This window comes from Pan paniscus, chromosome X, assembly GCF_029289425.2.
Source record: "Pan paniscus chromosome X, NHGRI_mPanPan1-v2.0_pri, whole genome shotgun sequence".
Classification (NCBI taxonomy): domain Eukaryota; kingdom Metazoa; phylum Chordata; class Mammalia; order Primates; family Hominidae; genus Pan; species Pan paniscus.
The window spans coordinates 154,139,614-154,360,710 of record NC_073272.2 but is presented as its reverse complement, the minus strand read 5'-3'; the positions used below and the strand labels follow the sequence as shown (position 1 = coordinate 154,360,710).

Genomic DNA, 221,097 nt, shown 5'->3' with positions numbered 1-221,097 from the left:
ACTCGGCCCCACCACCCGTGTCTCTGGGAACCCTGGCTGGGTACGGCCCCTCTTCCGAGAGATCCTGCCCGGGACTGGTGCCGCCTGCCTCGGGCCTGCCCCCCACACAGTTGGGGTCCCTGGCGGGGCACCTCCTGCCAGCCACCTGCTGCTGTCCTAGCCTCAGCCGGGCCCTGCAAGCTGTCCATGTGCCTGGGACACCCGGTCCCTCTGCAAATGTTTGCAAACACCCCTGCCCCCACAGGCATGTCTGGGGGCCTCTCTGGGCCTTTGTGTGCCGAGTTGGGCATGGGTGGCGGCGGGGGTCTTTCCATAGTCACCTACTTCCTGTCCTCCTCGGCCCCAGGTCCAGCGGTGCCCTGTCTGCTCGGTTTCCAGCCTGAGCCCTTTCCTGAGCTGGCCCGGTCCCCTAAGCTTCTGCAGCAGGTTCCCAGGTCCACCCCGAGGGACTCCTGGCCAGTGTTCCCAACAGTGTCTGAGTGCTGGCCTCAGTCCCTGGCCATAGATTTTGGGGAACCGCGCTCTGAGGGGCCGTTGCTTCCCTTTCCTCTCCAGGTCCCCTCCCAGTTTCCTCGGAGAGCGGGGATGGGGCTGTTGGGAGGCGGAAGGGAGGGTTGGGGTGCAGAGGTGTGGCTTGGGGGAGGGAAGGTCAACTGGGCTACCGCCCCTCCCTGCCCTCCCTGGACTCAGTCCAGACACAACCTGCGGGTTGGAGGCCTGTGCACCCTTTATCTCCTCCTAGTAGCCTGGCGGGTCCTCCTGGGTCTTCCTCAGTGTGTGTGAGTCCCCAGGCCATAGGACCCGGCAGGGTGGGGGCCCGTGCTCTGCTCTTGTTTTTGCTCCTACTTGCCCGCCCTTCCCGGGGAGGCCCCTGGCCAGGACCGTGCCAGTCTCTTTCCCTGCTGCCTGCCTGCCTGCCTGGGTGGCCTCCAGCTCACCACCCTGTGAGGCCTGTGGCATCCCGCCAGGGCTGTCCTCAGGGGCCTGGATCCCCTTAGTTTATCTTCCGCCCTTGCCGCCCCACATGTGTCCCTGCAGCCTGGGGACGATCGGCAGGTTTGGGGGACCGGTGCCCTTGGTTCACCTAGCCCAGCCCTAGGGCGGTGGCCCTGCCAGGCATGGGGCTTGAGAGGGGATGTGATGGAGCAGGCACAGGGAGGGGGCAGGAGACTCTGGGTGACTCGGGACAGGAGGGAGTGCCCCAGAGGTTCAGAATCCTGGGCACACAGTGGGCTGAGCGGACAAGTCGCAGCCTCAGGGGGACCTCCCGTCCTCCCAACTGGCACTGCATCTTTCTGGGCCTGGCTCTGCTGCCTCACACCCCCGTTCAGCTGGTGGCTTTTAGAGGCTTCCAGAGTGTGCTTGGCCCCTTTACCTCTATGCCATTGGGCCCAGGGGGAGCAGTAGAGTGACTGCGGCTGGGGGTGGGACTTCCCCTTTCTGTGTCTTGCTTGCCCCGTGTCTCCCAGTGAGTGGCCGCCCTGAGCCTGGGGCCAGCAGCCCAGCCCCAGTGAGAAATAAAAGTAGCCATCCTGCCTGAACTGCCGCTGCCTTTTCTACTTTGCCCTCTCAACAGGGGTCAAGGAGGGTACGCATGGTGTTGAGGTCTCAGAAGGTCTGGGTTTGACGTGTGCCATGGCTGCAGGCTACAGCCTGGTCGTGTCAGACGCTGTGGAGCTGAGGGAGGATGTGGCGAGAAAGCTGAGCGTTGCCCCCGAGAGCCTTGCTTCCTGGCCCTTGTCTGCAGATGTCTGAGGTGGTGGTGTCCTTGCCAGGGGTTTGATCGAGGGCCAAAGCCTTTGGCCCAGGGAGCAGTCAGCTTTGGGTGCTGCAGTTGGGATGTCCCAATAGCATGCAGGCAGCACCAGGAGCCAGGACGACTTGGGATGTTGTGTGTTTGGGGGCAGTCTTTACAGTGGGAGACACATAGGTTGGTGTGGGAATCCATGGCAGGGGTACCAATGAGGGGATATTTAGCAGGGGGCCCAGGGTACCTGGGATTGGCACCTTGAATGCATCCACCTCCTGCCACCTGTTAACTAAAGGGCCCTGAGGCCCAGAGCCTGGGGGAGGGGGCCTCATCCCAGTCCCTTGTTTGGGGGAATGGTGGCATGGTGGCATGTTCAAGTTACCTGGCAGATGGCCAGGGCCTGCTGTGATTTTTTTTTTTTTTGAGACAGAGTCTCGCTGTCGCCCAGGCTGGAGTGCAGTGGCGCGATCTCGGCTCACTGCAAGCTCTGTCTCCTGGGTTCGCGCCGTTCTACTGCCTCAGCCTCCCGAGTAGCTGGGACTACAGGTGCCCGCCACCACACCTGGCTAATTTTTTGTATTTTTAGTAGAGACGGGGTTTCACCGTGTTAGCCAGGATGGTCTTGATCTCCTGACCTTGTGATCTGCCTGCCTCGGCCTCCCGAAGTGCTGGGATTACAGGCGTGAGCCACCACACCCGGCCGGGCCTGCTGTGATTTTGAGGGCTGCTTAGAGGGCCCTTGATTATCTGGCCACCTCCACCAGGGAGCCTTCCTGACACCACCCTACCCAGTAATGGGCTCTCCTGCCCAGCTCTTTGCCTCCTTGCTGCCTGGGCTCCATTCCAGGTTGCTACATGTTCCTCTCCTTACGTTGGCTTGAACTCAGGGAGGCAGAGGAAGCAAAGATAGATGGCGCCTTCTGGAGTCAGGGTGGGGTGAAGCAGGAGCCCCGGAGGGAGGTGACCTGTGCTCAGCCCATGCTTTGATCTGCTCATTGGCACCCCTGTCACGTTGGCCTTGACTGGTCCCCCAACCCCAACAAAGCTACAGCCACCCAAAGGAGAATGGAAGCAAAACTTTATTCCTCTTGGCTGGAGAAGAGAACTAGTGGGTGGTTGTGTACAGGACCCCCATCCCTCACCCCTCCCAGAACCAAAGAAGACAAGCAGCGCCACCAAATGGCTCCCTCTGCCCAAGTGAAAGCCGAGAGGTCAGCGGCTGGCTGGGGAGGCAGGTGAGCGCAGCACGGCACAGGGCAGGGGCGGCTGCAGTGACAGGCGGGCGGCCAGGGCGGCCCAGGGGCCGGGCTTGAGGGGAAGAGGGCGGGGCTGCTTGGGTAGTGGGGCAGGCTTGGGGGCTGCCGGCTGGCACGGGCCCCAGACTCAGGGCACCACAACGCGGTAGGGGCTGCCTGGGATGTGCTCGTCCCCCCATTTGACTACCAGTGTGTACTCCCCCTTGTCCTTGAGCAGGTAGGACACGCTGTAGAGCCGGCTGCCCACGTGCTTCACCAGGATCTCCTCGCAGGGGGTCCTTGGGCCATGAACCCCGACCAGCAGCATGTTGTTGCCTGAGGCAAGAGGGGTCCTCAGTCCCAGGTCCCAGCCCCCTTCCTCCCGCTGGTGTCCTGCTCTCCTCTCCTGTCCCTAAGTCAGTTCTGGGGTGACAGTTCTCTCTTCCTAAAGAGCTGCCAGCACCTCCCCAACCCAGGCCAGCTTAGCAGATTCCAGCTCCTCCCTGGTCTTTGTTTGAGGGGTCCAGGAGGTGGCAGGGAGGTGGCTCTAGAAGTGAAAGCCACGCCCCAAAGGCGGTCCCTGCTCTCCCAGACACTGGCCATCCTGTGATTTCTGGCCTCATTTTGGTGGGAAGGTGGGCCAGGGGCCCGGGTTGCCCACCTGCTTTGCTGCAGTCTACTGTGAAGCTGCTCTTCTGGCCTACGTAGGCCTTGCTCAGCCCCAGGCCCTTGGCCACCACCTTGCTGGCGTCAGCAGGCCCAGGACCCGGGGCCCCATGCTGGGGGGCACAGGTGGCCTTGGTCAGAGAGTCTACAAACACTGATGATGTCTCGTGGAGGCTGTGGTTGCTGACGAGACGGGGGCCTGCAAGGCAGAGTGGGTGGGGCTAAGAGGTGGCTGTGGTGCCGGGCATTGGGCAGATGCCAATAGCTTGGCCCCAGGCTCACCTGTGACTTTGGCCTTGAAGGGGCTGCCCCCAATGTGGTAGGGGCCGCCGTACTTGATGGAGATGAGGTAGCTGCCAGGTGCCATGGGGGTATAGGTGACGCGGTAGCCCTCAGGGCACTCCTGGCAATCCATCTTCACCTTGGAGGGGCCGTCAATGGTCACCGACAGGGCACCAGCTCCCGCATTGCTCGTGTTCACGACGAACTCAGCTGGGTTCCCTGGGAGCACAGGAGGTCAGGCAGAGCCAGACTGGCCTGCCTCCCTGTCCTCGGCCACCCAGCGCAGGCTTGTCACCTCCAGGTGCCTCCTGTTGTCACCAAGAGCTTGGAGGCAAGGGCCTAGCAGCTGTGTGCACACCTGCAGCCGCACCGACAGACTTACCTGTGACACCGCCTTCCAGACCTGCTCCGTAAGCAGACACCAAGCCTGGGTCCCCTCCATGCCCAGGCTCCCCAACTCGGATCTTGAAGGGGCTTCCAGGGATGTGGGTGCCGTTGAACTTGACGTCAATCAGGTAAACGCCATTCTCCCGAGGGATGAAGCGCACAGCATACTTATCTGAGGAGCAGGGAGTCATGCTGTGGGCCTGGGGCCCCTCCTCAAACCAGCAGATGGTGTCTGTGAGGAACAGCCTCAACCCTGGCCCTCCCCATTTTGCCAGTCCATCAGTGTGAGCCCAGCCACGCTGGGCACGTGCACCCCGCAGCAGACCTCCTGAGGGCCGAAGCTTTAGACACTCAGGCTGCCCACTGTCAGGGTGCATTGGGACGGAAATCTTTTACAAGCCAAACCCAGGCCTTGCTGCCTCCTAAGAAAGGTTACCGTGAACACCATATCCCCTGCATGTTAACGGGCTCAGAGACAGGCAGGAACTTGCTTCAGGTCATGCAGCTGGGAAGGGCAGGACTAGGCCGTGAAATGAAGCCCACTGGGCTCCTCCTACCCGCAAGGCTGCCCCAGGCCTGTGCACAAGTACCATGGCCGTGGCTGAAGGGCCGGGCAGCACTGAGGCTGGACTTTGAGTCTTTCCCTGTGGAGATGGCATGGTACTGCAGGGTAGAAGGCCTTCCTAATAGCTGTGGGTGGCGAGCCACATCCCCAACGGCTTGGGTCACCAATTGGGAAAGGGTTGCCTGGCTTAGGGGGCCCAGGAGTTGGGGCCCCGTCTTGGCTGCTTACAGAAGCGGTACCTTCCTTTTGTACTCTCAGCCTGCTTCCAGCCAGCAGGGCAGGGCGGCCGGGCAGGGACAGGGCCTCACCTTGGTCAATTTCTGTGACATAGCACTCCTCCAGGGCTCCTGAGGGGCTGTGCACCTTGGCATCGATCGCCCCCTTGGCCCCGTTCAGGCTGACTGCAAAAGAGGCTGGCTGGTTGACCTTTAGCCCTGACTCCTGGAAGCACAGCAGACATGGTTAGATGGGGGCGCTTGGGCCAGGGCAAGGGAGGAAGGAAAGGCCCCAGGAGCAAGAGGCCCGCGGGTCGCACTTACCCATCTGGCGTCCAACTTGGTTTAAAGAGGGAGAGCCACTGATTTGCAAGGGCCAGCAAGCCACAGGCGCACATCCCCGCCCCTGCCCCCACACTCTGCCGTCGCACACACCCAGGTGGCAGGAAGGGAGGGCTGCCCCACCCTGTGGGCAGCACCCAGCCTTGGCAGGCTGTCCCTCTTTAAACCGCAGCCCTGGTGCTCAAGGGGCACAGGCTTCTGTTCAAAGCCTTTAGACCTGAGACACGAGAAAAACTCCACGTGGTGGGCAGGATATTTCCTGCCGACCCCAAGCGTGGGCTGCACCCGGCCAGAGCAGAGGCCTGGAACCCAGAGCTGGGCCAGGGGGGTCACTGAACACAGGGCCGAGGCCTGCTCTCTGCGGTGGCTCTGGTCTGTCCGGGCCCAGGAGCCCCAGGTGGGCGGTTTCTCTCGGTGCCTCACCTGAAGGCTAGAAACAGTGAGGCGGCGGGCGTCGCCAGACGGAGAAGCCACAGGCACCACGAAGGGGCTGTCGGGAATGTGTTCCTCGTTGAACTTGACTGAGACTTCGTAGTCACCTGGGCAGGGAAAGAGTGTAAGACCGGCTCATCAGCCTTTGGGCCTCCCACCTCCCACGAACAGCCTGAGTGGCCCTGTGACCTCAAAGTGAAGAGTGAGTGACAGGCAGGGCTATCTGTGCAACCCCTGGGTCCAATACCCACACTCAGGCCCCACCTCCTCCAACCCCAGCCGGGTTCCCAGTACCTGGCTCCTGGACCACATAAGCCACACCACAGGAGCCGTCCTTGCGGTCCTCAAAAGAGATCTCAGCCTTGCTGGGGCCCTCGACAGCAATGGCCAGGCCTCCGGCACCAGCTTCCCGGGTCCAGATACTGAATTCGGCTGTGGGAGAACAGTGTGTCCTCACTGAAGGCTGCTTCACCAGCCTTGGCCCCCTCCAGGCATAGCCAAGGTAGACATGCCTGCCAGCTCTTTCCTCCACCCCCAACCCCACCCTGGCCAACGCAGGAGAGGGAGCACTTGGAGTGTGAGCAGGCCTACCTGGCACTCCAGCTTCAGCTCTCTCCAGGCCAGGGCCCCCAGCTCGGACCTTGTGGGCTCCCCCTTCCCCTAGGGGCCCCACAGTGAACTGGAAGGGGCTCCCAGGCACGTGCTGGCCCTTGTACTTGACGCTGACTGTGTGTGTGCCCATCTCAGCGGGAACAAAGCGGATGCAGTAGGTGTGGTTCTCCCCTTCCACGATCTCGGCCTCATGGGTCTTGCCCGATGGGCTGGTCACCTGGGCTGTCATATCCTGGATGCTAATTTCTGCAGGGTGGGGATGGGCTAGTGAGCAGCAGCCCTGGGCTACACCCCTCCTCTTGGGGCTGCTTGAGCCCCAGGACCCCTCCCCAGGCTCCCCACAGCCCCTACCAGGGATTTTCAGGCTGAGGTCACAATGACTACCAACGTTGGCCACTGAAGGAGCCCGACGCCTGCGGGTGATGCTCTCTTTCACCCGGCCCTCGCCTGTCACCTTCACAGAGAAGGGGCTGCCTGCAGGAAGAAAGCACGGCCCACGCCCCTCCAGTCACATACTGCCTGTGGGCCCTGGTGTAGTGAGGGGGGCTGCCGAGGCACTGCTGCACTCACCAGGCACGTGCTGGTCGGCAAACTTGATGTTGATGATGTAGTTGCCTGGCTCTGTGGGGCAGTAGGTGACCCTGCACGTCCCGTCCTCCAGGTCCTCTGTGTTGATGTCCACCTTGCTGGGGCCCTCAATGGACAGGCTGAGCCCACCATAGCCTAGCGGATAGATACCCCTGAGCTTCGGTGCTATGCACAGTGCTCCCGCCCCAGCTGGTGGGCAGCCACTGCCTACCTGCATCGCGGGTATCAATGATAAACTCTGCAGGCTCAAAGGTGTGGCCTTCGTGAAGGCCCTGACCAGAGACCCGAACACGACTGGCATCCCCAATTTCCGACTGGCTGATCACCACCGGGATGGGGCTGCTGGCCACGTGCTGGCCGTTTTTCTTCACATGCACCAGGTGCTCCCCTGTCTCCTTGGGCACGAATGAAATCCCTGGACACAGGGCATGGCTGTCAGTCAGGGAGGGCATGGCTCCCCACAGGCTGCCTCCTTTCTGAAACCCCTGGACCCTTCAGCCGCTTACCCACGTGGCCATTACGCAGCCGCTTCAGCAAACAGGGCTCCTCCCGGCCCGAGGGCGGGACCACAGTGGCCGTCAGCAGGCTGAGATCCGTCTCTGAGATGTTGATGGGGATGTCGGCAGCAGAGCCGACCTTTAGGTGGGACATACGCATGGAGTCGTCACCTGGTGGGGACAGGCCAGCCATCAGTGTGCGTCCAGCCATGGGAGACCATGCCCACCCTGCCACCCGTTTCTGTCACTGCTCCCAGTGCCACCCACCTGTGACCCGGGCAGTGAAGGGGCTGCCTGGGACGTGCTGTTCATTGTACTTGACTAGAATGCTGTAGTCTCCCGGCAGCACAGGCAGGTAGGACACGCTGCATGTCCCATCCTGGTTGTCAGTGCAGCTGATTTCTGCTTTGGACGGGCCCTCAATGGCCAGAGACAGGCCCCCTGGAGAGAGCCGTGGGTGAGCATGGGAACTATGCTGGGGACACTCCAGTTGGCCTGCACCGAGGAGCTCCGATGGCCAGGGCAGCAGGGCAGGGAGCCCCATTCAGGAATATCTCCTGAGTCCAGCCCTTACCCCGGTGAGGGCATCCCGGGCACAGAGCAGGTCAAGACCAGAGCTATTGCTCACCCTCTCCTGCATCCTTGGTGTTGACGGTGAAGGTGGCAGGCTTGTTCACTACTCCATGGGTGAGGCCAGGCCCATAGGCAGTGACATGGCCACAGTTGACATAATCCACATAGAACTGCAAGGGGCTTCCTGAGGCAGGAAGAAGGGCCTTGTGGAATGGCAGCCTCGTGTGTCCCCCAGCCCCATCTCTCTGTGAGGTGGTGGCGGTGGAGTGGGCAGAGGCAGGGCAGGCCCACCTGGGATGTGCATGTTGTCATAGCGGATGTCCATCTCGTGCAGGCCAGCCTCGCTGGGTGCATACCGCACGGTCACGGTGCCGTCTTTGTTGTCAGTGATGGTGGGCTGCGCCACCTTGCCTGAGGGCATCCGAACCTCCCCTGTGGGGCAGTGGGGCTGAGGTCAGGGCAGCTCATTGGCACAATCTGGCCTCCTTGGCTCTCGAGCTCCTTCCCAAGTCCCCACTCACCTGTGATCTCGCCCTTCTTGATGGTGAAGGGGATGACAAGGTCAAAGGGCCTCAGGCTGGTCACATCCAGCCCATTGACACCCACCAGGGGCCTCTCCGGGGCCTGCAGTGGAGACACAGGGCATGGGTGAGGGACAGTGGGAGGATCTGGGGTCCCTCCTCACACATGGTAAACTAGGGGCTCACAGAACACCCAGCTGGCTAGCTCCAGTGTCCCTAGCTGGCCAGGCCGTACCCAAGTCTGCTGGCCGCCCTGGGCGTAGGTGTACTGTGGGGCCAGCTGCTGAGACCGTAGAGGGGGCTGCACCGAGGGCTGGTCCCCAGCCAGAGCCTGCAGGGCAAAGCAGAGAGCTGCTGGAGAGTCTGTTGTCACAGAGAGGCCCCAGGGGAACAGGCCAGGACCTGCCAGACGCCCCTGCTGACCTACCCCCCACCCCTCCTCACCGTCACTTGGAAGGGGCTGTTGGGCACGTGCTCGCCACCAAAGCGCACACAGATGACGTATTTGCCCGGCTGGGGGGCCGTGTAGAAGATGTCGAAAGTGCCGTCCTCATTCTCCACCACGTCCACATCCACCTCTGAGCCATCAGGCGTGCACACGGTGCACGTCACTTTGCCTTTGCCTGCTGCCTTAGTGTCCACAGTGATCACCGTCTCCTCCCCAATCTGAATGGTGGGGCCGATGCCAGCACCTGGTGGGGCAGGGTGGGTCCCCAAAGGGGGGCCAGCGTGTGAGCTCGGGTTCAGGTTGTTCCCGTCCGCCTGCCGCCCACACAGGCCTCTCATTGCCACCACCAAGCACAGCCAGGCCGCCAGGCCTCCTGCCCCGCCCTGCCCCTCCAAGCTGGGATGGCGAGTGGTTTCTCAGAAGGCAGGAAGGGTTCTCCTGACCACCTCAAGTGCCCATGTGGGAGAGGCCCGACAGTAGCACCCAGGTGCCTGGGAGGAAAAGGAAGGGCCCACTCCAGCCTAAGTGTTGACAGCCACTCCCTTGCCTACTCAGCCTCGCCCAGCACCATGGCCCACACTGCTGAACGCCAGCATCTGGCTGGGCACACGGCTGCCTGCGCCCTTCTGGCCTGGCCCCGGCCCCCATTGCTGTGTGTGGACGCGGTGAGGCGGAGTCCTGCTGCAGCGTGGGGGGACGTGACACTTGCCTCCCCACCCCCCAGGCCTGATGGTGAAACCGGAGTTTCCTGACAACTGAGAAGGCTCGCGGTGAAAAGCAGCCCGGTGCAGACAGGAGTGGGAGCGGGGAAGCGGGAGGCAGCAGGGTTAGCACCCGAGTAGCGCAGCGCAGCAGGCTTGGCAGAGCGGGGATAGCACCCAGGGAGACAGGGAACAGGAGGCCCAAGCTACAGCCACCACTGCTGGGTTGCGAGGGCAGAGCAGCTGAGCAGGCTCCAGGGCCCCAGAGTGCCCGAGGAAAGGGGAGAGACAGTGACGTTATGATCTGGGTCTCCGCCGTGGAGGCTTGGGGGGCTGTGGGCTGTGAGGCCTGGCAGTGAGAGTGCCCCCTGCAGCCTGGCCTCCTGCCAGGGAAGCAGCCAGGAGCACGAAACCTACTTGAAGGCCAAGCTCGAGGGGCCCTGCCACCAAGTCCCACTATCGGCCGAGGGCTCCTGCTGCACTAGGCTCCATGCTGGCCTGCCGCGGCCAGGCAGCTCTCCCAGGCTCCAGACCTGGCTGCCGGCTGCCCACGCTGCCCTGGGAGGCTTCACTCATGTGCACCCCATGCCATCTAGTTAGTGGCTTGGGCCCCAACCTCACAGGTACCCGACTGCCCCCACTTTCCCTGCCCGGCTCCCAGCGAACCGCAGGTCTCAGCCACTCCATCCTCAAAGTATGCCTCCTAATTTGGCTCTCACTGAAGCCCCGTGGCCGTCAAGCTTGCCAGAGAGCAACTTCAGCGCCCCCCTTCCCCCCCGGGCTCCCTGTCTCCATTCTGCAAACAGTAGCCAGGGAAACTGAGGTTACTGAGTCTTGCTCCCACCCTCAAAGCCCCCAAGGCCCTGCAATCAGTACTCCCCAGCCTCCCCCGCCCTGCGCACACACGCCTGTCACACACACATCGGATCCTACGGCCTGCTCTATAAAGCCATCTCGCTCCTGCCGCAAAACTCTAGCCACCCTCTAACCCTTTCCTTAGCCACCTCGCCCAAGTGCCAGGCCTGTAGCCTCTCATCAGCATCCCTGGGTGTCCCTGGCTGGGGCAGGTGACCCTCCATGCCTGTTGGGGAATGTCTGAATAACGTCACTGCTGGGGGATAGGGGAAGGGGGAAGGAGGAAGACGGGCCACAGAATGCACTTTGGGGCTCTGAGGCTGGGCCGGGCCCCGCCATGCTGGCCGCCCAAGCAGTCGACACTGGCGCTACTGCACTACCAGCCAGCCCCACCCGCTCATGCACCTCCCCCGGCCCGGGACGCAGAGGCCCCTGGAAGGTGGGGATGGGGGTCTGTGGATCTGGCCAGGGCTGGGGCTCCCATTGAGTTGGGGAGACCCCTTGTTCCCTCAGCCCACGCAGGAGCCCTTGTGCCTCCCTGGGTGCCAAGATCCCGAGACCCCAAAGTCCCCAGTGGGGTGCCTCTCAGGATGCACCTCACCCCAAAGCTCTCAGCTGCAACCCGAGTTCTCAGATGGGGAAATAAAGGCCCAGAGAGGGGAAGAGCTGGAGCGGTCATGCTCAGCTCCGGAAGCCTCCCTGGGCCCTCGCCCTCCAGCCCACGGCCTCATCTTCTGCACCCCACCCAACTCTGTCCCTGCCTAGAGCTGCAGCTGGAACTGTCCTGGGAATCGGCCCCAAGAGGAAAGGAAGCTGCCCCTCTGGGCAGGAGGGGCATTGGGAGTGGCCCCAGCAAGCAGCTTACCTAGCCCGTGACCTCCGATTGACACTGAGGTGAGAGGGCAGAGAGCAAGGAGAAAGGTCAGGTGAGTCACTCAAGGGGGCGGCCCCCACTCCCACACGCCGCCCCAAGCAGCGAGCCCTTGCACACAGGCACAACCCAAGCCCCGTGCCGAGCGCCGCAGCGGCCAACAGCGGGCGGGCTCACCTGTGACGGTGCACTTGCTGGCGTCCCCGGTGGGCACGGCACGCACGCGGTACGGGGAGAAGGGGATCTCGTCACCACCGTACTTGATGAGGATGGTGTAGCGACCCGTCACGTCTGGCACGTAGGCCACTGTATACGTGCCGTCATGGTTGTCTTGGATGTGTGTCTTCTTCGGCTTGCCTTCGGGATCCTGTGTGGCAGAGGCAGGGGAGGCAGTTGGCCCAAGCCCGAGTAGCCCCGGGCCTGCCTCAGGCGCTCCCAGAGTGCCCAGCGCTGCTGCTACAGGGACAGTCTCTGGGCCTCAGGCCTCTTAACTGCTATGGCCCAAAAGGGCTGCCTGCACCTGGCAGAGTCCAGAATGGAGACTAAAACATCCCACACTTCCCACATGACAACAGGCACGGCCAGCGAGCTTGGCACCCATCCTCAGCCCCAGGGCCTGGCCAGCACTAGGAGGAGCTCACCGGGGTGATCTCAAGCTTCTATCCTATACCTGCCCCCATGAGAATATTACAGGTGGGGAAACTGAGGCACAAAAGGCTTTGGTGACGTGCTCAAAGTTAGCAGCAAGTGCATGTCTGGGGAAGCCTGTGCCTGTCACCACCATCCTAAGGTAGTCACAACCTTAGCAAACCAAAGACAGGGGCCCTGTCCTTCCCTGCCCTCCTTGGTGCAGCTCCGCAGGGAGATCAGACACCGGCCACCCGCAGCCCACACTCCAGCCGCCCAGGCCCCCCTGCCTCCCCTGCCTGTGCCCGGAGCTCACCGTGATCTGGACAGCCAGCAGGCCCTCCCCGGCGTCCTTTGCATCGATGGTGAACTCCACGGGCAGGCTGGCAGGCACGCCAGTGGTGTTGAGCCCGGGGCCACTGGCCTTCACCTTGCTGGCATCATGAGTAGGCAGCACCTTGACCTTGAAGGGGCTGTGAGGGATTGGTGGTGTGAGCAGTCAGACAGGTTCTCAGCATCCAGCCTGGGCCACTCCCCACAGGCAGCAGGCCCTGCCTCTTACCTCCGGGGTACCTCTTCATCTCCATACAGTACTGAGATGCTGTAGGGCCCTTCTCGGCTGGGCACATAATTGACGGTCTGGGTGCCATCAGCGTTGTCTACTACGTCCACTGGCTCCACCAGGCCTGGCCCCAGCCCCAGGGACAGAGCCTCAGCTAGTCTCCTGGGCCTCCATTCCTACCCCACCACACTGGACGGCCAGGACCCAGTCCCAGGCCTAGACCTCGCTGTATCCTCATCCACCCGACCCTGGAAATGGCCTTGACCCCCTCTGGCACGAAAGACACCCATCTGGGTGCCAGCTGGGACCCTTGCCTGCCTGCCTTCCTGCCACATCTGCTCAGTGACCAGTCCCATCTGCTCTACCTCCTCCAAGTCCCCCACCTGGCTGCACTGTCACCTAAGGCTCTTCCAAAAACACCTACACACTTGCACCACCTCTGCACTCTGGGCCTCACTTTGGGCCTCCAGTTTCCTTTCCCGGCCCTCAAACAGGACACTGCCCTCCCGACCCCTGGCTCCAGGCATGCAAACACTCACCTTTGGGCCCTTGCACTTTGACCTGCAATGGGGCCACACCAGCCTTGCTTGTGTCCACCTGGAAGGACTGAGGGAGGTTGGCGCGAACCATGCCTGGGCTCAGGCCGGGCCCAGAGCACTTGACCTTGGACGCATCTGTCACATCATGCACAGGGACCTTGAAAGGACTGCCTGAGGGTTGGGGCAAAGGGATGGCGGCTGTATGAGACAGGGTGGGGACGAGCAGACAGTCCCAGCCCTGCCCTGGCCGCCACCTCCTCACCTGGCACTTGATGGCCACCATAGGTGACGTTGAGGCTGTAGGTGCCAGCCTCATAAGGGATGTACTCGACCGAGCAGCTGCCGTCCTTGTTATCCATGCAGGACATCTTGGCCTCGGAGGGGCCCTCTACAGCCAGGCCCAGGCCGCCCGTGCCAGCTCCCCTGGTCCAAACAGACAGCCGGTCATTCCTGGGGTTCCCAGGCCCACCAGCCACACGGGCTCCTGGGGGCTCCCTTACCTGGTCTCCACAGTGAACTTGTTGGGCTTGTTGGTGGTGCCACTTTGGATGCCTGGCCCGTGGACACGCACCCGGGAGGGGTCGCAGCCCTCGGTCACGGGCACCTGGAAGGGGCTGCTGGGCACGGGACTGCCGTCATAGGTCACGTCCACGGAGTGCAGTCCTGGAGGAGTGCAGGCCAGGTCAGGAGGAGCCCGGGCCACCCCACCCACCCCGTCTGCCAGCCTGTGGGAGTCCCCAGCACGCACCCTCCTCGTAAGGCGTGTACTCCACTTTGTACATGCCGTCACCACGGTCCTGAACGTAGGTCTCCGTCAGGTTGCCTGAGGGGTTGGCCACACGGGCCTTGACGTGCGGCCCTCCGGTCTGTGTCAGAGCCCGGGCGTCCACACTGAACTCAGTGGTGGCCTCACGGAAGACACCTGCAAAGGCACAGAGAGGAGGCTTGGGGCTCAGGGGTTCTGGTCCCTGTCCCCCCGTCACATACCCCACGGCAGGGCAACTCACCCTGGCCCTCAATACCAGGCCCATAGCACTGGACACCGGAAGTGTCCACCGCAGGTTCCACCTGCAGCTTGCTGGGGAAGTTGGGCACGGGCTGGCCGCCGTACTTGATGGTGACGGTGTAGGCCCCGGGGCAGAGGGGAATGTATGTAATGGTGTGCGTGCCGTCACCGTGGTCCTGGATGTACACCTCGGCCGGAAGCCCCGCCTCCGAGCAGATCTCAATGGTCAGCTCCGCGCTGCCCGCGCTCGAGCAGTCCACTTGGAATTGGCCCACCTCCCCAGCGGTGGCCCGCTCCAGCCCGGGGCCTGAGCACTTGACTTTGGATGCGTCAAAGCAGGGAACCACGTGGGCCTTGAATGGGGAGCCAGGGATGTGGGTGTCAGCGAAGAGGATGTTGATGTTGTAGTCCCCGGGCTCGGTGGGCACGTAGGACACGGAACATGTGCCATCCCCATTGTCCAAGCACTCGAGCTGCGCCTCACAGGGGCCCTCCACCGTCAGGCCCAGGCCACCTGTGCCGGCGCCCTTGGTGTCGATGGTGAAGCGGGCGGGGGAGCCTGCACTGCCTCCCTGCAGCCCCGGCCCAAACGCCTTCACCTGAGGGAAGAAGGGGTCAGGAGCCAAGGCCACACTATGCCCCGATCCCAGACCTCCTGCTTGACTTTCCACCTGCCTCCCCTTGCCCTGGCTTCCTGCCCTCACCAAACAGGGACACGGGCGGGCCCAGGCTGCCTGCCAGATGGGCCATCCATCAGTCATAAGGACAAAAAGGAGGGCAGGGCGCGGTCACTCACGCCTGTAATCTCAGCCCTTTGGGAGGCCAAGGTGGGTGGATCACCTGAGGTCAGGAGTTTGAGAACAGCCTGGCCAACATGGTGAAACCTCGTCTCTACTAAAAATACCAGAATTAGCTGGGCATGGTGGCGGGCACCTGTAATCCCAGCTACTTGGGAGGCTGACGCAGGAGTATTGCTTGAAGCCAGGAGGCGGAGGGTGCCGTGAGCCAAGATCGCGCCACTGCACTCCAGCCTGGGCGACAGAGTGAGACTCTTTCTCAAAAAAAAAAAAAAGAAAGAAAGAAAAAAAAAAAAAAATTCTTCAACCCTGATGACTTTTTGTGGGTTTCTATTTCCCTCCTCCCCTTTACTCTCACTTAAACAGGGTCAAGGTTGACAGTCTGTCTCAGGAAAAAAAAAAAAAAAAAGGATTTAGGGCAGGTCTGGAGAAGATGGGGTACCTTTGGGGCCCTCAGAGAGCACAGTGGGTTCTACCCTTAGGGCCTCCCATACCCCAATTACCTTGCTAGGCTTGGTGGGGGCCACAGCTTCCAGAGGAAAGGGGCTGCCAGGCACGGGCACGCCGTCATAGGTCACCTCCACCTCATAGGGCCCTTCCTCACGGGGCAGGAAGCGCACCACACTGTTGTCAGCCCCCAGGCCTGGCTCCACCTTGCAGGGCACCGCTGCACCCGAGGGGCCCACAATCTTGGATGCCACTTTGCCTTGACCACCAGCACCCTTTGATTTGACTGTGAACTCCTGGTCTTTGCCAACGTCCACCTCTGTGGAAACGATGAAAGGAAGGAGAGAGACATGACACCCAGCTCAGCCAATCCCTGGATGTGACAAAGGCCTTTGCGACAAGGGCCCCAACTACTTACTCTCTCCCAGGCCAGACACCTTGATCTTGCTGAGGTCCAGGCTTGGAGATACTGCCACTGAGAAAGGGCTCTTAGGGATGGGATCCCCTCCATAGGTGACATTGACGCCTACTGGACCCTGGGAAGGGTGCAGAAGGGAAGGGGGTATTTAGAGACACCAGAATTGCTCCCCAACCCCCTCCTGGACCTCCATGCCTGTCCTCTCCCAGGTAAGGAATGAGAGTGGGCAGAAAGTCCCTCGGAGCTGTCCCCTAGGCTGCTGCATGAGGAGGCTGGGGACTCGGTGACTGTAGTGGAGGGTGTGGCTACCTGCTGCACAGGCGTGTACTTGACTGTGTAGGTGTTGTCATGGTGGTCGATGATGTCCACATCTCGCACTGCATCCCCCTTGGTGAGTCCTGAGAACTGGACGTCCAGCTTGCCTTTGCCAGCGGCTTTGGCATTTACTGTGAAGTGGGTGGGCTTGCCAAGCTCGACACCTGAGGAACACACAGGGACCATGTAGGGGCACCCTGCCCCAAGCCCTCCTACCCTTGATGCCCTGCAACCTGCCATGGGGTACCTGTCCTCACCAGTGCGACTGAGGCCAGGGCCCTCGGCCTTCACCTTACTGGCGTCATGAGAGGGCTCCACCTTGACTCGGATGGGGCTGGTGGGCGTGGCCTGCAGGCAGTGGGAGGAGAAGGCCTTAGAGGAGGGCAGACGTTATCCGCAATGACATCTTAGTGGCCAGGAGCGCAGCACCCACCTGGTCAGCAAAGAGGACCATAATGGTGTAGCTGCCAGCCCCCCGGGGCGTGTACTTGACCGTGAAGGTGTCATTGTCATTGCGGATGATGTCGAAGTCGATGTCAGCTTCGGCGGGGCCTACCACTCCAGGGGCACACTTGATGCCGATGCTGACGTCCCCTGCGGCCGGGAGAGGAGCGGAGGCTGAGACCTCGCAGGGACACCCCAGCCACCTGCCCTCCCACCCACAGCCAGGCCTTACCCTGGCCAGCCTCGGCGCAGTCCACAGTGAAGTAGGTGGGCTCGTGGGCCTTGAGCCCTGTCTTGGCTACTCCGGGGCCGTATACTTTGACCTTGTTGGGGTGGCTGCCAGCTCCCACATTCACCTGCAGGGCACAGGGGCAAGGGCAAGGGCATGAGCAGCCTGGAGGAGACTCAGAAGCTCCCTCAGCTACACTGGCAGGCACACAAAATGGTCCAGCTGCCTTGGGAAGAGTCTGGCAGTTCCTCAGTTGACCACAGAGGGACTGTGTGATGCTCCGGTTCACTCCGAGGCAACTACCCAAGAGAAATGAAAGCAAATGTCCACGCAAACACCTGGACTCACTGTTAACAGCACTGTTCATGATCACCAAAGGCAAGCTCATCCTCAATATCTGTTAGCAAGTGAACGGAAAAATGGAATGTGGTCTGGCCACACAATGGAGTATTATGCAGCCATAAAAAGAAATGAAGCGGCCGGACGTGGTGGCTCATGCCTGTAATCCCAGCACTTTGGAAGGCCAAGGTGGGTGGACCACTGGGGTCAGGCGGTTGAGACCAGTCTGACCAACATGGAGAAACCCCGTCTGTACTAAAAATACAAAATTAGCTGGGAATGGTGGCGTATGCCTGCAATCCCAGCTACTCAGGAGGCTGAGGCAGGAGAGAATTGCTTGAACCTGGCAGGCAGAGGTTGCAGTGAGCTGAGATCACGTCACTGCACTCCAGCCTGGCAATAAGAGCAAAACTCCGGCTCAAAAAAAAAAAAACAGGACGGGTGCAGTGGCTCATGCCTGTAATCCCAGCACTTTGGGAGGCCGAGGTGGGCGGATCACAAGGTCAGGAGATCGACACCATCCTGGCTAACACAGTGAAACCTTGTCTCTACTACAAATACAAAAAATTAGCCGGGGGGGTGGCAGGCGCCTGTAGTCCCAGCTACCCGGGAGGCTGAGGCAGGAGAATGGCGTGAACCCGGGAGAAAGAGCCTGCAGTGAGCCGAGATCGCGCCATTGCACTCCAGCCTGGGCGACAGTGTGAGACTCCATCTCAAATAAATAAATAAATAAACAAAATAATTATAAAGGAACAAAGTGCCAAGACATGCCAAACATGAACGAAAACACGGAAAACTTCGTGGTGAGCGAAAGAAGCCAGACACAAAAGGCCACGTGGCACACAGTTCCATCTATAGAACATGTCCAGGATAGGCAAAGCCACAGCAGAAAGCAGGTTAGTGGTCACCAGGAGCTGTGGGACAGGGGAGTCAGGATGGCGTGCCACAACCACTTGAAATGGACGAATCGTGTGCTATGTGAATGCTATCGAGATGGACTAAAGGCCGGTGGAGGTTGGCTCACCCTGAAGGGGCTGTTGGGGATGCTGACGCCTCCCCAGGACACCATGGCTGTGTGCTTCACCGGCTTCCTGGGCACGTAGGAGCAGCTGTAAGTGCCATTGCCGTTGTCCTTGACCAACGCCTCCACAGGGCAGCCTTCATTGTCCTGTCAGGCACATAGGAGCAGGTGGCCTGCTGGTCAGTGCCCAGGCCTGGGTGCCCACACCTGCCCTGCCCCCAACACCCGTGGGTGCTCTACCTGGACTTGGACCCGAAGTGGGGCCTTGCCACCGTGCTTGGCATCCACTGTGAACTCTGCTGGCTTGTTGACGGCCACACCTGTCTTCTCCAATCCAGGCCCACGTGCCTTCACCTAGCAGGAGACCACCCAGCTGTCAGGGGACCAGGTCCAGGCTGCCAGAGCTACAACCCAGGCAGGGTGGCCAGGGACACAGAGTGCCAGGAATACTGCTGGGGATACCAGCCCAGGGCCTGGGCCCACCCCCACCAGACCCCAAGCAGGAGCAGCAGGGCGAGACTTAGGCCATCACAGCCTGCTCTTTACCCTGTCTGGGTGGAAGTCCTGGGGCGCGTCACGGATGTCAGCCATGAAGGGGCTGAGGCGGATGTCTTCGCTGTTGCACAGCACGTGAACGGCATACTCGCCAGCCTCCTGCGGCCAGTAGCGCACATCACAGGAGCCGTCGCCCTTGTCGTCACATTCGATCTTAGCCTGCGATGGCCCTTCCACCGAGAAGCCTGACAACAGCCACCAGTCCCCTCAGTGCCCTGGAGCCTCAGGGTGGGCCGTCCTTGCCATCGTCTGTCCCCAGGTGCCCATGCTGCAGCCTCCAACTTACCCAGCGTGCCCACGTCGTCCCCGATAGCCTCCACCACAAAGTCTGCTGACTTGCCAACGACGCCGCCCTCCAGCCCAGGGCCCCAGGCCCGTACCTTCTGATTGCCACACTCGGTGCCCACCTTCACCTCGAAGGGACTGCAAATGCGAGAGCCACACAGGGAACACCGAGGATCACCACATGAGCCAGCGTGGGCCCCACTGTGGCGGCCAGGCAGGAAGAGCCCATGTGGCCCCTCATCATCAGGTGGGGAGGCAGAAGGAAGAGGCAGAGTGTGCAGAGCTGGGAGAGGGATGCCTGGGGGCCTCACCTGCGCCCGATGTTCTGACCACCCCACGTGATGGTGACAATATAGGTTCCAGGGACCATAGGGTAATACTCGAAGCCATACACGCCATCCCCCAGGTCCTTCTGCTTCACGCGCTCCTCTCCCTCTGCCAAGACAAGGAGGGCCTCAGGCCTGCCCAGCAGTGAACCCGGGGGCTGCCGCCACCCATCCTGGCCTGGCTCCAGGCCAACTTACTGGGGCCCTTCACGGTGACCTTCAGCTCCCCACTGCCAGCGCCCTTTGTGTACACCTTGAAGTCAGCTGTCTCCTTCACCCGCACACCCTTGGGCTGGAGGCCCCGGCCAACCGCCCGGCAGGCACTCGGGTTACAGGCTGTAGGCAGAGGGGCCAGCTGAGCACCAGCAGCTCGGCTGGGCGACCCCTCCCTTGCCTCCCACAGGGCCGGGCTGTCAGGATTGGTGGGTCCCTCAGAGCTTGGCTGGAGGGGGACATGCAAGAAAGAACTGGAAGGGACTGTGACCCCAGGAACTGTGGCCTGGGCCAGGACATGGCAGGCCTCCTCCCACCTGCTCCACACCAGCCCAGAGCCCCCCCATCCTCCCCCTTCCAAGAAGAAGACAGATCCAAGTACCGTTGACCCTGTGGGCAGAGCAGAGAGCAGCAGGTTTCTAGACAGCTGGAGCGAGCTCTTCCGAAGGTGAAAGCGTGAGGAGAGAGATGGAGAGGGGCGAGGAGAGGAGAGGAGGAAGGGCCCCAGCAGGGGAGGAAAAATAGCATGTGCCCAGACAGTAGAAGCTCAAAGAGTAGGGGCCCCGGGGCGGGCTGCAGCGGGACTGGCCCAGGGGGTCCCCCTCCTGTGGGAGGCCCAGACTGCAGTGCCACAGCAGAGGGCAGTCAGGGCCAGGCCTACCTTGGCCAACAGTGACAGTGTAGGGGCTGCGAGGGATGGGCACGCCGGCAAACGTGACGTGCACGGTGTGGACGCCCTCCATGGTGGGCTGGTAGCTGCAGCGGTATGTGCTGTCGCCCCGGGCCTCCAGCTGAGGCTCTACCGTGCCCTTCTGTCCCATGGGGTCCTGGATCACAACCTCGACCTCGCCCGTGCCAGCTCCTGCCACGAGGCACCTGCTCAGCTCCCGCCACGAGGCACCTGCTCAGCTCCCAGGCCCCAGTGCGGCTCTCCCCACAGACCAGCTGGGCCTCGGCAGCCTCCCCTCACCTGCCGTAAAGATCTCAAAGTAGGTGGTCTTGTTGGCGATGTTGCCACTGGGCTCCAGGCCGGGACCTTGGGCTGTCACTTTGCTGGAGTCACCCTGTGACTTATCCACGTACACCTCGAAGGGGCTCTTGGCGATGTGCTGGCCAGCAAAGAGCACAGTAACCTGTCCCCAGAAGGGTGGGCCGTGAGGGTAGGGCTGGGGGCCTCCAGCCACTGCCTGAGGTCACAAGCCTCCCCCCTGGCCAAGGGCTCACCTTATGAGTCCCCGTCACCTCGGGGACGTACCAGACGGAGAAGGTGCGGTTCTTGTCGTTATTGGCGGTCACTTTTGCCTGCGGTGGGAAGGAGCCTGTGAGCCTTTGCTAAGAGCAGCCCCACTGAAAGGGAGTGCTGCGGGGCCTCTGCTGCCAGCAGCTGGCCCTACCTCCTCCTGGTGTCCGGCCGGGTCCTCCACGTACACCAGCACCTCTCCCTGGCCAGCACTTCTGGTCTCCACAGTGAACTCTGCCCGCTTCTTCACCATGTTGCCTGTGGGCTCGATGCCTGGCAGGGGAAGGCGAGCCAACCACGGGCCAGCTGTTAAGGCCACAGCCTCACCCCTCCACCCTTCAGCCCTCCCTGCTGGCCCCTAAGTCAGGCACATTCCAAACTGGGCAAGTTCATTCAGTGTGAGCTGTGGCACAGAGCCTGGCCTCGGGACCCAGCTGTGCTCTTGCTGCTGGGACAGGCCCATGCCTGTTTTCTGGAACATTCATTCTCACCGCACTGGGCCCTTGTTCCTGTGTGAGCCTTGACTGGGTTTTAGGTCCCTGTTACTGAGACCTGGTTCATCTCCATTTATAATAAAGACCGCTGGATGCTACCTCCCCGAGGACCCCACGCAGCAGGCTTCTGTGACTGGAGGAACCTATTAGCATTCTCTTGTCTACTCAGTGGAGTGTTTTCACTAGTCCCAAAAACCCACTCCTGTCTGACTCTTGGGTGGCTTGATCACCTAGCCGCCATGTAACCCAAGACCCCTGGGGACCGCCACGTTTAGATGGGACACTGTCTTATGGGGAAGACGTTGGCACACGGGTGCACCCCTGGCGGGGCTCCCTCACCTGGCCCGTAGGCACGGGCTTTCTTCGGGTTCAGTTTGGGCCGCAAGGGAGCCCCTGGCTTCAGCTTGGCCTTGGGGAACTGGGACAGGTAGGTCATGACAGAGTGCTCGTCCACGTTGGGGTCCACAATCTCCTCGGGGGTGATCACCTGTCACAGGCAGAAAACAGGAGCCATCGGGCCTCCGAGTCTCTCCCAACTGCTGATCCGGTCCCCTACAGCTGTAGCCAGGCCGGGCGGGTGTACCTGGGGGATGCCCAGCCAGTCATCCGCCTGCTGCATGGCCTCTCGCGCATTGGTAACGGGCTTGCTGGCGTCCCAAGAGTCCCAGTCAGGACACAGGCCTGTGGCGCAAGGGAGGCTGTGAGTCTGGGGGCCGCAGAACCCCCTCAAGGGCCGCCCATGGGTGACCCCAGCCCAGTCTCTCCTGCCTCTGCGCCCCCTCACCCGGGGCACAGCTGTCCACCAGGGCGCCCAGGGCCCGGCCGCTCTGCCAGTCCCGGCTGAAGTTGGTGATGGGCAGCTGCGGCAGCTTGTTCTGGATCCAGCCCAGGAGCCTCTGCTTGGGGGTCTGCTTCTTGGCCTCCTCATCCTCCTCCTCGTCCCACATGGGCATGGAGATGGAGTAGTGCAGGATCAGGGTCCAGATGAGGCCCAGGATCAGCTTCAGGTTCCCGTCCACGATGGCCTTGCTGTCTGTGAGTAGAAGAGTGGCCACGCTGGGCACACGGCTGTGCGGGAGGGGCCGATCCCAGGCTTTGGGGTCAGGGTCTGGCAGCACGGGGTAGCAGGGGCCAAGGAGGAGGTAGACACCCCCTCTTGGCCAGTGGTAGGATGTGGATGAGGCCCTCTCTGCCCAGGGTCCCAGGGGGTGTTCAGAGGTGAAGGAGACTTTGGGGTGAGGGCAGATACACACAGACACAGACACACGATGCCAGCAGGGTATGATTACTGCCAGAAGCCCTGGGCCCAGAGGAAGGGCAGAGGGCAGACTCAGCCTGCAGATGGGCAGCTCTGGAGAACAGCTGGACAGTGTCCACAGCTGCCAGAGCAGGGATCCGCCACACACCTCAGGGGCCTATGGGGAACCAGGAGGAGGAGGCTGACTCCAGCTGGCCCAGAATCCAGGGCCCATGACCTGGAGTGGGGCTGGGGCTGAGGAAGAGGAAGGCGGGTGGCCCTGGGTGGTTGGGAAATACAACTGTTGTTCCAGGGTGGGTGGGGTGAGGCAGGGGAAGTGGGGGAGTTGGGCAAACGCCCTTTGGGTGAGAGATTGTGACCCCCGCCACCACCCCCACTTCCTCTACCACCTCGAAGACCCAAGCTTGGAGTTGGGAGGCCACAGGCCTAGGCAGGGGAGGGGCCCAGAGCCCAAAGCAACCAGCAGTTGGGCCACATGGCCCTGACTCACTGGGGCCCATCGGGAGATGCCGGGGTGGCAGCAGGAGACACTGGGAACCCCCTTGCCACCCACTGCCTGACCCACTTGCCACCTAACGGGCCTCTGGGCCTCGGCAGGCTCGCCACAGGGGAAGTGGTTAGGGCGGGTCCCTGACACCCCCCATCACCATGGCAACCCTGCTGGGCTCTGGGCCCCACCCAAGGCTACTTCTGGGTCTCAGGCTCAAGGCAGGATGGCTTTAGAAGCCCTGTCAGCCTCCCCCATAATCAGACAAAATACTTCTCTGGTGAGTCAACTAGGGGGCGGGCCTATGAGGAGGGGCTGGGCTGTCCATGGCAGCTGCTTCCCAGCCCAGCAGGCAGCACCTGGAGGGCCAGGTGAGCCGCTCAGAGTGGCCTCCCCAGTTCCCAGGTTGGTCCTGGCCCCACGAGGCTGCCTTTCACTCTCCCCAAATGGCAGCAGGGAGGGGGGCTCAGAGAGGACCAAGGGTGCAGGGCCAGGGAACAAGGCCAGCCAGGGCTTCCCATCAGGCCCCCACCCCAGTCCAGCCTCAGACCCCTCAACGACCCCCACACGGGGAGCAACCAGGCCCACCAGGTCCATGTTAGGCCAGCCTACTCCGTCCCCATCCCCCTCCCAAAAGAGAGAGGGAAGGACCAGGGCCCAGGGCTGGGAGACTGTCTGGCTGGATGGCCCCGCCCCATCCCACCCCCCTTTCCCCAGCCCCTGGGCCAGCCAACCCCTCCCTCCCCTAATCACTGCTGCTTTCCAACATTTTTTTGCCTTATATGGCAAAGCTCTGGGAACTAGGCCTGCTCCAGCCAGCTCACAAGGAGGAGGGGAGCTGGGAGGAGGGAGGAGACCCCCCCTAAAGAGCTGGGGTGTGGCCCGCCTCCCCACATCCGGTCGCCCCCCCTACCATCCAGGACTGAGATGACTCAGCTTGGCTAGACTGAGGCTGGGACTTGGGGGGGTGGGCCTGCCCCTCGCCTCAACTGGCATTCCAAAGAAAGAACTTTGGTTCTTGGGATCTGCCCTCTGAGTGGCTGGGGGAACCCAAGTCTTGGTCCCTCACTTTCTTGGGTTCAGCAAGGGCCATTCCAGGGCTGCAGGGTAACTGGAAGGCCTCTCAATTCTGAAGAAGAGAAGACTCATCATCCCTCTCCTCTCCCTGTTCCACATCACCCCCAAGTCACCCATTCTGGGGCCTGCCCTCTCATGCAGCCCCTATCTTGAGAACGAACTGGGCTGCTGCAGCAGGCCTGGTCAATGCCAGCCTCTCCAGTCCAGTGACACAGACACTGGGCTGGCACAATGCACGCTGGAGCATCTACCAACCAACTCCTGCGTGCTACACGCAGAAAAGCAAGGCCTACATGGAAGCAAGAGTTTGGCCCAAGATGAAGAGAAAAGTTGGCGTCCAAGGAGTCTACAAGCCAGGTCTCTCAGTCAACCACGCCCAACTCACCCCGGGTGCAGTTTTGCTAACTATGCTTCTTTCTGGCCCCCAGGTTGCCTGTGTGTGTGTGGGGGGGTAGATCTAAACTGGTGGTTGGAGCCATCTCCGATGGGCGACCCATCCTCCAGGGACACAAAGAGCCCAGAGCCCTAGACAATGGGACGCACGAGCTCCAACCCACACTTCAGAACCAACGGGCGTCTGAAGGCCAGAGGGCCCTCTCTAAACAGCTGTGGGGGGAGAGCCCGGGCCTCCTCCTCCTCGGGGACGGGGCGCAGGGCCAGGAGCCTGCCCAGTGCCCGACCCCCCAGGCCCACTCCCACCGCGAGCACAGCCGCGGAGGCGCGGCCTGCGGAGGATGTGAGTTCAGCCTGGGCGCCGGCCAGCCGGGGCGCAGCGGGCGGGGGCGCGTAGCGGTTCGCACGCCCGGCCGGCCAGCCAGCCAGCCAGCCCGCGCGCCTTTGTTCTCCAGGCCCGCGTGGAGCAGAGCAGCCGGAGGCCTCGGGAGTTGCGCCGCGGCCCGGAAGGGGGTGGTTTGGAGGGGTCCGCCCGGGGGGATGGAAGGACGCACGGAGTCCCCGCCCCCGCCCGCCCGGCGCTTCGGGGCGTCCCTCACCGATGGACACTAGTTTGATGCTCTCGCGGTCCAGGAACTCGAGCGCCACCGACACGTTCTCAAGCTGCATTTGGCGGAAAGTGGGCCGCTGGTTGTGCTTGCGGTGCATCTTCTTCTGGCTGAGCACCTCCAACAGCGCGATGAGCCGCAGCCCGTCGCTCAGGTCCGTCTGCAGGTTGGCGATGCGCTTGCTCACGCACTTCAGGTGCTCGTTGCACCAGCGCGTGAAAGTATTCTGCTGGATCTTCTTCCACGGCGCGTCCTCCGCCAGGTCCTTCTCGGTGGCCGGCATCTCGGCGTCCCGCGTGTCGACGCCGCCGCCCGGAGCCGCGCCTGCTGCGCTCTGGCCCGCCCGAGAGTGGGAGCTACTCATTTTGAGGCGCGAGAAGCCGGGGGGGCGGTGCTGCAGCCTCGGCGAGGGGACGGCCCTTTAATTAAAGTCGCAGGCACCTAGGCGCGCGGGAGGCGAGGCAGGGAGCAGAGGTTGCGCTGCGGAGAGAGCGAGCCCTTTAAATGCGGGCGGAGGGCGGGGCAAGGGGGCGGGCCTCCAGCGGGGAGGGGCCGTGGGGTGGGGCTTCGAGGGCGCGCCTGCCCCACCCCGCCCCGCCCGTTGGAATGCCCCCACTAGGCCCCCGGGTTCGGCTGATCAGACGCGAAACCCGGGCTCCAGGGTGGGTCGCTGGGCAGTGGGGTGGGCAAGGATGCTCCCAGCCCCGCAGCCTCGCGTTGGCGCTGCAGGAGAGCGCTGCCCTAGAGCGAGGAAAGGCTGAGCAGTGTCTGGCGCGGGACTGCTTGGCCTGCAGCCGGCGCGCTTTACAAGGGACTTTCCTTCCCCAGGGCCCCTGCGGGGGGTGGGGTGGCTCTCGTCCCTAAGTCACTTGGGCTCTGCCCCGTCCCTGCACATCCCTACCCCCCGCCGTCATCCCCCTTCCCCGGGCCCCCAGGGCCTAGGGTTCCCCGGCGGCATCCCCGTCCGCCGGCCCGGCAGCGGCGGGAAGGGGCCAACCCTAAGAGCGAACCCCTGGAGAGCGGCAGCCCCGGACCAGGCACTGCCGAGGGCGCTTTGTGTGCTCATCACCTGGGAAGCGGCTGCAGGGCAAGGCCTGCGCCTACGCGGTCCCCGCAGACCCCCTGCCACGGGCCCGCCTTCCCAGTCCGTAGGGCCCTCGCCCGCGCACCTGTGCCCGCTGCTTCCCACCGCCTCCCTCTCTGCTTCCCTCCACCCGGGAGGATATGGGGCACTGGGCCAGGAGGCCGCCGGCACTCCAGGAGCAAGCAGCCTTCGAAGGGGTCCGGGCATGCCCACGGGCACGCCAGTGGGCGCGGGCAGAGGGCGCCGTGCGATGCATGCAGAGACGTGTGCCCGCCTAACCCTTCATGCCAGTTCACCTGGGGCACTGGGGGGAGCTGAAGCGGGGGGTCCTCTCCTGTCGGAAAGTCCCCTCAGCCCAGCGTGGCCAGGGCAGGGGGCAAACGGGAGTGGCATTCCAGACCCAGAGGGGCCTGCTCAGAGGTTCCCATAAGACTTGTCAGGCTCTGAGCACCTGGGTCTGGGTGGGCTTCAGGTGTGGTGGCAGGTGCAGAGGAGGACTGAGGACAGGGATCAGGGGCCTGGGGGGTTGTGTCCCCAGAGCCGTGGGGGCTCTTCACTCAAAATTTTCTGGTAGATAACTCTGGAGATGGTGCAGTGGCTGCTGTGCCGAGATGTAGACTGGGACCAGGGGACGGCTGGGGACGCTCACTGCTACTATCTTCAGTCAGAAGCCAGCCTGCCTATGGCTTCCTCCCCAGCGTGCACTCCCCTCCCTCTCAGTCCTCGGTACCTCCCCTCTCCAGAATGTTTCCTCCTCTGAGTGTTTTTTTTTTTTTTTCCTAGGAAGGCAGGTATCTGTCCCTCCTGTTCAATTCTAGTAATAATTAATTTATCTGCTAAAGACCAGTGAGAGATGGAGGCCCTGGGTTGGCCAGCACGTCATGCCCAAATATGGTTGACTCTCCTGTAGCCCTGGGTGTCTACATGACATGTGGTGGGGCTGTGATCCGCCCAGCACATTCACTTCGGGGCTGCCTGTGGCCCCACTGGTTTTTCCCACTAGTAGTGGTGTTAGGGGGTGCAAATGGCATTTTCCAGTACTGAGGCCAACCCCTGTATATTGTCCCCTCTCCTGACCACTTTGAGACACACCTGCACCAAGTGCGCCTGGGCGTCTGGGAGCTGGGGTGGAGGTGGGAGGGAGGGCTGGGAAGGGGGAACCCATACAGACCCCTCCCTGTACGGGCCCCATTCAAGACGGGCTTGAAGTTGTCCTTCTGGTCCCCTTGCCCCACTGGAAAGCAAGTTCCCAGGCACGGAATTCCATCAATAATTGACTCTCTCTCCACTAAGGGCCATTGAGCTGGGTTGTCTGGGTTCATTCCTTAATCTTCAGAGCTCAGGGAAACTGAGTCAGAGTGACCAGTGGTCAATTACAGCAGAAAGGGTGTCAGGAGGTGGGTGCCGTGTCTTCCAGCCCTAGCTTTTCCCTATTTAGAGGAAACAAGGAATGGGCGTGTAGAGGGTTCTTGTCCCTAGAACATAGTATCACCGCCAGATGTCGCCCAATCCCAAAGCCACCAGATCGGGCAGTCCTGGGAAGCCAAAATCCAGCTCTTTCATATTTTCCCTTATTTGGAGTAGATTCTTGGATGTTAGACACACCCCGCCCACCACACCACCCCTGGCCCTCAGACCCCAGGCCAGACCCTCCCACTGGGAGGTATAGCCCAAGCCCAGGGGCTGTTCAGCTGGGATCCCTAAGGAGCTGTTTCCAGGCCTGCGTAGCCAGGGGGCGCAGGAGGGAAGGAAGCAGCAGATTGGCAAGGTGAAAAGAGACCTGTGCTGGCAAGTCCAGGTGCGGCAGGTGAGGTCGCCCATTCCCAAGCTCCCACCTTGACGGTGCACTCGGAGCACTTACAAATGGGTCTGCCAGTAGATTTTAATCTATTTTGCCTGGCCCCAGGTGGCATGGGAATCTGGGGACATTGTTGGTTACATCCCGGCTGGCAGTGCGCATCCAACTCAGAGCCAACCTGGCATAGGGCCCAGGGCCCAACCAAGGAACCTGGCCTGGTCTCATCCTCACCATGGCCCCCATGGAGTAGAGCAGCCCCAGAACCAGCTCCCCTGTGCCCAAAGCAGCTGTCCCTGTGGACTCGAGCCAGCAAGGGACACGCTGTCCCCCTCCCAGTGGGCACACTGGCTGAGAAGTGTCCTTCCAGGTGGCCACTCGCCCTGAGTCCACACAAGTTCCTGGTGTCAGGGCCCTTCTCTCTCAGGCATGCAGTGGTCCGTTCATGGGCACCCACGCTGGCACCAGTTTCCTGGCAAGTGCCCAGACACCCTCTCTCTCTCGGGGACCCCCCATGGCCTCAGGCTCCCACATTCGTGGGCACAGACATGGCTCGTGGGTCAACTAGGGAAGCTATTCTCTGGACACTCACTCCCAGAGGCCAGGGGAGCCTCCATCGGCTCACGCATCCCAGCTGAACCTGGCTCGGACCTGGGCGCGAGCTGGCGCCTGCGTTCTCCGGCCTCTCTGCCCGCCTTCTCCAACCCCGCCCCCGGCCGACGAGGAGCGCGGCGACCCTACGGCGCGAAGCCGGGCCGCGGAGACCTCACCTGCTGTTCCTGAGAGCGACCGGTGACCGATGACCGCGGGGTGGCGCCCGGATCGCCTTCGCGCCCGCGCCAGGCGCCTCGGGGGTTCTGTCGGCGTCCGCTGCGCGCGACGCGCCTCCACGCGAATGGGCCGCCGCCGCCCGCCTTCTTGTTGGCCGCACCCCCGCCCCGCGCCCGCCCCGCGCCCGGCCCGGCCCGGCGAGAAAGCCTTAATTGGTAAAATTGCCCAGGAGCCCGGGACGGGTGCGTGGGGGGCGGGGGTGCGGGGGCGCGCCGTGAGCTCCAGCGACCCGCCGCCAGGCGACGCCGCCCCCCGAGATGAGCTCACCGCCGGCGAGGGCCGCCAGGCCCTGGGGGAGGGAGGGCTTCGTGGGGGAGTCGCCTCCAGCGCCCACAGGGACTGCAGGGCTCGTGTCTAGGCCCAATCACAAGGATCCTGCGTGTCTGAGTCTGGGGGAGCCAAGCGCACCCCAGGTGGAAAGGCCGAGGCCCAAGGCCACCTTCTCCAAGGAGCCACCCACAGTCACAGCCCCTGGTGTCTGTCCCAAGCCGGGATTGTTTCCTGGGGTGGGGGCAACAGGTCGTTGCAGGTGTTGGCTGGGCGCCTACGTCAGGCAGGGCCCCGGGACGGGACTGCAGGGCTCCGAGCCCTGGGATGAACCTGACTGCCATGGATCAGGCGCTGCCAGGTCTGGCCTGGGGTGGGCAGCAGAAACAGGATCGCTCAGGGGGACGCGAAAGTTAAGTTTGTTTAGTATTAAGAAGATTCTGATCTTAAAGAAAACATTGGCCGGGCATGGTGGCTCATGCCTATAATCCTAGCACTGTGGGAAGCTGAGGCAGGTGGATTAATTGAGCCCAGGAGTTTGAGACCAACCTGGGCAACACAGCAAGACACTATCTCTACCAAAAATATAAAAATTAGCTGGGCGTGGTGACGTGCACCGGTAGTCTCAGCTGCTCAGGAGACAGGTGGGAGGATCGTTTAAGCCCGGGAGTTTGAGGCTGCAGTGAGCTATAATTTCACCACTACACTCCAGCCTGGGTCACACAGTGAAACCCTGTCACTAAACATAAAAAAAAAGGCCAGGTGCGGTGGTTCATGCCTGTAATCCCAGCACTTTGGGAGGCCGAAGTGGGTGGATCACGAGGTCAGGAGTTCAAGACCAGCCTGGCCAAGATGGTGAAACCCCGTCTCTACTAAAAATATAAAAACTAGCCGGGCGCAGTGGCAGGCGCCTGTAATCCCAGCTACTCGGGAGGCTGAGGCGGGAAAATCGCGTGAACCCGGGTGGCAGAGGTTGCAGTGAGCCGAGATCACGTCACTGCACTCCAACCTGGGTGATAGAGTGAGACTCCGTCTCAAAAAAAAAAAAAAAAAAAGGCCGGGCGTGGTGGATCCCAGCACTTTGGGAGGCTGAGGCAGGTGGATCACGAGGTCAGGAGTTTGAGACCAGCCTGGTCAACACAGTGAAACCCGGTCTCTACTAAAAATACAAAAATTAGCTGGGCGTGGTGGCAGGCGCCTGTAATCCCAGCTACTCGGGAGGCTGAGACAGGAGAATCGCGTGAACCTGGGAGGCGGAGGTTGCAGTGAGCTGAGATTGCGCCACTGCACTCCAGCCTGGGTGATAGAGCTAGACTGTGTCTTGGAAAAAAATAATAAAGATAAAAATAAAAATACAAATAAAAAAATAACGTTAACAGCTCAGTGAACAATCATCTACTTGTCATAGACACTGAGGAATGTTTCCACGTTGATATTTTTTCCTCGTAACTCAATCATGTTGGGATTGTAAGTTATACAGCATATACTGCTTGCAAGCCATTCCATCCTTAAGGAGTAACTCAGTTTTCTTATTCTTGACTTAGAATTGGTTGCATCCCGATGTCTCCTCTGCCTGCACTTCCCAGGAAGAACCCCCTGAGGCCCTCAGATTTTCCTGCACACGCCCTTCCCAGACCCTCTGATGACTGCAAATCCCACCCTACCCTTGACGGGAAACTCTCTGAGGCTGTCCAGGTCATCACCCCCAGGGACCAGGTACTGGTGGGGGAATGTTCCATGAATTAATTGCTGTACTCAGGGCTCTTGGACAAGTCTCCCCTGATCGCAGGGTCCTGACTCTCCCTGTATAAGATGGAGGCTCTGCTGCTCAGGAGCCTGCCTGGCTTCCAGTGGTCTGGAGTGGAGCTGCACTGCAATGGGGCTGGACTTAGGCTCCAGGTACCTACAGGGTGGGTGCAGGGGGACCATCACAGTTCAGCTTCCTGGTGCCATCTGTGGTGGGACCTGATTGTGGGGCAAAGGGGTGGGACATAAAAGGCAGAGTGTCGAGGCAGGTACAGAACGGGTGGGGGGGTGCTCCTTAGGGAGAAGGCAAATCTAGAATTCCTTGACCTCATAAGGAAACAGCTTGGATCCGTATGGGGAGGGGTGGCATGGGGGAGGATGGAGCAGCACTTAGTACACAGAGGCCTCTGGGAGAGGGGCCAGGATTGCAGAAGGCTTGCAGAGGTGCTGGGGAATCTGATTTTGTCAAAACTAAAAAATCCACGAGGCAGCCTCTGAGCAGCCCAGAGTCCAAACTGCCATCTGTCCCCTCAGCTCTGAAAGATGAGGTGCAAACCCCTGCCCTACCCAAGGCTCTCCTGCTGCACACTGCCAGGCACTGTCTTCATGGACCCACACTTCCTTCCATATTGCTGGGGACAGAGTGGGGCCTTGCCAACAGTGATTCCTCTTTGTTAGGATCTTTGTGTGTAGTCAAAACAGGGCCCCATCTCCTCATTACTCCCCCAGGTGTCTACCTCTTCCCACCCCATGGGCAAACCTCCATGGATGACTGGTCTGTGACCCTCACCAGCCGGGCCAGCCATTCTGGACATGACCAGAGCCCTCCCCTCTTCTTCCCTTGTCACCAGCCCTCATCTGTGAAACTACAGATGGCATGTCACATCTTCATGCTCCCAGTTTGGGGCCTACCCAGTGAGGGGCACACTAGTTGATTCCATACACCCTCAGCTGGCTTTGTTTAGAATGTGAATGTCACAGCCAGGCGCGGTGGCTTATGCCTGTAATCCCAGCACTTTGGGAGGCTGAGCCGGACTGATCACTTGAGGTCAGGAGTTCGAGACCAGCCTGGCCAACATGGTGAAATCCTGTTTCTACTAAAAATACAAATATTAAATACTAAAAATACAAAGCCAGGCATGGTGGCATGTGACTGTACTCCCAGCTACTCGGGAGGCTGAGACAGGAGAATCACTTGAACCCGGGAGGTGGAGGCTACAGAGAGCCAAGATTGCTCCACTGCACTCCAGCCTGGGTGACAGAGCGAGACTGTCTCAAAAAAAAAAAAAAAAAAAGAATATGAATGATGAATGTCACCTCCTTTCTCTTCTCCATGAGACAGCCAATATCTGATCAAGGCCCTGGGAATCCTAGCAACAGTCCAGGCTCCTGAGCAGGCCTTGGCAGCCTTCCATAGCTCGCCACCCACGTCTGCCCCCTGCCTAGCCACGCTGCGCTCAGGGACCATTCCGACAGGAGAGGACGCCCCACTTCAGCTCCCCCCAGTGCCCCGGGTGAATGAACGGCATGAAGGGTTAGGCGGGCACACGTCGTCTCTGCACGCATCGCACGGCGCCCTCTGCCCGCGCCCACTGGCGTGCCCGTCGGCGTGCCCGGGCCCCTTCGAAGACTGCTTGCTTCTGGAGTGCCAGCGGCCTCCTGGCCCAGTGCCCCATTTCCTCCCGGGTGGAGCGAGGGAGGAGGAAGGGAAGCAGAGGGGTAGGCGGTGGCAAGCAGCAGGCACATGTGCTCGGGCGAGAGCCCCGCAGACTGGGAAGGCGGGCCCATGGCAGGGGGTCTGCGGGGATCGCGTTGGCGCGGGCCTTGCCCTGCAGCCGCTTCCCGGGCGATGCGCACACAAAGCGCCCTCGGCAGCGCCTGGCCCGGGGCCCGCGCTCTCTTAGGGTCCGGGCCCTTCCCGCCGCTGCTGGGGCGGCCGACCGGGATGCGGCCGGAGAACCCTAGGCTCTGGGGCCCGGGGAAGGGGGACGACGGCGGGGAGTAGGGATGTGCAGGGACCGGGCGAAGCCCAAGTGACTTAGGGACCAGAGCCACCCCAAGCGCCGACTTCGCCCGCTCGCACGTCCCGGGTCCCTCGCGCGCAGGCCCCGCCCCTCTCACCCCGCCGCACGCCACAGGGTGACTTCTCGGCTCCCAGCCACATCGCCCTGACTCCCGCGCGGGCCCCGCCCCCTGCCGCTAGCCAATCTGTGCGTTTGTGACTTTTGGGCCCGCAGCCCCGCCTGCTCCCACAGCGATACCGGTTTGCATTGCCCTGACTCCCGCGCGGGCCCCGCCCCCTACGCCGCTAGCCAATCCATGCATTAGTGGCGTCCGGGCTCGCAGTACCGCTCGCTCCCACCGCGAGACCTTCTGCTCCGCGCCCGCGCAGGCCCCTCCCCCTCCATCGCTAGCCAATCCCCGTTTTGTGACGTATGGGCTCGCGGCCCCGCTCGCTCCCACCGCGAGACCTTTTGCTCCGCGCCCGCGCGGGCCCCGCCCCCTCCATCACTAGCCAATCCCCGTGCTTGTGACATATGGGCTTGCGGCCCCGCCCGCTCCCATCGCGAGACCGGTTCCCACCGCCCTGACTCCCGGGCGGGCCCCGCCCTCTCCGCCGCTAGCCAATCCTCGCGTTGATGACATTTGGGCTCGCGGCCCCAGCCTCCCAGCTCTCAGGGCACGGCCGGTCTGTGCCGGCTGCTCCCGCGGTTAGGTCCCGCCCCGCGCAGCGCGCGCAGCCTGCGGAGCCAGCGGCCGTGACGCGACAACGATTCGGCTGTGACGCGACAACGATTCGGCTGTGACGCGAGCGCGGCCGCTCCCGATGCGCTCGTGCCGCCCCCGCCGTGCTCCTCGGCAGCCGTTGCTCGGCCGGTTTTGGTAGGCCCGGGCCGCCGCCAGGCCTCCGCCTGAGCCCGCACCCGCCATGGACAACTACGCAGATCTTTCGGATACCGAGCTGACCACCTTGCTGCGCCGGTACAACATCCCGCACGGGCCTGTAGTAGGTACGCGGCGGCGGGCGGGCCCCCTTCCGGGCCCCCTCGTCGTGCTCCGCCTCGCGACCTCCCCGCTGCCCTCCCCGCGCGCTTTCCCCGGCCCGCGGCCCTGACCGCCCCGTGTCCGGCCAGGATCAACTCGTAGGCTTTACGAGAAGAAGATTTTCGAGTACGAGACCCAGAGGCGGCGGCTCTCGCCCCCCAGCTCGTCCGCCGCCTCCTCTTATAGCTTCTCTGGTGAGAGCCTCGCCTGTGGGGACGGCCTGGGACGCGGGGAGGATGGGGTCGCGAGGGTGTGGCAGGGGGGCCGGTCGAGAGCGGCACTGGAGAAAGGGGAGGGAAGTCTGGGGGGGCAAACAGTTCTGTCTCCTCCTTTCAATCCAGACTTGAATTCTACTAGAGGGGATGCAGATATGTATGATCTTCCCAAGAAAGAGGACGCTTTACTCTACCAGAGCAAGGGTAAGGCAGGGGTTGGGTGGGCACGCTGGCACCTTCACCCGACTGCGTCAGGGACCCCGCTCACAGGGAGGACCTGAGACCTCAGTCCCAACCACTCCAGCAGCCTTAGGAGGGAGAAACTGTTACAGGTCCCGAAATGGGATTCAGATTAGGGCCATCGGGCCAGGCGGGGCACACCGATGCCCCCTCTGCTACCGCTGCTCCCCTTCCCAAGGCTACAATGACGACTACTATGAAGAGAGCTACTTCACCACCAGGACTTATGGGGAGCCCGAGTCTGCGGGCCCGTCCAGGGCTGTCCGCCAGTCAGTGACTTCATTCCCAGATGCTGACGCTTTCCATCACCAGGTGAGCTGGCTGGCAGGCGTCCTGTACTTGGGTACAACCTAGGGGATCGCGGCTGTGTTTGGATAAATCCAGGGGGGCACTGGGTACAAATGGTGGCTCTTGGGCCTCCGGGGAGACTCTGTGACTATAGCACCCTGGTCTGGGATCTAGGCTCAGACTCTTCCTGAGAGTCCTGGGGGCAAAAAGGGATGCTGGGGCATGAGCACAAGTGGCAAGGCCCCATGGATAAAGGGCTGAACACCCAGAGCCATTCAGGAGGGTGTGGGTTCCTGGCCTCTAACCAAAGGTCAGAGGGGACCGGCTGGGGAAGTTTGGACTGAGGGACATGACAGGGCCATGGTGGCCCTGCCAGCCAGTCCCCTCACCCTGACTCTCTTCTGCAGGTGCGTGATGACGATCTTTTGTCTTCTTCTGAAGAGGAGTGCAAGGATAGGTGCGTAGTGGGGGAGCCCAGGGACGGGCTGGTTCTGGGTCCCGGCTCCTGGCCCACTTGCTCCCCTCTTTTGCCTCAGGGAACGCCCCATGTACGGCCGGGACAGTGCCTACCAGAGCATCACGCACTACCGCCCTGTTTCAGCCTCTAGGAGCTCCCTGGACCTGTCCTATTATCCTACTTCCTCCTCCACCTCTTTTCTGTCCTCCTCATCATCTTCCTCTTCATGGCTCACCCGCCGTGCCATCCGGCCTGAAAACCATGCTCCTGGGGCTGGGCTGGGCCAGGATCGCCAGGTCCCGCTCTGGGGCCAGCTGCTGCTTTTCCTGGTCTTTGTGATCGTCCTCTTCTTCATTTACCACTTCATGCAGGCTGAAGAAGGCAACCCCTTCTAGAGGGAGCCATGAGGGTCTGGGCTTCAGAGCTAGGTCTTTGGGGAAGTCCTGGCTGACTGCCTTAGCAGTGGGGGTGGGGGTGGGGGTGGGGGCAGGGGCAGGGGCTTTTATGTGTTTTTGCTTGGGGGGCGCTGGGCCTAGCCCAGAGTAGTGCTTGCTCCCCCTGCCTTGTCCCACCAGGGAGGCAGCAGACTCAGGCCCTCCATGGTCCTCTTTGTCATTTTGTTGACATGCATTCCTCCTTTTGTCATCTTGTTGGGGGGAGGGGATTAACCAAAGGCCACCCTGACTTTGTTTTTGTGGACACACAATAAAAGCCCCGTTTATTTGTAATGAGTTGGCTCTTCCTGGAGGAGAGGGTTGGGCTCCCATGGCAAGGGCCTCTGCGTCTTGGGGCTCCAGGATTGCAATCTGGCTTTGTTGGGTCCGCATTTTTGCTTTAGTCTGGGGATAGGAATCAAATGTTACCCAGAGATGTTTGTGTTTTGTTTGGGAGTTTTATTCCCTAACTCATTCCCCAAAGCACGTGTAACTGCTTATACATATAATCGCGGTACAACAACGTATATACAGAGAACCCACTTGGAAATTCAGGCAAAGCTGCATGCACGCTACCAGCAGTCTGCGGGTGTTTTAACTGGAAAAAGCTGGAGTCCACCCCGGTGTCCAATGGCATGGGGATGGAAAGAAAATGAGGCGTCTCTGGCACATCATTCTCAGCTCCTGGAACTGCTGCTTGTTTAACATGGGAGAAAAGCTCCAAAGGCTGAAATGCCCCATCATCCCTGGGTGATGGAATTCACCTGCCTATATTCTCACTTAGCTCCCAGGTTTTCTGCCCTGGGTATGTATTTCATAATCTTCAAAGTATATATATATATATAATTTTTTTTTTTTGAGACAGAGTCATGCTCTGTCACCCAGGCTGGAGTGCAATGGCACGATCTTGGCTCACTGCAACCTCTGCCTCCGGGTTCAAGCAATTCTTCTGTCTCAGCCTCCCTAGTAGCTGGGACTACAGTCGCACACCACCATGCACGGCTATTGCTTTGTATTTTAGTAGAGACAGGGTTTCACCATGTTGGCCAGGATGGTCTCCATCTCCTGACCTCGTGATCCACCCACTTTGGCCTCCCAAAGTGCTGGGATTACATGTGTGAGCCACCGTGCCCAGTCTACATATATGTTTTTAAGTGGAAAGTGGGTACTAAAACCCAAGACAATGCCACGTGTTGCTGTGCATGCCTGGCTCTATGCTGCCGGCAGAGGGCGGGAAAGCACAGAGGGGCTGCCGTCCACTGCACACGGGCAGGTGGGAAGCAGAGGCCCAGCAAGGGGTGGGGTGCTGGCATTAGTCACCCAAGCCTTTGGCTCCTTGCTGCAGGTAGTGGGACAGCCCAGCCTCCCACACTTGGCACAGCTCCCATGTAGTGCCTGCACATGCATTTGTGGAGGCAGGGCTGGGGCTGGGACCCTCCCTGGCTACTCCTGACCATTTATCTTGGCTGCATCCTCGTCTCTCCTCACGTGTATTTTTGGTCCTAAAATAGTACATGGTCCTTGTGTGTTGCAAACATGCAGAAAAGAGTGAATCACTTCTAATTTTCTTACCACTCACAGTTTCAGCCTTTCTTGTTTCATTGCTATAAGCTCCTCTTACCTGGCTCACCCCCCAGTGCCCAGCCACTTGCTGTGTGGATTCCCCAAGCCCCTGCCCTCTGCCCCTCACCATCCCAAGCCCAATGCAAAGACTGATGGCTGGCCCTGCAGCAGGCGAGACCTGGATGGTCCATGGCGGGTGGTAGGCATGGGCAGGGGATGCCACCTCCTCACAGGTCCACCTTAGGGATTCAATGGTCCCATTAATGAGCCTGTACATGGGGGGCAGAACAAACAGGTTGCTACTGCCAGGACCCTAGAAGGACGCAGTGACAGAGCCTCCTGTTTCAGCAGCTGATAAAAACCAAGTACACTGACAGGAAGAACCGAACTCACCTCAGTCCAGTTCCCCCAGGAAGCACTCACTACCTGGGATTGGGGCTGGACTGCAGCCCAGTGTGGCTGGACAGAGGCAGATGGGGCCTAGCAGGAACCTACATGGGACCTGGGGTGGTGGCAAGGTTGACATCCCAAAGCTCTGGAGTAATAGCTGGTGTCAGGGAGATGGGGGATGTGGAGCTGGGCTTGGGGCATCCCAAGGAGGGAAAAGATATCCAGATATCGGGACGAAATGGTGCTTTCTAGGCCTTAGGTCAGGTCCTGGATCTGTTCCAGGTGGGGAGTAAAGAGGAGGTAGCTGGGTGTACTTGGCAACCACTGTGGTGTCTGGCGTGAGGGAAGAGAGGGAAGGAAGGAACAGCGGCCACCCCTGACATAGCTTGCCCCTTTTCATTCCAAAAGAGCTCCCAAGATTGGATGGAAGAGGGCTCCCGGAGTCCCCACCCCAGTTCCCCAGGGAATGAAAAGGGCTGCGAGACTCCCTGCTCCTGAGGGCTCATGGCCTTCCCCAGGGCTCTGCTCCCACCACCTCCCTGAGCTCCCCCTGGATTCCTGCGGCCTCCCACTTGGGCTTGGTCACCAATCCCCAGGGCTCCATGGGCCTTGGAGTACTCCCCCCACCGTTTCAGGGCTCCTCAGGGTTCTGCCAACCCCATCCTGTGATCTGTCCAACCCCCAGGGCTTCGAACCCCATGAAGGATCCTGACTATTCTGGACACGCCCAAGTGCACTGGGTGCCCCAACCGGAACCAGAGGATTAGGAAGTTTCCATGGGCCTCAAGAGCCTCCAGGCCTCCACTTACATGTTCTCCAGAGCTCTGAGAGACCACTGTGGCCCCACTTTCCAAAGTTCCCAAAGAATCTGGGGTCCCCGCAGGGCTCCAGCCATGCTCAGACATACAGCAGGGGGCAGCAGCTGCCCAAGGTCCAAGCGAGAGGCCACTCTGGGCACTGTCCAAGAAGATACTGGATTTTTTTCCTCCGCTACCACCAGGCCCTGCCAGACCAGGGAGGAGAACCACCTGAGGGGGCTGGGAGAGTGTCGAGGCAGCCAGTGGAGAAGGAGACTGTGGAGAGGGACTGCAGGGCCAGGGTCCAGAACCCATGGTCCTGGCAAGGCCCTTGACCTCGGCCCCAGACAGGCCCAAAAGAGGTGACAGCACCAAAACCGGCCAAGAAGGACATTTGCCTTGACCCTCAGCTGGGGTGGAGGTACGAAGGGTGTCTGCGGGGCTGCTACCACTTTCAGGAAGAGAGTGCCAGGGCTGTAGAACCTGTGGCTTCATGAGCATGGCACACTCCTGACTCTGATGGCATAAAGGAAAGGAAAACGGCAGAGGAACCCTGCCTGACTTCCACCTGGGGCTGGGCTGCTGGCCCCAGGCTCAGGGCGGCCACTCACTGGGAGACACGGGGCAAGCAAGACACAGAAAGGGGAAGTCCCACCCCCAGCCGCAGTCACTCTACTGCTCCCCCTGGGCCCAATGGCATAGAGGTAAAGGGGCCAAGCACACTCTGGAAGCCTCTAAAAGCCACCAGCTGAACGGGGGTGTGAGGCAGCAGAGCCAGGCCCAGAAAGATGCAGTGCCAGTTGGGAGGACGGGAGGTCCCCCTGAGGCTGCGACTTGTCCGCTCAGCCCACTGTGTGCCCAGGATTCTGAACCTCTGGGGCACTCCCTCCTGTCCCGAGTCACCCAGAGTCTCCTGCCCCCTCCCTGTGCCTGCTCCATCACATCCCCTCTCAAGCCCCATGCCTGGCAGGGCCACCGCCCTAGGGCTGGGCTAGGTGAACCAAGGGCACCGGTCCCCCAAACCTGCCGATCGTCCCCAGGCTGCAGGGACACATGTGGGGCGGCAAGGGCGGAAGATAAACTAAGGGGATCCAGGCCCCTGAGGACAGCCCTGGCGGGAGGCCACAGGCCTCACAGGGTGGTGAGCTGGAGGCCACCCAGGCAGGCAGGCAGGCAGCAGGGAAAGAGACTGGCACGGTCCTGGCCAGGGGCCTCCCCGGGAAGGGCGGGCAAGTAGGAGCAAAAACAAGAGCAGAGCACGGGCCCCCACCCTGCCGGGTCCTATGGCCTGGGGACTCACACACACTGAGGAAGACCCAGGAGGACCCGCCAGGCTACTAGGAGGAGATAAAGGGTGCACAGGCCTCCAACCCGCAGGTTGTGTCTGGACTGAGTCCAGGGAGGGCAGGGAGGGGCGGTAGCCCAGTTGACCTTCCCTCCCCCAAGCCACACCTCTGCACCCCAACCCTCCCTTCCGCCTCCCAACAGCCCCATCCCCGCTCTCCGAGGAAACTGGGAGGGGACCTGGAGAGGAAAGGGAAGCAACGGCCCCTCAGAGCGCGGTTCCCCAAAATCTATGGCCAGGGACTGAGGCCAGCACTCAGACACTGTTGGGAACACTGGCCAGGAGTCCCTCGGGGTGGACCTGGGAACCTGCTGCAGAAGCTTAGGGGACCGGGCCAGCTCAGGAAAGGGCTCAGGCTGGAAACCGAGCAGACAGGGCACCGCTGGACCTGGGGCCGAGGAGGACAGGAAGTAGGTGACTATGGAAAGACCCCCGCCGCCACCCATGCCCAACTCGGCACACAAAGGCCCAGAGAGGCCCCCAGACATGCCTGTGGGGGCAGGGGTGTTTGCAAACATTTGCAGAGGGACCGGGTGTCCCAGGCACATGGACAGCTTGCAGGGCCCGGCTGAGGCTAGGACAGCAGCAGGTGGCTGGCAGGAGGTGCCCCGCCAGGGACCCCAACTGTGTGGGGGGCAGGCCCGAGGCAGGCGGCACCAGTCCCGGGCAGGATCTCTCGGAAGAGGGGCCGTACCCAGCCAGGGTTCCCAGAGACACGGGTGGTGGGGCCGAGTGCCTCCTCACCCTGTGCCTGGCCCCCAACAAAGGGTGAGCATGTATCCTTCCTGGACACGGTGTCCAGGGCAGGGCACTCCCGAACCAGGATGCCCCCTAGGCCACAGGACCCCTCAGCCCCAGCTGACAGCAGCCGGGGATCTGGGGAGGCCCCCAGGAGGCAGGGCGGCAGCCAAGCAGAACACCATCCCTGGACCCACTCTCCAACTGCAACCAGGGCCCGCTCCCCCGAAGGCACCAGCTCTCCCTAGGGGCAGGACCTTGATCCAGAGCAGGAGTGGAGGCCCCCAACAGGGGACGGCTGGAGAGGCCCTGGGCTCACGAGCCAGGGAGCGGCGCCTCTGTGCCCGGAAGCCCCTGGGTCCTGCCTGGGCTGCTGGTAGCTGCTGCGGGCCGAGGGGTCCGGACGCCCCTAGGGTGCTCTGGGGCAGCTCCTTTGGGACCCTCAATGGAGCCAGTAAGTCCAGGAGGGCGCCGATCCGTCCAGGTGGGTGCATGGGCCGGGACAGGGTCTGGCTGCTGCCGTGGCTGTGCCCATCTGCCGAACAGGTCGCTAGGAGAGCACTCCCTGAGCGAGGGTGCCGGGCAGCCCGGGGAGGGAGGACACAGTCCCCGTCCAGGCCCCCGAGGCCCCCATAGCAGGGAGAGCCGGCCCTCCTCGCTGTTCTTCCCGCGGGATCGGGCCGGCACCTCGGCTCAGGGGAGAGAGGGTCACAGAGGACAGCCAGCAGGCAGGTGGCCCAGGAGTGTGGGGGGCCGGTGGGCCTGACCGTGTCCTGAAGCACCCCAGGACCCTGCACCCGACACCCTGGGGGAGGGGCTGTCCCCACTTGCCAGGAACACATTCCTCAGGGAAGGCCCGGCAACCTGCTCTCGTCGGGTTCAAGAAGGGCCAGGCGGCTTTGGAAGGGGCCAGGAGCTGTCACCAAGGGCCCCCGCATTGCCCAGAGGCGGCGCGGGCCAACAGGAAAAGCACTCACCGCCCACGGAACCTCTGTGACAAACTCAGAGCCACGGAGAGCGTCATCAGCAAGTCACTTGCCAGTCCCAGTGGGAAGGATGGGGCACGTCTCCAGGGAAACGAGACGCCAAGGTCTTCCTGGGGCCCCAGTGGAAAGCTCCTTCCAGGACCCACCTGGCCCTCCACATCCCACCCTCCAGGCCAGGGACCGGAGCCCAATATCCGGCAACCTGACACATCACGGAAAAAAGGAGCTGCTCTGCCTTCACCATGACGACGCGGCACACCCCCTCCCTGCCCCGGCCCCTCCCCTTCAGGGCTGCATGCGGGGAGGAGAGGCCTCCCCTGTCTGCAGAGAGAGGTCGCCCCACCTGGGGCAGAGAGGGGACAGGGGCAGGAATGAGCCCCTGGGAGGGGGGCATTGGAGGTGGGGGGCACATCCTGCCACCCAGGCTGGCGTGGGGCACTCATGCCATGCAGACCAGAACGGGCTTCCCACCGGCTCCTGGGGATGTTGGACCGGGGCTCCCCGACCAGGGCTGGGAAAGGCTTCCATGAAGAGCCAGAGAGCACACGGCGCAGACCCTGCGGGGCACACGGGGTCTCGGTGGCAGAGTCTCCCTTCTTGGGGTTCTCTGTGATGGGTTTTGCAACCCTTTCAGGATGTCAAAGCACGCCCCGCCCTCAGAAATGCAGGCCCCGGCCAGTGTCAGCCCCAGGAGGTGGCCTGCTGCTCCCGCTGACACCAAGGACATGTTCCTGAGGCGGCCCGCTCGGGATCTCCAGCAGCCGACGCAGGTCTACACGTGCAAGGGTGCTTCTGACTCGCAGCACTCAGGAACAGCCTCCACCCTGAGCGTGGCGCCCTCTCCAGCACGTGCCAGGGTGGACCTGTGAGACCAATAAAAACCACAGCGGAGGCGAGGCGAGTCACTTAGGAGACCAGGCCATGAAGAGACTGTGGCCGGGTCTGGGGCGCCCTCTCCTGCTGGTTCGACTGGATTGCAGGTCCGGGGGAAGCCCAGCAGCCCTGGGGAGGAGGCCCGGTGGGGAGGAACTGAGGCCTCCTGCCACAGCCTCCAGAGGGAGAGTCATCACGAGGGCTCCCCACCCAGTCAGATAGGATGGCTGGGCCCCAGTGGACACCTGACCGCAGCCTGAGAGGGACCCTGAGCCACAGTCCTGGCTCCCCGAGAGCCCTCCCAGAGCCTGTCCCTCAGAACCCTGGGGGGGTGACACGAGTGCTGGGGGGGTGAGACGAGTGCTAGGTGGGGAAGGACCGAAACGTGAAGTCGTCTGTTACCCAGTAGTCGGAACCGGTGCCCAGCGTCCAGGGGGCAAGACACGGCGTGAGCCAGAAGGAAACAAACCGACAAGAACCCCCAGAAGCCATCAGGAAAGCCTGGAGATTCTGATGACACGAAAACTAAAATCCCCTCTGTGACCAAGCACAACCCGCAAACCACACAGTCAAGAGACAAGTGATAACGAGGGGAGAAAATAGTAGCAAGAGGTGACTAAGGGCTCGCGTCAGTCACACACACACAGAGCCGGACACACGGACAAGGCAAAGTGCAAGGACAAGAGAGCAAAAGGGGGCGGAGGAGAGGAAGGGAGAGGGAAGGAAGCGTCTTCTCCACCGGGATGCAATTCCTTGGGAGCCCGTCTGACCCCAGGGCAAAGAGATGCTGGGTCGCCAGAGCCGCCGCGGAGAAGTCCCGCCGGGCCTCAGAGCCCAGCAAAGAGGAACCAGGGCGGACGGGCCAAACCCAGCGGCCGGCTCCCGGGGGGGGGGGGGTGGGTGGTGGCGCTGCGGGGAGTCGCCTGAGCAGCATCACCAGCAGCTGGGAACCCTCCCGGTGCGGGAAGGTTGGCGGGTAAGGCGGGGCTTCCCCGGAAACACTGGGCTGGACCCAGCGGTCCCATGGGTGCTGGAACCAGCCCTGCGGGTGTTCCCAGGCACCCTCCCGCGGGAAGACCGGCTGGAGGGATGGCTCCTGTTGGCACCCACGTCGAGGGAAGCCACCGCCTTCTCTGCGGGGCTCGCCTTTCCTACCTCCCCCAGGAGACAGTCAGGCCAGGAAGCGCCCCAGCCCACGACCGCCCGCAGCAGAGCAGGATTCCCTCCCCGGCGGCCACCGCTGTCAAGGGACGGGGAAGACTTTGTTACCCCACCGCGCGCCACCGCGGAATGGTGCACAGACACCTCCAGACGCCACTTCCCCCAAGACGGCCGCCCGCCCCGCTCTGCCCACCTCTCCCTGGACGCTGCCGGGTGGGCGCGGCCCTGCTTCCCCACGACCCCCCAGACGCGCCCCGAGGCACTTTCGCAGCACAGTGGAGTGGGAAGGGCGGGGCGGCCCCTCGACGGCGCCGAGGCGAGAGCGGCTCACGGGGCTTCCCGGGCCCTGATCTCAGGGGACGCCTGTCCGCCTCGTCCCCGGGGGAAGACAGTGACCACCGGTCTGCAAAGGAAGGGGACTCGGCGCATGCCCCGCAGGGCCGGCCCAGGACTCGCAGGCGCGGAAGGCGGTGCCGAGGCGGGGGCGGGGCGTGGAGGGACAGCCCTAGTCTCCGCCCGCCGGGGCCCACAGCTGCCTCGCTCCCCGCCTCCGCTTCGGTCGCTCCTCGTAAGCTCCAGGCGCCCACGGGAAGCCCCGCCCAGCCCCGCCTATCCGTCCTCCTCTTCGCCTGTCCTCGCCAATGACCATGCTCAGATTGCACGGAATTCCCGCCCCTCGCCCTTGACTGACGCTCCTGCTGCCCAGTGGACGACACCCCGTCGCGTGCGCGCCGCTGCGGCCCTGCCGGGTGTGGCGCGGCGCTCTCAGGCTCCTAGGCGTTCCCGGGGCGAGACCCAGGGCGCTGGCCGCAGAGTCGCCGGTGCACACGCAACAGTGCCGCCTTGTGTTTTGGGTGTGGACCTGCGCTTCTCTAAGCGTTCCATTCCCGAGAAGGGGCGAGAAACGTCCAGAGGTCGTGGCACCTGCCCGCCGCTGCCGGGGCGTCGGCCGTGGGCGCAAGTGAAGCGCCCCGGGAGCGCGGCGCGACGTCCGTGCCTTCCGAGGGCGGCCCGGGTGTCGCCGCGGTGCGCGCGGGAGGGCGCGGCCGTGGGCATTTCCGCGCTTGCGCGGGTTCCTGTCCCGCCCCGGCCCCGGCCCCTCCCTCTCGTGGCCCCGCAGTAGACGCAGCCCCTCCCTCCCGCGGTGCAGCGCAGCCAGGGCTCTGCTCCGGGAGTCGTGGAGTCCATCACCGCGGAGCGTTATCTCAGCGGACCCACGCGGTGTCCTCCGCTGGGGTGGGCCGAGTACCCTCCGCCTCCCGCCCGCGAGATCCATCCCAGCCCTTGGCGGGGGCCCGTGGTTCTTCCCGCTCATGGCCACGGAACGGTCCACGCTCGCGGAGCCGCAGGCTGAGCTTTTGCTGGTGAGGGACAAGGTCGTGGTTTCCCGTGGCTGGTGGCCCTCACGGAGGAGCCTGCTGGGAGCACGCCCGTGTAGGGTTTCCTGTCATCGGGTTGCCACGCCCATCTTGAACGCTCGAGTCCACGCAGAAGTGTAGAAGTGGATGTGTAGCTTTATTTGTAATTCTCTTTCTTTCTTCCTTTCTTTCCTTCTTTCTTTCCTTTTCTTTCTTTTTGAGTCGGGGTCTCACTCTGCGCCCAGTCTGGAGTGCAGTGGCGCGATGAGGGCTCACTACAGCCTTGACCTCTCCACCCCAGCGAGGGCTTCAACCTCCAGCCTCAGCCTTCCGTGTAGCTGGGACTACAGGCGCACGCCACCACCATGTCCGGCTAATTTTTTACTTTTTGTAGAGATGGGGTCTCGCTTTTTCGCCCAGGTTGGTCTGGGATTCCTGGGCTCAGGTGATCCACCCCAGCCTCACAAAGTGCTGGGATTCTGGGCACCGGGCACCGGCCGCCGCGCCCGGCTTGATGTGTAGTTTCAATAGAAACCACCAAGGTCTTCAGGGTGGCCTGTGCATCACTTTACACATACTCAAGCGAATCATTGAGAGGTGTTTGAGGCCGGGCGCGGTGGCTCACGCCTGTGATCCCAGCACTTTGGGAGGCCGAGGCGGGTGGATCGTTTGAGGTCAGGAGTTTGAGACCAGCCTGACCAACATAGTGAAACTCTGTCTCTAATAAAAATACAAAATTAGCCGGGCGTGGTGGCGCCCTCGCCTATAATCCCAACTACTCAGGAGGCTGAGGCAGGAGAATCGCTTGAACCCAGGAGGCAGAGGTTGCACTGAGCCGAGATCGCACCACGGCACTCCAGCCTGGGTGATAGAGCAAGATTCTGTCTCAAAAAAAAAAAAAAAAAAAAAAAAAAAAGTTTTTGAAACAACTTGAAGCAAGTTATCCCATGTATAAAAAAGCATAAAGTTATTTATACTATTTTTCTGTGCAATCACCCACATAATTAACCAAGTTAAGACCCATTATGCGGCCGGGCGCGGTGGCTCACGCCTGTAATCCCAGCACTTTGGGAGGCTGAGGCGCGTGGATCACGAGGTCAGGAGTTCGAGACCAGCCTGGCTAATATGGTGAAACCTCGTTTCTACTAAAAATACAAAAATTAGCTGGGCGTGGTGGCGTGTGCCTGTAGTCCCAGCTACTCGGGAGGCTGAGGCAGAAGAATCGCTTGAACCCGGGAGGTGAAGGTTGCAGCAAGCCGAGATCGCACCACTGCACTCCAGCCTGGGTGACACAGTGAGACTCCGTCTCAAAAACAAAAACAAAAAAAACCGTTATGCTACACGTTTTGTAGTGATTTTGTTTTGTTTGTTTGTTTGTTTTAGCTTTTTTATAATTTCAACTTTTTTGTTTTTGAGATAGAGTCTCACTGTTGTCGCCCAGGCTGAGTGCAGTGGCACCATCTCGGCTCATTGCAACCTTTGCCTCCCAGGCCGAAGGGATCCTCTCACCTCTCACCTGGGTTGGTCAGGCTGGTCTCAAATTCCTGACCTCAGTGATGCACCAGCCTCGGCCTCCCAAAGTGCTGGGATTACAGGCATGAGCCACCGCGCCCGGCCTGATGTACTTTAAACTTTTTTTTTTCTTTTTTTGAGACAGAGAGTTTCACTCATGTTGCCCAGGCTGGAGTGCAATGGCGTGATCTCAGCTCACCACAACCTCCACCTCCTGGGCTCAAGTGATTCTCCTGCCTCAGCCTCCCGAGTAGCTGGGATTACAGGCATGTGCCACTGCACCGGGCCTCCATTTGATGTACTTTTAAAGCATTATTATTTCTACCTTGCATTTACTATGAACACAGCCTTGAACGTGCATCCATCTCTCTCTAGAATAATTACCTGTAAGTGGAATTGCTGGGTCGAGATATATGTACATTAAAAAAAATTTTTTTTTTTTTTTTTGAGACAGGATCTCAGTCTCTCGCTCAGGCTGGAGTGGAGTGGCTCGATCACAGCTCACCACCGCCTCAACCTCCTGGGCTCAAGTGATCTTCCTATTTCAGCCTCCTGAGCTGCTGGGACCACAAGTGTGTGCCACCATCCCTGGCTTTTTTTAGAAAACTTCTTTTTGTACAGACAGGGTCTCACTGTGTTGCCCAGGCTGGTCTTGAACCCCTGGGCTCAAGTCCTCCCTCCTTGGCCTCTCAAAGTGCTGGTTTTACAGATGTGTCCCACCTTGTGTGGCCTGCATTTAAAATTGTAAGAGACACTAGGGAATTGCCTCCCCAAAAGACCCTACCTTTGATACTGTCCGTCCCTCGCATTGTACCCTCAGCGTTTACACCACAGCCTCACCAGCACCTTTTGGGCTAACAGCTTTTTAGGTAGCTGAAAATTAGATGGGAGAACTGTAGCTTTTCGCTTTTTCCTTCTTCCCTGTTTCCTAGTCCTGTTCCCCTCCCTCCCAAAGGGGTCATTTAAAATGTGGTGTCATTTGGAATGTGTTTGTTCAATTGTATTTTAGTTTTCTGAGACAGGGCCTCGCTTTGTCACCCAGGCTGGAGTGCAGTGGTGTGATCATAGCTCACGGCAGCCTTGATGTCCCAGACTCAAGTGATCCTCCCACCTCAGCTTCTGGAGTAACTAGGACTACAGGCATGTGCCACCACGCCAGCTAATTTTATTTTTTTGTAGAGACGAGGTCTCACCCTGTTGCCCAGGTTGGTCTCCTATTTCTGGCTTCAAGCGATCTGCCCGTCTCGGCCTCCCAAAGTGCTTGGATGACAGGTGTGAGCCACTGCCCTGCACCTGTGGATTTTTTGTGTGTATGGTTTTGCCCACCGTAACTGTCCCTGTGCTGCATTCCTATTCTGCTGACTGCTTCCGTCATTCAACAGGGTTTCTCAGCTCTTTGTCTGTGGCCCTGGAGACATACAGTTGACTCCTGTGCTCCTGCAGAGGATTTCAGAGCTTGGATGCAACACATTTGATCATTCCCACCCTGAGTGATGCAACCCCAGGGCTTCAGCTCCTGGTGTGCCACAAACCATGCCACGAAGGCCATGGCACGGAATGTGGCCTTAGCGAGAAGGGAGAATTGCTCTTGCTGACGTATCAAGGGGTAGGATTGCTGGGTTCAAGAACACTGATGCTTCATTTTCTTATGTTTGTTCTGTTCTTTTTTTTTTTTTTTTTTTTGAAAGAGTCTCACTCTGTCACCCAGGCTGGAGTGCAGTGGCACAATCTCGGCTCACTGCAACATTCACCTCCTGGGTTTAAGCAATTCTCCCACCTCAGCCTACCGAGTAGCTGGGATTACAGGCGTGAGCCACGACGCCCAGCTAGTTTTTGCATTTTTAGTAGAGACGGGGTTTCACCATGTTGGCCAGCCTGGTCTTGAACTCCTGACCTCAAGTAATCCCCCCGCCTCGGCCTCCCAAAGTGCTGGGATGACAGGCGTGAGCCACCGCGCCTGGCTCCTTTCCCATTTTCTAAGGGACAGTCAGTCTCCTCCATACCATTTGTCACACAGCCTTTCCCCCATGATGGCACTGCCATACTCCCGCTAAATGCGCAGGCATCTGTGGTCTCCTCTGCACTTGTCCTTCCAGGGAACAATGCAGTGGGCTCCTTGCTTTGCATCTCGCCATACCTGGTGCACCTGCCAGCTCCCTCAGCAGGACCTTGCAGACAGTTTCAGTCATTCTTGGCCATTTTCTTCTCCATGTGAAGTTTCCCATCATCTTGTCCCGGACCATTAGACACCCACATCCCTGGCTTCCTGGGACTCTGGTGGCGTGATGGGAAGAGCCCACTTCTCAGCATTGCTTTTTTCAAGAGGATCTCATTCTTAGTCCAGGCGGCAGGAATGGTTTCCCCTGCTGGCCTCAGCTCTGTTGGCAAGGGATACCTGCAGTCTGGGGCCTGGAGTTGGAGCGCTCCAGACACGGTCCCTTCCTTCCGGGAGTTTCTTTCTCGTGGGTGAGCCAGAAGCAAACACCTCATCCCACAGTTCTGAGGGCCTGGGTGGGGCCATCGTCCTGGTCCAGGTAAGAGACCATGGAGTCTGGCCAAGCACGTTGGCTCCTGCCTGTAATCCCCGCACTTTGGGTTAGGGTTAAGGCAGGAGGATCACTTGGCTCCAGCAGTTCAAGACCAGTCTGGGCAACCTAATAAGGCCCCATCTCTACAAAAGAAAAAAATAGTTATCCAGGCATGGTGACGTGTGCCTGTAGTCCCAGCCGATTGGGAGGCTGAGGCAGGAGCATCTCTGGAGCCCAGGAGTTCGAGGCTGCAGTGAGTGTTGATCATGCCACTGCATTCCAGTCTGGGCAACAGAGCAAGACCCTGTCTCAATTAAAAAAAAAAAAAAGCCGGGCGTGGTGGCTCACACCTGTAATTCCAGCACATTGGGAGGCTGAGGCGGGCAGATCACCTGAGGTCAGGAGTTTGAGACCAGCCTGACCCACATGGAGAAACCCTGTCTCTACTAAAAATACAAAATAAGCCAGGCATGGTGGCACATGCCTGTGATCCCAGCTACTCGGGAGGCTGAGGCAGGAGAATCGCTCGAACCCGGGAGGCAGAGGTTGCGGTGGGCCAAGATCGTGCCATTGCACTCCAGCCTGGGCAATAAGAGCGAAACTCCATCTCAGAAAAAAAAAAAGACAGTGGAGTCCTAGATGGCGAGGGTAGCAATGGAGAAACCCACTTCAATTTCTTTGAGCCAACGGTTGGAAGGATTCCCGTGGGAAGGTCAGGAGGGAGAGGCGCCAACAGGTGGAACTCCAACAGTTCCCCCGTCCTCACCTTGTAGGGCTGCAAGATTCCTTGGTGCCTGTCTGGGCTCCAGGGCCCCCACCCACCCCTGCAGGCTTATGTGCGGATCAGCAAGAGGCACTCTGCTCTCGGGGCAGGTACTCGGCTGGAGGCGAGGACACGGGAGGGATTTCAGCCCTCTCGCTCCCCAGGAAGATGTCCTTGTGCAGAGAACAGCCTGCACGACCTACTAGGGCACCCAGGATTAGGCTGTATCCTCCGTCTGCCCAAACTGGCTACAGAAAGTTCATTTTAACGCCCACTAGAGAGTGAGGAGACTGTAGGTGCAATTTCTTTTTTCTTTTTTTTCTGAGACAGATGAGTCTTGCTCTGTGGTCCCAGGCTGGAGTGCAGTGGTGTGATCTTGGCTCACTCAAACCTCCACCTCCCAGGTTCAAGCCAGATTCTCCTGCCTCAGCCTCCCGAGTAGCTGAGATTAGAGGCATGCGCCACCATGCCCAGCTAATTTTTTAATATTTTTAGTAGAGACGTGGTTTCACCCTGTTGGCCAGGCTGGTCTCCAACTCCTGACCTCGTGATCTGCCCACCTTGGCCTCCCAAAGTCTTGGGATTACAGGCGTGAGCTACCTCACCCTGCTGTAGGTGAGATTTCTGAGTGCCCGTTACAAATTCCTGATTGACCCAAGCTGGGCAGGTCGCCCCGCCACCCCTGTCCAGCTATGGCCTGTAGTCTAGGTTACATGAACCAGTGCTAACTAGGCTGGGATGAGCATCGCACCTGTTAGACCCCATCGCCTGTCCTCCATGCATCCTTAGTGGAGTTTGGGAGAAGGCAAGGAAAGGAGCAATGATACAACTTGTAGTTGTGTCATTTCAAGCATACCTGGGCCACAGGTGAGTGAGGGCCGTCCCTGGGTGGAAACAAAGAGCAAATGAAAACACAGAGGGGTCGGGACTCGGTGGATCACACCTGTAATCCAAGAATTTTTGGAGGCTGAGGCAGGAGGATCACTGGAGACCAGCCTGGGCAACGAGGTGAGACCCCATCTCTAAATACAGAGAAAAAAATAGAAACAACCAAAAAAACAGGCCTAAGCAGGACCTGACGCTGGGGCCGTGCAGAAGCAGCTTGCTGCACTTGGTCTTGATGGCCTCTGGGACAGGAGGCCTTGTGCCTTCAGGTGAGTGTGCCGAATGGAACCCCTCAGCTCAACCCAGTGTTTTTGCAGGGTTACTTCCGGGATAAAGGAAAGATGGGGTGAGCCCTGCCTCAGCACAGGGAGCTCAGGGATAGCAGGTCCATGTCAGCCTGGGTCTGCGTGAGCAGGTGAGAAGGAATCTGCCTGCCTCCCAGCAGGTGCCCTGAGCACCCTCCAGCACGGCCTGCCTGCCCACAGGCACGGGGAAAAGGCTCAGGTCTCTGTGAGCCCTGGCTGATAGATCACCTTGCCTCCTTAGTGCGGTCATACTGCTGGGATCCTGGCAGAGACAACCTACCTTCCCTAGAGGGGACACGTCACCCCAGGATTCTGCCACAGGACTTTTGGAGGTAAAGCTGAAGTGGGGCCCACAGCCTCACGATGACAGCACTGGCCACCGTCATGGAGAATAGAGTCAGTGGGCAGGTCAAAGAGTAAGGCTGGACCTGTCAGCGTTCCGGGGTGGAATCCTCAAAGATCCCCAATCACATCATTGTCAGCAATGGCTGGGAGCATCCACCCCCTCCTCACAGCAGCCCTAGGATGTCGGTGCCAGTGTTACCCCCATTTTCAGACAAAAACAGGAGGGAAATGTGACTCATGAAGTTGGGCTCCAGAGCCTGAGCCCTTTCTCGGCTTTGCTGCACTCCCTCCCACTCCTGCCCTTTGGAGATTCCCCGTGGTGTGTGGTGTGTGGTGTGTGGAGTGTGATGCATGTGGAAGGAAGGAGTTGGAGGCAAGTCTGGCTCAGTATCTCCCAGGCCTCGGGTCATCACGCGAAAAACAGAGGAGGGTAAAATGAGAACCGCTGTTCTCCTCTCGGGCCTAATCGGCTGAACTCTGCAAGCACAGACTGACCAGCTTAGAATTCTCAGCAGATCACAGAGCAGTTCTCATAGATGTTTGCATTATTGTGATGTAAAGCTACTGACTCCTCAGATCTCTAATAGTCTCTCTGACACAACCACCTAAGGGTAGAAAGAAAGAGATACAAAAGAGAAGAGTTAGAAATCCAGGGAGATTTGAAAAGCAGCACGTACACAAGCCTAGTCATTGCAATGAAAATCTCATCCGATGGACTCAACAGCAAATTGATGCCCCTGAACACAGAATGAGTGACCTGGAAGATGATGCCAAAGACACTTCCTCCTGCCCCGTTCTTAGCAGATGATGTGGCTTCCTCCTTCTGTGACGCACTGCAGCAGCCCCTCCTCGAGGTCCAGAGCCCTAGGCCTTATATGCTCCCAGGCTCACTACTAGACTCCTGGTCACCCCAACATCTTTATTTTTGCCCCCCTGCTCTGGGGGTTGTAGCTTCTTCCTTCACCAACTCTGTTAATTCAGTATCCCTTTTGCACTTTCAGCCCTCAAACCCCAAGTAAACACGCTTTCACTTCCCTTTCTTGAGATACTAGGTATGTATTTTTGTCTCCTAACCGGTTCCTGACTAATCCAGAACTGGCCCTGGGTAAGGTTCTGGAAGAAAAGGCCTATGCACGCGGAATCTGGCGATTGGTCTGGTCCTGCCTTTGGGCTGGAGTGCAGGGTTGAGCATTTTCCCAGTGGGAAGTGGGGCATGAGCCATCCATGGCCTGCAGTGGCTTCACAATTAATCTAGCTGTCACTTCAGTTGCTTGGGATGATGTGCCAACTGAAACAAGCACCAGGGAGCTCAAGTCCTTGCTGCACCTGACTGTCATGGTGGTCACGGATGGCTATGAGGGCTGTGGTATGGCATGATCCTTAGTGGCCCTGACTATGTACCATGAAGACACAATGGGCTCAGGCTCCCTAACACTCAGCTCAAGCCACAGTAAGAGAACCAGGGTGCTTCCAGGAAAGGCCTCAAAGTTCCCTTACTCCTTGTACTTGCAGGGCTGACAGTTCTGACAATCAAACACATTTTATTGTGCCAGTTACAGATTCCCAAAGTGATGAATTTCCAGCCTCGCCACATTTCACACGTGAATTGTGGGCAGTGATGTGGGAAGAATGGGACCCTGAAACCCGGAATGGGGCCATCTGGTTGGCCTTGGTTGAAGCTGAGACTCGAGAAGCCCCCAGTCCCTCTGCACCTCCCTTGGTAGTGGCGGCGGCTCGACCCCCCGTGTCTGGGGGACTGGTGTTTCTTTGCTGGAGAACTCTGTCACAAGTTTACCTGGGGAGAAGCCTTGCCAGTGGACACTCACTTGTATCATCCAGGAGACCCTCTACAACTAGACCTGGAACTAGACCTAGAACTAGAATGTTGCCGTTAGACCCAGAACTAGCGTCAGGTACACACTTAGGGAGGGAGGGTATCTCTCACGTGGGCCCTGATACCAGGTGCAGCCCAGGTCCTGCCCTGAGCGGTAACTCTGCGTGCTCAGCTTCCTCACCCAAGTACGGAATGACACATCAGATCATTCCAGCTCTCCCGAATCTAACGACCCAGCTTCTCTAACCCTGACCTCGGCCTGGCAGGGCGAGGAGGCCTCGTGAAGCGGTAGAACCTCTCCCGGCTGCCCGGGGAAGGCCGGGCTCCAAGGGTGAAGGCGAGTGCCCACGGGTAGGAGCCATGCCCTCCAGGTAGTGCCTGAAGCGTGGGGCCGACGGGGCGGGAGGGTGCGCGGGGCCGGCACGAGGCGGTGTTTGATGGTGGGTAGCAGGCGTCCAGGGAGGGCGGTGGGACAGCGGGGACAGGGGAGCAGCTCGGGTTGCAGAGGGCTGCCTGGCCCAGAAGCGGGCAGGCGGGTTGGTTGCTGCCAGCCCCAACATAATCCCAGCAAGGCGGGGAAGGATCGTGCTGAGGGGCCGATGGGGCTGGCCAGCCGAGGGCGTGCTGGGGGTGCTGGGGAGTAGGAAGCTGCCAGGTATGCAGGGTGGGCCTGCATGGGTGTTTCGAAAAGACGGCACTAACATCCTGACCACAGCTTTGTGGGATACATGCTGTCCCCGTCATCAGCACCATCATCCCCTTCTACAGCTACCCAAGGCCCCACAGTCAAGAAGCAGATTTGGGGATTCAAGCCAGGTTTTGGGACACATGGTTCCCAAGTCCCTGCTGGCTGGCTTCTCCATGGGAAGTAATCAGAGCAATAAGATGTTAGGAGGACTCAAGGGCAAGAGGACTGGCCCGAGGCCAGGGTCCATGGCATCTTCCAGGGAGTATTCATTACCAGGTTCTTAACAGTTAACAAACACACGTATTTACTCAGAAGCCACAGCCAGGCCAAGCTGGCAACAGGGCTCACTCCCCTCGCTGGGTGATCATGGCTCCTGTGCTCTCATTACTTTGATCTGCCCTACTGTTTCTGCCCAGAACCTTCTAGGGGACTGAAGTGAGGCTTTGGGGGCTCTTTCCTGTGTTTAGAAATTGCACATTTTAATCATGGAATCTGTTGCTCCATTTGTTGCCACCGTGCGCTTATGTGTCCTGTGGTCTCACCAAACCTGACATTTTGCACCTGAATACAAGCAAGCGTGGCTTGTCTGTTAGAATGCCTTCCTCTAAAGTAATGCTTTACAGCCACCTTCAGTGTCACTGCATCTACTCCTCACAAAACGGTATTTAACCCCACCCCCCACCACACTCTTGAAAGGGTACACAGAATTATCCTACGACACAGCAATTCAATTCCACTCCTAGTATACACGTCCGTAAGAAGGGAAAATCTACATCTACACAAAATCTTTCACATATTTTGTGAAACCTACATCTTCACAAAATATGTGAATTGTCAGAACGCTATTCACAAGAGACAAAAGTGGAACTAATCCACATTCATCAACTGAATGGAAGAATAAAATGTGTTATCTCCATACAATAGAATAGTATGTGGCCATAAAAAGAATGAAAACCACTGAATTGTATACCTTAAATGAGTAAAATTGTCTGGAGTGTGAGAAGCTGTGATTACCTCGAAGTAGTGAGATAAGTGAGGTAAAACATTTTTGCTTCTTTGCATTTTCTAAATTTTCTGCAATCACCCTATAGAAACTATTTTTACAAAATAAATTTTGAAATCTTATGAAATAAGCAGAGCCATCATCATGCTCATTTTACAGGCCAGGAAACCAGCTCAGTGACTTACAAGGGCAGGAGTAGGAGGAGGTCCTGAGGACTCCAAGCCCCAGGCCAGTGCTTCCATCTCTATCCCGCACATTCTAGAACAATTCCTCAGTCACACTGGTCATGACTCCAAAGATCTCTGACCACTTAATTTGGGCAATAAAAATAAGGAATGGGCTGGGTATAGTGGCTCACGCCTGTAATTCTAACCCCAGCACCTTGGAAGGTCCAGGCGTGAGGATCACTTGAGGCCAGGAGTTTGAGACCAGCCTGGGCAACATAGTGAGACCCTGTCTCAAAACAAAACCAAAGCCAAAACAGGAATGTGACACAGCAGACACATCTAGTAGAATTTTAAATCTAGTTTTGAAGCTCAGGTTCATCTTTTTCTGGTTGACACTTTGATTCTAGATACATACTTCTTAAATTTTTTTTTGGAGGTAGAGTCTCGCTCTGTCTCCTAGGCTGGCGTACAATGGCAGGATCTCGGCTCACTGCAACCTCCGCTTCCTGGGTTCAAACAATTCTCCTGCCTCAGCCTCCCGAGTAGCTGGGATTGTAAGTGTGCACCACCATGTCTGGCTAATTTTTGTCTTTTTTAGTAGAGAGGGGGTTTCACCATGTTGTCCAGGCTGGTCTTTAACTCCTGACCTCAGGTGATCCACCTGCCTTGGCCTCCCAAAGTGCTGGGATTACAAGCGTGAGCCACAACGCCTGGCCTCTAGCCACATACTTTTATGTGCTTATAGCTGACAGGAAGGCGTCAGCTCAGGGACAGCTTTTCAGGCCAGGTGCTGTCCTCTAGCGAGTGCTTCCTCTGCAGCCCATTATTCTTTCCCAGGTTTACTGGTGGGGGCCATGGCTCACTCTTTCTGGTTTGGATAAAAGCTCTTTCCTTATTTAGGAACTGACCACTGAGAAACTGATTCACACAGAAGGCACGTGCTGAATAAAGCAGCTGGTTTTGAAATGCTTTATTAACATTGACTTGAACAGTACAGTGTGGAGGCTCTCATCACAAGCAGCACAGCACATCCTAACAAGCTTTCGCTGCTGCCTGACAGCCTCAAACGTGGAGGGAGATGAAGGCAAACAGCGAAGGGAATTCCAGGGCAGCTGCAGGTGGGATGGCAGCACACAGAATCCCAAAGTGGGAACAGCAGTAGGTGTCATGGTGTTATCGTGCTCTGGAAACTAGGCTACTGGAATCTATACTTCAATCCACATTTTCTTTACTCATGAAGGAAATACATTGAAAAAACTATTACCTTTACCAGTTATTCACGAAGGAAACACTTTGGAAGAATTGATTACCTCTACCACTTATCTACAGTCTTATCAGAAAACTTACTATCAGGTGGTTGTTTTGTTACCTATTTTTTTCACTTAAAAGTTGTGTAACTCCCTTTAATGATCCAAAAATTAGAGCGGTACTTGCATATGCAGTGACAGTTTAAAGGGTAAGTAGTTAGCTTGAATTTCCGAACTAGGGATGAAGGAAGCTGTTAGCTGGCTTTGCTTTTAAGAAACAAAACGTGACAGTAGAGATTTAAATGATGGTTTTGGAACAAACATAAACACAGGGTAAAGAGGCCAAAAGACCAAAGCTAACAGCTATTTTAGTTCAGCAACATGCATTTCACGGCCACTATGATATGTCTGGCACTAATTCTATACATATCCAGCAATTCCTCGGACTTCCCACTCTGGGGCACTACCGACACTGCCAGCGAATGAACCTGAATGTCAGGATCCATGGAGACGGCTGCACGGACAGCTTCCCCGATGCCACCTGGGGAAACAAGGATGTTAGGCCCTTTTGTGAAAGCAGCTCGTCAGCCTTAAAGCCTCACCACATAGAGGCCTTTGAATCTGCAGCTTCCCAGGGGAAAATCTGATTCATGTGAACAGCCACTCCGATGGGCCTGCGGAGTTCTTAATCTAAACTGCCAGTTTCCAAACTGCTCTGCCTCAACCTACAGTAAGGGCTGCCTGAGTGTGGGGGTCTGTGGCACTCTGATTCTCAAAGCTGTTGGGGACCTGAAAATGGTTAGAACTAACGAATTAACAGTGCAGAAAAGTGACTAGCTGGCTTGAGGCTGTTGGTTGGCAAGGTTAGCTCTTGGCTCGTGAAGGTTCCCTTGCTACTCTAACACTTTCCTCACTAGACAGGGCGGTCATGCACCTGGACTGTCTGTAGGAACAATGTGGTTGACATGAGCACCTGCTTTCCTGCTGGGAGCCAGGGATTTGGGTACCTGCCTGGCAGAGGGTGCCAACAGGACCTGCCCCCAGTACACACTTGAGGTGCCAAGTCTCTAGCAGGCATCCCTTAGGCAGGAACACAGCCTGCGTGGGAGGCACTTCTCAGTATGCCCCTTGTGGGGCCAAGGGGAGGCTGGGGCAGGACTTCTTTCAACTCCACCTGGCCCATGGTTCCTGCCCTGGTGGATCCCCCCCTGCACCCTTTCCCTGTCATCAACCTCAGGTGTGAGAGCAACTGTGTGCTGGGTCCCAGGAGTCCTTTGAGAGATCAGGCACTGCTTGTGCAGGCTCAGAGGGCCCCTGCCGCATGAACACTCAATGCTCCTCCTTGTATCACATCATCTGTCCCACCTAACCTTTCCAGGTGCAAACACTGCCCAGCCCATTCTCCCTGACACACTGTTTTCTGCACTTGCTGTGTTCTCTGCTATACCTGCTTCTTTCGTCGGGGCACACTTTTTTTTTTTTTTTTTTTTTTTTGAGGCAGAGTCTCACTCTGTTTCCCAAGCTGGAGTGCAATGGTATGATCCTGGCTTACTGCAACCTCCACCTCCTGGGTTCAAGTGATTCTCCTGCCTCAACCTCCCAAGTAGCTGGGACTACAGGCATGCACCACCACACCCAGCTAATTTTTGTATTTTTAGTAGAGATGGGGTTTCACCATGTTGACCAGGCTGGTCTTGAGCTTCTGGCCTCAAGTAGATGATCTACCTGCCTCGGCCTCCCAAAGTGCTGGGATGACAGGTGTAAGCCACCACGCCTGGCCTGGGGCATACTATTCATCATTCCAAACCCAAAGAAACTGCGATGCTTTTCATGACACCTCGCTTGCCTGCAATAGCCACTCCTCTGTGTTGCCACTGACCCGCCCTGGTGACTGGGCACTGTGCACTCTGTTGGGGACACACAGATGTGTATGAGTATGGCCCCACGCTTAGTGAACACCAAATAACAAAGCCATGCTGGGTGAGAGGTAGACTATAGGTGATGCCTGAGAGCATGCCATGTGGCCAATCAAGGAAACAAAAACACCAAAACCTTCCAAAGCATTCTCAATGCCCACACACACCTTGCGGGTAGTGATCCTCCACTGTAATGATCCGGCCCTCTGTGGCTTTTGCACTGGAGATGATGGTGGCGACATCCAGAGGTTTAATGGTAAACAGGTCGATGACACGGATAAAAATATCTGCAGAACAGCAAAAACCAGCTTGGTACAAGAAAGAGACTCAGAATAACATGCAGGGATAAAAATAAAAAGAGCACTCAGGGCACAGGAGGTAGCTGAAGTCCTACCTCTTCCCAGCTTGAACTTCAATGCTCACACTCAACCAACTGACCTTGTTTCGAAAGCTCATCAGCAGCTGCTAAGGCTTCATACACAGTAATTCCAGCTCCAATAACTGTGACCTTGTCACTGACACAGTGGCGGAGGACCTGGTATGGTGCCAGCAAAACAGAATGCCGTGGTTACTACGCACAGAATGCATGTCAAAGTGGAAGGCACTTTGCTATGCTGCTATCCCCCAATTCTAACAATTTCACTCCTTAATAACTCACTACTAAAAAAATCAGATGCATTTACAAGCCAGGACACATACTTTTTGATAGGAAATTACACTGCTCCAGCTGTCCTGGAGCATGGATACGCCACATACCCATCAGGAGTCTGGTTTGAGAGCTCACTATGGCATGCAAAGATTGGACTCCAGTGACTAACATGTTAATGAGAACATTCTGGGCATTGGCAACACGCTGAGTGCTAAGATCTTGTGTGCCTGAGCTCTGAGAACCCTCACAGCCTCCCTGTAAGATCTGTTCAGTGGCACAACCGTTCTGCAGCTGAGGAAAGCAAATCTCAGAGCAGGAGGAAGTGGCCCAGGGCAGGGCTGGGACATACAGCCAGGCGGGGCTGACATCAAAGCCCTCGCTCTCAACAACGTACTATTCTGCAAGCAAAGACAGAGTTCCTGGGCTTCCATCGTCTGGGACGTGAGGAGCCCCTCTGCCTGGCTGCCCCGTCTGGAAAGTGAGGAGCGTCTCTGCCCGGCCGCCATCCCATCTAGGAAGTGAGGAGCGTCTCTGCCCGGCCGCCCATCGTCTGAGATGTGGGGAGCGCCTCTGCCCCGCCACCCCGTCTGGGAGGTGAGGAGTGTCTCTGCCCAGCCGCCCCGTCTGAGAAGTGAGGAGACCCTCCGCCTGGCAACCGCCCCGTCTGAGAAGTGAGGAGCCCCTCCGCCCGGCAGCCACCCCGTCTGAGAAGTGAGGAGCCCCTCCGCCCGGCAGCCACCCCGTCTGGGGAGTGAAGAGCGTCTCCGCCCGGCAGCCACCCTGTCCGGGAAGGAGGTGGGGGTCAGCCCCCACCAGGCCAGCCGCCCCGTCCGGGAGGGAGGTGGGGGGGTCAGCCCCCCACCTGGCCAGCCACCCCGTCCGGGAGGTGAGGGGCGCCTCTGCCCAGCCGCCCCTACTGGGAAGTGAGGAGCCCCTCTGCCCGGCCAGCCGCCCCGTCCGGGAGGGAGGTGGGGGGGTCAGCCCCCCACCCGGCCAGCCACCCCGTCCGGGAGGTGAGGGGCGCCTCTGCCTGGCCGCCCCTACTGGGAAGTGAGGAGCCCCTCTGCCCGGCCACCACCCCGTCTGGGAGGTGTACCCAACAGCTCATTGAGAACGGGCCATGATGACAATGGCGGTTTTGTGGAATGGAAAGGGGGGAAAGGTGGGGAAAAGACTGAGAAATCGGATGGTTGCCGTGTCTGTGTAGAAAGAAGTAGACATGGGAGACTTTTCATTTTGTTCTGTACTAAGAAAAATTCTTCTGCCTTGGGATCCTGTTGATCTGTGACCTTACCCCCAACCCTGTGCTCTCTGAAACATGTGCTGTGTCCACTCAGGGTTAAATGGATTAAGGGCGGTGCAAGATGTGCTTTGTTGAACAGATGCTTGAGGGCAGCACGCTCGTTAAGAGTCATCACCACTCCTTAATCTCAAGTACCCAGTGACACAGACACTGCGGAGGGCCACAGGGCCCTCTGCCTAGGAAAACCAGAGACCTTTGTTCACTTGTTTATCTGCTGACCTTCCCTCCACTATTGTCCTGTGACCCTGCCAAATCCCCCTCTGCGAGAAACACCCAAGAATGATCAATAAAAAAAAAAAAAAAAAAAAAAAAAGAGTTCCTGGGCTTCTTTCATAGTTTGTTGCCTCCAAAGCTACCCATCGGAGGCATCTGGAATTATTCTCCACTTCCCCTCTGTATAGGTTTCCCTGTAGCTTAAGAACCATTGCTGATAGTACAGAAAGGGTTTCTGAGCCACCCCATTCTTTAAGGATGTCCTGGCCTCTTAAAATACATATACACGCATGCACACATATCCATGTCCTCTTTTCAAAGCCCAGCCCTTTAACGATCCATGCCATGCATGTTATCACACACATTTATCTCACATCCTTTACTATCAGTAAATTTACTTGCTTTTGTCAGGACAGGAAAATTATTAGAAAAGAGACGACAGAAATAAGCAAGCTCTGCAAACCATGTGAATGTCAAGAGACCCTCCCCATAGAAACAGAACCTGTAGTTAACACCAAAGGTGAACACTAACTTTTCCATTCGGTGGCGTTTTCCAGCTACGTTATGGCACACAGTGGACAGTTCTGGAAACACCTGATTTATGGCAGCACTCTGGCCATTCTGAGCACTTGCAACTGTGAATTCTGGAGCAGCCTAGTCCTTAGCAACCAAACTGGATGTTACCTGCTGCTCTTTCAAGAGTGGCTATGGGCAAACCTTTCTATTCAGTATGATCTCAACTGTGTAAAATATACATGTATGCCTAGAACGAAGACAGGAAGGAAGCATGCCAAAATGTCTACAAGCCCCACTCCCTAGGTGATGAGCAGAGTCACTTATTTTCTCCATAGACGTTTCTGCTTTTCTCCATGCATGGCCCTGACAGGCAGGCTGAGCAGGGGATGGTCAGCGTGGTGGGCAGGCCTGGGGAGACTGGGCTCACTACTCAGGCCTGGATTCTGGTCTTGGTACTCACAAGCCGTAAACCCTTAAGTAAGACACTTACTTTCTCCAATCCTCATCTACAGATAGGACTGATAATCTGAACTTCTCAGGGCTTTTGTGAGAATACCAGAGATCATGTTCCCTTTTATTCCTGGCCTTAGATCTGTAAAATCTGAACCTAACAGATTATTCATTTCAAGTGATTTCTATTATTTTTTGTCTTGTTTTTAGAGATAGGGTCTTACTCTGTCACCCAGGCTGGAGTACAGTGGTGCGATCCATCATAGCTCACTGCTGCCTTGAATTCCTGCGCTCCTCTATCCTCCTTCCTCAGCCTCCTGAGTAGCTGAGACCACAGGTGCATGCCACCACACCCGGCTAATTTAAAAAATTTTTGTAAAGATGGGAATCTCGCTATGTTGCCCAGGCTGCTCTGGAATTCCTGGCCTCAAGCAATCTTCCCGCCTTGGCCTCCCAAAGCGCTGGCTTCTGTTTTGTTTAGCTTGCGGCCAAGATAAATTATAGCCACGACCGCTCAAGTGGCTTCATGTTACTATCTTTGAACTCAACAACAACAAAAGACTCCATTTGGAAAGCAGAAAAGTTCAGGCTAAGTTGAAATTCATAGAATGTTCCTTCCCAAGGAAAAGCAGGTAAAGGTCACAACTGTTTTTTAAAAAAATGAGAGCAAAGAAAGGATGATGTCTCAACTCTGAAGATACCTGGTGATAGATTCAGAAGTGTTCTTTTTACAGGAGATGATACTGAATAACACAGGAGCGCTTAAGCCCTTACCTTGGCCTGTCCGATCTCAAAGCGTTCTTGTGGGGTGTAAATAACCATAGTTTCTGGTCGGGTGGTCCGAATGAAGCACATCCCCTAGGGCATAAATGGAGCCATGGTTTAGAAAAGCAAACAATGAATTTCCAACAACAGATGTTGAAAGAAGTGAAGGAGGGGTGTGAACAGGACAGCTCTTTCTACTAAAAACACAGGCTTTGGAGAAAGGGGTGAGCATCTACAACCAGTGGACGACAGGTCCCAGCAGGACCTTGGGGCTGCCCTGAAGGACAAGCTCCCCCATGCCATCACACCAATCCCCTTGGAAGATTCCCCAATACTCACTGACTTGTTCTGTGCAGACAGAACATTAACTCACGGCAGGAGCACTGACTCACATTGACTAGAAAGCCCGAATAGAATGTTAAAACATTAACTTTTGCCACAATAACTTGTAATGCTTCATCCTTAGAAAGACCATAAACATCTATCTGAATACAAGACGACTGGCCCCTTTCCCAATAAAATGTAAATACATTTTTATGACCAATTTGAGCACATAAACATTTACCAGTATAAATGAACACTTGTATATGTCTAAAGTATTTGTTAATTTACATACATATTAATGGATGCATTATAAACGAATATAGCAAGAAACGTCGCTACTGTTCATTCATACGCTATGATCCATCTTTATTCAGTGTCTTCACCGAGGCATAACTCAGCTGCAGTGAAATGCATACATCCTAAGTTCAGCCCTTCCTGAATGCTGCATCCGCCGTGGAGCCCTCATCCAAGCCCAGCAGCGCTTCCGCCAGCAGAGTTCCCTTGTGCCTCCTTCCAGTCAGTCTCCCCCCACTACGAAGCAACCTCTACTCTAATTTCTATCACCTAATCTTGTTTTGCGCCTCTCTTGACCTTTCTAGAAATGAAATCCTATAACGTGTGAAATCACAGAACAATCTCCAAGATAAACTAATTTTAAAAGTACACAATTGGCCAGGTGCGGTGGCTCATGCCTATAATCCCTGCACTTTGGGAGGCCAAGGTGGGTGGATCACTTGAGGCCAGGAGTTTTGAGACTAGCCTGGCCAACATGGCGAAACCCTGTCTCTCCCCAAAAATACAAAAATTAGCCGGCCGTGGTGGAGCGCACCTCTGGTCGCAGCTACTCAGGAGGCTGAGGCAGGAGAATCTGGGAGGCGGAGGCTGCAGTGAGCCGAGATCGTGCCACTGCACTCCAGCCTGGGCGACAGAGTGAGACTCTGTCTCCAAAGAAAAAAAAAACAAAAAACAAAAAACACACAAAAAAGTACCTAATGATATGTAAAGCGGGAGCCCACTTATAAAAAAAAAAAATCAAAGAAACGCCCATGAGTGCTTGGAAAGGGAACGTACAGTCCCCATCCCGACTGTGCCAGGGGTTACCTGTGTGGTGCATGGGCGAGGTCCAGGGTGGCAAGGGGAACCTGCTGAACGTTAGTGGGAAAGGCTGGAAAGATCAAGACCACACTGCCTTGTCTCCCGTGCAGCTAGGTTCTGAACAGGAATTTGATTCTGTCCATCTGATGCCCTTGCATGAGGTCCCACACACTCTTGGCGCCCTAAGCTGTTCCAAAGGCAAGCCAGGGCCAGGGAACCCGGGTTTGTTTGTAGTGGTATCCCACCACCCGCTCTCCAGCTTCCTGGATGTCAGGACACAGCAGGAGCTTCTTCGCCTCTGGCTGCAGCCACTGGGGACTAACACTATAGTCTGGGACTCTGCCTGAAGCTTGCTCCTGCGGCTTCTTAAGCACCCTTTGTTAAACACCTTCTCCTGTTTACAACACCCAGAATGGTCCCCGTTTCTTCTGCTAAACCCTGACTGAGACAGGCTGTCAGGTTTTGTTCAGTATCCTGTACTGTTTGACTCTTCTACAAGGCAAATGTGTTTGTGTGCATAATCTCCTGTGTTTTTGTAAAGAATTCTATCACCAAATTTTCTATAATGAATATCACTTTTATGTTGAGAAAAAAAAGTCCAATCATCAGTATGAAACTAGTAGAGTCCAGAAGCATTTTCTGTCTGAAACTAGTGTCCCCTTAAAAATACCTTGGCATTGGCTGCCAGAGCAACAGCATGCTCCGTGGAGACGGCATCAGTTGGGTAGAAGATCGTGCACTTGGGAATGGTTCGGAACATGGCTATATCCTCCAGGGCCATCTGGGAAGCACCATTGTCACCTGAGAGAACCAGAGCCCGATGAAAACAGGAGCATAACCCCATTAGGAACCTGCCCTCCACCCACTTCTAGCTCTGAAGAAGCAATTATTCCTATTGCCACGGGGTGTCCCGAGCTGCATCCTCACAACTCATTTACATTGTGTTCTTGCACGCCTGTCTGCCTTGAGATCACACTGTGACACCTCGGGTTAGTCAACTGAAAAGTCTCAGCTGACTTTTCAGATGGATCACTCCAAGTTACTGTCCACGATGGCTGAGCATTGGTGGCCTGAGTTTGGCCTGCATACCAAAGTGGTCTTTTTCATTTCTCCAGGCCTTCCAAGTAGTTAACACACCTTCAAAGCATGCTGAGGGTGCTACAGGGTACTTTAGGGTGTATCTGGGAACGTAGTTTCTCACCAGAAATGTGAAAGAGAAATCTTAATGTGCACTGGGCAGCTTAGCTTTTCTCAGCTAGGAAGGGGATTGTCACCATGCACACTGCCTTGCCTAGGACCACTGTCTAACCTCAACAGCCCAGCTCTTTTTTTAAAAAAATTAACTATTATTATTTTGAGACAGAGTCTCACTCTGTTGCCCAGGCTTGAGCGCACTAGGTCATCTTGGCTCACCGCAGCCTCCACCTCCCAGGTTCAAGCAATTCTCCTGCCTCAGCCTCCCAAGTAGCTGGGATTACAGTCATGTGCCAACATGTCTGGCTACGTTTTGTATTTTTAGTAGAGATGGGGTTTCACCATATTGGTCAGGCTGGTCTCGAACTCCTGACCACAGGTGATCCACCTGCCTCAGCCTCCCAAAATGCTGGGATTACAGGTGTGAGCCACCGCCCTGGCTTTTTTTTTTTTTTTTTTTTTTTTGACAAAGCCTCTCTCTGTCGCCAGGCTGGAGTGCAGTGGTGTGATCTTGGCTCACTGCAGCCTCTGCCTCCTGGGTTCAAGCAATTCTCCTGTCTCAGCGTCCTGAGTAGCTGGAATACAGGTGCGTGCCACCACACCTGGCTAATTTTTTTATTTTCAGTAGAGATGGGGTTTCACCAAGTGCTGGGATTACAAGCATGAGCCACTGCGCCCAGCCTTCCAGTTCTTCTTTGGATGGAACCTAGAGTCACTTTCGCCTTGTGACTATTTCAAAACTGAAACTGAGCACAGCCACAGGTGGGCTCAAGGACCCTTTCCTAGGCCCCTCTGCCCCTGCAACACTGCCGCGCCTCCTCTCCCTGGCCACCACCTGTGCCTCCAGCTTCACCCAGACAGCCGTGACTCCAGCTCCATCTAGAGCCATCTCGTCCAGCCTCATTCTCCCAGGGAGTCCCTGAGATGGCTTCCCGGCGTGCATCTCTGGCATTCTAGAAGCAAGTGTGTGCAGCCACATCTAGTAAGCCCATCTGCCTGCCACAGGCACGCCAGCTGGCTCATCTTTCCCATGTCATTTCTGTCATTCACGAAAATGACTCTCTGACGTTTCCCAAGTGAGGAATCCCGGAGACTCGTGTGTTTTGCTCTTCACACCATTGCAGAGTGCTCCATCTGTTAGGCACACTCACCTCTTTCTTCACTCTCAGGTCCCCCCCCACCCCCCTGGTTTTCTCCCCCACCACCTTGCACACCTTGTTTCAATCCCCTCTCTGGCTTCCCGTTTCCTGTGGTTTCCTTCTAGCCCACCTGCCAGGTGACTACTACTCTGAGAAGGGTGTGTTTGTAAGAGTTCCTGCCTCGTGTCATGCTCCAGGGTTCTCGCTGCCCCAGGCAGGAAGGTGGTGATGGTGGTCCCAGCCCCCCTCCCACCTGAGCAGGCTGTGCAGCCAGCCAGAATGCTCCTCGTCCTCTGTGATGCTGTTCACCCTCAGTTAGACTGCAACCACAGCGAGGGCAGAAAAGGCTCCATGACTCTGCCAGTCCTGTCCATAACCTGCACGCAGCTCAACACACAAGGGGCACTCGGGATAAGCAACTGTTTCTCACTGTCTGAAACAACAGTACCACCGAGAGATGCACTTCAAAAGTTGCCCTGAGAGTCTGACACTTTTAAAGTACAATATGGCTTTTTCAAGAAAAAGGCTTGAATAATCAAACTTCATGGAACCATAAGGAAATTCGTAGTTTAACCAATCACATGCTAATCTTTCTCTGTGAAGGAGGAAGGCTACCAAGATGATGGCATTTAGAACCCTTACCAACAGATACCCCACAGTGGGAACCAATAATGTTGATGTTGCTCTCAGAGAGGCCTCCTATCCGGATGTGATCAAATGCTCGAGTCAGAAAGGCAGCAAAGGTGCTAGCAAAAGCAATGGTCCGTCCACGGGAGGCACAGCCCAGAGCCACGCTCACCTGCAGCACAGAGAACATGAATCAGAACATCCCTGGGCACTGCCCCCACCGCCACTTCTCCCACAGTCCCCATGATAACTCCCATTCTGCACCTGCTGAACTGCTCTGAAGTTCTAGCATGCGTCCTTCCCACACCCCTCTTTCCTCAAACCCTGGGCACCTGTCCGTCCCTCCTGCCCAGACGGCGCCCTCAACTCATAGCTCCTAGGGAGCAAGAGATGAGACTCTCCTGCCTGCCCTCCTGGTGTCCGCAGCTTTCCAGGGTCCATGCCCCGACAGGACATCCTGAATCTGTCCTGTTCCTGCTTTCTCACAGGGGTCTCCGGCCATGCAGCTCCTCCTCCCCTCTTGTGCTACTTCCCTTTCTCTTGGATCATTCTATTTCCATTCAGGTGTGCGCCAGCACCTCTTATCTTCACACCCCCATCTCCGCCTTGTCCTGCTTTTACATCTGTGTTCTCCTTCGCAGCAAACTTCTCAAAACTTGCCTATAGTCATCGCCCCTGCCTTCTCATTTTCCACGCTCTTCCCAGCCTACTTCATCTAGGCCACCATCCCCACAAGGGACCTCGAAGCCACAAAACCAAGAGGCTGCCTGACCTTGGGTGGCCTGTGACTTGACTTGGCCCCTGATCTCAAGGCATTCCCTCCTCTCGGTTTCTGCAGTGTGGCAGTGGCCCACTGCTGTCGCCTCATGGGCGCTGCTGGGGCAAGTCCTCAGGGCCCTGTGCACCCTTGGGAAGTCGCATCTGGCCCAATGCTCCCCTGATCTGCATTCTGGTAATGATCCCCACTTTACATTGCCATTCCTTACCCCCCTTCCCCAGAAGTCCGGGCTCAAATACCCCAGAAGGCTTCAAACTAGAATACAAACCTCTCTGCGGCTACACACAGGCTTTCCAAAGGGGATGTGGCTGTGGGTGTTACACTCAAGATCCCAAACTCCAGATCAACTCTGTCTACATTCATCTGCCAAAAGGAGGGTCTGTGCTCCCCTCATGGTCTTTTTTTTTTTTTTTTAGACAGGGTCTTGCTCTGTTGCCCAGGCTGGGGTGCACTGGTGCAATCTTGGCTCACTGCAACCTCCACCTCCCGGGTTCAAGCGATTCTCCTGCCTCTGCCTCCCGAGTAGCTGGGATTACAGGCACCCGCCACCACGTCTGGCTAATTTTTGTATTTTTAGTAGGGACGAGGTTTCACCATATTGGTCAGGCTGGTCTCGAACTGACCTCAGGTGATCCACCCACCTCGGCCGGCCTCCCAAAGTTCTGGGATTACGGGCGTGAGCCACTGCCCCTGGGTCTCCCACTGTCTCTTTTAACAATCACCTTCTAGCAACCTGATCCCCAAAGGGCATGCTCTCAGCCACCTGACTCTTACAGGGGGATCATCCTGGAGTGCAGAACCTCCAGACCCAAGTAAAGAGGACAATTTGAAATAACTATGCTGGTGGAGAGAAAGTGAAGAACTTAATTAATGAAACTGTCAACTCTGTAAATAACTTCTATAAACAACTTTACATGAAAGATCACTATGTGATTTTTTGACTTACAACTGGGAAGGAATTCAAAGAACTGAGTGACATTCCTCTAACAAAACTTCCCTTCCCATCTACTTATTCATGTGAGTAAGGTTTCATAGCACATCATGAAGATGAAAAACAGGAATAGAATCTGTTCTCAATGCTATCACATTCAAACTACAAGTATACTCATCCACTAACATACCAGCTAATAATAATCAAAATTCTATCTCAGTCCAGAAAAAAAAACCTAATGCTCAGAGGCCTATAATTTTTTAAAAAGCTATCAATTTATATGCATATTTTTGTTGCAGAGAAAAATGATAGGACAATCAATAAAAGGCTTTCATGCATAAAGATATATTGGGGAAATGAATGGAATGGAAATTGGAAATCAAGTAGAAAAAGGGATTTAATTTCTGACAAAGAAAAGTGGCTTGGCATGAATTTTTTTTTTTTAATTACAGACCAGGTCTCACTATGTTGTTCAGGCTGGTCTTGAACTCTTTTTTTTTTTTTTTTTGAGACGGAGGCTCGCTCTGTCGCCCAGGCTGGACTGCAGTGGCGCAATCTCAGCTCACTGCAAGCTCCGCCTCCCGGGTTCACGCCATTCTCCTGCCTCAGCCTCCCAAGTAGCTGGGACTACAGGCACCCGCCACCACGCCCGGCTAATTTTTTTTTTTTTTTTTTTTTTTTTTTAGTAGAGAAGGGGTTTCACCATGTTAGCCAGGATGGTCTCCATCTCCTGACCTCGTGATCCGTCCGCCTCGGCCTCCCAAAGTGCTGGGATTACAGGAGTGAGCCACCGCACCCGGCCTGGTCTTGAACTCTTGAACTCCAGCAATCCTCCAGCTTCAGCCTCCCAAAGTGCCGGGATTACAGGTGTGAGCCACTATGCCCAGCCAGTGTCATCATTAATGGCATGATTTGAGTATTAAAGTATCAAAAATGTCAATATATGAACAACTACATCCTTTGCAACGACTTAAATTTATGATTAAAAATGTAGATGTGGCCAGGCATGGTGGCTCATGCTCATAGTCCCAGCTCCTCAAGAGGCCGAGGCCAGAGGACCCCTTGAGCCCAGGAGTTTGAGGCTGCAGGGAGCCATGATTGTGCCACTGCATTCCAGCCTGGGTGACAGAGCAAGACTCCATCTCTACAAAAAATAAAAATAAAAAAATGATGTTAGCTTAAAACTAGGCCAACGAATATGTAGTTTAGAAAACTGCATTTAGTGGTGTGGAGCGGCCACATGTGAAAATGACTGACTGATCTACTGCCCAGCCATCTGATACCACTGTCTCCCCTCTGTACATCTAACAGGTGCCCCAACCCCCCAGGCCCACACAGAGCTCCTGATGGTGCCCCCCAGTCCACTTCTCCCCCAGTCTTGTCAATCTCAAGAGATGACACCACCTTCCCCCAGGTGGTGACACCACCTTCCCCCAGGTGGTGACACCACCTTCCCCCAGGTGCTGCCACCCACACTCAAGCACCAGCCTTGGTTCCTGTCCTGACACCTGCCGTTGGCATCCTGCTGGCTCTCCTGCCAAGGCAATATGTGACAAGTCTGCTTCCCTCCGACTCCACAGCTACTGCCCTCGTCCAAGTCACCCTCTCCTTCTCCTCCCTTTCCTGCGTGAAGCCATTCTCCAGTCTTCAGAGTTTTGGAAAACGCAGGCTGTTGCTTTCCTGCTTAAAGCCCTCCAGTGGCTTCCCAGTAAACTGCAAGAGAACCAGAGATACTGAAAAGGGCGCCTATAAGACCCCGTATGACCTGGGCCCTGGAGAGTTTTCTGCGTTCACCATGCTTCTACCACTTGGCCCTTCCTCTGCTCTCCAAACATTCCAAGGCTGGGCCTGCCTACAGTTGGCCATGCCCCTTGCTTGAAATGCTGTCTCCCACATCTGTACACGGCTGACCCCTCGTCACCTGAGACTCAGCTTAAGTATCACCTTTTCTGAGAGGTTGTCCCTGACTGCCCCTGGTCAAGCTCTACATTGTAGCCACCTCTTTCAACATGGCACTAAATACCACCTGCTCGCCTTTTCTTTACAACTTTTTTCCAACTGTGAGAACATATCAGCAGGGACGGAGTAGACTACATGGCTGTGTGCTGAGGCAATCAGTGAGGTGGGGAGCAAAATTTTTGACAGGAGCATTAATCCAGAAAATTACGGATCGCATTGTTTTCCATTCAAAATGAAAATAGCTTAATGAGCCAGGCTCGGGGGCTCACACCTGTAATCCCAGCACTTTGGGAGGCTGAGGCAGGCAGATCACCTGAGGTCAGGAGTTGGAGACCAGCCTGACCAACATGGTGAAACCCTGTCTCTACTAAAAACACAAAAATTAGCCAGGCATGGTGGCGCATGTCTGTAATCCCAGCTACCTGCGAGGCTGAGGCAAGGGAATCGCTTGAACCTGTGAGGCAGAGGCTGCAGTGAGCTGTGATCGTGCCACTGCACTCCAGCCTCGGTGAGAGAGAGAGAGACTCCATCTCAAAAAAAAAACAAAACAAAACAAAAAAAAAAAACCAAAAACCATAAAACAACAAAAAACCCAAATGGCCCAGCAGAGCATGGGGAGCTGTGGGGACACCCATCTCAACAGGGGTGCTGTTTGGCTTCAGTCAACTGGCGTCAGGAGGGAATGCCACCCTATGGTAGTAGTTCTTCCCATTTTTCAAAAGAATCCAGAAACGTGTATTCTATATAAGACCTCCTGATTCTTTTTCTTTTTTGAGATGGGGTCTCGCTGTTTCACAGGCTGGAATGCAGTGGTACACTGCAGCGTTTAAGTCCTGGGATCAAGCATCCTCCTGCCTTAAGAGTCCCGAGTAGCTGGGACTGCAGGCTTGTGCCACTACACCTATAATCTGATTTTTAAATGCTGGCAACTAATTTTTAAAAAATTTAAAATACTGGCTGGGCGCAGTGGCTCATGTCTGTAATCCCAGCACTTTGGGAGGCTGAGGTTGGCAGATCATGAGGTCAGGAGATTGAGACCACTCTGGCTAACACAGTGAAACCCCGTCTCTACTAAAAAATACAAAAAATTAGCCGGGTGTGGTGGTGGGCACCTGTAGTCCTAGCTACTTGGGAGGCTGAGGCAGGAGAATGTTGTGAACCCAGGAGGCGGAGCTTGCAGTGAGCTGAGCACTCCACTCCAGCCTGGGCGACAGAGCGAGACTTCGTCTAAAAAAATTTTTTTAAAAAATACTACTTGTTCCAAATAAAGTCACTGGTGGTCACATAAGACCTGCTGGCCTGTGGTTTTCTGGCATAATGACAGGAGCTGGGCATCATCTTCTATGACGCGCAGAGCTTTAGAGTTCAAAGGGTTTACTGGCCGTAACTCCTTCCTCTCGAGAGGGGTGTGCTTGTGTGCATGTGCTTGAGATACTCCCTGCATTAATATCACTCTGGGGAGAGACTGAGGCATAGATAAGCAGAATGGCTTTGCCTAAGGCACCAGCTCTAAGCATTGATATTCTTGTGATTGAAGTAAGTGCAACATTTGCATTTCTGTGATATATTAGGCCCCTCTACAGTGGAGAGAAGGAAACTCTGCATTCCCTGTGACTCCTCAGCCAGTGTGCCTCTGGGTGGTTGCAGAATTGGGCAGAAGGAGCTACTAGGGAGCCTGGGATGCTTCAGGCCCAGAGCCCTGGGTTCAGATGGTTCTAGGCTCAGAGGACCCACTGTCTGTGGCCTTGGGCCTGCTGCCCTCAGCCAACTTGGAGACTCCAAGTGCCGAGTAGTCTATTACGGCCCTCCTAGCAGACCTAGAAGCCACCTCTCAGACTCCACCTGGCTACTTGCCTCCTGCTTCCCAGGAAATTTTTTTCCAGTCCTTTTGCTTTCATAAATGGAAAGAAAAACTAGCACAGGCTGGGCCTCCTGTGTCCAGTGGGCCATTGATTCTAAGAAGCCCTGAGAGACACTGCACACTCACCATGTTTTGTTCAGCCATAAAGCACTCGATGAAGCGCTCAGGGTACTTCTTGTTGAATATCTCAGAGAAAGTAGAGTACTTGGTGTCACCATCCAGCACAACGACTCTGTTGTTCGCGTAGCCCAGCTTAGCCAGAGCCAGACCGCATGCTTTCCGAGTAGCTATCTAGAAGACAGAGACAATCAGGTGGTAGAGTTTCTTCACATGCATTTAGAAGGAACGACTACAGAAGGAAGGTACCATATTATAGAATGACAAATTATCATCTATCTTGAAGAAAGTAAATTCGTGACTCACCAAAAATTTCCTTTAATGTCATAAACATGGACTGCTAGCCAATCTTAAATCCATACTAAATGGCTGATGTGGCACCCAAGTTTTTCTCAAATTGTGCTCTTTTTAGTTAACATCCCCCCCTCCCCCAACCCCCACTTCCTAAGCAGGTAAACACTCCACAGCTCAAGAGTGAGATTTCCGACATTAATGGTTCTCATTATATTTTTCAAATTACTTGGCCAGGTGTGCTGGCTCACATCTGTAATCCCAGCATTTTGGGAGGCTGAGGCAGGTGGACCACCTGAGGTCAGGAGTTCGAGACCAGCCTGGCTAACAAGGTGAAACCCCGTCTCTACTAAAAATACAAAAATTAGCTGGGCATGATGGCGGGAGCCTGTAATCCTAGCTACTTGGGAGGCTGAGGCAGGAGAATCGCTTGAATCCGGGGGCAGAGGTTGCAGTGAGCCGAGATTGCGCCACTGCACTCCAGCCTGGGTGACTGAGCGAGACTCCATCTCCAAAAAAAAATGTTGAATTTTATGAATTGCTTTTGTTTAGTGTGTATGATGATGATCACACTTCCCCCCTTCCTTTAACCTAACACTAGAACACTGAATTCTATTCCTATGTCTCCTGGCATGAGTCATCTGCATTACTAATTTGAGCTCACTGATTCATTTAATTTTTTTAATGTACTAATGAAGTTGAGATGGGCTAATGTTCTATTTAGAATTTTTATATTGGTATTCATAAAGAAAGTTGCTCTACAGTTTTCTTTAGGCTAGCTTTGTCACATTTTCGCTTCATAAGTAAATCGGGATGACATTTTCATCTTCCTCCGTATTTGGAAAAATTTGAAACAGTTTAGAAATTACTCTTTTCATAAAGGTTAAAAATGAGTCAGTCTTATATAACCTGGTGAGCCTGGTGCTTTGGGGGTATAGCACTTGGATAATTTTCTCCATTTTTTTCTAGGGCTATTGATCCATTTAAGTTTTTTATACCTCTTTTAGTCAATTTTGATATTTTATGTATTCCTAAAAATGGTCCCCCCGCTTTTTACACATTTTCATACCAATTATGCAACTATGGAGTTATATAGTTTTCTCAAACTTTTTTTTTTTTTTTTGAGAGAGTCTCGCTCCGTTGCCCAGGCTGGAGTGTAGTGGCCCAATCATAGCTCACTATCCCCTCAAACTCCTGGACTCAGGTGATTCTCCTGCCTCAGCCTCCAGAGTAGCTGGAACTGTATTACGGCACCATGCCTGGATAATTTTTAAATTCTATGTAGAGATGGGGTCTCACTACTTTGCCCAGGCTAGTGTTGAACTCCTGGGCTCAAGTGGTCTTCCTGTCTTGGCCTCCTGATAGTGCTGGGATTACAGGAGTGAGCCACTGTGCCTGGCCCACCCTTTGTTGATACACCTTCTCCTTTCTTCTGGTTTTTGTCTTTTGATTTCTCAAGTATTCAAAATTCATTTATTTTTAACCCTCATTACCAGGCTAAGAAAACATGAGCAACACTCAAAATTTCTCCAGATAAAGAAGGATCAGAAAGTGTGTCCTTCCTCCCTAGGCTCGCCACCTTACTTCCTCTAGGCCATAAAGAACTTGCCTATGTCAGGTCTGCTATGATATACCAGAAGGCAGGATGTAAAGGTGCTAAAAACCAAAAGGACTTGATACTCAAGACTTTTGTGCATAATTTGATTCCTTTTTGAGGTTTCTGATGAATTGGCCTGCTCCTCTGTGTAATACAGAGAGTAAGTTCAAAAGGTCAGCCCGCCTGGGGCCAGTCTTCTTAGCGGAGACACAGAGTCATGGCAGTTTCATGCACAAACCAAAGTTAGGAAGCTAGAAAAAGGCACACCACACCAGGAGCTAATAAATAGCAATTGACCAATCAGAAAATTCAGACACACATGTGAAAGCCAAAAATAAAAATGAGACCTAATAAAAGAGAAGGGGAGCCAGGAGTGGTGAAAGATCAAGTACCTACTGGGTGCAATGTCCACTACTCCGATGCTGGGTGCACTGAAAGCCCAGACCTCACCACTACACAGTATCTATCCACGTGACACAGCTGCACTTTGGACCCCTCGATGTATTTTTTAAAAATGGCAAACCTCTCTTTATTGCCTACGAACTGTTAGTTACATGTCACTCTAGTAATTGGTTCGTCCATGGAGACCACAATAAATGAAGAATCCTGTGTACATACGAACAACATTAGAGAACAAAGCAGTTGACGTATCTGATTTATTCAATTATCCACCTTTCCGCCTACCTTGTCACCAACTCTGTAATCAGGTGGAGAGGTCATCCTTACATCTGTGATGTTGACTTCAGGTGAGTCCTCAATGGGGAGCTGTGGGTCAAGATTCCTGCTGGTCTCTATCTGGCTCTCAATTAATTTGATAATGGCATCTGCTCTTTCTCTCGGCATTGGCTTTCCATGCCAACTTTCTGCATCCTCAATACCTGTAATGAAACAAACAAAAGACATCCATTCCATAAATATTTAGTGAGTGCCTATGAGGTCACCTGAAAAACAGACCCCGATGAAAAAGATGTCACCCTAGGACTCACAGGAGGAACACCTAGCACAGAGGGCCTGGGACGCTGCTGCAGCCAGAGAGAACAGCTTGGACAAAGGCCCTGAGGCTTTTTGTTTTGAGACAGGGGTCTCACGCTATGACTCCTCCCCAAGCTGGAGTGCAGTGGGTGATCATAACTCACCACAGCTTCCAACTCCTTGGGCTCCAGTGATCCTCCCGCCTCCGCCTCCTAAGTAGCTGGGATTACAGGTGCAAGCCATTGCACCTAGCTATGCCCCTGAGGGCCACTGGTGAGTGGAAGGGAGAATGAGAATAAGGCTGGAGAGACAGGTAGGGCAGACCATGGAGGGTGGGTCTTGTGGGTATGAGAAGTTTGAGTTTTATCCAAAGCAAGATTGGAAACCATTGAAGGGTTTGGAGTGGGGAAAGTGACTGATCAGATCCACTGTAGAAAGATCACTGTGGCAGCAGTGTAGAGACTGGTGTGGAGGGAGGCCAGCTGGAACTGTGGGAGAGATGATGGGTGTGGCAACAGTCATGGTAGTAGAGATGGGGAGGAGTGAATGGGTCCAAGATGTAATCTAGGGGACTGGGTCTATGTGTGGGCATATGAGGGGGAGGCAGAGGCAAGGACAACACCCAGGGTCCTGCCGGGAGCACACTGGTAAAATAATTTACTGAACGGAGGGTACCAGAGTAAAACTATATTTTCGGTAGGAGTCACAGAACAGTTTTATTCTAAAATGTCTATAGTCTTTTAAAAAAATCCAGGAGCCGCACTCTTTGTGATGAGTTAAACTTGAGATAAACAGTTTCAGCTGTCAGCCTTGAAATGTGATAGTTGGTGATTCCAAGCTCCCTTCTTCCCCAATTCCCAGGGTTCTTCCAGAAGAGTGTGGGCCTAGGCACGTGTGTAGGTATGCACTCTTATTTCTGCACCTGCTCATACACACAGCACGCTTTCTGATTCTACTAACCATAGAGATTGTTCCCTGTCAATCCTCCGATGGGCTGTACTCCTAGCCACTCCCTCGTGCAGGCAGCACATCACTGTTCACCTGCTAGGGCTTTTGATATCTCCTATCCTAAGCAGACACTAGCTAGTGAAAATAAGAGAGCAGGAGCCTCCAGCATATACTCCAGGCAGAACTGCTATTCACTAAATGAGTCATCTGCCTAGGCCCCTCTAAGCCTCTCCCGCCTCTGCTGCTGAGCGGACAGATGCTTTTAACAACCAGGAGCAGGAGGAAAGTGCTTGCTTACTTGGGGTGCCCCGGCCCTTGAAGGTCTTGGCCACCACAGCAGTGGGCTTGTGCTTCACCTGAGAAGCCTGCCAGAATACCTGGCACAGTGCCTCCACGTCCCGGCCGTCCACCACATAAGTGTTCCACCTGCCAACAGAGGAGCAGGCTGGGTTACAAGAGACGAAGGGGGCAGGACAGAATGGAAATCAAGCACAAGAGAATACAGTTACCCAAAGGCTTCGCAGCGCCTCTGATAGATGTCTATGCAGTGCTCGGCGTGCAATGCACCACTGTGTCCCAGGCGGTTCACATCAAAGATTGCCACAAGATTGTCCAGACTGTAGTAGGAAGCAAAGGCCATTGCCTCCCAGACAGAGCCTTCTGAGGACTCGCCGTCACTCATGAGGCAGAACACCCGGTAGCTGGAGCAAGACAAGAGAGGTTTAGGACCCTGTGGGGGATCATCTGGGCCAACCAAACAAATGCATTTCAGGAGGAGAAACGGACGCAACTGGAGCTGCTGCTCCAGACCATTCGCTTCCCACAATCTCCCTCATCAACTCTGCCCCAGCCCAGCAGCTAAGAAAGCTGAGCTTGAAAAGCCTGGGGGCTCACAAGCAGGCTTTACCTCTGGCTAGTTTTCTGTTCTAGCTGTAAAGCAACTTTTAGGTTCTTCTGCCACATTTCCTTATCAATAAGCAAACAGGGCCAGAGGGGAAGGGGAAGAAAGCAGCATCCTTAAGTTCCCCAAACATTTACACATTCATTTTTCTGGTAAGTTCCCTTTTAAAGCATTGCCACCTTCTAATTTTTTTGTTTGTTTGTTTGAGGCAGAGTTTCTATCACCCAGGCTGGAGTGCAGTGGCGTGATCTTGGCTCACTGCAACCTCCACCTCCCGGGTTCAAGCAATTCTCCTGCCTACAGGCCCACGCCACCATGCCCAGCTAGTTTTTGTATTTTTTAGTAGAGAGGGGGTTTCGCCATGTTGGCCAGGCTGGTCTCGAACTCCTGACCTCAGGCGATCCGCCCACCTCGGCCTCCCAAAGTGCTGGGATTACAGGCATGAGCCACCGCCTCCCGCCGCCACCTGCTAGTTCTGTTCTTACAACTTATTTACAATAATCACAAGAATCAAAACACCCCACCTTGGAAACGTGTTCTGCTGTGAAGTAAATTCCTCCACAACCAACGACGTGAGTGTTCGCATCAAGAAAACACATCTGGCCAGGCACAGTGGCTCACATCTGTAATCCCAGCACTTTGGGAGGCCAAGGCAGGTGGATCACCTGAGGTCAGGAGTTTGAAACCAGCCTGGCCAACATGGCGAAACCCCATCTCTACTAAAAATACAAAAATTAGCTGGGCATGGTGGTGCATGCCTGTAATCCCAGCTACTCAGGAGGCTGAGGCAGAAGAATCACTTGAAACTGGGAGGCAGAGGTTGCTGTGAGCCGAGATCGTGCCACTGCACTCCAGCCTGGCCACAGAGTGAGACTCAGTCTCAAAAACAAACCACACATCCCAGACCCCACTAAAGTGCTGGAAGTTTTAAAAAAGCTATCAACCCTAGGATAAGAATGGAAAGGCAACAGCAGCTGAAACCTTTCAACAGACCTGTGGGAGAGAAAGTGGGGCAGCCGCCCGAGGTGGGGAGAAGGCACAGGGAAGGCCTTCCAGAGGGGTCACCACGGGATGTGATGGGGACTGGCCCTTCAGGGCTCTCCACATCACGGAGATAGGTGGCTGCCCCCCGAGACTCTAGGAAGGGGATGTAGATGTAGGGCAGTTAAATGGCTTCTGGGGAAGAACCTCACCTGGCCCTGTCGAAGTACTTGCCAGTATATGCCATTCCACATGCAACTCCCAGTCCTTGTCCGAGCCATCCTGTTGCCACATCCACAAACGACAGTCTCTGTAAGAGAAGGGACCCAGTGAGCCCAGACGCAGCTGCAGGACATGGTATTAGGTGGACTCACGCACTGAGTGCAGGCTGCTCCTGTCAGCTCTGTAGCAGCGTCCCATCTAAACAGCCCCTCCCGCCCTGCTGGGTGAATTCCTCTTCACCACACCCATATGCACCCCAAGCTTCCGATCAACGTTACAAGTGGAAAATGGGTCAAGCCCAGGGCTCAGCCTGGGCTGGAAACTCAGGTGACTAAGGTGACGAAGACATCCACTGTCCCTGCCCAGGGAGTCATAGGTAATCCATACAGTATGGCAAGGGTGGCTGGAGCTTTGGGAATAGAGACGGGGAGCCCAAGTACAAAGCAGAAAACGTAAAGTATGATTCTTGACATTTTCCCATGGCCCTTCCCGGTCACGCACAAATCACATGTTCAATCCTATGGAGGATATGGATTCTTAAAACAGAAACCAGAAACAGAATACTCTGGTTCCCTGGTTTATAAAACTCAGGTCAACTGAGATCTTACACGTGCTCATCTAGAAGTGCCCACGCTAGAAATGAATCCCTTTCTACTAGCATCTACCCCGCCCCCAACATCCTGTTTGCAGGCACAGGGTCATCACTATCCCAAGCAGAAAATGTGGCCCTCTGTGGGCCACAAGGTCATGCCAAAGAGCTGCTGCACTGACTGGAGAGGCCCAACTTGCAAGCATACTGAATTTACCCAACAGCTTCTGCAGCCACCGTTTCGACCTGGTCTTAAACATCCCTTGCCTCTGTCACTGCAGTGGCCTCCCAGCCTCCCCCACAGCCATTCTCAATCTAGCCACAAGGGGGAGCCTGTTAAAACTGAAGTTGACTGATCACATCGCTCAACTTTCTAAGGTCTTCCGACCTCCCACCAAGTAGAGCTCAACTGTTTGCACCTGTCTGCCCACCCCAGCCCCCATCACCTCCATTTCTCCCTTCCACTGCTCTGGCACCCTGGCCTCCTTGCTGCTCCTTGAACACAGTGGGCATACACCTGCCTCAGGGCCTTAGCACTCATGGCACCCACTACCGGAGTGCTTGTGCCTGGATGTGGGCACAGCTCACTCTCCTGCCTCTTCCAAATCCCTGCTCCAGCGTCAGCACTGAGGTCTTTCTGGACCACTCTTTTTCAACCAGTGCCTCCTACCTCCTCCACTTTTACTTGATTCCAGATGCTTGGCCCCACCTGACACTCCATCTATTGACTTAAAAGTTTGTTTCCTGCCTGTCACCCTCCTCTGCTCAAACGTCAGCGCCATTCGAGCAGAGATGAGCGAGGGCATCACTACTGTAGATGGATGGATGGTATTTACGATTCTCTCATCTCCTGCTTCTTGCTTCCTACCCTCTGCTACTCTCTGGTTGCTCTTGACCTTCCCCGGAATTCTCTGCATGCTTTGTGCCCCCCAGAGACTCCCTTTTGGTTCTGCATTTCCAGCCCAGCAGAACTGTCCCACTCAACTCAAGTCTCTTTTGACTATGCCTCTAGCCACATCTCCCTCCCTATGGCACCCACCACACTCACGTAACAAGCTCTGGCTCCCAGTCGCCTTGCATGCCCTTGGAAGTCCTATAACATAATGGACCGAGCCTGGGCTCAGCAGTCAGACCAACTCTGCTTCCCTCAGGCTGTGAAGTGTGAGGCCAGTGGGCCCATCTCAAAGACTTTATGGGTGCAACGGAGACCAGAGCCCCCTTAGGTGACAGGAGGTCAAGGATAAAGTGAGGATAGATTGAGAAAATGGTGAGACATCAGTATGATGCCCGTTACGGCAGAAGTGCTCCCACATGGGTGTTGTCTTTCTCAAGAACCCTTATGCTGCGGGGCAGACGATTCAGGGAGGTGAAAGGCTAGAATAAAGATCTGCTCTGCCTGGAGTATGGCTGTTTACCCCGTTCCCAGGCAAACCACAATGGACTATGCTTCATGTGTTTTCTCTTTTGTTCCAATTTCATCAGCCAGCTAAATCTGATGAACACACAAATTCTGGCAGCCGAACAGTGCCTGGTGTGCTGCTGCCCGATAGAAAGCCTCTTCATCCCCTAAGGCCAATGGCTCTGATAGCAGCTGTTATATGACAGTCTAGACTTTTTTTTTTTTGAGACAGGGTCTTGCTCTATCTCCCAAGGCTCAAGTGATCCTCCCACCTTAGCCTCCTGAGTAGCTGCAGGCACGCACCACCACGCCCAGCTAATTTTCGTATTTTTTGTAGAGACTGGGGTCTTGCTATGTTGCCCAGGCTGGTCTCAAGAGATCCTTCTGCTGGAGCCCCCCAAAGCACTGGTGTGAGCCACTGTACCCAGCCTTTCCTTATTTTAAACCAGAAATCTAAACACCCATATTGCGTTTATATATCTATTTTTTTTTTCAATTTTCATTGTAAAGGGGGCTGGAAGCGGTGGCTTGTTGCCTGTAATCCCAGCACTTTGGGAGGCAGAAGTGGGTGCTTGGGCCCAGGAGTTTGAGGCCAGCCTGGGCAACATAGTGAGACCATGTCTCTACAAAAAATACAAAAATTAGCCGGTCGTGGTGGCACATGCCTGTAATCCCATCTACTCAAGAGGCTGAAATGGGAAGATCGCTTGAGGCCAGGAGGTCAGGGGTGCATTGAGCTGAGACCGAGCCACTGCACTCAAGCCTGGGCAAGAGCGAGACTCTACCTCCCCGAAAAAAGAACAAAAAAAGATGTAAAAAAAGTTCAAGTTTATAGACATGTTTAAAGCCTAGCACAATGATTTCCTTCCTGTATACTGCTTACCTCCAATAACCAACTGAAAGCAATGGAAGGCATTTACTTCATCCCTCTCTCCACACATGCGCGTACACATGTAAATTCTATTTATTTTTTGCCAAACCATTTGACGTTATGGTTCAGACACCAAGACAAGGGTCACAATTATGACCTTTAGGCACTTACTTCAGCTATGCCCAGTTTTTGTCTTTACTTCCCACTGTGCTAATCTGGCATTTCTATTTGGACACAGTACTCTACCCAGCCAGATTTTTCTTTTGAGATGGAGTCTCGCTCTATCGCCCAGGCTGGAGTGCAGTGGCACGATCTCGGCTCACTGTAACCTCTGCCTCCCAGCTTCAAACAATTCTTGTGCCTCAGCCTCCCGAAAAGCTGGGATTAGAGGCATGTGCTACCATACCTAGCTAATTTTTTTTTTTTTTTAAGTGGAGATGGAGTTTTGCTATGTTGACCAGGCTGGTCTCGGACTCCTGGCCTCCAGTGATCCACCCACCTCAGTCTCCCAAAGTGCTGGGAGTACAGGCGTGAGCCACTGCACCCGGCCCCTAGCCAGGTTTTAATTTGCTTCGGGACACAGTGTACTTTGAGATGGCATCAAACCAGCCACACATTCTCAAACTGACCTTGTTTTTAAGGTTCTTTTTCTTTCCTATCCCCCATGATACTTCATGAAGTGGCTGGTATTTTGCCCAATCTCATGAGAAGTGCCCATCAGTTTCAGGTCAGATGTGCAGAAACATAGAAGAGGAAGCTGACTGACAGGGGTGGGATGTCCCTCCCGGTTACACTCAAGTTCCCCCAGGCTCAGTGAGTGGGATTCACTGAGGCTGCCTGCCTCTCCTCAGGCAGCACAGAGGGTGGGAGCAGCATAACCCTGCCATGGGGGAAGCGTTCGTGCTAAGTGGGGCGAGGCAGGGTATGACCAAAGGAAAGGAAGGATAGTCAGCTCTCCCAAGCCACCCTTCCTACCATGCCATCACAGGGCTCCAAGTGGCCCTCACTAGAACACTCGAGCTTTAAGATGCAAAGAAAGAAGAACCAAAATAATAAACGAGGCCCATTTCAGGCCTTGTTCCCACACGGTGGCTGTTCAAACTGGGCTTAACCAGCAGGCGCCACAGCAGCCCTGGGCTCCCCACCGGCATACCTTTGCGAGGACAAATCGGTCGTTGTCCGGATTCCCTGGATCTGACTGCTTGTACCTCATGATGTAGAAGAACAGCACAGACATGATCTCAGCAGAACTGCTACATGATATAGGGTGGCTGAAAGACAGACATGACACTGGTCATTTCTCACAGCAACTGGCTTCCTAGCACACGACCTCGGCACATGGTCTCCTCATAGAGGCGGTCATTTCTCCCAGCCCAGGAAGAATCCAACCAAGGGTAAGGAATGCAGGGCTCACAGGTTGGAAGGGCGCTTTAAAGCCCGGTAAGCTCACCACCCCTCCCCCTGTGCACAGTGAGGCCAGCTCCTAACCGCAGAGCACCGTGGACTCGGGGCAAGTTTCCTTCGTGCCTCTGACATGAGTATTCTTTCACATGCTTAAATTCATCTGTGGCCTTTCCACATGCCGAGGAACTTTCAGGAGCATTGTGAATCAGAAATGCCATGAAGATCCCATTCTACCTTCTACAATGAATTTCTTTTAGGAAGTGAATGGTGACAGACTGAGAAATTTGTCATGGTAGAGTAGCTGAGGCCCTTTCTGAATGCTGCCAAAGTAACTGCTGCTCTTAGAAAGCGGCCTGCATGTGAGTCCAGCCAGGCCCTAATTAATTAAAAAGGGGGAGGGGACAAGACAGCAGGGGACAGAACCAACTCCCTGGAGCTCTGCCCCAACTGCAAGTAAAAAAAGATGTTAGGCCCAGCTCATATTAATAATCTCTCATTTCAAATTTCACTAAGAAAGTCCCCATTAAGAAAATGGGGACTGTCCCTCCCCCATTTTCTTAATGGGGACCTGCGAAGGGATGGGCCCTCACTCTGTCACCCAGGCTGGAGTGCAGTGGCATGATCATAGCTCATTGCAGCCTCGACCTCCTGGGCTCAAGTGATTCTCCCGCCTCGGCCTCCCAAGGTGCTGGGATTACAGGCATGAGCCACGCACCCAGCCTGATAAAAAAAAAGCTTCAAAGGACACAAAAAGAGGGCTTTTGCACGTGCAATTGTCGAAGGTGACTGATGAATGGTTTTGGGGTGCTGATGGCAGAGCCCACCAGGCTGCAGGGCTGGCGTGGACATTCTCCTGCAGGGCTGGCGTGCACATTCTCCAGGACCCCTCGTTCACACTCACTGTCCTGGACATCTTCCCTGCATTGCTAGGATACCTTGTTCTTTATTCACTAAGCTCTTTCCTGGCTCAGTGAGAGAAAACTCAAGAGGCCCCGGCAGCAGAGGAGTAACAGGCTTCAGTGGAGAAGGGACCGAGAAGGAAGTAATTGGAAATCTCTTCTTCCTCCCAGGTTCCATCTCCTCTGCTCTCTCCCCACTGCTGAGGGTCGGTAGAAAGGGGGGTGACACACTCCCACCCCGTCCTTGTCACACTGTGATCTCCCCCAACGCATCAGTGCCTGCACCTTTGAGGCTCCAGAAAGACGATGTGCCCTTTCTACTTTGGAAAATCACAATTCTCAGAAGACCAACAGAAATGCATGTAGAAAATGATGGAAGTTACTGGGTATCAGAGGACACGATGACCTGAATGAGCAAGAAGATGGTGGGGGGCGGGGGGTAGGGTGGAAGCCAGCTAGGACTCGGTAGTGACAAATGCATAACTACTTGCTTATTTTCAGTGCCTTTTGCTTCAAGTGAGAGGTTTCTGCTCTCCCATGGTGAAGTGTGAGACATAAATCCTGCTTCATTATGGGGGACTTCCAGGGGGGTGGCATGGAGCCCAGGAGTCCCCCTGGCATGATGAGGGGGAAGTTGGGAAAGAGAAGCAGAAAGAAAATGGAAGGGGGCCAAACACAGGGGGTGTGAGGAGGAAAGCCAAGGAAGACGAGGGGAGAGGGAATGATAAAAAGGAGGGAGAGGCCAGGCGTGGGGGCTCACACCTGTAATCCCGGCTCTTCTGGAGGCTGATGCAGGAGGATTGCTTGAGCCCAGGAGTTTGAGACCAGCATGGGCAACATGGTGAAACCTCGTCTTTCCAAAAAAAAAAAAAATTAGCTGGGCAGGGTGGCATGCACCTGCAGTTCAAGCTACTTGGGAGGCTGAGGTGGGAGGGTTGCTTAAGCCCAGGAGGTCAAGGCTGTAGTGAGCCATGATCACGCCACTGCACCTCTAGGCTGAGCAACAGAGTGAAACCCTGCCTCAAAATAAATAAATAAATAAATAAATAAATAAATAAATATTTTAAAAAATGGGGAATGAGAGATAGGGTCTAATAAGTAGGAGGCAAGGTAGGAGGCTGGCGCAGGAAACGAGTCGGGGTGTTATTTTGTGCGCTAATGCAATGGGTTAACGCATTCGTTTCCTAAGCCTGCCAGGGTGAGTTGCCACAAACGTGATGGCTCAAAACAGAAATCCAGAATCCAGGTGGCAGCAGGGCCACGCTCTCCCGCTAGGTCCTAGGGGAGGATCGCCCTCGCCCCTGCCTCTCCAGCTACTGCTGGCCCCAGGTGTTCTTCGTCTTGCAGCTGGGTCACTCCCGTCCCTGCCTCTCTGCCTTCACAGGACCTTTTCTCCTGCGTTTCTCCACGGTGTCTGTGTGTCTCCAATCTCTCTCTTCTTTCTCTTATAAGGACACTAGTCACTGGATTTAGGGTCCACCCTAAGTCCAGGATGATCTTATCTCAAGATCCTTAACTTAATTTCACCTACAAAACCCTTTTTCCAAATAAGATCACATTCACAGGTACGGGAGGCCATGGACTGAATGTGTCCCCCCAGAATTCCTATGCTGAAATCCTAATGCCAGTGTGACAGTATTTGGAGGCAGGGCCTTTGGGAGGTGATTACGCTGTGAGAGTGGAGCCCTCATGAATGGGATCAGCGCCTTTATGAGAAGAGGCTGGAGACCGACCATGTGAGGATACGGGGGGGAAGGTAGTGCTCTTGAGCCCCGAAGCAGGTCCTCGCCAGAACTGACCATGCTAGCACCTTGATCTTGGATTTGTAGCCTCCAGACAGTGAGAGACGAATATCTGCTGTTTAAGCCACCCAGTCTTGGCATTTCTTATAACAGCCCTAAGTGATAACTGATTTGGGTGCCCCCATTCAACCCTTGTTTTGACTTAGATGACATTCTCTACAGGGAAAATTTCTTAGGACTATTGGACAAAATGTAAAGTTCTCTTCTTGCTTTTTGCTTTGTTTTGCAAAAAAAAAAGAAAGAGGAATGGGTCAACCAGAACATCTGGAAAGTCTGGAGTATCACTGAGGAAACACAGGGCGATTGAGAACCCGAAAGTGAATGGAAACCTACGATAGAAGTGAGATATGCTTTTCTGTTGTCACCTCATCGGACTGTGTGTGATGACACAGATGCCAATAGCCAGCAAACAGCGAGGAAACGAACATGATCCTGACAGTTTCAGGAGTGCCCATGCTGAATGATTTTTAAGTTGACTATCTGCCTAAAATAAATAATAGTCTCATTTAAAAAAAAAAAGAAAAAAGAAAATGGGGACTTAGGCCGGGCACAGTGGCTCATGCCTGTAATCCCAGCATCTTGGGAGGCCGAGGTGGGAGGATCACCTGAGGTCGGGAGTTCGAAACCAGCCTGACCAACATGGAGAAACCCCGTCTCTACTAAAAAAAAAAAAAGAAAGAAAGAAAGAAAATGGGGACTAAAACCTCTTGCTTTGCAAATGTCCTCTAAGTGGATGATTTAGATTTAAAAGCCACACAGAGCCCTTGAGAAAATGCAGCTATCTGTTACTAATTTTGAAGGTGAAGGGAACAAAATGAACATGTACAAAAAATGCAGACATATATGGTTCTTAACTGCATCCACACTGTCCTCTTACTATCTAGCCCAGGCTCTGGAGCAAGATTTATTTATTTATTTTTTGAGACACAGTCTCACTCTGTTGCCCAGGCTGGAGTACAGTGGCACTCTCTCGGCTCACTGCAACCTCCACCTTCCGGGTTCAAGTGATTTTCCTGCCTCGGCCTCCCAAGTATCTGGGATTACAGAGGTGCACCACCACGCCCGGCTAATTTTTGCATTTTTAGTAGAGACAGGGTTTCACCATGTTGGCCAAGCTGGTCTCAAACTCCTGACCTCAGGTGATCCACCCCACCTCAGCCTCCCAAAGTGCTGGGATTACAGGCATGAGCCACCGCGCCTGGCCAACAAGATTTAAAAAAACATATTGTACTAAGTATTTTCTCTAACCACAATGGGATGAGGTTAGAAATCAATAATAGATGGAAAACTGGAAAATTCACAAATTTGTGAAAATTAAGCAACACACTCTTATACAACCAAAAGCCAACGGCGAAATAAATAAAGGGCATCCAAATTGGAGAAGAGGAAGTCAAACTAGTGCTGTAACACTGATGATACGATCATACAGCTAGAAAACCCTAGGCCAGGCGCGGTTGGCTCACGTCTGTAATTCCGGCACTTTGGGAGGCCGAGATGGGCGGATCACCTGAGGTTAGGAGTTCAAGACCAGCCTGGCCATGGTCTGGTGAAACCTTGTCTCTACCAAAAATACAAAAATTAGCCGGGTGCGGTGGCACACACCTGTAGTCCCAGCTACTCGGGTAAGGCAGGAGAATCGCTTGAACCCGGGAGGTGGAGGTTGCAGCGAGCCGAGATCATGCCACTGCACTCCAGCCTGGGTGACAGAAACTCCATCAAAAACAAGCAAACAAACAAACACAAACACAAAATCCTAAAGATTCATCCAAAAGACTCTTAGATCTGATGAACAAATTCAGTAGTCTCAGGTTACAAAATAAATGCACACAAATCAGTAGCACTACACCAACAACGACCAAGCTTGAGAATCAAGAACTCAATCCCTTTTACAACAGCTGTAAACAACAAAAACAACAACAAATAAAACCCACCCTAGGAATATACTTAACCAAGGAGGTGAAAGACAGCTACAAGAAAAACTACAAAACACTACTGAAAGACATCACATATGACACAAACAAAGATATCTCATGCTCATGGATAGGAAGAATCAATATTGTGAAAATGGCCATACTGCCCAAAGCAATCTACAGATTCAATGCAATTCCCATCAAAATACACCATCGGGCTGGGCACGGTGGCTCACGCCTGTAATCCCAGCACTTTGGGAGGCCAAGGCAGGCGATCACCAGGTCAAGAGACCGAGATCAGCCTGGCCAACATGGTGAAACCCCGTCTCTACTAAAAATACAAAAATTAGCTGGGAGTGGTGGCGTGTGCCTGTAGTCCCAGCTACTCGGGAGGCTAAGGCACGAGAATCGCTTGAACCCGGACAGCAGAGGTTGCAGTGAGCCAACATTGCGCCACTGCACTCCAGCCTGGGCGACAGAGCAAGACTCCGTCTCAAGACAAAAAAAAAAAAAATACTAAAAGTAGTAGATTACCATCTATCTACCATTCAATCCAGAAATTCCACTACTGGCTATCTACCCAAAGGAAAAAAAGTCATTATATGAAAAAGGTACATGCACACACATGTTTATAGGCAGCACAATTCACAATTGCAAAGATAAGGAACCAACCTAAGTGTCCATCAACCAATGAGTGGATAAAGAAGGTGGTGTATATACAACATGGAATACTGCTCAGCCATAAAAAACAATGTATTTTGCAGCAACTTGGGTGGAGCTGGAGGTCATTATTTTAAGCGAAGTAACTCAGGAATAGAAAACCAAATACTGTATGTTTTCACTTGTAAGTGGAGCTAAGTTTTGGAGTGATATAACGGACTTTGGGGAGGAGAATGAAGGGAGAGGGTAGGAAGGAGGTGAGGGATAAAAGACTACATATTGGGGACAATGTACACTGCTTGGGTGATGGGTACACTAAAATCTCAGAATTCACCAATATAGAATTTATTCACATAAGCAAAAACAACTTATACCCCTAACACTATTAAAATTAAAAAAAGAAAATGAGAGGCTGGGTGGGGTGGCTCATGCCTGTAATTCCAGCACTTTGGGAAGCCGAGGTGGGCGGATCACCTGAGGTCGGGAGTTTGAGACCAGCCTGACCAACATGGAGAAACACCGTCTCTACTAAAAATACAAAATTAGCTGGGCGTGGAGGTGCATGCGTGTAATCCCAGCTACTTGGGAGGCTGAGGCAGGAGAATTGCTTGAACCTGGGAGGCAGAGGTTGTGGTAAGCCTAGATTGTGCCACTGCACTCCAGCCTGGGCAACAAAAGCAAAACTCCGTCTCAAAAAAAAAAAAAAAGAAAAAGAAAATGAAAAATCCCTTAGAGACAAATGAAAACAGAAGCACAAAATACCAAAACCTATGTGATGTAGCAAAAGCAGTGCCAAGTGGGGCATTTCTAGCTGTAAACACATTTTTTAAAACCCCTCACATCTGGCCGGGTGCAGTGGCTCACACTTGTAATCCCAGCACTTTGGGAGCCGAAGCGGGCAGATCACTTGAGGCCAGGGGTCTGAGACCAACCTGGCCAACAAGGAGAAACCCCATCTCTAGCCTGGGCGACACAGCAAGACTCTGTCTCAAAAAATAATAATAAATAAATAACCCTTCAAATCAACAACCTAACTTTACAACATAAGGACTAAACCCAAAGCTAGCAGGAGAAAGGAAATAAAAAAGATCAAAGCACAAATAAAACAGAGACTAAGAAAATAGAAAAAATTTAATGAAACCAATTTTTTTTTCTTTTTGAGACAGGGTCTCAGTTTGTCACCCAGGCTGGAGTGTAGGGCACAAACATGGCTCACTGCAGCCTCAAGCAATCCTTCCGCCTCAGCCTTCCGAGTAGCTGAGACTACAGGTGCTCGCCATGTCTAGCTAATTGTTGTATTTTTGGCAGAGACGGGGTTTCCCCATGTTGCCCAGGCTTGTCCTGAACTCTTGAGCTCAAGTGATCCAGCTGCCTCGGCCTCCTAAAGTGCTGAGGTTACAGGCGTGAGCCACCTCCACTAGCCAAAGCTGGTTCTTTATAAAAGGTCAACAAAACTAGCTATTAATAGATGGGCAGGGCATGGTGGTGTGCACCTGTAGTTCCAGCTACTCAAGAGGCTGAGAGGAAGGAGAGTCGCTTGAGCCCACGAGAGTTCGAGGCTGCAGTGAACTATGATTGCACCACTGCACTCCAGCCTGGGTGAAAGAGCAAGACCCTGCTTAAAAAAAAAAAAAGTACAATCAAGTTAAAGTGGAGTCATTAATACTGCTTCTACAGAAATAAAAAGAGTGACAGTGTACTATGAATAACTGCATGCCAACAAATGGACTAACCTACAAGAAATGGATAAATTCCTAGAAACAGAAAGCCTCACAAAACTTAATCAGGACAAGAAAATCTGAATAGACCTACAACTAACTAGTAAGGAGACTAAAGCAGTAATAATAAAAAAAAACGCCCAATAAATAAAAGCCTCATTCGTAATTACTACCAAACATTTAAAGAAAAATTAACAACAGTCTTCTTCAAACTCCTCAAAAAAAAATTTTTTTTTTCTCTACAAGGTCTCGCTTCCTCTGTTGCCCAGGCCGTAGTGGCACAATCTCAGTTCACTGCAAACTCTGTCCCCCGCGTAGCTGGGACTACAGGCACGTGCCACCACGCCCAGCTAATTTTTGTAACATTCTGCACAGGGGATTGCCATCTTGCCCAGGCTGATCTCGAACTTTCTAGGCTCACACGATCCGCCTGCTTTGGCCTCTCAAAGTCCTGGGATTACAGGTTGGAGCCACCACGCCCGACCTCTCCAAAAAATTTAAGGTGGAACACTTTGAAACTCATCCTATGAAACCAGCATTACACTTTTGATACCAAAAGCAAATACTACAACAAAACTATAGACCAGGCCAGGCGCGGTGGCTCACGCCTGTAATCCCAGCACTTTGGGAGGCCGAGGCGGGCGGATCACGAGGTCAGGAGATCGAGACCATCCTGGCTAACACGGGGAAACCCCGTCTCTACTAAAAAACAGAAAAAATTAGCCAGGCGTGGTGGCGGGCGCCTGCAGTCCCAGCTACTCCGGAGGCTGAGGCGGGAGAATGGCGTGAACCCAGGAGGCGGAGCTTGTAGTGAGCCAAAATCGTGCCACTGCACTCCAGCCTGGGTGACAGTGATACTCCGTCTCAAAACAAAAAAAGAAAAAAAAAAACAAAAAAAACTGTAGACCAATATCCCTTATACTGATGCAAAAACCATCAACCGCATACTAGCAAATTCAACAGCTCATTTTTGTTCCAATTCGTACTCAGTTTCCGGTTTCTTTTACTTTATTTTTTTAGAGACAGGGTCTCACTGTTTGCCAAGCTGAATGCGAACTCCTGGGCTCAAGCGATCCTCCCTCCTCAGGCCCCACGTACTGAGACTGCAGGCGTGAGCCACCGCCCTCAGCTGGGTTTAACTTTTTTTTCTTTGAGGCACGGTCTCGATCTTGCCCAGGCTGGAGTGCGGTGGCGCAATCTCAGTTCACTGTAACCTGAGCCTCTCAGCCTCCCGCGTAGCTGGGACTACAGGCACGTGCCACCACGCCCAGCTAATTTTTGTAACATTTTGTACAGAGGTTCACCATCTTGCCCAGGCTGATCTCGAACTAGTTTCTAGGCTCACACGATCCGTCTGCCTCGGCCTCCCAAAGTGCTGGGATTACAGGTGGCAGCCACTACACCCAGCCACTCCAAAAAATTTAAGATGGAACACTTTGAAACATCCTGTGAAGCCAGCATTACACTTTGATACCAAAACCAAATACTACAATACAACTAGAGACCAATATCCCTCAAACTGATGCAAAAACCATCAACTGCATACCAGCAAACCCAACAGCACAAGCAAGCCTCCTGCCTCAGCCTCCCGAATAGCTGGGAGTGCAGGTGTGCGCCCCCATGCCCGACTCATTTTTTATTTTTATTTTTTGGTAAGAGACGGGGTTTCGCCATGTTGCCCAGGCTGGAATTTTAATTGCTTTTTATCCTCACATCCTGGGTTAGAGTCGCTCATTCACCCTCGGGGATCCAGTACAACTGCTTACCAGGGAAGCCCTGCTCCCCGCTAAAATGAAAACCACAGCTAGCCCAATCTGATCCCAGTGACATTCCCCTGCCACCTCAGTCCAGTCTGGATCCTTTGTCTCCCAACTGGAGATCTTGGCGACCTCCAGAACTTTGGCCGTGGGTAAATTGAGGGGCGGGCTCCAGAACCTGCGGCCGACCAACCAACCGACCGACCCTTGGTTTGGCGGGAATAGTGCCTCGCTGCCATCTAGGGTGCTCGACCGGGCCCCAACAGCCCAAGACAGGGCATTACGACACAGCCCATTGTGCCTCTGAAGGCTCTCCCTTCACCACACGGCCTCACGGCCACCAGGCCTGAAGCCACTGGGCCCGTGGCCCTGCATGACCCAGACTTCAATGAGGAGAACTTACCCGGAGCTCGTGGAGCATGTGGCCCTGATGGAATGGATTCGCAAGCGGCTGGCCATATCTTGCAACACCTGCAAGGTGCCCCTGTCGGGTCTGGCCTCCTCCCGCAACTTAGCCCTCGCCTCAGCATCCGCCATTAGTCCAACCCCTTTGGAGTCTGAAGACCCACTCCTACGTCTCCGGCGTCTGAAGAGCGAATGGCGCGTGCGAGCTGCCCAGTGCATTTATGTGATGTCGGTGCAGCTCCCTCCGCATGCCTCGTGCCACTGCCTCCGCCTGCCGCTCCCTCCGCCTGCTGCTCCCTTCGCAAGCAAGTCAAGGGATCTGGAATGTTTGTGACTTGCATGTGCACCGTTATTGAAAATAGTCCCATTCTCATCTTCTCTCCTGCAATCTCAAAAGGGCTCCCTCCGCGCGGGTGCAGGGTCTTCTTTCTCTGCACAAAAAGTTCCGGCACTAGCTGTGTGGTGCCGCACGTGTCAGGGGGTGGTGCTGCACGTGGGACGTGCAGCTGCAACCGTAAAGGTGGGGGAGGGAGGGAGCTGCTGTGGCGCAATTTTTTGTTTCGCGATAAATGGTCACCTCTCCCCCACAATAGCCCGGGCTATGGCGGGCAGGGTGGGGGTGGGGCAGTGCTCAGGGTTCTGAGACGGTTGGCGCCTGCGCCAGCCTCCTTCCCTTTTTTAAAACATTCTATGAGGCAAGCCCCGTGTGATTGTTGAGGAGGAGTTAGCCCATTGCCAGCCTGTGACGTGACTGACTCGAATGGACCCTGGTAACTAGGGAATGTGCTCGCCCTCTGTCTGAAATGCCCCATGTCCGGTGGTGCCAGCACTAGCCCCCATGTCGGTCTCAGAGAACCTTCTCCCCACCTCTGAGGTGACCTACCGACCCAGAACTCGCATGGCTCCCAACGGCGCCAGCTCCACAGCGCCGTGCCCAAGTCCAGACATTCGGGATCCCAAGTGCTGTCTCTTGGTTCAAAAATGCCGAATTTCTACGTGAGCTCAAGTCAGGCCGCCTGGTCGCGCCACAGGCTGAATGCCCTTGGGTTCCCATGTTCTGCTGGGTTAAAGGGAATGTGTGTTTACATTTTTTTTTTTTTTTTTTTTTGAGACGGAGTCTCGCCCTGTCGCCCAGGCCGGAGTGCAGTGGCTCGATTTTAGCTCGTTGCAACCTCTGCCTCCTGGCTTCAAGCGATTCTCCTGCCTCAGCCTCCCGAATAGCTGGGATTACAGGCATCCGCCACCACACCTGGCTATTTTTTTGTATTTTTAGTAGAGACGGGTTTTCACCATGTTGGCCAGGTTGGTCTCGAACTCCTGACCTCAGGCGATCTGCCCACCTCGGCCTCCCAAAGTGTTGGGATTACAGGTGTGAGCCACCACGCCAGGCGGTGGTGGGCACCTGTAATCCCAGCTACTGGGAATCTGAGGCAGGAGAATCGCTTGAATCCGGGAAGCGGAGGTTGCAGTGAGCTGAGATGGCGCCACTGTACTCCAGCCTGGGCGACAGAGCAAGACTCCGTCTAAAAAAAAAAAAAAAAAGTGGCTGGGCACAGTGGCACACGCTCCTGTAATCCCAGCACTTTGGGAGGCCAAGGTGGGTGGATCACCTGAGGTCAGGAGTTCCCGACCAGCCTAACGTGGTGAAACCCCGTTTCTACTAAATACAAAACAATTAGCTGGGCTTAGTGGCACATACTTGTACTCCCAGCTACTTGGGAGGCTGAGACAGGAGAATCGCTTGTACCTGGGAGGTCTAGGTTGCGGTGAGCCAAGATCGAGCCATTGCACTCCAGCCTGGGCAACAAGAGCAAAACTCTGTCTCAAGAAAAAAAATTTAACAGGCCACCTAATTGCGATTAAAAAAAAAAAAAAAACCCTGAATCTGTTTAGATTCCCACTTGCAGGGTATGTGACATCACCTTCTGCCACATTCTCGCCAGCCCTGGACATTGTTAGGCTTTTTAATTTTTGGCGTTCTGGTGGATGAGAAAATAGTATTTAATTGTTGCTTTTCGCTTACTATTCCCGGATCACCTTGCAATTACATGTTTTATTATACGTTTACTCTCTTTTGTTTTTCGTCGTCTGAGATGTCCGTGGCTACCCTTTAATGTCTTTATATTGGGTTATTTGCTCTTAGTTTACTGATTTGCAGTTCTTTATATATTGTGTTGATTAGCCCTTTATCTATCAGATATATTTCAAGCCTTTTTTTTTCTTGTTTGCTTTTATTTATTTATTTTTTGAGATGGGGTCTCAGTCTGCCACCCTGGCTGGAGGGCAGTGGTGCGATCACGGCAGCCTCGACATCCCCGGGATCAAGCGATCCTCCCGTCTCAGCCTCCTGGGTAGCTGGGACTACAGGTGTGCACCACCACTCCAGGATAATTTTTGTATTAATTTTTTTTTTAATAGAGACGGGGTTTCGCCATGTTGCCCAGGCTGGTCTTGACCTCCTGGGCTCAAGAGATCCACCCACCTTGGCTTCCAAAGTGCTGGGATTACAGGCATGAGCCAGCACACCCAGCCCTTGTTTTTTTTTTTTTCTCCCCCTTTCTTTCTTTTTTTTTTTTTTGATTAATCAAGTCCCATTTTTTTCTCCTCTTGGTTATTTGGATGTTATGTACATATGTAGCTTCTTTTCTAGTGATTACTTTTTTTTTTTTTTTTTTGAGACAATCTCACTCTGTCAGTCAGGCTGGAGTGCAGTGGCGCAGTCTCGGCTCACTGCAACCTCCGTCTCCCCGGCTCAAGCAATTCTCCTGCCTCAGCCTCCCCAGTAGCTGGGATTACAGGTGTGTGCCACCATGCCCGGCTAATTTTTGTATTTTTAGTAGGGACAGTGTTTCACAGTGTTGACCATGATGGTCTCAAACTCCTGACCTCAAGTGATCCACCCGCCTCGGCCTCCCAAAGTGCTGGGATTACAGGTGTGAGCCACCACGCCCGGCCCCACCCCCTCTTTTTTTTTTTGAGACAAGGTCTCACTCTGTCACCCAGGTTGGAGGGCAGTAGCACAGTCACAGGTCACTGCAGGCACAGTAATGCTGGGCACAAGTAATCCTCCTGCCTCAGCATCCTGAGTAGCTGGGACCACAGGTGCACACCACTGCCCTGGCGAGACTTGCTTTTTAAACAGTTGTTGAATTCTTACATTTGTCAGTGGTGTACTGAACTCCTTCATGTCTAAAAATGTCTTTAGTCTAACCCCACAGTTGACAGTTGGGGTGTAGAATTTTAGGCTGGGAAATCATTTTTCCCTCAGAATTTCGAAAGCAGCACTTCATTGTCTTTTTTTTTTTTTTTTTTTGGGACAGAGTCTTGCTCTGTCGCCCAGGCTGGAGTACAGGGGAGTGATCCTCGGCTCACTGCAACCTCTTGGGTTCAAGCGATTCTCTTGCCTCAGCCTCCCGAGTAGCTGGGATTACAGGCGCCCACCACAATGCTGGCTAATTTTTGTATTTTTAGTAGAGACAGAGTTTCCTCATGTTGGCCAGCCTGGTCTCAAACTCTTGACTTCAAGTGATCCGCCTGCCTGGGCTTCCCAGAGTGCTGAGATTACAGGTGTGAGCCACCGTGCCCGGCCAGCACTTCATTGTCTTCTAGTTCCCCATGCTGTTGCTGAAGTCTGAAGCCATTCTGACTTCTGATTCTTTGAATGTGACCTATTTTTTTCTCTCTGACAGTTATTCTCTCAGTGTATCAAAGATATCAGTCAACTATCTTCTGGATTGCATTGATGCTATTGAGAAGGCAGCCTGCAGTCTAAAAGTCATGGTTTTAAAGGTAATCAGCTTTTTTTCCTCTGGCTGCTTTTAACATCTTGTGTCGGCCGCGGGTGGTGGCTCATGCTTGTAATCCCAGCACTTTGGGAGGCCGAGGTGGGCGGATCATTTGAGGTCAGGAGTTCCAGACCAGCCTGGCCAACATGGTGAAACACTGTCTCTACTAAAAATACAAAAATTAGCTGGGCATGGTGGCGGGCGCCTGTAATACCAGCTACTTGGGAGGCTGACGCAGGAGAATCGCTTGAACCCGGGAGGCAGAGGTTGCAGTGAGCCGAGATCACACCACTATACTCCAGCCTGGGCGACAAGAGCGAAACACTGTTTCAAAAAAAAAAAAAAAAAAATCTCCTGTCTAGGTGTGGACCTATTTCTGTCTTCCCTGCTTAGGATTTATTGGGCTTCTTGAATTTGTGAATTTGTGTCTTTCTTCAGTTCTGGAAAGTTCTTAGGGAGTTATCTCTTAAAATGTTGCTGCTGTGGCCGGTCGTAGTGGCTCATGCCTGTAATCCCAGCACTTTGGGAGGCCGAGGTGGGTGGGTCACCTGATGTTGAGAGTTCGAGAACAGTCTCGCCAACATGATGAAACCCCATCTCTACTAAAAATACAAAAGAATTAGCTAGCTGTGATGGCACGCGCCTGTAGTCCCAGCTACTCGGGAGGCTGAGGCACGAGAAGTGCTTGAACCCGGGCAGCAGAGGTCGGCCGTGAGCCGAGATTGTGCCACGGCACTCTGCCTAGGCAACAGAGTGTGACTCCATTTCAATTTAAAAAAACAAGAAAAATATGTATATATTGCTGCTGCTTCATTCTGTCTGTCTTCTCTCTCTGGTGTGACAATTGGATTTTTGTTAGACCTACTCATGCTACCTTCCATGTCTTCTATTTTTCAAGTTTTCTATTTTTTTGTGCCTCTGTGCTGCATTCTGGATACTTTTTTTTCTTTCTTTCTTTTCTCTTTCTCTCTCTGTCTCTCTCCCTCTCTCTCTTTCTTTCTTTCTTGGGATGGAGTTTTGCTCTTGTTGCCCAGGTTGGAGTGCAGTGGCGTGATCTCGGCTCACTGCAACCTCTGCCTCCTGGGTTCAAGCCATTCTCCTGCCTCAGCCTCCCAAGTAGCTGGGATTACAGGTGCCCGCCACCATGCCCAGTTAATTTTTTGTATTTTTTAGTAGAGACAGGGTTTCACCATGTTGGTCAGGTTAGCCTCAAACTCCTGACGTCAGGTGATCCACCCGCCTTGGCCTCCCAAAATGCTGGGATTACAGGCGTGTGAGCCACCGCGCCCGGCCTGGATACTTTCTTTAGCTCCTCTGTACAATTTACCAACAGTCTCTCCAGCCATATCAAATCTGCCATTAAATCCATCAATTGAACATATTATTATTTATTATTTATTTATTTTTTGAGACGGAGTCTCACTCTACCACCCAGGCTGGAGTGCAGTGGCGCGATCTCAGCTCACTGCAACTTCTGCCCCCCGGGTTCAAGCGGTTCTCCTGCCTCAGCCTCCCGAGTAGCTGGGACTACAGGCGTGTGCCACCACGCCTGGCTAATTTTGTATTTCTAGTAGAGATGGGGTTTCTCTGTGTTGGTCAGGCTGGTCTTGAACTCCCGACCTCAGGTGATCCGCCCGCCTCGGCCTCCCAAAGTGCTGGAATTACAGGTGTGAGCCACTGTGCCAGGCATTTTTTTTTTTTGTATTTTGTATAGACGGGGTTTCACCATGTTGGCGAGACTGGTCTTGACCTCCTGACCTCAAGTGATCCGCCCGCCTCGGCCTCCCAAAGTGCTGGGATTACAGGCATGAGCCACCACACCTGGCCTATATTGAACATTTAAATAGTTTGAAAACTGTGAAATCTGGCATATGTATATAAAGGTGCAGAAAACACTGATGTATGTTTTAAGAAGTAACGATAAGGTGAACACACATTTAACCACTACTCAGGCCAGGCACCCCAGCCTCCACAGTCACCCCAGTCGTAATCCCCTTCTCCCGCTCTAGTGGGAACCACCATCCTGGGGTTTCTGTTGCCAACATCCATGCTGCTCTTTAGCTTTCCTGCCTGTGTAGTCATCCCTACACAATATTGTTTAGTTTTGCCTGCTCTTGGAATTTATGTAAACAGAACCATATATAGTATGGATTTTCTGTCTGGTTTCTTTTGTTCAACATTATGCTTGTGAAATGCATTCATGTTTTTCAAGGCTGTAGTTCATTCTCATTGCTGTACAGTAGTATGTTGTTGCATATATTACAGTTTACTTACACTTTCTGGGCAGGTGGTTTGTTGCTAGTTGTTGGATATTGAGAACATCAGTGTACTTGCCTCCTGGGAATATCGCCTATGAATGCAGTTGCTGGATCATTTGGTAGGTATATCTTCAACTTTGTGATACTGTCAAGTGGTTTTCTAAGGTGGCTGTAGTACAAATTTGCTTCCCGCCAGTAATGATTGAGAGTTCCTGTTGCGCTATATCCTTGCCAACTCTTATTGTTGTTAGTCTGTCTGAGTTTGACCAATCTACTGGGTACATAGTGGTATCACTTTGCATTTTAAAAATTGAGGTATAGGCCAGACGCAGTGGCTCACACCTGTAATCCCAGCACTCTTTGGGAGGCCGAGGCGGGAGGATCACTTGAGGTCAGGAGTTGGAAACCAGCCTGGTCAACATGGTGAAACCCTGTCTCTACTAATAATACACGAATTAGCTGGGTGTGGTGATGCACACCTGTAATCCCAGCTACTCGGGAGGCTGAGCCATGAGAATTGCTTAAACCTGGGAGGCGAAGGTTGTAGTGAGCCGAGATTGCACCACTGCACTCCAGCCTGGGTGACAGAGTGAGACTCCGTCTCAAAAAACAAAAAAGTGGAAACAGAACAGAGGCTGCACCTGAGCTGCCCCCCACCTCCCTCTCCTAGCTCCTTGCTCTGGTGGGCTGGGTTCCAGCTATGCTGCTCTTGCCATCTTTATTTTAGAGGTAAGAAAACTGAGCCTCAGAGCAGTTTATTAACTTGCTCAAGGTCTCAGAGTGGTAGAGCCAGGATTTGAACTGGGCTCTTCGTCAAAGGCAATGTTAACCCCCTCACCATGTGAGAGACTCATTCTTTTGTGTTACAATAGAATTTTCTGCCGTAGACTGTCAGCTGTATGAGATCAAGGAATGTATCTGGCTTCTGTACCACGTGGTAGGCACTCAGAGAAAGTATGTGTTGAATGAATGATTGGATGAATGAATGAACCTGTTAGGAGGCAAATCTCTCTGCCTAACCCTTCCTGTCTCCCTGGGAGTAGCAATACAGCAAGCTGTAAGAGTTAACGGAAATAAGCTTATTCCATACTTTACAAGAACAGTTCTTTATAAATGAGACCCACAATTGGTAATTTTTGGAAGAGAAAATAGGAGTGCAGTGCAAAAACAGGCAGATGTAGAAGGGAGTCTGGCCACCTGTGGGTCTTAGTGAGGCACACATGTAGAGCAAGGAGTCAGACGCTGAAAAGGAGGGGAGAGGGGCCCTGAAGATGAGCATCACCTCCTCAGTCTGCGTCGGGCCCATCTTGAATGCACAAATCTTGCGTGTGTAAGTATCCATGCATATGTGGAAGTGTTTTATGGAGTCATAACGTGTCCAATTCTCCCACACTTTGCAGCTCACAGAGCACCGTATTGTGATTTCTTGTTTCCCAATGTAGGCGGAACACACCAGGAGCCCCAGCGCAACCCTCCCCTCCAATGTGCCTTCATGCCGGTCCCTGTCATCCAGCGAAGACGGCCCCAGTGGCCCTTCCAGCCTCGCAGATGGGGGCCTAGCCCACAACTTACAGGATAGTGTCAGGCACCGCATCCTCTACCTCTCAGAGCAGCTGAGAGTGGAGAAGGCCAGTCGGGATGGCAACACTGTGAGCTACCTCAAGCTGGTATCCAAAGCAGACCGGCACCAGGTGCCGCACATCCAGCAGGCCTTTGAGAAGGTGAACCAGCGCGCCTCTGCCACCATCGCCCAGATCGAGCACAGGCTCCACCAGTGTCACCAGCAGCTCCAGGAGCTGGAGGAAGGCTGCAGGCCCGAGGGCTTACTGCTGATGGCAGAAAGCGACCCAGCCAACTGCGAGCTACCCAGCGAGAAGGCCCTGCTTTCAGAGCCCCCCGAGCCAGGTGGGGAAGACGGGCCGGTCAACCTGCCTCATGCCAGCAGACCCTTCATCTTGGAGAGTCGCTTCCAGAGCTTACAGCAGGGGACGTGCTTAGAGACAGAGGATGTGGCCCAGCAACAAAACCTGCTGTTGCAGAAGGTAAAGGCAGAGCTGGAAGAAGCCAAGAGGTTCCACATCAGCCTCCAGGAGTCCTATCACAGCCTAAAGGAGAGGTCTCTGACTGACCTGCAGCTGTTGCTGGAGTCCCTTCAGGAGGAGAAGTGTAGGTGAGGCCTTGGCTTTGGGGACTGGAAGCAGAGGAGGAACCGCTCCCAGGAGCCACCTATGGGAGGGTGAAAGGGAGCCAGGACAGGAGCCTGGAGAGCCAGGGTGAGGGGCCAGTTGGAAGAGCAGGTCCATGCTTCTTTTAGCGACTGGGCCCTGCAGTGGGGCGAGCCAGCCCTCTCCCTGCAGTCCCACACCTGCCTTGACCCTTGCTGGCGAAAATGCTCCAGCTTGGCAGCCCCTGCCAGGTGGTTGCAGCGGCACAGCGGCTGGCCCTGACCCTGTGGTGGCAGGGGACAGCATGGGGGTGGCAAGAGTCCGGTAGACACCTGGCACTAGTTAGGGAGGTGGCGTCCTTTGGTCCCAGTCGGCTGGGAAGGTGGGAGTCAGGACCGGAGTCGCCTCGCCAGCTCTGGTCTCTTCACATGTGCTCCTAGCTGAGCTGGGGCACAGGCCGGGTCTCAGATACTTATTTCAAAAATGACTGCCTTCTGGTGAATGCTTTCTCCGCACCGTGCAGTAGCTCGATTTTCTTTTTCTTTTTTTTCTTTTGAGATGGAGTCTCACTCTGTCGCCAGACTGGAGTGCAGTGGCACGATCTCGGCCCACTGCAACCTCCACCTCCCGGGTTCAAGCGATTCTCCTGCCTCAGCCTCCCGAGTAGCTGGGACTACAGGCGTGCACCAGCACATCCGGCTATTTTTTGTATTTTTAGTACAGGCGGGGTTTCACCATGTTGACCAGGATGGTCTCAATCTATTGACCTCGTGATCCGCCTGCCTCAGCCTCCCAGAGTGCCGGGATTACTGGTGTGAGCCACCTCACCCTGCCCTAGCTCGATTTTCTTTCCCTCTAAGATAAGGCTAGGGCCTACCAATTGGAGAAAAAAAAAAAAAAAAAGGCAAACCCAATCTCTCAACGGATTCTCTCCATTCCTATTGGGACCGTTCTCTGGGTTTCCATGGGCCCTCAGGGGGTGCCACATTCTGTCCCCCTCGCTGCAGTCTGTGGCTAATTAACGCCAGTCCCTCCAGCGTCCTGGCTAGGGAGGCAGTGATTCCCTTAGGTGAGCCAAGATTCTCAGCATTTGCATGAAAAGAAGAACTCCGCAGTCCTTTTAGTGCCTGATGCAGGGGAAGAGGCGTGTGGGAATCATCCTCTTTAGTTTCCCCAGGGAAATCTTGCCAGCGTTTACATGGCCTAAGAATCTGTTAAAGGACAATCAAAGAATATTACAGGGCAACCACTATCAATGAGATGACTAGTCAGAGTCACAGGCGTCTCTTGGAGATTATTTTCATAGGACATGGCAACCAAATCTAAAATGTTGGGAGCATCAAAGACCCTTTTGTGAAAATCACACTTACCCGGTCAGCTTTCTATTAAGCAACAGCAGAACTTGGTGGCAGTTACAAACTTCCCCGTATGTTTCCAAGCCACAGGGGCCAATGAGAATGCTGTGCTCAGGTAAACTCTTAACCCCTCTCAAATCCGAGTCTTTCGCCCCCTCTTGATACAGGGGTGACTACCGGGGAGCAGGGCAATACCTCTGTCTCTCCCCCTCTCAGACTTTTGCTGCAAATTCTAGAAGCCTGCACTTCTGACCCGGTACCCCCCATTGGACTGTGACATGGGATTTCTGGTTGTTTGCTGCAGCAGCGAGCCTACCCTTACTAATGTTCATCGTGAGCAGAAAAGCAGGTCTACAGGGCCCAAATTTACTAGGAGGAGAAAGGGCTGATGATGATTTTTCACTGTTGTCACAGGCTCGTAACTGAGCTGGGGCACCAGGTTAAGCAGCCTTGTTCTTTGGCCCTCAGACGCCTACTTTATGGTTGGGGAAGCAGAGTCTCACAGAGGCACAAGCAGGCTACGTGGCTGCTAAGTGCGGACCTGAGAGCATTTCACCACACCCTGGCTGTGTGGCTAAGTTAGATGCAGGGGACACAGGAGTTCATGGCATTTTAAAAACATATACTTCCGTAAAATCTTCTTCAAAACTTTTACATGATCTGGACACAGAAGTGTTTCAACCAGCCAGGCTCCCTGTGACTGTTGCGTCCCCTCTGGTGCATCACAAACTGAGAATCCATACTGCAAGTCCTGTGCTGTTTATCACAGTTAAATCCGTTTGCTTTCAGGAGGGCTGTTGTGGTTTTTATCATTATGGTTTCTTTTTAATTTGGTCTCGGCATGTCTCTACTGAGAGTGGCCATAGCCGAGATACCCAGTTTCTAGGAGATCCCTGACCCGTGGGAAAGTTAGGTTCGGATGTGTGTGTCGGGGGAGCCACAATGAGGAGGCAGACGAAAATGCATGAAACAGCAGAAATGGGCTGGGCGTGGGGGCTCACGCCTGTAATCCTAGCACTTTGGGAGGTTGAGGTGGGCAGACTGCTTGAGCTCAGGAGTTTGAGACCAGCCTGGGCAACATAGTGAGACCTGGTATCTACAAAAACATCAAAAAATTAGCTGGGCGTGATGGCGCGTGCCTGTAGTCACAGCTACTCAGGAGGCTGAGCGGGAGCGGGGATCCCTTGAGCCCGGGAGGTTGAGGCTGCAGTGAGTCATGATTGCACCACTGCACTCCATTCTGGGTGACAGAGCAAGACCCTGTGTCAAAAAAAAAAAAAAAGGAAAAAAGAAATGTATGACTCAGATCGAAGAGATGTTAGGTGTGCTGATGGGAGGCAGAGGGGAAGTCTGGAGGCAGCAGGGAGCTGATTGAGCTCATCAGCTGTGCAACAGCGAAGCCCAGAACGGAAGGGCGGGGAAGCTTCCGGGGCTGTGCCTGTATTAAGGTCACAGGGTGTGAAGTGATCCCACAGGCTTTCCTGCGGGGGTTGTGGATTGGCTGGTTTAAAGAAAACATGCACAAGGAGGAAACTGATTTACATGACTCTGGTGTTGAGCATTAGGTCTTATCGTGGTCAGCAGCCGTGGGATGTGTTGGGTTTTGGGTCAGTGAGGCGAGGACCACGTGGGCTATATCGCAAAGAATCGCATGACAGGGAGGGAGGGGTGTTATCTAGGGCAAAGGTGACAGGGTACAACTGCTAAAGTTGGATGCTGAGGCAGCAACTGTATTAAACGCATTTATGACAAGGGCTTACTTAAAAAAATTGATGTAGAATTCACATAATTTCACGTAATGTGAAATTAACCATTTGGAAGCATGTAATTCAGTGCATTAAGTACATCTGCAGTGTGGTTCAAGCATCACCTCTGTCCGGTTGTCTAACATTCTCATCACCCCAGAAGGAGACCTCCAGACTCACTACACGGTCACTCCTAGCCTCGGCTCCAGGCGTTCCCTAATCTGCTTTCTGTCTCCGTGGGTTTGCCTCTTCTGGACTTTTCATATAAATGGGACCATACAATATGTGGGCTTTTGTGTCTAGCTTCTTTCACTGTTTTCAAGGTTCACTAATGTTGTAGCACGGATCAGTACTTCATTCTCTTGACGGCTGACTAATATTCCAGTGCATGGGTAGACCACATTTTGTTTATCTGTCCATCAGTGGATGGAGATTTGAGTTGTTTCCACCTTTTGGCTATTGTGAGAAGCCCTGCGCTGAACACTCAGATACATGCCAGTTGTTTGAACACCAGTTTTCAATTCTTTGGGGTCTATAATCAGGAGTAGAATTGCTGGACCCTGTGGTGACTCCAGGTGTAACGTTTAGGGGAGTCTTCCCACAGCAGCCGTGCCGCTCCATCTTCCCACCAGCAATGCAGAAGGCTTCCAGTTGCCTCACATCCTTGCCAACATTTGTTGTTATCCTTTTTTTTTTTTTCCAACAGATGTAACTGTGAAGTGGTATCTCATTATGAGGGCTGGCTTCTTTTTTATTTTTCCTGAGTCTTTGGATAGGCAAAAGTTCGTTCGTTCTTTCTTTCTTTCTTTCTTTCTTCTTTTTCTTTTTCTCTCTTTCTTTCCATCTCTCTCTTTCTTTCTTTTTCTCTCTTTCTCTTTCTTCCTTTCTCTCTGTCTCTCTCTCTCTCTCTCTCTTTCTTTCTTTCTTTTTCTTCAGGGTCTCTGTTGCCCAGGCTGCATGCAGTCATAGTTCACTACAGCCTTGAACTCCTGGGCTCAAGCGATCTTCCTGCCTCAGCCTCCCGAGTAGCTGGGAGTACAAAGCATGTGCCACCATGCCTGGCTAACTTTTTTTAAATGATTATTATTTGTAGAGATGGGATCTTGCTATGTTGCCCAGGCTGGTCTTGAACACCTGGCCACGGCCTCCCCAAGTACTGGGGTTACACATGTGAGCCACTGTGCCTGGACAGTTCTTACTTTTTAATGCATTTTTTAATTGATTGTGGTAAAAAAAAAACCCACAATATATTCTTTTTGATTCTGCGAAGTGCAGGGTCTCTATCACAGCAACAATTAGACTCAGGAGGCTTGGGGCTGGCCCTGGGGTCTCCTCCTTCATGAGGTCTGGGTTTGTGGGTCCTTGCAGAGGACGTTCCTGGGTCCTGGAAGGACTGTGACTGCTTCCGCTGGAGTTGCTTGAGGCCCCTGGTAACTCTCCTCTCTGTGTGCTGAGGAGAAGCACGGGCGTCGCGAACTTGATGATTCTGGATGGAAGGGTCTTTGCCAAGCTTCCCTTTCTTTCTTGTGGAAATAGGAGGAGCTTCAGATCTCCGAGAAGATGCACAGGGAGCGGCCTACCTCCTCAGCACAAGCCAGTCTCCTGGGGGACCAGAAGGCCCCGGTCCCTCAGTTTCTCCGTGGGTCAGGAGGAAAGAAGGCTTGAGAAACTCAGAAAACGTTCGTTGGTAGAAGAGATGGCACCCAAGGAAGGCATGGGGAGCCTTCAAGTAAAAGTCTCGACTGGCCAGGTCTCATCTGGGCACCTTGCATGGAGAGTTGCAGGAGGCCCCCTCTAGCCTCCTAATGAGCCAGGGGGCTCTGGGAGGGTCTTGGGGGTCCTTCCCCATCTCTTACAGGATGCGCAGCTGACTTCTGCTTGATGGTGAAAGGCAGTCAGGTTTCAGTCTTGGCCCCGTAGACAGGGCATGGACAAGTCCTGGAGTTGGGGGTGTGGTGCCAGCAAAACCATCTTTACTCTCTGGGGTCCATAGCCAGTCCCAGCCTGCCCAGCCCCACCCTCCTCCTTCACCTTTGTAGCCCGAGTGGTCAATGCCTGGGGTAGATGGGTTGCTGGGACATCTTTGTTCTTTGTTGGATGAGTAAAATGGTCCTGGGAGAAAACCCGACTGTGAGGAGCACATTGCTTCTTTTTTTTGTCTTTTTTATGAGATGGAGTCTCACTCTGTCCCCCAGGCTGGAGTGCAGTGGCACGATCTCGGCCCACTGCAACCTCCGCCTCCCCGGTTCAAGCGATTCTCCTGCCTCAGCCTCCCGAGTAGCTGGGATTACAGGCACACGCCAGCATGCCTGGCTACTTTTTGTATTTTTCAGTAGAGATGGGGTTTCGCCATGTTGACCAGGGGTCTCGAACTCCTGACCTGAAGTGATCCACCCGCCTCGGCCTCCCAAAGTGCTGGAGCTACAGGTGTGAGCCACCACACCTGGCTGGAGGACATTGCTTCTTGCCCCATTTCTAGTTCCCTAGACCTGCCTTGGCATCAACTCATTGAAGGCTCCACTTGGTGACAAGGAACCGGCTTATTTGGAAACAGGGTCGTTGCGGACGTGATGAGTTAGGTCTGGATGAGGTCATTCTGCAGAGGGGTGGGCCCTAATGCAGTGTGACCTGTGTCCTGACAGAAAGGGGAGACGGAGACACGGACACACCCAGAGGGAGAGCGCCGTGTGGAGACAGAGGCTGAGGCCGACCTGCCGTGGCAGAAGCCAAGGAAGCCCGCAGATGGGCAGCAGAGCAGAAGCTGGGACAGAGGCCCCGAGCGGAGGCGCCTTCTCGGTCCTCGGCAGGAGCCCGCCCAGCCTGGGCCTTCCTCTCGGACTGCTGGACCCCCAGCCAGGAGAGAGGCCATATCTGCTGGGAAAGCCACTCAAAGTTTGTAACGCTTTGTGATGGCAGCCACAGGAAACTCCCACACTCAGCTTGTCCTTTAGGCTCTGCTCTGATGTCCTCTCCTCAAAGGGACTTCCCAGGCTACCACGTTCAAATGGCCTCTTCTTTTATTCTTTTGGAAGCGGGGTTTTTTGAAGTAAAGTTTTTGTTTTTTTGTTTTTTGTTTTTTTTTTAGATGGAGTTTTGCTCTTGTTGCCCAGACTGGAGTGCAATGGCGCAATCTCGGCTCACTGCAACCTCCGCCTCCTGAGTTCAAGCGATTCTCCTGCGTCAGCCTCCCGAGTAGCTGGGATTACAGGCATGCACCACCACGCCTGGCTAATTTTGTATTTTTAGTAGAGATGGGGTTTCTCCATGTTGGTCAGGCTGGTCTCGAACTCCTGTCCTCAGGCGATCCACCTGCCTCGGCCTCCCAAAGTGCTGGGATTACAGGAGTGAGCCACCGCGCCTGGCCTTTTTGAGGTAAATTTTATGCAGTGAAATTGCATTTAAGTTTAGGCATACAGTTTAACGAGTTTTGACAAAGGTTTACACCTGGGCAGCTAAAATCCCAATAAAGAGCTTTGCCACCACCCCAGAAAGTACCCTCATACCCTCTTCCAGTGAATGCCCGTCTCCCATAATTGGCCACTGTTCCGGTTTCTGTCACTGTAGCTTCATCTCCTTTTGAACTTCATGTAAGTGGAATCGCACGGCACGCAGTGCTTTGCGTCTGGCGGCTTTCGCTCCGTGGAATTGTTTTGAGATCCACCCAAGCTGTGTGAAGTGAGTAGCTCGTGGCTTCGTATTGCTTGGCAGCCTTCCATTGCATGGAGACGCCGCAGGTTGCTTATGCCCTGGTCCGCTGCCAGTTGGGGCGACTGAATAAAGCTGCTATGAACGTTCTCGCACAAGTCTTTCTGTGAACATATGCTTTCATATATGGAATTGCTAGATAACAGGGAAGTGTTATGTGTCTTAGTCCCACTTTCTGTTGCTGTAACAGAGTACCGCAGGCTGGCTGGTTTATAAAGAAAGGAAGTTCAATGTCAAGGCGCTGGCAGCTGGTGAGGACCTTTGTACTGCATCATCCTACGGCAGAAGGCAGAAGGGCAAGAGGGCGTGAGAGAGCGAGCGGGGGCCAAACTTTCATGATAACAATATTAATATTAATCGCCTCTTACCAGTCCCACCCTTTAACACCATCACATGGCCATTAAATTTCAACATGAGTTTTGGGGGGGACATGTACACCATAGCAGTATGCTTAACTTTTTAAGAAAGAGGAAGGCCGGGCGCGGTGGCTCACCCTTGTAATCCCAGCACTTTGGGAGGCTGAGGCAGGTGGATCACCTGAGGTCGGGAGTTCGAGACCAGCCTGAACAACATGGAGTAAACCCTGTCTCTACTAAAAATACAAAATTAGCCCGGCGTGGTGGCACATGCCTGTAATCCCAGCTACTCGGGAGGCTGACGCAGGAGAATCGCTTGAACTCAGGAGGCGGAGGTTGCGGTGAGCCGAGATCGTGCCATTGCACTCCAGCCTGGGCAACGAGTGAAACTCCATCTCAAAAAAAAAAAAAGAGGAACTGTTTTCCGACATGGCTATACCATTTTACAGTCCCGCTAGGAGTGTATAAGAGTTCCAGTTGCCAACGTTTGGCAAGATCAGTCTTTTAAATGTCAGCCTCTTAAGTTCAGCCACAACTTGGTGAAATTAGACTCCAAAATTTCATCACCCTAGCCCACGTTCTCTCGACCTTGGCACTGTCGACATTTTGGACCAAATGATTCTCTGTTGTGCGGGGCTGTCCTGTACATTCTAGGATGATGAGCAGCATCCCTGGTCTCCACTTACTTGATGCCAGTGGTGCCGTGAATTAATTTCCTGATGCTGCCGTGACAAATTGCCCCCAACTTCATGGCTTAAAATAATAGAAAGTTATTCTCTCGCAGTCCTGGAGGCTAGAAGGCCGAAATCCGTTTCACTGGGCTGAAATCAGGCGAGGAGGACACACTCTCATTGGAGGCTCTAGGCGACAAACTGATCTTTGCCTCTTCCAGTTTCTGGTGGCTGCCAAATTCCTTAATTTTGTGGCCACATCGTTCCTGTCCTGAAGGCCAGCATCTTCAAACCTGTGTTCTGTCTTCACATGACATTCTCGTCTGTGCGTGTCTAATGTCCTTTTGCCTCTCTCTCATACATGTGATTGCATTTAGGGCCACCAGGATAATCTAGGATGATCTTTGCATCTCAATACCCTTAAACTCACCACTTCTGGAAAGCCCCCTTTTTTGGTCATAGAAGGTAACAATCACAGTTTCCAAGGATTATGACACAGATATCTTTCGCGGAGGGGCTTTTTTTTTTTTCTTTTTTAGACAGAGTCTCGCTCTGTCACCCAGGCTGGAGTGCAGTGGCACGATCTTGGCTCACTGCAACCTCCGCCTCCTGGGTTCAAGCAATTCTCCTGCCTCAGCCTCCCAAGTAGCTGGGACTACAAGCGCGTGCCACCACACCCAGCTAATTTTTTTGTATTTTTCATAGAGACAGGGTTTCACCCTGTTGCTCAGGGTGTTCTTGAACTCCTGAGCCCAGGTAATCTGCCCACCACAGCCTCACAAAGTGCTGGGGTTACAGATGTGAGCCACCGTGCCCAGCCTAGGGGGGCAATTTTAGCCTACCGTGCCCCACCTATTTGTAACAACCAGAAATGTCTCTCCAGAGATTGCCAAATGTCCCTTGTTTGGGGGGGGGGGCGGCAAATTGCCCCTGGTTGAGAACCACTATCCTAGCCCATGAGACTAGTGGGTGTGTGACCCTGCCTCTGACGATTAATGCTGCTGAACCCCTTTTCATGTGCTTATCAGCCAATAAGTCTTTGGCTTGTTTTCAACTTGGATTGTCTTTTTATTGTTGAGTTGTCAGAGCTCTTTATATACTCCGGACCAGTCTTTGTCACTCCCCTACTTTTTCCTTTCTCGCAGCACTCACCGCCTAAACTGCTCTCCCTTGTGTAGGTATTCATTTGTGTTGTATTGTTCTCGTCAAAATATCAGCACATTCAGGTCGGCCACTGTGTCTGAGTGACTGCCCAAAGACATGTTGGCACATGATGGCTGTTCTGTGAGTACCTGTTTCATGGATCAGTCTGGATGCTTCTTTTCCTCCCTTCCTGAAGGGACCCAGCTCGCCCTCTGGGCTGCCTCCCTCCTCCATGTATGTCAGAACTCTATCTGCTGTGTCTTGGGAACATCAGGGCAGGGTCAGGAGGGCTGATTCTGGATTTAGGCCTGGCCCAGCCTCCTCTCTGCAAGGTATTTACTGAATGACCTTGGACGAGGTGCTTCAAGTTTGCGATCCTCAGTTTCCACATCTGTAACATGGAGGTAAAAATGATCCCACTATTGTTGGAACTATTGTGAGAATTAATTAATACTTGTGTGTAAGCCCCAAGTAGATGCTGATGGAACTGAATTTACAATTCCTTTCTGCTTCCTATGTGCAAACTAAGTCCTTGAAAGATCGTAAAGAAAAATGGGGCCAGATGTGGTGGCTTATGGCTGTAATCCCAGTGCTTTGGGAGGTCGAGGCAGGAGGATTGCTTCAGCCCAGGAGTCTGAGACCAGCTTGGGTAACAAAGTGAGACCATATCTCTGCAAAAAATTTTAAAAGTATTAACCGGACTTGGTGGCACATGCCTGTAGTCCCTGCTACATGGGAGGCTGAGACAGGAGGATCGCTTGAGCCCGAGAGTTTTATGTTGCAGTGAACTATGATTGTGCCACTGTGCTCCAGCCTGGGTGATAGAGGACAGAGTGAGAACTTGTCTCAAAAAAAAAAACAGAAAGAGAGAAAGAGAGAGAGAGAGGAGAGAGAGAGAGAGAGAGAGAGAGAGAGGAAAGAAAGAAAGAAAGAAAGAAAGAGAAAGAAAGAAAGGAAGAAAGAAAGAAAGAAAGAAAGAAAGAAAGAAAGAAAGAAAGAAAGAAAGAAAGAAAGAAAGAAAGTGGTTAATGGCTTTTTTTTTTTTTTGAGGTGGTGTCTTGCTCTGCTGCCCAGGCTGGAGGGAGTGCAGTGGCTTGATCTCAGCTCACTGCAACCTCTGCGTCCCGGATTCAAGTGATTCTCCTGTCTCAGCCTCCTGAGTAGCTGAGATTACAGGCATGCACCACCACGCCCAGCTAATTTTTGCATTTTTTAGTAGAGACGGGGTTTCATCATGTTGGCCAGGCTGGTCTCCAACTCCTAATCTCAAATGATCCACCTGCCTTGGCCTCCCAAAGTGCTGTGATTACAGGCGTGAGCCACCACTCCCGGCCAATGACTCTTGATAAATTCATCAATGGAGCACCCCAGGTTGATGAGCTCAGGGATTTGGCCAAGATCTCGACCTGACCCTGCCTTCCTCTTCTTTCCCTGAGTCAATGCCTCCTGGGTTTGTCATTCCTGCTGCCCTCTCCTCTCCACAGCATTACAGTGCCCCACTACCCCTTACTCTGGTTGTCTGTCACTTTCTAGCAGCTTCTCTAGGACCGTCTCCACATACCTGATGGTCTTGTCCATCTCTCATTCATAAATTGCTGGTAGAGTTTCAGAGATAAGAAGCTACTCAAGTCAGAAAGCAGACTGGTGGTTGCCAGGGACTGGGGTGATGGGGAATGGGGAGTGACTGCTGAATAGTATTTTTTCGAGGCGGTGATGAAAATGTTTTGGAACAATTTTTTTTTTTTTTTTTTTGAGACAGAGTCTCGCTCTGTCGCCAGGCTGGAGTGCAGTGGCGTGATCTCGGCTCACTGCAACCTCTGCCTCCCGGGTTCAAGCGATTCTCCTGCCTCAGCCTCCCGAGTAGCTGGGACTACAGGCGCGCACCACCACGCCCAGCTAATTTTTGTATTTTTAGTAGAGATGGGGTTTCACCATGTTGGCCAGGATGGTCTTGATCTCTTGACCTCGTGATCCGCCCGCCTCGGCCTCCCAAAGTGCTGGGATTACAGGCATGACTGCAGCCGGCCAATGTCTTGGAACTATTAATAGCCATGGTGGTTGCACAACACCACATGTGCTAAATGCCACTGAATTGTTCACCTTAAAATAATTCATTTTATGTTACATGAAATTTACCTCAATAAAAATTGAATAAAAAAGAAGCTGCTCAGGTGCCGAGTAGGCAAAACTTTCACTCTTGCTTTGTATTTCTGGCTGTATCCACAAGTGGGCAGTCGTGAAATTTTCTTATAGCCTCCTGTCATATTGAAAACGCCCGGAAGTGAATATGCCAGGTCTCCATGTTTTTCTTTCCCTTCTGGACACGAGGTCCTTGGGGGCATCCAGACCCTAGCTCCTCTGTCCCAAGAGTGTTCTGGTATGTTTCGCTTTCAGACAAGGCTCGGAGATAACAGGCTATGGTTCCTAGAGGCTTCAGTGTTGCTCTGTGACCTCTCAGCCCCAGGGATCCAGTCTCGGGCTGACTTTCCTCAAGGTATCTGCTTAGGGCTTTGTTGCAGGCTGGGGTCGTGTTAACTTGAAGGCACAAGAACTTCCATTTTTTCCCCGACTTCTCCTCCATGTCAGAGCATCCTGCATCTTGGGATCTCTGAGGAGGTCTGACCTAAGGTCTGATCTGCTCTCTGAACTGGTTCCTCTCATCCCTATTGCGTTGAAGCAAAGCACAGACATTATATCAGTTCATCTGTAAATATTTCAGTGTGAACCTGAAATATGGATCATTTTGTTAACATAGCCTAAATACCATACCAAAAATGTTTTAAAACAAGTCCACAATGTTAAATAGGCAGTCACTGTCACCTTATTGCCTCACACATGCCATCATTCCTTTTTATTTCTGAAGGAATTCTTTTTTTTTTTTTTTTTTGTGAGACAGAGCCTCACCCTGTCGCCCAGGTTGGAGTGCAATGGTGAGATCTCGGCTCACTGCAACCTCTGCCTCCCAGGTTCAAGCGATTCCCCTGCCTCAGCCTCCTGAGTAGCTGGGATTACAGGCATGTGCCACCACTCCCGGCTAGTTTTTGTATTTTTAGTAGAGACGGGGTTTCACCATGTTGGCCAGGCCGGTCGTGATCCGCCTGCCTCGGCCTCCCAAAGTGCTGGGATTACAGGCGTGAGCCACCACACCCGGCCCTGAAGGATACTTTTTGCTGGACATAGAATTCTAAGTTGGCACTTAATTTTTGGAAATAATAAGCATTTTGAACAAATCATTCCCTTCTGACTTCCATGGTTTCTGTTGAAAAGGCAGCTGCCAGTCTTCTTGTTGCTCCTCGGATCACAGTTTTGTTTTCCTCAGGCTCCTTTTAAGATCTTTTGTTTTTCTTTGTTGTTTAGTGGTTTTGCTATGATGATGTTTGGTGTGATTTTCTTTCTCTCTTCTTTTTTGTGCCGCTGACTCTCCCCTTGGTGTGATTTTCTTTGCATTCATCCTGCCTGGGCTTCGCATTGCTACTTGGGTTTATGGCTTGATGTCTTTTGTCAGTTTTGGACGCTTTCAGCCATTATATTTTCAAATAGTGACTCTGCCCTAGTCTCTCATTTCTCCCCTTCTAAGGCCCCAGTTACATGTATGTTCAACCTTTCCACTGTATCCCTACATCCTCTGGGTTCCTGTGTGAGCCGTCCTGGCGACTTTCCTCCCGCTTTCGCTTCTGTTTTGTTGGCTCTTCCCCCAGCTCCCCAGGGCCCCTTGCTTTGGCACATTTGCTCAGAGTGAGCTCATCCATCCTGGCCACATGCACCGATTGCACCTGGGCTATTGACCCCTCCTACAGCTGTTTCTCCGTCTCAGACTTTTCCTCCAAGTTGTGGGCCATGATTAGGCTCTAGCTCAATTTGCCAAAAGCAAATTCTCAGAAATGACCAAGAATATACTCTTTCTGGCTGGGCCCAATGGCTCACACCTGTAATCCCAGCACTTTGGGAGGCCGAGGCAGGCGGGTCACCTGAGGTCAGGAGTTGGAGACCAGCCTGGCCAACATGGTGAAACCCTGTCTCTACTAAAAATACAAAAAATTAGCCCGGCATGATGGCGCATACCTGTAGTCCCAGCTACTCAGGAGGCCGAGGCAGGAAAATCACTTGAACCCGGGAGGCGGAGGTTGCAGCAAGCCAAGATCGTGCCACTGCACTCCGGCCTGGGCAAACAGACGGAGATCCATCTCAAAAAAACAAACAAACAAAAAAAAAACACTATTTTGAAAAAAACAATAAAGTTTAGAACACTTTGTGTTGGAGAGGGTGGTCTTAACACCTTCGGTCTGTCTTGAGGGTGTCTGGGTTGACTGGTCATCGTTTTGTGTTCATAAGAGCATTCTCCAGAGTTGTCCATTTGCTTCTGTGACTGTAGGAGGTGGAGAGAGGGGGGTCCTTGACCAAGGAAGAGAAGGGAGCGTGGCTGCCAGAGGGCCAGGAGATGGGGGCCAGAGAGAAGGGGAGACTGAGAGAATATCCTTATGAAAATATTGTTTACTGACATCTGAATAGACTCTTCAAGAATGCACTGAAGAATATCTTCATGTATCTTTACCAATACATTGATGAAGATTGACTTCATATTCCTGAGGACAGTTAAAATCTTGAATGTTCTCACAGCTAGATCATTCATGTAAATGGAAAGACAGTAATGAGGAATCTATTTTCGGGGTGACCATCCTGCCGACCCACTCCCCCTCTCTGTGAGCAGTGGCCTAGTCCATGTTGTCCACCGACTCTCTTCTTAACAGGGACTTGGGGCAGAGACAAATGGAATATTCCTTGAAATGCTGCGAGGAACCGGCTTTTGACAAATTGGCTTTCAACAAATGAGCTGTCAGCTTATTCAGTGCCCAGGGGATTTCTCCGTGTGGGTGTTGGTCAAGTCCTTGGAGTGGGACCGAATAGAAGTCGTCACTGTTTTCCCCGTCTCTGTCAGCACCACCGTTTAGACCTCCTGCACCTGAGGCCTGCCGCCACCCTCCTGGGCCTCCTGGGGCGGCAGCCCTGCCAGTCTATGGGTTCCATCACGCTCTGGTGCCTTCTCTCTTCTACGTAAGCGGTGGTGCCAGAGCCCCCTCACTGGCCCCCTGGCCTCTGTCCTTCTGGCCCGTTCTTTGTGGTGCCAAAAGGGGAACTTCATAGAAGTTTTTAAATTATGAAGTATTTCAAGCAAAGGGAAAATGTAAGGATAACATAATTAACAGCCCCAGCTTTCTGAAATCTTAACATTTGCCATAATCACTTCAAATCTTATTTTTTTAGGAAATAAAACTTTAAAATATTCTGTTGAAGCCCTCATTACCCCTTTCCAGCACCATCTCCCTTCCTTGCTATTCTGGCCTTGCTATACTGGCCTCGCCATTCTCATTTGGGTGCTTATCTTTTCCATGCATGGTTTTATACTTTTACTACTTATATAATTATATACACAACAGGTAGTGATTGTTTTCTTTTAGAGATAGGGTCTCACTCTGCTGCCCAGGCTGGAGTGCAGTGGCGTGATGGCAGCTCACTGCAGCCTCGAACTCCTGGACTCAAGAGGTCCTCCTGCCTCAGCCTCCAGAGTAGCTGAGACTACAGGCGCATGCCACCACACCCAGATAATTAAAAATTTTTTTTGTAGAGACAGGGTCTCACTGTGTTGCCCAGGCTGGTCTTGAATTCCTCCTGGCCTCAAACAATCCCCTTGCCTTGGCCTCCCAAAGTGCTGGGATTGCAACTGTGAACCACTGCACCTGGCCTGCTTGTGGTTTTTTAACAGCTCTCTTGAGATATAATTTACATATTATAAAATGCACCATTTTAACTACATTTCAATGGTTTTTAGTAAATTTACTGAGTTGCGCAACTATTGCCATGACTCACTTTTCTCTTTTTGTTTAAATAACGGCTCTATTGAGATATAATTCACATCCCATAAAATTCACCAATTTAAAGTGTACAATTCACTGGTTTTTAGTATATTCACAGAGTTGTTCAACCATCACCACTATCTAATTCCACAATATTCTCTTTTTTTTTTTTTTGAGACGGAGTCTCGCTCTGTCGCCCAGGCTGGAGTGCAGTGGTGTGAACTCTGCTCACTGCAAGCTCCGCCTCCCGGGTTCACGCCATTCTCCTGCCTCAGCCTCCCGAGTAGCTGGGACTACAGGCGTCCGCCACCACGCCCGGCTAATTTTTTTTGTATTTTTAGTACGGACGGGGTTTCACCATGTCAGCCAGGATGGTCTCGATCTCCTGACCTCATGATCCGCCCGCCTTGGCCTCCCAAAGTGCTGGGATTACAGGCGTGAGCCACCGTGCCCGGTCCTACAATATTTTCACCAGCCCCAAAGCAACCCTGTACTCATTAGCAGCCACTGCCCATCCCCCACCCCCAGCCCCTGGCACCCACTAATCTGCTTTCTGTCTCTATGGATTTGCCTATTCTGGACATTTCGTAACTAATGGAATTGTACTGGAATCTGTGGTCTTTTGTGGCTTTTCAATCCTTATAGTCACCATGTTTCTATAGAGTAACTGCAGGCTAAACTGCAGGCTAGACTTCGTGCTCAACACTGGTCCTGGGGGATTTGCGGAACTGAAGAGCACACACAGATAGTTCACACTGTCATTTCTACAACTTCTAGTCTGTGGCTATTTTTGTAAAGCTGTTACAGAAGAGTAACTACATATAAAATACATATGAATATTGGTGTGCGTGTGGCTGGTGTGTGTTTGGGGTGTTCCCAGGCAGACCTGGAGTGGGAGGCAGGCTTTCCCTAGAGCCTGGGGAGCGGGGAGGAAGGCAGAAGCTGAACCCGAATCTAGTCTAGGTCAGGACCGCTCGCTGTTGGCATGAGCTCTGGGTGAGGTACTGAAGGAATCTCACTTTCTCTTTTGCTCCCAAGGCAAGCATTGATGGAAGAACAGGTGAATGGTCGCCTGCAGGGACAGCTGAATGAGATTTACAACCTCAAACACAATCTGGCCTGCAGCGAAGAGAGAATGGCCTATCTATCCTATGAGAGAGCCAAGGAAATATGGGTGAGAACCTCCTGGGGGAGCCTTGCAAGAAGACTGGAGGGATGAGCGAATCTATTCTGATACCCCCAAACCAAAGCAAGACACGGGTCCTCGAGCTGCCCCCTCCTGAGGGTTCAATGGCCACACACATTTGTTTCAGAGCTAGCAGCATCTGATCTTTACACTCACGCTCCGCTTCCCACCATCTGGCTTAGCTGCTTTTGCCACTCTGGTGCTGCAGTGCTCACCCGTGAGCCTCTGACTCGGGAGATCTGGGGTGGAGCTGCTTCTGCTGCGGCTGCAGGTGTAGGGAGCGCCCTCTCAGAACCCCTCCTTAGACCTGGCTTCCCTCTCCTCACTTTTCCATTCCCATAGCGCCCACCCCCGTCCCTGGGTAGCTGTGTCTTGACCAGGTCCTCAGCTTCGGGAGACAGTGGATGGGGGAGTGCAGCCGGGTCAGATGAAGCTTTCCCTGTTGCTGGAGGGCCTGCGCCCTCCCCTCTGCCCTGAATGTGCTCTAGGCTCTCTGCTTCCCTCCTCGAATACCCACTCCACAGTGCTTTCTGCTCACCCCTAAGAACTCAATAAACGACCACAACTCTGTGCTGACTTCTGGTGCGTGCATTTTCGTCTCCTGCAGGAGATCACGGAGACCTTCAAGAGCCGAAATATCCAAGCTGGAGATGCTACAGCAAGTCACCCAACTGGAGGCAGTGGAGCACCTCCAAAGCCGTCCCCCGCAGATGTTGTTCAAGTTCCTGAGTCCGCGCCTCTCACTGGCAACTGTCCTCTTGGTCTTTGTCTCCACCTTGTGTGCCTGCCCCTCGTCACTGATCAGCTCACGCCTGTGCACCTGCACCATGCTGATGCTGATCGGGCTTGGGGTCCTGGCCTGGCAGAGGTGGCGCGCCATCCCTGCCACAGACTGGCAGGAATGGGTCCCCTCCAGGTGTAGACTGTACTCCAAGGACTCTGGGCCTCCAGCAGATGGACCTTAAGGGGCCAGGAGGGCCACCTGCCTTAGCTTGCTAGCTCCCTCCCTCCTCCTGGGTGCTGAGGGCATCCAGCAAGCCCCTCCACAGCTCTTGCTTGCCGATTATGTAACCACCAGCCTGGTGAAATGGATATAGACGCCCACCTGCCTCACACTTCTGTTTTGCCAGGATCCTTTCACGCCATCGGTAGACATGAGGCTCGGGAAAACTTAAAGTCTATGAAGCGCTCTCTCCTCTTTATCCCCCTTGCACCCTCTCGAGACCCAGTGCCTGCACACGCAGAGGCTCAGGTGGTCCCACACTGCAGTGAAAGCCTCTGTGACTTTGTTGGTTTTGGCAAAGATAAATTACATTTATTTTATAGGGACTGAGAAGGAGGGGGAAAGGAGAGGTGGCCAAAGCCCCGGTGGGCGGGATGGGTAGGAGGCAGACCTCATGCAGGCGATACCGAGGACACAGATGAGACCTCCGTTTTGGAGGCGCTGGAGAGTTCAGAGCCATCGTCAACCTTCTTCCCGAAAAGCTGCAAGATGCAGTTTCGAAACTGGAAGGACAGAAAGCGTTACTGAGCAGAGCAGGGAAGGGTGGAGCACTGTGCTGAATGTACGTGCCCGAGCCTTCCCTTCACCCATTCCGAATCCCATGGGGGATGGAGGAAGGCTTGGATTATTTCTCCCTCACACGCGGGGATGTCATCTGACTTAGCAGTTGATGGTGACTACAGTGGGTTGAAGTGGGTCCCCCAAAAGACGTGTTCAGGTTAAGATGAGGTCACACTGGAGCAGGGTGGGCCCTAATCGAATGACTGGTGTCCTGATAAGAAAAGGAACGCTTGGACACGGACACGCAGACAGAGGGAAGAAGGCCACGTGAAGATGAAGGCAGAGACTGGGGTGACACACCTTGGAGTCAAGGAACGCCAAAGACTGCCGGCAGCCCTGCAGCTGCTTCTCCCTCTCGGCCTCCATAGGGAACCTTTCCATTTGCCAACACCCTGATTTCAGACTCAAGATTTCCAGAACCCTGAGAGAATCCATTTCTGTGGTTTGAAGCCACTGAGTTTGTGGTAGTTTGTGACGGCAGCCCCATGACACTCATCCACAGTGACAGCTAAGGGGCAGTGGTGACCTGTCCCCAGACTGTGTGGTGAGCGGCTCAGAGGAATATTAATGAAAAGGCATGTGGTTGTCATGTTTTTTCCAGTCCATGGATCTGGGGCAAGGTGAGGCCTAGGTAATGACAATCTAGCCCCTACCTCATCTCTCCAGCCAAGCGTCTTCCGGTACCAGGAGGGGTCTGTCTTTGCTGCTTCACCCCAAAGAGATCTGGGCCATATGAATGTCTCAAATCATGTCCTGTGTCATCACTGAAGTAACCACAATGCTTTGAGGACCCAGACCAAAGGCATTTTCTAAATATTTCAGGCCTACTCTTGACTAGCTCTAACTCCCTCTATCATCAAAACTCTCAAAAATAAAAAATATAATGGTTGAAATTAATAACATAAGAAACGGGACGAACAGCAGAATCAGCTCGGCTGAAGAGCTGGGAGATAGGGCTGAGGAATCCATTCAGCAGCTGCTGCTTGAGCACCCACTGTGTGCCAGACTCTGTCCTGAGCAAAATTTGCTGTCTTCATGGAACTGCATTCCAGAAAATTCTCTCAGAATGTGGCAGGACAGGATAATTATGTGGAAAGGGTAAAAGCAAAGTTCGAGGCCTGGTGAGGTCCAGAAGTGCAGACATCTGTCTCCCCCTGTCCAGGGGGAGTTCTGGAAAGGAGAATGGAAATAATCCAGTAAAGACAGTACTTGGCAAGATAGTTTAGGATTCCAGAAACCTAAAAAAGATCCTCATGAAAGTCAGGAAACAGGGGTCAGGGATAGAACTACACTCTGGGCATCAGTGTGCTACAGCGAGTTCCCGGAAATCCACTGCAGGCGTGGTCCTACTTACTGTTTAAAAGTTACCAGAGAGAATGAACCCTTAATGAACTCTGCAGACTTGGCTTGTGTGAGTCAAAGCTGAGCCAAAGGGGCTGGAGCCATTGAGTGGCTCTAAGATGGAGAAGCAAGGAAGAGCCCAGTGGAAGGGATGGACTGGGCCTGGTGAAATGGGAGGCCTCTGCACACCTTTCTGGCCACCATCAAGTCACATCACAGCTGCGCTTTAATGAAGCCTGTAACCTGCAGGAGGTGGGGGGATTTAGGTGTGTGAGCAGCTTGCTGCTGAGGCCCAATATGCCAGCTAAGGAGGCTGCCTCTGGGCAGGACCACAGCACGTCCCCCCTGAACTAACCCACGAACTCGTGAAAGCTCTTGAACTGTTGGTCAGTGTAGCCAAGGAGGGCCGGCTTTTGTTCTTATAGGAACACAAATTCCAGAGGTTACGCTTTGAAAATGGAGAGATGAAGGTTGAGAAGGGTCGAGTCTGAACAGAAGAGGGGCACACCTAGGGTGGATGTACCTAGGGCTCACCAACTCCTAGAGCGTCTGAACGCCAGGAGAGCCCCTGAAGCTCGGCAGCCATAGTTCTAGGGCCACCGGAAGGGAAGAGCACACGGCACACAGACGCTTTGGGAAATGCCACCCTCAGGCCGAGTCTATAAAGGATTCCAGAGGGCACACCTAAGCCTTCTGCTAAGGGCCAGCTGGAGCTCTGGCTGGGGCTGGGTCACACGCTGAGCCTTTCCCGGTCATTTCCCTGGAGGGTCCCCCAGGTGCTCCGCGGGCTTCTTATCAGAGACATGATGCCAGGTGGGGCCATCACTGCACCCTTCTAGGGCACACGGTATTTTGAGTGGGATCTGCTGATGGTGTTGCTTACCTGCCGGTTCATAAAGACATAGATAACGGGGTTGTAGATAGTGGCACTTTTGGCAAAGAAGGCCGGCAGGGCAGCCATCAAAGGGTGGAAGGGGTAGCCAGGGTTGGCAGCAGCAAAGCATGCGAAGAAGGCATACGGTCCCCAGCAGAAGCAGAATGCCAGGACCATCACCACCACCATGCGCGTCACTTCCTTCTCTGCCTTCTGGGTGGATTCAGACTCTTTCTGCTGCTTTGCCACCTAAGGGAGACAGGGATAGTGAGTCGGGGGTTGGAGAGCAGCAAGAGGCAGGTGACCCAGGCATAGGGAGTTGTGGGGAGGAGGAGAGGAGCCCAGCAGCCATCTTCCAGCCCTGAGTGGAGCACAGCCGGCCCCAGGCAGACATGGCTGCCTCAGGCTGGCCCTGGGGGAGTTCTAGAATTGGAGGTGGCATGCAGCTAGGCGTGGCCTAAGATGACCCCAGAGCTGGATCTAACAAGCTCCTTTGCTTCACCTGATCCCTTAACAGACTGTCCTGTCCTGCGCTCAGGCCTGAGCATGGAGGCCTGATTTGATTGATGACTGGGCGTGGAGAATGAAGGAGTTAACAAGGTGGAGATGGCGGGGGAGGCAAAAGCAGTGGCTGGCGGGGTGCGCGATGGGAGTGTCAGAGCAATGCATACACTTCCCTCAGGCTTCCTAGGCCAGGTTGGCCACTGTGTGGACTAAATCCTGCCCTGGACTCACAGTGAGGCAGCTGAGGGCAGCTTTGGTGGGGTGGCTCCTTCATGCCTGCTGGGAGGAAGGAGACGAATGGCCTCCAGGCAGAGGCACTGTGGGGGAGGCCAGAGGGCAGCCACCGCCTGCCAGGGATGAGGGACTGACGGCAGGCAGATGAGTGGGGATGAGAGAGGGAGTGTGAGGGCTGGAATGCAGGGATGGCTGAGACAGCAGAGCTGGGGCCACATTGTGGAGCTGGGGCTCTACCATCCCAGACTAATACAGCCGAAGCCATGGTTGGATACCTGTGGGAGCCTTCACCCCAAGGTGACGGGGTGAGGGGGCCTTTCACAGGCTCACAGACTCCTCTGGAGAGAGCTTGGCAGGCATGCCCATCCAATTGTGGGCACAGGCAGCTTCATATAGGAAAGCCAGCACCCTGAAAGGGCTCCCACTGCTAACAGAAAAGAACCAGCCTGGCTCTCCTCCCTTGCTCTGACTTCCTGAAGGGCTCCCAGTGGTAGCCTAGTGTAGGGGTGGGGGGTGACGGCTGTGGACAGGATCAGCTTCCCAGGGCAGAGGGCCAGACATGGAGGTGGAGAGTGGGTCAGGGGGGCAAATGGCACTCTCGGGTCCACTCCTTGGTCGGCCCCACAGCCTATGAAAAGGACAAGGGTACTCTGGTGGCAGCCTCATAAAAACACGCCTTGATTTGCAGGTGTCATTTGCTGATGTGGCTGCTCCACTCTACTCTGTGGGAAAGGCAGCCTTTCCACCCCGGGGAGAACTGTCCAGGGTCGGGGCAAGGCACACCTCTGTTCCCTTAGTGGACTCCTCCAGGGAGGGAGTGGCAGTGCTTTCCCATCTCACAGAGCTGAGGACAACGGGGCTGGGGCTGAACCTGCAGCCACTGGTACAGTCCCAAAGAAATCACCTGATTCTCATCGCTGGATCTTAATATTTTCTTTTAGGGGTAAAATCCTCTTCTCTAAGGATTTTTGGAAAAATAGTTTAGGAGTCTGAGTGGACTGATTCGAGGGCAGAGCAGCTTAGGGGCAGGAGGCGGGTGAGGCCAGGAGGAATCGGGGGGCTTACCGCTCGGATGGCCAGCCACACTTGGAGGTAGCAGAGCACGATGATGCTGAGTGGGGTGATGCAGCAGGTGACCATGAGGACAATCATGTAAGACTGCACCCCGGGGTACGAGCTGCCGCTGAACACGTCTGGGCCGCATGAAGTCTTCAGGCCGTGGGGCCAGTACCTGGAGAGAAGGGCCGGCAGCCAGTCCTGATGCAGGGTGGGGTGACCCAGGACCCCCGGCCCAGGCATGGTGCTAACTGGGGTGGGGTTTGTTTTTTTAAATTGAGGTGAAATTCATGTTGCATGAGATTACCCAATTTGAAGTGATCAATTCTGTGGCAGTCACCACCTCTGCTTCCAGAACATTTTCATCAACCCAAAACAAAACCGTTGGGTAGGATTTTGGTTAATCCTTGTCCATTTTTAGATGTTATGCCTTTCTTCTTTTTGAATTGTGGTAAAATACACATAACATAAAATGTACCATTATAGGCCAGGCACAATGGCTCACGCCTATAGTCCCAGCACATTTGGAGGCAGAGGTAGGAGGATTGCTCGAGCCCAGGAGTTCAAGACTAGCCTGGAACACATAGTGAGATCTTGTCTCTACAAAAAATAAAAAAAATTAGCTGGGTGAAGTGGTGCATCTGTAGGCCCAGCTCCTCAGGAGGCTGAGGTAGGAGGATCACTTGAGCCCAGGAGGTGGAGGCTGCAGTGAGCCATAATTACACCACTGCACTGTGCCAGCCTGAGTGACAGAGTGAGACCCTGTCTCAAAAGAAGAAAAAAGTACCATTGTGACCTTTGGTACATTCACAATGCTGTGCAACCATCTCCACTATCTGCTTCCAGGACATTTTCATCTTCCCAATCACTCCCCTTCTTTACAAAGGGATTGTGAGGTTCCTTCTTGCCCTGACCTTCTGAGAACACCCATGAAGAGCTGAGTCTTTTATCTGAGGTCAGCTAGGCCATGACTGAAATAAAGGGCCCTGCTCACTTAGTGGCCTGGAGGATTAAATGAGATAACCCACAGGAGAGCCTCCACTAGGGTCAGCTCACCACACATGTTTGATAACGGGCAGCTGTGTGGGGCATGGCGGCATGAGGAGGGCGGGCGACAGAGACAGGCTTCCACAAGGTTTGTTTCCCAGAATTGTGGAACGTTCTCGAGGAAAGAACACTCCCTCTCCAAACACCACGAGAACTTATTCACGAGCTTGTCGATAAAACAGTGAAATGCTGTCCCATCCAGTCCACCCCAATCAAACATTTGAGCCACTTGCTTGGCCTGGCCGGGACATGTGCTCTGTAGGCCCAGGTGGATCTATGACCCAAGCAGCCTCTGAAAGGTGGGGGGCGTGGTGCGGCAGCGTGTGCAAGGAAGAGACCTGGAATGCAAACACGCTATGCGTTCACTGACAGCTGTGCTGATGGCCTGAGCTGCGTGTGCGCCTGTGACCTGATCGTGCTTGGGATAAATATGTTTCCAGAGGTTCGGGGACCACAGAGCCTTTCCTATGTTGCAGCCACATTCATACATTGATAGACATTGCACGCTCAGAGGGGCCCAGAGAAAGGAAGTGATTTGCCTTAAGGTCACAGAGTCTGACCCTGCCCACTCCATCTTGCGTCCTCGCACCCTTACCTGCTCCAACCAAAGATGGGCGGGGCTGTCCACACAGCAGCCCAGACCCAGGAGAAGACAATGCCCACGATGGCCAGCTTGGCATCAAATCTCACGTTGCCAAAGGGCTTGCAGACCACCATCCATCTCTCCCAGGAAATGATGGCCAGAGACCAGAGACCTGTGATCCCTATGGGGAGAGCAGACAGATGAGGGCTTTGAGCCAAAGCAAAGGTGGGAAGCAAAGCTTCCCACTGTCCTGCTTAGACCCCAAACGTCTGCACACAGAATTCAGGGCTCCACGGACTGAGGTGGAAAAAACGACATCTTTCTTTCCACCAACCTCGAACAGACACTGGGCATTTCCTTTCATTATGAACGTGGCAGTATTAGCAGTACCTGTGACTCGGTCAGCAAGAGAGGTCACAGATGTTTTCCTGTCAATTCATAGAGGTGGCAGAGAGTTCGAATACCACTTATGTTCATCACTACTCTGAAATAACAGTGATTGTCAGGCGGGATCCTGTTATTTAATACCTTAGTACTGAGTGGTGTCACTAATACGTTTAATACATGCTTTTATTTTTATTTACTTTTTGAGACAGAATCTCACTCTGTTGCCCAGGCTGAGTGCAGTGGTGCCATCATAGCTCACTGCAGCCTTGACCTCCAGAGCTCAAGTGATCCTCCCGCCTGAGCCTCCTGAGTAGCTGGGACTACTGGTGTGCCACCACGCCCAGCTGTTTTTATTTGTTGTAGAGAAGAGGTCTCACTATGTTGCCCAGGCTGGTCTCAAACTCCTGGAGGCAAGCAGTCCTCCCACCTCAGCCTCCCAAAGTGCTGGGATTACAGGCATGAGCCTGGCCAATAAATGCTTTTAACTAAAGACTATGTTACTGATGAATGTTTAATACTTTGATAACTGTATTTCAATATAATTTGCTGCCTTTGTAATCCTATGGGTCTCATTTTATGCGTTTGCAAAAATTCTCCTGAGATGGGGTCCACAGGCTTCCCAGATGGCCAAGGGCATCCGTGGACCAAAAGTGGTGGGGAAGTGCTGGCTGCTTGGCACCTGACTGACCCAAGAACAGACCATGAGCAGAGGCAAGGGTGAGCGGGAGACCATGGCAGAAACGGAGACAGACGTGGGCAGAGATGCAGGGGGGCACTCGGGAAGGGTCGTGTGACCACCGAGGCCATGCCTGCTGCAGAGAGCACTCGGACCTGGGGATGGACCTTCTCTGCCTGACCTTCCCTTGGCTCCCCTTCTAGACTATCGGGGTAGTGCCGGGACTTGGACAAGCACCCTCTCTGGTCTGGGCCATTGTGGGTACAATTTGAGGCAGTTAACAGGGGGTGGGGTTGGGGAGGCTGCTAAGAGTGGTGGGGAGGCAAGAGCAGGAGCTGCTGCTGCTGGATGTGCGGTCTCCTCCTCCTGAAAGAAAGTCCCAGCTCCTGGGCGTGACGTCTGAGGCCTCTGAGACCTGGGCCTGCCCACCTCGTGTCCAGCAGCCACGGCTGCTTGGTGGTACTCTACCCACTCGAACCACAAACTGCTCCCAGCCGCTCCTCCACCACCTGCCCCAGGCCCCTTCTTGTCTGAGAGGACTGATGATGGTACTGTGTGGTCGCCGTCTGGCTATAGGGCCCCCTCCTTAGCACAGAGCCTGGCACGCTAGTACCTCTCGGCCACTGTCTCCTGACCTGAGCGGAATAGTGGCCCACAGAGATATTAGTGATGGGGATGGGAAGAGGATCTGGGAATTGTGTCTCCTCCGGGAAAAGCAGATGCTGGTGAGCTGAAAGAGCAGGCATCCCTAATTGCAGGGGAGTTCTGTCCAGGGTGCCCAGAGTCCCCGCCCCCCTACTGTTCTGGGGTTGTCTAGCTCTGTATCTGTCTCCTCCCACACCAGCCCCACAGCTCCAAACTGGCTGTCCCCGGGCAGAGCCTGACTCAAGAGTAGGAACTCAGGGTATGTTTGACTCAAGGGAGCTGAATTTAATGTGAGTGTTCAGATGGAAGCCTCCAGAACCCTTCAGTGTATGGATGTGAGGCACAGATGTGGAGGGAGACAGGCCTACAGGAGCAGCTGGGCCCAGATCATCATGAGGTGGCCGGAGGGGCTTGCAGGGTGAATGAGTGGTTTCCGCTGAGCCTGGGACCCGACTGGCTTACCACACAGGGAGACGGTGTAGCCCTCCAGGACACACATAGGGTGGCCCAGCACGAAGTAGCCATAGACCTGGTTCACAACGCTGATAGTGCTGGCGATGACAGTCTCTGCTAGGTCAGCGACCGCCAGGTTCACCAGGATCCAGTTCAGCGGGTGGCGCAGCTTCTTGAACTTCATGGTGGCCGCCAGCACAAGCCCATTTGTGAAGACAGATGCAATGACCACAAAGATCATCCAGACACTGGTGAGGTGGTATACCCATCTGGGAGCGATGTGGTAATTCGGGCCTTCGAAGGGGTCTGGGGGCAGGAGGCAGAGGAGAGAGACCATCGCCCGCTGGTCACTGGCACTGGCATCTTGAACTTAACAGAACTCCTCATCGTCTCCTCCATCTGATTCCCCACTGCCAGTGTGCAGTCACCCCACTTCCCTGCTCCCCTCTTCCCTTTGCCCCAGCCCCACCTCCTACCTCCCACAGTCCTCTGCCCTTCCATAGAGAAACGCTTGCCTCCTGTAAAGCCCAGCTCATATGCATTTGCCTTCCAGAAGATTCCCCAGCTAGTGGCAACTCACCCCCTTGAGGGGAAGACCACTACCCACCTCTGTCACCTTCTGTCACACATAGGAGTTACTGTTCATGATGATCTGAATGTACGTGCCCCCCATAAATTTCTGTGTTGAAATCCCAACCCCCAAGGTGATGGTATTAGGAGGTGGGGCCTTTGGCAGGTCATTTAGGTCACGTGTGCAGAGTGAGTGGGGCCCTCATGAATGGGATTAGTGCCCTTATAAAAGAGGTCCTAGAAGCTGGGCATGGTGGCTCACGCCTGTAGCCCCAGCTACTCAGGAGGCCAACGTGGGAGGATCACTTGAGCCTTTGGGAACAGCCCAAATTAGCTGGGAATGGTGGCTCATGCCTGTAATCCCAGCACTTTGGGAGGCTGAGGCTGGAGGGTTGCTTGAGCCCAGGAGTTCAAATGCAACCTGGGCAACATGGCATGCCCATGTAAAAAAAAATTTTTTTTAATTAAAACAAACAAGAAAAAGAGTCCCTAGAGTGCTCTCTAGCTCTCTTTCTTCCATGTGAGGATACAATGAGTTGTTGGCAATCTGCAGTCAGGAAGAGGGTCCTCGCCAGAGCCCACCACACTAGCACCCTGACTTCCAGCCTCCAGAGCTGTGAGAAATAAATTTGTCATTTAAAAGCCACCCAATCTATGGTAATTTCTCTTTTATTCTTTTCCTTTCTTTCTTTTCTTTTTTTTTGAGGGGGACAAAGTCTTGCTCTGTCACCCAGGCTGGAGTGCAGTGATGTGATCTCGGCTCACTGCAACCTCCGCCTCCTGGGTTCAAGCGATTCTCCTGCCTCAGCCTCCCGAGTAGTAGCTGGGATTTACAGGCACCCACCACCACACCCAGCTAATTTTTGTGCTTTTAGTAGACATGGGGTTTCACCATGTTGACCAGGCTGGTCTCAAACTCCTGACCTCAAGAGATCCTCCTGCCTTGTCCTCCCAAAGTACTGGGATTGCAGGCGTGAGCCACCGTGCACAGCCTGGTAATTTCTTTTTCTTTTCTTTTCTTTTCTTTTTTTTTTTGAGACGGAGTCTTGCTCTGTCACCCAGGCTGGAGTGCAGTGGCACCATCTCGGCTCACCGCAAGCTCCGCCTCCCAGGTTCACGCCATTCTCCTGCTTCAGCCTCCTGAGTAGCTGGGACTACAGGCGCCCGCCACCACACCTGGCTAATTTTTTCTATTTTTAGTAGAGACGGGGCTTCACCATGTTAGCTAGGATGATCTCAATCTCCTGACCTCGTGATCCGCCTGCCTCGGCCTCCCAAAGTGCTGGGATTACAGGCGTGAGCCACTGCGCCCGGCCACAGCCTGGTAATTTCTTATAGCAGCCAGTACTGAGACACAAGTACAAGTCTTGTCTTTCTCACCAGAGACTGTGACTCATTCATCCTCACAGAGTGTCCAGCACACAATAGATGCTCAGAAAATAAATGAATGAGGAAATTAATCAATGAATGTGTTATGAGTTGAATTGTGTCCCCACCCAAATTCATATGTTGGAGTCCTAACCCCAATACCTCAGAAAGTGACCGTTTTCGGAGATAGGGTCTTTACAGAAATGACCAAGTTTAAATGAGGTCATTAGGGTGGGCCCTAATCCAATATGACTGGTGTCCTGATTATGATTATGATTATTATATATTTAGAGATACAGTCGGCTGGGAGCGGTGGCTCACGCCTGTAATCCCAGCACTTTGGGAGGCCGAGGGGGTGCATCACTTGAGGTCAGGAGTTCAAAACCAGCCTGGCCATGGTGAAACCCCGTCTCTACTAAAAATACAAAAAAAAAAAAAATTAGCTAGGTATGGTGGTGGGCGCCTGTAGTCCCAGCTACTCAGGAGGCTGAGGCGGGAGAATCACTTGAACCCAGGAGGCAGAGGTTGCAGTGAGCTGAGATCACGCCACTGCACTCCAGCCGGGGTGACAGAACAAGGACTCCGTCTCAAAAACAACAACAACAACTACAACAACAAAAAATAGAGATAGAGTCTGGCTCTGGCACCCAGGCTGGAGTACAGTGGCACAATCATAGCTCACTGCAACGTGGAACTCCTGGGCTCAAGCGATCCTCCTGCCTCAGCCTCTCGAGTATCTGGGACTACAAGCCGTGCATTACCACAATGGCAATTTTTTTTTATTTCTGTAGAGATGGGGTCTGGCTATGTTGCCTAGGCTGGTCTCGAACTCCTGACTTCAGGTGATCCTCCCACCTTGGCCTCCCAAGTAGCTGGGACTACAAACGAATTATTTCTCCTTTTTCTTCTGTAGGAGTTTGCTAGGGCTCTACACCTTTTGTGTTGGAAGGACCTTCGTCATAACATTGTTTTTGGCAGATTACTTGAAGGGATTGCAAGCCACAGACCTGCTGCCATATAAGGCCTCATGGAGAGTCCCAAGGTTTATCAAGAGATTCTTTAGCTGTGTGTTAGAAAAGCCCAACTCAAGCTAGCTTAAGAAAAATGGGGATTTCCTGGCTATGGCCAGGAGAGACAGATAAATCTCACCCCTAGCACAGCTGGATCCCACAAGGCCTCTGCTGCCCTCTGTGCACGGGCCCCATATGTTCCCAACACAAGGAGCTTCCGGAAACCCACAGACAATGTCTGCAATCCCGATACCTGGCACTGGCTCCCCAGGAACCCCCAGTATGAGCAGCAGGGACAGACCATTGACAATTGAAGACCTGCATGGCGTCAGTCTCCGTGCAGAAGGAAGCAGAGGGGAGCAATGGGGTTGCTGATGGACCTAAGAACAGAGAACCCCCAAACTGTCGGCAGCTCTTCCCTGGGAAGTACCTTGGGTGAACTGGGGAAGAGCAGCTGAGACTGGGAGGGTTTGGGACACTCTGGCCTGCAGGCAAGTGCAAGGGGCTGGAGCAATCTAGGTGCTACGACCTCTGAAAACAAGGCAGCCAGTGCCCTTCCCTGGCAACCCTTGCGGTCCAAATTGGGCAGTGCAGGGACAAGGGGGCAAAGGAGAGAACAGGTCCCAGCAGCAGTGGGGGAGGGGACAGGAGCTGCCACCAGTGTAACTAGAGCTGGTGTCATGGCCTACCCCCCCCTCCTGAAAGTTCTGGAACTGAATTTCATGAAGCAATGAGCAAGAGAATCAAAGTCAACTCCCAGGCAAAGTGATTCGAGGAAATACAGGCAGATAGGGAAGGGGCGGTCGGTGGTGGCGCAGAGAAGCCAGACTTCTTCAAATACACCTTCTTTTCTAGATTTTAATTTGAGACTTTTAACTGTTTTATTACATAATTATAAAACAAAATTTAAGTGGCCGGGGGCGGTGGCTCACACCTGTAATCCCAGCACTTTGGGAAGCCGAGGTGGGCGGACGACTTGAGGTCAGCAGTTGGAGACCAGCCTGGCCAACATGGTGAAACCCTGTCTCTACTAAAAATAAAAAAAATTAGCTGGGCGTGGTGGCGGGCACCTGTAGTCCCAGCTCCTCGGGAGGCTGAGGCAGGAGAATCGCTCGAACCGAGGAGGCGGAGGTTGCAGTGAGCTGAGATCGCGCCACTGCACTCCAGCCTGGGCGACAGAGTAAGACTGTCTCGAAAAAATAAAATAAAGTAAAACAAAAGTTTAAATTTACAGAGCAATCTCTGAAAATCAGCAACAAAAGAAATGAAGCTAAATGCATATCCACTGAGTGGCATATCACTTAGAGAGGGACTATTCTAAGGGACTGGAAACACACCGCTTTACTACGCAACCTAGTGGCATATACCCTCAGGGTAAGAACACCTGTGAAGATGTTAAGGTTTTGGTCACCAATAGGTGAAGGCAGGGTAAGGTGTCCGAATGCCGTCATTTTCCATCCCCAGTGGTTTAATTGGTCTGGGCATTGAGTTTCAGTAGCTGCCAACACCCCAGAAAAGAGACACTCTCCTTGCCAAAACACACCAACAAATCCAACCTGCCTCTGGCCAGATCCTCAGATCAACTACCAATTTACAGAAAAGTCATAATGAACAACGTCAGAGGGGCCTGTTAGGCTACGTCATGAACGACTTGCTTGCTTCCACAAATAAATTGCAGGGAGATAGAAAGGGAACCTCTAGATTCAAAGGGAGTCAAAAGGCATATCAGTCAATCTGAATGTGTGGACCTTATTTGAGCCCTGATTCAAGCAGACTGAAAATACGTATGACATTTTTTGAACACTACTAGGATGTTTGAAGCTATTCAGGAAATATTGTTACGCTTGTCGGTGTGATGATGACTTGTGGTTATGTATTGAGAAGAGTCCTTTTCTCCTAGAGGAACATAGTAAAGATTTACAGAGGGAAGGGTGTGATGTCTTGGATTTGCTTCCAAGAATCAGGAAGAAAGGGTAGTGGAGGGGTCACAGATGAAATGAGATGAAACCGTGGAAGCTGAGTGATGGGTACCGGAGTTCATTACACTCCTCCCTCTACTTTAGTAGATGCTTGAAGTTTTGTGGAAAAAAAAAAACCCACCCCGACATTTGAAAAGAGTGCACTGAAGCATCATGCATTGATGAAGTCTGGGGGCATCTAGGAAGAGACTGTTGACACTGCCACCAAGGAAATTCTGGGCACAGTCATGTTGAGGTCAACTGCAAGATCCTCATCCGGTTTGGTCTGGGCACTCTGTCACTAATTGGCACTCGGTCCTGGCCACCCCACAGCGGGATGTTTATTGGCAATCAAGGAGCTGGCGTGGCTTCTGGAAACCACAGCCTGCACGATGTTGTTGTTTTTTGTTTTGTTTTGTTTTGAGACAAGAGTCTCACTCTGTGGCCAGGCTGGAGCATAGTGGCGTGATCTCGGCTCACTGCAACCTCCACCTCCCGGGTTCAAGCGATTCTCCTGCCTCAGCCTCCTGAGTAGCTGGGACTACAGGCATGCGCCACCAAGCCCAGCTAATTTTTGCATTTTTAGTAGACATGAGGTTTCAGTATGTTGGCCAGGATGATCTCTATCTGTTGACCTCGTCATCTGCCCGCCTCTGCCTCCCAAAGTACTGGGATTACAGGCGTGAGCCACTGCGCCCGGCCTGCACGATGTTCTTGAAGGCACCAAAGGAATTTGGTTTGGAGGAGGGACCTGGGGAGAGGGCCAGGAGTGGGGCGGTCACTGGTGTCCTCAGCTTCTTTGAGGGCCTGCGTGCAAAACTTTTGGATTGGGCAACTCCCAATGGCAGAACTCGGGCTGCCCTGATGAGAGCTTTCAGCTTTCTGTTGGGCCTGAGCCCTCTCTCCCAGGACGGCTCCGAATGGAAAGATGGCCCTGGGCGCCAATGCAGCCTCTTCCCCCAGAGGTGTGCAGCCAAAAGCCATGTGGCCCCATCATGGAGTTTGACAAAATGACTGCTACAGGCTTTGCCGACCCTGAAGTTCTAGAAGTTTCTTGCCCTCTGCTGCTGTCTTCCCCACCCTCCCGCCTCCCTTGGGTGTGTCAGTATGTTGCCTCCTTTTGGCTTCAAATGTAAAGACAGACCCAGCTCTTCCCCAGGAAGCTGAGGGACTCCGTGGAATGAGAGGTCATTCGCTAGCAGTGAACACACTCATCTACGGGCCACAAAGAAAGAGCACATAAACTCTTCCCCGGCCTCGGATTCTCAAAGGGGCTGGGAAGCCTGTGTGGCTTGAGAATGCATATTCGATATTATGGTGTCCTTCTAGATTTGGAGAGGACCCCCCAATTCATGTCATCAGAAAAGCTATGGGAGAAAGCCTTCTCTGCTGGTGGGGACGTGCAGAAGAGAGATTCCCTTGGGCGGGGCAGGTGGGTGGCCGGTGGCCCCCAGTGCAGCCACCCAGCCTCCACGGGCCTGCTGGCTCACCTCTGGTGGAGTTGCTGTTGGTGTAGGTGAAGATGCTGGACTGGGTGCTGTCCTCATAGCTGTCCTGCGGATGGCGGCCTGCGAGCCTTTGGAGGCTCCACTGCTGGGCCATGGCTATGGAAAGCCCTGTCCCCGACGGCAGCCGGCCCTGGAGCGTCACCTGAGGGTCACGGTGCTTTATACCGGCCAGTGGGATCAGCCCGGGCCTCTTCACCTTAAAAGCTCCCAAATCCTACACCATCTGATCTCTTAATTGGGCCTGGGACTTAGACCTCCTCCTCCCACCCCTTGCTTCCTTGCTCCTGAGGCGAGCCCCCGGGGGCGGCTCAGAGGGATTTGCTGGAAACCTGTAATCCCAGCTACTGGGAGGTCGAGGCAGGAGAATCGCTTGAATCTGGGAGGCGGAGGTTGTAGTGAGCTGAGATGGCGCCACTGAACTCTAGCCTGGGCAACAGAGGAAGACTCTGTCTAAAAAAAAGTGGCTGGGCACAGTGGCACTGTAATCCCAGCACTTTGGGAGGCCAAGGCGGGTAGATCTCCTGAGGTCAGGAGTTCCCGACCAGCCTGACTAACATGGTGAAACCCCGTTTCTACTAAATACAAAACAATTAGCTGGGCTTAGTGGCACATACCTGTACTCCCAGCTACTTGGGAGGCTGAGACAGGAGAATCGCTTGTACCTGGGAGGTCTAGGTTGCGGTGAGCCAAGATCGAGCCATTGCACTCCAGCCTGGGCAACAAGAGCAAAACTCTGTCTCAAGAAAAAAAATTTAACAGGCCACCTAATTGCGATTAAAAAAAAAAAAAACCCTGAATCTGTTTAGATTCCCACTTGCAGGGTATGTGACATCACCTTCTGCCACATTCTCGCCAGCCCTGGACATTGTTAGGCTTTTTAATTTTTGGCGTTCTGGTGGATGAGAAAATAGTATTTAATTGTTGCTTTTCGCTTACTATTCCCGGATCACCTTGCAATTACATGTTTTATTATACGTTTACTCTCTTTTGTTTTTCGTCGTCTGAGATGTCCGTGGCTACCCTTTAATGTCTTTATATTGGGTTATTTGCTCTTAGTTTACTGATTTGCAGTTCTTTATATATTGTGTTGATTAGCCCTTTATCTATCAGATATATTTCAAGCCTTTTTTTTTCTTGTTTGCTTTTATTTATTTATTTTTTGAGATGGGGTCTCAGTCTGCCACCCTGGCTGGAGGGCAGTGGTGCGATCACGGCAGCCTCGACATCCCCGGGATCAAGCGATCCTCCCGTCTCAGCCTCCTGGGTAGCTGGGACTACAGGTGTGCACCACCACTCCAGGATAATTTTTGTATTAATTTTTTTTTTAATAGAGACAGGGTTTCGCCATGTTGCCCAGGCTGGTCTTGACCTCCTGGGCTCAAGAGATCCACCCACCTTGGCTTCCAAAGTGCTGGGATTACAGGCATGAGCCAGCACACCCAGCCCTTGTTTTTTTTTTTGTCTCCCCCTTTCTTTCTTTCTTTTTTTTTTTTTTTTTTGATTAATCAAGTCCCATTTTTTTCTCCTCTTGGTTATTTGGATGTTATGTACATATGTAGCTTCTTTTCTAGTGATTACTTTTTTTTTTTTTTTTTTTTTGAGACAATCTCACTCTGTCAGTCAGGCTGGAGTGCAGTGGCGCAGTCTCGGCTCACTGCAACCTCCGTCTGCCCGGCTCAAGCAATTCTCCTGCCTCAGCCTCCCCAGTAGCTGGGATTACAGGTGTGTGCCACCATGCCCGGCTAATTTTTGTATTTTTAGTAGGGACAGTGTTTCACAGTGTTGACCATGATGGTCTCAAACTCCAGACCTCAAGTGATCCACCCGCCTCGGCCTCCCAAAGTGCTGGGATTACAGGTGGCAGCCACTACACCCAGCCACTCCAAAAAATTTAAGATGGAACACTTTGAAACATCCTGTGAAGCCAGCATTACACTTTGATACCAAAACCAAATACTACAATACAACTAGAGACCAATATCCCTCAAACTGATGCAAAAACCATCAACTGCATACCAGCAAACCCAACAGCACAAGCAAGCCTCCTGCCTCAGCCTCCCGAATAGCTGGGAGTGCAGGTGTGCGCCCCCATGCCCGACTCATTTTTTATTTTTATTTTTTGGTAAGAGACGGGGTTTCGCCATGTTGCCCAGGCTGGAATTTTAATTGCTTTTTATCCTCACATCCTGGGTTAGAGTCGCTCATTCACCCTCGGGGATCCAGTACAACTGCTTACCAGGGAAGCCCTGCTCCCCGCTAAAATGAAAACCACAGCTAGCCCAATCTGATCCCAGTGACATTCCCCTGCCACCTCAGTCCAGTCTGGATCCTTTGTCTCCCAACTGGAGATCTTGGCGACCTCCAGAACTTTGGCCGTGGGTAAATTGAGGGGCGGGCTCCAGAACCTGCGGCCGACCAACCAACCGACCGACCCTTGGTTTGGCGGGAATAGTGCCTCGCTGCCATCTAGGGTGCTCGACCGGGCCCCAACAGCCCAAGACAGGGCATTACGACACAGCCCATTGTGCCTCTGAAGGCTCTCCCTTCACCACACGGCCTCACGGCCACCAGGCCTGAAGCCACTGGGCCCGTGGCCCTGCATGACCCAGACTTCAATGAGGAGAACTTACCCGGAGCTCGTGGAGCATGTGGCCCTGATGGAATGGATTCGCAAGCGGCTGGCCATATCTTGCAACACCTGCAAGGTGCCCCTGTCGGGTCTGGCCTCCTCCCGCAACTTAGCCCTCGCCTCAGCATCCGCCATTAGTCCAACCCCTTTGGAGTCTGAAGACCCACTCCTACGTCTCCGGCGTCTGAAGAGCGAATGGCGCGTGCGAGCTGCCCAGTGCATTTATGTGATGTCGGTGCAGCTCCCTCCGCATGCCTCGTGCCACTGCCTCCGCCTGCCGCTCCCTCCGCCTGCTGCTCCCTTCGCAAGCAAGTCAAGGGATCTGGAATGTTTGTGACTTGCATGTGCACCGTTATTGAAAATAGTCCCATTCTCATCTTCTCTCCTGCAATCTCAAAAGGGCTCCCTCCGCGCGGGTGCAGGGTCTTCTTTCTCTGCACAAAAAGTTCCGGCACTAGCTGTGTGGTGCCGCACGTGTCAGGGGGTGGTGCTGCACGTGGGACGTGCAGCTGCAACCGTAAAGGTGGGGGAGGGAGGGAGCTGCTGTGGCGCAATTTTTTGTTTCGCGATAAATGGTCACCTCTCCCCCACAATAGCCCGGGCTATGGCGGGCAGGGTGGGGGTGGGGCAGTGCTCAGGGTTCTGAGACGGTTGGCGCCTGCGCCAGCCTCCTTCCCTTTTTTAAAACATTCTATGAGGCAAGCCCCGTGTGATTGTTGAGGAGGAGTTAGCCCATTGCCAGCCTGTGACGTGACTGACTCGAATGGACCCTGGTAACTAGGGAATGTGCTCGCCCTCTGTCTGAAATGCCCCATGTCCGGTGGTGCCAGCACTAGCCCCCATGTCGGTCTCAGAGAACCTTCTCCCCACCTCTGAGGTGACCTACCGACCCAGAACTCGCATGGCTCCCAACGGCGCCAGCTCCACAGCGCCGTGCCCAAGTCCAGACATTCGGGATCCCAAGTGCTGTCTCTTGGTTCAAAAATGCCGAATTTCTACGTGAGCTCAAGTCAGGCCGCCTGGTCGCGCCACAGGCTGAATGCCCTTGGGTTCCCATGTTCTGCTGGGTTAAAGGGAATGTGTGTTTACATTTTTTTTTTTTTTTTTTTTGAGACGGAGTCTCGCCCTGTCGCCCAGGCCGGAGTGCAGTGGCTCGATTTTAGCTCGTTGCAACCTCTGCCTCCTGGCTTCAAGCGATTCTCCTGCCTCAGCCTCCCGAATAGCTGGGATTACAGGCATCCGCCACCACACCTGGCTATTTTTTTGTATTTTTAGTAGAGACGGGTTTTCACCATGTTGGCCAGGTTGGTCTCGAACTCCTGACCTCAGGCGATCTGCCCACCTCGGCCTCCCAAAGTGTTGGGATTACAGGTGTGAGCCACCACGCCAGGCGGTGGTGGGCACCTGTAATCCCAGCTACTGGGAATCTGAGGCAGGAGAATCGCTTGAATCCGGGAAGCGGAGGTTGCAGTGAGCTGAGATGGCGCCACTGTACTCCAGCCTGGGCGACAGAGCAAGACTCCGTCTAAAAAAAAAAAAAAAAAGTGGCTGGGCACAGTGGCACACGCTCCTGTAATCCCAGCACTTTGGGAGGCCAAGGTGGGTGGATCACCTGAGGTCAGGAGTTCCCGACCAGCCTAACGTGGTGAAACCCCGTTTCTACTAAATACAAAACAATTAGCTGGGCTTAGTGGCACATACTTGTACTCCCAGCTACTTGGGAGGCTGAGACAGGAGAATCGCTTGTACCTGGGAGGTCTAGGTTGCGGTGAGCCAAGATCGAGCCATTGCACTCCAGCCTGGGCAACAAGAGCAAAACTCTGTCTCAAGAAAAAAAATTTAACAGGCCACCTAATTGCGATTAAAAAAAAAAAAAAACCCCTGAATCTGTTTAGATTCCCACTTGCAGGGTATGTGACATCACCTTCTGCCACATTCTCGCCAGCCCTGGACATTGTTAGGCTTTTTAATTTTTGGCGTTCTGGTGGATGAGAAAATAGTATTTAATTGTTGCTTTTCGCTTACTATTCCCGGATCACCTTGCAATTACATGTTTTATTATACGTTTACTCTCTTTTGTTTTTCGTCGTCTGAGATGTCCGTGGCTACCCTTTAATGTCTTTATATTGGGTTATTTGCTCTTAGTTTACTGATTTGCAGTTCTTTATATATTGTGTTGATTAGCCCTTTATCTATCAGATATATTTCAAGCCTTTTTTTTTCTTGTTTGCTTTTATTTATTTATTTTTTGAGATGGGGTCTCAGTCTGCCACCCTGGCTGGAGGGCAGTGGTGCGATCACGGCAGCCTCGACATCCCCGGGATCAAGCGATCCTCCCGTCTCAGCCTCCTGGGTAGCTGGGACTACAGGTGTGCACCACCACTCCAGGATAATTTTTGTATTAATTTTTTTTTTAATAGAGACGGGGTTTCGCCATGTTGCCCAGGCTGGTCTTGACCTCCTGGGCTCAAGAGATCCACCCACCTTGGCTTCCAAAGTGCTGGGATTACAGGCATGAGCCAGCACACCCAGCCCTTGTTTTTTTTTTTTTCTCCCCCTTTCTTTCTTTTTTTTTTTTTTGATTAATCAAGTCCCATTTTTTTCTCCTCTTGGTTATTTGGATGTTATGTACATATGTAGCTTCTTTTCTAGTGATTACTTTTTTTTTTTTTTTTTTGAGACAATCTCACTCTGTCAGTCAGGCTGGAGTGCAGTGGCGCAGTCTCGGCTCACTGCAACCTCCGTCTCCCCGGCTCAAGCAATTCTCCTGCCTCAGCCTCCCCAGTAGCTGGGATTACAGGTGTGTGCCACCATGCCCGGCTAATTTTTGTATTTTTAGTAGGGACAGTGTTTCACAGTGTTGACCATGATGGTCTCAAACTCCTGACCTCAAGTGATCCACCCGCCTCGGCCTCCCAAAGTGCTGGGATTACAGGTGTGAGCCACCACGCCCGGCCCCACCCCCTCTTTTTTTTTTTGAGACAAGGTCTCACTCTGTCACCCAGGTTGGAGGGCAGTAGCACAGTCACAGGTCACTGCAGGCACAGTAATGCTGGGCACAAGTAATCCTCCTGCCTCAGCATCCTGAGTAGCTGGGACCACAGGTGCACACCACTGCCCTGGCGAGACTTGCTTTTTAAACAGTTGTTGAATTCTTACATTTGTCAGTGGTGTACTGAACTCCTTCATGTCTAAAAATGTCTTTAGTCTAACCCCACAGTTGACAGTTGGGGTGTAGAATTTTAGGCTGGGAAATCATTTTTCCCTCAGAATTTCGAAAGCAGCACTTCATTGTCTTTTTTTTTTTTTTTTTTTTTGGGACAGAGTCTTGCTCTGTCGCCCAGGCTGGAGTACAGGGGAGTGATCCTCGGCTCACTGCAACCTCTTGGGTTCAAGCGATTCTCTTGCCTCAGCCTCCCGAGTAGCTGGGATTACAGGCGCCCACCACAATGCTGGCTAATTTTTGTATTTTTAGTAGAGACAGAGTTTCCTCATGTTGGCCAGCCTGGTCTCAAACTCTTGACTTCAAGTGATCCGCCTGCCTGGGCTTCCCAGAGTGCTGAGATTACAGGTGTGAGCCACCGTGCCCGGCCAGCACTTCATTGTCTTCTAGTTCCCCATGCTGTTGCTGAAGTCTGAAGCCATTCTGACTTCTGATTCTTTGAATGTGACCTATTTTTTTCTCTCTGACAGTTATTCTCTCAGTGTATCGAAGATATCAGTCAACTATCTTCTGGATTGCATTGATGCTATTGAGAAGGCAGCCTGCAGTCTAAAAGTCATGGTTTTAAAGGTAATCAGCTTTTTTTCCTCTGGCTGCTTTTAACATCTTGTGTCGGCCGCGGGTGGTGGCTCATGCTTGTAATCCCAGCACTTTGGGAGGCCGAGGTGGGCGGATCATTTGAGGTCAGGAGTTCCAGACCAGCCTGGCCAACATGGTGAAACACTGTCTCTACTAAAAATACAAAAATTAGCTGGGCATGGTGGCGGGCGCCTGTAATACCAGCTACTTGGGAGGCTGACGCAGGAGAATCGCTTGAACCCGGGAGGCAGAGGTTGCAGTGAGCCGAGATCACACCACTATACTCCAGCCTGGGCGACAAGAGCGAAACACTGTTTCAAAAAAAAAAAAAAAAAAATCTCCTGTCTAGGTGTGGACCTATTTCTGTCTTCCCTGCTTAGGATTTATTGGGCTTCTTGAATTTGTGAATTTGTGTCTTTCTTCAGTTCTGGAAAGTTCTTAGGGAGTTATCTCTTAAAATGTTGCTGCTGTGGCCGGTCGTAGTGGCTCATGCCTGTAATCCCAGCACTTTGGGAGGCCGAGGTGGGTGGGTCACCTGATGTTGAGAGTTCGAGAACAGTCTCGCCAACATGATGAAACCCCATCTCTACTAAAAATACAAAAGAATTAGCTAGCTGTGATGGCACGCGCCTGTAGTCCCAGCTACTCGGGAGGCTGAGGCACGAGAAGTGCTTGAACCCGGGCAGCAGAGGTCGGCCGTGAGCCGAGATTGTGCCACGGCACTCTGCCTAGGCAACAGAGTGTGACTCCATTTCAATTTAAAAAAACAAGAAAAATATGTATATATTGCTGCTGCTTCATTCTGTCTGTCTTCTCTCTCTGGTGTGACAATTGGATTTTTGTTAGACCTACTCATGCTACCTTCCATGTCTTCTATTTTTCAAGTTTTCTATTTTTTTGTGCCTCTGTGCTGCATTCTGGATACTTTTTTTTCTTTCTTTCTTTTCTCTTTCTCTCTCTGTCTCTCTCCCTCTCTCTCTTTCTTTCTTTCTTGGGATGGAGTTTTGCTCTTGTTGCCCAGGTTGGAGTGCAGTGGCGTGATCTCGGCTCACTGCAACCTCTGCCTCCTGGGTTCAAGCCATTCTCCTGCCTCAGCCTCCCAAGTAGCTGGGATTACAGGTGCCCGCCACCATGCCCAGTTAATTTTTTGTATTTTTTAGTAGAGACAGGGTTTCACCATGTTGGTCAGGTTAGCCTCAAACTCCTGACGTCAGGTGATCCACCCGCCTTGGCCTCCCAAAATGCTGGGATTACAGGCGTGTGAGCCACCGCGCCCGGCCTGGATACTTTCTTTAGCTCCTCTGTACAATTTACCAACAGTCTCTCCAGCCATATCAAATCTGCCATTAAATCCATCAATTGAACATATTATTATTTATTATTTATTTATTTTTTGAGACGGAGTCTCACTCTACCACCCAGGCTGGAGTGCAGTGGCGCGATCTCAGCTCACTGCAACTTCTGCCCCCCGGGTTCAAGCGGTTCTCCTGCCTCAGCCTCCCGAGTAGCTGGGACTACAGGCGTGTGCCACCACGCCTGGCTAATTTTGTATTTCTAGTAGAGATGGGGTTTCTCTGTGTTGGTCAGGCTGGTCTTGAACTCCCGACCTCAGGTGATCCGCCCGCCTCGGCCTCCCAAAGTGCTGGAATTACAGGTGTGAGCCACTGTGCCAGGCATTTTTTTTTTTTGTATTTTGTATAGACGGGGTTTCACCATGTTGGCGAGACTGGTCTTGACCTCCTGACCTCAAGTGATCCGCCCGCCTCGGCCTCCCAAAGTGCTGGGATTACAGGCATGAGCCACCACACCTGGCCTATATTGAACATTTAAATAGTTTGAAAACTGTGAAATCTGGCATATGTATATAAAGGTGCAGAAAACACTGATGTATGTTTTAAGAAGTAACGATAAGGTGAACACACATTTAACCACTACTCAGGCCAGGCACCCCAGCCTCCACAGTCACCCCAGTCGTAATCCCCTTCTCCCGCTCTAGTGGGAACCACCATCCTGGGGTTTCTGTTGCCAACATCCATGCTGCTCTTTAGCTTTCCTGCCTGTGTAGTCATCCCTACACAATATTGTTTAGTTTTGCCTGCTCTTGGAATTTATGTAAACAGAACCATATATAGTATGGATTTTCTGTCTGGTTTCTTTTGTTCAACATTATGCTTGTGAAATGCATTCATGTTTTTCAAGGCTGTAGTTCATTCTCATTGCTGTACAGTAGTATGTTGTTGCATATATTACAGTTTACTTACACTTTCTGGGCAGGTGGTTTGTTGCTAGTTGTTGGATATTGAGAACATCAGTGTACTTGCCTCCTGGGAATATCGCCTATGAATGCAGTTGCTGGATCATTTGGTAGGTATATCTTCAACTTTGTGATACTGTCAAGTGGTTTTCTAAGGTGGCTGTAGTACAAATTTGCTTCCCGCCAGTAATGATTGAGAGTTCCTGTTGCGCTATATCCTTGCCAACTCTTATTGTTGTTAGTCTGTCTGAGTTTGACCAATCTACTGGGTACATAGTGGTATCACTTTGCATTTTAAAAATTGAGGTATAGGCCAGACGCAGTGGCTCACACCTGTAATCCCAGCACTCTTTGGGAGGCCGAGGCGGGGGGATCACTTGAGGTCAGGAGTTGGAAACCAGCCTGGTCAACATGGCGAAACCCTGTCTCTACTAATAATACACGAATTAGCTGGGTGTGGTGATGCACACCTGTAATCCCAGCTACTCGGGAGGCTGAGCCATGAGAATTGCTTAAACCTGGGAGGCGAAGGTTGTAGTGAGCCGAGATTGCACCACTGCACTCCAGCCTGGGTGACAGAGTGAGACTCCGTCTCAAAAAACAAAAAAGTGGAAACAGAACAGAGGCTGCACCTGAGCTGCCCCCCACCTCCCTCTCCTAGCTCCTTGCTCTGGTGGGCTGGGTTCCAGCTATGCTGCTCTTGCCATCTTTATTTTAGAGGTAAGAAAACTGAGCCTCAGAGCAGTTTATTAACTTGCTCAAGGTCTCAGAGTGGTAGAGCCAGGATTTGAACTGGGCTCTTCGTCAAAGGCAATGTTAACCCCCTCACCATGTGAGAGACTCATTCTTTTGTGTTACAATAGAATTTTCTGCCGTAGACTGTCAGCTGTATGAGATCAAGGAATGTATCTGGCTTCTGTACCACGTGGTAGGCACTCAGAGAAAGTATGTGTTGAATGAATGATTGGATGAATGAATGAACCTGTTAGGAGGCAAATCTCTCTGCCTAACCCTTCCTGTCTCCCTGGGAGTAGCAATACAGCAAGCTGTAAGAGTTAACGGAAATAAGCTTATTCCATACTTTACAAGAACAGTTCTTTATAAATGAGACCCACAATTGGTAATTTTTGGAAGAGAAAATAGGAGTGCAGTGCAAAAACAGGCAGATGTAGAAGGGAGTCTGGCCACCTGTGGGTCTTAGTGAGGCACACATGTAGAGCAAGGAGTCAGACGCTGAAAAGGAGGGGAGAGGGGCCCTGAAGATGAGCATCACCTCCTCAGTCTGCGTCGGGCCCATCTTGAATGCACAAATCTTGCGTGTGTAAGTATCCATGCATATGTGGAAGTGTTTTATGGAGTCATAACGTGTCCAATTCTCCCACACTTTGCAGCTCACAGAGCACCGTATTGTGATTTCTTGTTTCCCAATGTAGGCGGAACACACCAGGAGCCCCAGCGCAACCCTCCCCTCCAATGTGCCTTCATGCCGGTCCCTGTCATCCAGCGAAGACGGCCCCAGTGGCCCTTCCAGCCTCGCAGATGGGGGCCTAGCCCACAACTTACAGGATAGTGTCAGGCACCGCATCCTCTACCTCTCAGAGCAGCTGAGAGTGGAGAAGGCCAGTCGGGATGGCAACACTGTGAGCTACCTCAAGCTGGTATCCAAAGCAGACCGGCACCAGGTGCCGCACATCCAGCAGGCCTTTGAGAAGGTGAACCAGCGCGCCTCTGCCACCATCGCCCAGATCGAGCACAGGCTCCACCAGTGTCACCAGCAGCTCCAGGAGCTGGAGGAAGGCTGCAGGCCCGAGGGCTTACTGCTGATGGCAGAAAGCGACCCAGCCAACTGCGAGCTACCCAGCGAGAAGGCCCTGCTTTCAGAGCCCCCCGAGCCAGGTGGGGAAGACGGGCCGGTCAACCTGCCTCATGCCAGCAGACCCTTCATCTTGGAGAGTCGCTTCCAGAGCTTACAGCAGGGGACGTGCTTAGAGACAGAGGATGTGGCCCAGCAACAAAACCTGCTGTTGCAGAAGGTAAAGGCAGAGCTGGAAGAAGCCAAGAGGTTCCACATCAGCCTCCAGGAGTCCTATCACAGCCTAAAGGAGAGGTCTCTGACTGACCTGCAGCTGTTGCTGGAGTCCCTTCAGGAGGAGAAGTGTAGGTGAGGCCTTGGCTTTGGGGACTGGAAGCAGAGGAGGAACCGCTCCCAGGAGCCACCTATGGGAGGGTGAAAGGGAGCCAGGACAGGAGCCTGGAGAGCCAGGGTGAGGGGCCAGTTGGAAGAGCAGGTCCATGCTTCTTTTAGCGACTGGGCCCTGCAGTGGGGCGAGCCAGCCCTCTCCCTGCAGTCCCACACCTGCCTTGACCCTTGCTGGCGAAAATGCTCCAGCTTGGCAGCCCCTGCCAGGTGGTTGCAGCGGCACAGCGGCTGGCCCTGACCCTGTGGTGGCAGGGGACAGCATGGGGGTGGCAAGAGTCCGGTAGACACCTGGCACTAGTTAGGGAGGTGGCGTCCTTTGGTCCCAGTCGGCTGGGAAGGTGGGAGTCAGGACCGGAGTCGCCTCGCCAGCTCTGGTCTCTTCACATGTGCTCCTAGCTGAGCTGGGGCACAGGCCGGGTCTCAGATACTTATTTCAAAAATGACTGCCTTCTGGTGAATGCTTTCTCCGCACCGTGCAGTAGCTCGATTTTCTTTTTCTTTTTTTTCTTTTGAGATGGAGTCTCACTCTGTCGCCAGACTGGAGTGCAGTGGCACGATCTCGGCCCACTGCAACCTCCACCTCCCGGGTTCAAGCGATTCTCCTGCCTCAGCCTCCCGAGTAGCTGGGACTACAGGCGTGCACCAGCACATCCGGCTATTTTTTGTATTTTTAGTACAGGCGGGGTTTCACCATGTTGACCAGGATGGTCTCAATCTATTGACCTCGTGATCCGCCTGCCTCAGCCTCCCAGAGTGCCGGGATTACTGGTGTGAGCCACCTCACCCTGCCCTAGCTCGATTTTCTTTCCCTCTAAGATAAGGCTAGGGCCTACCAATTGGAGAAAAAAAAAAAAAAAAAGGCAAACCCAATCTCTCAACGGATTCTCTCCATTCCTATTGGGACCGTTCTCTGGGTTTCCATGGGCCCTCAGGGGGTGCCACATTCTGTCCCCCTCGCTGCAGTCTGTGGCTAATTAACGCCAGTCCCTCCAGCGTCCTGGCTAGGGAGGCAGTGATTCCCTTAGGTGAGCCAAGATTCTCAGCATTTGCATGAAAAGAAGAACTCCGCAGTCCTTTTAGTGCCTGATGCAGGGGAAGAGGCGTGTGGGAATCATCCTCTTTAGTTTCCCCAGGGAAATCTTGCCAGCGTTTACATGGCCTAAGAATCTGTTAAAGGACAATCAAAGAATATTACAGGGCAACCACTATCAATGAGATGACTAGTCAGAGTCACAGGCGTCTCTTGGAGATTATTTTCATAGGACATGGCAACCAAATCTAAAATGTTGGGAGCATCAAAGACCCTTTTGTGAAAATCACACTTACCCGGTCAGCTTTCTATTAAGCAACAGCAGAACTTGGTGGCAGTTACAAACTTCCCCGTATGTTTCCAAGCCACAGGGGCCAATGAGAATGCTGTGCTCAGGTAAACTCTTAACCCCTCTCAAATCCGAGTCTTTCGCCCCCTCTTGATACAGGGGTGACTACCGGGGAGCAGGGCAATACCTCTGTCTCTCCCCCTCTCAGACTTTTGCTGCAAATTCTAGAAGCCTGCACTTCTGACCCGGTACCCCCCATTGGACTGTGACATGGGATTTCTGGTTGTTTGCTGCAGCAGCGAGCCTACCCTTACTAATGTTCATCGTGAGCAGAAAAGCAGGTCTACAGGGCCCAAATTTACTAGGAGGAGAAAGGGCTGATGATGATTTTTCACTGTTGTCACAGGCTCGTAACTGAGCTGGGGCACCAGGTTAAGCAGCCTTGTTCTTTGGCCCTCAGACGCCTACTTTATGGTTGGGGAAGCAGAGTCTCACAGAGGCACAAGCAGGCTACGTGGCTGCTAAGTGCGGACCTGAGAGCATTTCACCACACCCTGGCTGTGTGGCTAAGTTAGATGCAGGGGACACAGGAGTTCATGGCATTTTAAAAACATATACTTCCGTAAAATCTTCTTCAAAACTTTTACATGATCTGGACACAGAAGTGTTTCAACCAGCCAGGCTCCCTGTGACTGTTGCGTCCCCTCTGGTGCATCACAAACTGAGAATCCATACTGCAAGTCCTGTGCTGTTTATCACAGTTAAATCCGTTTGCTTTCAGGAGGGCTGTTGTGGTTTTTATCATTATGGTTTCTTTTTAATTTGGTCTCGGCATGTCTCTACTGAGAGTGGCCATAGCCGAGATACCCAGTTTCTAGGAGATCCCTGACCCGTGGGAAAGTTAGGTTCGGATGTGTGTGTCGGGGGAGCCACAATGAGGAGGCAGACGAAAATGCATGAAACAGCAGAAATGGGCTGGGCGTGGGGGCTCACGCCTGTAATCCTAGCACTTTGGGAGGTTGAGGTGGGCAGACTGCTTGAGCTCAGGAGTTTGAGACCAGCCTGGGCAACATAGTGAGACCTGGTATCTACAAAAACATCAAAAAATTAGCTGGGCGTGATGGCGCGTGCCTGTAGTCACAGCTACTCAGGAGGCTGAGCGGGAGCGGGGATCCCTTGAGCCCGGGAGGTTGAGGCTGCAGTGAGTCATGATTGCACCACTGCACTCCATTCTGGGTGACAGAGCAAGACCCTGTGTCAAAAAAAAAAAAAAAGGAAAAAAGAAATGTATGACTCAGATCGAAGAGATGTTAGGTGTGCTGATGGGAGGCAGAGGGGAAGTCTGGAGGCAGCAGGGAGCTGATTGAGCTCATCAGCTGTGCAACAGCGAAGCCCAGAACGGAAGGGCGGGGAAGCTTCCGGGGCTGTGCCTGTATTAAGGTCACAGGGTGTGAAGTGATCCCACAGGCTTTCCTGCGGGGGTTGTGGATTGGCTGGTTTAAAGAAAACATGCACAAGGAGGAAACTGATTTACATGACTCTGGTGTTGAGCATTAGGTCTTATCGTGGTCAGCAGCCGTGGGATGTGTTGGGTTTTGGGTCAGTGAGGCGAGGACCACGTGGGCTATATCGCAAAGAATCGCATGACAGGGAGGGAGGGGTGTTATCTAGGGCAAAGGTGACAGGGTACAACTGCTAAAGTTGGATGCTGAGGCAGCAACTGTATTAAACGCATTTATGACAAGGGCTTACTTAAAAAAATTGATGTAGAATTCACATAATTTCACGTAATGTGAAATTAACCATTTGGAAGCATGTAATTCAGTGCATTAAGTACATCTGCAGTGTGGTTCAAGCATCACCTCTGTCCGGTTGTCTAACATTCTCATCACCCCAGAAGGAGACCTCCAGACTCACTACACGGTCACTCCTAGCCTCGGCTCCAGGCGTTCCCTAATCTGCTTTCTGTCTCCGTGGGTTTGCCTCTTCTGGACTTTTCATATAAATGGGACCATACAATATGTGGGCTTTTGTGTCTAGCTTCTTTCACTGTTTTCAAGGTTCACTAATGTTGTAGCACGGATCAGTACTTCATTCTCTTGACGGCTGACTAATATTCCAGTGCATGGGTAGACCACATTTTGTTTATCTGTCCATCAGTGGATGGAGATTTGAGTTGTTTCCACCTTTTGGCTATTGTGAGAAGCCCTGCGCTGAACACTCAGATACATGCCAGTTGTTTGAACACCAGTTTTCAATTCTTTGGGGTCTATAATCAGGAGTAGAATTGCTGGACCCTGTGGTGACTCCAGGTGTAACGTTTAGGGGAGTCTTCCCACAGCAGCCGTGCCGCTCCATCTTCCCACCAGCAATGCAGAAGGCTTCCAGTTGCCTCACATCCTTGCCAACATTTGTTGTTATCCTTTTTTTTTTTTTCCAACAGATGTAACTGTGAAGTGGTATCTCATTATGAGGGCTGGCTTCTTTTTTATTTTTCCTGAGTCTTTGGATAGGCAAAAGTTCGTTCGTTCTTTCTTTCTTTCTTTCTTTCTTCTTTTTCTTTTTCTCTCTTTCTTTCCATCTCTCTCTTTCTTTCTTTTTCTCTCTTTCTCTTTCTTCCTTTCTCTCTGTCTCTCTCTCTCTCTCTCTCTTTCTTTCTTTCTTTTTCTTCAGGGTCTCTGTTGCCCAGGCTGCATGCAGTCATAGTTCACTACAGCCTTGAACTCCTGGGCTCAAGCGATCTTCCTGCCTCAGCCTCCCGAGTAGCTGGGAGTACAAAGCATGTGCCACCATGCCTGGCTAACTTTTTTTAAATGATTATTATTTGTAGAGATGGGATCTTGCTATGTTGCCCAGGCTGGTCTTGAACACCTGGCCACGGCCTCCCCAAGTACTGGGGTTACACATGTGAGCCACTGTGCCTGGACAGTTCTTACTTTTTAATGCATTTTTTAATTGATTGTGGTAAAAAAAAAACCCACAATATATTCTTTTTGATTCTGCGAAGTGCAGGGTCTCTATCACAGCAACAATTAGACTCAGGAGGCTTGGGGCTGGCCCTGGGGTCTCCTCCTTCATGAGGTCTGGGTTTGTGGGTCCTTGCAGAGGACGTTCCTGGGTCCTGGAAGGACTGTGACTGCTTCCGCTGGAGTTGCTTGAGGCCCCTGGTAACTCTCCTCTCTGTGTGCTGAGGAGAAGCACGGGCGTCGCGAACTTGATGATTCTGGATGGAAGGGTCTTTGCCAAGCTTCCCTTTCTTTCTTGTGGAAATAGGAGGAGCTTCAGATCTCCGAGAAGATGCACAGGGAGCGGCCTACCTCCTCAGCACAAGCCAGTCTCCTGGGGGACCAGAAGGCCCCGGTCCCTCAGTTTCTCCGTGGGTCAGGAGGAAAGAAGGCTTGAGAAACTCAGAAAACGTTCGTTGGTAGAAGAGATGGCACCCAAGGAAGGCATGGGGAGCCTTCAAGTAAAAGTCTCGACTGGCCAGGTCTCATCTGGGCACCTTGCATGGAGAGTTGCAGGAGGCCCCCTCTAGCCTCCTAATGAGCCAGGGGGCTCTGGGAGGGTCTTGGGGGTCCTTCCCCATCTCTTACAGGATGCGCAGCTGACTTCTGCTTGATGGTGAAAGGCAGTCAGGTTTCAGTCTTGGCCCCGTAGACAGGGCATGGACAAGTCCTGGAGTTGGGGGTGTGGTGCCAGCAAAACCATCTTTACTCTCTGGGGTCCATAGCCAGTCCCAGCCTGCCCAGCCCCACCCTCCTCCTTCACCTTTGTAGCCCGAGTGGTCAATGCCTGGGGTAGATGGGTTGCTGGGACATCTTTGTTCTTTGTTGGATGAGTAAAATGGTCCTGGGAGAAAACCCGACTGTGAGGAGCACATTGCTTCTTTTTTTTGTCTTTTTTATGAGATGGAGTCTCACTCTGTCCCCCAGGCTGGAGTGCAGTGGCACGATCTCGGCCCACTGCAACCTCCGCCTCCCCGGTTCAAGCGATTCTCCTGCCTCAGCCTCCCGAGTAGCTGGGATTACAGGCACACGCCAGCATGCCTGGCTACTTTTTGTATTTTTCAGTAGAGATGGGGTTTCGCCATGTTGACCAGGGGTCTCGAACTCCTGACCTGAAGTGATCCACCCGCCTCGGCCTCCCAAAGTGCTGGAGCTACAGGTGTGAGCCACCACACCTGGCTGGAGGACATTGCTTCTTGCCCCATTTCTAGTTCCCTAGACCTGCCTTGGCATCAACTCATTGAAGGCTCCACTTGGTGACAAGGAACCGGCTTATTTGGAAACAGGGTCGTTGCGGACGTGATGAGTTAGGTCTGGATGAGGTCATTCTGCAGAGGGGTGGGCCCTAATGCAGTGTGACCTGTGTCCTGACAGAAAGGGGAGACGGAGACACGGACACACCCAGAGGGAGAGCGCCGTGTGGAGACAGAGGCTGAGGCCGACCTGCCGTGGCAGAAGCCAAGGAAGCCCGCAGATGGGCAGCAGAGCAGAAGCTGGGACAGAGGCCCCGAGCGGAGGCGCCTTCTCGGTCCTCGGCAGGAGCCCGCCCAGCCTGGGCCTTCCTCTCGGACTGCTGGACCCCCAGCCAGGAGAGAGGCCATATCTGCTGGGAAAGCCACTCAAAGTTTGTAACGCTTTGTGATGGCAGCCACAGGAAACTCCCACACTCAGCTTGTCCTTTAGGCTCTGCTCTGATGTCCTCTCCTCAAAGGGACTTCCCAGGCTACCACGTTCAAATGGCCTCTTCTTTTATTCTTTTGGAAGCGGGGTTTTTTGAAGTAAAGTTTTTGTTTTTTTGTTTTTTGTTTTTTTTTTAGATGGAGTTTTGCTCTTGTTGCCCAGACTGGAGTGCAATGGCGCAATCTCGGCTCACTGCAACCTCCGCCTCCTGAGTTCAAGCGATTCTCCTGCGTCAGCCTCCCGAGTAGCTGGGATTACAGGCATGCACCACCACGCCTGGCTAATTTTGTATTTTTAGTAGAGATGGGGTTTCTCCATGTTGGTCAGGCTGGTCTCGAACTCCTGTCCTCAGGCGATCCACCTGCCTCGGCCTCCCAAAGTGCTGGGATTACAGGAGTGAGCCACCGCGCCTGGCCTTTTTGAGGTAAATTTTATGCAGTGAAATTGCATTTAAGTTTAGGCATACAGTTTAACGAGTTTTGACAAAGGTTTACACCTGGGCAGCTAAAATCCCAATAAAGAGCTTTGCCACCACCCCAGAAAGTACCCTCATACCCTCTTCCAGTGAATGCCCGTCTCCCATAATTGGCCACTGTTCCGGTTTCTGTCACTGTAGCTTCATCTCCTTTTGAACTTCATGTAAGTGGAATCGCACGGCACGCAGTGCTTTGCGTCTGGCGGCTTTCGCTCCGTGGAATTGTTTTGAGATCCACCCAAGCTGTGTGAAGTGAGTAGCTCGTGGCTTCGTATTGCTTGGCAGCCTTCCATTGCATGGAGACGCCGCAGGTTGCTTATGCCCTGGTCCGCTGCCAGTTGGGGCGACTGAATAAAGCTGCTATGAACGTTCTCGCACAAGTCTTTCTGTGAACATATGCTTTCATATATGGAATTGCTAGATAACAGGGAAGTGTTATGTGTCTTAGTCCCACTTTCTGTTGCTGTAACAGAGTACCGCAGGCTGGCTGGTTTATAAAGAAAGGAAGTTCAATGTCAAGGCGCTGGCAGCTGGTGAGGACCTTTGTACTGCATCATCCTACGGCAGAAGGCAGAAGGGCAAGAGGGCGTGAGAGAGCGAGCGGGGGCCAAACTTTCATGATAACAATATTAATATTAATCGCCTCTTACCAGTCCCACCCTTTAACACCATCACATGGCCATTAAATTTCAACATGAGTTTTGGGGGGGACATGTACACCATAGCAGTATGCTTAACTTTTTAAGAAAGAGGAAGGCCGGGCGCGGTGGCTCACCCTTGTAATCCCAGCACTTTGGGAGGCTGAGGCAGGTGGATCACCTGAGGTCGGGAGTTCGAGACCAGCCTGAACAACATGGAGTAAACCCTGTCTCTACTAAAAATACAAAATTAGCCCGGCGTGGTGGCACATGCCTGTAATCCCAGCTACTCGGGAGGCTGACGCAGGAGAATCGCTTGAACTCAGGAGGCGGAGGTTGCGGTGAGCCGAGATCGTGCCATTGCACTCCAGCCTGGGCAACGAGTGAAACTCCATCTCAAAAAAAAAAAAAGAGGAACTGTTTTCCGACATGGCTATACCATTTTACAGTCCCGCTAGGAGTGTATAAGAGTTCCAGTTGCCAACGTTTGGCAAGATCAGTCTTTTAAATGTCAGCCTCTTAAGTTCAGCCACAACTTGGTGAAATTAGACTCCAAAATTTCATCACCCTAGCCCACGTTCTCTCGACCTTGGCACTGTCGACATTTTGGACCAAATGATTCTCTGTTGTGCGGGGCTGTCCTGTACATTCTAGGATGATGAGCAGCATCCCTGGTCTCCACTTACTTGATGCCAGTGGTGCCGTGAATTAATTTCCTGATGCTGCCGTGACAAATTGCCCCCAACTTCATGGCTTAAAATAATAGAAAGTTATTCTCTCGCAGTCCTGGAGGCTAGAAGGCCGAAATCCGTTTCACTGGGCTGAAATCAGGCGAGGAGGACACACTCTCATTGGAGGCTCTAGGCGACAAACTGATCTTTGCCTCTTCCAGTTTCTGGTGGCTGCCAAATTCCTTAATTTTGTGGCCACATCGTTCCTGTCCTGAAGGCCAGCATCTTCAAACCTGTGTTCTGTCTTCACATGACATTCTCGTCTGTGCGTGTCTAATGTCCTTTTGCCTCTCTCTCATACATGTGATTGCATTTAGGGCCACCAGGATAATCTAGGATGATCTTTGCATCTCAATACCCTTAAACTCACCACTTCTGGAAAGCCCCCTTTTTTGGTCATAGAAGGTAACAATCACAGTTTCCAAGGATTATGACACAGATATCTTTCGCGGAGGGGCTTTTTTTTTTTTCTTTTTTAGACAGAGTCTCGCTCTGTCACCCAGGCTGGAGTGCAGTGGCACGATCTTGGCTCACTGCAACCTCCGCCTCCTGGGTTCAAGCAATTCTCCTGCCTCAGCCTCCCAAGTAGCTGGGACTACAAGCGCGTGCCACCACACCCAGCTAATTTTTTTGTATTTTTCATAGAGACAGGGTTTCACCCTGTTGCTCAGGGTGTTCTTGAACTCCTGAGCCCAGGTAATCTGCCCACCACAGCCTCACAAAGTGCTGGGGTTACAGATGTGAGCCACCGTGCCCAGCCTAGGGGGGCAATTTTAGCCTACCGTGCCCCACCTATTTGTAACAACCAGAAATGTCTCTCCAGAGATTGCCAAATGTCCCTTGTTTGGGGGGGGGGGGCGGCAAATTGCCCCTGGTTGAGAACCACTATCCTAGCCCATGAGACTAGTGGGTGTGTGACCCTGCCTCTGACGATTAATGATGCTGAACCCCTTTTCATGTGCTTATCAGCCAATAAGTCTTTGGCTTGTTTTCAACTTGGATTGTCTTTTTATTGTTGAGTTGTCAGAGCTCTTTATATACTCCGGACCAGTCTTTGTCACTCCCCTACTTTTTCCTTTCTCGCAGCACTCACCGCCTAAACTGCTCTCCCTTGTGTAGGTATTCATTTGTGTTGTATTGTTCTCGTCAAAATATCAGCACATTCAGGTCGGCCACTGTGTCTGAGTGACTGCCCAAAGACATGTTGGCACATGATGGCTGTTCTGTGAGTACCTGTTTCATGGATCAGTCTGGATGCTTCTTTTCCTCCCTTCCTGAAGGGACCCAGCTCGCCCTCTGGGCTGCCTCCCTCCTCCATGTATGTCAGAACTCTATCTGCTGTGTCTTGGGAACATCAGGGCAGGGTCAGGAGGGCTGATTCTGGATTTAGGCCTGGCCCAGCCTCCTCTCTGCAAGGTATTTACTGAATGACCTTGGACGAGGTGCTTCAAGTTTGCGATCCTCAGTTTCCACATCTGTAACATGGAGGTAAAAATGATCCCACTATTGTTGGAACTATTGTGAGAATTAATTAATACTTGTGTGTAAGCCCCAAGTAGATGCTGATGGAACTGAATTTACAATTCCTTTCTGCTTCCTATGTGCAAACTAAGTCCTTGAAAGATCGTAAAGAAAAATGGGGCCAGATGTGGTGGCTTATGGCTGTAATCCCAGTGCTTTGGGAGGTCGAGGCAGGAGGATTGCTTCAGCCCAGGAGTCTGAGACCAGCTTGGGTAACAAAGTGAGACCATATCTCTGCAAAAAATTTTAAAAGTATTAACCGGACTTGGTGGCACATGCCTGTAGTCCCTGCTACATGGGAGGCTGAGACAGGAGGATCGCTTGAGCCCGAGAGTTTTATGTTGCAGTGAACTATGATTGTGCCACTGTGCTCCAGCCTGGGTGATAGAGGACAGAGTGAGAACTTGTCTCAAAAAAAAAAACAGAAAGAGAGAAAGAGAGAGAGAGAGGAGAGAGAGAGAGAGAGAGAGAGAGAGAGAGGAAAGAAAGAAAGAAAGAAAGAAAGAAAGAGAAAGAAAGAAAGGAAGAAAGAAAGAAAGAAAGAAAGAAAGAAAGAAAGAAAGAAAGAAAGAAAGAAAGAGGTTAATGGCTTTTTTTTTTTTTTGAGGTGGTGTCTTGCTCTGCTGCCCAGGCTGGAGGGAGTGCAGTGGCTTGATCTCAGCTCACTGCAACCTCTGCGTCCCGGATTCAAGTGATTCTCCTGTCTCAGCCTCCTGAGTAGCTGAGATTACAGGCATGCACCACCACGCCCAGCTAATTTTTGCATTTTTTAGTAGAGACGGGGTTTCATCATGTTGGCCAGGCTGGTCTCCAACTCCTAATCTCAAATGATCCACCTGCCTTGGCCTCCCAAAGTGCTGTGATTACAGGCGTGAGCCACCACTCCCGGCCAATGACTCTTGATAAATTCATCAATGGAGCACCCCAGGTTGATGAGCTCAGGGATTTGGCCAAGATCTCGACCTGACCCTGCCTTCCTCTTCTTTCCCTGAGTCAATGCCTCCTGGGTTTGTCATTCCTGCTGCCCTCTCCTCTCCACAGCATTACAGTGCCCCACTACCCCTTACTCTGGTTGTCTGTCACTTTCTAGCAGCTTCTCTAGGACCGTCTCCACATACCTGATGGTCTTGTCCATCTCTCATTCATAAATTGCTGGTAGAGTTTCAGAGATAAGAAGCTACTCAAGTCAGAAAGCAGACTGGTGGTTGCCAGGGACTGGGGTGATGGGGAATGGGGAGTGACTGCTGAATAGTATTTTTTCGAGGCGGTGATGAAAATGTTTTGGAACAATTTTTTTTTTTTTTTTTTTTGAGACAGAGTCTCGCTCTGTCGCCAGGCTGGAGTGCAGTGGCGTGATCTCGGCTCACTGCAACCTCTGCCTCCCGGGTTCAAGCGATTCTCCTGCCTCAGCCTCCCGAGTAGCTGGGACTACAGGCGCGCACCACCACGCCCAGCTAATTTTTGTATTTTTAGTAGAGATGGGGTTTCACCATGTTGGCCAGGATGGTCTTGATCTCTTGACCTCGTGATCCGCCCGCCTCGGCCTCCCAAAGTGCTGGGATTACAGGCATGACTGCAGCCGGCCAATGTCTTGGAACTATTAATAGCCATGGTGGTTGCACAACACCACATGTGCTAAATGCCACTGAATTGTTCACCTTAAAATAATTCATTTTATGTTACATGAAATTTACCTCAATAAAAATTGAATAAAAAAGAAGCTGCTCAGGTGCCGAGTAGGCAAAACTTTCACTCTTGCTTTGTATTTCTGGCTGTATCCACAAGTGGGCAGTCGTGAAATTTTCTTATAGCCTCCTGTCATATTGAAAACGCCCGGAAGTGAATATGCCAGGTCTCCATGTTTTTCTTTCCCTTCTGGACACGAGGTCCTTGGGGGCATCCAGACCCTAGCTCCTCTGTCCCAAGAGTGTTCTGGTATGTTTCGCTTTCAGACAAGGCTCGGAGATAACAGGCTATGGTTCCTAGAGGCTTCAGTGTTGCTCTGTGACCTCTCAGCCCCAGGGATCCAGTCTCGGGCTGACTTTCCTCAAGGTATCTGCTTAGGGCTTTGTTGCAGGCTGGGGTCGTGTTAACTTGAAGGCACAAGAACTTCCATTTTTTCCCCGACTTCTCCTCCATGTCAGAGCATCCTGCATCTTGGGATCTCTGAGGAGGTCTGACCTAAGGTCTGATCTGCTCTCTGAACTGGTTCCTCTCATCCCTATTGCGTTGAAGCAAAGCACAGACATTATATCAGTTCATCTGTAAATATTTCAGTGTGAACCTGAAATATGGATCATTTTGTTAACATAGCCTAAATACCATACCAAAAATGTTTTAAAACAAGTCCACAATGTTAAATAGGCAGTCACTGTCACCTTATTGCCTCACACATGCCATCATTCCTTTTTATTTCTGAAGGAATTCTTTTTTTTTTTTTTTTTGTGAGACAGAGCCTCACCCTGTCGCCCAGGTTGGAGTGCAATGGTGAGATCTCGGCTCACTGCAACCTCTGCCTCCCAGGTTCAAGCGATTCCCCTGCCTCAGCCTCCTGAGTAGCTGGGATTACAGGCATGTGCCACCACTCCCGGCTAGTTTTTGTATTTTTAGTAGAGACGGGGTTTCACCATGTTGGCCAGGCCGGTCGTGATCCGCCTGCCTCGGCCTCCCAAAGTGCTGGGATTACAGGCGTGAGCCACCACACCCGGCCCTGAAGGATACTTTTTGCTGGACATAGAATTCTAAGTTGGCACTTAATTTTTGGAAATAATAAGCATTTTGAACAAATCATTCCCTTCTGACTTCCATGGTTTCTGTTGAAAAGGCAGCTGCCAGTCTTCTTGTTGCTCCTCGGATCACAGTTTTGTTTTCCTCAGGCTCCTTTTAAGATCTTTTGTTTTTCTTTGTTGTTTAGTGGTTTTGCTATGATGATGTTTGGTGTGATTTTCTTTCTCTCTTCTTTTTTGTGCCGCTGACTCTCCCCTTGGTGTGATTTTCTTTGCATTCATCCTGCCTGGGCTTCGCATTGCTACTTGGGTTTATGGCTTGATGTCTTTTGTCAGTTTTGGACGCTTTCAGCCATTATATTTTCAAATAGTGACTCTGCCCTAGTCTCTCATTTCTCCCCTTCTAAGGCCCCAGTTACATGTATGTTCAACCTTTCCACTGTATCCCTACATCCTCTGGGTTCCTGTGTGAGCCGTCCTGGCGACTTTCCTCCCGCTTTCGCTTCTGTTTTGTTGGCTCTTCCCCCAGCTCCCCAGGGCCCCTTGCTTTGGCACATTTGCTCAGAGTGAGCTCATCCATCCTGGCCACATGCACCGATTGCACCTGGGCTATTGACCCCTCCTACAGCTGTTTCTCCGTCTCAGACTTTTCCTCCAAGTTGTGGGCCATGATTAGGCTCTAGCTCAATTTGCCAAAAGCAAATTCTCAGAAATGACCAAGAATATACTCTTTCTGGCTGGGCCCAATGGCTCACACCTGTAATCCCAGCACTTTGGGAGGCCGAGGCAGGCGGGTCACCTGAGGTCAGGAGTTGGAGACCAGCCTGGCCAACATGGTGAAACCCTGTCTCTACTAAAAATACAAAAAATTAGCCCGGCATGATGGCGCATACCTGTAGTCCCAGCTACTCAGGAGGCCGAGGCAGGAAAATCACTTGAACCCGGGAGGCGGAGGTTGCAGCAAGCCAAGATCGTGCCACTGCACTCCGGCCTGGGCAAACAGACGGAGATCCATCTCAAAAAAACAAACAAACAAAAAAAAAACACTATTTTGAAAAAAACAATAAAGTTTAGAACACTTTGTGTTGGAGAGGGTGGTCTTAACACCTTCGGTCTGTCTTGAGGGTGTCTGGGTTGACTGGTCATCGTTTTGTGTTCATAAGAGCATTCTCCAGAGTTGTCCATTTGCTTCTGTGACTGTAGGAGGTGGAGAGAGGGGGGTCCTTGACCAAGGAAGAGAAGGGAGCGTGGCTGCCAGAGGGCCAGGAGATGGGGGCCAGAGAGAAGGGGAGACTGAGAGAATATCCTTATGAAAATATTGTTTACTGACATCTGAATAGACTCTTCAAGAATGCACTGAAGAATATCTTCATGTATCTTTACCAATACATTGATGAAGATTGACTTCATATTCCTGAGGACAGTTAAAATCTTGAATGTTCTCACAGCTAGATCATTCATGTAAATGGAAAGACAGTAATGAGGAATCTATTTTCGGGGTGACCATCCTGCCGACCCACTCCCCCTCTCTGTGAGCAGTGGCCTAGTCCATGTTGTCCACCGACTCTCTTCTTAACAGGGACTTGGGGCAGAGACAAATGGAATATTCCTTGAAATGCTGCGAGGAACCGGCTTTTGACAAATTGGCTTTCAACAAATGAGCTGTCAGCTTATTCAGTGCCCAGGGGATTTCTCCGTGTGGGTGTTGGTCAAGTCCTTGGAGTGGGACCGAATAGAAGTCGTCACTGTTTTCCCCGTCTCTGTCAGCACCACCGTTTAGACCTCCTGCACCTGAGGCCTGCCGCCACCCTCCTGGGCCTCCTGGGGCGGCAGCCCTGCCAGTCTATGGGTTCCATCACGCTCTGGTGCCTTCTCTCTTCTACGTAAGCGGTGGTGCCAGAGCCCCCTCACTGGCCCCCTGGCCTCTGTCCTTCTGGCCCGTTCTTTGTGGTGCCAAAAGGGGAACTTCATAGAAGTTTTTAAATTATGAAGTATTTCAAGCAAAGGGAAAATGTAAGGATAACATAATTAACAGCCCCAGCTTTCTGAAATCTTAACATTTGCCATAATCACTTCAAATCTTATTTTTTTAGGAAATAAAACTTTAAAATATTCTGTTGAAGCCCTCATTACCCCTTTCCAGCACCATCTCCCTTCCTTGCTATTCTGGCCTTGCTATACTGGCCTCGCCATTCTCATTTGGGTGCTTATCTTTTCCATGCATGGTTTTATACTTTTACTACTTATATAATTATATACACAACAGGTAGTGATTGTTTTCTTTTAGAGATAGGGTCTCACTCTGCTGCCCAGGCTGGAGTGCAGTGGCGTGATGGCAGCTCACTGCAGCCTCGAACTCCTGGACTCAAGAGGTCCTCCTGCCTCAGCCTCCAGAGTAGCTGAGACTACAGGCGCATGCCACCACACCCAGATAATTAAAAATTTTTTTTGTAGAGACAGGGTCTCACTGTGTTGCCCAGGCTGGTCTTGAATTCCTCCTGGCCTCAAACAATCCCCTTGCCTTGGCCTCCCAAAGTGCTGGGATTGCAACTGTGAACCACTGCACCTGGCCTGCTTGTGGTTTTTTAACAGCTCTCTTGAGATATAATTTACATATTATAAAATGCACCATTTTAACTACATTTCAATGGTTTTTAGTAAATTTACTGAGTTGCGCAACTATTGCCATGACTCACTTTTCTCTTTTTGTTTAAATAACGGCTCTATTGAGATATAATTCACATCCCATAAAATTCACCAATTTAAAGTGTACAATTCACTGGTTTTTAGTATATTCACAGAGTTGTTCAACCATCACCACTATCTAATTCCACAATATTCTCTTTTTTTTTTTTTTGAGACGGAGTCTCGCTCTGTCGCCCAGGCTGGAGTGCAGTGGTGTGAACTCTGCTCACTGCAAGCTCCGCCTCCCGGGTTCACGCCATTCTCCTGCCTCAGCCTCCCGAGTAGCTGGGACTACAGGCGTCCGCCACCACGCCCGGCTAATTTTTTTTGTATTTTTAGTACGGACGGGGTTTCACCATGTCAGCCAGGATGGTCTCGATCTCCTGACCTCATGATCCGCCCGCCTTGGCCTCCCAAAGTGCTGGGATTACAGGCGTGAGCCACCGTGCCCGGTCCTACAATATTTTCACCAGCCCCAAAGCAACCCTGTACTCATTAGCAGCCACTGCCCATCCCCCACCCCCAGCCCCTGGCACCCACTAATCTGCTTTCTGTCTCTATGGATTTGCCTATTCTGGACATTTCGTAACTAATGGAATTGTACTGGAATCTGTGGTCTTTTGTGGCTTTTCAATCCTTATAGTCACCATGTTTCTATAGAGTAACTGCAGGCTAAACTGCAGGCTAGACTTCGTGCTCAACACTGGTCCTGGGGGATTTGCGGAACTGAAGAGCACACACAGATAGTTCACACTGTCATTTCTACAACTTCTAGTCTGTGGCTATTTTTGTAAAGCTGTTACAGAAGAGTAACTACATATAAAATACATATGAATATTGGTGTGCGTGTGGCTGGTGTGTGTTTGGGGTGTTCCCAGGCAGACCTGGAGTGGGAGGCAGGCTTTCCCTAGAGCCTGGGGAGCGGGGAGGAAGGCAGAAGCTGAACCCGAATCTAGTCTAGGTCAGGACCGCTCGCTGTTGGCATGAGCTCTGGGTGAGGTACTGAAGGAATCTCACTTTCTCTTTTGCTCCCAAGGCAAGCATTGATGGAAGAACAGGTGAATGGTCGCCTGCAGGGACAGCTGAATGAGATTTACAACCTCAAACACAATCTGGCCTGCAGCGAAGAGAGAATGGCCTATCTATCCTATGAGAGAGCCAAGGAAATATGGGTGAGAACCTCCTGGGGGAGCCTTGCAAGAAGACTGGAGGGATGAGCGAATCTATTCTGATACCCCCAAACCAAAGCAAGACACGGGTCCTCGAGCTGCCCCCTCCTGAGGGTTCAATGGCCACACACATTTGTTTCAGAGCTAGCAGCATCTGATCTTTACACTCACGCTCCGCTTCCCACCATCTGGCTTAGCTGCTTTTGCCACTCTGGTGCTGCAGTGCTCACCCGTGAGCCTCTGACTCGGGAGATCTGGGGTGGAGCTGCTTCTGCTGCGGCTGCAGGTGTAGGGAGCGCCCTCTCAGAACCCCTCCTTAGACCTGGCTTCCCTCTCCTCACTTTTCCATTCCCATAGCGCCCACCCCCGTCCCTGGGTAGCTGTGTCTTGACCAGGTCCTCAGCTTCGGGAGACAGTGGATGGGGGAGTGCAGCCGGGTCAGATGAAGCTTTCCCTGTTGCTGGAGGGCCTGCGCCCTCCCCTCTGCCCTGAATGTGCTCTAGGCTCTCTGCTTCCCTCCTCGAATACCCACTCCACAGTGCTTTCTGCTCACCCCTAAGAACTCAATAAACGACCACAACTCTGTGCTGACTTCTGGTGCGTGCATTTTCGTCTCCTGCAGGAGATCACGGAGACCTTCAAGAGCCGAATATCCAAGCTGGAGATGCTACAGCAAGTCACCCAACTGGAGGCAGTGGAGCACCTCCAAAGCCGTCCCCCGCAGATGTTGTTCAAGTTCCTGAGTCCGCGCCTCTCACTGGCAACTGTCCTCTTGGTCTTTGTCTCCACCTTGTGTGCCTGCCCCTCGTCACTGATCAGCTCACGCCTGTGCACCTGCACCATGCTGATGCTGATCGGGCTTGGGGTCCTGGCCTGGCAGAGGTGGCGCGCCATCCCTGCCACAGACTGGCAGGAATGGGTCCCCTCCAGGTGTAGACTGTACTCCAAGGACTCTGGGCCTCCAGCAGATGGACCTTAAGGGGCCAGGAGGGCCACCTGCCTTAGCTTGCTAGCTCCCTCCCTCCTCCTGGGTGCTGAGGGCATCCAGCAAGCCCCTCCACAGCTCTTGCTTGCCGATTATGTAACCACCAGCCTGGTGAAATGGATATAGACGCCCACCTGCCTCACACTTCTGTTTTGCCAGGATCCTTTCACGCCATCGGTAGACATGAGGCTCGGGAAAACTTAAAGTCTATGAAGCGCTCTCTCCTCTTTATCCCCCTTGCACCCTCTCGAGACCCAGTGCCTGCACACGCAGAGGCTCAGGTGGTCCCACACTGCAGTGAAAGCCTCTGTGACTTTGTTGGTTTTGGCAAAGATAAATTACATTTATTTTATAGGGACTGAGAAGGAGGGGGAAAGGAGAGGTGGCCAAAGCCCCGGTGGGCGGGATGGGTAGGAGGCAGACCTCATGCAGGCGATACCGAGGACACAGATGAGACCTCCGTTTTGGAGGCGCTGGAGAGTTCAGAGCCATCGTCAACCTTCTTCCCGAAAAGCTGCAAGATGCAGTTTCGAAACTGGAAGGACAGAAAGCGTTACTGAGCAGAGCAGGGAAGGGTGGAGCACTGTGCTGAATGTACGTGCCCGAGCCTTCCCTTCACCCATTCCGAATCCCATGGGGGATGGAGGAAGGCTTGGATTATTTCTCCCTCACACGCGGGGATGTCATCTGACTTAGCAGTTGATGGTGACTACAGTGGGTTGAAGTGGGTCCCCCAAAAGACGTGTTCAGGTTAAGATGAGGTCACACTGGAGCAGGGTGGGCCCTAATCGAATGACTGGTGTCCTGATAAGAAAAGGAACGCTTGGACACGGACACGCAGACAGAGGGAAGAAGGCCACGTGAAGATGAAGGCAGAGACTGGGGTGACACACCTTGGAGTCAAGGAACGCCAAAGACTGCCGGCAGCCCTGCAGCTGCTTCTCCCTCTCGGCCTCCATAGGGAACCTTTCCATTTGCCAACACCCTGATTTCAGACTCAAGATTTCCAGAACCCTGAGAGAATCCATTTCTGTGGTTTGAAGCCACTGAGTTTGTGGTAGTTTGTGACGGCAGCCCCATGACACTCATCCACAGTGACAGCTAAGGGGCAGTGGTGACCTGTCCCCAGACTGTGTGGTGAGCGGCTCAGAGGAATATTAATGAAAAGGCATGTGGTTGTCATGTTTTTTCCAGTCCATGGATCTGGGGCAAGGTGAGGCCTAGGTAATGACAATCTAGCCCCTACCTCATCTCTCCAGCCAAGCGTCTTCCGGTACCAGGAGGGGTCTGTCTTTGCTGCTTCACCCCAAAGAGATCTGGGCCATATGAATGTCTCAAATCATGTCCTGTGTCATCACTGAAGTAACCACAATGCTTTGAGGACCCAGACCAAAGGCATTTTCTAAATATTTCAGGCCTACTCTTGACTAGCTCTAACTCCCTCTATCATCAAAACTCTCAAAAATAAAAAATATAATGGTTGAAATTAATAACATAAGAAACGGGACGAACAGCAGAATCAGCTCGGCTGAAGAGCTGGGAGATAGGGCTGAGGAATCCATTCAGCAGCTGCTGCTTGAGCACCCACTGTGTGCCAGACTCTGTCCTGAGCAAAATTTGCTGTCTTCATGGAACTGCATTCCAGAAAATTCTCTCAGAATGTGGCAGGACAGGATAATTATGTGGAAAGGGTAAAAGCAAAGTTCGAGGCCTGGTGAGGTCCAGAAGTGCAGACATCTGTCTCCCCCTGTCCAGGGGGAGTTCTGGAAAGGAGAATGGAAATAATCCAGTAAAGACAGTACTTGGCAAGATAGTTTAGGATTCCAGAAACCTAAAAAAGATCCTCATGAAAGTCAGGAAACAGGGGTCAGGGATAGAACTACACTCTGGGCATCAGTGTGCTACAGCGAGTTCCCGGAAATCCACTGCAGGCGTGGTCCTACTTACTGTTTAAAAGTTACCAGAGAGAATGAACCCTTAATGAACTCTGCAGACTTGGCTTGTGTGAGTCAAAGCTGAGCCAAAGGGGCTGGAGCCATTGAGTGGCTCTAAGATGGAGAAGCAAGGAAGAGCCCAGTGGAAGGGATGGACTGGGCCTGGTGAAATGGGAGGCCTCTGCACACCTTTCTGGCCACCATCAAGTCACATCACAGCTGCGCTTTAATGAAGCCTGTAACCTGCAGGAGGTGGGGGGATTTAGGTGTGTGAGCAGCTTGCTGCTGAGGCCCAATATGCCAGCTAAGGAGGCTGCCTCTGGGCAGGACCACAGCACGTCCCCCCTGAACTAACCCACGAACTCGTGAAAGCTCTTGAACTGTTGGTCAGTGTAGCCAAGGAGGGCCGGCTTTTGTTCTTATAGGAACACAAATTCCAGAGGTTACGCTTTGAAAATGGAGAGATGAAGGTTGAGAAGGGTCGAGTCTGAACAGAAGAGGGGCACACCTAGGGTGGATGTACCTAGGGCTCACCAACTCCTAGAGCGTCTGAACGCCAGGAGAGCCCCTGAAGCTCGGCAGCCATAGTTCTAGGGCCACCGGAAGGGAAGAGCACACGGCACACAGACGCTTTGGGAAATGCCACCCTCAGGCCGAGTCTATAAAGGATTCCAGAGGGCACACCTAAGCCTTCTGCTAAGGGCCAGCTGGAGCTCTGGCTGGGGCTGGGTCACACGCTGAGCCTTTCCCGGTCATTTCCCTGGAGGGTCCCCCAGGTGCTCCGCGGGCTTCTTATCAGAGACATGATGCCAGGTGGGGCCATCACTGCACCCTTCTAGGGCACACGGTATTTTGAGTGGGATCTGCTGATGGTGTTGCTTACCTGCCGGTTCATAAAGACATAGATAACGGGGTTGTAGATAGTGGCACTTTTGGCAAAGTAGGCCGGCAGGGCAGCCATCAAAGGGTGGAAGGCGTAGCCAGGGTTGGCAGCAGCAAAGCATGCGAAGAAGGTGTAGGGTCCCCAGCAGACGCAGTACGCAAAGATCATCACCACCACCATGCGCGTCACTTCCTTCTCTGCCTTCTGGGTGGATTCAGACTCTTTCTGCTGCTTTGCCACCTAAGGGAGACAGGGATAGTGAGTCGGGGGTTGGAGGGCAGCAAGAGGCAGGTGACCCAGGCATAGGGAGTTGTGGGGAGGAGGAGAGGAGCCCAGCAGCCATCTTCCAGCCCTGAGTGGAGCACAGCCGGCCCCAGGCAGACATGGCTGCCTCAGGCTGGCCCTGGGGGAGTTCTAGAATTGGAGGTGGCATGCAGCTAGGCGTGGCCTAAGATGACCCCAGAGCTGGATCTAACAAGCTCCTTTGCTTCACCTGATCCCTTAACAGACTGTCCTGTCCTGCGCTCAGGCCTGAGCATGGAGGCCTGATTTGATTGATGACTGGGCGTGGAGAATGAAGGAGTTAACAAGGTGGAGATGGCGGGGGAGGCAAAAGCAGTGGCTGGCGGGGTGCGCGATGGGAGTGTCAGAGCAATGCATACACTTCCCTCAGGCTTCCTAGGCCAGGTTGGCCACTGTGTGGACTAAATCCTGCCCTGGACTCACAGTGAGGCAGCTGAGGGCAGCTTTGGTGGGGTGGCTCCTTCATGCCTGCTGGGAGGAAGGAGACGAATGGCCTCCAGGCAGAGGCACTGTGGGGGAGGCCAGAGGGCAGCCACCGCCTGCCAGGGATGAGGGACTGACGGCAGGCAGATGAGTGGGGATGAGAGAAGGAGTGTGAGGGCTGGAATGCAGGGATGGCTGAGACAGCAGAGCTGGGGCCACATTGTGGAGCTGGGGCTCTACCATCCCAGACTAATACAGCCGAAGCCATGGTTGGGTACCTGTGGGAGCCTTCACCCCAAGGTGACGGGGTGAGGGGGCCTTTCACAGGCTCACAGACTCCTCTGGAGAGAGCTTGGCAGGCATGCCCATCCAATTCTGGGCACAGGCAGCTTCATATAGGAAAGCCAGCACCCTGAAAGGGCTCCCACTGCTAACAGAAAAGAACCAGCCTGGCTCTCCTCCCTTGCTCTGACTTCCTGAAGGGCTCCCAGTGGTAGCCTAGTGTAGGGGTGGGGGGTGACGGCTGTGGACAGGATCAGCTTCCCAGGGCAGAGGGCCAGACATGGAGGTGGAGAGTGGGTCAGGGGGGCAAATGGCACTCTCGGGTCCACTCCTTGGTCAGCCCCACAGCCTATGAAAAGGACAAGGGTACTCTGGTGGCAGCCTCATAAAAACACGCCTTGATTTGCAGGTGTCATTTGCTGATGTGGCTGCTCCACTCTACTCTGTGGGAAAGGCAGCCTTTCCACCCCGGGGAGAACTGTCCAGGGTCGGGGCAAGGCACACCTCTGTTCCCTTAGTGGACTCCTCCAGGGAGGGAGTGGCAGTGCTTTCCCGTCTCACAGAGCTGAGGACAACGGGGCTGGGGCTGAACCTGCAGCCACTGGTACAGTCCCAAAGGAATCACCTGATTCTCATGGCTGGATCTTAATATTTTCTCATAGGGGTAAAATCCTCTTCTCTAAGGATTTTTGGAAAAATAGTTTAGGAGTCTGAGTGGACTGATTCGAGGGCAGAGCAGCTTAGGGGCAGGAGGCGGGTGAGGCCAGGAGGAATCGGGGGGCTTACCGCTCGGATGGCCAGCCACACTTGGAGGTAGCAGAGCACGATGATAGCGAGTGGGATGATGCAGCAGGTGACCATGAGGACAATCATGTAAGACTGCACCCCGGGGTACGAGCTGCCGCTGAACACGTCTGGGCCGCATGAAGTCTTCAGGCCGTGGGGCCAGTACCTGGAGAGAAGGGCCGGCAGCCAGTCCTGATGCAGGGTGGGGTGACCCAGGACCCCCGGCCCAGGCATGGTGCTAACTGGGGTGGGGTTTGTTTTTTTAAATTGAGGTGAAATTCATGTTGCATGAGATTACCCAATTTGAAGTGATCAATTCTGTGGCAGTCACCACCTCTGCTTCCAGAACATTTTCATCAACCCAAAACAAAACCGTTGGGTAGGATTTTGGTTAATCCTTGTCCATTTTTAGATGTTATGCCTTTCTTCTTTTTGAATTGTGGTAAAATACACATAACATAAAATGTACCATTATAGGCCAGGCACAATGGCTCACGCCTATAGTCCCAGCACATTTGGAGGCAGAGGTAGGAGGATTGCTCGAGCCCAGGAGTTCAAGACTAGCCTGGAACACATAGTGAGATCTTGTCTCTACAAAAAATAAAAAAAATTAGCTGGGTGAAGTGGTGCATCTGTAGGCCCAGCTCCTCAGGAGGCTGAGGTAGGAGGATCACTTGAGCCCAGGAGGTGGAGGCTGCAGTGAGCCATAATTACACCACTGCACTGTGCCAGCCTGAGTGACAGAGTGAGACCCTGTCTCAAAAGAAGAAAAAAGTACCATTGTGACCTTTGGTACATTCACAATGCTGTGCAACCATCTCCACTATCTGCTTCCAGGACATTTTCATCTTCCCAATCACTCCCCTTCTTTACAAAGGGATTGTGAGGTTCCTTCTTGCCCTGACCTTCTGAGAACACCCATGAAGAGCTGAGTCTTTTATGTGAGGTCAGCTAGGCTATGACTGAAATAAAGGGCCCTGCTCACTTAGTGGCCTGGAGGATTAAATGAGATAACCTACGGGAGAGCCTCCACCAGGGTCAGCTCACCACACATGTTTGATAACGGGCAGCTGTGTGGGGCATGGCGGCATGAGGAGGGCGGGCGACAGAGACAGGCTTCCACAAGGTTTGTTTCCCAGAATTGTGGAACGTTCTCGAGGAAAGAACATTCCCTCTCCAAACACCACGAGAACTTATTCACGAGCTTGTCGATAAAACAGTGAAATGCTGTCCCATCCAGTCCACCCCAATCAAACATTTGAGCCACTTGCTTGGCCTGGCCGGGACATGTGCTCTGTAGGCCCAGGTGGATCTATGACCCAAGCAGCCTCTGAAAGGTGGGGGGCGTGGTGCGGCAGCGTGTGCAAGGAAGAGACCTGGAATGCAAACACGCTATGCGTTCACTGACAGCTGTGCTGATGGCCTGAGCTGCGTGTGCGCCTGTGACCTGATCGTGCTTGGGATAAATATGTTTCCAGAGGTTCGGGGACCACAGAGCCTTTCCTATGTTGCAGCCACATTCATACATTGATAGACATTGCACGCTCAGAGGGGCCCAGAGAAAGGAAGTGATTTGCCTTAAGGTCACAGAGTCTGACCCTGCCCACTCCATCTTGCGTCCTCGCACCCTTACCTGCTCCAACCAAAGATGGGCGGGGCTGTCCACACAGCAGACCAGATCCAGGAGAAGGCAATGCCAATGATGGCCAGCTTGGCATCAAATCTCACATTGCCAAAGGGCTTGCACACCACCAGCCACCTCTCCCAGGAAATGATGGCCAGAGACCAGAGACCTGTGATCCCTATGGGGAGAGCAGACAGATGAGGGCTTTGAGCCAAAGCAAAGGTGGGAAGCAAAGCTTCCCACTGTCCTGCTTAGACCCCAAACGTCTGCACACAGAATTCAGGGCTCCACGGACTGAGGTGGAAAAAACGACATCTTTCTTTCCACCAACCTCGAACAGACACTGGGCATTTCCTTCCATTATGAACGTGGCAGTATTAGCAGTACCTGTGACTCAAGAGAGGTCACAGATGTTTTCCTGTCAATTCATAGAGGTGGCACAGAGTTCGAATACCACTTATGTTCATCACTACTCTGAAATAACAGTGATTGTCAGGCGGGATCCTGTTATTTAATACCTTAGTACTGAGTGGTGTCACTAATACGTTTAACATATGCTTTTATTTTTATTTACTTTTTGAGACAGAATCTCACTCTGTTGCCCAGGCTGAGTGCAGTGGTGCCATCATAGCTCACTGCAGCCTTGACCTCCAGAGCTCAAGTGATCCTCCCGCCTGAGCCTCCTGAGTAGCTGGGACTACTGGTGTGCCACCACGCCCAGCTGTTTTTATTTGTTGTAGAGAAGAGGTCTCACTGTTGCCCAGGCTGTTCTCAAACTCCTGGAGGCAAGCAGTCCTCCCACCTCAGCCTCCCAAAGTGCTGGGATTACAGGCATGAGCCTGGCCAATAAATGCTTTTAACTAAAGACTATGTTACTGATGAATGTTTAATACTTTGATAACTGTATTTCAATATAATTTGCTGCCTTTGTAATCCTATGGGTCTCATTTTATGCGTTTGCAAAAATTCTCCTGAGATGGGGTCCACAGGCTTCCCAGATGGCCAAGGGCATCCGTGGACCAAAAGTGGTGGGGAAGTGCTGGCTGCTTGGCACCTGACTGACCCAAGAACAGACCATGAGCAGAGGCAAGGGTGAGCGGGAGACCATGGCAGAAACGGAGACAGACGTGGGCGGAGATGCAGGGGGGCACTCGGGAAGGGTCGTGTGACCACCGAGGCCATGCCTGCTGCAGAGAGCACTCGGACCTGGGGATGGACCTTCTCTGCCTGACCTTCCCTTGGCTCCCCTTCTAGACTATCGGGGTAGTGCCGGGACTTGGACAAGCACCCTCTCTGGTCTGGGCCATTGTGGGTACAATTTGAGGCAGTTAACAGGGGGTGGGGTTGGGGAGGCTGCTAAGAGTGGTGGGGAGGCAAGAGCAGGAGCTGCTGCTGCTGGATGTGCGGTCTCCTCCTCCTGAAAGAAAGTCCCAGCTCCTGGGCGTGACGTCTGAGGCCTCTGAGACCTGGGCCTGCCCACCTCGTGTCCAGCAGCCACGGCTGCTTGGTGGTACTCTACCCACTCGAACCACAAACTGCTCCCAGCCGCTCCTCCACCACCTGCCCCAGGCCCCTTCTTGTCTGAGAGGACTGATGATGGTACTGTGTGGTCGCCGTCTGGCTATAGGGCCCCCTCCTTAGCACAGAGCCTGGCACGCTAGTACCTCTCGGCCACTGTCTCCTGACCTGAGCGGAATAGTGGCCCACAGAGATATTAGTGATGGGGATGGGAAGAGGATCTGGGAATTGTGTCTCCTCCGGGAAAAGCAGATGCTGGTGAGCTGAAAGAGCAGGCATCCCTAATTGCAGGGGAGTTCTGTCCAGGGTGCCCAGAGTCCCCGCCCCCCTACTGTTCTGGGGTTGTCTAGCTCTGTATCTGTCTCCTCCCACACCAGCCCCACAGCTCCAAACTGGCTGTCCCCGGGCAGAGCCTGACTCAAGAGTAGGAACTCAGGGTATGTTTGACTCAAGGGAGCTGAATTTAATGTGAGTGTTCAGATGGAAGCCTCCAGAACCCTTCAGTGTATGGATGTGAGGCACAGATGTGGAGGGAGACAGGCCTACAGGAGCAGCTGGGCCCAGATCATCATGAGGTGGCCGGAGGGGCTTGCAGGGTGAATGAGTGGTTTCCGCTGAGCCTGGGCCCCGACTGGCTTACCACACAGGGAGACGGTGTAGCCCTCCAGGACACACATAGGGTGGCCCAGCACGAAGTAGCCAGAGACCTGGTTCACAACGCTGATAGTGCTGGCAATGACGGTCTCTGCTAGGTCAGCGACCGCCAGGTTCACCAGGATCCAGTTCAGCGGGTGGCGCAGCTTCTTGAACTTCATGGTGGCCGCCAGCACAAGCCCATTTGTGAACACAGATGCAGTGACCACAAAGATCATCCAGACACTGGTGAGGTGGTATACCCATCTGGGAGCGATGTGGTAATTCGGGCCTTCGAAGGGGCCTGAGGGCAGGAGGCAGAGGAGAGAGAGGAGCTGGGCTGCAGCACCGCCTGTCTGTACCAGTGCTGATCCCACCTCTCCCCTCCCCCTTCCGCCCTCCTGCCTTTGCAATTGGCTGTTTCCCTCCAGCTTTGTCCATCCTCAGACAGTCTCCCCTCCATCCTGTCCCTCAAGCCAGAGACCATCGCCCGCTGGTCACTGGCACTGGCATCTTGAACTTAACAGAACTCCTCATCGTCTCCTCCATCTGATTCCCCACTGCCAGTGTGCAGTCACCCCACTTCTCTGCTCCCCTCTTCCCTTTGCCCCAGCCCCACCTCCTACCTCCCACAGTCCTCTGCCCTTCCATAGAGAAACGCTTGCCTCCTGTAAAGCCCAGCTCATATGCATTTGCCTTCCAGAAGATTCCCCAGCTAGTGGCAACTCACCCCCTTGAGGGGAAGACCACTACCCACCTCTGTCACCTTCTGTCACACATAGGAGTTACTGTTCATGATGATCTGAATGTACGTGCCCCCCATAAATTTCTGTGTTGAAATCCCAACCCCCAAGGTGATGGTATTAGGAGGTGGGGCCTTTGGCAGGTCATTTAGGTCACGTGTGCAGAGTGAGTGGGGCCCTCATGAATGGGATTAGTGCCCTTATAAAAGAGGTCCTAGAAGCTGGGCATGGTGGCTCACGCCTGTAGCCCCAGCTACTCAGGAGGCCAACGTGGGAGGATCACTTGAGCCTTTGGGAACAGCCCAAATTAGCTGGGAATGGTGGCTCATGCCTGTAATCCCAGCACTTTGGGAGGCTGAGGCTGGAGGGTTGCTTGAGCCCAGGAGTTCAAATGCAACCTGGGCAACATGGCATGCCCATGTAAAAAAAAATTTTTTTTAATTAAAACAAACAAGAAAAAGAGTCCCTAGAGTGCTCTCTAGCTCTCTTTCTTCCATGTGAGGATACAATGAGTTGTTGGCAATCTGCAGTCAGGAAGAGGGTCCTCGCCAGAGCCCACCACACTAGCACCCTGACTTCCAGCCTCCAGAGCTGTGAGAAATAAATTTGTCATTTAAAAGCCACCCAATCTATGGTAATTTCTCTTTTATTCTTTTCCTTTCTTTCTTTTCTTTTTTTTTGAGGGGGACAAAGTCTTGCTCTGTCACCCAGGCTGGAGTGCAGTGATGTGATCTCGGCTCACTGCAACCTCCGCCTCCTGGGTTCAAGCGATTCTCCTGCCTCAGCCTCCCGAGTAGTAGCTGGGATTTACAGGCACCCACCACCACACCCAGCTAATTTTTGTGCTTTTAGTAGACATGGGGTTTCACCATGTTGACCAGGCTGGTCTCAAACTCCTGACCTCAAGAGATCCTCCTGCCTTGTCCTCCCAAAGTACTGGGATTGCAGGCGTGAGCCACCGTGCACAGCCTGGTAATTTCTTTTTCTTTTCTTTTCTTTTCTTTTTTTTTTTGAGACGGAGTCTTGCTCTGTCACCCAGGCTGGAGTGCAGTGGCACCATCTCGGCTCACTGCAAGCTCCGCCTCCCAGGTTCACGCCATTCTCCTGCTTCAGCCTCCTGAGTAGCTGGGACTACAGGCGCCCGCCACCACACCTGGCTAATTTTTTCTATTTTTAGTAGAGACGGGGCTTCACCATGTTAGCTAGGATGATCTCAATCTCCTGACCTCGTGATCCGCCTGCCTCGGCCTCCCAAAATGCTGGGATTACAGGCGTGAGCCACTGCGCCCGGCCACAGCCTGGTAATTTCTTATAGCAGCCAGTACTGAGACACAAGTACAAGTCTTGTCTTTCTCACCAGAGACTGTGACTCATTCATCCTCACAGAGTGTCCAGCACACAATAGATGCTCAGAAAATAAATGAATGAGGAAATTAATCAATGAATGTGTTATGAGTTGAATTGTGTCCCCACCCAAATTCATATGTTGGAGTCCTAACCCCAATACCTCAGAAAGTGACCGTTTTCGGAGATAGGGTCTTTACAGAAATGACCAAGTTTAAATGAGGTCATTAGGGTGGGCCCTAATCCAATATGACTGGTGTCCTGATTATGATTATGATTATTATATATTTAGAGATACAGTCGGCTGGGAGCGGTGGCTCACGCCTGTAATCCCAGCACTTTGGGAGGCCGAGGGGGTGCATCACTTGAGGTCAGGAGTTCAAAACCAGCCTGGCCATGGTGAAACCCCGTCTCTACTAAAAATACAAAAAAAAAAAAAATTAGCTAGGTATGGTGGTGGGCGCCTGTAGTCCCAGCTACTCAGGAGGCTGAGGCGGGAGAATCACTTGAACCCAGGAGGCAGAGGTTGCAGTGAGCTGAGATCACGCCACTGCACTCCAGCCGGGGTGACAGAACAAGGACTCCGTCTCAAAAACAACAACAACAACTACAACAACAAAAAATAGAGATAGAGTCTGGCTCTGGCACCCAGGCTGGAGTACAGTGGCACAATCATAGCTCACTGCAACGTGGAACTCCTGGGCTCAAGCGATCCTCCTGCCTCAGCCTCTCGAGTATCTGGGACTACAAGCCGTGCATTACCACAATGGCAATTTTTTTTTATTTCTGTAGAGATGGGGTCTGGCTATGTTGCCTAGGCTGGTCTCGAACTCCTGACTTCAGGTGATCCTCCCACCTTGGCCTCCCAAGTAGCTGGGACTACAAACGAATTATTTCTCCTTTTTCTTCTGTAGGAGTTTGCTAGGGCTCTACACCTTTTGTGTTGGAAGGACCTTCGTCATAACATTGTTTTTGGCAGATTACTTGAAGGGATTGCAAGCCACAGACCTGCTGCCATATAAGGCCTCATGGAGAGTCCCAAGGTTTATCAAGAGATTCTTTAGCTGTGTGTTAGAAAAGCCCAACTCAAGCTAGCTTAAGAAAAATGGGGATTTCCTGGCTATGGCCAGGAGAGACAGATAAATCTCACCCCTAGCACAGCTGGATCCCACAAGGCCTCTGCTGCCCTCTGTGCACGGGCCCCATATGTTCCCAACACAAGGAGCTTCCGGAAACCCACAGACAATGTCTGCAATCCCGATACCTGGCACTGGCTCCCCAGGAACCCCCAGTATGAGCAGCAGGGACAGACCATTGACAATTGAAGACCTGCATGGCGTCAGTCTCCGTGCAGAAGGAAGCAGAGGGGAGCAATGGGGTTGCTGATGGACCTAAGAACAGAGAACCCCCAAACTGTCGGCAGCTCTTCCCTGGGAAGTACCTTGGGTGAACTGGGGAAGAGCAGCTGAGACTGGGAGGGTTTGGGACACTCTGGCCTGCAGGCAAGTGCAAGGGGCTGGAGCAATCTAGGTGCTACGACCTCTGAAAACAAGGCAGCCAGTGCCCTTCCCTGGCAACCCTTGCGGTCCAAATTGGGCAGTGCAGGGACAAGGGGGCAAAGGAGAGAACAGGTCCCAGCAGCAGTGGGGGAGGGGACAGGAGCTGCCACCAGTGTAACTAGAGCTGGTGTCATGGCCTACCCCCCCCTCCTGAAAGTTCTGGAACTGAATTTCATGAAGCAATGAGCAAGAGAATCAAAGTCAACTCCCAGGCAAAGTGATTCGAGGAAATACAGGCAGATAGGGAAGGGGCGGTCGGTGGTGGCGCAGAGAAGCCAGACTTCTTCAAATACACCTTCTTTTCTAGATTTTAATTTGAGACTTTTAACTGTTTTATTACATAATTATAAAACAAAATTTAAGTGGCCGGGGGCGGTGGCTCACACCTGTAATCCCAGCACTTTGGGAAGCCGAGGTGGGCGGACGACTTGAGGTCAGCAGTTGGAGACCAGCCTGGCCAACATGGTGAAACCCTGTCTCTACTAAAAATAAAAAAAATTAGCTGGGCGTGGTGGCGGGCACCTGTAGTCCCAGCTCCTCGGGAGGCTGAGGCAGGAGAATCGCTCGAACCGAGGAGGCGGAGGTTGCAGTGAGCTGAGATCGCGCCACTGCACTCCAGCCTGGGCGACAGAGTAAGACTGTCTCGAAAAAATAAAATAAAGTAAAACAAAAGTTTAAATTTACAGAGCAATCTCTGAAAATCAGCAACAAAAGAAATGAAGCTAAATGCATATCCACTGAGTGGCATATCACTTAGAGAGGGACTATTCTAAGGGACTGGAAACACACCGCTTTACTACGCAACCTAGTGGCATATACCCTCAGGGTAAGAACACCTGTGAAGATGTTAAGGTTTTGGTCACCAATAGGTGAAGGCAGGGTAAGGTGTCCGAATGCCGTCATTTTCCATCCCCAGTGGTTTAATTGGTCTGGGCATTGAGTTTCAGTAGCTGCCAACACCCCAGAAAAGAGACACTCTCCTTGCCAAAACACACCAACAAATCCAACCTGCCTCTGGCCAGATCCTCAGATCAACTACCAATTTACAGAAAAGTCATAATGAACAACGTCAGAGGGGCCTGTTAGGCTACGTCATGAACGACTTGCTTGCTTCCACAAATAAATTGCAGGGAGATAGAAAGGGAACCTCTAGATTCAAAGGGAGTCAAAAGGCATATCAGTCAATCTGAATGTGTGGACCTTATTTGAGCCCTGATTCAAGCAGACTGAAAATACGTATGACATTTTTTGAACACTACTAGGATATTTGAAGCTATTCAGGAAATATTGTTACACTTGTCGGTGTGATGATGACTTGTGGTTATGTATTGAGAAGAGTCCTTTTCTCCTAGAGGAACATAGTAAAGATTTACAGAGGGAAGGGTGTGATGTCTTGGATTTGCTTCCAAGAATCAGGAAGAAAGGGTAGTGGAGGGGTCACAGATGAAATGAGATGAAACCGTGGAAGCTGAGTGATGGGTACCGGAGTTCATTACACTCCTCCCTCTACTTTAGTAGATGCTTGAAGTTTTGTGGAAAAAAAAAAAAACCCACCCCGACATTTGAAAAGAGTGCACTGAAGCATCATGCATTGATGAAGTCTGGGGGCATCTAGGAAGAGACTGTTGACACTGCCACCAAGGAAATTCTGGGCACAGTCATGTTGAGGTCAACTGCAAGATCCTCATCCGGTTTGGTCTGGGCACTCTGTCACTAATTGGCACTCGGTCCTGGCCACCCCACAGCGGGATGTTTATTGGCAATCAAGGAGCTGGCGTGGCTTCTGGAAACCACAGCCTGCACGATGTTGTTGTTTTTTGTTTTGTTTTGTTTTGAGACAAGAGTCTCACTCTGTGGCCAGGCTGGAGCATAGTGGCGTGATCTCGGCTCACTGCAACCTCCACCTCCCGGGTTCAAGCGATTCTCCTGCCTCAGCCTCCTGAGTAGCTGGGACTACAGGCATGCGCCACCAAGCCCAGCTAATTTTTGCATTTTTAGTAGATATGAGGTTTCAGTATGTTGGCCAGGATGATCTCTATCTGTTGACCTCGTCATCTGCCCACCTGTGCCTCCCAAAGTGCTGGGATTACAGGCGTGAGCCACTGCGCCCGGCCTGCACGATGTTCTTGAAGGCACCAAAGGAATTTGGTTTGGAGGAGGGACCTGGGGAGAGGGCCAGGAGTGGGGCGGTCACTGGTGTCCTCAGCTTCTTTGAGGGCCTGCGTGCAAAACTTTTGGATTGGGCAACTCCCAATGGCAGAACTCGGGCTGCCCTGATGAGAGCTTTCAGCTTTCTGTTGGGCCTGAGCCCTCTCTCCCAGGACGGCTCCGAATGGAAAGATGGCCCTGGGCGCCAATGCAGCCTCTTCCCCCAGAGGTGTGCAGCCAAAAGCCATGTGGCCCCATCATGGAGTTTGACAAAATGACTGCTACAGGCTTTGCCGACCCTGAAGTTCTAGAAGTTTCTTGCCCTCTGCTGCTGTCTTCCCCACCCTCCCGCCTCCCTTGGGTGTGTCAGTATGTTGCCTCCTTTTGGCTTCAAATGTAAAGACAGACCCAGCTCTTCCCCAGGAAGCTGAGGGACTCCGTGGAATGAGAGGTCATTCGCTAGCAGTGAACACACTCATCTACGGGCCACAAAGAAAGAGCACATAAACTCTTCCCCGGCCTCGGATTCTCAAAGGGGCTGGGAAGCCTGTGTGGCTTGAGAATGCATATTCGATATTATGGTGTCCTTCTAGATTTGGAGAGGACCCCCCAATTCATGTCATCAGAAAAGCTATGGGAGAAAGCCTTCTCTGCTGGTGGGGACGTGCAGAAGAGAGATTCCCTTGGGCGGGGCAGGTGGGTGGCCGGTGGCCCCCAGTGCAGCCACCCAGCCTCCACGGGCCTGCTGGCTCACCTCTGGTGGAGTTGCTGTTGGTGTAGGTGAAGATGCTGGACTGGGTGCTGTCCTCATAGCTGTCCTGCGGATGGCGGCCTGCGAGCCTTTGGAGGCTCCACTGCTGGGCCATGGCTATGGAAAGCCCTGTCCCCGACGGCAGCCGGCCCTGGCGCATCACCTGAGGGTCACGGCGCTTTATACTGGCCTGTGGGATCAGCCCGGGCCTCTTCACCTTAAAAGCTCCCAAACCCTACACTACCTGATCTCTTAATTGGGCCTGGGACTTAGACCTCCTCCTCCCACCTCTTGCTCCCCTGCTCCTGAGGCGAGCCCGCAAGGGCGGCTCAGAGGGATTTGCTGGGAACCAAACTCAGACGCCCCACCCATCCCCGCCAGGAAGGTGGCGGTGACTGTGGGAGCCGCTGTGGCCCTCTCTGTGTTTATGTGTTCTCTGTTCCCTTCTACTGTCCTGCGTCCGCCTTTGGGGCAGGTGGACCCACGGGTCAGGATTTGCAGACTGTGGGGTGGGTGGTGAAACTGCTCAGAGCCCGAATCCTCCTTTCTCATGTGGTTCTCTTGAAAGCCCAGGGAGACTATTTAGGGCCGAGGCCTGGAACCGGATCCTCCTTGCGAGGCCAGCCATGTCCGTGGGCCCAAACGGGCGAGATTTGTGCCGGGGGGCTCCTCCTCCAGTGTAGGGGGGGCAGACTGACTGCGCACATCCTGCTGTTGGCTTCCCTCCTCCCCCTTGCCCCCCATGAGCTGTAGGTCCTTTGGCCGCCAGGGTGCACCTGCAGTGCCCACATCAGCCCATGGCAGCGCCTGCTCACGTCTCCCTTGCCCTGAGTTCACAGCCTTGCCTTGGGCTTCACCAACCACAGGCCCCCCGTCAACAGAGTGTCCAGACAGGCCATCTCTGCTGTCCCTCTGTCCCCACGCTTCGCAGGGGCACGGATGGCCTGTTAGTGCCCAACTCCGTAGCCTCGCCTCAGTTTCCAACCAAGGGGCCCTGTCCCCTCTACGGCCCACCCGCCCCAGCGCCTCCCCGGGAGCACATCCCCTTTCACGGCTTCCATTAGCTCCCAGCTCCTCAGTCCCCAAATCCAGCTCCTTCCAGGTACCTCCTTTTGGGTTTATTCCTTAAGCTCAGGAAAGCCAAGGCGTGAGCTTGTGGCCTCCTGTCCCTGTTCTCAGAGCCACGATTCTCCAGCATTCCTGGCTCACACTTACACTCCTGGCAGCATGGCCTCTGCTGCAGGCACAAGGGGGCCCTGGCTGCCAAGCTGAAGGCCAGGGCTGCATGGAGCCCCAGCCTGGCTACCCATAGCAAGAATGGCTTTTAACATCCGTCGCTGCCTGCCACGTGCTAGGTGCCAAGCTAGGGGCCCCATGTGGAAGAGAAGACGAGTCCTGACCACAGACTTGCCAGGGCCCATTCACAGCCTAGAAAGGTGGGCTTGATGCCCAGCGGCACCAGTGAACTTTTTCCCCGACTCTGGCACTTCTACACCTGTGTACCCAAGAGACTTGAAAATGTGTGTCCACACAAAAACCCGTACATGAATACAAACAGAGCACTGTTTCCAACAGCCACATGGTAGAAGCAACCCAAAAGTCCAGAAGTAGATGAGTGGGTAAAAAGTGGCCTGTCTGTACAATGGAGTATCATTTGGCCATAACAGGGAATGAAGGGCTGACCTACGCTACAACGTGGATGGACCTGGAGAACAGCATGCTCAGTGAGCGAAGCCAGACACAAAAGACCACGGAGCGCATGGCTCCATCTCTGTGAAATGCTTAGATAGGGCAATCCAGAGACACACAAAGCAGAGGAATGGGTGCCAGGACAGGGGAGGGAGGGAAATGGAGGATGACTTCTTAATGGGTACAGGGAATGCTTTATGGGTGATAAAAATGTCCTAAAATTGGATTGTGATGGCGCAGCCACTGTGGAAAACAGTTTGGCAGCTCCTCCAAAAGTTAAACGTAGAATTCCCATAGGACCCAGCAACCGCACTGCTGGGTATAGGCCAGAGGAATGGAAGGCAGGGTCTGGAAGGGCTGTTTGCACACGCATGTTCACAGCAGCGTGATTCACAACAGCTGAAACATGGAAGCAACCCGTGCCCATCAATGGGCAATTGGGCTGGACATGGTAGCTCATGCCTGTAATCCCAGTTCTTTGGGAGGCCGAGGTGAGAGGATCACTTGAGCCCAGGAGTTCGAGACTAGCCTGGGCAACATAGTGAGACCCTGTCTCTACAAAAAATACAAAAATTAGCAGGGCACAGTTGCAGGTGCCTGTAGTCACAGCTACTTGGGAGGTAGAGAGGCGGGAGGATTTCTTGAGCCTGGGAGGTTGAGCCTGTAGTGAGCTCTGATGGCAAGACTGTCTCAAAACAAACAAACAAATCAACAAACATCAACGGATGATTAGCTACACAAATTGTGGTCTATACAGATGATGGAATATGATTCACCCTTAAAAAGAAATGAAGTTTGACACATGCTCCAACATGGATGACCCTTGAGGACATTGCTCAGTGAAATGAGCCAGTCACAGGAGGGCAAATACTGTAAAATTCCACTTATATGAAGGGCCTAGAGTGGTCAAATCCATAGAGACAGACAGTGGAAGGGTGGGTGCCAGGGGCTGGGGGGTGGGGAGTTGGGTTTGAACAGGGCCAGAGGTTCAGTTTGGGAAGATGAACAAGTTCTGCAGCTGGATGGTGGTGATGGCTGCACAGCACCGTGAATAGACTAAAAACCACCAAGTGCCTTTCTTCCTCTTATTTGTTTTTAGGGCCTAACTCCTAAAGAGGTCCCTCCTGCAGAAAGACCTTCCTGATGGCCTTGGCCTTGGGCCCCTGCTCTGAAGTCCCCTCTCGGACTGCATCCTGCCTCTGTGGCGGTGCTTCAGCTGGGACCCCTTGACTTTCCACCCTGGCTGCCAGCAGCATGGTGTGTGCCCCCCACTCCTTGGCAAGATGGAATGGTCACTGTCCCTGTTCTGTGGATGAGATGCCTGAGGTGGGTTCAAAGTATAGATCTCACAATGCCACTTGCTGAAACAGTGTCAAGACTCTAGAACTCAATCCCAAGTGACTTCCAAGGGTCCCTCTTCCCGGGTCCAAGAGAGCTTGGTCTGCCTGTCCCCACCAGAGTCAGAGGATCCGAGGATCCAAGAATGTGAGACCCAGAAGTGAGCCTCCTCTGAGATCACCTGCCCCACCGGGTCCCTTCTGAGGGTGGGATGGCTGGCCAGCCTTGTCCCATTACCGCCATGAGCTGGCTGGGTGGCCTTGAACAGGGCGACCTCTCCCTCTTGACCGAGATTCCCCTTCTGTCTAGAGGGAGATAAGCAACTCTGAGGCTTCCCTGGGCATCCAAGGCCACCATGCTATTTGGAAGCCCTTTGAGAACACGAAGTGCCCTATGAAGTGGGGGTCCAGCAGAGGAGGAGTGGGGTGTCTGGGGGAAGCCCCCAGCCTTGCCTGAGCCCTGGAGCTGGCCCTCTTCTCGCCCTGTCTGCCCTTGTCCAGGATTACGCTAATGACCCAGCTCAGTGCAATCCCACCAATGCCCTGGGCCACACGTGTGCCAGCCCCCACATCCCAGGAAGGAGAGTGGAGGTGGCAGAGGTGGGAGGAGGCCTGGAAAGGCGGTAGGTTCTGCACCTTCACCGGCTCTGCTAATTGATGATTAGGGCTAACAGAAGATCAAGTCCCATTTTAGCCTAAAGCAGATTACTGTCCTAGAAAGTCACTCAGCACCTGAGGGGGCACGTGTGTCCCCAGGCCAGGTGAAAACTCATTTGTGGTCCCACACTCTTGCAGAAGGGTGGATGAAAGTGGAGGGAGCACTAGAGAAGGATATGAAGAACGAGGGGGTGAGGGGGTGGGATGGGGGGAGAGGAGCGGGAGCAGTGGCGGCCCAAGAAAGCCCCAAGGAAAGAGGGCCCCTGGGGAAAGGCCAGAGGGACCCAAGCCAGGCCGGGCCCCAATGTCAGCGCCCTCTGCTCTGCCCAGAGTCTCCCACCCTCGCTGCCAGCTGGGGCCCTGGCCAGGGTGGAAGATTAGATGTTGGACTTGTCTCTAATGCGACTACTCCTAAATGACTCCACGCGGGAGAGCCGATTAGGAGTTATGGGGGCTGCTGTCATCTTGACTCAGGGGCTTTGTCACTAACAGCCGATGGCTGCTACAGCTATAGGACAAGGAACCATTTGGCCATTTGCCTTTGACACTTTAAAAAGATCGTGTTAAAATATACATAATAGAAAGTGTACCATCGCTACCGTGTGTAAGTGTATAGTCCAGTCACAACCATCCGTCTCCAAACTCTTTTCATTGCATGAAACGGAAGCTCTGTCCTCATGAAACACCCATGCCCTTTCCCCACCCCTCAGCCTCTTGCACCCACCCTTCTATTCCTATGCATTTGGGAGCTCTGAGTGCAATCCTACGGGTGCATGGCCTTCTGTGCCTGGCCCGGGTCACTTATCTGTTGCCTTTGTGTATTTGGAATGGATATCCAACCATTGGATTTTCATTTTTGTGTGGTTAAACATCATTTGTTCCCTTTTTGACTTCTGACCTTCCTACCTCGTTTGAAGAGGTCCGTAAACACACACCGTACTCCGCCCTCTGCCCCAGCTGCCGGGCTCTCCACACTTGCCAAGGCCCCCTACTCGGTACAGTCTTGATATTCTCAGCTCAGCCTCATAATCTCACTCTGGCTGCTGCAGGCCTCCTAAGTCCCTGCCCGTCCAGCCGCTCTAAGTCACAGAGTGTGAATGTGGCACGTCCACCCTCTGTGTCCTTGAGCGTGGTGGTCACTGTGTCCTCATCAGGAAGATGGGGATAACATTTACTTGCTGTAAGGCTTAAATAAGATCATCCTTTTAAAGAGTCTTAGCTCAGTCTTTGGTACAGAAAACTCAGCCAATTATTCATTCAGTGGGTACTTATTAGGTACTTTTGTACCTGTTCTAGGTCCCGGGATGCAGCTGCAGATGGAGATCCCGTGATCCGCAGCTGCAGCTGCCTTTCTAGTTGGGGGAGATGAGTAGGATGGAGAACAGAAAAAGGAAGACAGGAGGGTGCGGGTGCCAGGGTGGGAAGGGAGTGGATGCCCACTTTCGAAAGGCACCAGGGTGAGCCCCTCTGAGAAGGGGACATGTGAGCAAAGACTCGAGGGAGGGAGGGCAGGAGGGAGCCATGCAGAGATCCAGGAGGGCATCACAGGAGAGGGGCAGCAAGTGCAAAGGCCCTGGGGCAAGAGCGTGGCTGGCCTGCTCCAGGACCAGCAAGGATATCAGGATGGCTGGAGCGAGAGTGGGGTTGGTGAATAGGAGGAGGAAAGGCTGCATGGCGGGGCCCTTCTCACTCTGAATGGAATGGGGAGCTTTGTTGGATTTTGAAAGAAAAAGTGACGCAATCTGAAGTTGATTCGGATGGACTCCTCTGGCAGCTGTCTGCGAGCTGTAGGGGCCAGGGCAGAAGCGGGGAGACCAGGTCTGGGAGGCGACAGTAGGGTGGTAAGAGGTAGCAGACTCTGGAGAGCTTTTGTAAGTGGAGTCAACAGGATTTCCTGGTGGCTTAGGTGGAAGCAGCGAGAGGACAGGAGGAGTTGCCCTCAGCTGAGAAGTCGAGGTTGTGGGCATCAGGCATCCATAAATAACGAACATGGGGACTGGCAAGGGGCCCTCGCCTCACAGCCATTGACATCCTTCACAGATCCTGACTAATGTGAACATTTGGATGGAATGGACAAACTTTTAGGAAAACACAACTTACCAAAATGGGCTCAAGAAGAAAGAATCAGAAGAGTTGAAGTCGCTGAACCTTTCATGTCAAACCTGCCCACAAAGAAAGGGTCCCTGTTCCGTTTCTGACCTTTGCCCAGGTTGACATTGATTCTGAGCCTGTCATGTCTTTCTTTCTTTGTTTCTGATATGTCTTTTTTTTTTTTTTGACGTGGAGTCTCGCTCTGTTGCCCAGGCTGGAGTGCAGTGGCGCGATCTTTGCTCACTATAACCTCTGCCTCCCGGGTTCAAGCAATTCTCCTCAGCCTCAGTGTCCTGAGTAGCTGGGACTACAGGCATGCACCACCATGCCCGGCTAATTTTTTCTTTGTATTTTTAGTAGAGACAGGGTTTCACCATGATGGCTAGGCTGGTCTCGAATTCCTGACCTCAGCTGATCCACCTGCCTTGGCCTCCCAAGGTGCTGGGATTACAGGCGTGAGCCACCGCACCCGGCCATTGCCTTGTATTTTTAAATTGGTTTTTCTTCTTTGACTTGAAAAAAGTCTTATTTCCAAATCTGATCCACCTTTACAATCTAGTCCAGAGAATTTCCACTGTAATTAAACTATTTACTGCTTAGTTATAAAGAGCCTTCAAAAAGATATATCCCCCAATGCCTGTCATAAAAAAAATAACTATCTGATTCCATTTATATGAGGTTCCTACAGCAGTGAAATTCAGTGAACAGAAAATCAAAAAGTGTGAGCTAAACTCCAAGCAGGCCCACCAAGTATTTGTTTGGCTTTGAGCCAGTGCCAGTCACGTCTTCTCAACCAAATGGAATTTTTTGTCGTTGCCCACCGGAGGCCCAGATGGACTCTCAGCTGGGAGCAGGTGGGTGGGAGGGGGACTCGCCTTGAACCTCCCATTGAGAGCCTGCCTGCTGGGTCTGTGCTCCCCTCCCCATGGCAGGCTTCTCTTCTCACGTCGTATTATGTTCCAACTGGGTTGTTCATATCGTAGGACAAAGAAAATAAGGAATTTGTGACTGGGCCCAATGGCTCACGACTGTAATCCCAGCACTTTGGGAGGCTAAAGTGGGAGAATCGATTGAGCCCAGGTATTGGAGACCAGCCTGGGTAACATAGTGACACCCCATCTCTACCAAAAATTTAAAAACTTAGCTGGGCGTGGTGGTGCACACCTGTGGTCCCAGCTACTCAGGAGGCTGAGGCAGGAGGATTGCTGGAGGCCAGGAGGTGGAGGCTGCAGTGAGCCATGATCCTCCAGCCTGGGCCATACAGCAAGACCCTGTCTTGAAAAGAAAAGAAAAGAAAAAAAGAAAAGAAAAGAAATTCAAATTCACTTCATGGTCCTGATCTTCACTGTAAGCGGAAGGAGAGAGACATAATGGGCCATGTTAATTGAAAACTGCATGCCTAGATTTCTTTATTAAACGCATGTTTCCTAGCACTGCCCAAAGAAAAAAAAAAGTGCGAGGCGAATCCGGAGCAAGGCTGCGGCTTGGGAAACGGCTGGGCAAACGGCCGTGGGACCCGGAGCCCCAGAACAGCTCCCAGCAGGGAGCTGAACGCCTCTGCGAAGCCCCTGCCTCGGGCCCTGTGCAACGCTTTTTCCGGTGAGCGGCGGCAGCGGCTCGGTCCTCTTGCTCTGTGGGTCGCTTTGCTTTGTCCCAGTGCCTTCCGCACTTTGGCCTTTGTGGATTCTGGTTCTCACTGTTGACAGGTGGGCGCCTTCTGTCTGCCTTAGCACGGGGACCCCCGGGAACGCGGGAAGGCCCGGGGTTTGGCCTCCTGTTCGGCTCCCGGGCGCCCTCTTCTGGCGCCGCCGCGCCGCTCGCGCGTCAGGAAGCCCCCGGCGGCCGCCGCGGGCCCTCGGGAGTTCTCCTGGGGCTCGCATCTGCCCCCATGCGATCCTGAGCGGGCCTGGGCCATGTCCTGAAAGGGTGGATCCTGGTCGGGACCGCTGGGGCCCTTTGTAGTCCCCTCCCTGCTTTGTCACATCCTAGCGCTTTCTGATGGCACAGGTTCTGGTTTCCTCCAGTATATCAAGGAGGGGGGCTCATTCATTCTTCCTGTGTTTGGACTTCTTTTAGGAGAAGTGGGGGAATTCGGGTTTTCGCTGCCTTCCTACTCCTGCCTGAACCCAGAAATCTTATTAGCCTTTTTTCTTAAAAACTTTTTTTTAGTAGTGGTAAAATACCCATAACATACAACTTACCATCTTAACCGTTTTTAAGTACACACAGTTCGGTGGCATTAGTGCATTCACATTCTCTTCAGTATCATTTTTGTGTTAAAATCATTAATTCAGTGTCTGGTCCAGCCAAGTGTTTATTTTTTTAATTTTAACTCTTACAGACAGTGGAAATCAGACAAAAGCTTAATTTATACGATACATATGCAATTAAAATACCAAGATTTGCACATACAATGACATGATTCCCTTTAACTGTCTTTCATTGCTAGGGAAGAAATTTCTAACAGAATCTTAGTGCACTATTAGACAGCACTATTTCCTGTCATTCAGGGACCCAGGTGTTTTTCTTGCGCGCATTTCCTGTGTATTTCCTTTATCTGTTATTGTGTGTATTCCATTGATCTGTCTCACATTTTGTACACAATGCAACAAGAGATATTATTTGCTTCCATTGTTCTAAAAAGCTTTCTACTGCCTTTGAACAGAAAACTTGTCCCCACTCTGACGGCAGCCCCTGTACATCTGGGTAAGGCTGTGACCCTCCAGGTCATCAGTGTAAGCTCTAGCACATTCTCTCCCCTCTCAAGTTCCATCCTTGTTCTGCAAGGCTGGGTGTCTTAGAGTCTCGGATCTGATGATTTGAGCTTTGCATTTACAAGTGACATTTCTGGTGACATTGTACTTACAAACTCGGTGTTTCCAATTATAGCATGGGAGGCAAGAGGACCAACTTGGATTCACTGATGCAAATAACCGCTTTGTTCTGAAGCCAAGCAGCCCGTGGGCAGTGGCACGGCACAGACTTTAGATGTTGGTCACATTCCCTGCCCAGTCATAAACTCACTTGAGGTTAGTCATTGATGTAATAATTTGAACGAGTAAAAGTCAAGATGAATATGATCTCAACCCATACTCCTCTATCAAAGATAGCTGTGGTTTTCTAAAGCGTAACCTATTTGCTATACAAGCATTTTCTTTTGTTTTTCTTTTCTTTTCTTTTCTTTTTGAGATGGAGCTTCACTCTGTCCCCCAGGCTGGAGTGCAGTGGTGTGATCTCAGCTCACTGCAACCTCCACCTCCTGGGTTTAAGCCATTCTCCTGCCTCAGTCTCCCGAGTAGCTGGACTACAGGCAAGCACCACCATGCCCAGCTAATTTTTGTATTTTTAGTAGAGACGGGGTTTTGTCATGTTGGCCAGGCTGGTCTCGAACTCCTGACCTCAAGTGATCTGCTCGCCTCAGCCTCCCAAAGTGCTGGGATTACAGGCGTGAGCCACCTCGCCCAGCCTATACAAGCATTTTTTACATTGTGATACTATCTCTTGCCATGGAGGCATCTAGGATCTAATGTGGTCCTCGATGTCCCAGCTGCACTATCCAGCCTGCACAGACCTAACCTGTTAAATGGAGAAATAGAGAAAGGGCAAGAGGACAAGATGTCATTGTATGACTATTAGAAATAGTACACTAAGGATGATGCCAAAAAATATTCCTGGACAGATAGAGAACAAGAACTGTCTCTTTCTCATCCATTTCCCTTGTTCCCTGCAAATCCTTTGTAAGTATTACTTATTCTGCTGGGGGAATAAGTAGGGGCCAGCAGTCTTCCTCCACGAATCGAGTCCGCCAGGCTTTTCAGGTTGCGACCTGCTCCCCAGAGCTTACCATACTCTCTCCATTTGCTCTGGATCTCAAGTGTAGAGCTACGTAACAAGCCCCCCCAAATTTAGTGGCATAAAATAACAACAATTGATGAGTTCTTATGAGTTTATGTATCGACTGATCTGTAAGGCACAGTTCTTCTGCTCCACCTCATGTTGGTTGGGGTCACTCATGCCATGTCTGGCAGTTGGTGCTGGCTGTTAGCTGGCTTGTATTACTCTCCTCCACATGGCATCTCATCCTGCAGGGCCTCTCTCTCCATGCGGCCTCTCAAGCAGGATAGCCCAGACTTCTTCCTATGGTGCTGGCTTCCAAGAGGGCAACGACAGAAACTGCAATGCCTGTTATGGCCTAGGCCTGGAAGTCACCTAATGTTCCATCTGCCACATCCTAGTAGTCAAAACAAGTCACAAGGCCAGCTCTGATTCCAGAGAAGGGGAAAAAGCCTCCGCCTCTTTTTGGGCAGAGTGCCAAGTAATGCTGTAGAAGGACATGCAGAATGGGAGCCATGGGAGCAGCCATCTTTGGAAACAATCTACCTCATCCAGTGAGAGGTGTTCCATCCATTCCCATGTTTAAGAGAAAACCCTAGGCTGGGCACTGTGGCTCACGCCTGTAATCCCAGCACTTTGGGATGCCGAGGTGGGTGGATCACCTGAGGTCAAGTGTTCGAGACCAGCCTGGCCAACATGGTGAAACCCCGTCTCTACTAAAAATACAAAAATTAGCCGGGTGTGGTGGTGGGTGCCTGTAATCCCAGTTACTCTGGAGGATGAGGCAGGAGAATCGCTTCAACCTGGGAGGCAGAGGTTGCAGTGAGCTGAGTTCGTGCCATTGCACTCCAGCCTGGGTGACAAAAGCGAGACCCTGTCTCCCCAAAAAAAAGAAAGAAAAAAAGAGAAAACCCAAGGAACAGAAAGAAGTTGGTACAGCCTTGGCACTGGGATCTCTGATGGGAAAGTGGGGGTCTATGACAGTGGCGCTGCCACTTTCCAAGTATTGGTATCCACATTGTCACCACTTGATAAACCTTGGTGTTGATGCGTTCTAGCCCCTGCATTCACACCAAGGTACAGCTTGGCTGTACACCATGACCCTGTCCTGCTAGGCCACTTGTTTCTAGCTATCTTGGGTCTGGAAATCTCCATTTTGTGAGTCACTAAAACTATTAATGGACAAGGAGATTTTAAAGCTCACAATACAATCTTTCAGAAGGTAAAAAGTCATCGTGCTGAGAGCACTTGTGTTAGCTCTTGCATAAAAAAATAAACATTTAAAATTCATCCCAAGAAGTTATGCATTACCAAAATATTTTGTGTTTTTGTTGTTGTTTGAGACAGAGTCTCACTCTGTCACCCAGGCTGGAGTGCAGTGGCACGATCTCCAATCACTGCAGCCTCTGCCTCCTGGTCTCAAGCGATCCACCTCAGCCTCCCAAGTAGCTGGGACTACAGGTGTATGCCACCATACATGGCTAATTTTTTGTGTATTTTTTGTAGAGATGGGGGTTTCACCATGTTGGCCAGGCTGGTCTCGAACTCCTGGGCTCAAATGATACTCCTGCCTTGGCCTCCCAAAGTGCTGGGATTATAGTTGTGAGCCACCACGCCTGGCCAATATGGTGGTTTTTAATTAAAGTGAAAATCACATAACATAAAATTAGTCATCTGAAAGTGTACAGTTTAGTGACATTTAGTGCATTTACTAATGCACGTTGTGCCACCATCACCACTATGTACTTTCAGGATATTTCATCATCCCATACAGAAACCCCGTATCCATTACGTGGCCACTCCCCATCCCCTAATCCCTCAGCCCCTGGCAACCCCTAATCTGCTGTCTGTGTCTATGAATTCCTCTATTCTGGATATTTCACATAAAGTGGCTCATCTGATATGTGACTTTTCATGTGTGGCTTCTTTCACTGAGCACAATGCTTTTGAGGATCTGTCTGAATTTCAGCATGTATCGGTACTTCATTCCTTTTTACCGAAACACATTGAAATTAGTGACATTTTTATACATTTACGGGATAGTTTTTGTTTGTTTGTTTGTTTGTTTGTTTTGAGACAGGATCTTGCTCTGTGACCCAGGCTGCAGTAGTGGCACGATCACAACTCACTGCAGTCTCGACCTCCTGGGCTCAAGCGATCCTCCTGCCTCAGCCTCTCGAGGTACCTGGGACTACAGCCACACACCACCATGCCCAGCTAATTTTTGTATTTTTTCTGTAGAGACAGGGTCTCGCTATATAGCCCAGGCTGGTCTCCAACTCCTAGCTTCAAGAGACTCTCCTGCCTTGGCCTCCCAAAGCACTGGGATTACAGGTGTGAACCACTGCTCCCAGGCTGCAGGGTAGATTTTATAATTCCATTGAGTCACTTTTCGTAACTACAAGCCTCATTCTTCTCGGCATCAGCCTTTATTCGTGTGCACCATACAGTGGGTTACCCAAGCCAGGCAAAGGGGCAAACCTGGATGGTCCCAAGCAGCCAGGTACCAAACACGGTGGTCCGAAGACCCTTGTCAGTGTTGTTATTAATTTGAGGACTGATCTTGGAGAAGTCCAGTACCAAAGAGAGTTGCCAGGAGACATGGGTCAGTTGCTTAAGAGAGGAGCACAGCTGCCCTAGAACAAGAAAGGCCCATGGCCTTGACAGTGTAACCAGAGTCCCAATATTTGATAACAACACACAGGAGAAGGTAACATGATAAGCAGTGGGAATTTTAGCTCCTCCACAAAGGAAGAGCCTTTGCTCTTTGTTCTGTTCGATTGCTTGTTCTCTTATAATTGGCTGCAGTTATGAAATAACCATGCCAAGGGGCAGCATAAAAGCACCTCTGTTAACAGATTTGCAGTGCTGTGAGCTCCTAGTAGGGTGAGAAAAAAAACCTCTGGCTCTAGATAGGATACTTGAGGTTGAAAATATATTGATTACTTAAAGACCCTTTACTCCCTTGCGCCCAGGCCTCTGCACTCCATCATACAGAAACTTTAAAAAACATTCATTGATGTAATACACCTCTATGTATGTTTATGTAAACATACACTTATATGCAGTCACAGTAAAAGATGTTCACGGCCAGGCATGGTGGCTCATGCCTATAATCCCAGCACTTTGGGAGGCTGAGGCAGGCAGATCACCTGAGGTCAGAAGTTTGAGGCCAGCCTGGTCAACATGGTGAAACCCCATCTCTACTAAAAATACAGAAATTAGCCAGGCATGGTGGTGTGTGCCTGTAATCCCAGCTACTTGGGAGCCTGAGGCAGGAGAACTGCTTGAACCTGGGAGACAGAGGTTGCAGGGAGCCGAGATCACGCCGCTGTACTCCAGCCTGGGCAACAGAGTGAGACTCCATCACACACACACACACACACACACACACACACACACACACACACAGATGTTCAGGTAGTGGTATTATTTACTGCTTTAAAAGTTTAGGTTTTCTAGTAAAAATTTAAAAATCAGGCATAGGTTGGGCGTGGGGGCTCATGCCTGTAATCCCAGCACTTTGGGAGGCCAAGGTGGGAGGATTGCTTGGAGGCCAGGTGTTCGAGAGTAGGCTGGGCAACACAGCAAGGCCCCATCTCTACAAAAAGTAAAAATGCAAAAATTAGCCGGGTGTAGTGGCACCCGCATGTGATCTCAGCTACTTGGGAGGCTGAGGTGGGAGGATCACTTGAGCTCAGGAGTTTGAGGCCACAGTGAGCTAGGATTGCACCAGTGTACTCCAGCCTGGGTGACAGAGTGAGACTCGGTCTCTAAAAAAAAAATAAGTAAAAATTCAGGCATAGCACAAAACAATGTTTAGACTACAGTGATTTTCTGATTTATGAGTGTTGTGTGGCACCATTGTGTTTATGCATAGACTAGAATACATATATGTCAGAAATAACTGTGTGTGTTTGCATTTTGTCTTTATGAATTTTCATTCCTTTGGAGATTATCCAGGTAAATATACTTGCTAATTACCTCAATTTATTGTCTACCCCAGGTATCAAAGTCAGTAGATGAGGGAATCTTAGAAATTATACTAGGCTGCCTGGGCGTGTTGGCTCACACCTGTAATCCCAGCACTTTGGGAGGCCAGGTGAGCGGATCACGAGGTCAGGAGTTCAAGACCAGCCTGGCCAACATGGTGAAACCCTGTCTCTACTAAAAATACAAAAATTAGCTGGGTGTGGTGGCGCACGCCTGTAATCTCACCTACTCGACAGGCTGAGGCAGGAGAATCGCTTGAACCCAGGAGGCGGAGGTTACAGTTGGCCAAGATCATGCCACTGCACTCCAGTCTGGCAACAGAGCAAGACTCCATCTCAAAAAAAGAAAAAAGAAAAAAAAAAGAAAAAAAGAAATGATAGTAGCACAATATGATCACACTTCATGAATAAAATTTGACAAATATGACACTACAATTTATTCCGTTTACAAGGTGGAGTAACTTTGTAGGGCTACACAATTACTGCTATTGTTGGAAGTTTAAAAGGTTGATTTTAAAAATACAGATATTCATTATTATAACTCAGTTTAGCTCAACTCGTGTTTACATTTACAAAACCTTAGATATTTAGTGTAAGAAATGCTGACGTACGTGATCTGCAAGGTAAGTATTATGGGTTTAGAAAGGTCAACATAATAAAATTTCTCATGAGAAAATCATAATCGATACATCTCAAATCTTGCAAAAACCAAAGCACAGTGTTCCCATTGTCACTTTTACATACTTCGTACTGTGATAAAACTGGAGAGAAGACAAAGACATACAGCTATTTCTTAAATGAAGAATAAAACAATTTAATCTATTCAAGGATTTTTCTTATAAAGAAATATTGAGGAAACCTGGAGTTTTAGATTATTTTCTTGGCTTTATTTGTTTTTTCTTGATACATTGTAATCATGCATATTTATGGTGTCAATTCATATCACGTTGCACAATGACCCAGTCACGGTAGTTAGTGTACCTATCACCTCATGCACACGTTGCACAATGACCCAGTCACGGTAGTTAGTGTACCTATCACCTCATGCAAGTATCATTTCTTGACAATGCGAACGTGCAAATACCTCTCTTTTAGCTATTTTATTTTATTTTTTATTTTTTATTTTTTGAGATGGAGTCTTGCTCTCTTGCCCCCAGGCTGGAGTGTAGTGGTGCGATCTCAGCTCACTGCAACCTCCGTCTCCTGGGTTCAAGCGATTCTCCTGCCTTGGCCTCCAGAGTAGCTGGGACTACAGGTGCCCGCCACCACACCCGGCTAATTTTGTATTCTTAGTAGAGATGGGGTTTCATTATGTTTGCCAGGCTGGTCTTGAACTCCTGACTTCAGGGGATCCGCCCACCTCGGCCTCCCAAAGTGCTGGGATGACAGGCCTCTTCTAGCTATTTTAACAGTAATATGCAATATCTTACTGTTAACCATCATCATCCCACTGTGCACAGAACACCAGAACTTATTCCTGCCATCTAATTGTTATTTTGTACTGTTGATGAACCTCTCCCTGTGCTCCCTTCTCCAGTCTCTGTGCTTCTAAGATATCAGCCTTTTTTGTTTTGTATACAGACAGGGTCTCACTCTGTCACTCAGGATGGAGGGCAGTGGCATGATCCTAGCTCACTGCAGCCTTGAACTCCTGAGCTCAAATGATCCTCCCACCTCAGCCTCCTGAGTAGCTGGGACTACAGGCTCACACCACCATGCCCAGCTAATTAAAAAAAAAAAATATATATATATATATGTATATATATAGTAGAGACAGGGTCTCTCTAGGTTACCCAGGCTGGTTTCAAACTCCAGGCCTCAAGGGATCTTCCTGCCTTGGCCTCCTAAATCACTGGGATTACACTTGTGAGCCACTGCACCTACCCTCAACTCTTTAAAAAAAAATTCCACATATAAGATCACACAGTATTTGTCTTTCTGTGTCCGGCTTATTTCACTTAACATGATGTCTTCCAGGTTTATTCATGTTGTTGCAAATGACAGGATTTCATTCTTTTTATGGTTGAATGAGATTCCGTTGTGTATAGATACCACATTTTCTTTATCCATTCATCCATCGATGGACACTTGGGTTAATTCCATATCTGGCTACTGTGAATAATGCTGCAATAAACATGAGGGTGCAGATCTCCTTGACACACCATTTCATGTCCTATGGATATATACCCAGCAGTGGGATTGCTAGATCAGATGGTAGTTAGCTCTATTTTTAATTTCTTTTTTCTTTTTCTTTTTCTTTTTCTTTTTTTTTTTTTTTTTGAGACAGGGTCTCACTGTGTCACCCAGGCTGGAGTGCAGTGGCACTATCACGGCTCATGCAGCCTCAACCTTCTGGGCTCAAGCAATCCTCCCACCTCAGCCTCCTGAGTAGTTGGGACTAAATGTGTGCACCACCACGCCTGGCTAAATTTTTTAATTTTTTTTTTTTTTTTTTTGAGATGGAGTTTCACTCTTGTTGCCCAGGGTGGAGTGAAATGGCGTGATCTCGGCTCACCACAACCTCCGCCTCCTGGGTTCAAGCAATTCTCCTGCCTCAGCCTCCCTAGTAATTGGGATTACAGGCATGTGCCACCACGCCCGGCTAATTTTGTATTTTTAGTAGAGACGGGATTTCTCCATGTTGATCAGGCTGGTCTTGAACTACCAACTTAAGGTGATCTGCCCACCTCGGCCTCCCAAAGTGCTGGGATTACAGGTGTGAGCCACCGCGCCCGGCCTTAATTTTTTTTTTTAATTTTTTTGTAGAGATCGGGTCTTGTTATGTTGTCCAGGCTGCTCTCAAACTCCTGGGCTCAAGTGATCCTCCCTCCTGGCCTCCCAAAGTGCTGGGATCACAGGTGTGAGCCACCGTGCCTGGCCGATTTTAAATTTCTTGTGCCTCATATTGTTTTCCACCAACACCAAGTGTTCCCTTTTCTCCACATCCTCATCAACACTTGTTTTCTTTTGTCTTTTAAAAAATAGCTGTTCTAATTAGAGTAAAATGGTATCTCATGGTGGTTTTAATGTGCGTCTTCCTGATGATTAGTGATGTTGAGCATTTTTTCATGTATCTGTTGCCCATTTCTGTGCCTTCTTTTAAGAAATGTCTATTAAGGTCTTTTGCTTTTTTTCTGAGACAGAGTCTCGCTCTTGTCACCCAGGCTGGAGTGCAGTGACGCGATCTTGGCTCACTACAACCTCTGCCTCCCGGGTTCAAGCAATTCTCCTGCCTCAGCCTCTGGGAGGCAGGATTACAGGCGCCTGGGATTACAGGCACCTGCCACCACGCCAGGCTAATATTTGTATTTTTGGTAGAGATGGGGTTTCACCATGTTGGTCAAGCTGGTCTCGAAATCCTGACCTCAGATGATCCTCCTGACTCGGCCTCCCAAAGTCCTGGGATTACAGGCGTGAACCACTGTGCCAGGCCCCATTTTGTTTTGTTTTGTTTTTGAGACAGAATCCCATTCCATCACCCAGGCTGGAGCACAGTGGTACACACATGGCTTACTGCAGCCTCAAACTCTTGGGCTTGACTGATCCTCCCACTTCAGCCTCCCAAGTAGCTGGGACTTAACATGCCATAGTTACAGTGTTATAGCGTTTTGTGTTTTTTATGTACTTACTATTACCACTGAATTTTATACCTTCAAGTGACTTCTTATTGCTCATTAACATCCTTTTCTTTTAGATTGAACTGCTCCCATTAGCATTTCTTGTAGGACAGGTTTGGGACCGATGAAATCCATCAGCTTTTGTTTGTCTGGCAAAGTCTTTATTTCTCTTTTGTGTTTGAAGAATATTTTTGCCAGTTATACTATTCTAGGGTAAGCTTTTTTTCCTTCAGCACTTTAAATATGTCATGCCACTCTCTCCTGTCCTGTCAGGTTTCCACTGAGAAGTCAGCGGCCTCCATTGCATGTTATTTGTTTCTTTTCTCTTGCTGCTTTTGGGATCCTTTCTCTATCCTTAACCTTTGGGATCTAAGTGTTTGGTCACTGCAGCTGTATCTGCTTTAGGGGGCACCCCAAGCCGAGTAACTCTGTGGTTCTTGCAGGTGGCAAAGGCAGCCAGGCCAGTGTCATCCCCTCCAGGGTGGCGAGTTCCCCCCAGTCCTGGGCGGATACAGAGATGCCATTTGGGAGCCAGTGCCTGTAGTTGGGAGTCTTAGGAATCTAGTTGGTGCTGTATTCTACTGTGGCTAAGCTGGCACCCAAGCTGCGAGACACAGGCCTTCCCACTCTTGCCTCCCTTTTCCACAGGCAGAGAACCCTCACCCCACAGCCACCACCGCCCCAGGCCCACGGGGAGTACTGCCAGCCTATCGCTCGTGTTCACTCGAGGACCAACGGCCCTCAGTCAGCTTGTGGTGAATATGCTGCCATGCCTGAGCCTCTCTCTTCAGGGCAGTGGGATCCCCTCTAGCCCTAGGGCAGGTCAGGAGCCCAGGCCTGGAACTGGAACTGGGGACCCCAGGAGCCCACTTGGTGCACTACTCCGCTGTGGTCGAGCTGGTACCCAAGCTGGGAGACAAAGTCCCCTTTACTCTTCCCTCCCTTTTCCTCAAACCGAAGGGGTCTCTGCCTGTGGCCACCGCAGCTGGGAGTGTGCTGGGCCCGCACGGCTCTGAGTGTCAGCCGAGGCCTGCAGCAAGTACGGCCTGGGTATGGCTGCTGGTTCCTCAGTGCCCAAGAGCCCTTCAGTCAGCAGGGGATGAGTCCCGCTAGGACTGGGTCCTTGTCTTCAAGGGAGAGGGTTCCCTTCCGGCCGAGGGTGTCTAGAAATGTCGTCTGGGAGCTAGGGCCTGGAATGGGGGCCTCACGACTCTGACTAATGCCCCATCTTACTGTGGCTGAGCTGGTATCCAAGACACAAGACAATGTCCTCCCCACTTTTCCGTCTCCTCTCCTCAAGCAAGAGGAAGGAGGGGCTCCTGGAGCTGTGAGCGGCACTGCCTGGCCTTGGGGGAGGGGAGGTGTAAGCATGGCCTGAGCTACCGCGGCTGCTATCTCACTAAGTCGCTTGTACCCCAAGTCCGCTGGCTCCGAGCCCAGTCCAGCACCAGGACTTGCCCGGGACTTGCCGTCCTTGTTGCCTAGACTGCCTTTTAAGTATATTTCAGGCCCCTGAATACTTTAGGCCGCAGTGGTGAGGCTTTGCTGGAACTCAGGCTCCATCCGCTGAAGATGGGCGATTCCTCTCCGGCTAGGGCTGATGTAAATCCTCCCTTCGTGGGCGACCGCTAACTTCTGCCCCGTGTTGCTTTCTGCTGGGACACGGCAGCAGCGCTGAGTTCCGACGCAAAGCCCCACAGTCACCGTGCCCTCCCTCCCCCAAGTGTACAGCTTCTCTCTCTGCACCACGAGGCTGCTGCGGGGCGGGGGCTGGGGGTGGGGGGTGCCGGGGCTGAGGCTGGGGCGCGGGGCGGGGAGTGATTCAAGACTGTCCTTCCTACCCTTGTCAGGGCCTCTTTCAGTGATGTGAAGTTCAACCAGGTCCTGTGATCGCTCACCTGATTTTTGGATCTTAGGAAAGTGCTTTTTTGTGTGGCTAGTTGTTCAATTTGGTGTTCCCGCAGTGGGGATGGTCACTGGAGGCTTCTATTTGGCCATGTTGTTCTGCCTCTCTCTCTCTCTTCTGTGTTGATAAAGCCCTTTCAATATTAGTAAGTGTATTTAACACAGTAGAGATTCCTGAAGCTTCTTCATGACTGTTCAATTTGGGCCTGATAGCAATATGCGTTTCCTTGTTTCTTACCCTGTGACTGAGCAAGCAGGACATTGTAACAGTGGAGGAAAAATCCCCAGTTTTCCATGTTCTCTCATCCAAAAACTTTTTGAGAGAAAGAGTATATTTAGGAAGCAGGACGACCATTTAGATTTTTACTAATAGCCTGGTTTTATATGGTTGGTTTTATATGGCTATTTATAAATGTTTTGATTTAACTTGTTAAAGTGTAATATCCCAAAATTCTATGATTTTTCTCTTTTCCCATTTCAATATTTATTTATTTATTTATTTATTTATTTATTTTGAGACAGAGTCTTTCTCTGTTGCCCAGGCTGGGGTGCACTGGTGCAGTCTCGGCTCACTGCAACCTCCGCCTCCCGGGTTCAAGCGATTCTCTTGCCTCAGCCTCCTGAGTAGCTGGGACTACAGGTGCACCCCACCATGCCCGGATAATTTTTGTATCTTTGGTAGAGACCCAGTTTTGCCATGTTGGCCAGGCTAGTCTCAAACTCCCAACCTCAGATGATCCACCTGCCTCAGCTTCCCAAAGTGCTGGGGTTACAGGCATGAGGCACCACACCCCGCCCCATTTCAGTATTTAAAAACTACTTTTGTGCACAGAAAAGAGATAACATGATGATTTGTTCCCCACAACTTCAACTTATTTAATTTAATTAAAATTTCTAAACAGGTTACCATGTATATAGGAAGGAAAACCCACATTGTATAGAGACCAAAATTTATATAATTTAGGGTTCCTCTTTAAGAATACTAAATCACTTGCAAATGTGTCCATTCATTTAGAAAAAGATAAGAAATCACAACAAATTACAAATTTTAAAAAGCTGACAAATACAACAAAAGGCAGCAAAGTACAATGTTTTTGTTCCTATTATATTTTGTACTGAAGCTACCTGTGTTATCTTTTTTCCCCACATTTTGGCTGCATAGTGTTAGATCGCATCTTCATCTGACAATGATATTGTGACATAATTCTCACTAGAGGGAACAGAAAGATAAAGCAGTCTTCCTTCCACTCTGCTTGACTGAAATGTTTTCTGATTGCTATCACACAGTCTTTGTTTGTTTCCTTATCAGTAAAGCTGCACCACAAACTTCCTCTGTCATTTCCTGCTCAGAGGCGCTCCCTGCCCCAGGACTAGCTCTCTGGGTGTGGCCTGTGGTCTGTGGTGTGGCCTGTGGTGTGGCCCATCAGTCCGCCCAGGGGTCACTCGCCCTCTGTGTGGCCAGTTGCTGGGTTGCTGTTCCTGCAGCAGCTGCCCTACCCTGGCCAGGCCCTTACTGTCCCTGGTTCTCTCCATCCCAGGACCATCCTAATAACCGTTTCTCCTTTTTTCTTTTTCTTTTTTTTTTTTTTTTGGAGACGGAGTCTCTCTCTGTTGCCCAGGTTGGAGTGCAGTGGCATGATCTCGGCTCACTGCAAGCTCCGCCTCCCAGGTTCAAGCGATTGTCTTGCCTCAGCCTCCTCAGCCTCCCAAGTAGCTGGGATTACAGGTGCTCACCACCACGCCCGGCTAATGTTTGTATTTTTAGTAGAGAAGCAGTTTCACCATGTTGGCCGGGCTGGTCTCGAACTCCCGACCTCAAGTGATCCGCGCACCTTGGCCTCCCAAAGTGCTGGGATAACAGGCGTGAGCCACCACGCCCGGCCCATCCTAATAACCTTGAAGCCTGATTGTAGCCTCCCCTCTCCCACCTGTCCTCAACCATGCAGGGAGTGGAGCAGTGCCTCACAGGGTTCCTCCTCCTGGAAGTCAAAGAAAAGTCAAGCTTTTGATGAGGTCTGGCAGCCCCCGTGCTACCACTGACCAGGGTGTGAGGGTGGCCCAGGCCTCTAGTGCCCAGCTGGGGTAGCTGCCCAGTCCCCAACTGTGTGGAGAGATTCTCACCATGGGGAAACTCTAACTTTGAGAGTTTGTCTTAAAAGGCCAGCACTTTTATAGTATCAGAGGTTTGGCCCTACATTTTAAAATGTTTTTCTCTGGTGAGTCTTTGAAGCCAATCAATCAGAATAGTGGTTCCATCAGCTGGGAGAGCCTCAGCATCTTCATTCATTCATTTCCTTTGCAAATGGGCAAAAGTATCCTTTGGGGGAAACTCCTCCCCTTTACTCTAGTTCTAGCTGTACAGAAAAAAAGCCACCATCACCCAGCAGGATCGTCTTTTTTTTTTTAAATTAAAAAAAAATTTAGGGACAAGGTCTTGCTCCGTCACGCAGGCTGGAGTGTAGTGGCATGATTATAGCTGACTCCAGCCTCAAACTCCTGGGTTTAAGTGATCCTCCCACTTCAGCCTCCCAAAGGGTTGGGGTTTACAGGCATGAGCCACCACGCCCAGCCACCCAGCAAAAGAATCTCATCAAACCCTCCAGCATGCTGGAGAGTGTCAAGGAGGCCTCCCCTGAGGATATGAGTCCCTCCCCTGTGACTGTGCCCGGACTGAGGGTCTTTGATGGCTACAGAGTTTCACGGTGTCCCTACAGAGTTGGTCAGCTCAGGAACCTCCAGCTAAGGACTGGCAGGCAGAGGGGCTGCTCCCTACTGTGCACAGCACTACAGAAAGTGTGGATGGAGGATGAGCTGCTATTCAGTGCTGAAGCTTGAAGCTCACACTGGCTCCCACAGCTTCTTCTGCCATCCCATCACCTTATTCCATGCAATCCAATGTATGTATTTTCCTGGGATTTCTCTAGTTATTCAGAGCAGAAGGACCAGCCTCAAGGAGTTCAAGTAGAGGTCAGTCTCATGGGGGCCAGACAGGCCGAGCTGGCCACCACTCACTCGCTTCCCTCCCAGTACAAGACTCAGACCCCCATGACCATGATTGAGATGTCTCGGGTGCCCTCGAGCCACCCCCACCAGGAGCCAAATTCTTCCCAAGAGTCCATTATCCCGGGGACAGCTGTCTTGTGATCCTGTTCCCTGGAGAACACAGGCACGGAACAAGCCCTGATCCCCTTCGGTGACGACTCAGTAGTGTGCACAGCCAGGAAACCACAGAAGACAGGCAGAACCAGTTCTCCAGCTGTAGCTACAAGTTAACTATAAAAAGACCCCTGGGTCCACAGGGCAGGGCTACTCGGCTGGCTCTGGCCCAGGCTCTTGGGCACAATTCTGGCCACAGACGGGAAGCACAGAGAAGATAACCAATGGTGTCACAAACAGGTTTTCCAAGATTTCAATCTGGGAGACAGGACACTTCATCCAGGCTTCCGGTTTCAAAATTGGAAGACAAATGTCCTAAGGGGTCTTGTCAGTTTTGTATACTGGCACACAGCCATGATTTACAGAAACAGGACTTTTGGTCTCTCACCCTCAAGACAAGAGGAACTAATCAAAATGGGCCAAAGGACCAGAAACTTCCAGTGGACATCACACTTGGACAGATGAAAGCTTGGAAAGCAGCTCAATTGCTGTGACCAAAGTTCGGCTCCCCCCTCAGTGACAGTCCTCCTGGGAAGGAAGGTAAGAGACTCAAGGAGCCTCTGGGGTCCTGCTGGGACTTCCCAGGCCAGGGCTGTGCTCCAGTGGCAGCTATCCTGAGGCCAGGGACATTGAGGGGAACCTATAAACAATGGAAACAGCCAAAGAGATGATGAGCGTAGGTCCAAGTGCAGCCAGGCAGCCTGAAAAGAGAAAGGGAAGGTGGAGTTCTCAGGGACAGGCTTCAGAGGAAGAGGAGGGTTTAGATGAGTCTCTTCAGTAGGGCCAAAGCAAGTTCATTTCCCAAGGGCTAAAAGTCTGCCATGTTTTTATGAGTTGTTTGGGTTAAACCTGGGTCATGTTGACCTAGATACATCTCCAAGAAACACCAGATATGGGAATCTTAATAAGAAAGAATGAGCAACATGGTTGTGATCTTCCAACAGAAATACAGTGCAAGAGGCCGGGTGCGGTGGCTCACGCCTGTAATCCCAGCACTTTGGGAGGCCGAGGCGGGTGGATCATGAGGTCAGGAGTTCAAGACCAGCTTGGCCAACATGGTGAAACCCTGTCTCTACTAAAAATACAAAAATTAGCCGGGCGTGATGGTGGGCGCCTGTAATCCTAGCTACTTGGGAGGCTGAGGCAGAGAACTGCTTGAACCCAGGAGGCGGAGGTTGCAGTGAGCCGAGATCGCACCACTGCTCTCCAGCCTGGGCGACAGAGCGAGACTCCATCTCCCCTTCCCCCCTCCCCCCAAAAAAGAAATACAGTGCAAGAAAGTCCAGTTTTTTTCTCATAACAATGTTCTGCTTAAGTTTGGAGAAAATATGCATTTTCTTAAGCTTGAAATAAAGTTTGGCTACTTTTGGATGGGGTCTTTGTGTCATTCCCACGTCAGACACCAATCTATACTGTTGCCAGGAGGATGGCGACATGATTGATGGGAAAAGGAAAAACTTCACACAGGTGACTCCTTAGAGCAGGGAGCAAAGCAGTGACGCCTGGCAGAGGCAGAAGCTTCCCTGGCAGGACTAATGACATTTACAGTCCTCATTGAGAGAAACAAGAGAAAAGGCACATGGAAACTATACTATGAATGGAAAATGGCTATAACCACAGATGCAGACAGGATTTTAAAGTAATGGCTATTGTGAATAACTTTGTGCCAATACATTTGAAAATACAGTTGAAATGAACAAAGTCCTAGAAAAAGAAATTACCAGTATTGACTCAAGAAAAAGCAAAGACCCTAAATAGTCATATAATTATAAATTTTTTGTTAGTAATAAAATATCTTCCCTTCAAACCAAACTCTAGGCCTAGATGACTTCATCAGCAAGATCTATCAAATATTCAAGAAGCAATAGTTCTAATTTTACACAAACTCTTTCAGAGAATTAAGAAAAAGAGGCTCCACTCTTGTTAGAAGGCAAACATAACCTTGAAACCAAAACCTGTCAAGGACATTATGAGAAAGAAAATTATAAGCCAACTTCACTTGTAGGCAGAGATTCAGAAATCCCAAACAGAATACTAGCAATATGTAAAAAAGATAATACATGGTGACTGGACTGGGCACGGTGGCTCACGCCTGTAATCCCAACACTTTGGGAGGCTGAGGCGGGTGGATCACCTGAGGTCAGGAGTTCAAGACCAGCCTGGCCAACATGGCGAAATCCAGTCTCTACTAAAAATACAAAAAATTAGCTGGGCCTGGTGGCGTGCACCTATAATCCCAGCTACTCGGGAGGTTCAGGCAGGAGAATCGTTTGAACCCAGGAGGAAGAGGTTGCAGTGAGCCGAGATTGTGCCACTGCACTCCAGCCTGGGAGACAGAGCGAGACGCTGTCTCAAAAAAAACCAAACAAAAGGAAAAAAAAAGATAATACATGGTGACCAAGATGTGTTTATCTCAGGAGTGCAAAGTTAGTTTAATAATATAAAATCATTTATTGTAATTAACCAAATTAATGTTAAAGAAGAAAAATTACATGATCAGCAGGGCATGGTGGCTCATGTCAGTAAGCCTAGCACTTTGGGAGGCTAAGGCAGGCAGATTGCTTGAACTCAGGAGTTTGAGACCAGCCTGGTTAACATGGTGAAACCTCATCTCTACAAATAATAGACACACACACACACACACACACACACACACACACACAAATTGCCGGTGGTGGCACATGCCTGTCATCCCAGCTACTTGGGGGGCTTGAGCCCAGGAGGTTGAGGCTGCAGTGAGCTGAGATCATGCCACTGCACTCCAGCCTGGGTGATAAAGCGAGACCCTGTCTCAAAAAAAATTAAAAAAAATACCAATTACATGATCACCACAATAAGCACAGAAAAAGCACTGGATAAAATTCAATATCCATTCATGATTAAAAAGAAAAGTCAGGAGCCTAGGAATTAAAACAAACTTCCTTAGCAAAGGATTTATTAAAATAGTTATAGCATCATCATATTTAATGACAAAAAGTTGAAAGCATCCCCTGGAGATCATAAACAAGAAAAGGCCAGCGCAGTGGCTCACGCCTGTAATCCCAGCACTTTGGGAGGCTGAGGCGGGTGGATCAGTTGAGGCCAGGTGTTCGAGACCAGCCTGGCCAACATGGTGAAACCCCGCCTCTACTAAAAATACAAAAATTAGCTGGACGTAGTGGCACACGCCTGTAATCCCAGCTCCTTGGGAGGCTGAGGCAGGAGAATCACTTGAACCCGGGGGGTGGAGGTTGCAGTGAGCCGAGATCTCGCCACTGCACTCCAGCCTAGGTGACAGATTGAGACTGTCTGAACAAAAAAAAAAAAAAAAGAGAAAGAAAGAAAGAAAGAGAAACTGTAAAAAAAGGAAAAGGAAGGAAGCTGTACCTCTACTTCACACCATTACAAAAATCAATTTTACATAGATTGAAAACCTAAATATGAAGGGCAAAACGATGAATCTTTAAGAATAAAATGAGAATAGCTCCATTACTAGGGGTAAGCAAATGGTTGCATGGGTGTTCAATTTAGAATTGTTCTTTAAACTGCGCAATATATTTGATGCACTCTATTTCAAACAGCCTTATCAAGGTATAGCCTACATAAAACAAAGTGTGTGTTGCTTAAAGTATACAGAGGCTGGGTGTGGTGGCTCACACCTGCAATCTCAGCACTTTGGGAGGCTGAGGCAGGAGGATTGCTTGAGGCCAGGAGTTTGAGACCAGCCTGGGCAACAAACATAGGGAAGCCTAGTTGCTACAAAAAATTTAAAAACTAGCCAGGCATTGTAGCATGCACTTGTGGCCCCAGCAACTTGGAAGGCCAAGGCAGGAGGATCACTTGAGCCCAGGAGTTCAAGGTTACGGTAAACTATGATTGCCACTGTACTCCAGCCTGGGAGACAGAGTGAGACCTATCTCTAAAATAATGATAATAATAAAGTATATAATTTTGCTGGGCACCGTGGCATGCACCTGTAATCCCAGCTACTCCGGAGGCTAAGGCAGGAGGATTGCTTGAGCCCAGGAGTTTAAGACCAGCCTGGGCAACAAACATAGGGAAGCCTGGGCAACATAGTGAGACCCCCATCTCTAATTTTAAAAAATAAATAACATAAAGTATACCATTTGGTCCATTTTGACACAGGTATGCACCCTTAAAACCACCACAATCAAGGTAATGAACATAGCTATCAACCCTAAGAGCTTCCTCCTGCATCTCTGTAAATCCTCCCTCCCAACACTCCCCGTATCCCAATCTCCGGGCAACCCCTGATCAGCTTTCTGTCACTATAGATTAGTTTGTATGTTCTAGAGTTCCATATAATCATACAGTATATCCTCTCAATGTGGCCTCTTTCAGTGTAATTATTTTGACATGCATTTAGGTAGTTGCCTGCTTGAATATCATATTCCTTTTGGTTGCTGAATAGTATTCCTTTGCATGGATGTACCACAATTTATCATTCACCCTCTGAAGGACATTTGAGTTGTTTCCAGTCAGAACTACTACAAATAAAGCTGCTATGAATATAAAAATTCACAGAGAGATTAATTCTGGGTCGAGAATGCAGATTGAACAGTAAAGCTGTAGTAAAGCAGCTTTGGGGAGAAAAAAAGGGGCATAACTCGACATGAATGGGAAGGGCAGGGGATGACACAACAGGAACAAGGTTTGGAGAGCCGGACAAACAGCTCTCCGAATGTCAGAGGGCAAGCTGCAGAGAGGGAGCCCAGGGCCCAGGAACTGGAGCTGGGGGCGGAGGGGGCACTAAAATAAAGAGGACTGGGTGAAGGTTGGCCGCAGTGACTCACACCTGTAATCTCAGCACTTTGGGAAGCTGAGGCAGGTGGATCACTTGACCCAAGGAGTTCCAGACCAGCTTGGGCAACATGGCAAAACCCCTTCTCTATCAAAAATACACAAATTAGCCAGGCATGGTGGCACATGCCTGTAATCCCAGCTACTTTGGAGGCTGAGGCACAATAATTGCTTGAACCCGGGAGGCGGAGGTTGCAATGAGCTGAGATTACGCCACTGCACTTCAGCCTGGGAGACAGAGCAAGACCCTGTCAAAAAAAAAAAAAAAAAGGAAAAGGAAAAGAAAAGAAAAGAAAAAGGACTGGGTGAAAGCTGGTTACTAATGGTTACTAAGCACTCTGAGCTCCGGGTGCTAGGGTAACCTATTGTCCCAGCAACTTTCAGTGCTGCCAGCCCCATGTCCTCTGAACGCCCTCAGTCCCAGGCAAACCTCTCTGCCCGTGTGCCCCTGGGCAACTGTGCCTCCTCCATCCTGACAGAAATGGGGGACTTTATTCTCTGGAGAGGGCAAAGGAGTCAGTGAACTGTGGGACACCAGGTCCAACTGAAGGCAGTGAAATTGTACCCGGAGCAGAGCGACGCTGTGAGCTGGCACTGCCTGCAAGCACTGAGCGACGTCCCCTCCCCTGCTCTGCTCCCAGAACTCTGCAACCAGGTCCCGGCCCTCCAGGCAGCTTGTTACAAGTGTCTTCTCTAGGGAATCTGATGTCCCCAGAGCTTCTTGTCGTTCTCCCAGACTGAAAGGCAGGAGCTGCCAAATGGAAAAGGCCCACAGTATGCCCTGCGTGTGGCTGACAACAGAGCCTCCCCCAGGCACATCACCATGACATCTCAGAGCACGGAGGACATGAGGAAGGTTCAACGGGCTTCCAAGGAGAGTTCAGTGTAGAGGCAGGAAGCAGAATGGCCGGCTTATATTTTTGTAATGAAACGGTCAGTCAAGTGAGAAACAGCACAGGCTCAGGAAAAAAGAGTCGATTATCCTCACAGGTCCTAGACATGGGAGACACGGCCCGGCACACGAGGCCCCATGGGGAAGCACCAGGGGGTCGGGAGGCAGAATACAGGGGCGACAGGAAGACTGAGGCCAGAGCCTTTACTGGGGTTTCCACAGCAAAGGCAAGGCCAGCAGTTTAGAGAGCTTAAGGGCACAGGGCTTGTCCCTGGTTGCCTGGCGCCTGGCTCTGGGATGATGAAGGCAGAGGGAGGACGAAAGGGCCTGGGCTGCTGAGTCTGCACACCAAAGGCCTGTTAGCAGCAGGGCCCTTCCTTCTCTCTAAGAATTGGCTGGCCCTGGGAGGACAGTCTCTCCAGCCAGAAGGAGTTTTGTTGTTTTCGTTTTTGGAGTTTTTAGAAAAGATGTCTAAACATTATAATATACAGGTAATGTATGTGCGCGCACACACACACACACACAGACGCAAACACACACACACACAACACACACACTGCAATGGCAACACCTGGAGCTAATGGAGCAATTCCCTCCAAACGCTGGAGGAAAATCATTTCCAACCTAGAATTCCACATGTAGCCACATCATCAACGGCATCAGTGGACAGAAGGTTGTCAGACATGCACGTTCTCAAACATTTCTCTCCCACACACTCTTTCTCAGTGCGCCAAACTCAGGGGGTAGACAAGAACAAGACAACAAGGGCTACAGGGACACCAGTGCCAACAGACAGGAGACACAAAGGAGACCCCGGGAGGAGGGTTCAGCCTGACCAGCTCCCAGGCTTGAGGGCAGCCAGCCTGGAACGGCAAAGTGTGACTTAGAGACAGAGGTGTGCAGTCTCTGGTTCCCATCCCAGCCCTGTCAGGTGCACGACTGCAGACCCTTGTTTCCCAGGAGTCGCTAACAACCTTGCCCACTGGCTTTCCCAGAAATGAACTGTCAGGGAAGCCGAGGCCAGGCCGTGACCCAGAAACTCCGTCCAGCTTCCTTCTCCTGGGAGCCTTGGCCTAGAGAAAGGGCAAGCGGTTGCCCTTTCCTTACTCACCGCTTGGTTTTCTATGCATCACCTTTCTTGTGCATTTCTACAAAGCGAGACTTCCCTGTCACTCCATCTAAACTCACAACCCTCCCACTGCCTGTCATGCTAGACTCTGGGGCTAGAACACTGAAGAAATCCGCAAAGATGCCATTTCCTCCTTGACACCGATAACAAAGGCAAGAGAGGTGCAAGTGTGTTTGCGGAAGTTATTCATTCAGTGAACTGACATGTGAGTGCCGAGGATGGGCCAGGCACTTCCAGATGCTGGCTTGAGCCCTGTTCTTGGGGCACGCTCCTTTGAGCGGAGAAGACCAAAGTGAACACCTCTAGAATCTGGAACGTTCAGTAGCGATAGGTGCTTGGAAGGAAGGCAGAGCCAAGGCGGAGAGCAGGACCAGGTAGCAGTGGCAGTGGCAGCTGCTGTTCCATATGTGCTGGATGGAGAGGGTTTCTCAGCGGCCAAGGCCATTTGAGTAATTGATTCTGATTTCCTTTGCAGCATGATATATTATCCTCCTTTGTAAATTTGTCCTTGGAACTAGATAGCGCACATTCTCTGTAGTGTACACAGTTTGACACATAGTTTTAGCCAGCTTGTTTCCTTCTCTTGGTTTTGCCCCAAGAAAAAGACTGTGTCATACTTCTGCCCATTTCTTCTTCACCTACTTCCAGCAAATTGTGCTTTCTCTAATAAATGCTGCCCGGTTCATAAAGATTCATTACAGTTACCTCTTTATGGCAAAGTGGTCTCCTTATTGACATAAAATTATACTTTTTTGATACCATTTAATGTTCTTTGAGTTCTGCTTTGCCAGACACCATTACTACTTTTTTCATTAATTTACATTTATTCACCCAAACTGAAAGAGGTTGCTGAGAGCAGATGGGTCTCTGAAGAGTTCAGACAGTTGTTCAATTAACTGGCACTTCTGAGGGACAAACCAGTGACCCTTTTCTTGGAATGGCAGGGCCATAGGGCATAAGTCAGTAGCTGGTTCACAGGAAATCATCCCCATTTTCAAAATAAGTGATTATCTGGAAGGAAACATTCTGGAACCAAGTCTAGCAAACTCAGATGCGAGGAGCAACAGCGGTCTGAACAGTGGCGGTGAGCAGGAAAGCCACGTAGATGGAGAACTGTGAGAAAGCCAAAATGTCTAAAGCTGTGGGGTAATAACAAGTGAAAAGCTGAACAAACCGAAAAATCAACAGCTTTTCTTAGACCTATAAGAAAAGCTCACTTCCACTGCCCTGGAAGTTGGAGAGACAGACAGGTGGATACAGAGAATCACGACTGGGCAGAAACATCCATGGGAACCACTGCTGGAGGGGAGACCTGAACTGTAATTGACGAATTGCTGGAGGCTAGGTATGGACAAATTTCAGAGCGAAAAACTTCAGGGGTGGCCACTGATGGGGTGAGCACACTTTTGTGAGTTTTACCTCCAGGAGCTTGACCAGGTTCTCACAGTAAATATCAGAGAATAACTTCCTCATGCTTCTGGCAGGGGGAGGGAAAAGGAACCATTTTGAAATCATTACCTCCAACTTCTCAGAAACCCTGGAAGCAAGGAAGGAGCAGAGTGAAATGTTTCCAGTGTTGAGAGAGACACTGCACCGACCTAGAATTCTGTACTCCCGGAAGTTACCCTTCAAGAGTGATGGAGAATAAAGACTTTCTCAGACAAATAAATATTGAGAAAATGTGTTGCCAGTAGACCGGCATTGCAGGAAATGGTAAAAGAAGTCCTTTAAAGAGAAGGACAATGACATAGGGTAGAAACTTGGATATATGTAAGGAAAGGAGAGCATCAGAGAGGGAATAAATGAAAGTAAAAGAAAAACGTTTATTTTTCTTATTCCTGATTGATCTAACAGCTAACAGTTTCTTCAAAATAATAATAGCAACAATCTATTTGATTATGTAGCCTAATATACAGGTGAAATGAATGACAGCAATGGCGCAGGGATGAGAGGGAAGCATTAAGATTATTGTGTTATTATAAGGTACTCACACTACCTGGGAAGTGGTACAGTGTTATTTGGAAGTGGGCTTGGATTAGTTGTAAATGTATATGGCAAACTCTAGGGCATCTGCTAAAAAAGGTATTAAAAAAGAAGTATAGCTGATATGCTGAGAAAGGAGAGAAAATAGAATCATATGAAATGCTCAATTAAAACCACAAAAGGAAGAAAAGGAGCAGAAAACAAAAATAGAAACAAAAGCAAAAATTAGAAAACAGCACCAAATATCATTAAATGTCAATAGTTTAAGTACACCAATTAAAAGACAGAGATTGGCTGGGCATGGTGGCTCAGGCCTGTAATCCCAGCACTTTGGGAGGCCAAGGTGGGTGCATCACCTGAGGTCAGGAGTTCAAGAGCAGCCTGGCCAACATGGGGAAACCCCGTCTCTACTAAAAATACAAAAATTAGCCAGGCATGGCGGCAGGCACCTGTAATCCCAGCTACTTGGGACGCTGAGGCAGGAGAATCACTTGAACACGGGAGGCAGAGGTTGCAGTGAGTGAAGATTGTGCCATTGCACTCCAGCCTGGGTGACAGAGTGAGACTCCGTCTCAAAAATAAATAAATAAATAAATAAAATAATAAAAGACAGAGATTGTCAGAGGAAGTCACAAAACATGACCCAATTATATGTTGTCTACAGGAAACCCATTTGACGTGTAGACACCTGTAGATTAAAGGTAAGTGGATGGAGAAAGATATATCATGCTAACAGATAATCAAAAGAAAGCAAGCAGCAGCTATATTAATTTCAGACAGAGCAGACTTCAAAGCAAGGAAAGTTATCATGGATAAAAAAGGGCATTACAGGCTGGGAGCGGTGGTTCACGCCTGTAATCCCAACCCTTTGGGAGGCTGAGGAGGGTGGATCACCTGAGGTCGGGAGTTTGAGACCAGCCTGACCAACATGGAGAAACCCCGTCTCTACTAAAAATACAAAAAATTAGCCGAGCGTGGTGGTGGGTGACTGTAGTCCCAGCTACTCAGGAGGTTGAGGCAGGAGAATTGCTTGAACCCGGGAGGTGGAGGTTGCAGTGAGCCAAGATCGTGCCATTGCACTCCACCCTGGGCAACATCTCAAAAAAAAAAGAAAAGGCATTACATAACAATAAAGGGGTCAATTCTCCAAGAATACACAACAATCCTCAATATGTAAGTGCCTAACAACAAAGTGTTCAAACACATGAGGCAAAAACTGGTAGAACGACAAGGAGAAATTGATGAGTCCATTGACAAAGTTAGAGACTTCAATACCCCTCTGTCAGAAATTAACAGATCCAGCAGGCAGAAAATCAGGAAGGACATAGTTGAACTCACCAACACCATCAATCAACCTAATATAATTGACATCTATAGAATACTTTATCCAACAGCAGCAGAGTACATGTTCTTCTCAAGCTCCCGTGGGACATTCACCGAGATGGACCACATTCTGGGCCATAAAGCACACCTTAACAAATGTAAAAGAATAAAATCACACAGTGTTTTCTCTCAGACCACATTGGAATGAAACAAGAAATGAATAACAGAAAGATAACTGGAAGTCCCCAAATACTTGAAGATTAAACAACATGTGTCTGAATAACACATGGGTAAAAGCAGAAATCTCAAGAGAAATTTATAAGTATTTTGAACTAAATGAAAATGAAAACACAGCTTACTAAAATGTGTGGGATGCTGTGAATGCAGTGCTTAGAGGGAAATTTATAGCATTGACTGCATATATTAGAAAAGAAGAAAGATCTAAAATGAATAATCTAAGCTTCCACCTTAGGAAACTAGAAAAAGAAGAGCAAATTAAATTCAAAGTAAGCAGAAGAAAAGGAATAATAAAAATTATGGCAGGCCAGGCACTGTGGCTCATGCCTGTAATCTCAGTGCTTTGGGAGGCTGAGGCAGAAGGATTGCTTGAGCTCAGGAGTTTGAGACCAGCCTGGGCAACATAGTGAGACCCTATCTCTACAGAAAATAAAAATAAAATAAAATTTAAAGTAAAAATTATAGCAGAAATCAATAAAAACAGTAAATTAATAGAGAAAATCAATGAAATAAAAAGCTGGTTCTTTGAAAAGAATAATACAATTTGTATGGCTCTCGCTAACTAGGAAAAAAATAGAAAACACAAATTATTAGTATCAGAAATGAAAGAGAGAGCATCACTGTGGATCCCATGGACATTAACAGGATAATAAAGAAATCCTATGAACAACTCTATGCCCACAAATTTGGAATCTACATAAAATGAATCCATTCCTTGAAAGACACAATCTGCCAAAACTCACACAAGAAGAAATAAACAATCTGAATAGGCCTATATCTTTTTTTTTTTTTTTTTTTTTTTTGAGACAGAGTCCCACTCTGTTGCCCAGACTGGAGTGCAGTGGTGCAATCTCCTCTCACGGCAGCCTCCGACTCCCAGGTTCAAGTGATTCTCTTGCCTCAGCCTCCTGAGTAGCTGGAATTGAAGATGCCCACCACCACAGCTGGCTAATTTTTTAAATATTTTTAGTAGAGATGGGGTTTCGCCATGTTGGCCAGGCTGGTCTTGAACTCCTGACCTCAGATGATCTGCCCACTTTGGCCTCCCAAAGTGCTGGGATGACAGGCATGAGCCACTGCGCCCAGCCTGAATAGGCCTATACCTATTAAAGAAATTGAATCAATAATTAATAACCTTCCAAAAAAGAAAGCACCAGGCCCAGATGGGTTCATTGTTGAATTCTACCAAACATTTAAGGAAGAAATTACAGTCATGTGGCACATCAGAGCCTTCCACTCAATGACAGACCACATATATGATGGGGATTACAATGCTTAGGATATGTTTAGATACACAAATACTTACCATTGTGTTACAATTGCCAACAAAATTAGTACATGAACATGCTGTACAGGTTTGTAGACTGGGAGCAATAAGCTAATCCATATAGGCTACAATTTAAGTTTGTATAAGTACACTCTGTGATGTTCACACAATAATGAAATTGCCTAATGATGCATTTCTTGGAACATATCCCCATCATTAAGTGATGCATAACCGTATACCAGCTCTTTATGATCTCTTTCAGAAGAAGCTGAGAGAATACTTCCTAATGCATTCTATGAGGCTAGCATCACCTTGATGTCAAAACCAGAAGACATACCAAGAAAACTATAGACCAATATCCCTAATGAACATAGATGCAAAAATCTTCAACAAAGGATTAACAAATAGAATTCAACAATGTATACAGAGAATTATGACTATGACCAAGTAGGATTTATCCCAAGTAGGCAAGGCTGGCTCAACATTCAAAAATCAATTAAAGAGGCCAGGCGCGGTGGCTCACGCCTGTCATCCCAGCACTTTGGGAGGCCAAGGTGGGTGGATCACCTGAGGTCAGGAGTTTGAGACCAGCCTGACCAACCTGGTGAACCTCTACTAAAAATACAAAAATTAGCTGGCTGTGGTCGTGGGTGCCTGTAATCCCAACTACTCGGGAGGCCAAGGCAGGAGAATTGCGGAGGTTGCAGTGAGCCGAGATCACGCCATTGCACTCCAGCCTGGGCAATAAGAGCGAAACTCTGTCTCAAAAAAAAAAAAAGAAAAGAAAAGAAAAAAGAAAGAAAGAAAAATTTGTCCAAGCGTAGTGGTGTGCTCCTATAATCCCAGCTACTCGGGAGGCTGAGGCAGAAGAATCGCTTGAACCTTGGAGGCAGAGGTTGCAGTGAGACGAGACTGCGCCATTGCACTCCAGTCTGGGCGACAGAGTGAGACTCTGTCTCAAATCAAACAAACAAACAAAAAACAAACAACCAAGAAAATTGGGTCGAAAATCTTTAGAGAAACCTCCCCAAAGAAGATAGACAGATGGCAAATAAGCATATCAGAAGATGCTCCATATCATACATTATCAGGGAAATGCAAATTAAAGCAACAATGAGACGCCACTACACACCTACTAGAATGGCCAAAATCCAGAACACTGATAACACCAAATGCTGGTGAGGATGTGGAGCAATGGAAAAACTCATTCCTTGCTGGTGGGAGAGCAAAATGGTATAGCCACCCTAAAAGACAGTTTGGTGGTTTCTTATAAAACTAAACATACACTTGCCAGATGATCCAGCAATCACACTCCTTGGTATTTACCCAAAGGAGTTGATAAGTTATGTCCACACAAAAACCTGCACATGGATGTTTATAGCAGCTTTATTCATAATTGCTCAAACTTGGGAGTAATCAAGATGCCTTTCAGTAGGTGAATGGATAAATAAACGGTGGTATATCCAGTTGATGGAATATCATTCAGTGCTAAAAAGAAATGAGCTCTCAAGCCATGAAAAAACATTGAAAGAAGCTTAAATGCATATTACAAAGTGAAAGAAGGCAATCTGAAGAGGCTACAGACTGTAGGATTTCAACTCTATGACATTCTGGAAAAGATAAAACTATGGAAACAGGGAGAATATGGGAATTCTCTGTACCTTCCTCTCAATTTTGCTGTGAACCTAATAGTGCTATAAAATATAAAGTCTTTAAAAAGAAATCTGGCCTTCCCTCTCCCTCACCCTGCAGGGGCAGGTCCTGTTGCCTGCCCGTCCCAGGATCTAGGCTCAGCTGGTTTCTGGCTGGGTTTGACCATAGGAGACCCGAGCCGGAGACTAGAGGGAAGAAGAAGTGGGGGGAGCAGCTCGGCGGCAGCTGCAGCTCCTACCAAAAGGCCCCTGTGGTTCTAGGCCTTCTCTCTGTGGCCCCCCAACCTCGGGTGGGCTGTGCTGATTCCCTATCAACCTCCAAGTAGTCCTGGGTACCCTTTCCCTGGTATTTAGTGCCCTAAGTCGAAGTGGTTTCTGTTTTCCTGGGGCGACTCTAAACTGATGAAATAGTCACTTGGAGACTGATATGATTTGGATATGTGTCCCCACCCAAATCTCATGTTGAATTGTAATCCCCACTGTTGGAGGTGGGGCCAAGTGGGAGGTGATTGGTTCACGGGGGTGGGTTTCTCATGAATGATTTAGCACCATCCTCTTGGTGCTATCCCCACAATAGTGAGTGAATTCTCACCAGATCTGGTTGTTTAAGAGTGTGTGGCACCCTGGAGTCCCAGCTACTCAGGAGGCTGAGGCAGGAGAATCACTTGAACCCGGGAGGCATAGGTTGCAGTGAGCCGAGATAGCACCATCCACTGCACTCCAGCCTGGGCAACAGAGTGAAACTCCGTCTCAAAAAGAAAAAAAAAAAAAAAGTAACCCCGACAATGTAAAATTAAAGTGTAGCTGATGCAAAATGGTCAAAGATAACTTTACTAGTGAAAGCTAATGGAACAAGAGATTTAAATGTATTATTTAAACATACAAAGAACTAAAGATAACAGTGGATGGTGTTACATACATGGTCATATATCAGGTGTGGGGGTCCCCAATACCACCTGCAGGAACACCCAGGCCTGCTGGAGTTAACTCTTGCTACACAGAAAGAGGAGAGAAATGTGTCCCATCCAGCAACAAAAACCTATCCTTCCATGTTTTGTGTATAGGTTGACGCTAAAAGCTGAAAAGCAAAAACAAAAATTCACATTAGAAAGTCTATGTAAATATTTTCAGTGCCAGGTCAAGAAGAGGAATGCTAGGATTATATTTCTTTCTTATACGTCTAATTCGATAGTCCCTGAGTCATTTGAAAAGAGAACTTTCCTAGCACCCAGGTCCCAATGATTCTCTTCTTACCATCAATTAGGAAAATTATGATCTATTTTACTTTACTTCTGGCTTTTTTCTTTTTTCTTTATTTTATTTTTATTTTTTGAAATGGAGCCTCGCTCTATCACCCAGGCTGGAGTGCAGTGGTGCAATCTCGGCTCACTGCAACCTCCACCTCCCAGGTTCAAGCAATTCTTGTGCCTCAGCCTCTTGAGTAGCTGGGATCACAGATGTGCACCACCACACCCAGCTAATTTTTATATTTTTAGTAGGGACATGTTGGTTTCGCCATGTTGGCCAGGCTGGTCTTGAACTCCTGGCCTCAAGTGATCTGCCCACCTCGGACCCCCAAAGTGCTGGGATTACAGACTTGAGCCACTGTGCCCAGCCTGCTTCTTGTTTTGATCATAACTTTCTTTTCTTTTCTTTTCTTTTCTTTTCTTTTTTTTTTTTGAGATGGAGTCTCACTCTGTCGCCCAGGCTGGAGTGCAGTGGCGCTATCTCGGCTCACTGCAACCTCCGCCTCCCGGGTTCACGCCATTCTCCTGCCTCAGCCCCTGAGTAGCTGGGACTACAGGCACCCGCCACCACGCCCGGCTAAATGTTTGTATTTTTTAGTAGAGACGGGATTTCACTGCGTTAGCCAGGATGGTCTCGATCTCCTGAACTCGTGATCCGCCCGCCTTGGCCTCCCAAAGTACTGGGATTACAGGCGTGAGCCACCGCTCCTTGCAGATCATAACTTTCTTTTTTTTTTTTTTTTTCTTTTTTATTGATCATTCTTGGGTGTTTCTCGCAGAGGGGGATTTGGCAGGGTCACAGGACAATAGTGGAGGGAAGGTCAGCAGATAAACAAGTGAACAAAGTTCTCTGGTTTTCCTAGGCAGAGGACCCTGCGGCCTTCCGCAGTGTTTGTGTCCCTGGGTACTTGAGATTAAGGAGTGGTGATGACTCTTAACGAACATGCTGCCTTCAAGCATCTGTTTAACAAAGCACATCTTGCACCGCCCTTAATCCATTCAACCCTGAGTGGATACAGCACATGTTTCAGAGAGCACAGGGTTGGGGGTAAGGTCACAGATCAACAGGATCCCAAGGCAGAAGAATTTTTCTTAGTACAGAACAAAATGAAAAGTCTCTCATGTCTACTTCTTTCTACACAGACACAGCAACCATTCGATTTCTCAATCTTTTCCCCACCTTTCCCCCCTTTCTATTCCACAAAACCGCCATTGTCTTCATGGCCCGTTCTCAATGAGCTGTTGAGTACACCTCCCAGATGGGGTGGTGGCCGGGCAGAGGAGCTCCTCACTTCCCAGTAGGGGCGGCCGGGCAGAAGCGCCCCTCACCTCCCGGACGGGGCGGCTGGCCGGGCGGGGGGCTGACCCCCCCCCACCTCCCTCCCGGACGGGGCGGCTGGCCGGGCGGGGGGCTGACCCCCCACCTCCCTCCCGGACAGGGCGGCTGGCCGGGCAGAGGGGCTCCTCACTTCCCGGTAGGGGCGGCTGGGCAGAGGCGCCCCTCACTTCCCCGACGGGGCGGCTGGCCCGGCGGGGGGCTGACCCCCCCACCTCCCTCCCGGAGGGGGCGGCTGGCCGGGCAGAGGGGCTCCTCACTTCCCGGTAGGGGCGGCCGGGCAGAGGCGCCCCTCACCTCCCGGACAGGGCGGCTGGCCGGGCGGGGGGCTGATCCCCCCACCTCCCTCCCGGACGGGGCGGCTGGCCGGGCGGGGGGCTGACCCCCCCACCTCCCTCCCGGACGGGGCGGCTGGCCGGGCGGGGGGCTGACCCCCCCACCTCCCTCCCGGACGGGGCGGCTGGCCGGGCGGGGGGCTGACCCCCCCACCTCCCTCCCGGACGGGGCGGCTGGCCGGGCGGGGGGCTGACCCCCCCCACCTCCCTCCCGGACGGGGCGGCTGGCCGGGCGGGGGGCTGACCCCCCCACCTCCCTCCCGGACGGGGCGGCTGGCCGGGCAGAGGGGCTCCTCACTTCCCAGAAGGGGCGGCCGGGCAGAGGCGCCCCTCACCTCCCGGATGGGGCGGCTGGCCAGGCGGGGGGCTAACCCCCCCACCTGCCTCCCGGACGGGGCGGCTGGCCGGGCCGGGGGCTGACCCCCCCACCTCCCTCCCAGACAGAGCGGCTGGCTGGGCAGAGGGGCTCCTCACTTCCCAGTAGGGGCGGCCGGGCAGAGGCGCCCCCCCCACCTCCTGGACAGGGCGGCTGGCCAGGCAGGGGGCTGATCCCCCCACCTCCCTCCCGGACGGGGCGGCTGGCCAGGCGGGGGGCTGATCCCCCCACCTCCCTCCCGGACGGGGCGGCTGGCCGGGCGGGGGGCTGACCCCCCCACCTCCCTCCCGGATGGGGCGGCTGGCCGGGAGGGGGGCTGACCCCCCCACTTCCCTCCCGGACGGGGCGGCTGGCCGGGCAGAGGGGCTCCTCACTTCCCAGTAGGGGCGGCCGGGCAGAGGCACCCCTCGCCTCCCGGATGGGGCGGCTGGCCAGGCGGGGGGCTGACCCCCCCACCTCCCTCCCAGACGAGGAGGGAGGACGCTCCTCACTTCTCAGACGGGGTGGCTGCCGGGTGGAGGGGCTCCTCACTTCTCAGACGGGGCGGTTGCCAGGCAGAGGGTCTCCTCACTTCTCAGACAGGGCGGCCGGGCAGAGACACTCCTCACATCCTGGACGGGGCGGCAGGGCAGAGGTGCTCCCCACATCTCAGACGATGGGCGGCCGGGCAGAGACGCTCCTCACTTCCCAGATGTGATGGCGGCCGGGAAGAGGCGCTCCTCACTTCCTAGATGGGATGGCGGCCGGGCAGAGACGCTCCTCACTTTCCAGACTGGGCAGCCAGGCAGAGGGGCTCCTCTCATCCCAGACGATGGGCAGTCAGGCGGAGACGCTCCTCACTTCCCAGACGGGGTGGCTGCCAGGCAGAGGCTGCAATCTCGGCACTTAGGGAGGCCAAGGCAGGCGGCTGGGAGGTGGTTGTAGCGAGCCGAGATCACGCCACTGCACTCCAGCCTGGGCGCCATTGAGCACTGAGTTAACGAGACTCCGTCTGCAATCCCGGCACCTCGGGAGGCCGAGGCTGGCGGATCACTCGCGGTTAGGAGCTGGAGACCAGCCCAGCTGACACATCGAAACCCCGTCTCCACCAAAAAAATACGAAAACCAGTCAGGCGTGGCGGCGCACGCCTGCAATCGCAGGCACTCGGCAGGCTGAGGCAGGAGAATCGGGCAGGGAGGTTGCAGTGAGCTGAGATGGCAGCAGTACCGTCCAGCTTCGGCTCGGCATCAGAGGGAGACCGTGGAAAGAGGGGAGAGGGGAGAGGGGAGAGGGGGGAGGGGAGAGAGGAGAGGGGGGAGGGGGGAGGGGAGGGGGAGAGGGGAGAGGGGAGAGGGAGCTCTCCAATTTTTTAATCAGTTGTTTTCTTTTTCTTTTTTCTTTTTTTTTTTTTTTTGAGACAGGGTCTCACTCTGTCTCCCAGGCTGGAGTGCAGTGGTGTGATCATGGCTCACAGAAGCCTTGAATCAGTTATGACTTTTATATCAGGCTGTCTCTCTTGTCAGGCTGTCAGCTTCTTAAGGGTGGTGACCCTTTTTTCAGATCATAACTTTCTTGTATAGTTCTTTCCTTCTGGTATTTCTAATTGCTTTTCCTTATTTTCTTGTACTATTTGCCATCATCGTATCCAACTTCAGACTCCCAATCACACCATCTAATATGTTGAATTCACATATACACAATTTTTTTTTTTTTTTTGAGACGGAGTCTCACTCTGTCGCCCAGGCTGGAGTGCAGTGGCGCAAGCTCGGCTCACCGCAACCTCTGCCTCCCAGGTTCAAGCGATTCTCCTGCCTCAGCCTCCTGAGTAGCTGGGATTACAGGCACCCGCCACCATGCCTGGCTAAGTTTTGTATTCTTAGTAGAGACGGGGTTTCGCCACGTTGGCCAGGCTGGTCTCGAGCTCCTGACTTCAGGTGATCCACCCGCCTCAGTCTCCCAAAGTGCTGGGATTACAGGCATGAGCCACCACACCCGGCTATACATATATATTTTATTCTTGGAGTCCTCTCTCCCAGAGCCTACCATTCTCCTACTCCAACCTGGACTGATTGCCAACCAGGCTTTCTGCCCAGTTGGCATCCCTGGTATTTCCCATCACAGCTCTCCTGGATTAGATCCATTGTCTTATGGATCCCACATTTTCCTTTTTCTTGGCTTGCACCCTTGATTTGCTGCAGAGCATCCCCAAGTAGCTTCCTAAGAAAGTACATTTCAGAGGCAAATTTTCTTAGCTCTTCTTGTGTATCTAAAAACATTTTTATTCCATTATCACACGTAATGGATATTTTGGATGGTGTACTTCTATGTGGAAAATCATTTTCCCTTGGAATTTGGAAAGCATTGCCCTATTATCTTTTTCTTTTCTTGTTGTCCTGTGATCTTTTATCATTCAGTGTTGTTATGAACTCTGGTGCTACTCTGATTCCTGTTCCTTTTTCTTTATTTCATTTTTCCATAATTCTTGTTAGTTGCTTGACGGACTTCCTAGATCACTCCTCAAAGTCCTCATATTTTCTCTCATATCTTTGTCTCTATTGTTTTGTTCTATTTTCTGGGAGACTTCTTCAGTTTTATTTTCCAATATTTCTATTGAAATTTGAATTTAAATAATTCCTTCTTGTTCTCTGATTGCTCTTTTTACATAATATTCTGTTCTTGTTTTATGAATACAGCATTTTCTTTTAGTTCTGTAGATATGTTAATTAAATTAAATTTTTTGATACATTCCCTGAATTTTCTTGAATTCCAAGTTTATGTTTTTTCTACAGGTATATCTTGACTCTTTTTCCTGTTGAAGGCTTTCATCAAATTTCTGATAATATTTACTGACTGGTTTACATTTAATAAGGAAGGACTGGATAAGTATTGTGGATTTAATCTGCTGTTGGGCAAATAGGTCTGTTTTCCTGCTGTGACTCTTCTCTGTGTAGGACAGGGAGGTGAGGAACAGAGTATCCCCCAGATGCTGGAATGAGGAAACAATTGTTCAGGGGTTGTCAGCATCCATGCTGGAAGCCTTAGCTCTCCACTGACATTTCAATCAATTTCTTTACAGAACTGTCAGGTGTTTTCCCTGTAGGTCTGTGCCAGCTCCCAGCTCAGCTGTCTGGTGGGGAGAGGAGGTTCCAACTGGTACAGTCATTCTGTACTGGGGCCTTCAATTAATCCCCATGTGTTCAGTCCTATTTTCTACCACATGCCTACTGATTCTGATTGTCTGGTGTTATATCTAGCAAACTCACTCCCACTTCCTCTGTGGCTCCCTTGTCAAATATTCTCACCTGGATTTTTACTGCCTATTTTATTCATCAATCAATTCCCATATGCTTTCTATAAAGTTGTTGTCCTTTGATGATAACCTCTCATCCTCACCACATTCTCTTCACTCTGGTGGGTTTATTCCTTTCCTTTTTTTTTTTTTTTTTTCAGACAGAGTCTTGCTCTGTCACCTAGGCTGGAGTGCAATGGCACGATCTCGGCTCACTGCAACCTCTGCCTCCTGGGTTCAAACGATTCTCCTGCCTCGGCCTCCCAAGTAGCTGGGATTACAGGTGCGTGCCACCAGGCCTGGCTAATTGTTTGTATTTTTAGCAGAGGCAGGGTTTCACCATGTTGGCCAAGCTAGTCTCGAACTCCTGACCTCAAGCAATTCACCCTCCTTGGCCTCCCAAAGTGCTGGGATTACAGGCATGAGCCACCACACACTGCCTCCTTTCTGTTTCTTGACATTCTTCTTTTAGTGCACTTCTATGAGTAAAGAAGGAAAACTGTGTGTGTGTGTGTGTCTGTGTGTGTGTGTCTGTGTGTGTGTCTGTGTGTCTGTGTATGTGACTGTGTGTGTGTGTCTGTGTGTCTGGGTGTGTGTGTGTTCATGCACATCTGTGCCTGCTCATGGTGTCTTATATCAGAATTTATTCATTTCTTATCTATTTTCTAACAAATATGGTTAAGGCTATTAATTTTTCTAGGTGACCTCTGTAGCCTTATCTCCTAGGTTTTAATATGTAGGGCTCTCAATGTTGGTCATTTCTTTTGTTTTTAGAGAGAGGGTCTTGCTCTTTCTCCCAGGCTGGAGTGCAGTGGCATGATCCCACCTCAGCCTGCTGACTAGCTAGGACTACAGGTGCACACGTGCCCAGCTAATTTATTTCATTTTTGGGAAAAATGGGGTCTCACTTTGTTGCCCAGGCTGATCTCGAACTCCTGGGCTCAAGCGATCCTCCTGCCTTGGCCTCCCAAAGCGCTGGGATTACAGGCATGAGCCAGCGCCCCTGGCCTGGATTAGCTCTTCTGAAATATATATATTTTCTATCAGTTTAAGAGATTTTTAGACAAATGGAGTAAAAGTTTGTGTTGTTTGTCATATTGATAAAATCCTTCTGGTTGTGGGCTTTCTGTCAATTACCATCTATACTAGATTTTCCTGGTTTTTATCTTCTACAGTCCTGTTTTTAAGAGGACCTTAAACTATTACAGTCCCATTTTTTAAATGACCGATTTTTAATTCTAATAGTAAATAATTTTGATTATAGTATATTTTTCTTTTTTTTCTTTTTTTTTGAGATGGAGTCTTGCTCTGTTACCCGGGCTGGAGTGCAGTGGCACGATCTCGGCTCACTGCAAGCTCTGCCTCTTGGGTTCACCCCATTCTCCTGCCTCATCCTCCCAAGTAGCTGGGACTACAGGCGCCCACCACCACGCCCGGCTAATTTTTTGTATTTTTAGTAGAGACGGGGTTTCACCTTGTTAGCCAGAATGGTCTCAATCTCCTGACCTCGTGATCTGCCCGCCTCGGCCTCTCAAAGTGCTGGGATTACAGACGTGAGCCACCACGCCCAGCCGATTATAGTATATTTTTCTACTTTCCAATGGCAAGTGTGAAACTGTATAACTTAAGTTCCTTCTATTCAATCTAAGGAATTTAGCAAGATTCTCTTCATTATTTTTTAATATTTCAAAAACTTCTTGAGTTCTAGTCTTGTACATTACTCTTTCCAATCTAGATTTAACTTGTTATAGCCCATGAAACTTCTTGACTTTTGATTGAGGCAAAGAATTTCCAGAGTTATTGATGAAGAATTAACATTTCTATAATGTTAATGCTTCCCTTCCAGGAATACGGTAGCGTCTGTTTTTGTTTTTGTTTTCTTCAGGTCTTCTTTTAGATTTTTCAGTAAAGTTTTATAGCTTTTTGATGTAGGTTTTGACATTTCTTATTAAGTTTATTCCCAGCTGTTTTATAATTTTTGTAGAGAGAGTGAGTTGAATCTTTTTTCCCTCATTACATTTTCCAGCTTTTTATTACTGGTCGTGTTTATATGCCTGCATCCTAACACCGGGGAACTGACTTGAAATGGGCCTTTCTCCCCGCAGTGACGCACGAAGAATGAGGTTTAAAAGAGAATGGAAGAAGGATGTATGTGGGGCTTTTTATTTTTGTTTTTTAATTGACACATATTTAGGGAGTACAATTTGATATTTCAATATATATTTATGTTGCACAATGGTCCAAGCAGGGTAGTTAATATATCCATCAGCTCATGCATGTACCATTTCTTTGTTGTGGGAACTTTCAAAAGTCTCTCTTCTAGGTATTTTGTAACATACAATATATTGCTGTCAACCATAGTCACCCTGCTGTGCAATAGAACAACATAATTTTTTTTTTTTTGAGACAGAATCTCGCTGTGTCACCCAGGCTGGAGTGCAGTGGTGTGATCTCAGCTCACCAGGTTGCTCTGCCTCCTGGGTTCAAGCGATTCTCCTGCCTCAGCCTCCCAAGCAGCTGGGACTATAGGCACCCGCTGCCATGCCCAGCTAATTTTTGTATTTTTAGTAGAAATGGGGTTTCACCATGTTGGCCAGGCTGCACTCAAGCTCCTGACCTCAAGTGAGTCACCCACCTCAGTCTCCCAAAGTGCTGGGATTACAAGCGTGAGCCACTGCACCTGGTCAAAACACCAGAATTTATTCATCTTATCTAATAATAACTTTGTACCTGTTGACCAACCTCTGCCCATCCTCCTCTCCCCGATCCTCTCCCCAGTCTCTGGTAACTACTGTTCTACTCTTGCTTCTATGATATCAACTCTTTTTTGTTTTTGAGATTCCACATATGACTGAGATCATGTGGTATTTGTCTTTCTGTTTCTGGTTTATTTCCCTTAACATTATGTCCTCCAGGTTCATTCATGTTGTCTTAAGTGACAGGATTTCATTCTTTTTTATGGCCGAATAGTATTCCATTGCATATATGTACCACATTTTCTTTATCCATTCACCTGTTGGTGGACACCTAAGTTGATTCTGTATCTGGCTATTGTGAATAGTCCTTCAATAAAAATGGGAGTGCAGATAACTCTTCCACATACTGATTTCATTTCCTTTGGATATATACCGGTAGTAGGATTGCTGGTAGTTCTATTTTCAATTTATTGAGAAACCTCCATACTGTTCTCCATAGTGACTATACTAACTTACTACCCCACCAACAGTATGAAAGTATTCCCTTTTCTCCACATCTTTGCCAACTTGTCTTCTTTTGTCTTTTTGATTAAAGCCATTCTAACTGAATTGAAAGGGTATCTCATTGGGCTTTTGATTTGAATTTCCCTGATGATGAGTGATGTTTAACTTTTTTTCCCCTCCCTCCCTCCCTCCCTTCCTTCTCTTTCTTTTTTCGAGACAGGGTCTCACTGTCACCCAGGCCAAAGTGCAATGGCACGATCCTGGCTCATTGCAGCCTCAAACTCCTGGGCTCAAGTGATCCTCCCACCCCAGCCTCCCAAGAAGCTGAGATGACAAGTGTGCACAACCATGCCTGGCTAATTTTTTGTTTTTTTAGAGACAGTGGTCTTGCCACGTTAACCAGGCTGGCCTTGAACTCCTGGACTCAAGTGATCTTCCCACCTCGGCCTACCAAAGTGCTGGGATTACAGGTGTGAGCCAAGGTGCCTGGCGAGATTTTTCCCATATACCTGTTGGTCATTTGAATGTTTTCTTTTGAGAAATGTCTATTCAGGTTTTTTGCCCTATCCTAACCTTTTATCTATCTATCTATCTATCTATCTATCTATCTATCCATCCATCCATCCATCTATCTATTTCGAGATGGAGTCTCGCTCTGTCACCCAGGCTGTAGTGCAATGGCACGATCTCGGCTTACTGCAACCTCCACCTCCCAGGTTCAAGCGATTCTCCTGCCTCAGCCTCCAGAGTAGCTGGGACTACAGGTGCGTGCCACCACGCCCGGCTAATTTTTTTTTGTATTTTTAGTAGAGATGGGGTTTCACCATTTTAGCCAGGATCATCTCAATCCCCTGATCTCGTGATCCGCCTGCCTCGGCCTCCCAAAGTGCTGAGATTACAGGCGTGAGCCGTCGTGCCTGGTCACCTTTTTTTTTTTTTTTAAAGACAGGGTCTTGCTTTGTTGCCCAGGCTAGAGTGCAATGTGCAATCATAGCTCACTGCAGCCTCAAACTCCTGGGCTCAAGTGATCCTTCCACCTCAGCTTTCCAGGGAGCTGGGACTACAGATGTGTGCCACCACGTCTGTCTAATTTTTAAATTTTTTTTGTAAAGACGGGGTCTTGCTTCTTGCTATGTTGCCCAGGCTTGTCTTGAACTCCAGTTCTCTGATTTTTTAAAAAAATCATAAGTAGATGTTGAATTTTATCAAATGCTTTTTCTGCATCTATTGAAATAATTATGTAGTGTTTTTCCCCTTAAGTTTGTTAAGGTTGGGTTTCTAATTTTAAACCATATTTTGCATTCTTAGGATAAAACTCAACTCGGTTGTGATAGATCATATACTGCAGGATTCAGTTTATTTGTCTAGAATTTTAAAACTTATTTCCACATCTTGTGTCATACTTTTCTTGGCTCATCATAGTAGATATATTAGTCTAGTAAAATAAGTTTGGAGACATTTATTTCTTTTCTGTGTATGATTGGAATTGCCTACTCATTAAAGATTTGGTAGAAGTCATCCATAAAGCCCTCTTGGTCTGTTTCTCTCTCTCTCTCTCTTTCTCTGTGTGTGCGTGTGTGTCTGTGTGTGTCTGCGTGTCTGTGTCTGTGTGTAGGAGGATGGGTAGCTTTTTAAATACATAGTCAATTTCATTGTGGTTACAGGGATTTTCTGTTTCTAAAGTCGGTTTTGGTAAGCTGTACTTTCCTAGGAATGTATTCCTTTTGCTTATGTTTTCAAATTTACTGACA

At 52.1% G+C, this 221,097-nt stretch overlaps 7 protein-coding genes across 11 annotated transcripts; 3 read left to right on the top strand and 4 right to left on the bottom strand.

The window, feature by feature from the left end:
* Positions 1–2,811: 2,811 nt before the first annotated feature.
* Positions 2,812–29,006, bottom strand: FLNA (filamin A). 2 transcript variants are annotated; one of them, XM_003804718.5, is made up of 48 exons: positions 28,870–29,006; positions 25,212–25,700; positions 22,182–22,430; positions 21,981–22,078; positions 21,737–21,884; positions 21,058–21,176; positions 20,888–20,965; positions 20,634–20,796; positions 20,325–20,525; positions 19,649–19,786; positions 19,436–19,559; positions 19,126–19,262; positions 18,831–19,024; positions 18,525–18,638; positions 18,288–18,431; positions 16,928–17,051; positions 16,685–16,845; positions 16,509–16,599; positions 16,246–16,415; positions 15,937–16,054; positions 15,575–15,837; positions 14,276–14,873; positions 14,017–14,190; positions 13,769–13,931; positions 13,531–13,691; positions 13,269–13,439; positions 12,730–12,853; positions 12,484–12,640; positions 11,718–11,907; positions 11,535–11,558; positions 9,110–9,357; positions 8,901–8,996; positions 8,666–8,768; positions 8,436–8,576; positions 8,200–8,328; positions 7,839–8,012; positions 7,581–7,742; positions 7,286–7,489; positions 7,057–7,209; positions 6,838–6,960; positions 6,466–6,732; positions 6,169–6,306; positions 5,866–5,981; positions 5,194–5,326; positions 4,316–4,492; positions 3,934–4,152; positions 3,647–3,850; positions 2,812–3,321 (listed from the first exon to the last, which is right to left on the bottom strand). In XM_003804718.5, the coding sequence occupies exons 2-48, from the start codon at positions 25,582–25,584 to the stop codon at positions 3,134–3,136; spliced, it is 7,944 nt and encodes a 2,647-aa protein (XP_003804766.2). In that variant the 5' UTR covers positions 25,585–25,700; positions 28,870–29,006; the 3' UTR covers positions 2,812–3,133. The 2 variants fall into 2 exon arrangements, with proteins under 2 accessions (XP_003804766.2, XP_034806238.1); XM_034950347.3 differs by lacking the exon at positions 11,535–11,558.
* On the top strand, positions 28,015–35,916 carry EMD (emerin). The gene is made up of 7 exons (XM_003804719.5): positions 28,015–29,085; positions 30,742–33,954; positions 34,078–34,182; positions 34,330–34,407; positions 34,622–34,755; positions 35,139–35,188; positions 35,268–35,916. The coding sequence occupies exons 2-7, from the start codon at positions 33,873–33,875 to the stop codon at positions 35,581–35,583; spliced, it is 765 nt and encodes a 254-aa protein (XP_003804767.1). The 5' UTR covers positions 28,015–29,085; positions 30,742–33,872; the 3' UTR covers positions 35,584–35,916.
* A 19,887-nt stretch (positions 35,917–55,803) lies between these two features.
* On the bottom strand, positions 55,804–97,237 carry TKTL1 (transketolase like 1). Its single transcript, XM_003804720.6, has 13 exons — positions 91,272–97,237; positions 81,872–81,989; positions 77,850–77,947; positions 76,265–76,456; positions 76,054–76,181; positions 74,520–74,713; positions 71,957–72,121; positions 66,317–66,473; positions 64,012–64,142; positions 61,932–62,015; positions 58,465–58,561; positions 58,194–58,313; positions 55,804–56,651 (listed from the first exon to the last, which is right to left on the bottom strand). The coding sequence occupies exons 1-13, from the start codon at positions 91,490–91,492 to the stop codon at positions 56,479–56,481; spliced, it is 1,878 nt and encodes a 625-aa protein (XP_003804768.1). The 5' UTR covers positions 91,493–97,237; the 3' UTR covers positions 55,804–56,478.
* On the top strand, positions 95,051–116,459 carry LOC129395218 (testis-specific protein TEX28-like). The gene is given in 5 exon segments (XM_055106185.1): positions 95,051–95,062; positions 98,759–99,486; positions 115,347–115,482; positions 116,102–116,128; positions 116,130–116,459. Coding segments are annotated over 5 exon segments (1,233 nt in total).
* A 324-nt stretch (positions 116,460–116,783) lies between these two features.
* Positions 116,784–134,507, bottom strand: LOC117977940 (medium-wave-sensitive opsin 1). The gene is made up of 7 exons (XM_034950919.3): positions 133,903–134,507; positions 131,255–131,414; positions 124,868–125,164; positions 122,710–122,878; positions 121,077–121,242; positions 119,283–119,522; positions 116,784–117,000 (listed from the first exon to the last, which is right to left on the bottom strand). Exons 1-7 carry the CDS (start codon positions 133,918–133,920, stop codon positions 116,890–116,892), a joined length of 1,161 nt encoding a protein of 386 aa, XP_034806810.2. The 5' UTR covers positions 133,921–134,507; the 3' UTR covers positions 116,784–116,889.
* An 89-nt stretch (positions 134,508–134,596) lies between these two features.
* Positions 134,597–161,939, top strand: TEX28 (testis expressed 28). 4 transcript variants are annotated; one of them, XM_055106183.2, is made up of 6 exons: positions 134,677–134,778; positions 136,741–136,836; positions 137,595–137,694; positions 141,391–142,118; positions 157,974–158,109; positions 158,729–161,939. In XM_055106183.2, exons 3-6 carry the CDS (start codon positions 137,683–137,685, stop codon positions 159,083–159,085), a joined length of 1,233 nt encoding a protein of 410 aa, XP_054962158.1. In that variant the 5' UTR covers positions 134,677–134,778; positions 136,741–136,836; positions 137,595–137,682; the 3' UTR covers positions 159,086–161,939. The 4 variants fall into 4 exon arrangements, with proteins under 4 accessions (XP_054962159.1, XP_054962157.1, XP_054962158.1 ...); XM_055106184.2 differs by lacking the exons at positions 134,677–134,778; positions 136,741–136,836 and adding an exon at positions 134,597–134,674; XM_055106182.2 differs by lacking the exon at positions 136,741–136,836 and having other exon boundaries at positions 134,674–134,778.
* Positions 159,410–174,178, bottom strand: LOC117977619 (long-wave-sensitive opsin 1). Its single transcript, XM_034949900.3, has 6 exons — positions 174,026–174,178; positions 167,485–167,781; positions 165,336–165,504; positions 163,703–163,868; positions 161,909–162,148; positions 159,410–159,626 (listed from the first exon to the last, which is right to left on the bottom strand). The coding sequence occupies exons 1-6, from the start codon at positions 174,135–174,137 to the stop codon at positions 159,516–159,518; spliced, it is 1,095 nt and encodes a 364-aa protein (XP_034805791.1). The 5' UTR covers positions 174,138–174,178; the 3' UTR covers positions 159,410–159,515.
* Positions 174,179–221,097: the final 46,919 nt, after the last annotated feature.

Excerpts from the sequence above, each read along its gene's own strand:
- TKTL1 (XM_003804720.6), bottom strand. The coding sequence starts at position 91,492 with ATGCACTGGGCAGCTCGCACGCGCCATTCGCTCTTCAGACGCCGGAGA. Across the intron at positions 74,714-76,053 it reads CAAGGGCCGGGGCACCCCAA|GTATTGAGGATGCAGAAAGT; the intron begins GTAAGCAAGCAC and ends GTTTCATTACAG. Across the intron at positions 56,652-58,193 it reads GGAGGATCACTACCCGCAAG|GTGGCATCGGGGAAGCTGTC; the intron begins GTGTGTGTGGGC and ends TTGTTTCCCCAG.
- FLNA (XM_003804718.5), bottom strand. The coding sequence starts at position 25,584 with ATGAGTAGCTCCCACTCTCGGGCGGGCCAGAGCGCAGCAGGCGCGGCT. Across the intron at positions 11,908-12,483 it reads TGCTGGCTGTCCAGATCACG|GATCCCGAAGGCAAGCCGAA; the intron begins GTGAGCTCCGGG and ends TCTGCCACACAG. Across the intron at positions 6,961-7,056 it reads TGCCGACCAGCACGTGCCTG|GCAGCCCCTTCTCTGTGAAG; the intron begins GTGAGTGCAGCA and ends TTCTTCCTGCAG.
- LOC117977619 (XM_034949900.3), bottom strand. The coding sequence starts at position 174,137 with ATGGCCCAGCAGTGGAGCCTCCAAAGGCTCGCAGGCCGCCATCCGCAG. Across the intron at positions 167,782-174,025 it reads CAACAGCAACTCCACCAGAG|GCCCCTTCGAAGGCCCGAAT; the intron begins GTGAGCCAGCAG and ends TCCTGCCCTCAG. Across the intron at positions 165,505-167,484 it reads CTACACCGTCTCCCTGTGTG|GGATCACAGGTCTCTGGTCT; the intron begins GTAAGCCAGTCG and ends CTCTCCCCATAG.
- LOC117977940 (XM_034950919.3), bottom strand. Across the intron at positions 125,165-131,254 it reads CAACAGCAACTCCACCAGAG|ACCCCTTCGAAGGCCCGAAT; the intron begins GTGAGCCAGCAG and ends TCCTGCCCCCAG. Across the intron at positions 119,523-121,076 it reads TGTGGCTGGCCATCCGAGCG|GTGGCAAAGCAGCAGAAAGA; the intron begins GTAAGCCCCCCG and ends TGTCTCCCTTAG.
- EMD (XM_003804719.5), top strand. The coding sequence starts at position 33,873 with ATGGACAACTACGCAGATCTTTCGGATACCGAGCTGACCACCTTGCTG. Across the intron at positions 33,955-34,077 it reads CCCGCACGGGCCTGTAGTAG|GATCAACTCGTAGGCTTTAC; the intron begins GTACGCGGCGGC and ends GTGTCCGGCCAG. Across the intron at positions 34,408-34,621 it reads TTTACTCTACCAGAGCAAGG|GCTACAATGACGACTACTAT; the intron begins GTAAGGCAGGGG and ends CCCCTTCCCAAG.
- TEX28 (XM_055106181.2), top strand. The coding sequence starts at position 137,521 with ATGCTGTTGCTGAAGTCTGAAGCCATTCTGACTTCTGATTCTTTGAAT. Across the intron at positions 137,695-141,390 it reads TAAAAGTCATGGTTTTAAAG|GCGGAACACACCAGGAGCCC; the intron begins GTAATCAGCTTT and ends TTCCCAATGTAG. Across the intron at positions 158,110-158,728 it reads AGAGAGCCAAGGAAATATGG|GAGATCACGGAGACCTTCAA; the intron begins GTGAGAACCTCC and ends CGTCTCCTGCAG.